We start from the raw sequence: 288,358 nt of genomic DNA, 5'->3' as shown, positions 1-288,358 counted from the left end.
AACCCTGGGACGGCAGGAGCAGGTTAACACGGCCCAGTGACGTCTCACCAGGGCGCTGGCGGGGACGCGCGGACCTCAGCAGCACGTACCAACGAGGAAACGGGGAGCGCGGCAAATTTATGTGAAGAGCTGAGTTGAAGAGCATTCAATGAAGAGACTATTAAGACGTGGCAGGAGTTAAGGGAGCAAACAGGGACAGTACCTAGAACTAGCAACAGTGAGGAGCCCTTTGAACTGAAGGGGCCCCGGGAAGGGGGCCCCGGGAAGGTGGCCCCGGGAAGGGGGCCCCGGGAAGGGGGCCCCGGGAAGGGGGCCCCGGGAAGGTGGCCCCGGGAAGGGGGCCCCGGGAAGGTGGCCCCGGGAAGGGGGCCCCGGGAAGGTGGCCCCGGGAAGGTGGCCCCGGGAAGGGGGCCCCGGGAAGGTGGCCCCGGGAAGGTGGCCCCGGGAAGGGGGCCCCGGGAAGGTGGCCCCGGGAAGGGGGCCCCGGGAAGGTGGCCCCGGGAAGGGGGCCCCGGGAAGGTGGCCCCGGGAAGGGGGCCCCGGGAAGGGGGCCCCGGGAAGGTGGCCCAGAGCTGCAGGAGGGCCCTGAGGGGAGCTGGGCGCAGAGGAGGAGGGCGGCCCGGCCCAAGGAAGGGGGGCCCGGGGCAGGGGGTCGTGTGGCCGCTCTCACATCCTGCCGCCCATGGTCTGCCTCCCTTTAGCTGAGCCTAACAGGGGAGGGGAGACCTGGGAGCCAGGAGATCTGCGGAGGCCAGTTTCCTGGGGCGAACATGGAGATGGAGAAGGGTGAGAAGTCGGGAGAGGCGAGCAGGGTCCTCAGCACACAAGGATTCCTGCCCGCAGCCTGTCAATGAGCCAGGGCCCCCCGAGACGGGAGGCTCCCCCCACGTGGGAGCTGGAAGCGTGTACCTTGTTGCTGAAGGAGGAAAGACACGGACCACTGGAAAACGCTCGTGAGCACACAGTGGACACACCCCCAGGACAGGGGACTCGGACTCGCACCTGGGAAACTAAATGTCACGTCGTATCTTGAAGGAGTGACTTCCCCAGGCTTTCCTTTGCATGGACTAAGAACGCAGACTCTGGGAAAAGCCATCATCCTGACGACTGTAATAGTGACCACTGAACACCATGGGCCAGACGCCATTCCGCACACTTTTCCCAAATTAACTCGCTTAATTCTTGCAACAATTCTGCGAGAGAAGTAGGTTATCCCCACTTTCTGGACGAGGGAAACTAAGAAAGAGAAGGCACGCGCCACGTGGGTGGGAACGCCAGGACCTGCCCCCGGCCGTCGGATTCGGAGCCACTCTCTAACCCCACACCCACCCGCCTCTACAACCCCGCTTACTTTTAATAGCGTCACATCCACTCTCATCCGCTATTTCCAAGCTACCAGCGTCTACGGTCACAGGTGAAAGTAGCTGCGGAGCGTACGGGGTGTCTCAGCAGAAACGGGGGGCAGCAGCTCATCTTACCCGTGGGTGACCCGCGCAGGCCCGAGCTCCGGCGCCCCGGGACGTCCCTGAGGCCAGAGGGCTTTGTGGCGCAGCGTGGCCTGGGGACTCACACCCCGTCGCTGTCCACAGCTCTGTCAGCTTCGCTGCCGCCTCCCCTGCGTGCAAAGAAATTGTACCAGGAATTACGAGGAACTAAAACAGAAATCAGGCAAGAACCTCCTTGCCAGGGGTGGCCGGACTCTAAGTGGCCTCGCCTCAACTGCGATCCTCCATGAGATGCTGTGTTTGGGAGACGGCCGTTTTCCTTCACATAGCGTCCGGCAGGGTTTGGCAGAGGCGGTGGCCTCTGGTTGAGGATTTCCAGAATAGGTCATAAGGAGGAATCGTTTCTAGTCACCAAGGAGCCAACTTAACGGTGAAACGGCTGCTTCCTGGAAACCTGAGAGACCTTGAAGTTTGTGAGTCTGTGGGGCAGGGAACGTGTAGAAGCTAAGACGCCAAGATCGCCCTGCCCGCATCCCGCTCCCAGGTGGCTCTTCACCCCCGTCACCCACGTGGGCGCCACCATCCAGGTCCTCCCTCGAGAACCGGGTCGTGGAGGGACCCGGGACGCCAGTGGGAAGAGCGAGTGTGGAAAGCCGGGTGCATTTTCATCGCTGCAGCCCAAGCGCCATGCTCGGTGCCCAACGGAACAGGGAGACGCACTCACTTGAGCCGAAGGGAGACCTTCAGACAGGCCCGAGGTGGCTTCACCTGGTCAGTGAGCTCGAGCATTTGTGATTCACACAAAGGCCCTAAGAGGGGTGCCGAGTCCCCTTTGCTCTTGCTGATGCGGCAGGAGAGCCAGGGCGAGGCCTTACGCCTGTGAGCTTCCTGCCTCCCCTCATGGTCTCCAGAGTCAGCCCAGGCACCGCTCCGGCCCCTCGCTCACTCCACCTCCAGGTCCTCCTTAGACATGCAAATGAATTGCTTGGAAGGTAGAGACCCATGTGATCCCTTCTGTGACTCAGTTTCCACAGCTGTACACTCCTGACCACCACCACAGCCCCAAACTCCCTCCCCTCCCTCTCTCCTCCCCTACCCTCCCCTTCTTTTCCCCTCCTTCCCCTTCCCTCCCCTTCCCTCCCCTCTCTCCCCTCCCCAGGTTCAGTCCCCAGTCAGGGTGCATATGGGAGGCGCCCAATGGATGTTTCTCTCTCTTTCTCTCTCAAATATCAATAAAAACATATATGTATATGTATATGTATATGTATATGTATATGTATATGTATATGTATATGTGTATGTGTATGTGTATGTGTATGTGTATGTGTATGTGTATATATACATATATATTTTATTGATATGTTGATATATATACATATATAGATATAGATAGATATAGATATAGATGATATAGATATAGATATAGATATAGATATATAAATAGATATAGATATATAGATAGATATAGATTATAGATATAGATATAGATATAGATATAGATATAGATATAGATAGATATAGGACTTTCTAAAAATAATAAGGTGAATCTGATATCACAGGCAAAATAGCTTGTTTGAAACATCCCAGATCAGCATTTCCAGATTAAGGGAGAGGCTGTCTAGAGCTTCAGTAGCAATAGAGTAGCCACTTGCCACGTGTGGCCAGTGAGCACTTGGAGGGCAGCTAGTCCAAACTGAGATGGGGGGCAGTGTAACCTCCACCAGATTTCAAAGATCTAAATGGAGAGAAAGAATGAAAGGCATCTCGAGAGTTTTTGTATTGCTTACAGGCTGAAATGACATTATTTGGGATATACTGAGCTAACTAGAAATATTTTCCAATGAATTTCACCGGTTTCACTTTAATTTTTTAATGTGGCCACTAGAAGAAATAAAAGAAATACAGACGTGGCTGGTATTACAGGACTTCTGCTGAATTCCAATGGTCTAGTGTGTAATTCGCAATAGTCCCAGTGGAGCTTTTCCTTCTAGACATTCCAGGGGGTCTCTCCCAAGCTACTTGAGCCATCAGAACCTGTGAAGGACCCGCTGTTTCTTTATAAAGCTCCCTGATGATTATGAGAGCCATCGAATGCCGCCTTAGAACACTGAAGTGCGCTTCTTAGGCTTTGTTTTAGTTTGTACAATTATCACCTGGGGAGCTCATTAAGAAACAGATTCCAGCCCCAGATATTTTGATGAGTTCAGTCGGGGAGGGGCCTGAGGCCCCCTGGAATCCTAATGCATTAAGTCCCCATGTGATCTGACATACACGTGAGCCAAGCGTGACTTCAGAGGACGCCACTCTCTGGGAAGGAAGAGCTGTTACCGAAGGGGCAGGCTGGGGACATGCACCACGCAGTGCCCCCCAAAGCAGGGGAGAGGTGGGAGGCAGGAGGAGAAGAATTATTTAAAGAATTTGCATTTTGACATTGCAAAAAATTATCCAAACAGTCTTATAGGAAATCATAACTGTTTCTCTTGCTTACTCTTACATTTCTACTTAGAATTTTCTCTATTACTTGGAGTGACATGGCAGGGGTGGGTACCATCATCTTTTCAGAGCTTCCGGTCTCTCAAGATCTCATTCTGGCCCTAGGTAAGAATAAAAATATTGCCTCAGCTATGGAGGCTGCTCAGTCATCATCTCCTACAGGCCGTCAGTATCAGAAGGGTCTACACACACAGCATTTGGGTTCATTAATCTTGAAGGCACAATGTCTCACCTTTTGGTCTCCGTGTGCTGGGTTTTGGCAAATCGGACCTTCCACATTAAAGGGGGGGGGGGGATACTATATGCAGAGGAAGATGGATCTTCTAGTAGGAAATAGCATCTGGCAGAGGGCCTCTGGCACATCCAATACCCACGTGTGGATCTTTCTTGCAGAGCCCTAGGTCAACTTCACAGCACAAGAATCGATGCACGTTGGCAGACGACTTCCTGTCTACAGAAAGCAGCTGTTTGAAGACTCGATTCTAGACCCAGGTAAAAACCCAGCCACCTCGAACTGCTGGGAGCCCAGCGGCAGGCGCCGATTTACCATCTCTGCATTCTAGTGACATGCAAAGCACACCAAGAGCTGGACAAGCAGCCCCCCCACTTTTATAAATTTTAAAACAGAGCTATCCTAAATGTTCCGAAGTCCATCTCTGGTGTGTTTTGCTTCTTCTAACTTGCAAAGGCCTTGCCACTAATAAGAATTATTTTGAGCTGATTCAGAATCCCAAGATTTAATCAATTCCCATATTCCTCAGTTTAGAAAATGAGTAGGAGTAGGCAGTGATTAGCAGGTGACCACCACAGTAAGTGACCCTAGAAAACGGCACAATCTTTTCCACTCCTGGGCAATTGACTGGCCAGTCCTTTAGCATCAGGTGACCCCTTTTTTTTTTTCATTTTTCCGTCTCTCCTGCTCTCTGTCCCCCTCTGGTAGTCATGACGGCATTCCTAAAAACCCCATACTTGTGGAAGTGCCCTTCTTGGTTCTCACAGGACATAGAGCCGAGGTCAGAGAGACAATCTGGGAACAAGGAAGCTGAGCTGGCCCCCGAGTAATCAAGCCAACGGCCTCGGCCTCTCCCGCCCCGGGCTCCCGTGCTCACCCAGCCGACGGCGGGCAGAGCGCCGCACCCTAGGGAGGCTTCTCCAGGAAACACGGGCCCTTAGCACCCACGGGACGGAAGCAATCATCCTGTAAAGGCACCAAAAGACAAGACAACAAACGCGGTGAGGACTGTAGGAAAGGGGGCCCTTGGGTGCTGCTAGTGGGACTGTAAGCTGGGGCGGCCACTATGGAAGATGGTATGGAGGGTCCTCAAAAAATTAAAAACACTGCTACCACGTGATGAAGCTGTGCCACGTCTGGGAACATGTCAGGAGGAAACAAAACACTATGTCGAAGAGATACCTGCACCCCCGTTTATAGCAGCATTACTTATAATAGCCAAGGCACGGACGCAAGCTAAGTGCCCATCAGCAGACGAAGGGGTAACGGAGCCGCGTGTGTGTCCAGATGGATTTTCCTGGAATATTATTCAGTTACAATAGGGAAGGGAAGTCCGCCACTGGCAACGACGGGGGTTAACCTCGGGAGCATTCTGCTAAGTGAAAGAAGTCAGATAAGGACAGACGAATACGATGTGATTTCACTTATATGTGGGATCTAAAAAAAGAGAGGGAGGGAGGAGGGAGGGAGGAAGATAAAGAAAAAAAACCTCGTAGAAAAAGGGATCCGATTTATGGGAGGTCTGCAGAGGCGGGGGAGGGGGAACTAGATGAAGGTGTCAAAGGCAGGGGCTTCCAGCCACAGGGCAGTGAGCTCTGGGGGTGAAATGCGGCACATGGCGCCCACAGTTAACGCTGCTCTATGGTTATGTGAAGCTGTCAGAGTGAATCCTAAGACTTCTCACCACACACAAAAAACCTTTTTTTCCCTTCTTTTTTTGTATCTATATTAGTTAACGAATGTTAACTAAACTCACTGTGGCCATCATCTCGCAGTATCTATAAGTCAAATCATTACGCTGTAAACCTTCAACTTATATAGTGCAGGAAGTCAATTATAGCTCAATAAAACTGGGGGGAAAAATCACTCTTTTTCATTATTATGGAAGCAATTAGGAACTATATGCCTTCAGAAAAAGTTAAAATATTATAAATATGTTAAAAACCCTTTCGATTCGAACACAAAAATAAAAAATAATGACATCGTGCCTTCCAGTTTTTCTATGGAATCGGCTTTAACAACTAACTCAGTGGCTGGCGCGTGTAAAACACTGTACTGTGAATGTGGGCATCTCTAACCCACCTTAGAAGGCAGGACACTGAGAAGTTACTTATCCATAGTATACAACCAACGAAGTGGCAGAGTGTGAATTCGGGTTACTTTTCTCCATCTTCGGAGTGGACCCCCTTAGTCACGGTGGGACCGCGCCGCCTCCAGGGATGATGGACTGACGAGTCTAACCGCTACCCCGGGCTCCTGCCAGAACTAGATCCCACCCATGAGACCCCCTGACACCCCCCACGCCTGCCCATCTCCAGTACCCACTGTCAGCTTACCCTGGGAGTGGGTGTGGGGCCCAACCCCTGCCTTAAGGCCCCTTGACGGCTGGGCCTCCCCCATTAGAAAGCACACTCACTGAGGCTTGAAGATAGAGACCTAGGGTGTCTTCAGCAGGAAGCAGGGGCCGCAGGGGATGTTAGAGATTAGAGCGAATGTGCCACCTCTTTCACAGCTTTGCCACAGCCAGTCCAGCTTTAGAAGACAAAGGCGGACAAGCGGCCCCCCAGCCCCCGGGTTCTCTCAGGAGTCGCACCTCTGCTCACCTCTCCCCACCCCGCTCCCAAGTCCTGGGGTCAGGCTCCCTTCTCGCCTCAGCTGATGACCTCGCTGGTACATTGCACGCTCATAACCGTAAAATTTACCACCCAAATGAGGACACTTTGATGGTGTAAAGGGGCACAATTAATAAATATGTTGGGACATCAGACATAAAACAAACTGCCCTGGGCCACCTTGACGAACGGTCACCTTATAATCTCTCCCAGTTGTCTTTTCTGCAAAACAGACTTTCAGCGGGCAGGGGACGTACACGGCCCGTCTGCAGAAGCAGGGCTTTCCTGGGGGCTCTGTCCAGAGTTCCCCCCCCGTGGCATCCCCCAGGTGGCCGCTGGCACTGGCACGACAACCGGCAAGGGCAACAACTGGCAGAGCAGGCTGAGCCCTTCCCATTCCGATTTCATTCCTTCTACCGAATCTCCCTTTTTCTGAAGGAGGTGTCATTGAAGATGTTTATGGAGGTGAATTTCTTAGCAAACTAGATCCAAAGGGCACGGAATGGGAAAGACCCGACGCCCGTTAGCGCAGAACTGGGCTGAGCGCTTTCCTCCCCGCAGCGGGGCCGAGCAAAAGCGAAGGTTTGCTGCCACCCGCTGGTGAACGCGAGTCCCTACAAGCAAGAGGCCAGCAGCTGGCTCAAGATATTCGGGGCTTCGGGGGGTCTCCAGGAACCCAGACTCCTCAGCCTACTCCTATCAGAGATGAATCATGGGGCTATCACTTCAGGCATGTAGTCAACAAATATTTACTGTGAACCCGCTGCACCCTAATCCAGGGGAGAGATGAAAAAACATTAAGATGCTACTCTTGCCCACGATGGGTTTAAATCTATTTCACTAAAGAACAGATATTGTCTAAGGCATCTTTGTACCTTCAGGAAAAAAATAATACAGAGCTTAACTTTTGATGTGTTAAAATTATTAGGTGTTTCCGAAGAAAGATGCATATTCTAGTAATTTCTCTGTTCATTTTGATAGAAAACCGTGAATGTGGCACAGAGAAGCTAACCATCGAAATGAGCTCTCGTAATCACACAGAGGAGTGGATGCGGCATCGCGAAGAAGGTCACCCTACTTCACGTTCCTTTAAAATAATGCAGGAAAAAGGAAAAGCCCTTCCATTTAGACTGAGCACCGATTTCCAGTTTGGTAGCTTCAGGTGGAGACTGTCCGCTAATGAACTGCTCCGTCGCACTTGGTTGGTGACTACTCTTGACCTGTGACAGGACTGAGGCAACCTCCGGCCAGCCTTTCCCTCCTGACCTAAATAATCCAGTTAACCACCTGAATTCCTGCCCCGCACACGTTAGATCCGTCGCTCAGAAACGCCCGTCAGCACCCACACCCGAGCCCACACGAGGCTGTTAGAGGGTAAGAAAAAGGGAGACTCGGAACCTCGGATCTCACATCGTTTCATTCCCAGAACACAAAAGAAAGACACTAAGAAAAAAAACATTTCCATGGAAGAAAAAGAAAAGCCGTATTAACTTCTCTCTCCATCTGTAACTAGAGCAGCCATGAACACCCCCCCCCCAGGTTCTAACCGATGTCATGTTGGCGTGAAGGGCGTAATTCTTGTTGCCTGGTCTCCTGAGTTTTCCTGTTCTACGTGAGTCCATTTTTTAAAAACTCATTTTAAAAATTCATTTCCCAGTGGTTGCCTCTTATTCGCAGGAAGGTGTACAGAGCTGGGTATGGAATCACAGGAGGGGTTGGTAAGGGGCTGTGCTGATTCTCCTCTGCCACTCGCAGCTCGAAGGCGAAGCATCTGCGGGAGCTGCTCCTGTCCTGGGGGCGTGTCGCCAGCAGGGAGAGCATGTCCCGTGGCTGGTCGGGCCTGAAAGGACCGCAGAGTGGAGGAACGTCCTAGAGGCGTCTGAAGGGGCCGGAAAGCAGGCAGGACATTTTCTGCTGTCCTTAAGAGTTGGCAGTAAATGAAGAATCGCACCATGAGGTCGCATTTATAAGTTCACAGTGACGTTAATTCAGTCAACCAGCCAGGCAGGCCATTGATAACAGAGTCCGACTAGCTGCCTGGCCTTGTTCCCGCGAACGACTAGAGAAAAGCGATTCGTGCTCCAATCCGGAGACGTGAGTCTCAGAAGCTGCAAGCGGTCCTGCTGGGATGGGGGAGAAGTCGACTGAGGGCAGATGCAGTTTGTGTGCAGTTAACTGAGCTCCATGTGCTACATTGTCATTCCCCGAGAGGCTGTTTTTGTCCAAATGTCCCCTCGGTGCTTGCATCCGCTGAGCTTTTATCTGTTCTTGCATTTACCAGTTTAACCGATTATTATGCAAGATACTGTGCAAAGTGCAGGAAGGATTGAAAGATTCGGAACACACTCAGTGCCTCATCACTTACTGGAGGGCTCTGTAGGTAATTCCATTTGAGAAAGAAAGTCATTCCTGTCGTGGACAGATATAGACAGACAGCCAAGAGCACAGGCAAGTGCCTCTGTCAGGTGGGAAGTGACGAAGGTGTCACAGAGAGAGGAAGAAATGTTTAAACTGAAACCTGAAAGCGAGAAGGTTCTGTCAGGCCGGCGACGGCGGGACCAGCAGGCCGTGGCACCAGAGGACCACCGCGCACCGCTGCGCAAACACGTAAGAGGACAGAGCTCTTCGGGGAACCATAACTGCTGCGAGCGCCCGCAATGTTTTTCCATTTCTTCTTTGGTCGCATCTTGACGAACAGCATCCGTTTCACAGCACGATCCAAGTGGCCTCCCCTAATGGGGAAGAGTAAGGGCAGGGGGCGCAGAAGGCTCTTCTTACGACCGCTGATGGTGGGGACCCCGGGAACTCTGCGGGCTGCAGCCGTGAGCAGCGGCCCTCGGGACTCGAACACGTGCCGCTGGAAGGGGACATGGGCAGAACCCACGACTACGAACTTTGGAGACGGGATGCCTGGAGCATTACGTAGACTGATGACATTGTGAGGTGTTTAGCGTGGTATGTGCCACCAAAAAGCACTTACCTATCAGATGCTATTACTGCTACTTATATAATTAAAACTCTTATTATTTGGAAGTTTGTAATTACTGCAATAGTTACGAATTTTGTATCCATTAAGACACTTAACTCTACAGGACAAGAGTGTGAGTTAAGATGAGTGATATAAAATTATTTGCTGACATTTCAGAATAACTTAAATCTATAAATCTTTGCAAGTAGTTATAGCAATAAATTCACAGACTATAAATTATAGAATTTATATAATTTGCATTTACACATCTGCATATTTCTCTCTGCAGCAGCTATTCATAGCATTACAGAAAAACAGGGGATAAATGGGTGTGGTTTTTGTTAAAAAATATTTGTGAATGGATTTTTTTTAAGTTTAGCTTCCTAATGGATTCACTTTTTACTACATTTCCTGGTTAGTTTGACAATATCTAGCAGGGAAAGATATTCTGTGCCAATCTGTGTGTTTGTTCTCTCTTTATATTAAATGTTATTATTAGTTGCCCCCCTCAAAAGATTTCTGAAGGGGTCAGATATTTTAAGTTCAAAACAAAAGTTAGGTTCTTCCATTGCGGGTACATCATTAACTGTAAGAAACAATGCAAAACGTAGACACATGAACACAAATGAATTTTAAGTTGCCCCAGTAATTTTCAAGAAAAAAAAAATGAGTCAATCATCTGAATAATAAGTCTTGGAAAACTGGGTAAAATCAGATCCCCACCCCCATATTAACATCAGTTGATAAATACCAATTCCCTGTCATCAATAAGCGAGCAGTCGAAACCGATGACCAGGCTGTGGCCACGGAGACATACCCGTTCGGAAGGAGCTCCGACGACAGGGGCGGGAAGGAAGGCGTCAGGCCTGCGAGTCTGCGGGCGACAAGCACTGATCCGCAGACCGCTGGGCCGGCGCCGGGCAGAGGGCGACGCGAGGAGCAGGCAAAACTCGCCGCTCGAGATGCCCCCGCTCCGAGGCCACTGTCCCTCACCCCACCTCAAGCTTGCTCCCTCTGGGGGCCAGGCACAGTGGGACCGAGCGGGACAGGCCACCCAGATCCTCTTTCAAGAACGGAAGGCTGGCCAGAGGGCACAAACGACCAGTTATAAGATGAACAAGTCCTGGGGAATCGAATGTGCGGCATAGTGATTATAGTTATAATCCTGTGTTAGACACTTGAAAGCAGATCTGCAGTGTTCTCACCACAAGAGAAAGGTAATTATGTAACATGGTGGCGGTGTCCGCTAATGCTCTGGCGGTAACATCTTGCAATTTATAAGTATCAAATCAATACAGTATACACCTAAAACTTACACAAGGTTATATGTTAATTATCTCTCGATAAAGCTGGGAACAAAGTAATGATGGATTGCTTTCCTCAGCCGCTGGGAGTGCAGCTGTCAACCCTCTTTGGAGATTTGAGGAGGCTGAAGAAAACTGCTTCCCCTAAAATCAGACTTCCCTCTGCAGCCCCGCAGAGCCGACGGCTGTGAACGCCGCTTAGGCCGAGGGGTGAGTGGGCGTCAGGGCCCCGTGGGGCCAGCTGAGGCCGCTGTTGGCTCTATATTAGGCCCAACTTCCCCTCTGCTTCCTTCCCTTCCGTCAGAGTTGATCCCAAGGGCATTACCAAGGACATTCTCTGCTCAGCCTCTGTATGTCTTCCTCTGTTTTCCAGTTGGCTTCCCAGGGAACCCAACTGCAACGCTTTGCATCAGGAGTGAGAAAACAAATGCCAAGATGGGAATTTCAAACTGGATCACCAGCCCACCGGTTGGCAACGGGGACCCATCTCGATGACAGCAGCAGCAGAGCAGCCCCTGGCACACGGGAGCAGGCGATTGTTGAAGCTTTCACAGGTAATGTACAAACCCTGGTGGAAGGGAATGAGTGAGCTGGGTGTGGAGGGAAAACGGTAAAAATGGCAGCAACTGTAAGGACAGTGGAAACGGGTGGCTGTTGCCATCTGTTGATGTTTTGGATAAAGAAAACAAAAAGCTGAGATGGATAAACTGGCAATTAAAGGCTAAGAACAAAAGACCGTATTTCCTTGGTGGTCAATAAAGTGGCTCCTATAGGGCAGAGAAAGCTGTGGACCCACCTAGAACAGTCAAGTTTCATTGATTAAACTCCCAACCACGGCAGATCCGCTGTGCCACAGCCAGGGCCCTGATCTGAAAAGAATGGGCTGCTGACACATGGGATGGAGACATCTGGGTTGACAGGTTCAAAAATCTTCAATCGCCATGACCTCTCTAAGCCTGCAGAGGTGGCCCACTCCTCCCAGTGTAGGCTGGCCTTCTTTTGCTTGAAAACCATGCAGAGATCTACCTCATGCAAAAGAACATGAGCCCACTCATGTCCTGCTCCCCACTCTCCCTCCTGGCCACTTGACCAATAACTGGGGTTAAATCACAACATAACTCAGTCGGAGACACGCTGAAGGAAAGGGGCAAAGCCCCCAAGAAACTGCGAGGTGCAGTAGTAGCCAGAAAAGTATAAACGGGACTAGATTTTGAGTGGACGGAGTGGGTGAAACATAAATTTAAATAAGAGTTTATTGCTGTGGGGATAGCCTCTCGTGATACAGCATTTAACGCCCTGACAAGGACCCTTGAAAATGGTGCAAACACCATTGGATGGCTAGGATGGCCCCTTGGAGGCGTGAGAAGGGTGATGGCCCATACTGAGTGAGAGAGAAATTCCACAGTTACTATTCCAGATAACGGGAAGGAATGGGAAAAACAAAGACGTGGTTCTGTCCACATGGATGCGCTGTGTAAAGCCAGAAAATCCACCAGCTCACTTTGTTTCACAGGAGAGAGGTAAAGTATTTGCCAAAGCAACAAGGAATGTCTGGTGAGCGGGGCAAGAACTTCACTCAGGAGTTTGGTGGGGGTTCCCCGACGTGGGCCAGGGCAGGCTCACCTCCGACAGCGAAGGGCGTGCCACATCGCCAAGACAACCAAGGCCTGGGTCAGCACTTAACCAAAGGAGCCAGGCGAATGAAAGGAATGTGATGAGTGGCACTGCTAAAGCAGCAGCGAAAGGGGCCGACCAGCTGGGGCTTACGGAGACGGTTAACAGAAAAGAGCTTCCCTAAGGGTGAACTACAAGGGCAGTCAACAGAGGTGCTTTTCAATCTGTAAAATTAAAGAAATCCTAGATGGTTAATCGGGAGTTTGAAGGCAGTCACCCCAATCCAAAGCCACGGACCCTTCATCAGTTTCTAGACCTGAGCCAGGTTTCAGAATCAGAATCCACCGACTGAAGGAGAAGCCGTGTCTCCAGAAGGAAGGCCCAACACCACCGTGCAAGTGTACAAGGGATGATTCCCCCGATCTTTTCCCAAACACACCTCGGCAACAGATTCAGGACACTGCACACTTGAGAAAGGGAAATCCAAACATGTCAAGGGCTGTTGACAAACGGTTTGAGTTGACAGTGACACTGGGCCATGCAAAGAGTCTGCATCCAATGACCAGTTGATGCAGGGTGACAACGTGTTCAGGCCCTTACCCCAAACTCAGGAGAATTCTGAAGGGCCCCCTAGGTCCAGAGCTCCCCAGGTACTGACCGAGGCCTTCTTCGGGACTACATTGCATCTCCTCTCCTCTCTCTGCCCGATTCTGCTTTGCTCCTTCCCTCCGTGGGTGTTGGTTGCAAGAACACTTCACACTGAGCATCCTGCAAACTCATCTCAGAGTCCGTTCCCAGGCTGACCAACCTGCAACCCTGGGAGAGTCCAGAAAACTGCTGGGAAGCAAGAGTTCTTAGTGTGCTCTGTCTTCCACTTGCCCCTCCAGGGGTGTCCCCCACTTCCTCCTGCTCTGTTCCCTGCTTTATGGACTGCATCATCCAAGCCCCTTTGCTCGCTGGCTCCTCCCGAGAGACCACAGGAGGCTGAAGGGTAGAAGGCGGCACCCAGGCTCCCTGGCAGCCTTCCCTCATGGCCACAATTCTCTGCTGAAGGCCTTCGCTCCAGAGGGTGACCCTCTCCTCTGCCCACGGCCACGGCTCTCTCCAGTTTCCCCTGTGTCCCCCCCTCACTTCTACCTTGCCCCTTTGGGTACAGGAGTGTAAGTTACTCTTGTCTATTGCCAGCCAGAGGAGCTTCACTTCCCTTTTGGGGGGCGGGGAGTGTCCTGCAGTCCTGCCCCCCCACACACACACACCCCCCACTCGGCAGAGCAGACCGGCTTCTACACGGTGGAGCATCGCCATCTGGTGGAGAAGAGCTGGTACTGCAGCGCCTCGCCCGAAAGAGGCTGAGCACCGGACCTGCAACCGCAGGCTGCAGCCCGGCAGGGAGCAAAGCAAAGGCCTCATCCAGCGGGGTCCCCTCGGACCTGGAACCGCAGGCTGCAGCCCGGCAGGGAGCAAAGCAAAGGCCTCATCCAGCGGGGTCCCCTCGGACCTGGAACCGCAGGCTGCAGCCCGGCAGGGAGCAAAGCAAAGGCCTCATCTAGCGGGGTCCCCTCGGACCTGGAAATGCCCCCTCTCGGGAATTTATTCGAAGGGACTTATTCTCAGGCTGAGGTCCACAAACCACCAGATATCATTAAAGATACAACAGGCCCATAAATCCTAAAGTTTGTGAAATGATCTTAAATATGAATTAAAGGAGCACACAAAGATTTAGACATTTCATTCCAGAAGGATGTCTGGAACAGCAAAATAACAGAAAGAATAATAATGTTTCACAACAAAGGTTTTGTTAAATAAATTGTGGAACATTTTACAATCACTAAAAGTAATAGTAGGAAAGAATAATGGCTTAAAAACACTTTCACAAAATATAGCCTGTGTATGTGCAAGTGTGTGTGTGTGTGTGTGTGTGTGTGTGTATGTAAAAGTCAGGTTAAAAAAAACACAGTATGTCCAGTGTCATGCTACTCTTGGGAAGGCAGGAGAGAGACGGAGAGGGAAGAAAGAGACAGAGGAAGGAGAGAATGAAGCTGCATCGAAATGCAGGCAGTGATTACCTCTGAGTAGTGACTAGAAAGTAACTTCTATTTTATTATTTTCCTTACCTATATTTTTCGGGTTTACTACCATAAACATCAGTGCTGTCACCGAGTTGTTCGTGTTTTACTAATGGAAACAGAAGCACTAATCCGACACAGAGTTTCTGAGCACAACTTCACTGCAACTCTGAGCTCTCTCACCTGCACCGAAATGATACTGTAGGGGCGGGAAGGATGAGAAGCCTGTGTGGTAAAGAAGGAAAACAGAGCGCCGCTGGCATGGCTCAGCGCTGAGCACCAGCCTAGGATCCAGGAGATCGAGGTTCGAGTCCCGGTCAGGGCACATGCCCGGGTTGCGGGCTGGATCCCCAGCAGGGGGCGTGCAGGAGGCAGCCGATCAATGACTCTCATCATTGATGTTTCTCTCTCTCTCCCTCTCTCTGAAATCAATAAAAAATTTTTTTTAAAAAAAGGAAAACAAAAAAGAGATAAAAAAAGAAATCAGAAGCAAGTCACACTTGCCAGAGTAAATAACAGACAGACACAGTCTCACCACACTTATGCACATGTGGACATATTCCAATGAGGCTTCATGCTTCAATAGTGCTGCTGAGGTGTGGTGATCTGAGCACTTTCAGATGCTACAATATAACCATTTTGAAAAATAATTTGAGGATACAGATCAAGATGTTAAAGTAAATATTAACTTAATTTGACATAGTAATTTCATGCCTAGAAATCTGTTATAAGGACACTGAAAAGGCTTTATGGACAACATTGATAATATCACCATTTGTAATATCAAAAAATTAAAATAATTTAAATTTCCAGCAAAAAGTTAGCATTATTGTACTTCTAATGAATAAATACTTTATGTGAAAAATATTTATCAAAAGTTAATAACAAAAGGATACATTTTATTATAATAAATAAAAAGAGCTAGATACAAATTTGCATGTACACCATAATCCCGATCCTAGGAAAACAAACTATGTTCATTTCAATTTCTTTGTTGTTTTAATTTTATTTTATTTTTAATTTATCTTTATTATTGAAAGTATTACAGGTGTCCCCTTCCCCCCATTTATCCCCTCTACCCCACCCCACCCCCAGGCCTTCTCCACACTATTGTCTGTGTCCATGGATTATGCCTATATGCATATAAGTTCTTCAAATAACCTCTCCCACTCACTCTCCCACCTCCTCCTTCCCTCTGAGATCGTCAGTCTGTCCCGTGCTTCTACGTCTCTGGATCCATTTTGTTCATCAATTTATTTTGTTCATTAGATTCCACGTATGAGTGAGGTCATGTGATACTTTCTTTCTCTGACTGGCTTATGTCACTTAGCATAATATTCTCCAGGTCCATCCATGCTTTCCCAAAGGGTACGAGCTTCTTCTTCTTTACAGCTGCGTAGTATTCCATGGTGTGAATGTCCCACAGCTTTTTTATCCACTCACCTCCTGATGGGCACTTGGGCTGTTTCCAGATCTTAGCTGTTGTAAATTGTGCCGCTATGAACATCAGGGTGCGTATATTCTGATTAGTGTTTCAGGATTCTTAGGTTATATTCCTAGTAGTGGGATCCCTGGGTCATAAGGCAGCTCCATTTTTAATTTTTTGAGGAAACTCCACACTGTTTCCCATAGTGGCTGCCCCAGTCTGCATTCCCACCCGCAGTGCACTAGGGCTCCCCTTTCTCCACACCCTCGCCAGCAGGTGTCGTTTGTTGATTTGTTGATGGAGCCATTCTGACAGGGGTGAGGTGATACCTCATTGTGGTTTTAATTTGCATCTCTGATGATTAGCGACGTTGAGCATTTTTTCATATGTCTCTTGGCTATTTGTATGTCCTCTTTGGAGAAGTGTCTATTCAGGTCCTTTGCCCATTTTTTAATTGGATTGTTTGTCTTTCTTTGTTGATTCATCCTTTAATTTGTAGGAATAAATGTGAAATCGATAAAATGTGTTTCCCAGACTTAGCTTTTCCAGTGTGACCAAAGTAATCTGCTCAATTTGCCCCTCAGTTTTCGGGATGCTCGGTGTGGTTAGCTGCCACGCGTCTTTTTGTTTATGTCAAGAGCCCTAATGGCCCAAGACCTGTCAGCTAACCGGACAGCTTTGCTGGGTCTGGGCTGTGCTGCCCCCTGGAGAGCTGCATAGTTGTTGATAATTAACCCAAATCCTGTGCACAATGTGATCACTCCCATGCACTGCTTATCGCTTAAAGTACGGTTTCTAGTTCACAGCCTCATTTCTTTCCATCTCCTAAGTGCACATTATAGACATGTGTTGCCAAGAAACTCCATGATTTTTACATTCAAGGGAAAGTCATAATAACCTTATTTAAAAATACATTTTCTTTCTTCCAGGATGTGACAAAATATTCATTTGACATATAGCCCAAATGCCTGGTCCACAAATAAAAAACGAGGCAGTTTGCTGTTAAGAGGAGAAAACTGTTCCAGAACTGAAAAGGAAACAAACAGGGAGCCCAGCTCCTGATGAACAGGAGTCATTCGTGAGAGGCCTGTGTCCTGTGTGGCCTCCCAGGACCTTCTGCTACACCTGGAACACGGCAGGGAGTAAGCAGGTTGAGTCCATTTCACAGAGGTAACAGTTTCCCTGATAGAGGTAAAAATAGCATAGGCTCTACTGTAACTGGTTAAAACACACACACAGGGAGGTGCCTTGGGAAATCTCTCATTGCTGCCCGAGCACAGCACCAAAGGCCTAAATGTGGAGCCCGGCGAGGTCCCGCACAGTGACATTGCGAGGAGCGGTCGCAGGTGCCCCCACAGCTTCCCTCGCTGTGCTTGTTCTTGTCTCTCACCCTCAGAGCTCGTCACCACAAAGCCCCGAGGATGCGGAACCTGGTCACTACGTCGGTCCCGTGACCCCGACGGCCCCAGGCTCCCGAGCTCTCAGTGCCGAGATCCACAGAACCTCGGGTCTGGCTTATTTATGCCACAAAATGCGGCACCCTTGGGGACGTTTAGAATCTTTCCACTTATCCACCAGGTATTTCTACTCCATTTTCTTTCTCTCATGTCAAACTCATGGACGCAGGGCGTCCTAAGGCTGGAGGAACCCCAGAGCGCACCCCACCCATTCGCAAGGCGGGGAGAGGGAGAGGCCTTGGCAAAGGCCGGTACTTACAAAGGCAGGGGTGAGGCTCCGAGGGCGCCTGGCTAGGAGGTTTCAGCCCCGGGTACCCTCTGACTTGCGCTGGCCACTCTTTGCCCCCTTGGCCGCCTGCGGTTCTTCTGAAGCCTGGGCCCCTCATAAGTGCACCCACCTGGGCCCCGCCGGGGCGTGAGCGGCTGGGCGGGATCAGCTGCAGCTGGGCACTCAGGTGGCCAGCGTCTGATACAGACAGTGCATTTTCTTTGTTATTTATACCTGAGTTTATATTCTGAGGGGAATTCTCTTTCGATAAAGTGCCTAGATGGGGGTCCAGCCCCAGCAGGGTATTGCCTTCAAAGCTCAGCCTGTTCTGCCTTCCCCGCCTCCCTCCTCCCGCCTCAGGGAAGCTTCTCTTCATTCTGAAAAGCCACAGCTCCCCCTTTTTGGTCGCTAGGATTTGGAGAGCTCTGCCCTTCCCTTCCCAGCTACCCCCAACCCCTTCATTAAATCTACCCTTCCTCTGGGGTCCTAGCAGAGCTCTTTCAGATCACTCCCTTCTCCACACCAGCCCATCCCGTCCTACCCGCTGCTGCTTCTGCTAAGCAGGAAGCCTCTGCCCCCCCCACCCCGCTCAGCACCCGCCTCGGGGTGCTACCAGGCGCCCTGCCCACTCCCCTTACCACCCTTTCTCTTCACCCAGCACATACTGTGCACCGTTGCCAACTGAACAGCCTTTAAAAATAATTCTCATCCTGCTCGACCCCTGCTTGGGACTCTTCACCGGCCACCCAGGCGTAAACCCTCCCCCCGGCCTTCAAGGTCCGTCCAAGGTCCTTTGCCCTGCTCCTGGGGCGGCGAGCTCCTTGGCTAGGGGTGCGCACCGTGGGCTCTCTGGTTGAAACCATCTCCCCCCACCCCCAGCACCACTTTTCCTTCGGGTCACACCACAGGACCCGGTGCAAGCGTCACCTCCAAAGCGAGGAGTCACGGGGCTCGCACAGGGCGGCCTGATCGCACCACCTTCCCTCACTAGACGTGACAGCGAGGACTCGATCTCCATAGGCCCGCGCCTGCCCCACGGGGGCTTAAAATAGTAATAATCATACTAACGCGCATTATCAACTAATGTTTATATAGAACTCACTATTTTCCAGGCACATGGTAAGGAATATATATTGTAATATGTATTACATATGAAGGGTATCCCCAAAAACATATGTACACACTTTGAGTAATCGTAAAGGCGGTGTTCACTAAAATACATTTCCTTTTCAAAGTTGTTAAAGCAGGTGCACATTTTTGGGGACACCCTTGTCTTGGAGCGTCGGCCGAGGGCCAGCCATCTGATTTGACACACAGCTGGGGGCCTGCTGGGGCGCTGCCTGGGGACAGGGACGGGTGGGTGCCGGGTCTGTGCTCTCCCCACCCCCCCGCCCTTTCCAGCCGGGACGTGTCATCTGGGTCATTTGCCTTTCTTCTGTCTTTACCACCATCTCTATCTGCTCCCTCCGCTTTACTCCACCCAGTGCAAGCCTTTCTTTTATATATTTTTAATTTCAACTCCGGCCAGTTTCCTTGCCCCTTTCTTGGTGTTTCCTCTCGGAGGCGCGGGCTCTGCGCTCCCCCTTGCGGCCGGGCCCGGGCGTCGGAGAGGAGCTTTCACACCCGCCCGGCCTGGGCCCAGCTTTCCGTCGGGGCCGGTTTTTGCGGCTGCTGCCATTTTTCACTGGCACAGGGTGGAAGGGGAGAGGAAGGAGAGTTTCCGGGAGGCACATAGAGACATACACGCTCTGGAAAGGCGTCTGAGGCGGTCGGAGCCGCTGAGCCGAGGAGGAGAGGGCCTGGCCTGTTAACTCGGCTCCTGTCCCCTCGATGCTGCACCGTCTTGAAAGCGTCTTCGCTTCTGCTCACCATCCACAGCCACCGGGAAGGCTATGTTTCCAAAACCAATTTTAAAGGCTAATACAGATCTTGAGTCTTTAACAGCATATACTTTCCCCTTTAAGAATGACTCTGATCCTCCGTTCAGTTCTGTGACCACGTTTCTGCCACTCACTTATACTTAGCGTGGTGTTGAACCGATTTCATGGCTCACTGCAGGGTTTAGCACCCATCCCCCCATTCCTAGCTTCTTAAGTGTGAGTCAGCACTTCTTCAATTTTTTTTTAACAATATGTTGAATTGATGGCAAAAACGTCCTCAAAAATTGACCTCAATTTCTCACCTCCTCCCTGCACCCATGTCTTCTGTAATACGCTATAAAATTATAAGCAATAATAAATGTTTGAGGCTTAAAAGCACTACATTTTAGGGTGATTTATTAAGCAACAACCATTGTCTGATACAAAACGTGACATTTTTTTAAGGCCTTATACACCTGAGAATATGGTTTTGCCTCTTTATTACTTGACCATCAAACTAACTTACATTTAAAATTTCTGACCTACTACGTTCTTCTCTCACTGCTCTGTATATATTGCTCTATTGTATTTTTGCTGATTCGTAGTCCTTTATGTCTTTTACTTACATCCGGATGCTTATATATTTATTTACCTTTATAATGAAACATATTTCATGAGTTGGAATTTTGTCTACTTTTCTTCAAACATAATGAGCCCTTTTAATCTGTATTTTTTCAGTGATATCTTTTAATATTACTTCCGTTCCAACTATTTGTTCTTCATGAAATATCTACATTTCAAAGTTTCTCTCTTCATTGTATGTCCTCTATAAACACTCTTTTTCATAACACTTAAACTCTAACTTTTGCCTCTGCATTATGGGAGAAATAATTCAGTTTGCCTTCACATTACTATTCCCATTATTGATTTCATATTGACATTCTGCTCTAATATAGATTTTAATGTTTTGTATTTTTTTTAAATGTATCTTTATTGATTTCACAGAGAGGAAGGAGAGGGAAAGAGAGAAACATCAATGTTGAGAGTCTTGGATCGGCTGCCTCCTGCACGCCCCCTGCTGGGGATCGAGCCCGCAACCCGGGCATGTGCCCTCACCAGGAATCAAATCTCCATCTCCTGGATCCTAGGTCGAGCCATGCTCAACCACTGAGCCATGCTGGCCAGGCTGTTTTGTATTTTTAATTGCTCCATAACCTTTTCTCATCCCACTCAGCTCCATCTTCACTTTTAACTATTGACTTTTCAGTGTATATGATTATCTTTTCTTTGCAACCTGTTCTCTTCTTGTAGCTTTCTGTTCCTGTTTTATAGATGCTACATCTTTACATATGTTACTATGGGCACTAATTTTTCATAAACATTTTTAACTCCAGGGATTAATCATGTAAAGAGATTTCTATTCCTCTAAATTGCAAGAGTTATGAAACATTTCTTTTATTCTGAAACAGTTTTACATGTTGAGCAACACTCCAGCTGAAAACAAAAGTCACTGAGCACAAACACTGCCAAGGGCGGGAGGCCTGCGTTTACAGGCTGCAACATAGATCTAGTTACCAGTTTTTACAAGGAAGGAAAAAAAGCCCTTGGTAAATTTGGAAATGTCAGACTCTACCACCACTACAATTTTATAGTCACAAAAATAGCAGGAGATTGAATTAAGGACTGTTCTTGTTTTTCTGTTTACTACTCGTGGAATCAGGAAAGACCTATCTTGACCCAGTGTTTGCCAATGCACAGGAATCGTGGCTTAGCTTTAGTGCAGCTCATTACAGTTGGAAAACATATGGATACACACAGCACGTCACTCAATATCCAGGGCTTGGAGATATTCCTTTATGAGGGCTCTTCTGGGTTTCAGCGCAATTACTAATCACTCTCTATTCCTGCTACTTGTTTCTCAGATATAGTGAGTCACTGGAGTACTAGGGATATTCCTGGTCTTGCCCCCACCAACCATCTAATGATGTTTCAGGACTCTATCTCCAGTAATACAAAACAAAATTCTTTGCCGCCTTTTACTCCAAGTGCTCATTTCTTGTGCTGTTGTTTTTTAGAGATTTCAGCATCCAAATCAATGTGTCAAAACAGGGACTAACGAGGAAGGTCGAAACAGGAGGGGAGAGGAGCAGCACTCGGATGGAACAAGGACCCCAATCAGAAAGCAGACGGTGGGAGAGGGAAGGTGATGGTTAAGTTTCAGGTGGCAAAATTCCTTCTCTTAGAAGATAGAAAAGCTTCCCAGAAGCTGGAGGCAGAGAAGTTGCAGTTTAATTTTAAAGGCATTGAAAGGCCTACGTGTGTGTAATGGGCGAGGGTTTGTAGGGTTTGTGAGCCTGCCTTTAGAGCGGACGTCGTAGTGCAAAGTAGGAACTGAGCCAAGGCATTCTTGACATGTACATTTCAACCCAGAAGCTTCTATCTCACATAGTTTCCTCAAAATTCAGCTTTCTTATTCCTTCAGGCTTTTTCAAATCTGCTAAGGAATTGTTGAGATTGCCCATTATCTAGAAATTCTGTAAGTTCACTATTACTTGATATGCCCCAAAGGAAAATACAGATAAATTCAACCTCGACTGGTATCAATGGAAGAAGATGAAGAGAATCTGTATTTTTAATATACTTAAACACTGTTACTATGTTGAAATCACTGAAATTACTCATATTTTATGAATAACACTAATTATTGCCAGTAGAATATTCCTGCTCCATTTGGGCTTGCAAATATCAACAGCAACCCAAATCTGTCCCAAATTAGTATAATATAATAATATTTCTGAAATACTACCAGATGTATTTTTCATTTCCAAAATTTTCTTGCTCCACACAGTGAAGCTGAGGCATCTAGGGCTTCAGAAGGATGGATACAGCCAAGAACAATGAAGGAATTGTCCAACATCAACTCCCAAAGCAATATGTCTAAAAGAGCACAAGTAGAAACAATGATCTTCAGTTGCCAGAAGCAGACAGTGGAAAGATAGGAGTTCTCTGAATCCAATAGTGTCCCTTCCAATATGCATAATGGGCCCTGGCTGGTGCTTTTTCTCTTTTACCTAAACTAGTTGGGTTCCTGTCACGTGAGGCAAAAAAGAATCCTTACCAGTATATTGCCTTTTTAAATGTTCTGAACTCTAGCCTCAGTGGCCACAGGCACAGTAGCAGAGTCCACCTGTAAGGGCAGTGAGCCGAGGCCTGGGTCTGAAATGAAGAACCCAAATCGTATATTCACTTACAACTGACTTTCGACGTGAGATTGAGCACCTCAGCACTCGGCTGCTTCCATTTTAATGGGCTGGGCGTAAAACCACGTCTTGCCTTGGAAGCTTTTCCTGGCTCTGGATAAGAGCACAGTCTTAACCCTGACCCTTCCATCTGTTGATACAATAGACTCAAAAATTTGTATGTAATACTCTCGCCTTCGTTACTCATTTAATTTTAGCGTATTTCTTTTGTTTACCTGTTTGAAGGTTTGCTCTGAGTTTGGCCACGCTGGCACCAGCCGCCCCCGCGGCGATGCCTACAGAGATTAGGGGTTAGATCCGTTGACTTCATCCTGAGCGCGCCTCCTCCAGCAGCCCAGGCGTTTGTCACTGGGCTCCACTCAGCGTCCACGCTTATTCAGCAGGCCTTCCACTTGAGCGTTCCACTTATATGTTAGCTTTTCATTTGCAATCTTGATCCTCTCGGATCGTAAGCATCTAGCTAACAGGAATTGTGTGTTGTGGTCCAAGGAACCTCTGATGGTCCTAATAACTAAGTATAGACCTACCTGAGTTTTGCTATATACGGGGTGCTCTGTAAAGGGAATTTATGACACAGGTTCATGTCTATTCACTTACTCATTCAAGAAACATTTATTTAGTTCCTGAGGCTAAAGTGAAAAATAAAAAAGAGTCTTTCTCTTGGGGACGTTACGGGATAGAGAGGGAGAGAGACAAAAATCATTGGTTACAAGAAAGAGCAACAGGGCTATAAAGCATTTTTAATATTGAAGTATAACCCTTAAATTCTCCAGCATTTGTTCATGACAATGTTACAAAGCTACTGAGATAATGGCAGAGACGGAGTGTTACAATTTTGAAAAACGTTCAGATCTGGTGTAGAGCTGAAGTTCTGATTTCAAATCGATTTCAGTCCTGAATCACTTAATTCTTGGGTTCTGTAAAATGAGAAAGCGGAGCAAGATGGCATCCGACTTTCTATCCATCGCATGCTACAAATGCACGGTTCCAGAGGCTGTAGAAGAAACTAGGCCAAACGGCCACCTCTGACTCATTTCCTTTTAAACACAGCTTTGAAGTTCTGATTTGCTGCCAACCTCCTAGCTGTGTTTATCTCAAGAGTGAGAATTAAAAGTTGGACACATCATTGGTGACCATGCCACATTCCCGTGAGTCAGAGCAATGGCCATCTGGCTGTTGAGCGTGTTTGAAAACACCACCAAGCTGGGGAAGGGCCCTGACTCGGGCTCCTGGCCACAGGACTGAGTCAGAGTCTCGCTCTGATCGGGCCCTTTGTTAGCAGGAGCCTTTGTGCTTGAGATATTGTGTGTAGCTGCGTGGTTGTGGACATCGCTCGGCTCATAGGAATATAGCCTGGAAAGTACACAGCGGGGAATGTCAGAGTTGTGCTTTACTCTTTGGCCGCCGGCATCATGTATGGTGTGTATGTGTATACGGCTTAGGTTTCTTCAGCATGTGCTTAGCAGGAGAAAAGGCCTCCTCTTATTTTAAAGCCCCCTCCCACCCACAGACAATCAGCACATGCACATTAGCAGAGAGTAAACCATCTTCCATTGAGGAGAAAGGCCTCATGCTTTGGGAACTCTCATAAACAGCATCAGAATTATTTGTTGGGAACCATTTTATGCTGGATGATTTTTGGAAAAAGTAGGGAACCCAGGCTACCTGGAAAACTAAAGATTTATCATTATTCCTCAATTAGAAAAAAAAAAAAACTTACTTAATTGGGTCAGTGGGTTGGCATTTTTACCTTGTATTGTTGTTTACGTGGCTGGAAAATATTTGCACGTAGACTCTAAGTTGGACATGGTAATAAGCCCTGTGCATACACTAACTCATATGATTCACATAATAAACTGCAGAGTTAAGTGAAGTTATTTCTCTTACTTTAGATATTAAAAAACCAACGTTTAATGAAGCTTAAAGAACTTCCCCAAAGCCCTGCAGCTGTAGGTAGTAGAACTAAGACTTGGAATTGGGTGTGTCTGACTCCAGAAACTACCATCCTAAGGACTAAACACACTGTCTCTCATGTTGAAGTCGGAGGCGTCAGCCGCAGGCATCCCAGCTTTGACTCCACCACTTACCAGCTAGATAGCGCTGGAGAGGTTTCTTAAATTCTCTGTGCCTCAGTTGCTCATCTATAAATTGGGAAATATTAAAATGTCACTGATATGGTTGATGAGAAGTAAACTAAATATTTTCAAAGCATTTAGTTTAGTGCCTGGAATATAGTAGTTGCTCAAGAAATGGTAGCTGTTTTCATTTTTAAGCAGTTCAAGAAAGGTAAAGATAAATCTGTGGCCTCTGTGTTCAGAGATCACATAGTCCAGGGGAGAAGAGATAGGTGTAGTTGACTAATTCAATACAAGGCAGACAATCGTTAAGGGGGGGAGAACAAAAAAAAGAATATCCACTTAGATCCCTCTGAGATGATCTGATGAAAGAGATGACGTTGGATTAAAAACGGGGCATCTACAATTGCTGGGGATATTGTAGATCCTGGGATCAAAGTTGACAAATCTCACTGCCTAGTGGTGTTTTATGTCCACACATCAGATTATAAAATCATGAAGAGCAAAGGTTTCCTTTTTGTTTCCTCCTGAACACTCCAAAACCTGTGTGGCACTTTTTCTTAGCGGTGATACTCACTCAGATTATAAACTCCAGGGATCAGTTTGGTCACAACTGTGGCAGCTCCTTGCAGCTGCACCGTCACCCCTCGTTCCATCCCAAGCCTCCAGCACCTTGTCAGTCAATTGTACCTACGGGAATTTGAAACTAAAGAGAATTTTATAAGGATGAAGGTCCACATGGACGGTCAAAAAGGTCCACATATGCCATATTAAATCATAAGATTTATGCCAGAAGAGATGATTTAACATATACTCACCATGATATATTTTTGAGTCATCAGTAGTTCTGGAAGATTTAGCAATTAACCTTATAACCGCTTCTCCCGCTCAGCCCTCTCCTAATTCCAGATTTATATTGTCAGCTGCTCGACACTCTACTTGACTGTTTCACTGTAAGCTAAAATGTTAAACTCTGAGCTGGTGATTTCTCTCCCTTCAGCCAGCTCCTGCTCCTTTCTCTGTGTCCATTGAAGGTCCACCCTGCCCTAGTTTCTAGAGGCTAAACAAACATTGCCCTCCAGAAATTTAATGGGAGTCACATATGTAATTTCAAATTTTCCAGTAGCCACATTTAAATTTAAAACACACATATGGTAATTAATTTTAAATACCTTATTTAACCCAACACATAGAAAATACTAGCATTTCCATGTATAATAAATATAAGAAGTAATGAGATATTTACTTTTTTAAAAAATATATATCTTTATTGATTTCAGAGAGAGGAAAGGAGAGGGAGAGAGAGAGAGAGAAACATCAATGATGAGAGAGTCATTGATGGAGCCCGCAGCCTGGGCATGTGCCCTGACCAGGAATCGAACCCTGATCGCCTGGATCCTGGGTCGACGCTCAACCGCTGAGCCACGCCCGGCCAGGCTTTACTTTTTTGATGACAAATTCTTAGAAATCCACAGTATATTTTACATACACATAACATCTCAATGTAGACTGGCCACAGGTCAAGGGCTTACTAGCCGCATGTGGCTCTTGGCTACCACATTGGACAACGCAGGCCTAGATCTAGGTACTTTTCAATCTCCCGCACCCTCCACCTCCAAACGTTCGCCACGCCTCTCATAACTATCTTTCCATTTCCATTCACCACATTATTCCTTTACCTACCAAGCAGCTTAATTCCCTCACAATTCCCCCAGCTATTCTGTATCTTTGCTCCAATCCATCAAATAAACTAGTGCAAGGCTAGGCTTCCCAAAGTGCTGCCAAGAAACCGTCAATGGCTCACAGCTGCCCACCGAAGGGCATTTACATACCCCAGCCTGGCGCTCAAATCCCTCCACAAAATGCCGCCTCATCATTTTACAGCCACATTTTTCATCACTCCCCTTGCTCCAGCTGATCTAGATTACAGGTTGTCTCCAATTTACTCCTACATTCTCAACTCCGATCCTTGGTCAAGGACCCCTTCCCTGCCTATTAAAATGTTACCCTGTCTTCAAAATTGTCCTGGAACTCCACTTTTTCATGAATACTTGCCTGCTGCTCCCAACTAGATAGAATGTCTTCATTCTTTCATAGCACAACCCTGCATCTCTTACACAATTTAGGCAAATCTATTTTGATTTAGAGTCTTGTGTATATTATTATTACCCCTTCTATATTTTAGCCTGTGGGCCGGGATAGTATCTTTAAAATCTCAGTATCCCAGACAGCTCTCAACTGCTTCCATGAATCTATAGACAGCTAAGAGAAGCAAATCTCTGAGGTCCTTTGGTGGCAGTAAGCAAAAGTAAGTGTGGGAAACCAACTTTTTGAAATAGCTTTCCATTAATTAGGGAACAAGAAATACCCAGAAAGGTTAAATATTAAATATGATAAATTTTCCTATAAACCTGAACTGGAAGCCAAGATTAATGTCAACACCTGGCCTATAGACTTTCTTTTGGGGATGTGTTTTATGGGGAGAGTTGTGTTGGAAAGTGCTGGATGTGAGAGAAAGGACAACCCATTACTGAAGTGTTCTCCTGTTATAATCCAGATACAGAATGTATGCTTCCTCACCATGTCTGGGAGCATTGTTTTTTCAATACTGTAATCTTGATTTTGGCTAAGAGTATCACTAAAATTTTCACGGGTGACATCAAACTCTATATCCAGGACCTATACTGGGTCTTTGTTCCAGAGTAATAGGAACCAAGTTTATAAAGCAGTGCGCCAGGGGTATGAAAAGAAATAGAGGAGTTTCTTTGATTAAACTAGACCAAGGAAAATAAATTAATTGTGCGGTACACAGCGAAAGCAACCATCGTTTCAGCCAGGTGTCTGAAAAGCACTCGCACCCTTGGAGCAAATTCAAAGGAAGTAAAACAACACTGTCTACGTTTTGGGCCCATGCCCAGGGTCCTTTTCTTCTAAAGATGGAAACAGACCCTGAAGGCCCCCGGGTGCCTTACCTGTGTCCAGGCACTTGGGTGCTTCTGACCCCGCAGGACGCGCTCTCCGCCCGAGCCAACCGCATCGGCCCAACGCACCCAGTTACCTAGGAATCGGGGAGCGGATAATCCAAACCAGACAGCGACTGCTGGGGCTTCAGATTTCTCCCCCGGCTCCTAGTGGCCTGTGACGTTTTCACAGTTGGCTCATTTTGACAGCTAAACAGAGGCAGCGATTGGTTTGTCGAGGTCTCTTGCTTAATATCGATGGTAAAAATGTCATTGGAAGTTGGATAGGAGGTTAGCCCACGTGTGTTTTACAAAAATAGGGTAATCTGGGTGAGTTGCCGTTGTAAGGGGACAGTTTCTCTATCCACAGTGACACCACGCTGACCCTGGAGCCGCGGCGGCTGGGTCCCCCTTGCTCCTGACAGGCTGCCGCTGGCTGGTGAGCAGCGACATGTCCCTGGAGCACCTCGGAAAGGCTTTCCCAGAAGAGAGACGGGACTTCCTGCCAATGAGGTCAAATGAGAGCCAAGTGCTTTTAATTTGATAATTAAAAAATCATGACCTACTTTGTATCACAAACTGATAAAAAGGGAATTTGAGACATACGGATAAGCGTCCCTGTTTGGCTTCCTCATAAACTGTGGAAATACTCTGACCACAATCGGTCCAAGTGGTGCTGTATTTACTTGTATATATGAACTAAGGGTTTATTTTCTATATATTCTTTTGCCTTGAGAGGAAAAATGATGATTCAGTATGACTTGTGTTTACACAGCACTGTTTACAAATATTTCCAATTCATTTTTGGGCGCAACAGAAAAAACTACCTCCCAGGTAAGTGCATGTCTGGGGGTGGCTGTCACCCCGTGGAAGGTGTTGAATTCAGTGGGCTCACATCAAAGACTTTTAAGAAAACTGCCAGAGCATGAAGGGCCGGCTGTGATGATTTGACCAAGGCTTTGTAAAGACTTGTGCTGGTGGAGTTTGCGGTGACGCCTGAGAATTTCAGTGACAGCCAGCAGGTTGCACAGAGAGGGCTTGGGCCAGAGGAGGCTTAGAGTAAGGTGGGGAGGAAGTATCTGGGGTGCAGGGAAAGAAGGGGAAAGGAAATGTCCAAATCCCTTTTTGCGGTGGGTCTTTGTCTGAGGTTAAAACCTGGTTGTCTTTACTACCATCAACTCAACTCTAATCTATTTATGCTTCTCAACAGGACTTGAAATCCTAAGTAGACTCCAGGCTCACTGAGAGAAGCGCCCTGAGGTACTCATCCTTTTTTTTTTTTTTTTTTTAATATATCTTTATTGATTTCAAAGAGAGGAAAAGAGAGGGAGAGAGAGAGAGACAGAAACATCAATGATGAGAGTCATTGATCGGGTGCCTCCTGCAGGCCCCAGACTGGGGATGGAGCCCGCAACCCGGGCATGAGCCCTGACCAGGAATCAAACCCCAATCGCCTGGATCCTAGGCTGACGCTCAACTGCTGAGCCACGCCTGGCCGGGCTCATCCTTTCTATTATGTCTTAATAATAGTTAATTAATAATGATAAACACAAATATAATAATGAATAATAATAAAGAAGCCCATCTACCTGCAACCCGTGGCTTTTCCAGTGTGTGTGTGTGTACTTATGTGTGATCCATAAACCTTCAAATAGGGAAGAAATGCATAACCACCTGCTCCTGGATTAAAAAATAGAGCACAGATGGAAAAAACGCATTTACTTACAAAAGAAAAAACTAAGAGTCACTTGGACAACAACTTATTACCAGCACATACCTACCAGGTGTGGTGCACTGCACTTATATAATATGCGAGGTTGGTTTTTGACTCTGGAAGAGAGCAATTGGCTCTCTCTGATCCCATCTTAGACGTACTCATTGCATATGGTTAAGTTTCTAACACACACATAAAAGTCTCTAATTTATATGGGTTAGCTGTTGCTGGGTTGCTCCAATGACTCTACACTTAATCAGGCCCTAGTCTTGCTGGATATGCAGAGAACAATGTTGTCTGCTTGGGAAGGCCCTCCACGCGGGCACTGCTGTCACGGTCACTGGGACAGGGGCCTTCACAACCTCCGGCTGGTGGAACTGCTAAGAAGCGCCAGCTCCTGCTCGGAGGAGAAGACACGATGCTCCTGGTACGTGCCACCTTCCCTTCGCCCAACGAATCCTGCGGGTCCAGCGCTGCTGCTCTCTGGGTACAGAAATCATCATTGCCTCTGCGATGTATCCTTAAGATGTTCGCAAACGGCCTACGCAGAGTGAGTTCTCTCCTGTGTTCGCATGACTCATGCCACCCCAAGACCATTTCAGGGTCAAGTTTAGTGAAGAACGTCTGCCAGGAGATGGGGCAGTCTCCCAGGCACTTAAGCAAACTTCGTGTTGGAAATAAGCTGCCGAGGGAAATATCACCGGGTGCCTTTTCCAATGAGGCCTCTGCAATTGAACTGCAAGCACTCATGATCCCCCTCCCCTGCTTAATAAAGTCACCTCTGTTTCACCAGAAATAAAATTTTATTAGTAACATGTCAAATATGTTTTAAAATACAGTTACCTTTCTTCTTCCTCTCAGTTTAAAAAACAATCCAATAAAAACTCTAAATCATGAACCAAATATTTTTAAATGTTAAAGAGACATATGTTAGCTTACGTAACAGGTACACGTTTTCCCGAATAAATGCTGGAGAACACCATCTGCTTGATATTCGGGTGCGTTTGCACAGAACAAAATTTCTTTTCTCCTTTTGTTAATGGTTCGTGACAAAGTTATGACACTATATTTCACAATAGCTATACCAACAACTTATGACCGAAGGAGAGCCTGACACAAAAAAAAATCACTTGGCATGCTCAGGTTAGACAGTTTTTGCGACACTCATTTACACGGGTCCTCTACCCCGGACTCGGGGCGGACGACCAGAGAGGGACAGGACGGCTGCAGCAAGGGGACCGTCGCCCGGGGAAGGAAGCTCGGGAAGGGGTCCGCGCGAGCAGCTGAGGGTGCCGTGCCGGTTTTCAGCTCAGATTTACCAAATTCTCCAGGCTGTGCAGCCACCCAGACGTCTCAGTTTAATATAAGGTCGTCTCAGGTTCGGCCAAGGAAAAAAAGTGCCAAATTCTTGCTAACTGAACAAACTTCCATCTCTGCCCTGATGTTACTGCCTGGCGCTCCCTTATCTGGGGGAATCGAGGCGAGAAAGTGGCCGTGTGCCATTTCCTGACTGATAAGGACGGCACATGATTGCGCCCATGTTCCTTTTTAGCTCCTTGGTGTAGATACATTTGATACGGGAAATAGTCTTCTGTGTATTTCACTATACAAAATATTCTCATATGTGTGGCCGATTCAGAAAACCAGTTTATGATATTTACTTTTTACTTTGCATTTCTTTAAAGAAAAAAAATTTCCATGGAAAACAGATCTGAATACATATTCTTTGAAAATACTGAGTACAGGCTCGCGTCTGTATTTGGATTCTCAAAGTGATACAGAGCCTCGCTGCTCAAGATATGTCAGTGGGCCCGCAGCACCCCATCAGCCAGGTAACGAGAAATGCTGACTCGCGGGCCCCGCCCCAGACCTTCAAAAGGAATCCGTATTTTAACAAGATCTTCCACGACTTGTATGCACAACAGATTGGAGAAGTGCTAAGGCTGAGGAATGTTCTTCATCCACCCAAATATAAGTAATCCTTGGAACAGCTAGAACTACTTTAATGGGGAAATTTTGCCCAAAATGTTCAACCATGAATGCAACGACAACTTTTCAACATGGTCCACTTTAAAAAGAAACAAAAAACCCCTGAAACCTGTCACATGCTGATACATAGTACTGAAGTTTGAGAATGGGAAAATGTAAGTTAAAATTCCATATATTACATATTCATAAACTGTTTTAATTAATTACACACAGTCTGCCATTGTTTCCAATCTAAAGTTTTTTCTTTAGCAAAAACATATACAACGGATCACTATTACAGAGAACTCTAGAAACATGAAGATCACTTTAACAGACAATTATTTAATAACTAAGCACAATAGTTTTTAAAAGAATCGTATCAAGAAACTGATGAATTCTAGTTTGATACACTCTGGAAACCCTTTCCCACAAGAGTTCAACTACACTGCAAATGGTCACTTTCCTGCGAGTATCACATCAAATCATGTCAATGCTGGGGGGGGAGAGCGAAGAATTACCGCAGAGGCTGGGCGCTGGGCTGACTCAGGGAGGAAGCCAGTGGTCCGGGGGAGGACGGCTCCAGGACGGGTGGTAAGGTATCCCCAGGGTTTATTCAAGCCGTTCGCAGCACAAGGCAAGCTCAAGAACGCTGCTCTGTTAACCTTGAACACACTACATGCAATTCTCAAGCTGTGATTTCCCAATTCTGCTTCTCCATCAAGACTCTCCTTGACATTAACATTAACCTGATTTCCCATTTTTAAAAAACAAACATGAAAGCTACAGAAGTCAGAGGAGGAGGAACTGGTCTGTGTTTGCATTTGTCTCCCCCCCTCGCCTCTGGCCTCTTGTGTCCCAGGGATGAGCTAAGGTCAGCCATGCTTTCCCTCTTCAACCCCGGTTTCCTATTATGCCTCCAAGTCTAAAACATGCTGCAAAGCGGAACGCACACTCCTTTTCTAAAATCTGGGTTCACAGGCCTTCCCTTCTCCCTGTGCGGCTTCCGAGCCACAGATGCCTTTGGAGTCCTGTGTTTGAGAACCATCCCACAGTTTGGAAAAGAGAAATGCAGGTGCTACTCCCAACAGGGTTCTTGCCCTTTCGGTGAAAGCCAAACGTCACCGAGTTCCTCTGTCATCAGTGCGATGCTCAAGCAAAGAAACCGTGCGCACGGGCCTCTCTGCCCTCAACCCTGGCAAGCGCCTGGCTCACAGCAGTTGCTCAATTAGTGGTGGGGAACTGGCCTTATTTCCAAGCCCTCTAGCACTAGAATTGACCAAATCTAGGGGTGTACGTTGGAATCTGAGCATGCATCTGAGCCTCTCCATGTACACACAGGCTCACCAGGGAGTCTTTCCTCCAACTTAATTTCTGTGTTTCTTTTTCTCATCTCCCGGGGAGCTCAGTGTCAGGGCTGTTTCACAGTGATTCCACATTTCAAATACATACACTGAACAGAATCTAACCTCATGCATCTTCAGGGAATGAAAGAAAGGATAGTGCATTGTGGAGATCAGGTTTTAGATGCATAACAAAGACAGGAAAGAAAATTGCGCAGAGCAAGCAAGGAGCCCCTCCCCACATGAAACAACTTTCTCTTTCACGTACGGGTCCTGTCCCTGATTTCTCTGCCCTCCTTTTTTCCCTTCCTCACCTTTTCATTTTTCCTATTCTCTTTTTAAAATGTTCTCCATTTTTACTTGGCTGTTTGGGTACCCACGAGAATGATCGACATTACCAAAGGCACTCGGATTTCCCATCCTGTCTGTCTTCCTCTGAAAGTGGCTCTGGTCACCAGAGAAACGGTGTCCGGGTTCAAAAAAGTTGTAACTTGTCTCCACCTTTTACCTCTCCCGTAACAGAGCAGGCAGGATGGGTCAGCAGAGCAAGACTATGTAGGGTCTCCCTATAAATCAGTTTGGCTGATAAATAACATCCATCTTGTTGGTTAACTCAGAAAGTTACATAGCTGAAATACAAACTATTATTTTTGTAAAGTCAAGATAACATTAGTCAACTCATCTATGAATTGTTTATTGGAAAAGAAATTAGATGCTCTAGAAGGTATTTTTTTAAATAACTTGTTTTGAAGTCAGCATATATATTTTTTAAAAGCATATTCACAAATACTGCTGGTTTCTAAGACAGTTCCTTCTCTACATATGACTGTATAGATCGGAGAGCTGGTTAATGTCACCAAATAAACAGACTTCACCTCTCTTACTGGTTCGCTGACCAAGAGGTCTTGCTTTGTTTAAGATTTCTGACATACAGTAAATATTACAATTTCACACTTTCTTGGTAATTTTTTTCTCTCCCTCTTTCTTAAACTGCAAAGTATGTGCATTTCTCTCGTCAAACAACTCTAATATGTGACATTTTTGTAAGTCACATCTATTAGCACTGTCCTAAACCAAGCCAAATGTTCTTTTCAGTAAAAAAACTTAAACTACTGGAGAGCTAATTCTATTTTTAATTATGTGATAGTATAATTATCCTAAAAAATTTGGAGTCTATTCAATTACTGTCCCCATTGTTTAAGAAACCTACATTTTAAAAGACACATTCTGAAAAATAAGGTATTTTCTAAGCAGTGAAATAAAGTTTCTAAACTTTGCTGCCAAATTATGGCCCTTAAATTAATTTTTAAACATCTCTATTTGTATTTCAAAGCTATCTCACCATTTATACCAAATTGCCTTTAGAAATTAACCTCAATTATAATTGTTCAGTTTGTTCTAAAGCATTTTTTTGCCTAATTTTGATTGAGCAATTAAATATAAAGCTGATACTTTTACCAATTATATATCTGTGTTGCTTTAACAATGCATGCTGATTAGAGTACCAATATTCTCGATACCAAAAGCATCCGTGTTAATCGCCTCTATGATTCGTTAGAGGGAGCAAGTTCTGAATCAAAACTAAAAACAAAATTCTCTTGAAGAGAAAAGGCCTTCTTGGTTATAAGATGGCTTTCAACTAGGCAAGATACAAGGCTGACACATCACCACGTTTAAATTTGCTGAAACATATGATGGATGAAGGCCTGTAATGTCTTTAATTAAAGCAGTGTCCTTGACTACCATTGTTATGTATAAAGTGCTCTGAAAGCACGTTAGTAAGCAAATCGTTCAAAACCCTTGACGATGTTCTCCAAGGTCCTGTACAATCCTTATTTAAGACTCTTATCTTGATTATCACAGTCTGTCCAGCACTCATCTTTGGGTCTTTGGTATTTTGAATATACCTTTGGCACCTAGTTTTCCCAATCTGTTTTATCAGCTAGTGACAATTATTTAAATGGTATGCTCCATAGGACGCAACTCCGGACATTGAAATCAGACATCTCACTCGAACCTCAAAGAAAATGATGAACCACTTCAAACAATTCCAGGAAATCTATGCAACTTGTTAAATAATTAGCTTTCAAGTTGCACAATAGAGGGACTTATCTAAACTTGACCACCAAAGGCATTCTGAAACATTTGTCAAATAGTGAATGGTCAACTATTATACAAAAATCAGTGCAAAGTTTCATCCAGGCAGCCTGAAATGCACTCTAAGATGATGAAATCACATCATGGAGAATTTCTGTTGCTCTCCCCAATTTTTGCAGATAAGACTTTTTTAAAAAATTATCAACCCATTAAAAACAAATTTTGCCTGCCTACTCTTTTCCTGAGCTTCACGGCCTATAAAAATTACATCGTAAATAAAATCTAAACTCTTAACTAAAGACCCACCACAAATTTTAACTGCCCCTAGAACTTAGAGATAAGCCCATCCACAAGGCTATTTTATTAAATTTCACTTTAAAAGAGAAAAATCTACCAAGACAAAAAAAAAAAACCTAAAAGCAAAATGGAAACTGGATCAGGTTGGAGCAGTCTGGTCGTTACACTGAGCAGTCCGGTCGCAGTGCGGCGGCCCCACCCTGAATGGCCGCTGACGCTAAAGGGGGACTGGCGCCAATCAGTGGTTTGGCACAACGCTTGGCGAGCCGAAGCTTTGCAGCAAGAACCTCCCCCTCCTCATCCTCTACAGAAAATTACTGTAAATGTGTCCCACCCTTAATCCTCAGGGACAAGATTTTATCAGTTTGATTTGTTACTTTCTGTTACTTTCCACTGTGAGTGGCACAATTTGCAAAGAGGGGGCTTAAAAGGTTTAAATCTGTGTAAGATGTTGATACGGGTCTCTTTCCTATATACTTTATCTTTAAAAAAAAAATTGGGGAAGGGCTTCTAGAGCACTTATTCGCCACTTTATAACAGGTGGGTGTGTTTCCAATTTGACTGGATGACACTAAGGACTGCTGAGTAATAACCAGAGCTCTCTCCAATCAGTTTAGCATGCATCTCATCTTTGATCTCAAGTGCCTTATGTTAACGTCTTCACTATAAACAGTTCAGGCATTTAGAAACAAAGTATCAATGGACTTAACAGTTACTTTAATTCATTTTATAAATAAGCAACTGGGAATTCTGCTCCAAGTGGCTGCTAGTGTAGCCCATCCCATAAATGGCATTTTCCGAAGCATAAGGCACAATATGATACGAATGCAGCTCTTCGTAATAGAGCGACTGAGAACAGCATTCCTGTACCATAAACTTCAGCCGTTTTCTTGTATCAGAATAAGCAGTCTTATAACAGGGAGCTTCTTTAAAGTATTCATAGCTCTCTTTCTCCGTCTCCAGGTGGATCTTCCTCAGCAAATTGTTAATTAACACAGACCTTCTCAAGTAGGTTTCTGGGTCTTCTAGAAACCGCAGCTTCTCCAGGGACAGTTTGAGTATGCAGGTCCTGTCCTCGGGCAATATCAGGTGCTGGAAAGCAATCCCACCGTTAAATCTGCTTTTTTTTTAGAAACATGAAAACCAAAGCTTTTTGCTACTGGCAAGACTCATATAAAAATGAAAGAAGAATAAGTGAGCCCTTACTTTTGGAAAATACCCATGGTAATCTTGATGTAAATCTTCTTCTTCTGCATATTTTCTCTTAAAGTAGGCTACTTTCGACGTTGTTAATGTGTATGTTAATACTTTTGTTGGATAAGCTAAACAAAACAGAATAATTGGAGAAGAGTCAGATTTTGCAACAAAGAGTGTTTTATAACAAAAGCGCTACTTGTAAAAAGGAACAGGTGAGCCCAGAAAATCATGTTCTCTCGTCATTTACGAAGCAACATGGCAAAGCGGTCAGTGGCGATTTTCCTGTGGCCGAAAAGCCTGTTTGCAAGCAAATGCCACTATTCAGAACCAGACGAGATGTCTAGGTTGCAGAATTATAATTATTTCCTTAAGCATCTGCTCAAAAATAAAATACTTACCAATCCTCTATTTAATTTCATGCCATTTAATGTCAAAACATACCCAGATTTGAAGTCCATTCACAAAATGTAATTTAAAAAAAGCTGTTATCTTCATCATTTTTTAACTGTCTCATTTACAGCAGTAATTTAACATTTCTGGGTTAATCAAGTTGGTGTCAAATTGGCTGGTGGCCCAATTACACATTAAAGAAATAACTGTGCATGTCTATAGACAAACCCTATGACATGGCCATGGACATAACCAGCCTCACAGCGCCTGGCTTAACAGAGCCAATCATCAGGAAGTGAAAGGTTTAAATAACATCCTGACTAGCAAACGTCACCTTGGTATAATGTCTAGAAGTAAAAATCTGTGCTCTCTCCTTTAAAATACTATTGTTGTCGAGGATTCTGACTGACTTGAGGAAGGACCGTGTTCTGAGAGCAGATTTTCAGAAGCGAGATGGTTCGGTTTAAAGGAAGCTCCCAGCGTGTCCTCTAGGTGGTGCTCATATCACAGAAAAGAAGCAAGTTCAACGTCAAAGGAAAAGGCAAGGAGCTGCCTGGGGAAAGCAGGGAATGAATTTAGGCTACAGATTGAGGTCCTGTTCGGTACTCCTGCCTCAGAGGGCCAGGCCAGGGGGGGAAAGTTCGTACTGAAACATTGTCTATTTTACCTTTAATCCACACCCTCATCTATTGCTAGGTGTTAAAACCATGTGATTCACAAAATAAGCAGTTTATGAATGTGTTGGTTAAATAAATTTTTGGTTAAGACATTTGATGTTTTTCCTCTAGCATCCTAAATTTTTTAAATCATAAATATTTAAAATGTGTTTTTCAAGAACCTGCCTCTTCGAATTTTTCCCCAACTTGATGTCATTTGTATGAATGCTTCCTGCAGCTTTTTGTAGCCAAGTGGTTTTGTTCTAAACTGGTAGGAAAAGCTACAAAAATCACACCTAAAGCACTCCAAATGTTCACTTCCCCACAGTGGATTACAAACCCGAGAGAGCCTTAAAATAGTTAGCATGTTATGTAAAAAACAATAAAAATTTTAAACCACTGGTGTGCCTGACCTAAAAAGAGACGAATGTGTAATGATCACTCACGAGCTAAGCAAAGACAAGAATTGCTACTCTATGTATATAATCTTTGAACTCAATACGCAAAATTCGGTTTATATTCTGTTTTTACAGATTTCAAAAGGTTAAAACAAAAGAACAGCAGCATTGATTGTATTGAAAACAAAGGAAGCATCATTGAAAGCAGTTTTCCCAGGGGCTGTTTTCTAGTAAACTGCATTTTCTTTGGTGTACTTTAAACGGGTTTAATCCAATAATTAGGTGAAGCTTTGGGTTATTCCGTGATGACAATCGATTACTGTGACTGACTTCTTTTTAAACTGTTTAACTAGTTGATGCCACAGCGGCCCTCAAATGGTAGCGGGCATCGGAGCCATCGGGGAGCTCCTTAGGACCCACCCCCAGAGTTTCTACTTCAGCAGGTCTGGGCCAGGGGCAGAGACAGGACATTTGTAACAAATTTCCAGGTGATGCTGATGCTGCAGGTCCGAGGGCCACGTTTTCAGAGCCTCTGTACCAAAGCATTAGGCAAGCTCGGGAGTAGCACCACAGCAAGTGGAAAAACAGAACAGCCAGCCAGTCAGCCCACTGCCGTATCATCAGAACGCCAAGCAATCAGCCTGATTGATTTCTGTTGTTGCTGTTGCAACGCTGGCTGTATTGGCTTAGATGCTTCAGCCCCATGAACAAAGCCAGGCTGCATTTTAACTGAACAGTGAAGAAAGGATGATGTCACTTTTCAACAGAATTTCCTGGGCTCACATTAAGAAGTATCAATGGCTGTTATTAGCATTACAACTGGAGAAGTCACTGATTTCTCTAAATAAGGTCCAGTGCCTTACTACAGCGTAACAAAGGATGAAGAAAGACTTGGAAATGAGAAGAGTGACTTTACCATAAGAAAAACATCATGTGTGTGTGTATATATATACATATAAAAAATATATCATCTTTAAATGTCTGCATTTTATTTTCCAAAGCAATGCGATGTCTACAGCATTTACGACCAATTAAAAACCTTTGAATGAATGATATAAGGAAGGGCAGGTGGCAGCTTGGAGCAATAAACTGGAACCAAATGTCAAATAAAGTAAGCGACGCTCTGGGGAAGACATTTTTATTTAAGAGATCAAGGCCAAAAAAATATACCCAATGTCTCCAAGGTTCATAAAGATTCTGTCCGGCTGTATTCGAGCAGTCAGCCTAAGATTATGAATGTTTCAGACCCTGAAAATACAGAGTAAATTCTCAGGGGACTAGATTCGTGTCTCCGCTCCATGGGCAACACACTTAGCTACTTAGTTTATTGCTCTTAAAAAAACACCCCCATGGGTTGTTGAAATGCTGAAAAGCTTTCACAGCTGGTATCAGTTTGACAATTACCTCCTTGCAGGCTGTTTAGCTATTTGCAATGTTTTCGGCATCACATGTTGGAGGATGCTTTCAGCCACTTTGAGGCTAAAATATATAGCAAACATAAGTTCCTACATCTGTTTTCTTGGCTGAACTGTAACTCAAAAACCCAGACCTGGAAACTATTACTGATCACCTGGTTCAGACTCCAACTCCAAAGTCTGCAGAGGAGGAAACTGTGGCCCAGAGGGGTTCAGTGATTTACAGTCTGTTGTGCACTAAGAATGTGGGTTTGAAGTCAGATGGAGGTGGGTTTGAATTCCAGCTCTGCTGCTTAGATGTGTAACCTTGAGAGAATTACATCAACTCTCTACAAATCTCATTTGTAAAGTGGGGAGAGAAATAATACTGGCTCATAGGACCACTGAAATAACTCATGGCAAGTGGCTGGCACTGTGCCTAACATATAGTAAGTACTCAATAAATCCTAGCTCTTATTAGTGCCAATAGGACAGATCTATCCCACAGAAGCAAATCCCGGCCTGGCCTCCTAGCTCTGACTCGGAGCCACTTTCCATCACCCTGCCTTCCAGAGATACTAGATTATAATTAAAGAGTTAAAAGACTGCAAAGGAATTTATCAAACAGTCATATTTTAAAATATAGCACAGGGACTATAAAGGCTCCAGGCAAATATTTCTGGATTTATCGCTACCGGCCATACATTTTGGGTGAAAGAAATGTTTTTGAAACATACAGTCATTTGAAGAGTTAAAGTTACTCTGAATATCCAAAGAAGTTTGCCTGTTATAGTCCAGTAAACATGTGTAAATCTGTGTATATCAGTCTCCTGCAACTAAAAGGGGAAACTCAGCCCAGCCTGTAATTCAAATAAAGCTGACGAAACAGAGAAAAAAAAGTAAAATGACATTGTCTTCCTATACAGTGTCCTGAGCTCTGAGAACAGCATATAAATCATAAAACTGAATTAGGCTAAGCCTAAATTTATCTCTGAAGGTAAAAGGCCAAAGCCGTCTTGTATATTCAAACTGTTTTTAATGCTATAACCTCTGGGCACATGAAATCTTTCTGCTGGGCTCAATGGATTTCATAGTGTGAAACAGCAACAAGCCACAAATGAAGCCACAGGACAGAATGACCATCCCCATCACTGGAGCTCTGGCAGTACAATTTATATGTATTTCTTTAAATAAATGTTTAAAATGTAATTACAAACGATTGCTCAAACGCTCTTTCTTACTGTTCTGCTTCTGCCTCCAGACAACTGAAACCCTATTATTGTGCAAGTGATTTCATTTGGTACACGGCCCCGGGGCAGTACATTAAGGAAAGATCATCAGCAAATTAATTTACAAACACTTTGGGAGAACAGACAATAATAAAAGAACAACTCTTGTCATCGTAACCCGTTCTTTGTCCGAGGCTGTGAAAGGCCCGAGAGGTGGTGAAGCACCAGTGAGTCCAGCGCATCTGAATTTTGGTAAGGTTTTCATTTTCCTTTAGTCACACACTGCCAAACCAGCGCTGAGAGCACCCCGGTGGCTGTGTGCGTCTGCAGCCACAGACAAAAGGAGAGTCTGGTCCACGGGGAAATAAGGTGGGTTCTAGTCTCACGTCAACAACTAACCCATGCTGTGGACAACTCAGGGGCCTTGGCTTCCAGTCTCCCACGGTTTCCCTTTGTATGGAGTTAGCCTGGCATGAGCCTTAATAAGAACATGTCCCTACCTATCTAAATAATGCTTTGCTGGTGGCAAAGCCACCGGACAGCCTTCTTTAAGGGCCATGGCCACTTTTTAGAAAGAGCTATCCCATCCGTCACTGTTATTCACATTCTGTAATCCTGCTGCATGGCTTAACATACATACTTCAGCAGGATTTTCTAGCGCTGTCCCACAGTGCTGGTTCAAATCCCAGCTCTGCAGTTTATTTGCTTAGCGACTTTGGGCAAAGTATTAACCTCAAAGAGCCTGAGTTTCCCCATCAAGGAAATATAAACTCACTGTGTTGTATGCAAATTAAATGAGATGATGTTTTAAAAGCGCATACTCAGTGCCTGTCGTATATCCACGTATTTTCTGCTCAATAAATGTTAGGTACTATTATTGCAGTGACCTTGCTTTTAAAATCACGCATATATTCTTCCCAGCAGCACTGGGTTGTATATGGGACATCTGTCCTCCCTCTAGTGTTAAGCACAGGCTGCCTGAAGCACTCCTGAGTGTGTTCAAGGACGGACATGGGTGCAGCACCCACGGTTGTAATGCTATGCCATCTGTGGACCTTCAGTTTTGTTTATAATTCATCAGTCTTCTCCCTCATAAGTCTTTGCCAGGCACCTTTCTGGGAACTGTGTTCTGTGGGAGCAGAACTCAGGGCCAGTTTTGTGCTCTGAATCATGGACAATCGCTTGCTTCCCATGTATCATCTACCCCAAGCACAAGGTGCACTCTACGGACAGTTTAAAATTACCAACGAGCTGCAGCTCCTGGAAGACTTTCTTAGGAACTTTCACTGGGAAGCTGACAGCCAGCGAGTTAGAAGGGTTTCTCAGCAGCTTTTGGGACAGCCCCAGTTATAGGCACAGAATATTAAATAAAATGCCACCAATTCCACAAGTGTCTCCTGTTCCACTAGTGATGGCCTCGGAACCAAAGAGAAGAGCATTAAATGGGATATGACCAGCCACGTGGTTATGAATTACCTTAGACGCTGCAGAAAGCCTAACTTCTGCCGTGAGCTGGCCCTAGCAATGACAGACACCAAGTGCTCTAGGTTTCGTGGGTGAACCGTGGGACTCACCCCACAAGTGCATTCCTTGTTTTGAAGATTATGCTCCCTCTCTCTCCACCTCTCACTTTGGAAAGTGGAAATAAGACATTAGCAAAGCAATCGCATGGCTATATATAGGTTCCAAGAAGTATCTCACCAACAGTGTCTAGGGAGATGCTCTCGCTGCCTCGGATGCCCGCGTCTGTTGCTCAGAGAGGAGGGCTGTCACCCCAGTACATAGAGAGGGGTGGTCCTTAGGGAAGTACTTGACCTGTATCACCTGCACCATCTTCCTCTGATACCACCGTCGGGTCTGAGTACCTCACCCAAAACATTTAGCCAGGTACCCCAAAGGGTTGGTAGAGAAACACGAAATGTAACTACTCATTAAGAACTTGACCCACTGAGGGTATCTGAGGATTTGCTCTGGAGCTGGGTGGTTCTCTGTCCTCACTCTCATGGTGCCTGATTTGTGTCACCACCTGGAGTTGCTCTAGTGGCGAAATGTTCTTCATTCCCAGGGTGTCTGTCTCCTAGGTGCTGTCGGTGCTTCACTGAATTGCATTGCGTTCAAGCTCAAGCACCCCACCTAAGTTAATAATAGTCGGTCTATCTCCCGCATACATGTAGAGAAACTGAGCCATGAAGTGGTACCACAAGCAGCACATGGGGGCAGCATTGAGACGAGGCTCCGGAGTCCCGATTTCCTTTGCAAATCCCCAAATTTTCTTGATATTTTTGATCCTTGCTCCCTTTTGATAAGCATTTAAAAAATAATGCATACTCTTATACACCACCGCAGAGAAGTGCCCGCTTCAAACCTGCCCCTCCTCCCCTTCTAAACATCACTGGTATGGAGAAGACACTTGGGTCTCGGCCTACCGAGAAGACTTTCTGTTACACTTTACATATAATTTATAATATGAAAATGTTTTTTTATTCCAAATATAAAGCTATATTACAATACTGAACATAACACTAGCCAACCCTTAGTGCTTTTCATTAATAACCTCCTACCACCCCAGTGAGAATTAGAGCAGTAAACTAGATGGCTCTGTTATTAGCCTGTTTGTAAAAATTTAATCAGAAAAAATAAAACATAATTGGGTTAGATTAAAAGGAGAAAGTACTGATACTATGTAGATAGACAACTTACTAGAAAATAAGATGTGGGGATGGGAGCTTGAGCAGGATCGGCTTCTCCTAAACTGAACCGTGTACTTCTCCCTCAGTTTTAGTGCCCAGTGATTGCGGTCAATTTCCTCCTCTGCTTCTGAAATTATTCTAATTTCAGCTTTTGCTGGGTTTCTTAAGCACACTGCTCTGACAAATAGAGCAATATGAACTGGCCGTGCCTTAGCTTTGGAGCTATTGTTGGGAAGTCGGTGTCTTGGCAGCAAAAACAGCTGGCACGAGTCCCCAGTGGAGAGCCCAGATGCAGGCAAGAAGCCTCCGTGTCTTCATCAAACCTTTCAACTTCCCTCCACGTTTCAAAGCCTCTTCTTAACCTCATGACAGTAACATGACATAAAATTGAACATGGAATGTTCATAAAGACCTAAAAACGTCCAACTAGAGTTAGAAAAAACTGAAACGAGGGCGGTTTCAGTTATAACCAGACTGACCTCAGCTTTACCTAAGCCTCCTAGACCACAGTCTACCCCCCTCTATAAGCCACGGTCTGCTCGCCACAGCTGGTGTTCCCATTGATGAGGGGCTGCATTCTTAACTGGAAAGTGGTGGAATCGTTTCTCACACTCTGACTTAGGATCCACCAATGTCTCTAGGATTAAATGCTTATATTATAATGATTCTATTTGATTTATTTAAAGCTAAATACCACGATAACATTTTCTGGCGAATGATTTTAAACAGATCTGTTCTTCAAAAGTACACAACATATAGTCTGCACATTATACATTCATTATGAAATCACAATAAAAATGTAAGAACCTCTTTTATTTGACCTTTTTTATTGTGACCATGGTCTTCATGAAAGGACAGACTCATTCACATAATTAAAGGCACTGAATGATTTTGAACTTCTATGCATGCTACATAAAAAATAGGATGAGTGTAAATTACTAAACACAAGACTAAGGCATATGCATGAACCAGTACTTGTGGCTGCTTTACTCCAACTTCCCTCAGATTGACAGCATGGTTAGATCCCTACAAACATCTCACGGTGGATGACAGTGAATCTTTCTGGTCTCCTTGGATTTGTTTCTCACCATAAAATGTAGTAATTGTGATGGAGAAAGAAAAAAGGGTGGGCTGTGCTACAGACTAATTGAAACCTACATCTGTGATGGTTCAAATGGTCATCTTTAATGCTTAAAATGATTAAACCTCAGATATTTCAATGCCTGTGGAGACCAGCACTTCTGAAGTCTCACGATATTCATAAACACTATACTAACGTAACTAACATAATATTGTATATCAACTATACTTAAGTAAAATAAAAACACTATACAACCACCAGGACAAAATAAATTTTCAAATAGGTTTCTGAGTAAAATTGTTCAATTATTTATTTTTACAAAGAGAAGGAAGGAAGGGGGAGAAAGGTAGCATGGCACATTTTCATGAACTTGGTTGTAATTTGCTAGGCTGGTTGGTTACCTACAGGAAGCGCACATGGATGGCTCAGTGCATGTGAAAGTTACACAACGCTGGAGGGCTGAACACTCATTACAAGACTGTATTCAGTCTTGAAAATTGAGTTTAAATGCTTAACACTGATGGGTTTGTATCACCATGACCTTAATGCAAATTAAATTTAAAACATCACCACAATCTTTTTTGCAGCTTAGAGAGTTCTCTTCATTGCCTCCATTCAGACATGCACTGGGGTGCCGAGCGGGCTTCCGCCTGGCCTGTTCCCTGCGCCAGGCTACCTACTTTGGCTCACCCTGCTCACACGGGTCTAAGAGAGGAAGACCTGCCAGCCCACAAATGTGCTTTCTACAGAAAACCTCTATTGACTTCTACCCAGCAACCATCTATATAAACAACCCCTTATATTGATCTTGTAAGTTATGGTAATGCTACATTAGCATTTATTTCTCTGGATACATATTTAAACAGTAATTTCTTTCAAGCCAGTGATTACCTGGTAATGCTGAATCAATCTGAAAAGCGTATTTCTAGGACAGCTTCAGAAACTCTGGTGAGAGTCCCCCTTTGCACAGTGAGCATTTCTCACAGCCTCCGGCTCATGAATGAACGGTTACCTGAGATTTTGAAACAAGGAGACAAACACGAGTGACACGGGAAGCGTCAGGACTGCACCGGTTGCCCAGTCAGGAGAGAGCGTTTACTAGGAGGACACTGAGAGGTTTTGAGGTGGGGCTGATCTGGACCAGAGAGACAAACAGATAAACTTCTGAATGCACAATTAATTTAATCTCCAGATTTCATTTCAAACATGAGGAATCTTAACTACCCCAAGAAATCTGGAAATAACTGAATAACTGAACTCACTGGTAGATTATCAGGAGGTTCGCGTTTTTAAAAAACCAGAGTCAGAGATACGTAACTTGTTTTCAGATGCCAGCGTCTGGGTAATGTCAGAAAATACACTCTCCCAAGGAACGATCCAGCTGTTAACTCAAAACACACCCACTCGCTCCTTCTCTGGGATACACACCATTTCTCACAAGATCTGAAATAGGCGAATGGTGCTTTTCTTTAACGGGCACGTCTAGCTGCACCTTTTCTACAGGGCATGTGGGCTCCCGGAGCCCATCATCTTCTATCTTTAGAGAGACGAGCTTCGGGAGGAGAAGGGCAGCCAATGGGGAGACCCCGGCAGGAGAGGTGAGTTACTATGGTTACTTTTCAGGAACTGAGTGAAGGGCGGGCTGCTCCCGGCCAAGGGGACCCTGTCCAGGGCGGGACCGGGGCGGGTGCTGCTCTCCCCGCCGGCTCGAGGGTGCGGGCTGACACGAGGTCACTTCAGCCTCCCGCGGCTTCCCACGGTGGCCGCGCCTGCAGCTCTCCCGGCCGCGCAGGCAGCCCAGTCAGGGCAGAAACAGGGCTGAAAACTTCGAGCCCAGACCTTAGGCGGCGCGGGCAGGGAAGTCCTCAAGAACCACGTTCCAGGATTAAAAGAAAAACACACACACCAAAAACCCGAGTCGGGATATTTGGGGCCACCAGCTGACCACCTTCCAGGGGCCGGGGCGGCATCTCGAAACACCTCCCTGCCCTCGCCCGCAATGAAAGGGGTCCCCTCGGAGCCTCGCGGAAGGCGCCTGGCCGGGGGCGCCCGCACCTACCTGGCGAGCTGGGTCCACTCACGTGGGAGAGGCGCGCTCGCTCGGCAAAGGTGCGCGGGCGCTCCCTGCGGGGCGGCGCTGTCCCTCTCCGGCCCGGCGGCGGCGGCGGCGGCGGCGGCGGCGGCGGCACCCGCTCCCTCCCGGCAGCCCTGCTCCTGCGGGTCTGCCCTTCCCTCGCAGGCGCCTCTCCCCGTTCGCAGCGCGAGGCGGCGCGCAGCTGTTCTCCGCTCGCATTGGACCAGAGGGAGCAGATGTTACCCGGTTGCTAGGAGCGTTGCTAGGAGGCGATGACGCCCCTCCAGCCGCTCGCGAGCAACTTTCCTGTAGGTCGGGCGCCCTGGCGGACGCTGCTAGGAGCAAGGTTGGCGAGCAGGGATGAAGGGCGGCTGCGAACAGAGCCCCAGACAGGGAGGGTCCTGGTGTCGCCTAAGTTGGGTCCAGGAGAGCGCGCAGGGGCCCTGGGGCGGGCGACGCAGCCACCGGCGCCTGGCCTCTTCTGGCTGGGCTCCCACAGGGCTGCGCAGGTGATGGGGGGAGGGCGGCATGTGCCTCCCGGGGCGGGGTCATTCTCTGTAGGTCCCAGCTGGATGTCCCCTGTGGGGATCTGGTATGGGGACCGGAGTGGGACAGCGCTTTCCGCGGCTGAGGGAGCAGCAGGACTTGGTCAGTGCGTTTTAGACACTGAGACTTCCACAGGGATGCTCCTTTGCCTTGGGGCAGGTCCCTGGCAAGGGGAGAGGTAGAGGAGTTGTGCTTGTGACCTGGGTTGAGGCATGTGGGATGAGGCGCTTAAGGTCTTCTGCAGTCTGGGACTCTCCCCTCCAGAGGGTTCCTGTTCATGTCTGCGGGTTTGAGCAGTTGTTAAATTTTAAAGAGTGAAATATTAATTAATCCATGAAAATGAGACCAGGGTCTAATTCCTTCTAACGTTGTCCATGGCTGACTACTGGCATGCTGTCAAAGATTTCAGAAAAATGCCCCCGTTGGCCTAAAAGACTTCCCTTATAACAGAAAGTCTTCATTTTCATCTGATGGCTAATCAAAACTCAGAGTAATATGCAAACTTCTGTAAAGTAAAAATATATAAAACAAACTTTTCACAAAGAAGATTGGAGAAGTTATGCATGTTTCAGTCATTTACACTTTAGTATAAATTCACTCAAAAGATTCTATCATCTCTGATATCTCATTCAAGTTATATTTTTTACTATTGCTTTTTGTTGTTGTTGTCCAATGGGGTTGAAATTCCTGGATGGAGAGGGTAATGGAAACATCAAAGTGGGCAAATTTGGGTAGCCAATGAGCCAAAATTAAAGGCAGGAAAATGACACACCTAGCAGGAAAACGCTGCCCAAAGCTATCCTCAGAGGGGGAAATCTCACTGAAGGAGATACACCACTTTCCTGGTTCCCTACAGGATCGGGACAGGGCCTAGACGGAAGAGAGCACCACTGGGAATCAATTAAAATGAAAAGCTGCTGTCCTTGGAGCCAGAGCAGGGCTCCTGTGCAGTATCAGGTTGACTCCTGCCAATGGCAGATGTTCTGCAAAATATAAGGGCTACACAGTGACCCTGCTCCTCTCAGAGGCCCCTACTCCCGCAGGCACCCCGTACCCGCTTAGCACATCCGACAAACCTTAGAGTCAACAGTTTGTTAGCCCTAAGGCTTTCCCCTTTGCTCTTCGAGGTCTAGTCACTCTGGACTTTTTTCAGCTTCTCTGAGTGGGGGAGGTTTTCATTTGGCCCGGGTATTTTGTACCTGCTGTGTCTTCTTCCTTAACACGCGCCCCCTTTTCCCTGGCTTACTCCTCCCCAGCCTTCAAGCCTCTGCTTAAACACCACTTCCTCGTAGTGCCTTTCTTTCCCTTGCAGCCTCCCACTGACTAGGTTAGTCTCCTCATTACATTCTCAAATCATCCTACTGATCCCACCTCACAATAGTCACCTCGCCAGGTTTTAAGCTAGTTCCATATTGTTAACATTCTGTCCCCAGCACCTAGCTCACAGTGCCTGGTACATAAAAGGTACTCAAGAGCACCCCTGAATGGATGGAGCCCCCCTGCCCGGCCCCATGTCCCTGCTCATACCTTAGCCATGTAGCTATCAGTCGGTGAACTGACACAGCCATGAGGGCGGCGACTAGCTGCAGTCCTTTCAGGAAATCAAGTAGGGGGCAAAAGCCTATTATACAGAAAATTGTTTTCTGCCCTTAATGAGACATTGAGTAGATACAGCAAGGTGTGTTTTTTCAATGCATCTTATAAAGGCTGCTACCTGGATTTTAGTGGCGTTAGGAAATGACCTGAAAGTCCTTTCTTTATTTTCCGAATTCTCTTCTGTGTCCTCCAGAATGAGTCCTCTGAACTGAATTGCTTCCTTTCCTTCAAACACTCCTCTACCTCAGATGAAAATCAGCCTTGATAATCACGTGCTGCATATTCATGGAGAAAAAACCAAACCTACTCGGGGAGCTGCCCACGAACTTGACCAGTATGGGCAGCACGTCTGGTCTACTTCATCAGGACAGACCAGGATATATTCTTTTCTGCTGTCGATAGAACTCACCAAGCAACTGCCAAATCCTCTCTTCATCTGGGACCACCTCAAGAAAAATAACAGATGTTGGAAGACATGAAGGAAAGGTCAAGGTAACGTCAAGGCCACAGAGTTGCTTGGTGGCCAGGCCAGAAACAGAGCACAGGTACGAGAGTTGAATCTTTACTGGACTACTTATGTTTGCAGATTTAATTTTTAAATTCTTCAATTCTCTGGACAAGTGATTAGAGCAAATCTTTCACTAAACAATTTTGGATTTTAAAATTAAATATTAAAATACCATACAATCCATCTTAGACTTCATCTAAATTCTAATCTCCTCTCCACTGAACCTTGTCCCTCCTCAAGACAACTACAGATGTGATGCTAATCCTGTCTCCTACGCCTTGTTTGCTGAAAAGAATGAGATGTTTTATTATGTAGTAGAATGAACATTAAAATTCATCAGAGCTCTGAGTTGTCAGCCAATCTTCCTCTTGAGTCATGTCTCTGAATATCCCTGGAGAAACCTGAGGGAAACTGCAAAGAGAGACTAAAGTTTACAAGACATAAAATGTGACTTGATGCATTAATAAAATGTTACTCAGGATGGTTAAAATTTTTTTAATTACTACAAAAGACTTCAAGAACCAGAGTCATAGCTTGGTGTGTCCATTATTTTTAACACTTAAGGATGGGTAAGTCTTTGAAGGAATGTCAGAAGGTAGCAATCACTTGTCAAGATTTAGGTCCTGCAGATGATTTACTCTACGAGTCATATACTGAATAATTTCTTTCCTCTGCAATATTCTGCTTTTGTTCAGATATTTTTTATGATTTGCTTTGGTGTTTTTAGTATGTCACATATGTACATATTTACTAGGGCACATACACATGTAGAAACGGTCAACCTGGCTCAGGTTATCAGTCCAGAAATGTGAAGTCAAATGGTTTTTATTTGCAACAGCACCCACCTCGCCAACAGTGTTGAGATGCTCTGAGATGACCCGGGTGAACAAGTAGAATCCTTCATCGGCCCATCATGTTCTAATGCCCTAGGGGTTAGAAAGAACTTAAGCAACAGTGAGCCTGCAGTCAGCAAGCTTTCTTTAAATTATCAAGTGAACAGCATTTGAAATAATTTTTTTAAAAAGAAAGATGTACATGTGCTAGATATTATCTAGAAGAATCTCATCAAACTGATTTCATTTTCCTGTACATACAAACTACAATTCCCAGCCTTCTTAACTATAGGTGGAGCCATGTGACTAGTTCTGACCAATGGAGTTTGGACAGCAGCAGAGATGACCACCTCTCTGGCCCCTTAAATATACATTTGATTCTAAGACCCCTTTTCCCCCTCCATGTGCAGGGCAAAGGATTCCTTAAGGACTCTAAGATAGCCCTCAATCTCTGAGATGCTGCTAAGAAAGAAAACCGCATGGACAAAAATGGATTAGAGAAATAAACCTTTCTTATGGTAACACTCTGATATTTAGGGTGGTTTATTAGAACAGGTAGCATTACTTAATTGTCTCAGCTAATACAATGTGCACACCAGCCATACTTTCTGATCATGGAGGTGTTTGATCACAATAGCCCTGCCCCCCTACTTCTATTTGGCTGCATCAGAGCCTCATAAACTTAGGAGAACTGGGTACACGTGGAGGGGAGAGGGCTCCAGAAAAGAGCCTCTCTAATGAGTGATTACCTACACTTTTAGTCAGGAATACCTACATTTTGCCTTCTTGGAATCCTCTTCAGATGCAGTTTAGTTATTTCAGGTGATCTTTACATTTATATAGCTCCTCACTTATCCAATATTCTTAATTTAAATTCCACACTTTAGCATTTGAGTTGATATACATTGATGTACATACATGCTCAACATAAAAGCTGACAGCACCCCAAAACCAAAATAAATTATGTGGATCATAAACGTAATGCTTGTTGTTCTAATATATATATCTGCAGTTGGTGTGGTTTTTGTAGATACTAAAATAAGCAATATCATTCGGGCTCATAAAATGTGCATGTTGATACTGCAAAACTGTATCTTTTTTAACATAAAAAACTTCACACATATACATATAAGCCATCTGCTTAAACTTTATTGACAAAACCAGTAGCAGCAGTTTCACAAAATTGGAATGATTTTCAGTTTTGAACTATCATGAGTTCAGCCGCAGCAGACATTTTGTACAAACTGGGGCTAATGTTTCTTCTATATTTCTGTCTGAAACAAAAAGCAATTAGAATTTATCCTCATGCATTTAAATATCTAATACAGAAATAGTTTTGGGGCTGCATAAAATATGCTTCCAAAAATCATTGCGAGACTGAACATCTGCCTGAAGCATTATTTGTACAAGAAAAACAGTATAATTCTTCTAATCACGAACTTACTCTTTATCACAGGTAAACGATTTTATACTTTCTAACATATTTTCCAAGGGTGATCCTAAAACAACAGTATCGCCATAAGATATTTCACTGGGGTGCCCAGTTAAAACACAAGACCTAACAGTGCAACAGTAACACACTAAAGCGACTGTTAATGAAATCTTGACCACTATAAACGGTTAAAAGCTACACTAGTTTTTTTAGGTTTAACAATTAAAAATTTTTCCAAACCTTTTCCCATATACTAATTATTCACCAATAGTAGTTTTAAAAATGGGGTGGGTCATCACATTCTACGGCTGTTTGTTCTGTTAACAGCTAGAGATACATTCATACTTCTGAAGTGGGAGACACTGTAAGTCAATAAGCGATGGCGTGAGAAATATAAGGAAACCTGCATGGAATGTACTGAAGATGTTCAAAGTTTCTAAAATTTAAGTTCAACCCTTTGGCCCTGGCCTGTGTGGCTCAGTGTTGCAGCGTTGGACCATGCACCGAAGGATCACGATTCCTGGTCAAGGGCACGTTACCTGGGTTGCAGGTTTGATCCCTGGAGAGGCAACCAATTAACGCGTCTCTCACATGGATGTTTCTCTCTCTCTCTCTTTCCCTGCTCTCTCTCTTCCACTCTTTCTAAAAAAGTCAATGGAAAAAATATCCTCAGGTGAGGATTAAAGAAACAAAAAGCTGAAGCCTCTGGAGGAGAAGATATTTTTTGTTTGTTTCTTGAACCTCTGGAACCCCCAGGGATTCTCTGCTGGAAATCTTTGGGAGAGGAAATATGAAAGCAGACAGGTCTGAAAATGCCCATGAAACAATGGGAGATGTTTGGGGCAGCTTCTATCTTACAACTAAGTCTGGCCTTGAACAATGCATTTGACCAGGAATGCCTTCCAGTGACTTAGTAATCTAAAGGAAGGGCAGATTTTATACTAAACCATGTTATGCTAAACTGTCCTGATACGTGAAACTATTGACAGCCATTTACAACCACCAAAAACCCAGGACAGTCAATACACAGACACAACTCATTCAAATAAACATGGACTAGAAAAGGCACAGGTTTACAACATTAAGAAATCTTCAGCATCCAGCTATGAGTAGAACAGAAGTACAAAGCACACTCCCTGCTAAGAGCAGCGTGCTTGCTCCATGTAGGGTAAAATCTCTCCAAAGTAGTTACATATGTTCAAAATGAATGAATCATTCACATTTACATTTTTAATGCAAGTTCTTCAAGGACACCCATCAAAAGTTGAGATAGAACAGAAAACCAATAAAATATTTTAAAACAACGGAGTTGCACACAGTATGCATATGGGGAAACATAAATGTGTGAATATGAACAACTGTTTTGGATGCCATATGAAGACCAAAAAAAAAAAAAAAAGAGAGAGAAAGTCAAATTTATCTTGCACTGTGAACGCAAAATATTGTTATGAAATTTTGGACATACCTTGAAACATTTTTTTATTTTTACTTGTTTTCTGAGAGGTAATAAGTGGTATTTAGGAAGAAAGGATTACATGGGTGAGGAAAGTCATCTGGAGCAGAGAGATGGAGAAGCCTAATTTTTCTAAAGAAAAACAGTAACATAGATCGGAGGAACTTTTTTTGGTGGGAGGAGAATCTTCCCAAATACTGCATTTAAATCCTATTTTATGGGGGGGAAAATGCTATTCAATTGAATACTTTCCCTGAATTCAAAGTTAATATTCTTAAAAAGAAAAAAGAACGAAAAAAACAAAAGAAAAGGTCTGTGCTCAACTCAAAGGTTGGCAAGCCGGCTGAAAAGGTGGGTTTTCAATTTGTTCTGTGGTCAGGGTGTCTGAACAAAAGAATTAGAACCCAGTACTTCATCTTCCCAGAGGCAGAATGGCTACAGACCATTCCATTGTAACTTTCAGTCAAATCACTAACGTTCTGTGAGTATAGCTCAATGATTGGCAGAGTTCTCAAAGTGTCAATTACTTTGATATATCAACATAAAGAAATGATTTGACCTTAAAATAAAAATAATCAAAGGTCTTGTCGTCTTCAAAAACTCTTAATTCTGCAAAGTATTTTTCCACCTATGACCTTGCCATGCTACATAGTGGGGACTCAGAATGTTTTAGTATATTAATGAAGGAATCTCATTCTTACAACAATCTGGAGAAAAATCAATGAGATAAGTATCACTATTTCCATCTGACAGATGCCGAAGTGAAGGCTTGGAGAACTCGTGACTTGACATTCATTTTAGACCTCATTGGGGAAAGGTTTGGTACTGGAACACAGGCCTCATTAATTTTAATCTAATCGAATATTCTTTCCACAACCACACCATCATCTCTGCAGTAACGCCAGGTTCCACAAGTCGCTGCAACTACAAAGCCAAGGGCAGTCAATACACATACCAATACTGTCAAAATGTTCACCGGATATTGATCATCCGTCAGGCCTCCCCATTCACCCAGTGTGATTATCAGTACGATCACTGCAACATCCATGCACCTGCCCACTGAGCCTCTGCACTATCGTGGGTCATCCCCCGCTCGGAGCTCGGAGCTGCGCGTGAGCCAGGTGCTTACCTACCACTTTTAGTTGGTTTGCACAACTGACGATGACAGGGCACAATCACAAAGCTTCCTTTCTCTCGGCAGCAGTAGGAAAGTCACATAAACTAGTAATAGAAGGTGGTTTTCTATCATGAATGAGTAATAACGTAATTAGCACTTTTTAAATCATTGCTCAACAACAGAAAACACAGTCACTAAATTTGGGGGTCACATCCTCATAGCCTTAAGAACATTCTGTTTAGATACCAATGGAGGGAGGGGGAAAAGGCTTAGATGGGTTAACATAAATTATGAAACTGTGGTATTTTTCATGATTCTTCTCCTCAGATGTAAAACAAGCCCAGTATCAGGTGAAATAGATTCCAGACTGGAAGTTGCTACATTTTATTTCATTTAATGACTAATGTGAATTAATCCAACTATTTTTGAGAACGTGCACATTAACAAAATGTACCATAGCAATGAGAACTACAAACAAAGGTAAATAAAGGTAAGTAAAAAACTGGTACATCCCGACAATGGGATATTATTATTCAGTGCTAAAAAGAGATGAGCTATCAAGCCATGAAAAGACATGGAGGAAACTTAAATGCGTATTAGTAAGTGAAAGAAGCCAATCTGACAAGACTACGTACTATATGATTCCAACCATAAGACATTCAGGAAAAGGCAGAAGCACGGAAAGATTAAAAAGATCAGATCGGTGGTTCAAGGGTTGGGGGCAGGGATGCACGGGCAGAGCACACAGTATTTTTAGGGTAGTGAAACACCAAGAGTGAAACCGAATGTGAACTATGGACTTTGGGGGCTAATGATGTGTCAATGTAGGTTCATAGATGGTAACAAATGCACCCATCCTGACCTGGGATGTTGACAGAGGAGGAAGTTGTGGGGGGGGAGGGCGGGGAGTAGGAGCTATATAGAAACTCTGTACTTTCCATTCAGTTTTGCTGGGAACCTGAAACTGCTCAAAGAATTAAAGTTATTAAAAATTTAAAATGTAAAGAGATCACAAAATTACCATCATGCTTTTTCCTGTAAATATAGGTCAAATCTTACCCCAACAGATATTATTACACAAATTTCTCAATTACAATAAAGAGTGCAAATACTAACTTATTCATAAACTTAAAATCTGCAATACAATTTTAAAATCCTGGAAGAGACTTTGTATTTCATAGTAAAGTTTAGTTTGTAGCTGTATTACTATGGTAGCAGAACAGAAGACTGCTTTATAATTTGGTGTAGTTGTGAATTAACAAAAATTATTATCATGGGTCACAGGAAAATGTGGCAAAATTAATAAGCTTTGCTCAAGGTGCCAACTATAAGGAACTTGACAAAGAAACTCTTGAGAGAGACATGTGGACTAGAATGTGACTATATTATACGGGATAACATACATGAAAATCTTCTTTTAGTATGCATGTTCCCCACTAATCTGTTTTTATTGGCAGCCTTCTGCTATCTTTTCCCAAATATCAGGTCTTCATCAAATAGGAGATGTAAATTTTTTTATTATGGGCTGTCAACTGGGCAACACTAAAAAATTGTCTTCAATAAGAATTTTTAGGGATATTAAAGATTCCAACTTAACTCACATGAACTGAGACATGTTTAGTAGATATTTAAGATAAGTTTTTATGATATAAAAAATTACAAGCAATAAATCCATTGGCAAAACTTCTATTTTTGTCTCCTGTTATAAAATTGAAACCATTAAGAGTTAGATTCAGGCCGGTTTAAAATTGTTTGAGACAAAGTACTGGCTAACCTGCCAAGGTAGGGACACTTCCAATGTTGCTTTTTACCCATGTCATAGGGATGCCCCGCATGTGTTTAGTGTGTAATATCTAAGACAACTTAATCAAAAGACACAGAGGAGTAAGCAGAGTTCTTTGTTCACACCATCACCCCTGGAACTGGCAGCTACTGTCCCCTCACTCTTTCAAAGAGTAAAAGGTAGCAATGCCTTTCAACTATTAACACAGTTTATAGGAAATGTATCACATTTGTTTGTACGGACCTAGCATTCCAGGGTCTAACTTACTGCCTTGCAAAGGTGATTTAATATTTAATTATAAAAATAAGAACATCTATTTCATGCCCTTACTCCATTACTGGAATGGAACGCTACATCGCTTCCTTCAGATGCAAAGCACACCCGTTTATCTTGAAGGGAGAGACACAAAAAAAGTCTACGTCTGAACTCGAGGCAGAGTAGTAACTTCCCCTTTCCATAATCCTTTCCCTTTCGACGGGGTTGGAGGAGAAACCATTAGAGGAGTACATTAAGCCCAAAATTAATGGGTTATAAAAGATCTTACTGTTTACCTAGAGTTCTTATTAAGATCAAGTTGTGTGTGTGTTTTTTAAAAAGGAATATTTAGCAACAAAAATGACGGTTGATCTCAAACTGTTGTACTCACCTGCTGTTCTCTAGCCCCCAGCCCAGAGTCTGGGACATAGTATACTTAATAAATGTCTTTTTAATAAATATGTCTTATATAAACTAAAATAATTTTTAAAAACCTGCAAGTAGGGGAACAGGAAGTAAACCAAAATAATGCATAAATATAGTGAACTAATGGGAAAGGCAGCGTCCTCCTCACATCCTCACAGAGGGAGTGGAAACACTGACCTGAAATAAGCAGCGTGACTGAGCCGCAGAGTCGGGAGCAACGTTCTGCGGTGATTTTGTCCTAGGAGGCCCGCAGGCCTCTGCATTTGTTCTGTGAAGCCTCAGCTGTTTTACAGCGGACACAAATATAGCTGATTCTGGTCTGTGTGTCTAAGATACTGCTTTGTGACCCAAGGGAAACACAAACAAAGTCCCGTGAGAGAGGAAGCTCACTCAGAGCCTGCAGACACCCCTCATCACCTAACCAAAGCCCAGACAGCAACTCCCCAGAGAAAATCTTGTATGATACAGAGGAAAATCAACGTGGGAAAATGTCCAAAGTGGGAAAGGTCAGGCCTAGTGTTGTCACTGTGGATCCTGTTTGGAGGTTACATATAAAAAATTAGACTTGGGAGGAACTCTATGAAGACTGTCTTCCTGGTGCCCCCCGTTCTCCTGTAGACAGAACCCACAACTCACGCAGATGTTTCTATTCTAAAAGACTCCCTAAGATGGTGATTCTGTGATCTCCCTTGGGGAGTCCCCTTCCAACATGACCGAGGCTTAAATTCAAGTCCCAGGCTTCCTGGATGTTTTCTCCAAGTAATTCTGTCAATATATTTTACCTCTTTCCAATAACCCAGAACAAGGAAGTCTACTTTTTATGGCCTGTGATTAGACTAATTGAACAAGTATGTGTTGGTAAGCACTGCTGGTGTGATTACGATGACTAATGCTTCCATGTGTTGTCGCAGCCCAAAAAAGATGTTAGGTTCTGCGCTATCCCACAGAGCATAGTGCTAGACACAAGGAAATCCAATGAATACATTTTTAGTTAATTCAAAACAACCTTCATATAATTCTCCTTATATCTTAAATTCTCTTGACCTTCATTCAGGTGGAATCTCTGACTGCCCACATGGCCCAGAAGAGGAGTGCATTGGCCTCTGGGTCAGAGCTCCTTACGTCCTGGATAACTGGTACTATAAATCACTCCACAGCCTTCTCAACTCCCCACAACCCCTTTAACGTCCCGACCTGCCAAGTTATTCCCATCTAAAACCCCTAAGCTAAGGGATTCTCCAATTTATTCATATTTCTCCTGAATTGGGGAGCCCAGAACTTGAGTCAGCATACTGGCAATTCGGCAACATTGGGAATATAGCCTTCCACTTCCCCATCCCAGAATCATGCTTAATTTAGAGACACAAGTAGTCCATGACTGGCTCATGGCACCTGGTTACACTGAACTTGAGGAGGTGTGTTACTGACCACTTCTTCAGATCAAATGTCCACAAAGCTTTTTCTAAATCCTCGGGAAACTTGCCTCTTTACTCAAGGTTCGAACACTCGAGAACAACTGAACATACTTTCTGTCCTACCAACAAGTCACTCTTAAAACTTTCCAAAAAGTAGTATAAACTCTGATAAAATTCATTTCATTAAGGTATTTTAAGGGAAACAGTAATAAATAACTGGTCCTGAACAGAATTTTCCAGTCCAACCAGTTTGATATAAGTTTTGGTAGTTGCATTATTAGATCGTTTAAAATTTTTGTCTGTATTGGCTATAGTATGGATGTATAATATCAGCCCCAAAAAAAGTGTTGTCTGTTTTAAGAAGGGTGTGAGTACAGCGCCACACCTTTTACCTTAGGTTTTCAGATCACAGTTGGAATATGTCCTCAGGTTGCCCTCTTCACCAACTCTTCGGATGATGACAAGGTGCTCTATCCAGGTACAAATAAGAGAGCAGAGCTGGTGATGAGGAGAGGCCTTCTGTGTGAGTTACTAAGATGGGCATACAAGCACTCAAGTTTTGCATCTCCTCGAAACTAAGGAGGGGGCAAATAAACAAAGATTTGGTTATTATACCTCACAGGGACTTATTAAGACTCAATATCCTCCATATAAAAGGCATATCTCTTCTTAGGTTGTCCTAAGAAGACTTCTTTCTTTACAAATCCAGACTAGCTCCATGAGCCTATCCTTTTTAAACTTTCCTCTAATGTTATCATTACTTTCATTAGAAATGGAAACAAATCTTAAATACCTCTTTTTCTTTTTAAAGCATGATTATGAGAGGGAAATATGGACTGTGTACTCTCTGCCAGGCTCTATGCTGTTATTTCTTGAATGTCTCTTTAAAACCTTTATGAGGTAGATGTTATTTCCATTTTCCAGTTGAAGAAAAAGGGACACAGGCCGGATAAGTAATTTTCTTAAAGCTGCACAGTTGTTAGGGTTCCACCCAAACCCAGGCTAAAACCACAGCCTACCAACCTCTCTGAGTGTGTTAGACCTGTCTCATCTTTAAGTATTTTCCAGAATTCCACGAGATGTGAAAAGTGATAGCTAGTTAGCCTGAAACATCCTTTGGATTCTTAGTTTACTCTTCTTGAATATATGCTGGGAGATGCTGAAGTTATCCAGCTTATTTATTTATTCGTCAATTCTTCCATACGCATGCTATACGATTGTTTGTTTTTTTATAGCTTGCATAGCTTTTTTCTTTGGAATAAAAGAATGACTATCTTAAGGCAAAATACTTTTGCCAGTTCAGGATTATCTATCAGTTGCTTTTATTATGACTCATATAGAATGGAATGTGTGTTCTTTAGCCACACTTTCCTCAAAGGTAAGAGATGCTGCTGCCTGAATCTTTATCATGAAAGAATATGCCTTCATTTGGTTTTATGTCACCTACGAATAACCCTTTTCTACTCAGCTCTCTGATCTTAATGTACTAAGTCCTCGGCTGCAAAAGGACAGCCACGCTTTGGGGAAACTGATAATTCAAAGTCCACAATGAACCACCCATTTAATCAATCCATTGGCTACCAGAGAAGCACTCTGAAGCAACCTGATAGTCACTTCAACTTACACAATGCTTATTTGAAAAGAAAAGTTTTCATTCTCAGATAAGACCATCTTGTGCAGTCAGGACATAAAGCACAGTTCCTGACTGAGAGGTGTCAACAATTTGTAAAATACTGTGCGAGCCACCTGTAGCACCCGGCACTATGGCGGATCTCAACATTTGGGGTCGATTATTGTCTTTGGGGGAATAGCAGAGTGAACAAGTGGCAATGCAGTACCAAACTCTCTTTCCCCTTGAAATCACAAGGAGGATTCTTTCTCAAACTCTGTGCAGATAGAATGCTGAGTGCAATACATCAGAAGGCATTGCGGTGAGGCCTCCCCTCACAGTTACGCAACATCAGCCAAAGCAGGTCCCAAACAACTGCGCAGCGCACTGGGCCCCAGGGAGGGGGAGGGGAGCGAGCAGGTGCGCAGCTGCCTGTGAATGGCCCATTCACAGACCCAACAGTGTCAGAGGGGCGACGGGTAAAACCAGCCCTTCGTGATCCAGTATAAACCCATGCGCTGCAAGAAGGCACACTAGAAAGCCGATTTCCATAAGCCCGGTGCATCAATTTCTCTCAACAATCTTATTGAAAAAGCACCTCTTCAGGAAAAATCATGGAGAACTACTCATGCAGCAAACACTGGTGCTTCCTCAACTTCAAATGTCCCTGTGAGATATTAATTATGAGCCAGATAAAATACGTAAAAGCAGCTTTTTTACTTCAGAACCAACTAATTATCTTTCATAACTCTTTTGAAAAGCAAATGTAGACATAAAAGCTGGAGTGAAAAACATGTTAAATGCATCGTGTCTAGACTGCCAAAAAAATAAGGGAGTTTAAATGCACAAAATCGAAAAGATCTTACTAAACCAGAATTTCAAATCAATGTAAAAAAAAATCCAGCCACAGACTTTAATGTATTGTGTCATTAGCATTTTATATTTATACATCAGCTTTAGGGTGGATGTTGCTGTATATTCAAGATACACATACATCCCACATGGTGAGTAGCACCAATATTGTAAAATTATAAAAATAAAAAAGTGCTTTTCAGGCATCCCTTCCCTTAAGATGCTGCACATTCCTGTAACTGTCAAAGGCAGACTATTGGAAAGCAGATCAAACGTAAAAAGATATCTTCACTGCACCAGCAGAAAACCTTAAAAATGGGTGGGTCAAGGCAGCAGAAAGGGAAGTGGAGGTGATTATTGGGCACCACAAGGTGAGGGATGCAGCGAAACATACGGAGGGAAAATAGGAGGGGGGAAGAGATCCAGGACGGTCTGCACAATATATGCAGATTTTTTCAAATGTAAATTGTCAAGTGAATGCTGCTTTTATGCTCCTGCATAAAGGAAGGCATAACAAGGCTGCTCTACTTCCCTTTAAACACAGGCACATAAAGAGAGTAAGAGATGTGAAAAGCCAATTCTTTGAGCCGCTACTTAATCAATTGCACTCAGTTCTACTCGATGACACAGCCACACTGCAAAGACCACTCAGCAGTTAATGGATATAATGTTGGAAAAGCACTTTGAGGTCTTCCAAAAGAAGACAGGGTAAAAACCCAGAGGGGCATGGCTTTATTACTTATTAACTGAGCAGCATTCTACACGAAACTCCCCTGACCTGAAAAGAAAAGATATTAATTTATTTTGCGTATTATTCTGATGATTCCATACAAAAGCACTTCTTTCCAGACTTGGAATTTGAAAGCGTGGTAGGGTTATCCTGCGCCCTGGGCTGGTCTTGTCAGGATAACCATTATAGGCTGTAAGGAATAAATATGTTCTTCAAGTGTTACAGCCTACGTTTACAATCTGTCCAAATGTAGAGCTGAGGAGGAGTTATGTGTTTTTAACTGTATACATCCATCACTAGCTATCACTCTTTCCACAGACAGCAAAAAGTCAACAGTGAAACATAAAAGCTAAAAATAAGAGCCTGAGCAATTGCTCAGAAGAGCTGCACATGGGCACAGTGTTACATGGACACACATCCCTTCCCTTTTTTATTACTGCCAATTTAAAGTATCTGAAATTAAGGGCTCAGATCTAAGAAAAACGAAATAAACATGCACTGCACAAATATGTAAAAGTCGGTTGGAAGTAAAACTTCATGCTCAAAACTGCACAATATCACCGTTCCAAATGGCACGTGCCCAGATGCAGGTAGTGACTAAAATGTTTTGCTGCAAATGCCATGAAAAATGACAATTATCGGCACTTCAAATGCTCCAAGAAAAATTTAGTGTCATTCCATACAAGCTGAAAATATTTCTCCACTCACAGGCATTTTAACATGTTCATTTCCAAGAGTCAATCAAGTTGACATTATTAAAGACCCACTGTTTACAACTTACCATGCTCTAATGATTGGAAATATGGCATAAAAAGAGTATGGTTTACATGCAGGCGTATGCTCAAAATACATGTCTGCGTATATAATTGCATATAGAAAAAGTATAATGTAAAAGGGAAGCACTAGACTCAGAAAAATCAATAAATCCATGACTTAAATAGGTTTTTTTGTGTTTTTCCCCCTCATTCTGTAAGGATTGATTAGGTGAGAAAAAAAGCATAAAAACCTTGGAAGTTGTAAGTTTGAAATCTTACCTATTCAAAAGAAACAAGTTGTCTTTCAACAGTAGTTTTTGAACTATTTTTTAGCTTCAAAATGATTTATCTAACCAAACCTCGTAGGAAACCACAATATATGAGATAAAAAGGTATTTAATTCATACAAATCTGTGGTGCAAGTTTATAATATGTATTTGTTAGGGAAATAAGTGGGGGGGGGTGATAAAGAGAAAATTGTGAAATAGGAGACTAGGGGTGACAGTTGCATTCTTCTTTGAGCCTCAGTGTCTGACTCATTTCTGTATTTTGGAGTTTTTTGCACCATATTAAGAAAATTCTGATTCATACGCAGAAGTGGTTACAAATAGTAACATTTAACAGCTCCCTTGCAATCTGAGGTTACTCTTCAAGCAAACAGAAAAGAGAGCAGGAGAAGCTTCATTCCACAGCCTGAACCAAACTCAATAACCTATTAACACAATTAACTCATCTTCACTGCTTGCAACGATGCTAACATTTTCCACATAGTTGACTGTATATGTAAATTTTTTAAAAATTACAATATGTAAATCCAATTCAAACCTTTGAGAAACCCGAAGATCCCCATCCGCCCAACCTCCACATCTCCCCCGACACAAAATGTCCTCGGGGGTTAGGGGAACCCAACCCCTGTTTGAAAGCCTGTCTTTAAAAAGCCTGCCAGCATACACTGAGACGGTGTTAGCAGTCAACCAGTAGGGTGACTGGGGCGGATGTAGCATAGGGAAACCTGTTGGCAAACCTAGGATTCGAGCAAGGTGTGCCACCTGCAGACCTGCTGGCCTTTGGTCTCCTTCATTTCCTCCCAATGGTCTTGTTCTTCCTCCCCACTACTGTTTTGGCCCAGAGCAATCCAACCAATCATCTCTTTACGCTTCATAGTACGCCTGTTATAAACCGAAATCATCAACGTGACATCAGAGAGCTGAAAGAGGGCCACCTGGAAAACAAAGGTCTCCTTATAGACAGGATTGGGCTGGCCACGTCGAATGGATGTCTTGCAGCGGGACATCTCTTGACCCACAGAATTGAGGAGAAAGAGCTTTCCATATGTATCTAAGGAAAAAACAACAACAATGGAAATGAGAAAACATCAGTGCTTTCCGTTTTGCTGGTCTAGTTGTAATATTTACGTGGGTAGTGTGTAACATACTGATCAGCATCCTTAGGCCTGGTACTTGCTGTAGGACTAACATATCTTACATAACTGATTAAGGAAAGGAATTATTACCTTGAATGTTTAATGTTTCATGAAGCCCACTATCGAGCACCTTGCTGATGTTCATCAGAAGCTCTACACATACAGGAGTGTATACATGCACAGCGTAAGTGCAATGGTGTTTGTGGGCATGCACTGTTTTTCATTCACATTTTATGTATGTAACAAGATAAATATATACATTTTGCTCTTCATGTGTTTTTCTTTCCATAGTCAAAATACTGTTTTATGCCTGAGTTAAAGAATGTCTTCTTTTCTCATTGTGTATATATACTTTGGACCATTTCATCTACTCAATGACAACCACCAAATCTGGCTTCCATGACAACTACCAAATCTGTATCTCTAGCATAGACTTCTCTCCCAAGCTGAAGATCCAACTGAATACTACGTTTCTCTTCATGGACACCCCACACACATCTCACACATATCAGGTTCCCAATTCCTAAAAACGTGCTGCTCCAGTGTTCCCCACCTCTGTGAATCGTAGCGCTATCCCCTCAATGATCCAAATCAGAAACCAGGACTACATTTTTGACAAGACTGGCTTCCTCACCCTGGTCCAGCCAATGAATCATCAAGTATTACTCATTCTATCTCCTAAATAGCTCCCAACCCACCCACTTTTTTCCATCCCCAATGCCACCGAACTCTCAGTGTTCACCGTAAGTTCAGATCACCAGCATCTCTCACCTTCATTACTGTATACTTGCTCACCAAACACCAGTCACTGGATAAAGCGATATTTGTAAAATGCATATCTGGTCATATCACTCTCACTAATAAGCCAAAACTAAACCATCAATGCTTCCTACTAGTCTCAGGATAAAACTAAATTTCTTTATATAGACTACACACTTGGGCTCTGTTTATCTTCTAGTCTTATTACATACCTCTGTTGCCTTTACAAATTATAATCCAACTATTTTGAACTAGCTTCATCCCTCCAACCCCAACTGATCTCTTTCCCTTTCACTTTTGCACAAGCTATACCCGCCTGGACATCCCAAGTAATACCCACTTTCACACGACTTCTATACACTAGTTTGGTTTGGACGTTACTTTATCCAGGAACTTTTGCTGACCACTCTCCCTCCCCACCAGCCCTAGTTCAGATAACCCTCCTGTGGGTTCCATCAAAATCAAGTTTTACAGACTCACAGATACAGAGAACAGACCGATGGTTGCCAGAGGGGAGGAGGGCTGGAGCAGTAGGGGAAGGCAAAGGGATTGAGAAGCACAGATTGGCGGTCGCAAAATAGGCACAAGGATGGAAAGTACAGCACAGGAGATACAGCCTATAATATAATAACTATGGATGGTGCCAGGGGGGTACTGGAAACATGGTGGGGAACACTTTGTAAGTATAGGATTTGCTCTACACCTGAAACTGATATAAAATAATATTGAATATAAACTGTAATTGAAAAAAAAATTTCAATTTTAAATCAAGTTTTAGCTTGTTTCAACACTTATCACCTTGTATTTCATTGCCTGTTTATTGTCTGCAAGATTATCAGTACCTCAATGGTAAAAAGAGGAACTGCCCTGTTTACCACTGTACCCAATGCTGGCCCAGGGTCTAACATGCAGCAGATATTTAATAAGTATTAAATATTTTATAATGAATGTTCATGACTAGCCAGGAGGCTTGGCTTTCTTTTTGCTTTTGGTCTCAAGTTTTTTCAAACTTGCAAAATGTAGCTACACCCCTTGTTATATAACCCTTGCACTAGAATGCTATACAGTAGTAACTAACATCATATGCTTAGCCATTTATAGAAAGGAAAGTAAATATCCAAATCACTGATATAGTCTATTACTTTTGCTAAAATTCTTACAGGGATCATTACAAAGAACATTATCTCCTAAGACCATTATATTTTTACTAAAATCATTTATCAACTTCTTGACTTTTTTCTTAACTACAACTTTTACCACTAAGTTATATGTGCTCTACTTTTTTTTTTCCAATCCTAAATGTTACAGTGTTTTCCAAATTTGTTTTTTCTGTACATTCTGTTCAGGCTGAAAGTTGATGAGTGTTTACTGCTCACTTTCCCACCTAAAGCCAGTCAAACTTTTTAAAAGTGAAAACCCAGGCTTCTGTAATTTACTGTTCCCTACAAGAGCACCGTGCGACGCGGAACAAATTACAACCTGCAGGTTTCCTTTCGATGTTGATCTTTTCCTGTTCCGGTTTGATGTGTTATTTTATGCACTTATCCGCTGAGAAACACAAGGTGTGAAATTACACTTCAGGTGGGAAAACACTTCTCTGTCTCAGGGCTCTCCACTCTTCAAACTGCTCCACGGAAAAGCTATCAGAAAACTAACAATGGGGGAGTGAATTTGCCTTGTCGCAGCTGGAGGGCTAGAGGGAAAAGCTCACCCCAGCCGCCAAACTGCTCTGGGAATTCTGCTGCCTGCACGGCGCTGGGAATGGAGTTAATCTTGCAAACCAAGACCTGCTCATTTCACAAACAGAGCAATATCAAGCTTTATCCTGACATAAGATTGTTTTCTAATTATGAGAAAGGCCACTTACTACAAAACCTCTATCGTGGAAGCTGAACTGTAAGTGACAAGAAAGGAAAATAGTAATTTTATAAACAATCCAGTCTGAGGACACCTGACCGAAAGAAGGAAAGGTGCTGATCGTTCTAGCACAAAGGGGAACCTTTCTCAGCAGTAATGCTGTGCTTGCTTTTCCTGGGCCACACCAGAGGCCCAGGAAAGTCTATTGTGCAGAAGGTTGCGGAGCACGGCTGGGGACTTCTGGGTTCCGTGACTTATTCCGATGAGCACCAGTCCAAATAGATAGAGTCCACTGAAGTAAATATACAACTAAACTTAGCTCTGTTTTAATTCTTTGAAATTGATAATACTTGTTACAGAACAACACCAAGCAATATTTTACCTTTTGACGATGACTTAGAAAGTCTCTCAGTGTCTCTAGTAACTCAAAACTATCATCAGAGCACTAGGACCCTTTCAAGTCCTAGTCCCTTGAAAGTCCTGGATGCTGCTCTTCTGGCTCTGTCCTGCCAACTGTTTTACTGGTCACTTGTTTCTCCATAAAGGAAGATACCACATGTAACAAAATATTGTAACAGTACAGTACTCCCCCCCCCCCCAATCTGTGGTTTTGCTTTCTATGGTCAGAAAATGTTAAGTGAAATTTTTCAGAAATAAACAATAAATTTTAAATTGCACACCATTCTGAGTAGCATGATGATCTCCTGCCATCCCTGTCAGTCCTACCAGGGAGGTGAAGCATCCTGTTGTCCAGCGTATCCATGCTGTACATGCTCCCCACCCATTAGTCACTCAGTTGCCATCTTTGTTACCTCATCAACTGTGGAGGTATCACCATGCTTGTGTTCAAGTAACCCTGATTTCACTTAATAATGCCATATTCACATAACTTTTATTATAGTATTTGTTGTAACTTGTATTTTATTATTAATTTATTAATCTCTTACTAATTTATAAGTTAAACTTTATCACAGGTATGTATATATAAGAAAATGTAGTACACAAAGAGTTCGGTACTATCCACAGTTTCAGGCACCTACTGTGGGTCTTGGAAAGTATCCCCTACAGATAAGGGGGACTACTGTACACACATTCTCAATTTATCATGGCACAAAGCAGGTTGCTTGGAACTCAGAAGTCACAGTGATTACTTATATAGTCCATGCCAAAAGCTACCCATTTATAGCACGGTCGTCCACCACTTGTACTACAAATTTAGCCTCAAGAGTGGGGCCAGGGGAACCACGATTCTCTGGGCAAGGGAAAAGAATTTGGTCATTTAACCTCCCCTACCCCTGGAATTTATTAACAACTATAAAACATTTAAAACTTACATAAGAGAGTATAGTATTACATATGTCCACCCAGACTTGTGATATTTAGTATTTGTCATATTTACTACAGATCTTCATGCTTTTTGTTTGATGTTTAGGAAATAAAATAGTACAACTAAAGATCCTTGAGCATCCCTCCTTGATCCTGTTTAATGTCTCACATTAAAGGTAACTAATACCCTGGGTTTGAACTTTATCATTTTCATGTATGTTTTTAGATTTTCACCATATAAGCAGATATATCTTATATTTTCACTATATACATAAAGATGTCCAAAATATATTTAACAGTATTTTGAACATTAAAAAATATTTAACATTTTAGTGTATGTCTTCCCAAAACTTAACTTTTTTCATTTGACATTAAAGTTGTTACATTATCTATATTGATAGATAAACCTGTAATTCATTTATTTTAGTAAACTACAGTGTTTAATATACTACAATTTAGTCATCCCTACTTTTAACTAATGGACATTTAATTGTTTATAATAACCAAGAATTGAAAGTAGTTCAGTGAACATTTTTCTATATTTTGCATTGTACCAATATTAAGACAATGTTTCCAGTATAAACCCAGAGGTGAGTTACTGGCTCTTTATAAATTTTAGATACAGAATCTTTGTTATATTTCCCACTAGTACCTTCTCCCTGCTTGTAGCTTAACCTTTTGCTTTGTTTATAGTGAGTTTTGTAGTATAAATGTTTTACATTTTTATGGCATCAGATTTATCAATGTTTTTCCTTTTCAGTTGGTGATTTTTAAACAAAATTAAGAAATTCTACCCAAACTCAACAGTCTCCCATACTTTTTTCTACAAGCCTTAAGAATTTATTTTTCACACTGGATCTTCTCTTTTAGATATAATTGACATCTAAGTTTGTTAGTTTCAAGTGTACAACATAATAATTTGATATATGCATATATCACAAAATGATGACAATACGTGGAGTTATCATCCATGACCACGCATAGTTTCAAGTTATTTTTCTTGTGATAAGAACTTTCAAGATCTACTCAGCTTTCAAACATACAAACTAGTATTGCTGACTACAGTCACCATCACCATGCTGTACCTGACATGCCCAGGACTTGCTTACCTTACCACTGCAAGTTTGAACCTTCTGACCACCTGCACCCATTTCACCCCCCACTGGATCTCCCACCTCTGGAAACCAATCTGTTCTCTATATCGATCTTTAAAAAAAAAAAAAAAAAAGATACCACATATAACTGAAATCATACACTATTTGTCTTTCTCTGTCTGACTTACTACATTTAATTTTTAATCCACCTGAAATTGATCTTTGTGTGTGGTGTGAAGTAGGGGTCTAATTATGTTTCCATATGGGAAGTGTTATTCATTAAAGGGTCCATTATCTCCCAGCTGGTTTGTAATATGACATCTGTCAGGTATCAAGTTTCTAAGTTTGAGAGTCTTTCTCTAAGCCTGATAATATTGATTATCATCATTTTTAATATGTCTTGATATCTGCTAGGAAGAATCCCTCTATTGCCTTTCTAAAAAATGTATCTTTATTGTCGAAAGTATTAGGGCTGTCCTCCTTTTTCCCCCGTTGCCCCTCCAACCCGCTCCTGCCCCCTCCCCGCACTATTGTCTGAGTCTATGGGTTATGCATATATCATATAAGTTCTTTGGTTAATCTCTTCCCGCCCTCCCCCCCTTCCCTATATCATCTTTTTTAAAATTAAGTTACTCTAAGCTTTCGCTTGGTTTAACTGGCTCTTGCATATGAATTTTAGAATCAGCTTATCAAGTTCTATTTTTTTAATTTAAAACAAAGGGCAAAACATACCAAAAACACTGTCAGGATTTCTATTGGGATTGTGCCGGATATATGGATTGATGGGGAAAAGCTGTTGTTTTCATAAAATGGAATATTCTCACCAATGAACATGATATATCTATCTAGTTTACTTTTGTGTCTTTTAGAAAGCTTTAGAATTGTTTCCATACTTTTCATATTCATCTTTTATTGTTACCCTTTAGTTTATATATGTATATATGTAAATGTATATTTATCTTAGATATTTTGTTGCTGTTGTAAATAGTGATGTTTTAAAACTCTACTTTCTAATTGTTCCTGATTCATTAGAAAATAAATGATTTTGTATAAGAGACATCTTAGTTTAAATTTGTAGATTTTATTGTATTTTTATGCAGACAACCATATTTTCTACAAATAATGGTAATTTTGTTTCCTCCTTTCCAAGCTTTAACTTTCTTTTCTTATTCTATTGCATTGCCTTCAGCCTCCAGCCTCCAGCCTCCAGCCTCCAGCCTCCAGCCTCCAGCCTCCAGCCTCCAGCCTCCAGCCTCCAGCCTCCAGCCTAATGTTTAATAAGTGAAGTGATGGTAGTGGGAGCCTTATTTTGTCCTGACTCTGAAGGGATTCCAGGATTAAGAATGATGGTATGTATTTTCTTAAAATGCCCACTACTGAGGCTAAGCAAGTTCCCTCTGAACCACATATTAGTTGTTGATATGCAATACCATTTCTACCTTTCTAAGCCCTTTCCTGTACTAAAAGGGTATAAAACCTTAAAACTAAATCTCTTGCCTGTAAGGCCCCAGTTAGATTCCACTAATAAAAGCTACTTTTATGAGGCTGGAAAGCAGAAGGAAAGGGAGGGCCATAACTGTCTAGACACAGTTGCAGGAATGTGTGCAGCTTAGAAGATTCCGCCCTGACCAGGTAGCTCAGTTGGATAGAGCGTCACCCCTAGAAAGAGAGTTTCGGGTTGGATCCCTGGTCAGGGCACATATAAGGATCAACCAATGAATGCATAAATAAGTACAACAAATCCATGTTTCTCTCCCCTCCCCCTGGCCCTCAAATCAATCAATCAATTTTAAGAAGAGACGAGAAGGAGATTGCAGATCAAGGGTTTTGCCCACGATGTTCAAACATCCTTGTGCTCAGAACATACTGGCACCTTTCCTGTAGTACCAGTACTTCCCGATTTCCTGAAGAGGGCCGGCTGACATTTTCTCCCCCGCCTTCCCATGCTTAAACCCTATAATAAACAACTCCCGACTCAAAATACCTATTTTCCTGACAAAATCTGACTGATGTAGTAATTGGTCATCTGAACTGGAATGTTACCATAATAATAAAAATAAAAAGATACGCAGTGGCCTAGAAGTTGGGTGCCGGGTGAGGAAGAAACTAATATCGGAGGCTAGAACCGCGGAGAGCCATAATCCATATTAGGTGATGGTAAAAACCGCCGTCTGCTATAACTCGGAAGGAAGAGCATATGCCTAATGAAGTCGCTGCTCTAAGAGGACAGGTTGGAAACAGAATGTTAACAGTTGAGTATTTGGTACAACTGGCTTCACTTGGCAGGTGCAGGGGCGTGAAAGGTAAGCTAGGGAAAGGACTGACTAATATGTAAGGAAAAAGGAAAGGAGAGAGAATATAGGAATTCAGACCCTTCTGTGGTTGGAAAAGCTGATTGCTTCTAGGCCTCCAAATAGTAAGAGGTGGATAATGGTTAGTGATTCATGTCAAATCCCAAATTAAGATGTAGGCTTCCCACCAGATTTGAGTTGATTGGGCCGTGTGACTGAGTTCTGAATAACACAATAGGAGCAGAGAGATGTTGCCTTCCCATGGCTCTACCCAGCCACTCCCGCCAAGCAGGGAGTCTCCCCGGCAGCCGCCTCCCCTTTCATGGCAACGATGGAGGTCACATTTGAATACAATACTATGTCCTGACTAAAGAGCCTGCCTCCGTGATTCACTTTGGAGACGGATGCAAGGGAGCTAAACCTTGGCTGTAGAAGCCACTGAGACTGTAGGATGTATCTGCTACTGCACGACAGCCGAGTCTATGCTAATACACCTTCTATTATTCATCTGCTAAGGGTACTTTTTATCAGTAATGGATACTCAATTTTATCAAAAGCTCCTTTCGCATCTATTGAGAAAACCATGTTTTCTCATAAATTCGTTAATATGGTGAACTACACCAGCAGATTGTCCTGATGTTAAATTATCCTTGCATTCCTGAGCTAAGCCCAATATGTTGGTTATTAGGTGTTTTTTCTTCCTTATTAGGATGCTGGGTGGGCACAATATAGACTGCAGTGTATATGAGAGGTTGTGGGGAGAAGGGACAGGGAGAGACTGAGAAGAGAAATATTAATCTAATGTTATACCTATTTTTTACATAGCAGTCCCTTTACATTTATTATAACCACTGATTATTTTGATTTTTATTGTTTGGGTTCATGCTTTCTAATCTGCATTTTCTATGCTTTTAAATATCTTTTTCTGCTTTCTATTGGATTGAAGTTTTTTATTCTAATTTATTCCCTCTCTTGGTTTGAATGTTGGATTAAAATGTTAACATGTACACTTGATTTAGCCTCTCAAATCAATCAATATCTCTTAAGCAACATCAGGACCTTAGAATTCTTTGATTTCCATGTCTCCTTTCCATACTTCATGTTATTCCTGCCTAGAATTTTATTTCCACTTTGTGGTTATATTCCCAGTGTCGGTCATTTACTGTTGCTGTTTTGATGTGCGCAGTCTGCACGTGCTCATATTTACCTACACTATTGACCATTTTTTGTTCATTCCTCCTTCTTGCACTTCCCTTTTTCCCTGCTCAATTTCCTTCTTCCTGAAATACACCCGTTAGTTCTTTCAGGGATAAATCCTCTCACTGTGTGGAAAATATCTTTATCTTTCCTTGACATGAGCAGAACACAAAGTTGCGAATGGTTTTCCACCCAGAACTTGGATGATATCCACCCCCACCCCCCGCCCTGCTCGTCATTGCTGCGGAGAGGCCTCTCCTCCCTCTTATTGTTATTCTTCTGCAGGTAACTTGAATTTTTTGTTTTTTCTTTTTATAGTGTTATTTTTTTCTTTTCATGTTTTTTTTAAAACAGCTTTATTGAGATTTAATTCATATGCCATGGGAACTGTATTTTCTCTCCTGTTGCTTTTCAGGTTTCCTAACTTTGACATGGTTGCAGGAATTACATGAGTCGGTGTCAGTGAAGGGAGACCATTTACGTACTCAGTCAGTGCCGTAACTGAGTTGGTCCCACTGCTGAGCGTAAAGGGGCTATTGGTAAGTATCACTCTATTTAACTGAAACCTGGACCAGGATTTTTAAAGGTGGGATGCCCCACATCCTCACTTGGGAGGCGGTTATCGCATGTGGCCAATCCTGCACATGCTGACAGGCTGGGGAATTTGTTTTAACAGGCCGGAACAGCTTAATGACGGTTTTTTACCAGGACCGTTACTTGTGTGTGTACACACACATACACAATGCAGTAACACGTCGGAAAAGGAGACATAGCCAAGACACAGATGGAGAGAACCTGCAACAGAAAAGCTAATATTTTTTCAACATAGCACTTGTATCAGTAACATCAGCTTGTTGACCTCACTTAATAGGGAAGAAAATGAAATCCAGGGAGGTTAAATGCAGGCCATGCAGTAATTGGGTGACAGGCCCAGGAAACGGACAGAACAGAGCTGCCAAACTGTTAAGAGAATTGCCTTCCCATGAAGTCAACTTCAGTAGGTAATTAAATGTTTCTAATTCTCAATGGTGACTTTTCCAAAAGCATTTGCAAATACATGTCAGGGTTTTAGATGTCTCCCAGACACTATAAGCTGCCCTTTCACCTGGACAATCCCTTGCCATCACATTTGTAGACTATCCTGGACCATCTTAACAGCAATCACGACCGCAATATTTTGAACACTGGTCAGATATACTAAATGAGATGTTACCTTGAAAGTGCCTGGAATGACTCCTTGTTATGTGACGTGGGCTAAGATGAGTTCATGTTGCTACCTCATTTATATATTGTTTCTGAATAGGATCTATGAGCCAGTTTCAGTAATTTTTCAAATAGCCTATTTTATCTTCCGTAGCCCACCTATGATTTGAAAAAAACACAGCAATTTATAACATGGACACTTTCACCAAAAAGGTGATTGTTAGGTAGGTAGGTAGGTAGATTGATAGACAAATAGATTTTCTAAATCTACCTATCAAATTAACAGAGAAAAGATTAAACTTGGAAATGAAGAAATGCCCAGCCACATACTTTTTCTTGGGATGAATCTGGTTTATGGAAGATACTGCAGAAGATGTCCTCAGGTCCAGCTGCTTGGTACCATCTATCCTGTCCCAGGTTGACTCAGGGAAATAGAGTTCGACCTTGAGATGTCACCATGATGAAAAACAATGTAATGCCAACCACAGAAGCCTGTGTCCACGGCTGAGACTCGAGTTTTTATTTTCACCCTCCCGGCCCCGCTGAGCTATTCCAGACCATTTTTTCCTACTCAGTATTTTATAATTAAAATTGTCAAATGCACTAAAGATTTGAAATAATTGTGCAGTGGACACCCACATACCCATCAATACCTATCAGATTCTTTGATATTTCGCTCCATTTGCACTATGGACTAAATACACACATCCTCCCACAACTCACATGCTGAAGCCCCATCCTCAGTGTGATGCCCTTTGAATGCCATGGTAACTGAGGCCATTGGGAGGTGATTAGGTCATGAGGGTGAATGCTTGGGAATGAGATTAGTGCCCTTATAAGAAGAGACATGAGAGAGATGTGAGGACATAGCAAGAAGGCTGGCTTAGCAAGAAGGTGTCTGTCTGCAAACCAGGAACATGATTCTCACCAGGAACCAAATCAGCTGGCACCTGGATCTTGGAGTTCCCAGCGTCTGCACCATGAGAAATAAATTTCTGTTGTTTAAGCCACCCGGTCTATGGTATTTCTGTTATAGCAGCCTGAACTAAGACAGTTTGCTTTCTTATGTATCTATCCATCTATCTAAACATCAATCTATCGTAGCTGTAGCCATTCATTGCTCTTCACCTAAACATTTCAGCATGCATTTCATTAACTAGAGTTCAATATTTTATGGTTCTTTCTAAGTTAAAATTTACACACAGTGAAATGTACAAAGCCTAGTACCATTCAGTAAGTTTTTTATTAAATTTATTGGGTGACATTGGTTAATAGGATCATACAGGTTCCAAGTGTACATTTCTGTGATACATGATCTGTATATTGCACTGTGTGTCCACCACCCAAGTAAGTTTTGACAAATGCAAACATCCATTTAACACAAACTCCTTTTAAAATATAGAACAAGTCTATCCCCCCAGAATATTCCCTCATGTCCCTGCCCAATCCATCTTGACACCAATACGAATCCTAAAGCAACCACTCTCTACTTTCTAAATTCACTATAGATGAGTTTTGCCTGTTTTAGAACTTCATATAAATGGAACCACGCAGCGGGTACTCAATACGTTTTTGAGATGCCTCCATGCTGTTAAATGCCTCAGTTAATTCCATTCCTTTTTATTGCTGAATAGTATTCCACCACAGAAATAGATCTTAATGTGTTGATTCATTCATGAGGACATGAGGACTTTTTGCAGTTTTTGATATTATGAATAGAGCTGCTATGAACACTCTCTTTTTTTTTTTTTAACTTATGGGTAACTGCCTGAGGATGGAACTGCTGGATATTCAGGGCATATTTAGTTGTATAAGAAACTGCCAGGCCTTTTCCCAAAGTGGTTGCTTCATTTTCCACTCCCACCAAGAATGTATTCTCCACACTTGGTGGAACTTGTCTTAGTTTTAGCCATTCTGGGAGAGGGGTGGGGGAGACTCACATCCTTAAGTATGCTCCCACCACCTCCTGCTCATCAGAGTTAAACCTGCCCCTCACTGAGCCTTCTCCCCAAGGATTCAACTCAAACGTTTGGGAAGGGGAGCTTACATTTCAGTGGCTTATTTCTTCTAAGACCCTAATAGAGGAGAGGAACTTCATCTACTATCTGTCCAAGTCTTTTATCTTGCTTAAGAAGACAAGTTTAAAATATCGGAACAGTCATCTGACTGAATCAAGCTGGCCAATTCAATGTTATCTTCTGTCTCATGATATATTTTGAGACAAAAAATTCACACATCTAAATCTCAGCCTTTGTCTCTGCTTCCAGCAAGATTTAGAACCATCACTATTTTAGAGAAGGAAAGTTCCCAGTACCCAGGCTCAGCCTGTTTTCCTTCAGCTTCCCTAAGAACTATTCTTAATATTATCACAGCCACCCTGTAAGGCTGGATCGATGTCCCCTCTTGACAAAGTAGATAACTGCACCCATGCCAAGAGTCCCCAGCACAAGATCTGTGGCCCTCGCACATACATGCTCCTACAGGTCTCTTTCCGCTGGCAGGCACCTCCTACATCCTTCTTGGTCACACATCCTGCCCTTGCTCCCCCTTCACCTTGGAGGCCAGTGCGCTTGGCAAGGTCCTTCCACTCCCCCGCCCCCGCCCCCGCCCCACTCCCAGTCCCATTAATTTTCCCACTCACATCATCTTTCTTTCTCCCCGTTTCTTCCAACTCTGCTCAGTTACCTCATAAAACTCTTGTCCCCTCACCCTTCCTCTTGTTCTCTTCCATATGGGAACTAAAAATGTATCCTAAGCTTGCCTGATGACTGCCAAAGTAGTGCTGGTGGTGTAAGGAAGTGAGACAGAATGAAGAACCAAGTCGACATCGAGAGCCCTTGAAAGTACCAAGAGGTCCCTTTCACAAAGGAACCGTCCACTTTCTCAACCCCTCCTAATTAAGCTGGATTTTCCTCAAGTACCGGCATTCTATGTAAACAAAAAACTTTTGTCTTCCCTATTGGGTTTCTGGTCTAATTAATAGCACCACAGCAATATTGTCTTCTATTACTTTGATTGCAAAGACACAACCTGTCAGTTACATTTTAAATTAAATTGCAACACTATGTCTATGAAAAATCAAGTTGTAAATGCCAAGCTGACTTAAACTTCTGGAATCAAGTAAATTTCTAAATAAGAACTTACTTTTTTTTCTCCTATTTTGTTGTAAACATTTGTTGTAAGAATTTCTCTTTGGCATATTTTCTTTCATATAGAAATGTATGAAAATACAATAGTAGCATCCTCAACATCACAGCTTTCTTTTGATGCAGTATTCCTACCTAGAAAGTATATATTGTTATGACCCCATTTTACAGATGAAGAAACAGATTCAGAAAACTTTATTAACTCACAGCTAGTTAAGTGCCAGAGACTGAATTCATACCTTAGTTTGTTGGCCTCTAGCTGATGCTTTCTTAGCCACCGGGCCGTCCTTCCCCACCCCTTGTATATCCTGGTACCAGCCAGCACACAAATTAAAGCTTCCCAGCATGCAGTGGAATGAGTCATGACTGTGTGATCCACCTTCCCCATCATTCTCTGTAGCGCTGCCATGCTCTTCCCCCCAAACTGTTCAGATTTCACCAAACCTCAGGAGGAAAGAGACCAGCAAAAGGTCTGAAGATAAAGCATTAAATCCAGATCTTTCGTAATTCCAGAGCTATTTTAAAAAGCAAAGCTGTATCTAACAGTTAAGCTGTGCAAACAGTACCTACTATGCGTTTTAAATAGCTCTCACCTGGCTATGAGTGTCAACACAGACTGTGGCTTACGCACCTGTCTATTTGTTATCTGCTGTGCTGGGCTTTCCTTATGAACTTGCTCTAATGGCTTTAATACACATTGGCTAACAAAATACCACTGAATGGAGACTTCCTGGGGTGCAGCACAGTTAAAGGCTAAAAAGAGTAAGAGCCCCCCCTCCCCCCAAAAAGAGTAAAAGCCAATGTTTGGTTGTTGGAGCCAACCTTTTTCTACCAGCTCTGCTGGCTCTTCACCTGATGCTGACATATGAGACCAGAGTCCATTGGCTCGTGCAGCCTACCATGTTGTTACTGACTTCATCTTTGTTTCAGGAAGACTTTGGTGCCAATGGGGACAGGCTCACTTGCCCTCCACTCTACCCACTTCTAGTTCATCTTCCTGTACTTGAAAGGCTGGAGATTCAACAACAACATTTTTCAGACTCTCTTGCAGCTAGCATTCTTTATACAAGTTAGGTTCCTCTGATTAGATGTACTTACGTGAGATCCAGAGGGCAGAGCTGAGGCAAAAATCATCTTCCCGCCCCCTTTAAGCTGTTTTTTGCTGACAAGTAAGATAATTAAAGGTAAGCTCATTTTTAGCAGCATCATTCCAGTGTTCAATCTCCCACTTCTTGGGCATTGAGAGGTAGTTGGCAAGAGCTCGTTTCCTGAACCCTGGGTTGCAGCTACTGAAGTATGTCTTGAGCCCCTCTTTCTAGTGGTGATCTCATAAGTGGTGGATCAGGCCTGTATTGCCCTAGATCTTCCTCCTTCATATCTCCCTCCATTAACACCGAAACTACTAACATTTCTAGTATGCTCGCTGTGTCTTAGGCACTGTGCTAACACTCTACATAAATCATTTTATTTACACCCCAAAAGAACCCCATGAAGAAGATACTATTAATATCTTTTTGTTCTAGATGAGCCTACCAAGATTCAGAGAAAACAAGAAAATTGCACAGATCAGAGCAAAGCTAGTAGATAAGCAAACAGACCTGCCTCCAATGCCTGAGCTCTGCCTCTATGAAGAGGTGTGAGGGCCTGGGACCTACTGGCAGATTTTAATCGCCCATACACATTATGATGCTGAAAAGCCATCACTCCTTTCCCTTAAACAATATACACAGAGGTCAAGATGTGTCTGGATATCAAAGAAGCCTCCAATCAAATTAAATAGAAAGGCAATTAAAAAACACAAAGGTATCACTTTGTAAAAACTCTCTAAACCATACCAAGATCACTTTTGTTGTAAAAGTTAAAGAACTAAGATGAGAGCAGACACAGCGTTGTATTTGCTCCTGGAAGGAGTAGAGCTGGGGGAGAGACATGCACTTACCAGGCGCTCTGTTCACAGCGAGGTTTCGGAAATGGCTGCCTTTGATCATTTCCACAGATAATCGCCCCGTTGTGGCATTGTAGGACAGCCCCACCAACAGCTCTGGCGCCCCTCCATGAGACAGCGACTGCGTGGATGAAGCACTATCACTGTGAGAAACGGCAGATGGGCTGAGCGAAGAATCTCCACTCTGGAGGGGAAGAAAAACAAAGAATCCATTGGCCGACGCTGCACTACTCTCTTACAGAAAGCCAATATTATGTTTGGTGAAATTGTGGCCCAATCTCAACGGCTGCCAAAGATTACTAAGGAAGGGCGCACTCCGTGTGAATGATAATGGGCCCGGGGAGCTGGTTGAGGGTGAGAGCCCCTGCATTATTAACTGACATCTCTGTTTCAAGAGCTGTCGCCATTCAATATTTTCTCTAAAGACAAAGCGAACCAAGATGTTATTACTAGTGTAAATCAAACCCTCTAAGATTCATAGAGAGCTAATAATACATTTAATATAGACCAAAATTCCCTCCTGTGTAATTTGTGCTTGAGTGTTTCTATGGAACCCATCCCTCCATTCTCTGCAGCTTTGTGATGAATATAGCAATTCAAAGGGCATTTTGTCTTCACTAGAAAAATGACCACTGGATGTCTACTACCAGATGGGACATTTGGCCCCTAGTTCTGCTTCTTAAGGTTGGCAGGAATATGCCAGGTGCTATGTTTTTCCTCCTAAGAAATGAATTACATTGAAAATGAGCACTTTTTTATAAGGAAGCTGACACATGGACTGCGATCTCAGAGACCTGGCAGGCACCAGATGAGCCCAGGGCAGAGCCCCCAAGTTCTGTTTATTCACGAGCACGCTTCTCAGAGGCACCCACTTTTATGCACCAGGCACACCGGGAAGAGGAGCGTGAAACTGATCACCAGGTTGATTCTCACTCAGGAAAGGGGAGTGGGAATCAGCTCTGCAGGGGAAACCAGCCAGCCTCCTGGAGCCATCACCTCCTCCACCAGAAACAAGGACACTGGATTTTGCTCAAACCTTTCTTCTCTACATCTAAAATCATTTCCTAAAACTTCTTATCAGAAACTCCAAAAAATAAGTGCATTAAAAGCAATTAAATATTCTTTACATCTGTAGGAAAATATCCTGTTTACCAAGCCATGGGCATCTAGAGCCTGGGCCTTCATGGAATACAATTTGTAAACTATAGGGCCAGGCAGTTTTGATAGTGCCTCACAGCACCTACTGGATTAATGATAACCCAATGTTGGAATATTTGCTTTGTTTTGGTTGAGGATTGCCCTCCCCTGCGTTTCTAAAGAAGCATCTACTGTGGCACCTATTGCTGAATAGCTTGCCTCTCCCATCAAATTCCCAATCCTTATAGACCTCTCAGGCCACAGTGCATAGCTCAGTGTCTGGCCTATAATCACACTCAACAAATAACTGGAGAATGGAAAAGTTTTGACCCTCAAAGTTCTTTCATACGGACTGATTTTCCCCACTCAACTCTGTGCTCCAGGCACACAGCACAGGGCCTGCACAGGGAAACGGGTGTGATCACACCTATCTTGAAGCTCTACAGTGCAGGCAGGGCTCCTGACCTCCCATGGCTTCTGTTTTTCATGATTTCAGATATGCTTTCCTCAGAGCTTCAGAAAAAAGAGGGATTTGAGCAGAGATGCCACATGATCTGGCTTATGTCTTAAAAGGCTCATTCTGAGCCCAGGTTGGGACTAGTCTGAGGGGCAATGGCAGCAGCAGGGAGAACACTAGGAGACCATTTCTTCCAGCGGAGAGTCGGGTTCCAGCTGTATTTTTAAGACAGCCAATAGGATTTCAGGTGGGAAGGAGAGAAGTCACGAATGACTTGTAAGATTTTTAACCTGAGCAACTAAAAGGATGAAATTGCCTTTAGCCAAGATGGAAATGCTGTAGGTGGAATAGAATTAGAGGCAAAAATCTGGATGTCAAGTCTGGAGATATTAATTTTGAGACATCTATTAAAAATGTAAGTGGCTGGCTCTCCTGTCGCTACACTGGCTCCCCTCCTCCTCCCGAGACTGACGAGCTCCTCCCCACCCAACACCTGCACGCGCCCTTCTGTCTGACATCTCTGTCTTCTACATGTCACCAGCTTCCTCCCCTGATTCCTTGAGTTCTGTATTTTATCGCCACCTCAAAGGAACTTTCTCTGACTCTTGTGAAGAAACAGCAGCCTGTCACAGTCTTTCCTTCCTGCCCTGGTTTGCCCACTGCATCCCCTCCACCAGACTGTAGGCTCCCAGAGAACAGAGGGCTCACCTATTGAGCTCTTCCCTGCATCCCCTTCACAGTACCTGACACAGAGTAGGCTTTCCGGAAACATTTTTGAACAAATGACTGACTGACCCAACAGCCCAAGAGAGCTACTTGATCTTTTTAGGTGTTTTTTAAAAGGTGATACTCACACGAGAGGACACATCACATGGGAATACTGACCTGCCCGTCTTATAGACACGCAAGCTGCTCTGTCTTTGCTCGAAACCCCAGGGGAGGCTGAGGATGGGGCACATGGAGGAGCTTGGTTTTAGAAGTGACTGGGGTCCTGGGTTACTGTTTCAGCCTACTTAGGCACACTTGTCAAGGACCTCTCCTTGACAGTCCCATCTCTGAGATTCATCATTATGCACGTTGGGGGCAGAGCAGGGTGATGGGTGGTAGGGCCGTTTATTAGCTAACTAGAAAGCTTACCCACCTCTCCTGGTTTTCCCAAGCCCTCGACACTGTGCTCTTATTTCCTAACATGGACATCCATCAGGTAATAGAGAAGATGGGCACAAAAAACCCAAGGAAGCATAAAGTGCAAATCATGGCTCATAAGGACACGGAGAACCACATGGAAAATTAAAGTGTTTGAATCCACAGGCCAAATGTACTAAATCAGGGGCTGACAGTTCCACACCCTTGACCACAGCACATCGTTAGCAGCACCATTTAACACACTCACACTGATGTTACTTCTCGGCTCCAGAACGAGAGTGGCTTTCATTTCCCCTTCTGGGAGCAGGTGGCTGAGATAGAACAGCTTCTCTCCCATCATCCTCTCACGCGTCACCTTGCGGGCAGCATAGAGGCGGAAGCGGATGGCACAGGCAGCCACGTCCCGGGGCTCCAGCTTGGCGAAGGTGATCTTCTCCTTGAAGACAGGGTGGGGCCCCTTCTGTATGTTCGTCCTGCCCCTCTGTTTCTTACTGGGCAGCAGGACAACGTGGACCTGCCAGGAACTGATGCCACTCCGGTCCTTATCTGGGAGGCCCTGGGCTCTCACAATGGTCACTGTGAGTTTCTGGCTGGCGGCTCTATATTCAAAGATGACATCCAGATCACCACACTTTGAGATGGGCTCTGGGACCCCAGATGGCACCTGAAAATCGGCCCCATCCTGCTCCTGTTGCAGACAGAGGGAAAGATTAGGAATGGAAATGATAATACCCAGTTACATTTCTGTGAGACGATGCCCCTTCTGGGCTCTTTTGGAACCCTGTGCTAGCTCAGACCCCTCCATATTAGAAGGGTCTGTTTACTGGTCTATTTCTCCATTAGACTGTGAATTTTTTGAGGGCACAGTGCCTGGCATACGAGAAGGCTTCATGAATGCTTTTGGAAAGAATGAACAAAGCTTTTATATTTTGCAGTGTCTCCATCTAACACTGCCTCTCAAAGAGCACAACTGACCACTATCATTGAGACCAACTGAGATACAAAGTCTAAGATTAGTCAGCTACACAACTGCTAAGGGGTAACTTTACCTTGAATCCCAGGAGAAATGGATGAGCCTGAGCCTTTGCTCTATGGGCAACGACCACATAATAAAATTGGGGTCATGGGTAGGTGATCCCTCAGTATATTCAATCTACATGGGAGAAAAGTTTAGGGCAGAGCTTCTCAAATGCGCATGTGGACTTGAATCAGCCAGGGATTCCTTACTCAGTGGGAGTGGGGTAGAATCTGAGATTTTCCATTTTCAGAAGATTTTGAGGATGTCACAGCTGGCCTCGAATCCCTCTCTGAGTAGCAAGTGTTTAGGGGGGCATCCCCAGCAGCCATTTAGTGAGCAGCGACATTGGACTTGAAGACAGAACACCTAGGCAGAATGTCTACATGAGTGCCAAGCAAAAATCATCACTCTACCACTGACTAGCTTTTTGACCCTGGCCATACAGGCCATCCTGTCTGTACTTTTGTTGGGGGTGGGTTGGCGGGGGAGAGCATTAAGATGCCTACTTGATAGAGTGCTGCTGTGAGGTTTTAACAGATGTGAAAAAATACCTGGCTCAGAACAGACTCCATAAATATCTATTCCCATTTGTAGACGGGTGCTACCTATTTTCAAACAAGCTCCCCTCATTATGAAATATCACCCTTAGACAGCAATTCACCTGTAGCCAGTCAGAGCTGATGACCTCACTGAGAAAACTGAGCTGAACTGCATTTACTGTAATGAACCACCCTCCAACAGACTATAAATAATGTCAGCCTAATTTGATTTCTCCTCCGAAGGCATGACTCTTACCCATAACTAAACTTTGGTTGGATTTCTTATTGTAAATCAGAATCAGTTCTTGTTTATGTAACAGCAGACCAGACTTTGCTAACTTAAGGACCTCTTTATTTCAAAAAATATATAATAAAACACCTGAGAAATGCAAGTACATCAACATAACTTTCCAATGCACAGTTCTCTGGAATGAGACAGCCTTAGGAATCCCAGGTCTACCACCTGCTACCTCCATGACACTGGGCAAGTTATCTAATCCTTTCCACTTCCTGTTTTTTCTCAACAGTAAAATGGACAGAGAGTACCCACTTTATAGGGTTGCTGTGAAAATCAAAGGACTTGACATATAGGAGACAGCTATTAAATGCCCTCTCTCTTAAGGTTCACATTAGTCGACCAAGAAAATTTAGGTTTCTTGCAAAATAAGGGAAGCTCCTTCTATCTCCTCCTCTGAGTATGCATGCATTCATGTGTGAGTGTTTCTATTCAGAGGCACTTAGTTTCAAGTGGTAAAAGTGGTTGCTATAGAGACTTCTGAATACAACTGACTAGATATAATATTAGAAGCAAGTCTCCAAGGAGTTAGGCCAACTCAAAACTCAAGTCACAGTCTTCTGTTAAAACTCCTGTCTATTTTAGCCTGCTCTTGATCATTTCTATATTGCTTGCCAGAACATAAGTAATAATAGATAACATATACTAAGCCCTCCCTTATCCCAGGTACCCTACTAAACCCTTTTAGACTACAAAAGCCCGCTTTCGTGCACTTCAGACTCTCTCGGCCTCACCTTGTATTCCATCTTCCCCTAGAGGCTGAGCCTGTCTGTGCTCTAAGTGTCTTCAGCCTAGAGAAATTCAATAGTCTTCCCTCCTGCCATGCTGTGTAGCTCTCCGCTCCTACCACAGGCTCTCTGTGGATGTCAAGACTTGGAAAGTCACAGGATCCTGCTTGGCACTCACGTACAGAAAGTCCAGAGCATGTGGGAAGTTAATGTCTCATGCACTCAACTTTTCTCCCCTTGGAAAGATGTCCTGAGATTAGTTTATACAGCCTCACAGAACACAGTCCCACAAGATCAAGCCGTGAGTCACACTCAGTGGTGCCAATTTGATTATACTCGTAATGACGCTCCGCTCTTCCCCGCCTCAGTCCCTTGTCTCTCGCTCTTCCCTGGGATTGCATGTCCTGTGCTTTTCGGGAAATGCAGCTAAGAAATGTTATCTTTTAAAATATTCACATTAACTTAATGAGGTAGGTATTTTAATATCTTCCTTTTGATAGGGGAGCAAACTCTGGCTTAGAAAGGCTAAGTAATTCACTCCCTGCCCCCAGCATCATAAGCTCAGCCAGGACTATCCAGGGTTTACCAGTACTAGTGCTTAAAATCCCAAACCTTATGTTGAACCATAAGTTCTCCCCGAAACTTTTCACCGCAGCCATTTATGTCTAGTAAGTGTTTGAGATAAGAGGGGATGAGATGGGAGCAGAGAGTTGAAAATGCACACTACTTTGAATTTCACATCCTTTTAGGTCCCTGCTCTTAATATTAGTTAACAGTTTCCAGTTTTGTCATCAACTTCAATGCCACGGTAAAAATATCCTAGTTAATGACTCTCTCTCCACTTACCCATCATGCTGTCTATTAGATAACACTCGCTGCACCTGCAGGTTTGTGATAAAGTCCTGGGGGGCAGGGGAGCGACTCTGCAATAACTAAATAAGACACAGCTCCAGGCAAAGACCAGGCTCTGGATGGAGACGATCCAAACGGCGACCCATGAAAACTGGGGTGTGGCCCCTTCCTGGGTTGATCTGGAATGAAGGTTTGTGAAGGCCGGTATTTTCACAGCAATTAATCATTTCAACACACCTTACCTATCACCAGGCAACTAAAGGCACTCATCATGTGGGTTGCCATTAATATCACTAATCCATCTGACCTTCCTGCAAGGAAAAGATCTCTTCATTTGTATCCCCATTTGGCAGATTTTAATTAACTTCTCAAGGCAGACCAGTTAATCAGTGGAAACAGAGATGAAAAGTGGGACACCTGCCTCCCTGTGTGCTCAGCATCACCAGCCACCCGCCCATCATCTCCCACCCCACCCCGAGCCCTAGGCTTGCAGGAAAGAGTCGAGGGCCTTTTCCAGCAGGAAAGAACAGCATGTGGAAATCCATCAGCCTAACAGGTAGCCACACTACATGACCAGTTTCCTTCTGAGTCCAAAATAAATGATTCCTTTCACTCTAAGAGCCTGGGGTTGTCTTTCAGATGGGAATACTTGTGCCACATTGTCAGAAACCCATGTAGGTTTAAAGATTTTCTATCAAATTGAAAGTCTTTTTTGTTCTAGTAAGACAGTATTGATGTCATCTGTGTGGCCCAAAGTAAACAGACCCACGATATGTTCCCGATGCCAGATACACGGGGGAAGACAGGGCTCTTAATACAGCTAAGAGGCAAATCAATCAATTCTTAAAAGGCGAGCTAAGCCTGCCAAGTAGGCAGTTACAGGAACTGTCTCCGAGCTGCATTTGAGGTTCTACTGTAAGAGCACAAATTACAGTTTTTGTCTCAAAATAGATAGGAGGTTGAATGGAGCACACAAAGATGTCTGGGTATTTCTGGAGTCTGAGAACATTTAGTGCCCTCAACACCAAGTCTTCTATTAAAGCTCCACAAGGCAGGCAAATGGGCGATTACCTGGAGAAAGCAATCCCAGGCTAATGGTACAGTGATCAAGGGGACGGAGTATCACCAGGCAGGTAAACACTTCTGTTTTGTTTATGTGGTGAGAGAGCCAAAAAGAGTATTTTTAAACATTAAATGTTACTGTGTGGGATTTAATATGAAACTGACAGGGAAACACATTTAAAAAAAATTTTTTTTTTTATAAAACTTGTAAGTTAATAGCTTTGGGTGTCTCCATATGAAGGGCTGCTTTTAAGAAGCCACAGGTACACATCTGAGTTACCATCTCCTGTCCTGAGCAGGAGCACCAACACAGGCATGCACATGCATGTGCAACCTCCTCACGCTCTCTAGCAGTAAGGATGTGGAACGTGATTTTTTTTCTTCTCCTTGATAAGCATTTGGTGCATGTGACAGTCCAGGCCCTAATAAGAGATTTTCATCCTGTTTATTTCCTCAGTCAGACTGAAGCTAATAAAACCCACTCACCCTTCTCTTCCTCTATCCCCACAAATTACATGGCAGTTTTATATACTTACATGACTTATTTCATCAAAATTAATTTCAATAATGGTATTAGACACCACTATTTAATATCTCTTAATGTTATATAATCTTTATAGAAGGAATTTAACTAATAAGGAGTAACTGTAAATGCTTGTTAAGATAAAACTCTTTGTAAAATCCCTATCACGGTGCTTGGCACATAGTAATTGCTCAATAAATGGTAGTTTCAAGTGCTATCACCTCCAGTCGCACCTCTGGTTAATTAGGCATATTCTGGAGTAAGTTTTAATTGAAAAATAAATTTAGAAGAAGCATCTTTTAACATAGATTTATTTCAGAAAGCAAAGTCAATAGCCAGAGGGCTATTATAGACTCCTGCCATCTCTTAGACCTTTAATTCAATGAAAAGCTAACAAATACACTGTAAGATCATCATCATAATATCTTGTATAATTTCATTTGGAGGGCCACTGTATTTTAGCTTAATTTTCAAATAATTCTCATATTCAAATAATCATTACTCAAGATTTGGAGTAAATAAAAATAGACTCCACTTAATTGAAACCATAAAGGAAATAAACCAGTCTCTCTAAAGAACTAAAAGCTCCTTTATGTACAAAAGAAGCCTGATTGTTGTTGGGCCCATCCTGCCACCATTCTACTTTCCTTTTTTCCATTTTGATAAAAATGTATATATAATTCTTTTATTGGTCCACATAGGGGTCAGGCTTTGGTCATCTGAACAAAAATTTAGTTAAATAAAGGCTCTTTAGGTCTTTGTTTTTCAAGGCAATGCTTTCTTTTGGGGGAAATTTTTGTCTTGAGGGATGGGGGAGGGGAGGAGCACAAGAACTAGACAGAGCACAAAACACTGGAGCAAGAAAGGAATGGAAAACACGTAACTTGCCTCTGGACTCCACGCGGAGGAGCTGTCAGTGGCATAGGAGTCTTCAAGTCCCCGGTTATTAAAAGCGGTCTCCATCTCCAAGCTGCCCTCTGTGGACTGGCGACTGAGCCTGCGGACCACACTGGTCTCTTGGGGAGATGCTCCATGGTGCCTGGCACCCCCCACCTCACATGGGGGCTGTGAGTGGGCAGAGATGGGACCATCGTCACCACAGGACAGACTCTCAGAACAATTCAGTTGGCTGATTCCATCCAAATCTAAATTTGCAACAAGGAAATCATTTCAAATATGTTATTATTTTATACCTTATTATCTAGAGAAATTGAGCAGTAGCAACTACACCAATCAAGACTTCAAAAACAAAACCCACAAAGTAACACCTGCAGATATATAATTCCATTCATACAATGGATACACTTGGTCCATATAACCCAAAGGACCACTGTTCATTATGTGGGACAGAAGGTAAAATACTTTCTAATAATATGAGTGCAAAGGATGTGTATTTCTGTTAGGAGGTTAAATGAAACACATTAGCATTTTGTTGGAGCAAATGACCACAAGACTTTGGGGATGGATCTAGAAAGCAAGAACAGCAGTCTACTGTGGAGACCACGTGGTCTCCTGACTCTACCCTTTCTCTTCTCTTCCACGTTCAACATATTACTCTCTGCTCAAAAGGCTTCGGTGGTTTTCTCAAGTAGAAAGTTCTCTACTGATCTGTGCAAATAACAGTGGGTTTGGATTCAGATAATAAGGATTTAAGGACTTGAACAATGTGAGCTGCCTGAACCTTTGTTTCCTTATCTATAAAATAATGACAGAAGCCCTCAGAGAGATGCATCAAATAATAGCTGCCTGGTAGCCACCAGGCCTTCCATAAATATTAGCCTTGCTTACTTGTATGGCCCAAACTGGCCTCATCCCACCCAGCAAACCTCACTTTCTCCTACCTCCCAACTCTGTCACCTGTGGTCTCACTGGCTCATGAAAATGCTAGTTGTGTATTTCTGTTCACAGCAGTTCTCAAGCTCTCCCTCTTGTCCTTTCCTCCTGTCCATCTAAAGCCTCAACACCTCCCGAATCTTCCTTGGCTCCTTCAAACTCAGTGTTTTTCTCAGACCACCTCCTCCTGCTCTCTTCTCTTCTCCCTCTTCCTCTCCCTCTCTCAGTATTTCCTTACTCTGTTCATCCCCTACACTCACAAAGGAGCCAAGGATTTCTTATCTCTTTGGCCTTCAGGCTCCCCCAGCAGCCTCTATCCCAGGATGAGAGAAAAGTACGAGATACAGACAGGATAAGTGAGTGGGTGACAAAGTATGTATCAAAAATTCAGCTGTTATTTATACACTGCATGGCAACAATTGTTTCCACTGTTAGTCTTTAAGTTTCAGCTAGAACATAAGCTCCTTGAAAGCACTGAGCCACGTACACCTACGGCATAGTCTTTATCTACCAGTGGACTTCACTAAACCCTCAAATAACTTCAAAAGCTAGGCAGGTACCAAATACTTGAAGAAGCCATGTGTGTAGCTATATGGAGTGGTGGTGACAGTGGCTTACCAGACAGTATATGACCTACTTATATTAAACATGCAAACTTAAAACTATCTCATCAGCTTTGCAAACCATATAAAAACATTTCCAGGCAGACTTGGTCCTCAGTGCACTTCAGACTCCTGATTTGGGATTCTGCAAAACCATGGCAAGCCATTGAGAAGTTCCCCTATCTGCCTTGTTATTATTAATAATTCGGTTCAGGGCCCTTGGGAACACTTTCATAGGACACCATAACATTTTTACATGCACACTTTCAGTTATTTGGCAAATACAACTTTTAAAAAGGCCATGGAAAATGATAAAACAAGGGTTATTCCATATGCAAAACCCTACAACATAAAGCAGAATTTTCTTCCAAGGCTCTAATTAGCACATCCATTCCTCACATACATGAACACTAAAATGTCCTATTAAACAGTAGGTCATCCATCAACGTGTGTAGCACCCAGCAGGGTTTCAGCATAAAATCTAACTTTGCCAAGAAATTACTCCCATAAAATTGTCTCATGACTTCAACTCCTACAGTGATAATACCTAGATCAGTAATAAGAGAATTTTCCAAAGCTACATCAAGCCTTGAAAAGCTATTCATAACGGAAAAACATAAGAACTATATTAATGTAACAAACCATTTTCCTTGACAGACATTCAAGGATGAATTAGACAAGTCAATCTGGGGTGCAAGTTGAGTTGCAAGGAGCAGGAGAGGGAAAGGTGATTCACCGTTATATAAAGCAGTCTTCCCAAGCTTTAAATTAGAGAAGATCATGTCACCTTAAACACGTACAGAAAAGTAATTGCCTGTTGTCAGAGAAATGTATCCTGACTTTGTAGGAATTACAGGGCATAATTATGTCACATCAACCACATTAATCTCAGCAGAGGAATTCATCTGTTTAGTCCATACCCCACATTGATGGAGTGTAACCAATTACTTTCTTTTACACTCCCACCTCCTCTCTCCCGACACCACTCAAATACAAATACTTTTACTTACCATCTATGATGGTCAGTGTTAGGTGTCAATGTGGCTAGCCTATAGGTCCCAAATATTCAATTAAACACTAATTTAGGTGTTGCTGTGAAGGTACTTTGTAGATGGGATTAAAGCCCTTAAGCAGTTGACTAAATAAAGGAGATTATCTTACATAATCAGTGCATTAAAAGGCCTTACCCGGAGAACCAAGGGGTCTGTGGAGAAGAAACTTCACCTGTGGACTGCTTTGGCTCCTACCTGAGAGTTTAAAGCCTTCCCAGCAGCCATTCCTATGCATTTCAGAACTGCCATTCTGTTGGCCTAGCGAGCCCACCTTTCATGCCTAGGGATGTGAGGCACAGCCTCTGATCCAGATCACTTAGCCCAAACCCTCTTTGACATTACCAGGAATACAGTGACAATCAGTGCAAAATAACACTAGGTGAGATATGAGAGACAAGAGAGACCTTGGCTAGAATGAGAAGACAGCATTGTCTTGGTTCTAAAATAGCCTCATCACTCAATCTAGAGTGAAGGGTCTCACTTAAGCAGAAGAAACATGAGACAACCTATCAGGAACTCACTCTCCGTTCAGGTTTTACTTGAATTTTGCAGGTCCCACAGTTTGAATGCGTTTTTAAAGTAAGAATTGTCTACAATGAAATTTTATCTTAGAAAATCAGTGTAAGGTAGAGTGAAAAAATAGCTAAATAGAGCACAGGCCAAAAAAAAAAAAAAAATGCTCTCAGGGTACACACTTAATCTCATTATTCTCTATCACTGAAACAAATTCACTGATCTACAGATGAACAAAAAGAAATGACATGGGAAAAAATCATACAATAAAATTTAGCATGCAGTGACTCATTCCTAGGAAAACCCTGCTGGTTTTCTTTAAAAACTACAGGTAATTCATTCACCGTCATGGACTTTTTCCTCTCTTCTATAGAGAAAAATTTACCTCTCCTATCACCATCTGTCAAAAAATTTAGAATCACCAGTTATGACAAAAGTTGTTGCTAATTTCAGGAATGGTGAAGGTTAGAGGGGTTGTCAGAACATCAGCCAATTGACTAAATCAGAAACTAGACACTCAGACTTCTGGGAAATGGGGCCATTAGCTTTAGAATTAAACAAGCGACTCCTAGGGAGTCAACTGTTATTAAGTTTCATTAGCTAGCATTTGCCCTCCCCCTGGAGAGGGAGGAATGCTGTGATGTAACATGAGAGGGAGAGAGAAAAGAAAGCAGGAGAGGGTAAAAGGAAATGATGGAGGGTCAGCAGTAAGCTTTGGTTACATAGGGCATCTATTTCTTGGCTTACCTTGGGCTAAAAAGAATAGCAATAAAATATGTTATGTTGCCCATATCAACAAGTAAAATTCTATGATGGACAGCAAGTTATGATATTCCCACTGGGAAACAGAGTCAAAAAATATTGCTACAAAGAATAGCAATAAAATATGTCGCCCGTATCCGTAAGTAAAATTCCATGACGGATACCCAGTTATGATACTCCTGCTGAAAATTGGGGTTCTTTCTGTCAATTCTCCCTTTTCCCCTGTGTTCTTTCTCTGCCTGCCTCATCTACAAGTCAAGTCAGAAACCTCTCTGTCATCTCCTCTCAATTTTTCACTTTCCTTTTTCTGTTTCCTTTTTCTACTGCTATGTGTTGAAAACCCATAGAGGAGCTACAGCTACAGCCCCACTGGTGTGACCACAGTCCAAAAGGAAGAAAGAATAGATGAGAGAAGCCAGGTCACTGAGACCAGGTCACCGAGGCATGGCACGTTCTCCATCAGCCTTTTATCGTATGCACTGCACAGCCCCTTCCCTTCCTCATGTCCTGTGCCCACTCAGGGCTCTGGGCACAAGGGAGTCAAGGAGATGCCCAGCCTTCACTCAGGAAAGCACTCAGGAGCACTGTACTGTCCTCTGCCCAGCTTATTTTGTGCAAGTGGTGGGGAGGGGGGAGGGTGCTCCACGAGGCCGTCCCTCCATACGGGCTGTGCTCACCCTGCCCCCGAGTGTCCCCGCTCCTCTGTGGAGGGTGAATGTAGTACAAAGGTGCTAGAGGAAGGCCTAAGACCCTGCTCTTGCCCAGCAAGTCTCATGTGAAGTGGGGGTAGGGGTGTCCAGAAACTCAGGGAAGGAGCAAGAGGGAGCAGGGCATGTGCTGTTTGAGAAAGGCTATTCAATATTATGTTTTTATTTGAAAAAATAAAACATGCCTATTGTCGTAATACTACAAACCATTAAAAGAAAGGCTTAAAAAATCTTCTGAGGTTACAGAGCTATGTGACAAACAGACTTGATGATTGCAAACAGGAGCAAAGGCTCAGGATCTCAATGTTAGCGGTCAGGTGTGTGACGTTTTTGCACGTGTCAGAAGGGATAGAGATTATATGTTATAAAGCTTGATAAATACCATTCCGGTCATTAGTGCTCAGAACACACAAAGTAGTAACTCCAAGGAAGGAAGGAGACCCACGAATCAGGGGTCCAGGCCTCAGCGCCTCTGACGCATCCCCTGCCCCGGCTCCCTGCAGGATGCCCCCTGCCCTGCAAAGTATGAGCAGCCCTTTCTCTGTCCCAGCCTCTGGCTCCTACCCCACGTTCTCTCCCTCTCTGGACTCTCAGATGCAAGTGCAGAGGTTACGTGACTCAAAGACACCCTCCCCGTTGGCCACCCCTGGTCTAGACAGAGGGAGGGCTGGGTGCGAAGGGTACCTTCCCCAGCGGACACCTGGGTGCTGTCCTCTTCCCTGGTGGAGAGCAAGCGGCGGACTTTTGGCTTCTGCTCCGATCCTGTCTGCTTGCTTTTCTCAGACACTCTTGCGCGGAAACTCTGGGACCGGGACACAGAAATCTCAAACTGTTTGATCACTTCCTCGTCAGTGTCAGAAGATGTGCACAGCTCTTCGTCATCTCCAAAGCTGTTAACTGAGAGCAAACAAGAGCCATGAGTCCCCCACAGGGCCCGCGAGCATACAGAGGAAGACAGTCGGAAAAACAGGAGAGCTTGGGCCGTGAGTCTGGATCGAGCAGTTCCAAGTTGGACAGAAAGAATCTAAAGCAGGGTTGAAACACAAATTTGAGTCTACATGAATGAAACGGGAAGAGGCAGCTCCCGAGGGCAATCAGGAGGAGATGCCTAGAGCCCCGAGAAACCACTGGGATGGCCCTGACCAACGCTATGGGCCCTCTCACTGAGCCGGCAACCCTGCTGCTTTGCTGTTGCTGACACGTGCTCGTAACTGGGAGGCGGAAACTTATCCGTGCACATGCCTTATGTGCAGGTCCAGTCACCATGACAGAAAATACGCTCTCTGCTGCCCCTCAGCTATTCAAACCCACAGAGCAGACTGAGATCCGCAACTGAGGTTTTCCAAAAGCTTCCTGGTTTTGAAAAGAGGCATCCGTGTGCACGTGTGATCCTGTTTCTACTAGAAACGTTCTGATGCCTTTCTCAATACCAACAACCCAACCCAAATACCCTCTGAATTATTTGTGCCGCTTTCTCTGTGCTCCCCACCCCCCAGCACATGGGTCCTCTTTCAGTTTTTCCAACATGCCCAGGCCATTCCTGCCTTTGAGTTCTTTGCATTTGTTGCTCTTTTTGCCTGGAAACTTCACTCCCCTGGCTCCTCTCACCAAGTGTCAGCTCGACAAACTCTACCCTAATCACCTTCCTGATCATCCTACCGAAAGCAGTTCTCCTCATAGCACTTTCCAGTTTTATTTCTCTCTTCTCTCCCATCACTTCCATAAGAATAAAGACATCATCTGTTTTATTAAATGACGTGTGCCATTGTGTAAAACAATGCCTGTTGGAAACTGAGTGCTTAATAGACACTTGTTAAGTGTTGAATAAATTGGTGAGTACCCAGTGTTTTATCCCAACCCTGAAGGCTCCCTCATATACATAGTTTCCTGTGCCTGGAATAGTCTCCAGCCCCTACTCAGACTAGTCAAAAATCTAGCTCACATTCAGGTCTCAGCACAGAAAGCCCTTCTGACCCCTTAAATCATGGTCAGGGCTCCTTCCACACGCTGTAAAAATCTTTCTGTGCCCTGCCCTGACAGCACTCCCTCCAGTGTTGGGGCAGAATTACCTGTTTAATTGGCAACTATTCCACCTATCCTGTGCACACCGTGAGGGTAAGAACACATCAGGCCACCCACTTTGCATCCCCCTAGGCCTGATCTCTGCACCAGGCACATGGCAGACTACCCTGTAAATATTTTCTGAATGTGAACTGGAAATGATAAATAATGAGAAATTATTTTTTGAAAATTTCCTCCTTCCATCCAAAAGTCACACAGTGATTCTGGGTAAGAATATGGTTGTTAGTTCACAGATGGCTCCTGAAGATTGCTTCTGAATCAGAAGCTAAGAGGAAATTAAAAAGCCATATTTTAAGTGAGAGAAAATACTTCAAACACCAGCCTGGTCAAAACATTTATTCTCTGGCTTATTTAAGAGTTGATATTTTGAGGTTCTTTGGAAGACTAATAATAAAAACAAACACGTTTTGAATACTTTTTATGTGCCAGGAACTATCCTAAGCCCCTTGCACATATTATCTCATTTAAACACCACACACACACACACACACACACACACACACACACACCCCTATTATTGTTCCCATTTTGCAGGTAAGAGAACTGAGGCAGAGAGAAGTCTGAAACTGGCTGAAGATCACACTGACAATAAGCAGTAGAATCAAGACTTGAATTCAAGGAAGCCTGTGTCTAGAGGCCATGTTTCTAATCACCATGCTGGAGGACCAGAGAGAGGTAGTGGAGGTAATTCTTATTCTATATACTCACATGAACTAGCTGAATCCCTGTGGCTAAGTCCCTTAATCTTTCTGGCCCTGCTTCATCATGTGTGGGTCATTTCTAACATCTGGGTCATCTCCCAGGTCTTTTCTAGATCTAAATTCTCCGACTCCAAACTTCCTGCCCACAGGCATTAAAATGTTATCTGTTTCTCTCTTTTTTGGAGCAGGTAATCCAAGAACATGAGAGCACATCATTGTCAGCTCACTCAATTCTATCAGCTGTGACCAGCACCGTGGGAGGGCCTGAAAAGACTAGATTCATGTCAGAAGAGACTAGATTTCCCACTAACAACTCCAATGCATCCCAACAAAACTCTACCACAATGAGCAATCTGCTCATGTGTCAACATGCTGGGCACTGCATTCTGGTAAGGGGTGAACCATCACAAATGGGAGACATCCAGAGACATATTGGGGCAAAATTAAACTCTACCTTTAGAATATAGGATCAGCTAAGTACCTGGGAGGGAGTCAGGGATATTAGCACAGGAGGGGTGGTTGGATTAGACATCTGCTTGTAGTTCTTTTCATCTTTGAGATTCCATTCCACTTGTATTGCTGGCAGGCACTTTTTAAATTTAACTAGTCATAAGTCATCAATTTCAAATTAAGTAAGTTAGCTCATGGATACTTCTCCACATATAAAATCAGTAATTAGAATTCATTAATTTACCAGTATGTGGTCCTTGATTTTTTTTCCAGTGAGTCACTGATCACCCACAGAGCAAGATTCCCCTCACTTGATATAATAATCATGATAGTAATTATAACATTTCCCATTTACTAAACATATACGATATGCCAGGTACCTTTCTTGGGACTTTGCGTATATTATCCCATTTAATCATCATAGCAACACCAGGAAGTAGAGATGATGATTATTCCCATTGCAGAGATAGGAAACAGAGGCACAGAGAAGTTAAGGAACTTGCCCTAGGCAACAAAGTTAGCAAAGTAACAAAACAGACTTAAACAGAGTACCTGTACTCTTAGCCACTGTGCATATCGTCAGACATCACTGCAGCAGGTCACTACAGCCATATCTAGCTTACTTTTTAGAGGAAGGTGAGAGAACTCTGCCACTTCCACCCTGACGTCAGTCAGGAGGTTGCTTCCTTTGTGAGAAGAGCAGAGCAGTGAGAAGGGTCAGTCCCTGTGGGAGTGAATGCTTACGGGCAAGCCGCAGTGTAACTCCTATTGCTCCTTATGGGATTATAAATAAACCTGCTGTGCTATTCTAAACCTTCCTCCCCAAGGATCTCAGGGAATTCTCCACCTAAAAAGCAAAACTTTCCATCCCTTCTGGAAACCACTGAGCAGCAACAGACGTCAATGGTGGCACTATTACAAGGATAAGATCAATCCCACATACATTAATTATGTGCCAACCATTGTTCTAGAAATTTACATCTGTTAATCTATTTACTCCTCACAATAACCCTTAATGAAATTGGTATTTTATTGTCCCCATTGTATGGATGGGGAAAGTGAGGCACAGTGAGGCCAGTAATTTGCCACAATCATAAGAGTGAGTAAATAATGGAACCAACATTCAAACTCAGGCTGTCTTGCTCCAAGGTCAGTGTTATGAATGACCACATTATGCTCCCTCTACCATCTACTGCCTCAAGGAATAAACTTAAATCCTGGTCAAAATCTACATAACTGCGTTTTATCCCTAAAAAGACAAGAATCATGTAGGTGGAGCTGGAAAGAATTTTCATAAGCATCTATCTATTCCATCATTTTCACAAGGAGAAACCAAAGCCCAAAGAGGCAGTGTTTTGCCCACAGTTATACCGTGCCAGCACCAAATGTGAGTCTCCAGTGTTCCACATCAATGGGTTTGCTGCATTGTTTTTCCAGCTCTTCACCAATGGGCTGTTTTTTCAAATTCAAATATTGACTCTTATCTTTTTGAAAGATCCCAGCTACTCCCCTTGTAATGAGTCCATGTCAACAACTAAATAATGGATCTGGATTTCATTCAACCTAAATCTTTGAAAATCACAAAGTCTCACCTAAGTTGGGGCACTTATTTCAGAGATAAGATACGTCTTCCTGTATTGCCATATCGAATACCAACTTCAAATCCCTTTTAAGATAAGTACCCAGGAAACAGCGCAGTGGGGATTTATATTAAAATCTTCACCCCTTCATCCAATTACCTTGCTAAAATAACAGGAAAAAGTTGCACCATTATATGGATGTGGATACATCTTGAAGATACGATTGTTCATTTCCTCAAATCACAGAATGCAGAGAGATCTTAGACACCCCCCCAACATACCAGACTCTTCTGCAGTCTCTCTGATGCATAGCCACCCAGCTTCATCCCTTTGTTCACATACTATCAAGGTGCTACTCTGGGCTTCCTGCTCTGGCAGGAAGCTCATGACTTTGACACGCAGAGAGGGCTAACTATAGATCCATCAATACCCAGTCCCTGCTTCAATGAAGTCAGATGGTCCCTCCCTCTAACTTTAATGATTTTTTTCTATTTTAAATAGATAGAAACAGAGGAAATGATATCTCCATCTTGCACATTTAAGAGAGGAAGGTGGTTCCCCAGTGCCACAAAACTACCTGTCAAGTGTAACATCAGGTAAAGCTAGAGTGGCTAAGGATGTGGAATCTGGAGTCAGGATGCCTGAGTTTGAATCTTCTATTTGCTGTTTTGAGACCTCAGCAAGTTCCTTAATCTTTCTGAACATAAGTGTTCTTATTTTGATATTCCTTACTTTTCAAAATTGTTGAGAAGACTAAATGAGATAAACCATATAAAGGCACTTAGCGCATGCCAGGCATATGCTATGTTAATAATAATAATAATAATTATTATTATTATTATTATGCTCCATCATGGCAGTGACCTATACAGATAGGTCACTTTTATGAAGCCTTGTGTTTACATGCAAAGAGTGTGCCTGCTCTTGCAGTGTCTAACTTGAAAACACATCACCAGAATTACTGTGGGAGGGCAAAAGAAACAAGGATGGGAAAGGAGAAGATTAAACTGAGAATGTAGGTTGTACGACCTTCCTAACCTCACCACTCTTCTTCTTAAGTCTGGAGGTGGCATGCTCTGTAAGAGTTGGCAATGCCGTCTGGATGTGGGCAGTGCCCACACCTGCTCATTTTGTTGTTTCCTTTAAGACAACAAAACCACCAACTGGTGAGGCAAGATTATTTCTTAAGCCTGCCTGCTGCTATTTTACAGATGGAGAAAGAATTCTAAGTGATCAGTACAGCTCCAAGATTATTAATTCCTTCCCACCCACATAGGAGCAGTTAGGTGGAGGGAAGTACTACTTATCTCATAGATGGGAAATGGAGATGGGGGTGGGTGGTGCATGGGGGTGCAGTACCAGGGAGCTACTTTTAGCTACAATGGCAGGAAATCCCTTATATAGCATATTTCACAAATACCCACAGCAAACGACTGCCCATGGTGGCTAGATAAGGACAGATATAAGAATAAAATGTTGGTTAAAGTGAAAACGCAGAAAGGAGGTCTAAGGTAACAACTGCACATTTGGGGTCCTAAGAATATGGCCACAATCCAGCCATTCTTGGATTTGGGCAGAATAGGAAAACATTTGTAAAAGTCACTCAGCCTTGATTTTTTTCCAGACTATACTCTGTGGAAGCCTAGGGTTCCACAAAGCAGCTTCAATGCCACTGTACAAGTAGAGATGGGGATTGCTGCACTGAGCAGGCTGAGCTATGCACCATCTTCAATTAGGGCTATTTTTCTTTAATGTGGTTTATATTTTGTAAGATTCTGTTGGGATGTAGAAAAAATAGGAATCCTGACACTGTTTAAAAGTTTGAAAATTTTTGATATAACCTAACTCCCTCATTCTATAGAAGAGAACCTAAGGATGAGACTACTTAAGAGATTTATTTATAGTCAAACAGCTGTTTAGTGACAGAGGAAGAATTAGCATCTGGGTCTCCTGGACACACCTGCTCTGTAACCCTACCCCTTGTATGGAATGTTTTGACAACTCCATTTTGTATATAAACAAAGAGGTGGCACATGTAATGGTTACATATGAGTGAGTCAAATAGAAAATCTTTTATAAAAATTAGTAACATACAGATCACTATGCAAGGGAAAAAGTAAATTACAATATTGAGGATTCCAGTTCTGATAACAGCAAAGCAAGTGATTTGAACTAAACTACTACTACTAATAATAAATTCACACACAAAAAAATAATAAACCAACTATTTGAAAGCACAGAGAATGAGCAAGAGCAGGTAGAAATGGGAGGAAATCCAATGTTTGAAAGAAGGAAACTTCACTGGGTGAGATACATGGTTACATTGCTTACCTGCTAAAAGCACTCCTCAGTCAGTGCAGCACAGAGCACCTAGGACTCACGCAGAAGTCAGAAGTCTATTGACTTGAGTGTACAGAATCCAGGGAAGCTAGAGCAGCTGGAAATGGAGAAACCCCAGAAAGAAGGGAACCACAGAGAGGTAATCCCAAATCCACATGTGAACCTATCTCAAACTCTTGGCTGAAAGTGGAACTATGAATGCATGGGGGGAATCCAAGAAACCCAGAAAAGTAACAGCTAGTGGGCTAAAAATTTGAACAGACATTTTGGCTGTATCCTACCTCAGGTGAGACCAAGTTAGGAGCTTGAATCTGGCCAAGTTAGAAGGACTGGGCCAACATGCCAGGATTTCCATTAAAACCCTAGAAGGGTCAATCTCAGAAGCAAGACTAAAAGTAAAAGTGAAAGGAGCCCATTGTAACAAAGTATAAAACCTATAATACTTCACAACCTCAAATGAACCAACTAGTAATTAAATTGTGGGCTAAAACAAAAAGTGATTCTTTACAGAAAGATGAAAGAATCCAATGCCTCTACATTTCATCTTTAGTGTCCATTGTACAATCAAAAATTACTAGACATACAAAGAAACAAGAAAATGTAAAGAAACAAGAAAAATGTAAATCATCAAGAAAAGAAGCAGTCAATTGAAACTATCCCGAAGATGACTCCGATGTTAGATACAGAAGACAAAATCTTTAAAGCATCTATTATAAATATGCTCAAAGAATCAAAGGGAAAAGTGATCATAATAAATATATAGAAGGATAATCTCAGCAGAAAATGGAATCAATATAATAAAACTAAATAAATACTTAATTGGAAAGAAAATCTCTGAAATAAAAAATTACTGGACTGGTTTTATAGCAGATTGGTGATGGCAATGAACTTTGAGAGATCTCAATAGAAAAAAACCAACTGAAGAACGTAAACTTGAAAAGAATAAACAAAACCTCAGTGAAAAACAATAGCATATCAAGTTGTCTAAAATGTGTATAATGAGTGCAAGACAGAAAAAAACAAAACAAAAAATGTGGGGAAAAGTACTTTAAGAATAATGGCTGAGCATCTCCCAAATTTGGTGAAAAAACAACAGCATACAGATTCAAAAATTTTGACAACCTTGTTCAAAAGTTCAATAGCTAAACATATCATAGTCAATCGGCTGGGAATCAAAGGTGAAGCAATATGTTTGAAAGTAGGAAGAAAAAAAATCACATATGGGAGAGCAATAATACAGATGAAAACTGGCTTTTCTCAGAAAAATGAAAGCCAGAAACTACATGTTTTAAGAGCGGAAATAAAAAAAAGTTAACACTAAATTCTATATCCAGAGAAACTATCCTTCAGAAAGTAATGTAAAATAAACAAGTTTTTATATAAATGAATAGAAAATTCATTAGACTTGCAGTTCAAAAAATATTACAGGAATTTCTTCATGTGAAAGAGAACTGGTAACAAAGTAAATTTCTGATCCAAGGGAAAGAATAAAGAGCAATAATGGCAATTTTACATATGGTAAATACAAAAAAAAAATTGATGTTTTCTCCTTTTACTTTTTCTAAAGATAAATGAAGAAAGTATATACTATTGCATCATGAGGTTGATAAAGTGTGAAGTAAAATATAACGTAACACAAGAGTGAAGAGGTAATGATTTATACTGTTGCAAAATAAAAATCATTGTAAAGTGGTATAATGCAAAGAGCAAATGTTGCAAAGTGGGCTGTGATAAACTAAAGATGTATATGTAGGTATGTAATTCTTAGAGCAACCACTAAATAAAGAAAATACTAACAGGTATAGCGAAAAATGTAATGGAGAAATTGAATGCTAACAACAGAAGTAACAGACGAAAAAATCAGAGGCAACAATGAGAAAACAAACATCAAAATGACATACCTAAACCCAATAATATACATACACTAAATGCAAATGAAATAAATATCCCATTTGAAAGCAGAGATTGTCAAACTGAATAAAAATGCAATACCCAACTATATGATGGCTGTAAGAGACAGATTTTACATATAAAAATACAACAGGTTAAAAGTAAAAGGATTTTAAAAGATCTGTTATGTAAAGTACAAGCATAAGGAAGCTGGTACAGTTTTATTAAAATTGAAGTAGACTCCAAGACAAGAGTTTTACCAGAGATAAAAAAGGATACTTTACTTAGCATAATACCCTCTAGGTCCATCCATACTGTGGCAAATGATAAGATTTCATTCTTTTTATGGCTGAATAATATTCCATTGTATATATGTACCACCATTTTTTTATCCACTCATCTCCAGATAGGCACTTGGGTTGCTTCTACATATAGACTATTGTAAATAACCCTGCAATAAACATAGGGGTGTATATATTCTTTCAAATTAGTATTTTTGGGTTTCTTTGGATATAAACCCAGAAGTAGAATTGCTGGGTCACAAGGCAGTTCCATTTTTAATTTTTTTGAGGGAACTCCATATTGTTTTCCATAATGGTTGCATCAATCTATATTCCCACCAAAAGTGCGCAAGGGTTCAAAGTAGTAGTTACAAAATAGTCACGGGGATGTAAAGTACAGCATAGGGAATACAGTCAATAATTTTGTAATAACTGAATGGTGCCAGGTGGGTACAGGAAATATCAGGGGAAACACTTTGTAAAGTATATGACTGTCTAACCACTATGCTGTACACCTGAAAGTAATACAAAATAATATTGAATGTAAACTGTAATTAAAAAATAAAATTTTAAAAAATTAAAAAGGATATTTTATAATGATAAAGTGATTGATTCATCAAGACACAAAAATCATAAGTGTGTACTTATTAACCTGGCTTCAAAATACACGATGAAAAAACTAATAGAAGATACAGGTGAAATAGACAAATTCAAAATAAAGTTGAAGATTTTAACAGCCCCCTCCTCAGAAGTTGATAGAGCAAAATTTTAAAAATCTGTAAGTATATAAATTTGTATTATGACCCAACAAATAGTAAATTGTGATAATGTGGACTTAAAAAAATAAAACTTCTGCAGTTTGGGGGTACAGAGTTCTATAACTGTCAGATAATACCAGTATCTACACAACTCTTATAGAAGGTAGAAAAAACATTTCTCAACTTATTTTATGAGGCCAGCATAACCCAAATACAAACACCTGACAAAGATATCACATGTACAGAAAATTGCATACGAATATAACTTATGATTATAGTTACAAAAAATCTTTGGCAAAATATTAAGAAATGGAATTCAGTAATGTATTAAATGCATCATATATTATATCCACATAATGTTTATCCTAGCAATGCAAAGTTGGTTTAAAATATTAAATCAATTGATGTAATTCAACAAATTAACAATAAAAAAGAAAAACCAAATAACCATCTCAACAGTTACAGAAAAGTTATTGCCAATATTTAATATCAATTTCAGATAAAAAAAATTTCAGCTCACTAGGGATGTGCATTAATCTGAAAAAAGGGAATCTACTAAAACTCTACAGCTAACCTCAATGGTGAGACTACTTAGCGAAATTAGCAAAGTCAATATATAAAAATCATTTCTATTTCTATATTCTGATAATAAATTAAAAATATAACTTTTAAAAATTCTGTTTACAATAGCATCAAAATACATGAACAGTGAGGAATAAATTTAACAAGAGGTATTTGAAACCACAAAGCTAAAAGCAATAAAATATGACTGTGAGAAAATAGAGAAGATTCAATGTTAACATGTTACTCTCTCCAAATCAGTCTACTGATTTAGTACAATCCAAATCAAATCAAAGCAGATGTTTTATAGAATTCTACAAATAGATCTAAAATATATAAGGAAATATAAAGGATTTAGAATATTCAAAATAATTCATAAAAAGAAAAAAGTGGGAGTACCAACATGCCTGATTTTAAGACTTATTACGTAGATACACTAATCAAGACAAGCTGCTATTGGCAAAAAGAATAAAGCAATAGAATAGAATTAGAGTCCAGAAATAGCCCCATACAAGTACGGTCAAGTTTTATTTTTAAAAGTGCCAGGGTAATTCAATGGAGAAATTAAAGTCCTTCCAAAAAATGATGCCTGAGCAAAATGGATATTAATATGGAACATCAACCCTTATCTCACACTGTGTGTCTGTGTGTGCGCGCGCACGTGTGTGTATGTATCTAATTGTAAAATTTTAAACTATAAGACTCCTGGTAGAAAAACAGAGGAGAAATTTTTGCAACCTTAAGATATGCAAAAGCATGAACCAGAAAAGAAAACACTGATAAATTAGACTTCAACATTTAAAACTTTTGCTCTTTGAAAGATCATTATGAAATGAAAAGACAAGCCACAGACCGAGAGAAAATATTTACATACATATGTCAGATAAAGGACTTGTATCCAGAATATAAAAAGGCCTTTTACAATTCAGTAATAATATAACAATACAAACAACCCAATAAAAATTTTCAAACCAACACATTACAAACTAATATGTGCAAATGACTATAAAGCAAGTGAAAAGATGTTTAACCTCAGTAATCACCAGGGTAATACAAATCAAAACTAAAATGATATACTAATAAAGTTTTTTAAAGTGACTATATCAAGGGCAAGGAAGTAAATCATCGGGAGCTCTTGTACACTCCTGGTTGAAATGTAAAATGGTAAAACAATTTTAGTAGTTTCTTAAAAATTCAAACATACATTTGACTGCATAACCTAGCCACTCCACTGCTAGATATTTTCCCAAAGGCAAAAAAAAAAACACATGTCCACACAAAGGCTTTTAGACAAATGTTATGGAAGCTTATATTTGTGATAGCCCAAATCTGGAAGTAACCCAAAAGTGCAGCAACAGGTGAATGGACAAACAAATTGTGATATAGCCTACAATGGAACACTAGTCAACAATCAAGAGGAATGAACTATTTATACCTGCAGCAACATGGATGAATCTCAAAAGCGTTAGCTGAGTTGGGGGAGAAAGTCAAAAAAGAGTATACTGGTAAAAAATAAAAAATAAAAAAGAGTACCCATTGTATGATTCCATTTATATAATATTCTAGAAAACTTAAAATAATATGTTGTAATAGAAAACAGACCAGTGGTTGTCAGGAACGGATTACCAAGGGGCATCAGGAAACTTTTGGAGTGATGTAAACGTTTTCTTAATTCTGGTGGTGACTTCACATGTATAGTAAGTCAAACTTGCCAAATTGTACACTTTATATACATGTAGTTTACTGTATTTCAATTGTACCTCAAAAAACTTTTAAAAAAATGGTTGCAGTAGCCCTGGCTGGTGTTGCCCAGTTGGTTGGGCATTGTCCAGTACACCAAAAGTTTGCTGGTTCGATCCCTGGTGAGGGCACATGCCCTGTTGTGGGCTGGATCCCTGGTAAGGGGTATGCAAGAGGTAGCTGACAGATATTCCTCTCTCACATTGATGTTTCTCTCTTTCTCTCTCCCTCTCACCTTCCTCTCTCGAAAACTCAAAAAATATTTTTTAAATGGTTGAAATAATGCTATATCCCATGGCAGCCTTACCTTCCCCCAACCCCCTGCAAGGCATGAGGACCTCCCCTATGGACTGAAATATTCCCAGCCTTGAGCCATTTCTGTGCAGTTGAGAAGGCTCCAAGCCAATGAGGTCTAGAACTTGTCCTCCTACTCTAGCCCTAGAAAAGATGTTGGAGTGCCAGAGCACCCACCAAATGGAGCATCTCTCTGATCCCCACTGTGTCTACGTGAGAAGTTCTTCTGGCTTTCTGATTTATATTCTGAGTTTCCAGATAAGCCTTGAAATGCAACCCTCATTTAGCTCCTCTGGCCTCTCTATGTCTCCAGTTATTGGACCTTATTGCCAGCAGCCAACAGCTACTTACCAAAGTCAAACCTAGCTAGCCGTAAAGACAGAGACAATGCTGCCACAACCTGGACTCCCCTGCTGCCATACTCAGCTCACCATATATATCACCAGGAGAAAGGTGTTTGCCTAATCAGCCCCATATTTTCCTTGCATCTATAGACGATGCAAGGAATTTGTTTTACTAATTACCGCCTAAGGGATTAACCCTACACCCAGGGTTACTTTAGTCTCTTTAAGACTGATTTCTCTTCCCCACCAGGTCAAACTCACCTAAAATATGAGAGAAGGCGTTGTGAAAACATTGAGGGGTAGGGTGATCAGCTCTGATTGTGGGGATATTCTCAACAGACCTGTATTTGCACTCACTGGGCCCTCATTTTTCACTATTCGGACTCTTGAGTACAAATGTTTTCTGAGCAGTTGGCTTTGACAATCACTCTAAGCTGTTTCATTGCTGCAACAGGACTGACCTGGACAAGAGCAAGTGCTAAACTGTCAAATTCCCTGTTGCTTTCAAGCTCTGCTCTCTAATTTGTATGCCTCCTACAAGGGAATTTCTTGATGGGACCCAAGTGTTGTGTTGTTTTCCTACAATGGTGGCATTTACATACAAATTAATGGCCAAGGCTGTAATTTACTCTGCTGAGAACTGAGGTGACCTGGTAATTAAATTTCTGCACATACGGAGAAAATATAAAACCAGCATGGCTGTTTGCTTTTCCCCCCCAAGCCCCCAATAGTTCTCTATCACTCCAAAGAATTCTTACAAGTAAATGTGAATCAACATTTTAATTTACAAATGTTCTGATTAGGAAGACAAAAAACAATTCCATTGCCATGGATACTAAAATGCAGGGCATGGAATGTGTAACCCAGGCTAAGGAAGATAATGAACAGATCTTGTGATTTGCAGGTGTTATTTCTGAAATCCTAGCTGTTCACTTCATTCCCTCATCTTCCCATCCTGTTCTGCAAATGATCCTCAAGTCAGTTTCCAAAGTTTTGTTTTATCTTGCAACAGACCCCAGCCAAGCGGCAGAGATAATTTCTATAAGACAGTTTTAAGTCTCCCCAGCACCAAATCTACAGTAAATATATCCAAATATATCATGACAACTGAAAATAAACAGACTGAAATACTCCCTTAGCTAAGTAACAGCTTTTTCAGAAAAAAGAAAAAAAGTCATATTCCCCAAAAAAAGTCATGCGATTCATGCGTCAGATACTCAGTCGTGGTATGCACACATTAGAATAGCAGCCCCCAGTGATGCCTTGAAAATCAGAAAAATTAATGGAAAATTTTCTAAAAGTTCCATTTTCCCCATAAAGTTTCTATGCCTCAGGTGCCTGTGATCATACATGCTGACAAGCAAAAGCAGGTAATAAAACACATGAATATTAAAGAAACTGCTAATCATGCTTCCTTCCTCAGCTTGTTTTGTCTTGAACATGCATCCTCACAGCTGTGACTGTTATGTGGCTTACAAAATCTAGTCACATTTTCCATTGGAAAAATGATTCCTGATTCATGATGAAAATAAATGCATTAAAATTTCATGGGGTGCTACAAAAAGCACCTCAATTTTCAGGCATTGAACCACCTGAACAAGCTGGGTACCAATGCATTCAAAATGTTGCCCTGGGTATAATAATAGCCCCTGTTCCATCCTCAATCTTAACCATCATGCAGCGTTCACCTTCTATTCGTTTTCTTAGTTACATTTTCTAATGAGTTTATGTAATTGTGACTCTTCTAACATCTTTAAGGAATCTGCAGTCTTAATTCATTCTTCTCTAGTCTGTCCACTTAGTGTCTAATAAACTATTAGGAAAAAAACAAATGCTAAATAAATTTGAAATTAGTACAATACTATATTAGTCAAGGTTCTCCAGAGGAACAGAACCAATAGGAGAATATATAGGGTATCCCCCCAAAATGTATAAACACTTTACAGCTGATGGCTTAATTGATACTTCTTTCTTTTCAGATTTAACCCATTGGAATTAATAATTATTCAAAGTGTGTATACATTTTTGGGGACACCCTGCATATATGGCATTGGCTTACAAAATTATGGAGGCTGAGAAGTCCCAAGACCTGCAGTTGGCAAGCTAGAGACTCGAGAGGACCACAGTGTAGTTCCAGCCTGACTGAAGGTCTGAGAACCAGGAGAGTCAATGGTGTAAGTTCTAGTTGGAGGGGAGGAGAAGGCTGATGTTCCAGCTTAAGCAGAAAGGCAGGGAAAGTTCCCCTTAACTCAGTTTTTTTGTTCTATTCAGTCTTCAACTGATTGGGTGAGGCCCACCCACATTAGGGAGGGCAATCTGCTTTACTCAGTCTACTGATTCAAATTTCATTCACAAAAACCCTTTGGGACACACCCAGAATAATTTGGCCAACTCTCTTGGCACCGTGTGGCCCAGTCCGATCGGCAGGTAAGATTAACTGTAACAAATAGCACATAAAAACTAAATGCAAAGCAGGAAGAATACCAACAAGAAGCAGATCACATGAAGGTTTTAATCTCAGTTCGGATACTTTCCAATTAGGTGATCTTAGGTGATCGCTAAACCTGTTTATTCATATTTAAAAATTAGACCAGCTTTTGGCTCTAGCTGTATGGAAGCCTGAGACCATATAGAACCCTCCTGCTACAAACTCATAGAGATACTGATGAAATGAGAACCTGGTGTTAGTCCAAAAGGGTAACCAACTTGTTTGCAGGTCCCATAGACTGGTATCTAGGATATTAATAGTCCTGGGTTCATGCAAACCTGGCTGGATTCAGGACTCTAGCATAAGGCTTCTGCTCTTTAATAAGAGCTGCCCTTTCTTTGAAAAGGGGACTCATAAAATTTCATCTAACAGTTTGGACCTAGAGAAGTAGCAAAAAAGGTTGCTATCTGTTGGGGCTGTAAATGAGGGGGGAAAGCCCTATAAGAAATAAAAACACCAAGTCTTTACTTCTCACAGAGATATAATATCAGAACAGAGATAAAATATCTGAAGGCAAGGACTTAATCAGAGAAATGGTTAAGCATCTATAGAATCCAGGAGACCTTAGAGAAGCAAAGTGCAAAATTCATCTATAAGAACAACTCCATAACCCAAGGTACACAGGATTATACCCCTCACTAAGCACAAAAAGACCCATTCTGAAGATAAGTTCTCCCCACAAACACACAGAATATAATACACAAAAGAGATTAAGCTATCATGAGGTGGGATGAAAACAATCTAAGAATACACAGTAATTTCAAGCATGTAAGAAAGATTTACAAAAGCTAGCCATGTATTAGGCCATAGAGGAAGCTTCAAAAATATGATTAGACCACATTATAATTTCAACACAGTAAGAAATAAAACAAAAGACTTTTTAAAAATTATAAAAATGCTTTTGGAAACCAGAAACCACATTTTTAAATAATTGATGGGTCAATGAAGAAACCCTAATTGGAATTATAAAATATTTATAACTGAGAAATAATGACTGCATCACGTATCATACACTTGTGGGATATATTTAAAGTGGTACTTAAAGGAAATTCATGGATTAAGATATATATTAGAAATAAAGATTTAAAAATATAACTGGTAAATTCAAGATGTTATCAATCAACAGTTAAACAAAGCAAAATATAAGGAAGAAATAGAAGAGAGAAAAGCAGATATTAATAAAAATCTTAATATAAAGAAAACATTAAGAACTAGAGATGAGAAAAACTACCTTTAATGATAAACCATTGGCAAGATTGAGACAAACAATACATTTACAAATATAGTGGGCATTTAAAAATCACAAGAGAGAAAAAACAAGTTTAAACAATTTTTTCAAAGAAAAAATAGAAAACATAATAGCCACTAAAAAGTTAAATATAGAAAAAAATTAAAAAGGGACATATCACATCAAGATGGTTTTATATGATTGCTTCCAACTTTGAAAGAATGGGTAATTGCTCTTTTATACAAGTTGTTCTAGAAGATAAACCTTCCTGTATCCTTTTATAAGGTTAACATAAACCCAAGTAAGGTAACTTATATATCAATCTCTTATGATCCTAGTTGCAAATATTCTAAACAGCAACAAACAAAATTTATGATGTATTAAAAACAAATACATCAAGAATAAGAATTTATACCAGACAAGCACAGAAGTTTAAGTATCAGGACAGTCTCTTAAATGTAATTAACCACATTAACTGATTAAAGATGAAAAACAATTATCTCAGTAGATTTGGGAAATTACTGAATAAATTTCAATATCCATTCACAATAAAACTCTTAGCAAACTAGGAACAAAAGAAAACTTTCTCAACTGAAGAAGAATATATACCATGCATCATACTCAAAAGTAAATTTTTTTTAGTTGGTATAGGGGGATATAAACAATAATATTGTAATAAGTTTGCAAGTAATAAATGATTACTAGAATTAGTGGGTTGATCATATTGTAAGGTATAAAAATGTTGAATCACTATATTGTACACAGGAAACTCATATAACTAATATAATATTGTACATAAAAAGTAAACTTTATCATTCTTTATAAACAGCAAAAGACAAAAATACTTGCTCTTATCTCTCCCTTGTAATTTTGTACTGGAAGTCTTACAAGTGCTATAAGACAAGAAAAATAAATGAAGAGTGTGGATCAGAAAACGAGAAATGAAATTCCAAGAGATCTAACTTTCCATATTCAAAAAAATAGAAGAAAAGCTAAGGTCAACCTTTAAATTATTAAGAGTTTATCAAGAAGGCATTTGCCTTTGATCACAATAGAATAATAAGTACCAAATTTACCTTCACACATGCAACAACTAAAAATCTGGGCACAAATAACTCTTCTCAAGATATTGAACATTATACAACAAAAAAACAGGGACACCTGAAAGATGAGAAATGAGCATGTCAGTCCTGTGATTGCCCAAACTGACTGCTTGGAGGAAGTTTTGAGGCCACCATGCAGGGAAGGGGAAGCCAGGCAAAGCTGGTGGTCTCCCTGAGTTGAGGAGATGGAGCTAGGAGGCCAGGGAGGCCAAGGCTATGAGAGCTTACCAAAGCAGTATTAGAGCAGAAAGCTACAGAGAAAGAACTCCAGAGATCTGCTGTATCTGAGTACTCAGCTGAATACTGATGTGTGTGCATGTGAGGAAACCACCCAAAGCCATGGAGAGAACCACTGGAAAAGAATGGAGGTAACAGTACCTGGAGCTCAGTGCCTGATTCAACTAGAATAGAAAACCTCATAATTAATGGGGTATCAGCTAAACTACTCAGAAGGGTTTTGCCTCGGTAGGGAAGATCAATTAACACTAGATAAAACAGTACTTTGGTCCTACCTAACAGAGCTTCAAACCAAGACCTGAAATGATCAAACTGCTCCCAAGTAACTTAACCACATCTCAGAACAAAGCTCAAGAATATTTATATATCCAGCATGCAACAAGGTAAAATATCCTTCAAAAACAAAGGCAAAATATAGACTTTTCAGAAAGAATTCATCATCAGCAAAATAAGAAATGTTAAAAGAAGTCCTTCAAACAGAAGAAAAATGATACCAGATACAAATGTGTAGCTAGCTACACAAAGAAACGAAAAGCACCTGAAATCACTAGGTGGGTAAAACTGCAGAAAGATTTAGGTTCTTATTATTTAAATTTCTTTTTTAAAAGTGCCAAGTTTTAGATATGTGTTGTACCATACAGATGTTAATTTTGACCTTCTGGGGGCTTTCTTTCTCTTTAAGTAATGATATTCTGGTTTTTATTTATTCACTTATTTTTAGAAAATCACTCCCCTTTAAATCTCAATCCACAAGGTTGGAGTGAGGTTGACCATACACTTCTTCATTTTAAGTAAGGCATAAAACTCAAATCTGGCCAATGACAGCCAGGCTCAGGACTTCGTTAGAAATACTGAAAACTATTTCCTTCTAGCTTATCAACTCTGCACCTAGGGTTGAGAAGTTAGAAGGATATAAGCCTGTCTCTACTATCACCTAGAGGGACAGCCTGCTGAAGAGAGAAACCAACACAGAAAAAAAGCAGAACTAAGAATTGTGAGTTCCCGATACTAACCACTGTGAGCTGGAGCCAATCATTCCTGTATCCAGCACAACCTAGTGGGCTTTTTACTTTTGTGAGCCAATAAACTTGTGTGTGTGCCCCTTTTGAACTGAGTTTCTGTCAACTGCACCCTGAAGGATTCTGACTAATACAGTAGTAAAGTGTAGAGAGTATTATCATAGGCGAGAACAAATGGATCTCCATTCTAGATCTGCCTCTGTCAACACATAATTATGAAATCTTGGCCAAGGAACTTTATGTCCTCTATATTGCTCTCTCTTCTGAATTCCTGCAATAAATGCTGTCTGCATAATTTATTAAGCAAATACGTATGTACTGCCTTGTGATATATCTTCTCTCTTGACTATATTTAAATCTTTATTAACGTTTTATTCACTTACATCTTATTTCCCCAATCAGATTATATGTCCTTGATTCCTCCCACACAGCTGATGCTGCTCCCCTGAACCCAAACACACACAAAGCATGCCTTATATGAATAAGCTGATCTATTAGGGCCCTTTCTGTTTAAAATAAATCTACGCTCTTGTAAGAATACTGTGGTCCCAGATATCATGACTGTTTTTCTGATTCCACAGCATACACTGACCAAGCCACCCCATGCCTTGTCCCAAAAATACCACGAGTCCCCAGAAGCAGAGTACGCCTTGGGCTTTTACAGCCCCCAGATAAAGTACAGGCTCTTGATGCTGTCAGCATACTGAAAGCATCAGCTGAATTAAACTGAATCTATCTAAATTTCCTTTCATGTCCAGAAATATTTTCTTTTACTGAAGAAGAGTAGAAGTGAAGAGCAAAGGATTTAGAATCAAAAGACCCAAGTTTTAGCTCTGGTTCTGCCATTTGTTAGCTGTGTGCTATTTGCCATTTGTTAATTAACTTCTCAGAGCTGCCATTTCTTCAAATATAAATGGAAATAATAATCCTTGCCTTGCCTTTTAAGATTGCTGTGAGGAACAAAAGTAATAATTTGTGGGCAAAGAAGGACTGCAAGTGACATTTACTAAGCATTATGATGTACTCATATTACATATAATAGTCCACTTAAAACTTATCACGTCCTCACTTACTGTATCCTTACTTGGCAGATGACATAACTGAGGCTCACAAAAGTCAAGTAACGGTAGGCTGTGTGACTCCCAAATCTGGATTCCTTCCATCACACTATTCCACTTGGCAAACACAAAGATGTACAAATAACAAGTGTTCTGTTCCCCAGGTCCCAGGAGACTATGAAAGACAACAGGCTGGGCTTCAAAACCAAATGAAAAACAGGAAATGAGAAACTCAGTGCAACCCAAAGAGTCCCTGCGTATCCACAGTAGTTAGGATTGACAAAATCGTGGAGCACGTGCCACTGTACTTTCCTCCCATATCCAAAGAAGAGGACACTAACTGGTCATGACTCTCTTTCCTGAGAAGCTTGGCCATGTCCTCAGAATCTGTAAACATCACTCCAAATGGCAAAACCCACCCTTCAGAGCTGCCTGCAACATGAAGCCTCTAGTCATACTCCATGTAAAGACTCTGCCTCCGTCCTATTTATAGACTGGAGAATGGAGCTATAGCCAGGCCAGGGAGCAGAACGGGAAGAGGAAAGGGAATGAAAGGAAATTCACTTACTGAAAAGTCCACCTGCTTAATAAAGAGCATTGATTGCACAACACGCAAGGCCCAGAGCCCGATGTCAGACACACGTGGGAACAGAAATAAACCCCGGCCCTCGGCTGGCATTTATAATCCCACCAGCTCTGTCTTCTATGATACCAAAAGGCTTTGGGGTCCATGAAGCAGCCTGGAAAAGTGGGCTCATTTAAGAAAGCAAAAGTAGCTTAGATGGGTCAGCAACTAAAGAGACTGCTAAGTCCATCAGTGGAACCCTTGGGGTTAGATACGTTTCAGAATTCGGGTTCTCTTAGATTTTACAAAAGAAATATGGTACACATGCCATATATTATTTAAAACCCCAGTGGAGTCTTAGGCAACACCTCGTAATAAAACACATTAATAATTAAATCATGTGAATATTCACTCAGATAAGTAAAAGCTCTAAATAACCTCATTCCAGTTTGAGTCATCCCTGACCTTATAAAGATATATTCCACTTTTCGATGTTTTGGATTTGGGAATTCCAGATAAGGGTTATTAGCACATGTGTATTAGGATAATGTTGAATATATCAATTTAAGATAAAAGCTAATTTTATGTTACTTGATTTCTAGAAAAGATATCCGAAACCATATGTTGCATAAAGCTATACAAACCTTTTACCCACATTTATTCATAAATTAATAATTTTTAAGATGCAGGAATCTCAAAAATTCTAAAAATTCTTGTTTTAGGATATTAAAGTACATTTTCAGGATAATGCACAATTCTAGGGTCTGGAGATAGCACAGGGTAGGTGAAGAAATTACACAAATACAAGGAAAACACTAGAAAACCAAAAGGACCTTGTGAACTGGGACCCTGCCATAATTAAGCTGGAGGGGCAAAAGGCTCATGCCAATATCTTCTCCCATTTAGTTGGTGGTCTTGTTTTGCTGGCGGTTTCTTCTGCTGTGTGGAAGCTTTTTAGTGTGATATAGTCCCACTCATTTACTTTTGCCTTTACTTCCCTTGCCTTTGGGGTCAAATTCATAAAATCCTTTCTAGCACCAAGGTCCATAAGTTTAGTACTCATGTTTTCTTCTATGTCATTTATTGTTTCAGCTCTTATATTGAGGTCTTTGATCCATTTTGAGTTGATTTTTGTATATAGAGGCACACAGCAGTTTAGTTTCATTCTTTTGCATTGAGGTTCCTCAAAAAATTAAAATAAAGTTATTACCATGTAACCCAGCAACCCTTCTTCTCAGTATCTACTCAAAAAATTTGAAAACATTTATTTGCAAAGATGTATACACCCTTATGTTCACTGCAGCCAAGACATGGAAACAACTAAAGTCTCCTTTGATGGATGATTGGTAAAGAAGATGTGGTACATATATACAATGGAATACTAGTTTCCATAAGAAAGGGTGGAATACTGCCATTTGCGACAACATGGATGGATCTTGAGAATATCATACTAAGCCAAGTCAGATGGAAAAAGACAAGAACCATATGATTTCACTCACATGTGGGATATAAAACTGAAAGCAATGAATGAACAAACAAAACAAACAAACAAAAACTCACAGACACAGACAACAGTATGGTGGTTACCAGAGGGAAGGTGGGGTGGAAAGGTAGTAAAAACATAGGGGGTGGAATATATGGTGACGGAAGGACATCTGACTTTGGGTGGTAAACACACAATGCAATATACAGATGTATCATAGAATCATACACTTGAAACCTATATAATTTTATTAACCAATGTTACCTCAATAAATTTAATTTTTAAAAAAGAGCTCATGCCCCTGACAGTCACTTAATGTGGGTCCAGTGTCCTCAGAGCACGTAAAACCTGCTTTGTAGCTCAGAGGCCAAAGTGTCTAAGAAGCACAATGACTTGTCCCTTGCTGCACACAAAGGATGCTTGCTTTTAGGCCCTACTTGACTGTCCCCTCACAGGATGTGACACCACTGACAACATGCCTTCCCTGGTCTTCCAGGGCAGCGGAGTCTCCTGTTTTCCTCCATCCCCCTTGCTCGTCTCTTGGCACCGGTATTCTTCAGTGTTCTACTCTGAGCACTTTTGCTCCATCCTCATGCTGTCCCTGCAAATCTCAAACCACCAGTTCAACTACCACGTCCACAATGTCAACACGCAGAGCAGCTCCACCCCTCTCCTGAGCTCTGCAATAATGCGTTCTACATGTGCCTCTAGCCAGGCTTTCTCTACGACCCCTGCCCCGCCCATTCTGCTCCCATCTACTCCCAAACAATGCACTGTTGCCTTTTTCCTTTATTCATATTCTCAATTCTCTGTGCCCAGAATGACCTCTGCTCCCCTCAACTCCCATTCCCAATTTTAACCTCGTTTGTCAAAATGCTTCTGGCTTGACCCTGTTCAGAGTCTAGTCTCCCACCCCCAAGATCACAGCCTGAGCTTGGGTTTCCTTCCCTCACTATTGCAACCCCTGCCCTGTGTGCTTACCCCTATGGAAGCACTGCCTGAAGTAATTTCAAACTCTGTTGACTTGCACATGCCCCTCTCTAGTGTCAGCTCCTTAAATGTAGGAGCAGAGTCCCTCTCTCTGCATCATCAGAGCCACGCCAGCATTGTGTCAGGCCCATGGCAGCTGCTCAGTGCATACTTATTGAATGAAAGCAGTAATTAATAATTAGTCCTATCATACTGTAGGGAAAGGAGTTGGAACCCCAAAAGCATCTAACAGGGAAAAGCACCTTTCACCATAATCAGGCACAGAGAGGGTGCTTCACGCATGTGTTAAGTGAATCAATTACATATTTCATTAGTATTTATATGACTCTTCATCTTGTATTTCAGATACACACAGATTAAATGAGCTTTTGTGGTCTGGACATCAGCTCCAAATCATAGGAAAATGCCTTTCTAGTTCCAGACAGCTTAGCAAGCAGCCTCTGGAACACACCCATTGGTAAGCAGAGACTGGGTGTACAACAGTGAAACACCATTTATCAAATGTAGCTTTTATTAATCTATTGTAATTATTTTTTTCTAAACCTGTAAATGGATATCTACCTTTCTCTTTGATGCAATTACAAATTTTTTCCCTCATATTTGCTCTCAGTATTCTATCCATCCTCTCTTCATCTTCATGGGTTTTCTTTTTTTAATTAAATGGACTTGACGTTGTTACGAGATACTATAACATGATAAAGAGATGAACAGAATCATCTAAACAAATAATTAAGACAAGGTAAAAATCAAAGCAGTACACAGCACGAATAGAAACAATTCATACTTTTAAAAATAAGATGCTAAACAACTGGGCTCTGTGCCCTTGGCACTACTTCACGCTGAGTTCTGGAACATCGCTTCTAAGTTAAGAAACTGGTGGTCTGCGAGTACGGGGTTCAGTCAGGTCCACCCTTCACAGTAAAACTTTTGTCATTTTCTGGAAAATGACTGTATCAGACAGGTTTCATTTAGGGGGTGGAGGGTTGGGTTCAGGGGGTCTGGGCTATTTTAAACAGCTTTATTGAGATATAATTCACATCCCATACAATTCACTAATTTTAAGTGTACAGTATAGTGGTTTATAGAGCTATGCAGCCATAACCACAATTCTAGAATATTCTCATCCCAAAATAAAACTTTGTATCTCTTACCCACCATCCCCTCCCCTCAATCTCCTCAGCCCTAGCCAGCCATTCATCTACTTTTCATTTCTGTGGATTGGCCTACTGCAGACATTTCATATGAACGGAGTCCTATAATATGTGGTCTTTTAAGACTGGCTTCTTTCACTTAGCATAGTGTTTTCAAGGTTCATCCACATTGTAGTATGAATCAGTACTGCATTCCTTTTTATGGCTGAATAATATTCCACTGTATGGATGTACCACATTTGCTTATCAACTCATCAGTTGATGGACATTTGAGTTGTTTCACTTTTTAGTTATTATGAATAATGCTCTCATGGACACTCATGTACAAGTTTTTGTGTGGACATGTTTTCATTTCTCTTGGATACGTACTCAGCAGTGGATACGTACTTAGCATGGGTTATATAATAACTCCATGTTACCAAATATGCTACACCATTTTATATTCCAACCAGCAGTGTATAAAGCTTCCAATTTTTCTATATTCTCATCAACACTTGTTACCTTTTTTATTATAGTTATCCTAGTGAATGTGAGGTGCTATCTTTTTGTAGTCTGAATTTACATTTCCCTGATGACTAACGATGTTGAACATCTTTTCATGTGCTTATTGGCCATTTGTACACCTTCTTTGGGAAGATGTCTATTCAAGTCCTTTCCCCATTTTCTAATTGGGTTATTGCCTTTTTACTACTGAATTGTAAGAGTTCTTTACATATTGTATATGTAAGTCCCTTATGAGATATATTATTTGCAAGAACTGTCTTCCATTTTTTACGTTGCCTTTTCATTTTGTTGATAGTATCATTGGTAGCACAAAAGATTTTAATTTTATGAAATCTAATTTATCTAGTTGTTAGTTTTTGTCACTTGCACTTTTAGTGTCCCATCTAGTAAGGCTTTGGCTAAACCAAAGTCATAAAGTTTACTCCCAGGTTTGTTTTTAAGAGTTTTATAGTTTAGCTTTTACAGTTATGTCTATGACCCATTTTGAGTTAATTTCTGTATATGCTGTAAGAAGGTGTTTTTAATTGGATATTAGTTACATATTTACAAATTGTAGCATATCTCTGCATCTTCCGTTTTCTTACAAGTTACTAACCCACTCCTTTGCCCCTCCAGCTTGCTCATGCTTTCATACACTGTCTCTTCATAATGGCTTATGAAGTTCTTCTCAAATGATTCAGTTGATACATGATTGTTAAATTTCTTCCAGAATGTGTGTCCTTGCTTTGAAAATTAAAAAGTGAGGTATTCTATGCCAGTTTCTATTCTTTATGCATTGGGGTGAGGAAGGAGGGATATCCCTGATCTAATGACTGAAGTTTGTACTTAGCACATTTATTTGTCATATTGTCCAACATTTTATTTCCACTTTTGACCTCCAGGAGGAAAAAATTCAGCTTATTTCATTAGTAACAAAATCTGAAGATACAAATTCATCCTGGATTCTATAAAATGTCCATAGAACCTACTTTTCAATTTTCCTATGGTTTTTGAGATGTACTTTGCTTTTATATTTTAAAATAAAATTAAGTATTTAGCCTTCTATATTTTTGAGACATTATATTTTCTGAAATATTTAGAGAAATATATTTTCCTTGAGTTTATTATGCTAACTTAACATCAGAGATACTTTTAACATCATGAAATATCTTTTGAAGGTTACTGATATGGGAATTTATGATCTAGTGTTAGATTTACATTTAAGAGTTGGTATGTTTCTAGAAATACAGAATTCCAAAGTAAACCAGACCAGACGGGTTCACCTGAAGTAACTAAGGATAGGTATTTCTTTCATCCACTGCAATGACGCTCATTGGGTAAATAGATTTTTTTAAAATTCTATTTACCTAAATAGTCTATTCCTGAATCCCTGAAAAAACCACCAGCCACCCCACTTTCACTTCTTCTCACTTAGTTGTTTTAAATTTTGTTATATTTACCTTAGTTTTTTTTACTTAGAAGCTCCCCAATGTATCAATATTATGTTTAATCAGATATTCAAAACTGAATAAGAGTTTTGCTTGAAAACTAACCAGGTATTTAAAACGAAAAGGTCATTATCATTACTCAGTTTCAGTACCCTGTATGGACTGATTTTGATAAACTCAAATGAATGATATATTTATAAACTAAAATGTTATGTATTGGGTAAACAAAAACCTCCTAAGCTCATGGACATTACAAAATAACAGATTTGAAATTGCCAGTATTTGGAGGAATTTTTAAGTAAATGATTACTGATTCTTCCAAATGTCATAGAAAAACAGACCTTTAGGGTGGTAGGCTATTTTAATTCTTACCTTACAGAGAAAGGAATTAAAACCCAGAAAGATTAGTTTTTCCATAGTGAAGAAAATGACAAAAATTCTCTTTTATAGTATCCTCAATTTCTATAGAACTTTAAATTTTATTAAAATGATCAGGTGCTAGCAGTGACACCAACATTTACCCTCCTTGTTGTTTAGGCTTCTACCATTTTTCTTTTGTAACTTGCCTCTCCTACTTCCCATGCTTGCCTTTCTTTCAGCTTACTGGGCCATCAACTTCATCATTCCTGGTTTACTCATCTAAGCCACTAATTCCCTTGTAACCTCTGGAGCCCATGTCAAGGTAAACACCCATTACTCTTCATTCTGTTAAATTCCCTTCCATTTTTATAGTTTGAAAATTATGCTGCAGCTGCCTTTTTTAGACTTTAGTGTCTGCAGCCTCTTGCTTTTAGGGGTCAGATGAAGTCTATCTTTCCTATACAGGTGCTTCCTTATGTCTCAACTGTCTTTTAGTACCAGATAAAGCCTTTCTCTTTGGGCCAAACTCTGGTACACAGACACCACCCATTCTTACCTTCCATGTGAGGCCCAGCTCCTCAGTGTCAAGGATCACTTAATCAGAAGTCACCACTTTATCAAGATTTTCTAATTTACTGAGGAAGGTGAGTTTGATTTTGAGTCATTTCATGACTCATGATGTCACCACCCATTCATGTGATTTAGAGCAAGTTCACCATACCCTCCAGGTCTCAGTTTCCTGGACTGTAACATGAAGGGACTCTTCTGGTTTCTAACTTACTTTTAGTCCTAAAACACGATCATTTAACTCACTTCCAGGCTCACATTTGCCTTTCTTGTTTCCATGAATAGTAGGGGTGAAAAGATGCCCAAAAGTTCAACTACCTGTTCATGTAGATTAGTAACTATTTGCCTTTCAAATGAGGTTGAACTATTTTTTTCCACCTTTAAAATATACTGTGAATACCATCTTCATTTCTGAACAGCTCCACAGTGTTTTTCTAACTATAGTGTTTGTGCTAAATGTGAAGAGACCTGCAAATTAATGCAGTTTAGCTCACTCGAAACCCAGATTGGCAAGTCTCTTTCTCTGAACTCAACCAAACAGGAGTCAGTTTTGAGGACATGGTTGTGTTTAATATGGAAATGTCTGCATTTATTTGTGCATTGTGACCTTTTATCTTTTAAGACACTGAGTATATTTTAAAAGGGACTTTGAAGCAAACTTTCAAAATATTAAGCTAAGTTGATTTTAATAATTCAAAAAAATCTATTCTACACAGCTTGTGTGCTTTACAGTATCTTATGTAATCCTCACAACAATGCTATGAGACAAGTATTATTATTTCTCCCCATTTTATAGACAGGGAAACGGAGGCACAGAGGAAGTAAGTTAACATGCCCAGAGATACCTAAGCTCTAAACACAGACAGTCTGGTTCCAAAGAACATATTCTTTTACTTGAAATCAAATGATATGGCATCTGTTTCTGACTAATAACTAAATGCAGCAGATAAATTATGGCCTTAATTTTCTTTCTTTGCAGGTTTTATTTTATAAATACAAAGGCCACTGTCTGAAAATCCATTTTACTTCACCTATGCTTGGCTTCAATTAATGATGATTTAATACACTCTATTCACTAACAGAGAGAAAAGTTAAAACCACCTTTGAATCTGATTAACAAGTAGCAAAAGAAACCTGCATAACCATGCTATAGACAGATCAAAGATATATTCTGCCCCTCAGCAAGGAAGTGAAACAGGTAGTTCAACCAAAACTGCATAAAAAAAAAGTGAGGGTAATCAACAAAATTCATGGCACAAAACTAGACTGGATTTGGACTGCTGTGGAGATGGCCTACATGGACCTCTTATTTTCCAACAACTGACGGTAAATCGAGGCCACACTAGTCTCAGTACAACTCGTCATTTGAAGACCTTCAAAATGATTTCTACTCAAGGGATTCATTACTTTTTGGTTGAATTTTCAATAGTCTATGAGCAAGTTCTGTTTATAACACTTTCATAACTAACTTCTTTCCCTTAGCAGCATAATATTAAGTGGGCAAAGTTGCCATTCTATTAAAAAGACTGATCCAAACAAAAAAAGTCAGAGAAAGACTGGCAAAAATGGCTTTAATCTGAGCAGGAAGAGACATTTCAGTCTGGTTCTGACTGAATCTTTTCAACAATTGTCAAACTTTCCTACTGCCCAAACCTCCCTAACAGAGCTAAACATTGCATCGCTTTTCTGCACTATCTGCTGATGCCCAGCAGAAGAAGAGGTGGGGGGAGGAACCAGTGGCTGAGAGTGGTCACCTATCAGCTCCTGTTAAAACCTGTCAACTGGTGAATGAATCCTCCTGATTTGTGAGCAATTTCAAAAAAAACAGAACTAGCATCTGGGAAGTGGGAAGATGATGCCACTTGGCAAAAATGTTTCAGAAAACATAAGCGAACACAGAAACACCAACACACCAATGTGCACACATACATACACAAAGAGAAATGCAATGCCCTCAAGCTGATAAAACTGGCAAACTCTCCCTTAACTTTTCCTCCAACTATCTTACGTTAAAAGGGAGGTGGGAGACTTCCTCCAGAGAGTCCGTGGGGAGAGGAACAACTGGCTTCCATTGGGAGTCCCACTGCTGACTCACTACCCGACTTCAAGCAAACCACCTGCTATGAATTTCAGGCAGAGTTTATCAATCTGCAAAGCAGGTGTGAGCATTCTCACCTTCCACAAATCATGAAGCTCATTTAAATGAGGATTTCAAAGAACTGTGCTATTCTGGGAGTAGAATTCCCAAAAGGAAGTGTAATATGTCATTTTTAGAGCTCCGCATGATCTCCATACACCCATCAAGAATCTTCACATCAAGATAAAACCACTGTGGGCATCGCTATTTGTTCACACAGGTGCAGCAGAAAAGCCTGACGTCTGTTCCCAGGGTGAGGTGTGGCTGCCACCAATACTGAGAGAAAGTGATGGATGCTCTTTATATCTCCTTTTCACCTCCTGTTCACCCAAGACTTTGCTCCAAAAGGGCCACTTCATTCCTAATTGTGATGTCCAGGCTGGCCCCATGGGAACCACTCCGACGAAAGGCAATTGTTTAGAGCATCACGCATTGCTTGAAACTCTGCCCCCTTCCTGAATTTTCCACTGAGGAACAGACATAGCTACGTTCGCTTTAAAGAAGGAGCTTCCAGAATTGGACACTGAAATGTTCTATATTTGTTTTTTATTATACTTACTAAATTCCACTAAGTTTCCCCTACTTCTTTTTTTGGTTACACTTCAAGGTACTGTCTATATACTTAGTACTTCCAAGTTCGCATTTACAAATTAATTTTCAAGTTCCCTTTTTAAATTGTCTTTTGAGCCCAATCCAAAATATTAGTGTACTTTTTTTTTTTTAAATCCTTACCCAAGGATATTTTTTCCATTGCTTTTCAGAGAGAGTGGAAGGGAGAGAGAGCATGCTCGAGAGAAACATCAATGTGAGAGAGGCATATCACTGGGTTGCCTCCCACACGATGCCCCGACTGGGGTGGAGAGAACCTGCAACCCAGGTACATGCCACAGGGAATGGAACCTGAGACCCTTCAGTCTGAGGATGTTCTAATCACTGAGCCAAACCAGCTAGGGCAGTGTAGTATACTTTTTAAAAAAGAATATTTACTTCAGCACTGGTTGTAATAATAGGATTTTAGCCTTTCAGATGTTAATGCTTTGATGACTTTCCCATTTAATCATAAATCCTATTCTCCTTAACCAGCCCTTTCAAGTAATTCTCAATTCTATTTTGACAACCATAATTAACAGGGGAATTCATATACAATATTCTCCAATTTACACAAAAGTTTAAAGAAACAGAAGAATGCTGTAGGTTAATTATTTAGAAAGGCAGCATAACCTTGCGGTTAAGAGCCAGACTGCCCGTGTCCAAATCCTGCTGTGCCACATACTAGCTATGTGACTCTGGGTTTACACATATGCCTCAGCTTCCTCTTTTGTAAAATGGGGTCAATAATAGTGGTTATAGAATTGTTGGGAGGATTAAATTATTTAATGTATATAAAGCACTTAGAACTGCTTAATACACAGTAAGCTTTCAAGAAATGATACCAATTATAATCACCGTCATTACCACCATCACCAGGACCAAGTTCAATATAACCCAGTAAGTGCACAACCCACTGTGTTTGAGGAACTGATCAAAGAGCTGCAAGAAACCAACTGAAGGCAGAGGCCAGATGTAAATGACTACTCAGGGCATCATATGGTGGGACAACCCAATTGAGCAAATTCTGCCTTCCAAAGCCCAGCCCGGCCAAGAATGGCACAGTGACGTCCCTGGAATAAAAAGCAGCTCAGATGGAGCATCAAAGCTGTCAGTAGTAGATAAGAATAAAACTCAGAGGTTCCTCCTTCCTAAGGAATCAGATCTTACATTTGACACAAACCCCAACAGTAATGAAGTCTGTAAGTAGAAACGAGCACTACTTATTTTCAAAGATGCACTACTGCACAAGCTACAGGTTTCTCTCTGAAATAGAAAGTCTCTTCTGAGCAGTTTGAGGGAGGTAACAGAAAGAACAGAAGACTCGAGTTAAACATGGCCGCCTTGAGATTTCTGAGTTGTGTTTTCCATCTGCACTACTGCACAAGCTACAGGTTTCTCTCTGAAATAGAAAGTCTCTTCTGAGCAGTTTGAGGGAGGTAACAGAAAGAACAGAAGACTCGAGTTAAACATGGCCGCCTTGAGATTTCTGAGTTGTGTTTTCCATCGGTACCCAGGCCTGATTCAATGGGAAGGTCAAGGAGAGTTAAACTCCCAGCATAATATTGAGCATGAAAGATCATGACACTGTAAGAACCAAAGGATGGTGATCTGTGAAATGTCACCTCTGAGAGTACTACTACAGTGCAAGTAAGTCTGGACTGAAATACCATGAATGGCAAACTCATGCTTCAATCTAAAAAAACACAGTAACATGGTAGAAGAAGGATGTTAAATTTTTTTTAACAGCGCACAAGACATCAGCAGGAACCAATCAGAATCGCCTCTGCATGAAGAAGCTCTTATACCCATCCCTGCCATGTACCCTGAGAGCAGGGGTGGAGAACCTTTTTTCTGCCAAGGGTCATTTGGATATTTATTAACATCATTTGTGAGCCATACAAAATTATCAACTTAAAACTTAACTACAAACAAAGCTCCTAGATTTACTGAATTTCAAGTCCTGCCTGCGGCTGCCTTGGCAGGGCCAGACCAAATGATTTCTGTACCCCTGCCCTAGAGAAACCCAGATCTAGAGCCCCACACAAGAAAGTGAGGTCTCTCAGCTCAGAGTACAGTCCCCCTTACTGGGCTCTATTTTCGAGGTGGTTAGAGCCATTTCTCTTGCCTGGTCCCGCATCAATACAATTAGGTCTGTATTCGTTCTGGCAAGCACTGCTATTAGATATGAAACATGGCCAAACTGGGATGTGAAGCCATACACTGCATCTTATAGATAAAGCCACAGGTACTAAATGAGGAAGTGGGGGGGGGGGAAGAGGCTCAACTTGCTCTCATGGAATTTTTCCACATAGACCATTGAAATGACATATTTCAAGTGTTGAAAGAAAAAGAAAACTATCAACCAGTGAAAATATATCTCAAAAATGAAATAGAAATATAGACATTTTCAAACAAACAAAACCAGAGTTCATTTGCAGCACATCTGTACTCTAAGTTCTTCAGAGTGAGGAACTATAACACAGATGGAAACCTGCATAAAGAAATGAAGAGTAATAGACATGACATACATGAAGGTTAAGTTTAAAAATTTATTTTATTTCTAAATTTTCTAAAAGGTAACTAAAGCAAAAATAATAGCTATATATTGGGTATTTAGAGTACATGTTAGAGTAAATGTGTGATGATGACAAAGGACAGGGAGGAGGAATTAGGAATATACTGTTGTGAGGTTCTTATACTACACATGAAGTGGTAAACTATTTAAATTATACCTCAACCAGATTAAAAAACAAATATTAATTACAATTCCTTGGGGATTTAAAATATGTGTAGAAGTAAAAGGTATGACAACAGGAACACAAAAGTACAAAGGTGTATATATACAATTAAACTGTTACAAAGTCTTTGCATTGCTCAGGAAGTAATAAAATTTAGAGTAGACTTTTAAAACTTAATGATAAATATTATAATCTCTAACCTAGTCATCTAAAAGTATATACTACTAAAAAGTTAATTTAAAAATGAAGTAATGCAAGTATTTGATTAATTCAAAAGGCAAGAAAGGAAATAATGGAACAAAAAAAGACAGGGTGGGTATAGAAATTAAACAGTAAAATGCTTTAAACCCACTTGTATCAGTAATTACATTAAATGTAAATGAGCTGACTATTCCGCTTATAATATAAATATTGTCATAGTGGGTAAAAGTAAAGAAAACCCAACTGTATCTATTGACAAGAAACCTGCTTTACATTTTATAAAAATAGATAGAAAATAAAACAAACATGCAAACAGTAACCAAAAGTAATATGGTACATTTTTATTGATATCTGAATAAACTTTAAGGCAAGGAGTATTATTCAAAATAAGAAAAATATTTCATAATAATAAAGTGTTTTTAATAGGAAGAGAAAACAACTCTCAATAATATAAATTCAAATTATATAAAGAAAAATAGAGAAATCTGTAATCCTATTTAAAGATTTTAATACTCCTCTCTCTAAAATAAATGTAACTGAAAATAAATCAGACTGTATAAAAATTGAACATGATTAACCAATTTACCCTAATGAGAGAATATACGTATATACACACACTTTCGTGATAGGCATTCTTTTCAAATTTTAATGGAATGTTTAACAAAAATGGACTACATACTGTGCCAGTAAAGAAAGCAACACAAATTTCAAATATTAAAGGATTGAAGTTACAACAGTATATCCTCTGACCACAGGGCAGCTAAACCAGACATCAATAAAAGAAAGATAACTGGAAAGATACTTGAAAAAAATTAGAGAATATGTTGAGCATAATTATAATGAAAATACAACATATTAAATCTGTGGGTGGCAAGTAAAGTGGTGTTTTTTAAGGAAATGTAACTTTATATGAATATGTTAGAAAAGCATACATTAGAAAAGATCTGATAGAAGAAAACCTGAAAGGTCTATTATATATTAAAGAAATTCAATCAATTATTTAATTTCTTTCCACAAAGAAAACTCCAGTTCCAGATAGCTTCCCTGGTGAAATCTGCTCAACTGTACAAGAAGAACTAACACCAAACTTGCATAATAAGAGAACAGAAAAAGAAGCAAACATTGCCCAAATCACGTGATTCGAGACAGGCACACCCTCAATAGTAAAACCTGAAAAGGACATTACAAGAAAGGAAAATGACAGGCCAATATATTTCATGAACAAAAAGATGTGGAAACTATAATCAAGACATTTGAAATTCAAATCCCTTCATATATAAGAACAACACATCATAACCGGGTAGGATTTATTATAAGAATATGAAGTTGGTTTAACATTTGAAAATCAACCAATAAAATCCACTCCGTGACAGAATAAAGGAGAAAAAAATCATATGGCTGTTTCAATATGTGCAGAAAAAGCATACAATGAAACTTATCATCTGCTCTAGCCCCAAACTAGGAATACAAAGAGAATTCCTTAATCTGTGTTGACAGAAGTTAGGGCTGCGGCTACCTTAGGGAACAGGCGCGAGGAAGCCGGCTGGGGTCTCTCACTAGATGCCGACGGTAATCACAACAGTGTAATTCTGCAGGCTGTACACTTACACTGACCACTGCGCTTCACCGGATATAAGTTATACCTCAATAAAAGAATTCGGAAAAAGACAGAAAATACCCCCACCGGCCTCTGTATGAGAACAGGAACTGACCCATGGCTAATGGACTCGATAAGGCATCCCTGAAACAGATCAGCAGACAGAAGAACGTGATCCATGATAAAGGGAACTCTACAATTTCACAAAGATCAATGGGGCAGGAGGAAGAAATTGTTCAATAAATGGTACTTTGAAAAAGATGGCCCATCTGGGGGGGAAAAAAAAAAAATCTCCAAGTTAAAAACTTCACCAACATGCACCACTAAGGGATGAACAAGTTCAGTGTAAAAACCACGCCCCTCCCACCCCTACAGCCCCCAGGGCAAAAAAGCTAAGAGAGACTGTGACTGAATATTCAACTGACAGGCCCTCCCGCGGTCAATGTCCCCTGAGAGCTTCCCACGGGCCAGGACCTTAAAGGCCCTGCATGCAGCGCACACTATTCACAGGCAGGCAGCAGTGGGGATGGGAAACTGGGGCCCAGAGAGTCCAAGCGGTTTGCCCCAGGGTCACACAGGAAATAAGAGGTTGGGCCAGAATTCAAACCCACATTTTCCGGGCTCATTTTCGCCACGGCCCCTTGCTGTTGCAGCGTGATACCTCAGAAAGCGGGGCTTGAGGTAAAACTGACTGGAGATTTCATTCTTGCCTTTTGATTCTGAACATAACAATGAACAACCCCCCCCCCCCCCCCAATGACCCACTGACACTATATAATAGCATATCCGCAAAGATATTTGCAAAACAGTACTAATGCTTGAGAGTTACGAGTTTTTAGGAGGGGAAGGATTACGTAGAATCCCGCCCCCCCCCCCCCGCCCCCATGAATAAAACCTCTTAGAAGGGCACCCACACGGACGGTCAGTGGACACGGGTTGGTTTGTTTTTGAATCCACAGACAGTTCAGACCCCAAGGAAGAATAAAAGGTCGCCTCTCACGAGCGTGAACCTTCACAACTTTTCTTTTCCTCAGACCACCCGCATTTGAGAATTCAGAACTCAATCCAGCGCACACCCGTTAACTGCATGCGTGTGAATTTCCAGACCCGCGGCCACCGCTAAGCGGCGCGAGCCGCACATACCAGTGCGGGGAGCCCGGGTTCCCAGGTCTGTGCGGCGGCCATGCTCCGGTGCCCATGCGCGCTGCCCATGCGCAGCGGTCATGCGCAGTGCCCATGCGCGGCGGTCACGTGCGGCGGTCTTGCGCAGTGCCCATGCGCGGCGGCGCCACGCATGGGCACTGCGCATGACCGTCGGGACGAAATTTGCAGCGCAGTGGAGATGCCCAGCCCGGCGCTGAGCGCTGTCTGCTGCCCACTGGAGACCTCGGCAGAGATGCTGCCCACTGGAGACCTCGGCAGAGATGCTGCGCGCTCGGCCAAAGGCGCGCTCAGGCCACACTGAGCCCACCGCGTGCGAGGCTGGCGTCTGCGGTTTCTGCTGAGAGCCAGGGCTGCTGGTCGGTGAGAACAAGTTGTAGAGGGGTAAGTGAAAATGTGGCAGCTTCTGGGGAGGCGAAGGGGGCACTTCCATCACCCCCTGCCCTCCCCTCCCCTTGGGAAATGAGGAAAACGTTGAACTTGAGCCCTCCGAATTCAGTTCAACAACATTCTCTGGATGAAGATGCAGGTAAAGTTAGGAACTCTACAGAGATCTGTAAAATAATAAAGATTTTAAAATACTCCGATGTGGAATCTAATGAACAGAATAAGCTGGTAAGATACAGAGATACAGAACCATGGAGCAGTCGGACGAATTTCAGAGGGGAGGCAGGGGGAGGGAGGTGGGGGGGATATGCATCAAAGAACTTAGATGCAGAGATACATGACCTGTGGACACAGACAATAGTGTGAAGAGGACCTGGGAGGGAGCAGGGGTAGATGCTGGGTGGAGGGGATCAGTGGGGGGGGGGGGAAGAGGGGGACAACTGTAATACTTTCAACAATAAAGAAAAATAAATAGAAGATTTAAAACTAAAGGACAGGTAGGTGCTAGGGTTGTAGCTGCTATTCTATAAAAGATGCAAGGTGAGGGGGTTATAAAGAAAAAATATCTACAGACCCTGCAGTAAACATGAGGTTATATGTTAGTTTGTTTTTTACCTATCTACTAGAGAAGGGGGGAAAAACCTCTTTAAGGAAATGAAATCAGTGAGGATTTTAAAAGGCCTCAGATTCTCTAAACTTCTTTACAATACACCTAAATAAAAGAGCCAGAAAATAAAGAAATCTCCAGAAGTTGAAATAACTCTTAAGATTGTCAGGCCAGTTTCTTCAGGAATTTTTTAATGTGATCTATGAAATGATCCAGATAAAATAATCTGCCTTTTCTAATCCAGTGTATCGCTAACAAATCAGTTAAGGGGGAAGGGGATCTCTCTATTGATACCTGCTAGTAAAATTGATAAAGTGTTCAGCAATCAAAAACAGCCAAATCGTAGTCAAGAGTCTAGATAAAAATAGTGAATAGTGAAGATGTAAAAAATAACTGTGTATCAACAACATACTTAGCACAGAGGATGATAATTGGTTTGAAAACATGGTAATTGATAAATTAAAAGATTGAAAAGAATGGGCTCAAAGTGAACATATTTTAGGAATTCTGTAACCAATTGAAATTGAGACTTAGAAAAGTTATGTAATCTTCCCAAAGTGGTATAGTTTGCTTATATTTTTATATGTAAAGTTATATTTAATAACTTTTGCATATCTAAGTAAGTCTAAAAGAGCTCTTTCAATAAACATAAAAAGTTTAAAAGTATAAATTTTAGAAAAACACTCTGTTATAGTTTAATTGGAAAAGTTTTTTTCCTTCTCAATTACGTATAATATAATGGTACTTCTGGGAATTGATGGTATCTTAAATAAAGTACTGAAGCTGGGTGGGGGGGATTCCCTTTATTGCCCTGGCTGGTGGCTCATTTGGTTGGAGCGTCATCCCATACACTAAAGGTTGCAGGTTTGATCCCTGGTTGGGGCACATACAGGAGGCAACCAATCAATGTTTCTCTCACATCGATTCTTTTCTCTCTGGTCCTTCCTCTCTCTCTCAAAATCAATAAACATGTCCACTGGTGAAAATTAAAAAAAAAAAAATTCCCTTCATCAATTCCCACTAATTCCAATCTCCAAGGTGGTGGTGGTGTTATTATAGCATTATTTTTTTTTAATTAAATTTATTGGGGTGGCATTGGCTAATAAAATTATATAAGTTTCAAGTGTACAATTCTATGATACATCATCTGTATATTGCATTGTTTCAAGTCTCCTTCCATCACTAAGGTGGAAGAATAGTCTTTGATGGGATTATAATCAGGCCGCCGTTTAGAATAGGTTGTTACGTCAGCACTTTTAAGTGATACGGTGGGAAGCTCATCTTCATCAGGGGCGCCAGGAAAGAAATCTGGTGCCCCCTCCTCTGGGCACATTCCACCCAAGGTGGACCCGGGGACTTCCCATGACCCTCCTGCAGCTTCTGCCTGGTTACATAGCAGGCTGGCAAAAGAAGACTGGCTATGTTTGCAAATGTATCACCTGGAGAAGGAAATGTATCACCTGATTCTAGGTCAATCTTCAATTTACAAAAGACCCTATACAAAACAGCAATAACAACATGCCTAACTTCATGCCTGGTTTGGTGCAGGTTCTCACATTTCACCAGATACTCTTACCTCATGCTACAGGTGAGAAAAGAGAGTTCTCTTTAGGTCAAGTAATTTGTCAATGCTCACCCAGCAAGAAAGTGGAAGTGTTGGCATTTGAACCCAAATGGCTCCAAGGACCAGAATCTTCACACACACATGGTTCACTGTGATAATTCAGAAAATGAAACTGATTTTTTTTCTGAGGAAAAAGGTATAAAATATCTCCATTTGTGTGTTTTCTTCCGTGTTCCCAGCTTCTTTTAAGAAATAAGCACATGCTAATTCTGTTTGTCTATTAAAATCTAAGCTTTAAAAAAAAGTCATTTGTATTGCCACAGTATTATTTCTTCTATTAACGTTTTAGCCAATTTCTTTCTAATACCTTGTAAAACATGAAGAAAAGCTACAATTCTTCCATTTCAGTAGCTTAAAGTTTCTCTTTTTACAAATCTAAAAGCATCTCATGGCAAATTCAGTCACTCAATTTATGAATGCTGTCAGAATAAACTGAAAACGGTATAACAAATACCAACAAAAAGCATTCATTTATTTGAAAAATATTTATTTCCACCATGAGGCAAGCACTTCTAGATGTAGGGGACACATCCATGAATGGAGATGTGTGCCCTCCTAGAGACAGACAGACAAGCAAGGAAAATAGGTCAAATCATGATAACTGGTGTCGGAGGGTCAGGGGGAATGCCATAAAAGGGGATGGGATGGTGGAGAGTGGAGGGAGGTACAAGTAAAATTCATGTGATGGGAGAGGCCGTTGAGAAGGGCCATTTAACAAAGAAGTGAGGGAAGTGTGGGGCCAAATGCTGGAGACATCTGGAGGACTGGCATTCAAGTCAGAGGAGACAGCATGTACAAACCCAGAGGCAGGAGCACAGCTGGTGTTTTAGAAGAAGATCTGAAGCAGCCAGAGTTGCTGAAGCAGAGTTGGCAAGAGAGAAAAGGGTAGTAAGAGGTCAGAGAGTGGCATGGGGCTAGGTTACTATGGATCTGGTAGCCACTAAAAGGGCTCTAGCTTGTATTCTAAATGAGTTGGAAACTATAGGGTGGGACAAAAGAGACAAGTCCAAAGGCTGAGTCCTGGATTGTGATAACATTGAGAGGTTGGGGAGATATTAACGATCAAGTAAGGGAGATGAAGAGAAACTGCCCAGGCCAGTAGGAGGAAACATTTATATTCCTACACCAAAAATGTAACCTTTGGATCTGCAAAGAATTGTTAATAAAACAGATACTTGATAAATATCAGTTTTCCACAAATTTTCTTTTTTTAAAAAATTCCTGAATACAGAACAGGTAGGCCAAAAGAGCAAGCAAGCAAGTACTCTTCGGACATGTCTCCAGAGTCTTCCATTGCCTGACAAAGCTACGCCAGAACCTCGGCAAAGTGTAATAGTCCCCCTAATTAATTTATGAAGCATTTATTGTAAACCTAACATATGAAAGTCATAGTGCTAAATATAGTGGGGATGGGATGGATACAGGGAATGTTAATACATGATCCCTGTTCTAAGGAGTTTATACAGTCTAGCAAGGAAGCTCAAGCACCAGAAAAAAATGAGACGTTAATATAAATAAAATCACAGCAGTTTCAGAAACACATTTGAGGGTCAAATACTTACCACTTTGAAAAGAATTCCATTATCAATGCCATAACTATAAACCAAAAATATAACTGAAATAATTTAAAGACTCAGTCAATAACCAGCAAAATAAATATTCTTCTGTGCTAATACTGAATGACAGTTCCTCTCTGGTATATATACCTCTTCTCCCATCTTAGCTAAAAATCTCTTGACAAGGAGACACCTCTTGTGAAAATGACTCAGGGCTGTGCCACTGAGGACTGAACTATCATGACTTCATTTCCACGGCTGGAGTGCCAAAGGAGAGCTATTGTTCCCTTGATCTTTTGTCCCTGGTGAGTGCTCAGGAGATGCTGCCGGGACCTATCAATTGGCTTTACATTGTAGTGGTTTTACTATTGCCAGGTTGACTGAGATGGGCCCGTTTACAGCTGCTACACATGGTGATTCCATGGTAGCCTCTCCAGTACAATGGGAGCCCCCTACTTCAATCCCAGAAGCAGAATTCATGTGCCCTGCCCTGTATCTCAGAGAAACAACTAACCACGACAAGTGAAGGCTGACACAGTCACGTTCACAATTCATTTTCACTTGCCTTTTAAGTCTTCCTTAATGCTGGGTGGGGAAGGTCAAGGCAAATCTTAAGATCCTGTCTTTTTGCCTGTCTTCCAACAGTGTCAAAAGTGCTAAGCCGGAGTTTGCACTGGGATGTGCAAGAGTAAATACTAAAGCTCGAGTCCTGCCAGTTGGCAAGCACGGGACTCTTTAACAAGTGCAAAGCGAGAAAAGGAGAATGTAAAGCTTGTTGTGTACTGACTGAGACTAGGAGCCTGGCCAGCCAGTAGGGAAGACCAGCGTGGACAAAAACAAATGCTCCTTCCTATGGAAGAGCCTTCAAAAGGGACATTCCAGCCCTGGCCGGGTGGCCTCGGTTGGTTGGAGCATTGTCCCATATACCAAAAGGTTGTGGGTTGACTCCTGGTGAGGGCACATTCCTCGGTTTCAGGTTAGATCCCCGGCTGGGGCATGTACGTACGGGAGGCAACCGATCGATCGATGATTCTCTTTTACATCAATGTTTCTCTCTCCCCCTCCCTCTCTCTTTAAAAATCAATATAAACATATCCTTGGGTGAAGATTAAAAATAATTATTTTTTTTAAAGGGACATTCTATCTCCATGGTCTGCCCTCCACCCTGAGTAACACTGCCAACTATAGGTTAGCCTTGGAGCTGGGAGAAACCCTTTAGGGTAGTGAGAATCCAACCTTCCGTGCATTTGGTGGGATCTGTGGATGGAAGCATGGTGGATCCCCAGCTGATTCACAAGTGTAAACGAGGCCTTTACATATGGAAAGAGGAATTAGGGCAGATAACTTTCCTACCTGTGAGCCTTTTGGGAGAATCACCGTCAAATGTTGACAGTTATTTGAAATATTTTAAGCTCCTTCCTTGAATTCCTCTCCTTTCCTTGGGGACTTAGATGGCCAGGAAGCCATAGACACCACCCTAAATTTCCCCAGTGATTGGAATGATGCTAGAAGTGAAACCCTGAGTGAACGGCTCCTCCGCCTTCTCAGACCCACCAGAGTGACAGCCTGCTTGCACTGGTTATGTAGTGTTAAATGTATAATACATTCTCCTGTTTTCTCATGTTTCTTCTGTGTGGATAAAAATAAAGTGAAGTATGCAAATTATTTGAATGCCCTAGAAGGAAGGTACTTTTCAAAGACAGTATTTTTAACCAATAAACTTACTATTTTTACAGCAAAAAAAAAAAAAAAGAGTTAAGAAACTTAGAGAGTGTTTTTGACTAGATTCTTCCAACAATATATAATCTATAGGATATTTACAGACTGATCATTTTCCTGAAGGTAATCAGATACAGCGGTGACAGCTAAGATTAGGTTTATGTTCACTCCTTAAGACATTCATCTTTTTTCTATTCATGGTGCTGTGCTAAATGTCCTGCCACCAAAGAGCCTACACACTTGTATGGACACACTTGTTAAAAAAAAAAAAATTACAATGTAAAATCTGTATTACTGAGAAAAGCAATATGCTGTTGGAACACAAAAGAGGAAGCAACTAACTGCCAGAAAAAGGCAGGGTGGGGAGGGAGATGTGCATATGGGAAATGTGATAGAAGCTGGAGAAAGAAGATAGGGAAGGCTTTAGTTATGAACCGAATGTCTGTATCCTCCAGAATTCACATGTTGACATCCTAACCTGCAATGTGATGATAGTAGGAGGGGTAAACTTTGGGAGGTAATTGGGTCATGAGGGTGGAGCCCTCCCAAATGGAATTACTGCCCTACAAAAAAGACTATCTTTTATACACCCCATCTAAATAAACTCCACTATATATGCTCAAAGATATATTTACATTGCAGAATTACTTGTAATAGTGAAAATTTTGAAATTAATTAGATGTTCACAAGAATGGATAAATTAGATCAGCATAAGAATTGATAAATGGTTTGTTAATTAACACAGTGGGCTACTATATAACAGTTACTATAAACCAAACCTATATGTATCTGAATAATTTAAAAGCATAACATTGAGGGGGAAGCAAAAACAAGTTGCAGGAAAATATGTTCAATATTATATCACTTGTGTAAACTTTTAAAACATGGTATGTGTAATTTATAGATACAAAAACTTGCAGGAGAAGAATAAAAATACAATGAGAATCATAACCCCCAAATTTAGAGTTGTTTTACTCCTAGTAAGGAGAGAAGGGAAGGAAAACAAAGAGGGCTTCTCAGGGAACTCCAATTATATCTGTCCTAGATGGCTTCTTTAAAATAAATCTGAATTAAATATGGAAAAATGTTAAGATTTGGCAAAGTTAAATGGTGGTTTTGTGGGTGTTTGTTATATCATGCTGTATTTTTCTACATTTTTTGAAATGTTTCATAAATTTAAAAACTAGGCAATGTAAAGGGCACTAAAAACTCCATTAGCAGTGGCCTCCCCCACCCCCAGCAGAATTCACAAGAGCCCAAAGGGAAGAGAGACAATCACATCTCAGAAACTCTATAAGGCTCTTTTTCAAAAATAAGACTCTCTCTCCTCAGGAGTGGATATTGGAAAAGAGGACCAGGGGAGGGAGAAAGGGGGGGTTACCAAAGAAAGAAGAATAAAAGAGGGGGAGAAGAGAACAGGATATTTCTGTGGTATTTAAAAAGATAGACAACACACAAACACACAGGTAAGAATCTCCCTCAAGCAAAAAGAAACAAGATAAATTGGGGGGGGGGGGGTCTTCTTAAGCTACTAATTCCTACCTGGCCCCAACTTCACCATTAGGCTAGGTAATTGCAAGAAAGATGCGCCTGGCTCCATTACCGCCTGAGTCTCAGGGCTAGGAAGACTCCTGAGCCTTATCATCAGAAATTCCATTATGTAAAAAAAAATTCTGGTTCTTTGAGAATCATTAAAATGGAATTTAAGCTTATTTGTAGTATGTCACCTCTAATTCCTATAATCCATTCCTAATGATGGTAAGAATGGGAAAATAGAAAATGGACTTTATTTTCTCACTTTAAACCTGCCCTTAAAAAATGTTCTAGCATTTGTTATAACACCCAGAAATCAAGGTAAAATTGAATCAGTATTTTCATCATGTGTACGAGTTATGTGTTCTAACTTCTGTCCATGTAGGATTTTGTTACATGCCTGAAATTTCCTTTAAAAATGACAAACATTGCAAAATAAATAAAATGGCAATAACAAAGTCCTTGCCTGAGTGTCAAGACCCTGAAAACTATATGTCAGCTTTCAGCATGTTCATTAATACCTATTGTTTCTAAAACGTGCAAGTCAACATATTGAGAAAATTAACCTCATAAAGCTTTTAGAAAACAAATCTGAAGCTTTTTCCGACTGAACCTTTTTCCGTGGACAGTTCTAGACAACCAAGGAACATGAATGCATTTGCTATCAAATGAAGGCCTAACAAATGAAGATAAATTAAACCAGGAATAGATTTACTCTCAAGAAAGCACTTGTGCAATGAAAAAGCAAAGTGCCAGTATTACAAATAAAGGATCGGCAGGATGCAACACTTTATGTGCAGTCACGCGTCCTATAGAAAGGCAATGAAGCCTGTATGATTTATAAATCAACTGCATTACATTCCCTGGGACCATTTAGTCTCGACTGCCACGAGTCATCCTAAGAGCGTCAACAGAACAAAATACCTTCAGTCCATAAAAGCTTGAGACCAACCAGCAACTAGGAACACTGTAGGATTTTCCCCTCCATGTCATACTAACCTCATGGAACAATCTGATTCAACAGTCAAATTATTCCACCCTCATTTCAAAGCCTACTGTTCTACTTTTTCAATACATTGCATGTAGCCAAAGAGTGTTTCTAAAGTCCTATGTGCCAGTGTGCTTGGAACACATTAATTCCATTAGCAGGCTATTTCAGGAAACGGGGAGCATATTTCTTGGAAACAAATACATGTGGTTAAAACACAGCCTCAAAAAAAAAAAAAAAATAGGAGGTGAAAAACTGAAAACAAAGATTATTTTTTTAAATGCAATTAGAACTCTCCCAATACATATCAAAGGTGTCACAACTGCTTCTTGACTGAGAAGTTGGTGTTTTGGATTTGGATCTTTAAACCGAAAAGCCAATCTTGATATGGCACTGTGAGGAGTCTCTCTGCCTCTTAATCATAGGCAACTGCTAAATGAAGTGTATCTATTTTCTCCGCTACATTACTATTGGCAACCAGGTCCTCAGTAAGTGCCCAGAAATGTTTCCATGGTTACAAAAAGCATTCAGCATCCCTCTTGTTTTAGGCCAATTTAGCTTAAAATCTATTGTGGAGAAAAATATGGCACATTAAGGAACATAAAATCAAGACAGCGTTATGAAAAGAATTCAAGGTTAAATGGGAAAAGCAGGCTTGACAAGGCTTTTTAAAAAGCGCATATAAATCACTGATTAAAATGCTGCCTTTTCCTAGTATATCTCCACATACATCTCTCTATAGACTGCAAAGCAGCCCATGTGCTGTGTCTGACGTGATCCCTTGGTATAAAGGAGAAAATAAACATGTGAACATAATTTAAGGCTGTTAACTAGCAGGTAAAATCCCCCCCCCCAAAAAAAAGTGTTTGAACATTCATAGAGCTGAGAGTCCAGTCCCTTATCCCAGTTTCATAGGGTCCTGGGGTATTTAAATATTTTAAGGAAAAAAAGGAATAAGAGCTTTTGTTATTTTGCTGTAGGCATTTGAAGAGAATTAATTAGTGGGCTCTATCACATCAGGGAGAGAAAACGATGGACGCTTCTTAGAGGCAACTTAGTAAAGCTCCTCCATCTATAAAGTCACCAGTGAATTGGGACTAGGGGACCGTCTCATTCTAGGTCCCTACTGCATTCCCAACTCCCACTGCCAGCAAAGAGCCACCAAAGGGCATCACAAACATTTTTGCATCTTCTGGAACATGTTAAGCAAATGGTATAAGCTTTTCAATAATGTGAAGGAGAGGCCTACTCCCCACAGTGCTTTGTACACGGTAGGCATTCGATAAATATTTGCCTAGCTGAAAAGGGCACCCTAAGAGACCTCTCTTTATAGAGAAATGTCTCTCCCAGGTTTACCTGTGCACACGGACCACCCTTGCTCATTTTCTGTTCTCATTTTCACTGTGAAATGGAGAAAAGTGGTGGGATTTAAAATCCTAATGCCAGGAAGAACTAATTCAAAGACTCTTCCAGGAAGGCAGAATAGATGTTCTTTTCTCTATTATTCACCCTGCTTACAACCAACAGAACCCTTCTCTTCTTTGTATACAGGACAAAGGAGAGAAGACTGAGCAGTGCCGAGAAGAAGGCAGACGGGCTGGGACCAGGGACTCAGGGAAAACCTGGTGGTGAGTGCCCGGTTCTGTGCCTCGTGGAGCTGAGCCTTGAAGCTGAAGGAGCTGGCAACCCTGGAATGCCAATGGGCGCAGACAAAAAAGGCCCCGAGAAAAGCCTGCTCTCTCTACGCAAAGGACCCGGGAAAGGGCAGCCTAGCAAAAGAGAAAACTTTTAGACAATAAATGTTCTGCTCCAGCCAAAGAGCACAGAAGACACTGTGTTCCCTGTCCTCGCCCACACCAGCAGAGCCAAGTGGGGAGCCTAGACTTGCATCCTCACCAGCCTGTAATGAGGCACCTCAGTACCCTCACCAGGCAGTGCAGAGAAGGCTGCACAGGGGTCCAGGACTTGCTCCTTGATGGCTGGTGATGAGCATCTGCACCCCCGCAGAATCCGAGGAGACCGCCTGGAGAGCCTGGGCCCCCACACATACTGGGAAGCGATGAGGCGCCTCTGCCCCTCCCAGCTTGGGTGGTGTCAAAAGAGGTCTAGTGGAGATTCAGGATTTTCACCATTGCCCAGCAGTAATAAGGCTACTCTCAGCTCTGTAATAGTGCAGACCATGTGGGGAAACAGAACCCCCGTCCCTACCCTGCACTCATGAGGAGCACCCCTTCAAGTGTTGAGGAGGCCAAGAGGGAGACCTGGACTTCTCCCTCCACCTACCAGGAATGAGCCGGTGCTCCACTGCCCCGACAGAGCCCTGTCAAAGACTCTTTTTTACATGCCCTTTTCAGGGAGCAACATCAAAATAATGACAAGAGCCTGGGCCAGTGCTGCTCAGTGGTTAGAGTGTCGGCCCTGTGCACCGAAGGGTCCCAGGTTCGATTCTAGGTCAAGTGCATGTACCTGGGTTGCAGGTTCTATCCCCAGCCCCAGTCGGGGTGCATGTGGGAGGCAACCAGTTGATGTGTGTCTCCCACATAGATGTCTCTCCCTCTCTCTCTCCCTTCCTCCCTTCCACTCTCTAAAAATCAGTGGAAAACATATCCTTGGGTGGGGATTAACAATAAAAATAATTGTGATGGCAAGAATTTCCTCATATATATTTACAGTTTTACACTGTTTCTTCTGACAAGCTATTATAATAGCTCCCTAACATTTATTTTTTTCCTCCCATTTAGCCTCCAAGCTGATGCTTGAGTTGTCCTTCTCAAACAGAGCTCTGTTGGTGTTACTCCTGATTAAGATCTTTTTGAGATTCCCAACTTGTACAGAATAAAACCTAAATCCTTAACATGAAAAGCCAAAAACCTTCCCAACTGCAGCCTAAACTCTAGCTTCATGACCCATCCCTGAGAAGGCCGGGCTTGTCCACATGTGTGTTCATGCCGTCTCCTTCCATTGGGATGCCTTCTTCCTCCATGCACCTGTCAAATGTCACCTGTGCTCAGTTTGCAGTCCTACAAATTCTGTTCTGTGGAACTTTTTCTGACCACCTCTGGCAAAATCACCCCCAAAGCTATCATGTACGTAATTGTTGTAACTTTACCCAAACTTTTTTTATGCAGCTTGTTACACATAACTGTCTCTCAGGCATTATAGAACTCCTTAAGGGAAAACCAATATAATCTTCTACCCAGACAGACCCCACCTTCTGTAAAAAGAAAAAACAAAAATGGGAGACAAAAACTACCAATACCCGAAAATAAAGGAGATCGCTGTAAACCTTAAAAGCAGTAAAAAGATAACCAGAAAATATTATGTCCATAAATTTAACGACATAGATGAAAAGGAAAAAAACCTTAAAAATGCCAAAAATCACTTAAGACCTATAACCTGAACATTCCTATGCATATTAAAGAAATTGAATTTGGTTTTTGTTTTATTTTCTTTTACTGAATTTATTGGGGTGACATTGATTAATAAAATTATATAGGATTCAGGTGTACAGTTCCAGGGGAAGGGCTGGGAGTTTTGGCTGGGGACAGGCACCTCAAGAATCTCACCCGCCTGGTTCTTTGCCTTCAGGTGAGCCCTGATCTGTGGCAGGTACCTCTGAGGCCTTGGCATGCTTCCTGTCCCCCTCTTTCCCAAGTCCTGAGCAGTGGGGATGGAGATGGTGGCTCTTGTCCACAGGCTGTGGGTCTCCAGGGGTGTTAAGCGCTGCCCATAGCCCATGTCCTAGCCAGACCCAGCTGGTGGAATGAGGTATTGGCCCCAGTCCTAGTGCAGGTTTATAAGCTCTAAAGGTACAGTCCCCTGGTCTCCTGGAGGGCCAGTGGGAATTGTCCCCCACTCCCACTCCCCATCCCCAAAAGCACGAAATGGGGTCGGGCTGCCTCCAGAGCTGGGTGAGGGGGAGAGACATCAGGTAGCCTGGGAGGGGGGTGTAAAGGCTAAAATAAAAATAAAAACGTGTCAAGTAAAAAATAAATAAAATAAATTGAATTTATATTTCAAGATCTTCCACAAAATAAAATTCCAAGCTCATGTGGCTTCACTGGAAAATTCTAGCAAACATTTAATTAATAAATAATACTGATTTAACACAAATTTGTCTAAACTATAGGAAAGGAGAAACATTTCACAACTCATAAGGCCAGCATTACCCAGGGACCGAAACCAGAGAGACTGTAGGAAAACAAAACTACAAGCTAATATCTCTAATGAAAATATATTTTTAAAAATCCTCAACAAAACACTAGCAAATCAAATCCAGCAATATATTAAAATGGTAGTATATCATGGCCAAGTGGGTTTTATCCCATGTATGCAAGACTAGTTGAACACTCAAAAATTAATCTGTAATTCATTTCAATAGATTAATCAAGAAAAATCATATGATCTGCTCAACAGATGCAAAATAGCACTGAACAGAATTCAACATCCCTTTTGATAAAAACGCTCAGCAATTGGAATAGAAGGGAATTTCTTCAATATAATAAAGAGCATCTACAGAAACCTACAGCTAACTACTAAGTAACAGTGAAAGACAAAGCTTTTCCACTAAGGCAAAGATAGTTCCACTTTCACCACTCTTATTCAAAATGATAATATACTGTAATCAGTCAAGAAAGAAATCATAGGCATAGATACTGAAAAGGAAGAAATAAAACTGTCATTTCTCTCATAGATTACATTATCGTCCACATAGAAAATCCCAAAATAGCTACAAAAAAGAGCTATTAGGACTAATCAGTGAGTTTAGGGAGGTTGTAGAATACAAGGTCATGATACAAAAATCAATGGTATTTCTATCTACTAGCAAGTAACAATTGAAAATTAAAAATTATTAAAGTATTATTTATAATAGTCTCCAACAAAAGGAAATACTTAGTTATAAATCTAACAAAATACAGGTGTGAGACCTGTAGGCTGAAAACTACAAAACAGAGGAGAAAATTTAAGAACTAAAGTAATACGCATGTTCGTGGATTGAAAAACACATTGTTAGCATGTCATTCTCTCCAAACTGATCTATGGAGTCAACATAATTTCCATTACATTTCTAACAATTTTTTAAAAAATCAGTAACCTTATTCCAAAAATTATAGAGGAAAGCAAATAAACTACAATAGTCAAAACATTTTTAAAAATATAATAAAGTTGGAGGGCTCACACTACCTGATTTCAAGACTTATTATAAAGCAATAGTAAACAAGATAGTGTGATATTGAAGAAAGAATACAAATATAGATTAATGGGGAAATGTACAGTCCGGTAACATTATCTACCTATGTAGATAACAGGTTACTGACAATGATGTCAAAGCACATAATGGAGAAAGAATGGTAATTTCAACAAATGGTGTAGGAATAATTGGACATCTATATGGGGGTGGGGGACTACAGTCTATACCTTGCATTATATAAAAAATTTCCTGGAATAAAACGGGAAAATCTTTTTGACGCTAGGTTATATGGATTTCTTAGATGTGATAGCAAAAGCACAATTCGTAAAAGAAAACTCGATAAATTGGATCTCCTCTAAGAATCTCTGTTCTTTGAGTGACATTGTTAAGAGAATGAAAAGACAAGCCCCCAAACTGGGGGGAAATAGTTTTAAATCGTATATCTGAAAAGTAACATGATTATATTCAGAATACAGTTTTAACTCTCAAATCTCAAAAACGAAAAGAATTCAATAAAAGTGGACAAAAGATTTGAAGACTTTCCCCCAAAAGCCATACACATGACAAATAACTACATGAAAAGATGCTCAGAGTCATTAGTTACTAGGGGAATGAAAAGTAAAGCCAATTGGGATGTTAAAACCTACAAAGGGTCTGAGGTTTTACCCTACTTGCATACTAACAAATTAGCCTGCTACAGTTTTAGGGACACTGGTGGAAGACCCAAGACTTCTAGGTCAAAGACAAAGGATGGCAATGCGTTAGGGCACAGCAAGCAATGTGAGCAGCGCTGGTTCCCCATCCTTCAGGGCCTGCGGGGACAGATTCTGCGCGGGCGGTAAGTGTATGTCACAGCCAGGGGACACCAAGTCTGGGAAACCTCTAGCATTTGCAAGCAAGTCTGCTTAAGCTTTGCCCTGAAGAGAGGCACATTAGAATGGACAGCAAACAGATCTCCCCCTGTTCTGGAGGGAGACACCATGTCTTCCAAGGCTCTTTGTCCTACAAATGTCCTTGAAAAGACAACCCAAAATAAAAGATGTCTGTGACTGTGCTCTCAGGACATGCAAAAATGCAAGAGACCAATGAAGAATTACCTCCTAACGTAAGCTACCACGATACACCTCTAAGAATGGCTTTACATTTTTTAAATAACACCATCAAGTGCTGGTGAGGATATGAGCGGCTGGAAACCTCATAGATCACTCTGAGAATGCAAAACGGTACTTTGGAAAACAGTGACGTTTCTTTTATAAAGTTAAACATACACTTCCCACATGACCCAGCAATCCCACTTCTAGCTATTTACCTAATTGAAATAAAAACTTACATTCGCACAAAAACTTGTTTTGCAGATGGGGTGGTAGCAGCTTTACTCATATTGCTAAAAACTGAAAACAACCCAAACATCCCTCAACTAACCAATAAAGCAGCACAGCGGGGCGTTGGCGCGAGGGATGCTCCTCCCAGTAAACCGCTGGGACGCGGCGGACGGCCCTCCGGTCGCCACGGCGAGTGCGGCGCGAAGGCGGCCGGGTTCCAAAGGCGGCGAACTGCACGGCTCCATTTCTGTGACATTCTGGAAAAGGTGAACGACAGAGACCGAAACTGCCAGCGATTGCCAGGGCTGAAGGTAGGGGAAAGGATTCACTGCAAAGGGACTTGGGGGAATTTTTCTGAGGCCGTAGAACTGTTTTGTACCTTGATTGTGGCAGTGGTTACAAGACTATGCGCGTTTGTCAAAACTCACAGGTCCTGCACTAAAAAGGGTGAATTTTACTCTCTGTAAATTGTACCTTTAAAAGGAAAAAAGGGAGCGTGTATGTGTAAGCTCTAGAATCGGACTTCCTGAGCGCCGCCTCTTTCTTAATGTGGATCTTGGGTATATGCTCAAACTCTCCAAGCATCGATTTTCTCAACTGTGAAGTGAGAATAACAGTATTTACATCCTGCTGCTGTTCCAACATGAATTATTATTTGATGTCCTATTATATACGTAACATTGTGCTTGATGTTAAGGATACAGAAATGAGTCTATGACATGGCCCCTGCCTTCCCGGAGGCTACAATCTAGTGAATATGCATCTCCTGAATGGACAAATGAAAACAATTGTTTTTAGACTATTACAATGCCTTTGGATTATTACAATGATTACAGAAATTGGCAAAAGAATTGTTAAGCATCTATTGAGTCAAATTTATGTTAAAATTTTTAAATATAGTTCAACTTGAGGAAGAATTTTCTAAAAGAGGAATCAATTTTTCAAGTCAAGTCTAAGAAATCCTGTTGGTAGCCCAGATATTTCCAGAATTATCTCTACAGATAATTTTTAAAAACCTGAAATTGTACTTACTTATCATTTATCAGATTCAGAAAGAATACCAGCCTACCTTGTTTTCACCAATTTATTCTAGCATTTAATATTACTTTAACTTGAGTAAGAATATCAAGGAAGCGTAAAAAGGACATGAAAATGTCTCCTCATTTTCCAAAACTTAATATATCCGAATAAAACATTTCCTTAAACAAGATAAAGCCATATAGTATAGTTTGATGTCTGGTAGTGCACATATTCGCCAATGATACATCTGATAAGGGGTTAATTTCCAAAATATACAAAGAACTCATACAACTCAACACCAGAAAGACAAACAATCCAATTAAAAAATGAGCAAAGGACCCAAATAGACACTTCTCCAAAGAGGACATACAGATGGCCAAGAGACATGAAAAAATGCTCAACATCGCTAATCGCCAGAGAAATGCAAATTAAAACCACAATGATACATCTTTGGCAAATATGTTTTCCCAGACCGTGGGGTTCCTTTGTATTTTGAGGCTGTTTTCTTTTGCTGTGCAGAAGCTGATGTTCATAGCAGCATAGTTTACAATAGCTAAGATCTGGAAACAGCTCAAGTGCCCATCAGTAGCTGAGTGGATAAAAAAGCTGTGGGACATTCACACCGTGGAATACTACGCAGCTGTAAAGAAGAAGGATCTCGTACCCTTTGGGACAGCATGGATGGACCTGGAGAATATTATGCTAAGTGAAATAAGCCAGGCAGAGAAAGACAAATATCACATGATCTCGCTTATACGTGGAATCTAAAGAACTTAATAAACTGATGAACAGAATAGATTCAATGGCATGGAAGCACAGATGAGTCTGACGAATGTCAGGGATGGAGGAGGGCGGGTGGGTGGAGGGGGAGAGAGTAACCAAAGAATTTATATGCATATATGCACAACCCAAGGACACGAACAATGGTGGGGAGAGGGGCTGGGGAGGGGAATGGGACAGTGGAATGGGTCATTGGGGAGAAAAAGGGACATCTGTAGTATTTTTAAACAGAAATAAAATTTTAAAAAATAAATTAATTTAAAAAAAACAATGAGGTGTCACCTCACACCTGCCAAATGGCTGTGGAGAAAAGGGAACCCTAGTGCACTGCTGGTGGGAATACAGACTGGTGCAGACACTGTGGAAAAGAGTATGGTGTTTCTTCAAAAAATTAAAAATTGAACTTCCATTTCATCCAGTGGTCCCACTTCTGGGCATATATCCTAAGAAACCTGAAACACCAATCAGAAAGAATATCTGCACCCCTATGTTCACAGCAGTGCAATTTACAATAGCTAAGATCTGGAAACAGCCCAAGTGCCCATCAGTAAGGTGAGTGGATAAAAAGTTGTGGGACATTCACACCATGGAATACTACGCAGCTGTAAAAAAGGCTCTCTTACCCTTTGGGACAGTATGGATGGACCTGGAGAGTATTATGCTAAGGGAAATAAGCCAGGCAGAGAAAGACAAACATCACATGATCTCACTTATATGTGGAATCTAGTGAACAAAATAAACTGACAGACAAAATAGGTCCAGAGACATGGAAGCAGATTGAGGGGTCTCAGAGAGGTGGGGAGTGGAGGGGATGGAAAGAGATTAACCGAAGAACATATATGCATATGTGCATAACGCATGGACACAGATAATAGTGCGGGCAAGGCCTGGGGTGGGGTGGGGGCTGGGTAGAAGTGGGCAAAGGGGGGAGGTAATGGAGGACATCTGCAATACTGTCAGCGATAAATAAAAAGATAAAGGTAAGAGGCATCATGAAAATAGATGAAGAAATTATGAAATAGTCCAGAAATGTCTGCTTCCCCTAATAAGAGAATTAATTACTTCACCTTTGTATTACATAAAAGATCCAATAGCCCGCGTGAGCTCTGTATTACCACACATCCTGCATACACACCCAGCGCCTTTCTCTGCAGAGCACGTACCCCTCCGTCCCTAGCCAGGCGGATGCCCTTACTTCCAGCTTGGAGTATTGGAAGTGTGAAAAGATCCAGAACATACTACAGCTGCTTCTACAGAGTTAATTACAGCCTCACCGCATGCATTTTACATTTATTGAAGGCCCATTATATGCTCAGTTCTGACAGGATAAAGCTTTATAGGCAGTTTGTTTTAAATATATCCTTTCCATTCAAGGCTAAAAGAAAATCAAGCTATTCTTATTTCAAAGATTTTCTATCTACTGTCATCTCACATCACGTCTCAGTGAAATACTGTGAGAAGTGTTCTTGGAGTGTTATCAACTAAAAATTTTGCAACAAGTATGGCTTTTTGCACAGGATTTCACACTGAATAATATAGTAACATCTAGAGATTCCTAACCTAGTGGAAAAAAGAGAACAGCTTAAAAGATATTTTAAAAAGCATGACATGCATAAGGGGCCTCTCAAACAGAACCCACAGACTCATTTTCAACATTTCACTTGCTTGCAACTTTTGTTTTGGAATATGAATCCCACAAATACGGATATTTCAAAATTTTATATGTTGAAAATATTCCTAAGGATTACAACTCTCAATAAAAAGCCAGCATATGGAAAGGTATAAGAGAGAGAAAAATAAAAGTCATATGACATCTAAAGCAAGTCAAAATAAAATGAGCAGAAATGTCCTTTGGCAGAACCCAGAGAAAATGATTACTGGCTAGCTTACCTTGCTTTTTTCCATAAACATTTTCTAAAGTACCAGAGTGCTGGCTCTCAAAGCCATGTTGAAGGTCACTCCTTTGGTTTTCAAGGTAATGTTCTTCCTCAGCAATAGAAGAAAGCACATGTGGTGGCTTTTGGTCATCACGGGTCTGATTGGGCCATTTGGATATAATGGAACATGAGTCCTTTGCATGTTGGCTAAGTCTAGGGCTTGACTTTTGGGCAGAGTCCTGCAAATCACTATTACAACAAGAAAAATGATCCACTTCAAGAAACAAGGAGTTCGTGTCCTCTTGACCCCCATCATTGCTTTGTGCTTCATCCTCAAAGTCAGCTTCCTGAATCTGAATGTCATCTAAGTCCTGGTCTAGCTTGTCACTCAATTTAGAGTCTTGCTTGCTTAAGTTAACCAACGAGGCAGATAACACATCTCCTGCTTGCTGGAGAGCTTCATATACCCGAGATATCCAGGAAGAGAGAGGCTGGAAGAAGTTGTGAGCATCCTGAGACGCCATGGCCAACACCATGGCCAGAGATCTGAAGTCTGAAAGTCCACTTGTTGACTTCCTTCAGTGCTGTGGACTTAATATGAACTACAGAATGACCATGATGAGACATTAAACTGGAGGTCTCTTAATGGCTGTGAATATTTCACTCTCAAAACTTCTCAGCTGAAACAGAGGAAAGAAATACTTACACCCGTTCAGGTTACAACTTTGGACCCATCACCAAACGCCTACCATCAATGTCAAACAGCAATTGGGGACAAAAAGAGATCATCGTTGAAATCGTAAGGCAGCGAAATAAAAGTGACTGTGAAAGTTTAAACGTAAATTATTTCAACGCATATTCGCCTCCACAGGCACGTGCGAAACTTCCATTACCAGTAATGGGCTCTATTCACGTGGACTGAAAAACGTCTATCCCCACAGACCATACCTAACAGTGTGAAAAGAACAGATGAATCTTCATTAAAAGGCAGTTGGATATGACATTTGAAAATACAAGAAAGGCTGGATGCTTCATCTACGAACACGCAGATCCCAGAGAGCAGGTTAATAAGCATCTCTGCTCATGACACAAAGATTTATCCTTTCAAAGGAAATGTGTGCCTGGCATTGAAAAGCTTTTAACAAATCTAAAAGTAGGATTTTATATTTTTATGCAATTTCTAGAAATTATATCTATTCTTGGGGAGCAAACCATCACTGAAAAACTGAGGATGGAAAGTGGATTTTGCAGCTTACTGAAGACATGTCCCTAGCATTTGGTTGTCTTTGTCTATATTCCAACCTCCAGCTCCCCAAGAGACCCCTCCCCAACCTATGAGACTCCTGAGAGCCACTTCTTCCTATCAGACGCACAACCTCAGGGAGGCAGCTGGGGGACATCAACAGAGCAACAGGGCACAATGAAGGCTGGAGAGCTTAATATCTGTACTTTTATATATATATATATATATATATATGGCCTTTAACTGCTCATCAGCTGCTCAGGATGAGTGTTATAAATGACAGCAGAGCCTAAATTCGCTGCTTATACTTAATTACCCCGTCTCTCTTATAGCAATAGCTTCCTTCTGGCCAAATCTACCAGCAGTCCCGTAAGTTTCAGCCCTTTTGACCTCAGGCTACTGCATTTAATATGATTGCCTATATTGTCCTAAAATTTTCTCTTTAGCCTTGTGAAAACCATGCATGCATGCATTGATTTAGTCACTAAATATTGATTAAGTGCCTATTGAGTGCTGGGCACAATGCTAGGTGAAGGTAACCCCGAGGTCTGTCCCCATGGAGCCCACATTCCAGTTAAGGGGAAACTGAGCTCTCTGCACTTTGCCCTCACGCTGAACAATCCGTGTGTCCGCCTTACAGGCTCCTCCTCGCCTCCCCACCCGCGGCACCCACGCAGCCACTCACTGTCCTCTGGTTTCTCCTCTCCCTTTATCCACATCAGCTGGGAGAGCTGGTCCATCCATAAGTCTCAATGAACACTTTTTAAAAAAAACTCCAAAATATACATCTCCAGCCCTTAGCTCCTCCCTCTTTCCAGGCTTGTATCTGTGGTTATCTAAGTCGGTGGTTCTCAAACTTTGCCGTGTCAGTGCCACCAGGGGAGCTAATAAAAAACACAGAGGCCCAGGCTGGCTGAAGGACTAGGCCCTGGACCTTTGTATTTCTTTTGTTCCCCATGTGATTCTGACACCACCAAAGTTTCAGAAAGGCCGATCTCAGAAAATATCTACACATGGTGTCCATCAAACTGTTAAATTCAGCTCATCAAAACCTAGCACATCATTTTTGCAGCCGCAACTTTCCACACTCTAAAACTCACAACATTCTAGGGGCTTCGAATGTCCCTCCTGGACGCTTCCCCATTCCACTCCGACTTCTGCTAGTTTGGGGCCCGTGAAACCTGTCTTCCGTTATGTTTTGTACAGTGGTCACTGTTCCCTAGTTGGTTTCGGCCTCTGGTCTTCCCCGGCCTCAATCCACCCTCCAGGTTTGCTCACCACCAACCTGTCCCGGTACCGGGCTGACTGACCGTCTCCTGCCCTAGAACGAAAAGTTCCGTGGAGGGCAGAGAGAGTAAATTCGCAATAAATGAATTAGCAAATCCTACTTAAAATTGTGCCTGGGACAGTGTCTAGCATATGGTATGTACTCGAATGTGTTAAATTGATGAATAAAAACCAACACGGAATTGTCGGAAACATCTTCATGTTCCCACACAAATCCCCTGCTTGGTAACATTCAAGAGTTCTTTCGGCATTTGTTCCACCCCATTTCACCACCCACGGCTTTTCGTTTGTTTTTTCTCCACAAATATTTTGCTTGAGTTAATACGCGTCAGAGCATCCCAGACTCAGAAAGTTCTCAAAAATCACTGCGTTTAGCTTCTCCCATTGTGCTTTACGCACCTGAAACTTTTAAAGGCAGAAATAACATGTCTTCCCTAACAATCCAATAATCCCTTCTATTGTTTTATCGTAAAGGAAACAAAATACTTTGTTTTTCATATGCAACCCAAGATCTTTGCATTTAAGCCAGCATTTTCTAGTCCAGTATTTGGACTAGGAACAGCCATGCTCTCAAGTCTCTTATCTCCATGTCTTCTGTAAATCTCTGTCCATCAAAACATCATGGCAATTTTAAAAAGTAAATAAACCTTGTATCACTTCCCCAGTTTAAAAAAAAAAATGTGGTTCCCTGTTGCTTATACTGTGAAATTTGAGCACTGGCAAACATTTGTTTATGGTTGTTGACACGGACTTCTTTAAAAGTTCATTTTAATACCTCAAACTCATTACAGTCCTCAACTTTCCCTGTTCTTTACACGCACTTGCTTTGCTCATTTCTCTGGAGCCTCCCTACCTATGGAGGCATTTGAATTTTCAAATCCTACCCTATAGGATAAAGTTTACATTCTTTACTAAGGCAAATGACAGGAGAGAGAGGAGGGATGCTCAAAAAAATTAATGATCAGCACCATCTAACTGGCCTAGAGGGTTCCTGCTGGGTATCAACTTTTGAATTCCTGAATCCCTGGGTGTGAGGAGGTCTGGGGGTGCAACAAGACAGTGCAAGAGGCCTTAGATCGTTGGCTATTTATCAGCCAGCCTGGAACTATTTCTACATTTTCACAACTCACAGAGCCCTCTCTTTTGTCCTGAACGAACGTCCAGGTGGGCATGAGCTGTCCCCAGTAACACTGCCCCACGGTGGGGACTCAGCTACTCCTCCCCACTCACCTGTGCAGCCACGCTAACACACTCAGCGTTTTCCAAGGCAACTGCTCTTTCCTGACTCGCTTCCTCTGCCCTGAGGCCTTCTCTCGCTAGACTGCCTGGTAAAGGCTCATTCCGTACAATGAAACTCTTACATGGACTCTTCATCTACAACCAAGGGTATGGCTTCAAGAGCTCTGAATGTGCCTTGATGATACAAGGTGTCACTTGATGTGTTAACTGTTTGTCAATCTTCTTATTCCAATGAACTGTGGAGACGGTAAGTGCTGGGACTGTGTTTATATTTAATAACTCCAGGACCCACACAGGGTGGGGACTCAAAAGCTATCTGCTGAATGAATGAATGTTATTAATGAAAATGTTTGAAGCTAAATAGCCCTGATTCTTTCACTTTTCTTCATCTGTAAAGTGAAGTTAAGTAACTACATAACCTCAAACAGTTCCTTTCTCTTTGAAACCCATGAATTTACCAGTGTGGGCCAGAAAGCACTGTAATATTGACTCTGGATATATTTAGCAGTAAGTTGCCTTTTCAGGGATTGGTTCTGTACTTTTGTCAATAACCACTGTCAGATGAGCTCAGAGTGACTGGAAAGAGGCCAAATCTCAGTCTATATATGAAACAGTGTTTAGCTGTTATATTCCAAAATGCTAAAAAAAGGAAGGGCACCTACAGCTAGAACCTGAAAAATGATCTAGTTAGCAACACTGGAGACCTTTCATGCATTGCTAAAGCAGTCTAAAGCCAAAAGGGCCATGTCCTGGCTGAGTAACCATGGAGATGTCTTTGCTGCTTAGGTAAATTTCAGTTTCACTGGTAGAGCACGCCAAGGGTAATACCAGATATATACCTGATAACTTGGTTTTGGGGGGGTTGTGTTACAGCTAAGAAGACAAAGCGGCCTCTGGTATTATAATAATAATTTTTAAAACTGAAAAAAGAAAAACAGACAAGAAAAGACAGTCCAGGTCCCTGGATTAAAAGGAAAAATACATATAAGGTCTGTGGTAGCTGAGAAGGCTCATTATTTGAATTAAAATAGTTATGATACTTCATTCTTATGAGAAGTTAAAACAAAACAACAAAAAACTATGTGTGTGCATGTTTAGGTGTATATGTTTCAGATACAAGCTCCAACCACAAACATGCCCAGGGACTACATACAAACATCTCCAAGTACTAAACTAATAAAGAATTAATGACAATTAATAAGTAAAGGTGGAAGTAAAGCCATTGATTTATTCCTAGGGGCTACCTTTTTAAAAATTCTGCGTTAATTAGAATTACATTTTAATTATAAAAGTATTTATTTAATTAAGGTTATTTTAAACATAGGAACAACTAAACAGTAAACATAAAGAGTTGTGCTTCTGTAGGGGGAAAACTCTCAAATCCCTGAGCCATATGCTTTATCACATATTTTGATCACTCTCACGGAGGGTGATTATGAATAGAAGCGCTCCATACCCAGAACAGTAGGTCCTTCAAAGGCTGTTTAGTTGAATCTTTCTGCCCCCATTTTCTATCTGATGACAGGTGTTTGAAGGGAAGGGGAGAGCTAGGACCTAAGAAGAAATGCCAGCTTCTAGGGGCCATGCCTTACAAACCAGGTTATTTCGGTGAAAGTTAAAGTGGAAGCCTATATGCCTCTGTGATTTTTAAAGGATTCTCAGCTCCTGGAGAGAGTCAGACAAATTCTGAGAGAGAAGAAAATGTTTCCAATATGGTCCCCAGGTAACCAATCCCCAAATTAAAACCTTAAACAAGTTCATCTGCGAAAGTGTGTTAATGTTCAGCAGTTTTTGAAGGAGAAATTGCCTTGGAGAATCTACTTCTTGAGCAAGATCTGCAGGGCAGTCATGAGGAAAAGTCAAGAAAACCAGGTTTACTTAAAGTGTCTTCTCGCGGCCACCAGTTAACTCCCTTGTGTCATCTCTTAGATATGGGTTAGGTATTACTGACTTCCTAGAATGGTCATGAGGCTAATCAAGTCTACAGTTTTCATGACGATCATCAGACCTTTCAGAGAAAAGCATTTTGCACTGCCTAGTATGAACAGGAAGGCTTAGAAAGATGAACAACGCATGTGGTCAAAATAAGAACCATGAAATGGGCCACAATCCACCTTCAACGTGATTCAGAAGAGCCTACAGGTGTTTTCTGTTAAGAGCAAATTTGTCATGTGGGTAGGAATATGTGCCACTGAGATGAAATAATTTTTGTAGCATTTGTCCAAAATGTGTTCTAAATGCTTGGAATCCTGACAAATATAAAAATGGACTACTGAGGACTCTTTCTATCATCAATATGGATACAGCACAGCCACGCTGTCATTGCTGGGCCATGGGCAATCCAACAGGCTCTTTCCCACTGGGCTTCAGGGGGGCAGTTAATGTAAAATGAAATGTATAACCGCCCTATAATCAAAATAGACTTTTTCTCAGTAGACACTGAGAAAAATGAGACAATGTGAAGGAAAGAAACAGCAAAGGCCTTGGAATCTCACAAAAACATGCTCAGTGTTGGATTTTCCCTCCGTTATGCCACAGCATGGGGCAAATCATGTTACCTGGGGCACCTACATGTCCTCATCTATAATACAGGGAGCACTAGCCCCTGTCTTGCAATTCACTGTGGCAATTACATTACACAGTGTTTCTAAAGTTCCTAGAATAGAGCCCAGTAGACAGCAGGCACTCAGTACCAGTCGTTATTACTAAACCAAAATCTGTGACATTATAAAAGGCAAAAACAGGTTCAAGTCTTGTAGTCTTCTCCATAATGTGCTAAGAAATCAGAAAAATGACACTATTGTTATAGCTAACATTTACCAAACACTTGGCAGTATGCAATTCTTTTTGACAATTTATATGAATAAAAATTCTTTGAGAAGATCTTTAGCTTTCCCATTTTACAGCTGAAGTAACTGAGGCTCAGAAAGAATAAGTGACTTGCCCCAAGGTTCATACCTTTAATAAAGAGTGAAGTTGGTATTCCAATTCTCTTTTATTGAATTACAAATTCTTGCTTTTACTGCTGTTCCAAATCTTCACAAAATGCCAATAAAACAGAGAAGACACCAGGAATAAAAAAGTGAAGGTATTTTCCTAATAAGTGGCCAATGTGGGCTCAAATCCAGGTCTGTCTGACTCCAAGGTCTGTTCTCATTCTGTTTCCACTCTACTTCTTTCACTAATGAAACTCTTAAAAATGAAAACTGTTGCAATTGCTTTTCCAAAATAAGTGTAATAAAGTAAAAAATTCTAAAATACTTTTTAAGTTAAGAAATGTTTATTTTAAAACATGGCTTTCAAACTCCATCCAACAGACAGCTTTGTGTTTGAGCAGGATCATCTCAAAAAGACTAGGATTGGCTCAGAGAGTTTTAAATTGCTCAAGGTTTTTGCCATTGTAACAACAGCACCTTTCAAATATCCTCCCAACTGTATAAGCCCATGGAGTACTTTGGAACATCTATTATATCCAAGGCAGAGCCTTACATGTCCTCCACAAACACTCAGCGGTTATATAAACACATGAGGTCTTTGGCGTTTCCAGAGAGATTATTTAAAGGGGCTTTAATGACACAATTTCCTTAAGAGATTGTCACTGCCCTTGCACAAAAACCCATTCTCAGACTCGCATATAATAAAATTTTTATTGAGAATTTAAGGCTGAGTTATATCTAACTAATATTTACTGTTTTAAAGACGCAACCAAAATGATAATCTAATTTTGCATCACCTTGGCTGAAGTGATCACAACAGACCCCCGACAAGCGTGCACCTGTATTACTGGCACCTATCAACTGGCCCCAAATAAAGGAGATGCTGACATCTCAAATAACATCCACAGTATGAAGAAATGTAATTAGAAGTTAATATAATGAAATCGAGGAAGGCAAAATGCAAGCATAATTAACTGGAATTACTCTCAGACTTGGAGGTTTACCAGATTGTTGATTTTTTTTGTCCCAAGAGAAGAGAGAGAAATATCATTTGTATCACTTGAAAATGTAGACTCAAAAATAAGGGGAAATTATGAAACAAGTGTAACTGCAGCCCTCTGGAGATAGATTAAGAAACTCTCTTTCAGCAATCATTCAGTGTTTGTTAGATTTTTATTCATTATGGAAATAATATCAGCCGTATAAAAATTTGGTTAAAAAAAGGGGGAGGGGGATCACTTATAATCTCTCCACCGTAACACAACTCTGATTTTCGCACATTTCTTCTATCATTTTTCCTTGTAATCTGCAGAGCTGTGATCATATATATAGGAACTGAGAATTATCTTTAACAACTCCTATCCTGCCCTAGAATTCATCCCCAAGCCTACCCATTCTTCCATCTAAATAACTCTTGAACCTACCTGCCTTTTTTCACCTGCACAGGTCATATCGGAACCCAAGTCACCATCATTCCCACCTGAACCACTTCTTAGGTGCTCTCCTTGCGTTTCACTCCTACTCCATGTTTCCACAGAAGGAATGGCCTTTGTGATCTTTCTAAGATACGTATTTGATCATGTCATTCAAGGAATTGATCAAGTAATTAAAATGACTTAAAATCACTTCCCATTGCTTCTAGGATAAAGTTCAAAATCTTACAGAAGATGCACGCAGAAGGCCGTGCCTGGTGTTTCTATCTTCAGCCTTCTTACCTTTAGCCACCCTGCTCTCTATGGGTTAGCTCACCTCCTCTTTTCAGCCTCTCGCTTCACTAACCTCTCCTCCCTCCATGTTCCTTCCCCGTCCCCAGCACCCACTCACCTCCTTTCAGGGTTCAGTTTACACTTCACTTGAGAGAACGCTTTGCTGGACAACCAGCGCCCCCCCCATAAGCCAGACTCCATTATGTCCCCCTAAAATAATCTCTTATTTCCTCTTTACACTTATTATAATTGTAGTTTATTGATGACTTACGTCATTATTTCTTTTAACAGATGCCTTCCCCACTAAACTAGCCACTCCATGAGACCAGGTAGCAGGCTAATTTTTGTCTCTGCCCTGTTGTCAGCATCTAGTTGAGAGGCTACCATAGAATTGGAAATCAAGCTCTGAATATCTTAATACACACGCATATTATGTCTTGCTTCTTTCATTTAACATTTTCAATGCATTTGCATGTTTCCAGTCTTTTGTGTTTATCATTTTTGATTATTTAATATTTTAAAAACTAAATTTTTAATGAGGACCTGAATACCTTTTCCCAAATTCAAATCTATGAAGGTATCCACTCTCATAATAATATGCAATCCTTTACATCTCAAAAAAAAAATCCAGTATTCCCCATCAGAACAAGAATATCAACAACTTACATTAATTCACACATCAAACAATTGATAGAAGAGCTTTGCCTAAAGCTACGCTAAAGCTGACTTCTATATTTAGTATTAAATTTTTTTAAAAGTATAGCTGGCTAAACAAGATAACATTATCATAAAAACATTTCAGGGGACTATTTACCTTACAATTTTTATTTTTTTCATAAGAGGTTGGGAGAGGGCCCTAAGGTTTTTCTTTCCTAATCAGCTTATGCGGCTGCTCCACTGACACACTGAACAGCAAGGTTTTACTGAGGCGCAATCACAGGATAAAACCCACCCATCTCAGTGCACAGATCAACACTTTTTACTAAGTTCATCGAGCGGTGCAACCATCAGTATAACCCAGTGTAAGAATGTTTTCACAGTCCCAATAAGCTCTCTCATGATCATATATAATTAGTCCCCATTCCCACTCCAGCCCCAGGCAACCACTAATCTACTTTCTGTTTTTATAATTTGCCTTTTCTGGGGATTCTATATAAGTGGAATAATACAATTTTTTTATAAAGGTTATGAGAGACAGTGGGAATAACACTGGAGGCTAACTTCGAATAAGATCTAGGGATGGTTTTTATAAATTTTAAGCTATATGCAAAATATTAAATGAATAAGATTTTTCCTGGATATGATGTTTCTATTTTTTTGAGAGTCTCAAAAGGGTCCCTTATCCCCTACTGGCACTGCTATAAGTAGACCAGATTAGTCTGTCTCTGAAAGATACCTTACAACCAACAACTATACCAATTTTAATCAGGTTCCCAGTATGTTCGTGATGAGAGAAATATAAATCTTTCTTCTAATGAAATGTTCACTTATAGCCAGAAAACCACATTCTAGCAGAAATTATTAATCCATTGCATGTGTTTCTGCTAGGTCCTAGGACATGGCTTTCCATTCTTATTTCTACTGGCCCCCTTCTGTCTCTGAATGAACACATCAATACTCTTGAGTTGGAGCTCTCAACCTAAATCATTGCTGGCAAGCACTCAATCTTTTTCCTTATGTTTTCATTTCATTTGTTTACACAAGCCTCAAACTATGCAGGTATTAAAAGTGTTCATTACTAAAATGACTATTGCTACCGATTTTATCTCCTTCATTAGCGGTTATCAAAATAAGTTCTCCTGGGGTCCTTGATGACTGGGCTCTTAGAATAGTAATGCTAATAACATGACAATGTCAATACTTCTGTGTCTGGCAAACATTAATAATCAGATCCCCCTGGGATCCCATCAAAAGCAGCAGTCTTAATGGGATCTTTGTGGTTACAGACATAAGTAGGTTAGGTGGGTGGAGCATGACGTCTCTCAGGTCTGCCCAGCCAGAGTGGCCCCAACTGAAAACATTTGGAAACACTCCTTCTACATTTCCCTTTCCATTGGCAAGGAATTTCACATAGGAACTGGGAAGCACTGTTTTCTAAGCATGATAGTGGATCCACACATTCTTTAAATGTGTGGATTTTAAATACATGCATTACCTCTTTTATAGCATTATAAATAGTTACATAGAACATACATGAATGACCTCTTTATAGCATTATATAGTTATATAGAACATACATGTATGACCTCTTTATAGCATTATATATATCTACACAGATTGTGCCTATTGAGTTAAAACAAAATGCAGTTATATTTCTATTTTAAGCCAATAATGCCTGTCTTTTACTTTTTTCTTCTCTTTCAATCCTTCCCATTTCTTACTCAAATATATAGAAGCTAACTCACTCAGGAACAGCAAATATTTCTATAGTCTTCTGATAGCACAGTTCAGTTCAGCTAGGATTTACTACCATTGCCCATAATGAATGGATTCTACTTTCTGGTAGCAAAATACTAACAGTGCAATCCAAAAAAATACTAGTATAAATATGATTATCCTCATATTTATTATCTGCAATAAAGCAAATAATAGAAAGGAAAATCCAACTGGTATGGAAAATGATATTTCATGTTGGCCTCCCATTTCTAAACATGATCCCCCACAAAATACACACTTTGGTTAGTTTCAGATTCTTTGGGGAAATTCTAAATGCAACCCTTTCCCTGAAATGTTCTTAAAACTAATTGCAGTTAGGTCTTCGACTATAAAGCCAACCCATGGGAAAAACAGAAATGTAAAAGGCCTCTGACATCTTTCCCGCGTAATGACCTACCACAAACAGCTTTAGTAAGCACACTTGTTTAGGGGCAGAGGGGTGATGGAGGGGTTTGGGAAGATCAGAGACCAACTTTAAAAAGAAAGAGCTTTGTGCCAAAGAGTAAAGGTGACATTGAGAGCTTCGCCATACTTCCCATAATGTGCCGTGATTTCTATTTTGCTTCAAGATAATTTTAAAAGGAACATTCCAAGAGTTAATGCCCTGAAAGTTTTTCTCCATCATCCTCTCTTGTATCAAGTGGCCCACACTTCTGTGGAATGACAACTATAAATTACCGCTCTGTCGTCAATGCTCACTGGGGAAAAACAAAAAGGAACAGCAGTTTTTAAGCAGGTAGCAATTTGATTCTATAAAACTGACATTAATTGTTCTTAAGCATTAAGAACTGTTTTTGAGGATTCAGAGTATAGAAACTAAGAAAATAAGATTCAAAATGTTTTTGGAATTCCTAAATTCACACACTTCAAATAATACCTGTCACCTTGTCATTAAACCTCAATCAGACAGCCTGGAATAACATAGGCTTGAAATGACTGTGAGGGCTTTTGTGAATAAGGCATTTGCTCCTGCGAGTGGGTTTCAGAGGAATGCAGATATTTCAACGGAAACACATAACCATAGGCTTGCCCTTTCTTTTACTTTAATCTGCCAGGTTAAGAAAAATGATGATATTTTAAACCTATGACTCCAATAACTAGTTTAAAACAGATTACTCAAATAGCTACGTAAACATATACACTCACAGACACCCACATCAAGGCGGAAACAGTGATCTGTGCTACTATTCTACTCAAACAATAATCCTTTTTCCCTGCTGCCCACCCATCAACTGAATTTTTTTATTTAAGGCATGTATCCTTTTAAAGTATAATGGGCATTACTGTCTTGCTGACAGAAAAGCACAGAAACCAATTATTCTCAGAAAAATGTAACGGATGCCACCCAAGGTGCCCTCCAGGCATGAATGTTTCTCTAGAAGACACCAGAGAGATCAGCCGTCCTTAACGATGCCATTCTTTAGTGCACGCAAACAAGTACACAAGCTTTACACTTATGAGCCTTTTCCTTGTCTATAAGTGAGAATGACATGTTCATCTCCACCACATCAAAATCCCTCAAAACTACCCAAAAAGTTGGTGAGATACCTTCACTATCTCCAGCAAAAGGATGTATGTGTGGGTTTCCCTCAGATCACCCTGGGAGCCCTGCTGCAGAGTCAGGTGAGGACTTCAGTCCACCACGCAACAGACATCTCCTGGGGGCTTCTCTTTCATCTACCAAGGGTTACTGAGGTCTACTTAGCATGAAGTTCCACGCCATGGCTCTTTCAGATACGAAATGGCTCAGTTTCTGCCAAAAATTAAGACTTGGAACTATGTATGTATGTTGAGAGAGGGGTGGGGGAGAGAGAGGGAAGAGGAAGAGAGATGCTCTAAGGTCACTGGTAAACCTCTCCACAGTAATTCACGCTTACAGAGAGCTTCTGATTGCTTTTTATTAAAATCCCAGTATCACAAAGGAAGCCCAAATGCCACAAGAAGAATGTTTGCGAGGTAACTCACTGAGCACCCTTATGTAAATAGCTCAGACAGTAGACCTGCTTATATTCTAACTGCAATTGTGTCCAGCTCTGTCGAAAGACTTTTCGTGTCCTCCCGACCTTTAATCTAATGTCCCCATCTCCAGCAATCAGCTAGCTGTGTAACATGTTCATTTGCTGAGTCAAATTCTTGAGCAGGGGACTATAACCCATCATCTAAGTTGCAAAAAAAAATAAAAATAAAAATAGTAAACGATGGAGATTTTAAAGGGACATTATTCCCTCTTGAGCAAGAAAAACAAGAAAATGGAGACAACAGGGTATAACTACCTAATCCATAACTCTAACACAAACTACTGTGCATTCCAAACATTTGTAAATTGTATAACAAGCAATTCAGTGGCACTTACAGTATTAGAAAAAAAAAGGAGGGGAATACTAAACCTTTTTTTATTCCAAAATATTTGGTCCACTTAACATTCATCTGAGTAGTCCAGGCCCAAACCACCTCACAGACCTGCAGATGAAGAAACCTAAGTTCTGGGTACAGGTGAAAGAAAATACAGCGCTAAAGACGACAACCGGAACCCTGCCGTGAAGAGTAGGGGTTGTAGGCTTTTACATTACCCTAGGAACACCTTTTTCTGCCTTTACCTAATGCATCAACCACACTGAACATGAAGTGTAAAGAAACGGATGCTGGTTATTTACAACTGTAAGAGGGACACATGCCTAAATGTCCCCATCTCAAGGAGCCTAAGTAAATACATAAATACATACACACACACACATACATACATACATACATAAATACACACATACATAAAAAAAGTAACCATCCATGTGCGCTGGCCAGTATACTTTATATTGTCACTTTTACATCTGTTTCACATCCTGATTCATACCATTCTGTAAAATTTGTCATTGCTCTTGCATCTTTAAGCGTAAAAGGAAACTAGAATGCAGTCTAAATCATTCAGAAATCACTGAAAGTTATGTAGACGGGGCAGCCAAGCTCTTCTGTTTTACTCAAATTCACTAGGAATTTGTAAAACCCTCAGAATCTTGAATATAAATTAGAGCTGGTTGTAATTTGAATAATCTTATAGAGACTTGTTCTAAATACCTTATTTTTTGTAATCCCTGCGCAGAATTCAAGTGTTGGTAGTGTTACGGGGCGGTGGGAAGGAAAAGCATCATGAAGGAAAAAGCTCACTTGCTGACCACGTAGAGCTGAACTGAGCTGGTCAGGGAGGGAACCACCTGCCTGGTTAGCAGGAACCACCAGATGGAGAATTTGTGGGCAGAAGCAACAGTGGAGTGCACCAGTGTTAACACTCTACCCAAATGCTTCCCTTCCCGACCTGAAAGAAAAAATTAGCAATGAACCACCCCTTCTGTCAGCGGTTCTCCACCCCGGCCACACCTGTAAATCACCTGGATTCTTTTCAAGCCATATAATTTGCAAAACCCAGTGCAAAATGAAAATGGAGGGCCCTGGGTTCAAAAAGCATTAAGAATTTCAGGATGGCCACAGCAGAGCATTAAACCATGCACAGGGACCCTTCCAAGCTTGGGGCCCTGTGCAACTGACTGCATAGCTCGCACAGCCATGAAGCCGACCCTGGCCGCAGGAAGCCTCAGGTAATTTCCCCCCCAGCCTCTGATAGGGGCCCACCTCACCCCAAGTTGCAGCAGCTCTCTGGCTGGTTCACTGACTCCTACTCCTCTGCAGTCTTCTCCCCACAGGGTCATGCAGAAACTTCTAAAACCCGTTTGACATGAGCTCACCTGAGGAAGTGTGCGGGTGTCTTCTAAAGTTCCTGTACCTCCATCCCCACCAATATGTTCTATCCAGTGCCCCTACCCCAGGCCCACGAGGGACACGTGTAGGCAGCCACTGCCCCAAACGGGAAGCACATGGCCCTCTGCTTTCTGCCTCTTCCTCCGGCCATGTTGGATTCTGATTCTCACTACTACTACTTTGACCCCACCCTCCATCTGCCATCCTTCTCAGGGTCCAGGTGACATCTCAAGCCCTTGGAATCTCTTTCTCTCTCATCTTTCCAAGCCATGGGCTGCCCTTTCCGGCAGTGAAAGGGCTTCCTCTTCCCCTCCCTGCCTTTGGGGAGCTGTCCTCATAACACATCCTCTATTCTTTCCACATTGTGCCTCTTAAAATGAAGCCCCAACTTCTAAATTTTGCCTTTGATATATACAGAAAGCTTTTCAAGGAGAAAAAATTCTCCTTCCTCTCTCTCTCTCAAAGCTGGACTTGTTTAAAAACTATTATCTTACCATGGCACTTACATTTTTAATCAGTTTTTTATCTCAAAGTTGAACAACGGCTTCTTTATTCCAAGTGGCATCCACCCTTTCCCCAAAGCAATCACTTCCAATGAACAACACAAGTACCTTACATAAAGAAACAAAATAATGCATGTAATATACTTACCAAGGGCATGACAACACTAGATGCAAAATAAATGATAGCTACCAATTATCCTTACCTAACTATTATCATTACCTGTTTTACTAGGAAAAACAGTTTCCTCCTTTCTCCCCTTACCCAAATCCAAATAGAATAATATGTCTAAATTCTTTGAACTTTGAAAAATATATAACCTAAAGGAAGGTACAGTATTTATCAGGTAAATTATTTTCCTTAGTAGGTTCAAAAATTAAATTGTCACTCTTATCTCTCTGATATCACCACACAAACAAAAAGAATTACTTTATTCCTTAGAATCTCACATATATTACATTATAATAATTAGGTTTCTGATATTCAGCCATTTTTTGATCTATAAAAATTGCAATTTTATATGGTTCAACCTAAGAATAGAATGATCTAGTTGATTTTTTAATGATTTTTAATTGGCCTCTTTCATTTATAGACTGAGACCTAGAGAAGAAATTGCCATGGTAACCCTAAAAATCAAACAGGATTGCACAATAGGAATTGGGAGAAACCTAGGACAGACTCATCAATTTGCAAATGAGGACTTAAGGTCCGGAGAGATGAAGTGAGCTTCCCAAAATATCATGGCCAATTAGTGGCAGAACTAAGCTCTGTCTGCACTGTGCTTCTTGCCACCACATCAGGAAGGCTTCCTTCCTTCTTTACATTTGTCAAAATATGTTAAGAACATCACAACTTCACTGAGAAATCAGTGCTCTGAGGCTGATAATGAAGGCGAATATCAAAAGTTAGAGGCAATCTGGGATAGAAGCATGCTTTTCAAAGACTTTTGATCAATGATAATTAAACTTTTAAAAGGAGAAATGTCAATCAAAATGAAGGTGCTTGCTTCTTAGGCATTATAATTTGGAGATTCTTCTGATTAAACTATTTTTCAAGCCCCCTTTATGGCCCTACTCTGAGTTTTCAGACATGGACTTTTCAGTGTTTCTTGAGCTAATAGCTTCTGGTTTGTGCTTTATTGTTACTGTTTCAACATTACCTTCAACCCTCAACTTATTTGCAAGTATAATTCATAATTGCCTCTCAAATACTATAATATGTCAAACAAGGCAAAAAGGAAATATCTTAAATACCTCGAACCTTAGTTCTTTGTAACCATAATAGTTTGCAAAGGAGAAAACATCACCAACTTTAATCCCCCAATTTAAATACTGTTTACGTGTGATGTCATTCCTTGAAGCCGTTACTGTGACTGGTATTTTGTTAATGCTGCACAGCTCTGGGTAAAGTTCTATTAGGACTTTCACCATAGGCACCACAGTGGTATCTATATGAAAAGGATTCATTTAATCTCTATCAACCCTGAAAGGGCTATATTGATAATCCCAACATGCAGATAAGGAAACTGATGTTTAGGAAGGTTCCATAACTGTCCGAGGTCCCACAACTAGTGACAGCTGCTGTAGGGAAAGTAGAATCGCTATCGATCCTACCTCCATGCCACCTCACGACCAAGCAGAAGTCTATTCATCCTACTAACTTATGTCCCAGATGGGACAGTTGTAGCTAAACCATTTGTAAGTCCCGGATTTCACATGACAAACTCTATTGAAAATATTCCAGTCTATTTTCAGATGAGTCAGAGGTCCCAAGGGGAGTTCAAAACATAAGGCCCCTGCAACAGCAGCAGTGCCAAATCCACTGCCAGATCTGCACTTATACCTCTCCCATTACCGTCTCCTATGGTGACTTTTAACTATATCTACACACTCTTTGATACTCTTTCCTTCAAAAGTGGAGCTTAATTCCTCTTCCCCTGGGTGTAGACTGTACCTGGTGAATGAATAGAATGCGGAAGAAGTGACAACGTATGACTTCCCAGGCCAGCTCAGAAAAGGAACTGTGGCTTCCTCCTTGCTCTCCTTTCTATTGGTCACTCTGGGGGAAGTGGGCTGCCATGTAACCCCTACATTCCAGCAGCTCTGTGGGGGATCCCATGTGGGCAGGATCGGAAGCTTTCTGCTATCCTGGAAGTGAGTCCATCAGCCCCAGTCAAGTCTTCAGATAACTGCAGGAGAAGTTCCAACTGCAGCTTCATGAAAACCCTCAATCTAGAACCACCCAACTAAGGTGACCCCAGATACCCAAACTTCAGAAACTGTAAGCTAATGAACATTTGCTTTAAGCTTTCAAGTTTGGAAGTAATTTGTTATGAAACAATAGATAATGAATACACATTTATGCTTAAATTACGTCTTTTCTTATAACAAAGTAAAAAGCTGAACTACCCATGGCTACAAAAGCAGCTAATATCCACAGGCCAAATATTCTCCTTAGTCCAGATTCACTTAGAACACACCCAGGAGGTGAGATGACTAGAGGGTGTTCTCCTCAAGCCTTTGCCCCTATCAAAAATATAATGTAAGACACACACACACATATACATGGTGTCTCAAAAATATGTTTACACATTTTTAATTACTGATTCCAATGAGTTAAATCTGAAAAGAAAGAAACATCAATTAAGCTATCAGCTGTAAAGTGTGTACACATTTTTGGGGGGACACCCTGTATATATAATGCAAGATTGCTTCTCCACCAGTTACATCATGCCCCATGCCCTAGGAGAAGCAGACTGATTTAAAAAGAGAGAGAAAGAGAGCAAAATTGTTCCCTGTAAGATCACAGCACTATCTCTGAATGTCCAGCCTATGTGTGACTATAGCCATCACTCTGTGATAACACCCTGCATCACAAAGTTCTATAGCAACTGAAAATAGAACATGTCCTTTAAGGGCAGGAAGCCAATTATTTCTTTAACTATGTTATTTTCCTCCATCAAACTGAAGGCAGCTAGTAAATGATGTAGTAGATTCAGGGAACTTAACCAGTAAAAACCTCCCTTTGAAAAGTGGCTGTTGCCATCTGAAGTGAGGACTGGTCCCGAGCACCGACAATCTCAGAAACAGCGAACTGGAGTGAAATGTCAACCCTGTGCCGACATAATGAGACCAACACACATCAAGGCTCTTGTCAATCAGAAAACATGTTTTTCTTCCAGTTTCAGAGGGAAGCTCCGCACAGACATCTAAGAAGCTAAGGCGGCGGGAAGCGGTGGTCAGCGTTTTCCCAGCTGCTCTCCAAAGTGAAAGGAGAGCACTGCCCTCCCGAAGCTAAGGCCCCCTTCAGAGCCATTCATCACGTCCCCACCGCGTGGCCGGACCGCTCACGCGTGATTTCTTAACGGGGCCCATCCTGGAAACAGCGACACTCCTCCCCCGGCCCAAACCACAGCCGGGGCCACGCTCGGGAGAATGTGAAGCGTGATGCTTACCCAGCCCTTCGCGGATCCCAGTCTGGTCTTTCGAGTGCTTTCTTTTCCCCTGTTGCTCCAAGAATGGCAGGCCGCCTATCTTCTCGAAACACAGCTTCTTGTTGATGAAGAGGAACAGGACCGCCAGGAGAATGACAAAGACCCCGGCTGCAGACAAGAAGCCAATGGCTTCAGGAGGGACTGGAAGGGAACACAAAGGAAAAAATATCATCACAATGAAAGTGACCCAACTTTTAGTTCTAACACATGGTCAGGTTTCCTCGGAATCTTTATGTTGATCCATGAGAATGGCAAACGCCCCACAAGTCCTGACTTGCCGACGCCTCCAGGCCTGTGTACCGGGGAAGGACCCCCACCGGGCCCGTTCCGAGGGGCTGCTGCCTCACGGCACAGGCCTCCATCCTTCGCACACGTGCGTTCTTCTACTTGGAATACAACTCTTCCCACGCCTGTCCTCAGCCTAATAGTCAACTGCGAGAAGCCCAACTCGAAGAGAGAAATCCATCAAATGTATTGAGCTGGGAATGGTTGGCCAGTGTCATTAACGCAAGTCTCTTAATAACACAGCTGCCTAACGCTTTAAAATAATCACTTGGGACAAACTTTCAGACATATACATCCATCAATATTAGTGATTGGAACAAAAGTCATTTCCTGGGTACATGTTTGCAAATCCACCTATGCAATATGACGATGGTGGTTATCAATGGTGACAAGAAAACTCCTAATCCATGCCATCCATGTAAGAAATGAGAATTATATTTTGACTGCTAATATTTTAGAATTTTGGAAGATGGGATTGCATCTATCTCCTTCTCCTCGTAAAAAAAATCCTAAACTTTAAATAACCCTGATTAAGTGTTATCAGTATGCCTCAGAGTCCCAGCCACTGTGTTCAGCTGTGAGGTGTAGAGAACAGGGAGACCAGAGCTAGTTTGGGGTTGAGGAAAGGTTCCTTTAAGGAAATGATATTTGAGCCTAGACAACATTCAGTAAAGGAATCCAGACATCCCCCTGGCCAGTGTGGCTCAGTTGGTTGGAGGGTCTTCCCATACACCGAAAGGTGATGGGTTCGATTCCCAGTCAGGGCACATACCCAGGTTCCAGGTTCAATCCCTGGTCGCAGCATGTGCAGGAGGCAGCCAATGGACATTTCTCATTTCTTTCTCACATGGATGTTTTCTCTCTCCCTCCGCCCCCCTCTCTGTAAAATTCAATTTTTTAAAAAAAGAAATCCAGACATCAACTAGTATAGAGAAAGTGATTACAGAGCAGGTGTCAATAAGTTACTCAAGGGAGTTGGGGATAGGTAAAAGCTTATGAAAATGAATCTCCTAAGAGCGGCTTTAATACTTGGGCCGATTTAACACGTGCATTAACAATATGCAGGAGAAATACTCACCTTACCCTACCGTCCAGATAAACAGAAAAAGCATGAATCCAAACAGTCCTAACTCCATGAAAAGATAAAGAAAATGAATAGTACTGCCTCCCTAAGTCTGTCTAGTGACAAGCCAATAAAAGAACAAGCAAAACAAAAAACAGCAGATAATAGCTTTGTCGTCTGCAAAATGATAACAGTGCCTGCTATCAAAGCCAGCGTATACCATGAATAAAAAATATGCACATAACAATGATTCCCTCGCCCTTCCGAGGCAGCAGCCAGAGGTGCTCTCTGGCATGGGTTCAGCAGTGACACTGCCTGGAAGAAATCTGTATTCTACCACTCAGTATCTGTGTGGCCTCGGCAAATTATTTAACTTCTCTGTGCTACAGGTTTCTAAGCAATTAAAGGAGATAATAAATATAGCTACATCAAGATTAAAGTGAAAGACAAATATCACATGATCTCATTTATACGTGGAATCTAAAGAACTTAATAAACTGATGAACAGAATAGATTCAATGACATGGAAGCATAAATGAGACTGATGAATGTCAGAGGGATGGAGGAGGGTGGGTGGGTGGAGGGGAGAGAGTAACCAAAGAATTTATATGCATATATGCACAACCCAAGGACACGGACAATGGTGGGGAGAGGGACTGGGGAGGGGGAAGGAACGGGGTGGATCGCGTCATTGGGGAGAAAAAGGGACATCTGTAATATTTTAAACAAAAATAAAATTTTAAAAATAAAATAAATAAATAAATAAAAAGATTAAATGAGGTAACACAGGGAAAATAGTCTGTGTGGCACCTGACACATAGAGAGTGCTCAAGCAGGAGTAAGCACCTTCCTCAACTATCACCATCATCATCTTTACAGAGCTGTTAAACTGTCTAGGAGCAGTCACATGTGGGATGGAAGCACTGTGCTTTGGACCCATCTCCCTCCCTTTCACCAAAACAATTATCTCTGCTTTTTTGCCCCTCACTTCTGTATTTTCAACTACTTTCCCTTGTAGAGACACCTTCTTCCTCATCTTCATTAAAAATGTACCAAGTATCTCCCTTCTTTTAAAAGCCCCTCCTTACCACCATGTGCTCCTCAGCCATAGCCCTCTCTCCTTTCCCCTTCGCAGCCAACCACCTTCAGAGTATTCCCTGCGCTCATCTCTACTTTCTTACCTTCAAAGCCACGAGCATCCTTCGCCCAGACTCCCACTGGTCTCCATGTGCCCAGCCTGACCCAGTGATATCCCTTCTCCATACAGTCGCCAGAGTGGTCCTTCTGAACTCTAAGTCTGATTTGTTCAACTGCCCTCCTAAAACCCTCTGGAGTTGTGGTCCCCCAAAAGATAGTTCCACCCTGAATCTCAGAATGTGACAGTATTTGAAATAAAGTTCTTTGCATATGCAATCAGGGTAAGATCTTAAGAAGACATCATCCTGTACTAGAGTGAGGCCTAAATTCAATGATAAGAGTCACTATAAGAGACTGGGGGAAAAAAAAGAAGACACTGAAGAAAGTCATGTGAATACAGGACAGAGACTGGAGTTATGAAGCCGGCAGCTGAGGAATGCCAAGGGTTGCCAGCAGCTCCCAGAATCTAGGAGCTGAAACAGATTCTCCTTCAGAGATTCCAGAGGAACCAACCCTGCTGACACCTGGATTTTTTACTTCCAGCCTCCAAAACTGTGAGAGAATAAATTTCTGTTGTTTTAAGCCATCAAGGTGGTGGTAATTTGTCCTGGTAGCCTTAGGGAACAAATACACTCTCCGATGGCTTTCTATTACCCAAAGGACAAAATGTGAATTCCTTTACCTGGTTTACAAAGTCTCTCATGACCTAGCTACTGACTCCAGCCTTTCTCACTCATCACTCACCAACATCAAACTCTATTGTCAGTGTATTCATCTATTTCTGGTTCCCCAAACATAGCTCACCCCCAGGTCTTTAAAAAGGCTAGTTCAACTCTGTGGGACAAATGCTCGCCTCTCTTCTGGCGAACTCTGACACTCTGTTTCCTCTGAACGCCTGTCTCGTTCCTCTTGACCAGGCTGGATGCTTATACTGTATGTTCCCACCCACTGGGCCCTTGACAGCTTTTTCAACAGTTTCCAAGTAAGTTTTAAAGTTCATAAGAACAGGGCCTATGCCTCAGCCACTTATTGTACTCTCAGCAGCTAGCACAGGGTAGGCAGGCACTCATGACATATTTGCTACCTGAGTGAATGTGGAACTTTTTTATGTTAGAACACGTTGAAAAATGTACCTATCAATGAAAACTCCTGGAAAGAAAAGATAAATCTCAAGTGGGTCAGTAACATGCACCACACAGGATTTGATTTACATAAAATCTGATCTTAGAAAAAAGAGAGTTCATATCATTCATAAGCAGAAACATGTGCACCTAATAATTCCATTCATTCATGAAACTAAACTTTGATGTTTGAATAAAGTCTATTTTTTCAATGTGATGAGGCTCATCACATAAAATCTGCAAAATATAGAAAAAGATGAAGACAACCACTGTTAAGGCTTTGTGCTCTTCTAGTCACTTTGACTTTTCAAGTTGGTAGAGAAAACTAGGAATAAGTACAAATGTAGCTGAAGCAGAGAGAAAGCTGAGTTTGGCAGAGTTCACGTTCCTCCCAGAATCTGTCAATTCCAACTTCATCCTTTTGTATGTGTTCGGGGGCACTTAGTGGGAGGTTTGAAAGGGTGCGTAAGGGCCTGAGAGCCAACTGCTTTGTTAAATGTAGGTTAGCTTGTTGTGCTTTCTACATGAGTAGAGCACCACAGAAATGGCTAAGAAGTTGGCAGTGACCCCAGACTTGTAAGAATTGCTTAGCCAGGGTTGTACACAAACTGTCCTCTTTAAAAGTGATTTAAAATTCCAGACATAACCCAGCAGTTCCACTTCTAGGTATATTCCCAAGAGAACTGAAAATACGTTTACACAAAAACGTGCGCATGAATTTTCATAAGAGAATTATTCATAATAGCCAAAAAGTGGAAATAGCCCAAATGTCCATCAACTGAAAAACTGGGTAAACAACATGCGTTATATCCAAACAATGGAATATTATTCTGCAATAAAAAATGAAGTACTGATACATGCTGCAACATGGATGAACCTTGAAAACACTGTGCTAAGTGAAAGAAGCCAGACACAAAAGCCCGTATGTTGTATGATTCCAGTTATAGGAAATGTCCAGAATAGGCAAATTCATGGAGACAGAAAGTATATTTTGTTGTTCCCAGGAGCTGGGGGGAGGGAGATATGAGGAGTGACTACAAATGGGTATCTGTTTTCTTTCTGAGGTAATGAAATTATTCTGGAATTGGATAGTGGTGATGATTGTAAAACTTTGCAAGTATACTAAAACCAGTGAATTGTACACTTTGAGAGGGTGTGAATTTTATGGAATATGAATTTTATCTCAAAAAAGTTTAAATAGAAATATATCACTTTTATGAGAAAATGTATAATCATTTTCTTAGATTTGGTTTGAAAGTGATTTTCTTCATGTTAAAATACTCTGTGATTTTATTATTCAATACTTAGAGTTAAAAATAAAGTTTAAATATAATAGGTCATGAGTACTGTAGTCAGCACAGCTCTACCCTCAGTGTGTAGCACTGAACACAGCAAGCCAATGGCTCTATCAGAATGAGCCAAAGAGGGTTGGATGCTGTATCTGAGTCCAAACAAAATTAGAAACTTTGGCAGAGAAGTTTAAAGTCATTTTGCATCCCATCTATACAAATGCTGGAGTGGAGAACAAGCATCACGTGTATCATCTGCAATCGATGACAAGGGCACATATGTCAAGAAACGTCAGTGCCATCTGCAGAGTAACTCATCTAATTAGTCCAGTAATTACTAAATTGGAAATCAGATGGCTGTGAAGTTCGGTCACACAGTTCATATTGAAAACTTCCTCAAAGTGAAACGTATCTCTCGCGTGCCACTGGATAGCCCATCTGTTGATTCTCAAGCAATGGCTCTAGGTCTAGGAGAAGACAGGGCATACAACAAAATACACAGAGAGGCCTCTGCATGCCATGCAGTCACTAGATGTCTGTAGATTTCATTCTATGGTTGGTAAAGAGGTTAAAATTAAAAGGACAACCTATTGCAGCCATCTGACTCAGAAGAACTAGAAATAAGATGAGAGGAAGGTGAGGATTTAGTTAACAAAACAATAACGGGGGAATCAGAATTAAATGACAATAGAAAGAATTAAAGAGTAAAGTTGTACTTTCTCAGGAATAAACTTTCTTGGCACTGCTCTGAGGAATGTGAGGTATCTCATTTGAAAATAAGAGGAAAGCTTAGGGTAGGCACTACCTTGAGGTAAATCTAGAACTCATTTATACACCCTTACCATCTTTGAGTATCCATCAACCTGAAAGTCCTGTTTTCAGTGATATATTTCAATTTCATAATCCCTTTAAAAAGCAGCTTGACTTTAGAATTGTTTCTGAGGTTCTCAAGCACAGTCATGCAGCACAGAAGTTCCTGACTCAGAGTTAAGCTTGTTCCTCTTAGAATTCCAGGACTGATCTAATGCACAGCATAGTGACTATAGACAACAGTGCTGTATTATAAACTTCAAAGCTGCTAAGAGATTAGATCTTAAGTGTTCCCACCACAAATAAAAGAAATTATAATTATGTAACACGACAGATGCCTTAGCTAATGATCGTGTGGTGATCACAATGCAATACATAAGTGTATCAAATCAACGTGTTATATACTTGAAACTCATGCAGTGTTATATGTCAATTATATCTCAATAAAAATAGATTTAAAAAAGAATTCAGGATTGCCTGGGTATGTCTATACCTTCCTCCAGGGAGTCATCCATCTGAGGACCCAAGGAGCTTCCCAGGAAGGCAGAAGTGGCCTGAGTACAGCACAGGTGTCTACCACTCAGGTTGACTCAAGCCCACACTCCTTTGGTTGCAGGGCAAGGAGGTGACAATAAAAGCTATAGCATTAAATATGAGCAGCTTTTGCAAGACAAGGAGATGTTTTCAAAAGCAATTTTGGTGCAATAAGAGTTGAGGCCCTTTACCTATACTTTATGTCCAAACTTTCTTTGAAACCACCAAAAAGAACAGAAGGTAAGAAACAAGAAACTTTTAAGAGTTGAATATCCATGTGCCAACTCCATATACAGCTACTTTGGTGCACAAATTCAAAATACATGTACAAACAACTAGACTCATTTATACCATTAGCTGTGCTTTTACAACCAACTACAAAATTAAATGTCACTTAAAAAATTAGTACAGAAGAAGTTAAACTGAGGGCTTTAATTTTCATTGTTTCCCACAGTGATGCTTCTGGAACTAAAACCTAAAAGAACAAAGCCTTTGATATGTAGCAGCCTATTATCTTGCCAATGTCCTAAATTTAGGTTGAGTCAGGAATTATATAATAACCTCAACAACCTTTGTAGATAGTCAATCGTTTTTCTAAAAATTTGTAGAACTATAAAATATAAAATATATGTATTTAATGTAAGAAAAAAAAGGTAGTTCCATTTAAATGTTCTTCCTATTAACAGCTAACAAGGATATGGCAACTACATATTCAAATAAATTCTTTGGAAGGAAAAAACAGACCTTTCAAAAAATAGGAAAAAATTGGCTTAATGAAACCTAAGTGAGATTTTAACATGTTCCAAAATAAAATATAGCAACATATGGAGTCACTAGCAACCAATCATTTCTCAAAACACTTGAGAACACAGCCTTTGGGGGTATACATGGGGTGCTATCTTTAATGTAGTAATATATGTGTGTTGAAATGTGTCCATCTTCAGAGAAGTAACTTAACCTGTCTGCTTTAGATGTTTAAAATATAAATTCTCCCTTAGCATTAACACACACACACGTGCACGCACACATGCACGCTTCTAGAAGCCAAGAATTATTAGCAAGCTTGTTCTTCTTTCTCTTCATACTCAAATAGTTAGCTCAGAAGCAGAAACTAGTGATGAAAATGGCTGAAATGCACCAGTAGGTCCAAAGAGGGAATCTTTGAGGTTTTTTTCCCTTGTCTTGAGTTTCTCTGGATACTTTACTGATTATCCACTGTCCCCAACTTCTCCATTTCCCTACATTTTCCCAGGTGGGGAAGAGGCTAGAAAGAAAGCAAAAGGAATTAGACGATGTTGATGATTTATAAGCCTACAGTGAACATTTCTGGATTGGTAAATTTTTTTAATATCTTTTTATTCATTTCAGAGAGAGGGAGAGGGAGAGAGAGAGAAACATCAATGATGTGAGTCATTGATCAGCTGCCTCCTGCATGCTCCCTGCTGGGGATCAAGCCCACAACCCAGGCATGTGCCCTTATGGGGAATCCAACCGTGACCTCCTGGTTTGTGGGTCAACACTCAACCACTAACCCACGCTGGCCAGACTGGACTGGTAAATTTTTAATGGCATGCTAAGTTGCTGAATTTAATTGAGTAATATATAGGCTTTGTACAATTTATGTCATTTGCCAAATAATGTAATATATTATTATATATAATTATACGATAAAATTAGGAGCATATACCCAATAAAAGCATGTCGTGTTCAAACATCCGAGAATAAACTTATGGTTTTGGTGGAATGGTTGCTGAATCAATGTGGCAATTTAGCTTTCAAGTAAAAAGAATGTTTTTATAAATGAGAGAAATTGAGAGACAAGTCTACTTCAGACAGACAGGAAATATCTTAGAAGAAAGATATCCAATTTTCTTCAACTCCCCAAAACACAGGCATGTGGAGAGCATTTGGAGAGAAGTATGATTTTGGTTTGTTTATAACTTCTTTACTTTTCAACTCACGGACTCCTGCCCACACAGTGAGAGTGAAACTTTAGCAGAATTGTTTTTGCCAATCCAATACCCTCAAAAAAAAACCCACAAAAAGAAAACCCACAACATTTTTCTTGCAGTCTAAAAATATTTTAATGATTATTATAAAGTATCTTCAAGTTTTAACCATGGACCCCAAAAGGTAGTATGTAGAGATTTGTGCTCAAGGACTGAGCAGCATACGGAACGTCTGGAAACAGAAACAAGATTCGAAGGCATTTACATCCCTGATTTCTCAGATGATAAAAATACTTGCTGTATTCAGAAAGTTATCCATCCACAGACATACAGGCTCACCCTGTTACTAAGAATTCGTTGAGAGCACTCAAAATCCACTGCCATTTCAGCTGAGAGAAAAAATGTATAGCCCTAACAGTGAGATCGATTCTCCAGCCCTAGCATCCCTTTCTGAAGTTCAGACCATGTGACACAATTTCAATAACAAATAAACAAGATTATCATTGTATTCAAATAAAACAGGCATCTTTCCCCTATTCTAGTTCCTTAGTAGAAGCTAAGAAGCTTCTCTGCAGTCAATTTCTGAATAAAACCTCCTTCCAACACAGATGAGATTCTATTTGGTTCTCAGATTCCTCTACTAGAACTACTTACTGGTTCTTTTTAATTACCAAAAAAAAAAAAAAAACCACCATAAATTGTCTGTTTTACTGTCTGTGCTAATTTCACTTCATTATATTCTTGGAGGAAGCTATTATTTTCCCACTGGTTCCCATGGCATTCTTCATTATCAGCTGCTAATTGTCTAGCGTTCACAGAGGACTGTGAACCAAGTAGGCTGCTGCGTGGGCTGAAGTTCTTGGGGAAGCTGAACGGCGCTGGGATTCTGCATTGTTATTATTGTGACACATTAGAAAGTTTCCACCCACTTACGCGTCCACATCACTCTGCTGCACAGCAGCCAGACCCAGAGGGGCTGTGCACCGAAGCATGGGAGGCCATCTGCACCAGGCATTCCACTTGGTGATTATCACACCCATCAAGGGAAGATTACATGGGGCCAAGCTGTGGCAGCGTGGAAGCCAGAGGTCTGGCTCCATATGGCCGGCATTGATCTTAAAACGCAACGATGACAGGTCCATCTGAAAGGGCTTCTTTATTCCCAACCTTGGGCATAAGTACCTGACTCAGCCCAGTGACTCCCTCAAGCTTCTCCTCACTGACCCTTCCAGGACCAAAGCCAAGTCGGGAATTTAAACATTTTTTGAAAGACACAAAGAGGTTAGACACTTTTAAGTAGATTTTGAGATGTACTGCTCCTTGAAGTTATTCCCCAGTGGAGACTTAGATATCTGGAGCTAATTACATTTGACCTTATAAATTCAGAATGTGCCAAACAAAAGCTATTCGAAGAGCCAAAACAACATGCAACATTTCACACATTCAGGTCAGGAGGGAGTTGTGAAAGTCTCTTAATTAGCAAAGCAAACAAGAATTATAAAAGTGGGGCTTTGAGGCACAGAAGGTGGTGCTTTCATTCCTCATGCTTTGCAGGCACCACGTTGCAAAGTCTTACGAAACAAAGCTCTGATTTCACAGCATGCGACGTGCTGATCACTTTTATCAGAAAAGTATGCCTCTCCAGAGACCCGTGCCTCCTCTGGGCACACCCTCCCAGGGTACAGGGCTACCCTCACCTGATCAGAGTCACAGGGAGCTAAATTTTTTTCATAGATTAACCGGGATCACTCCAGTGCCCTAAAACATGAAAGAGGTAGAGTGACGTTAGAGATAGAGAGAGGTAAGCCTCAAGCTGAGCCTCACTTGCTGCATCCTGGTGAGGCCACCACAGTCCAACTACTATTCCAGGGCTTTCAAAGAACAAGAAGATGATATTTAAAGTTTACCTCAAGATGCTCAGCCTCTTGAGGACTAGCTCACTCTAATGAAACCAGCCAGAGGCGGAGAGCAGAGAGGCAGAGGAAATACAAAAGAGCATCTGGCTGAGTTAGGAGGTTCAGCTACAGCACTGTACTACCTAATTCTATAAACTAAGGGGATGTGAGGTCCTGAGGACAGGTCTGTGTCTTGACTGCATGGCATCTATGTGATTATTATTGTTGTATTCCAACAATAACGTATGTGATAAATCAGGACACCAACTTTTATATTTATAATGATTATTTCTGGACCAGGAACTAGAACCAACCTTGTATCTATAGAACTGCAGTCAACCTTGTATCTTGGGGTGGCTACACTTAAGAGAGAATTATGGGTCAAAGGGTTGCCTGGGGAGCAATGAGTAAGAGCAAGAGTAGTTGGATCTTCTTGAGGCCTATTACCACCCATCTGCAGGGTAGATTACTCCATTATTTCTCCCAAGGACTCTCTTGCTCAGATCCCAGAATGGCCACTTAAAATGAGGCCACCTCAACCTCTGGACAGAGCTAGAACCCACATCAGCCATCCTTTTTCTTCAACTTTTCTTTCTACATACCTAAGTCATTGCCAGAATCTTCTGGTATAGGGTTATCTTCTTGTCACTTCAACCACTCTCTCAAAGCTCCACTTCTCTGCTACCTCTCAGAGATTTTATGTTTGGGCCCCATTCCCATTTTAACAATCATTCCTTCAGATATTTTATGTCTTCTCGTGGCTTCAGCCATCAGTGAGGGCTGCCAAGTATGTGTCCATAAGTCAAGACTCTAATCTGACACATATATCTCTACTAGGATGTCCTTCAGGCATTCCCTCAATTACCAAGCCTAGGAGTTAATGCATCTTCTCTTCAAAAGGCCTCTGAAACCTCCCAAATCTCCACCGCTCCATCCTCAGTGCAGTGCTTTGGTCAGGCCCTTGCAGGCTGGGCCACCATGAAAGCCCCCAAGGGGATGTTGTCTTCCATCTCCTTCCCTTTTACTTTTTTTTATTTTAGATTTTTTAAAAACCTAGGTCAATTTTTCAACTATTTAATTTCTTAGAAATATAATTTGGGTCTTTGGTAGAGAAGACTTAGCTGACTAAGCTACTTTAATACACTTACAGAATGAGGTGCAGATAAAGATCATTTCAGGCAAATGGTTGAACATTAATTATCACACACACACCTGTGCTGGATAGTGCCAGAGCGCCCACAACTCCAATCCATTCTACTAACCCCTAGGAGAGTTAGCCATATATATCACAGACCCACAGACATGTATAAAAGATAGTAGGACTCTGCACTGCCAAAGGATTAAAGCTCAAACTATTACCGTAAGATCTGAGACCCTTTCCAAACCAGCCCAAACTACCTTTCCAGTCTGGCTGCCAAGCACACCTCCCAGGTACACTGTGCTTAGCTAACCCAGATACTCACTGTTCTCTAAACATGCCAAGTACTTTCAAACCTCTATGCATTTCTTCATAGAAATCCCTCTCCCTTGAATGACCTTTTCTATTGGGCAAAGTCCTGTTCATCATGTAAAAACCCACAAGGAATTCAACTCCTCCGCAAAGCCTATCCCTGTCCCACCAGGCAGAATATATGGTTGTGCCCTTTGCTTGTATCTTTCCACTTAACTCATGACGTTGCATTGTTGTTAGTTTAATCCAGATGTGATCCCAGCTAGACTGCAAACTTACTGAAACCAGAGAGGGCGTCTTCTTACTCATCTCTATATTCCTGATGTTCATAACAGATCCATAATGTATGCTAGTTTAATTAAATTAAAAATGTTAACCTCCAAGGTTACATTTTATTTTAAATGAGTTTACTGATGGGGTTATTGTATATAAACTATCACTGCATTAAGAGTATGGAAAGAGTCGTCTCTGGAAGATTCCTTATGAAAATGGATCCCATGTGTGATATGTCCTGGGTGGCTTCCAGGCATATTGTTCCGCGGCCCTTGCACTAGGGTTCGAGTCCACCAATGTTTCAGTGTCTGCAGTCAACTATTACCTTAAAACTATTGATTTAGAAGGAAACCTGGAGGACACTGATTTGACTTTTCATTTAACGAAAATAAACACCAAAGGCCAAAGAGGCCAAGAGATCTGTCCAGAATACCCAACCATATGGTGGCAGAGCCAAGGCCAGAGCCAGGTGTCCCCATGCATTCTGACAGTGCTGATTTGCCCCCTCTCCACTGCTTCTTCCTGACATGTGCTCACAGAAGCACAGCATCTTTGGAGTAGTGCCCTTCTCCCCACAAAGAACTTCAAGCATCTCATTAAATGAAGGAGCCCAGTATACACCATCCATGACTGACAGCCATCAGCATCTACTTGAACACTTCTGGTGGCTGGGAAGCTCACTCTACTGCCAAGGAACCCATCTCTTCTTTGTCCATATTTTCGGGGTAGACACCCTTCACAGAGAAAGCCAGCATCAACGCTGCCAATAGCTAAAGACAGTACTTATGCCTCCCAATTTTTTCTCTAACCGAAAAAACTGTAGTTTCTTCAACTATTCCTCAAAACATATGGTTGTGACTCTACAATTCTACTGGTTGCCCTCCTCTGCCCCACAGAACTTGACCTAGCCCTAAACAGCTTTTGGCTTTGAAAAGAGAAGAGAAATAAAATCTTTGGGAAAAAAAGTGCTTCAATGCCTATCTCTCTCGTTTTTTTCAATGTAAAATTGTCATTTCCATCAGCTTTATAAGATATCTGAACAGTAATATGCAGGATCCATCAACAGAAAATATTAGCTGAGAATGTTCTGTTTTCAAACCAGTTTATATTTGGTAACGACCTAAGGAGGAGATACAAGCATTAGGCAAGTAATAAGAAAATTAACCTTTTGGGCCACACTGTCCTAGAACATAAGCAAATCAAACTAAAACTTCAGAATGAATCTAAACCTCTCAAGACATCCTCTCCTATTTTTCTCCTTTCAACCACCATCCCAAGTTTAGGAAAGCACTCACTAAAATATCAATTCAAAACCAAAAATATTCTGTACATATCTCTGCTATGATCACAACCATCTAAACTCCTGCAGAGATTCCCTTTCAGAATCCCACTGTGAGCACGAAAACAGAAGAAGGAATTTATCTCTCAGCTTATCTAACACCTCGCAACTAAACTTTCATTATGTAAACCTAGCGGAGTCCCATTTTGATAACACCACTGATATCTCCCTTAAAGAAAATGAAGACTAAATAGAGCCTGCTCTCCCACAGGGAGGACCAACCCGAGATTACTCCTCCAGTAATTCAGCTGGTTACTGACTAGAGTTGATTCCTAACTCCAAGAAATTTAATAAAAATTTACAAGGAAGTTTTCATCCTTTTAAAATTTATTTCACACAAAACAAGACTTGAAGGGGATATAAGAATCAATTGTTTAAAATTAGAACATTTTTAAAGGAGGTGAAGTGACTTAGCAATAAGCACTCCAACAACGTGATCTAAAAGCATTCCATTATCTACATCTGTAAGCAACGCCTTATTATTAATAGTTCTAAAATTAAAATGAGAAAAATACTTGAAACTTATAATTTATAAAATATACTCTGTCAAATTGCAGGAAGGTAGTGTGATCGGCCAATTTTTTGAACACCTTTAATATTGGTAAACAAATTAGTTTGACTGATGAATAATATTTCCAAAGAAGCCCTGCCTGGCAAAGGCCAAGAACCTCTTCTTCTCTTGGATGAATTTCATCTGGCTCCAGATATTTTCTGGAATGTTTGTTGGCTTGTCTTTGGATACCATCTTTAATATAAATCATTTCAATTATCCAAAAGCTGGAAATTAGAGGCCTGCCCACACTGAGGCAGAAGCATGACAATTTGCTGTGGAGAAAGGGGCACATCTGCAGGCTTGGTAGTGGTGTCCGTTCATCTAGGGAAGGGATGGAGATTGGGAAGGGCGAACTAAAGTGAGCCGCAGAGCTAGTGATGGAGAAAGAAAAAGGAGATTCTTTGTGACTAGGTAAGAGGGAGGCTACCGGCTGGAGCAAGAGAGGGTACAGCAAAGGGTGCCAAGCAGGAGGCTCTGTCTCACGGAGGGCCTGCTAGAGGAAGGGAGAGGGTTAGGAACGTCTCACAGTGTCACTAAGGACTGCAAGAAGAGCCCCAGGTTGCAGGGAAGTAGAGGATTAAGATTGCAGATTTCAAAGATTTTTTTTTAAAAAATTGTTGCTCCTTCCTAAGGCAAAAAATAATCTGAAGCGTGAGGACATTGGTGTAGATCTAAATTACTACTGATTTATGTATGAGCTGGTGCCGTGACAGTGGAGCTGTGAATCTCAGAGCTCTTGGCAGTCCTGTGACAACGTATGTCTCACTAAGGGATCCCTGGGGGTCAGTTAGTGACTTGTAAGGGCCTCAGCAGTGGCCAGCCCAAGGCAGGCCACAGGCCCAGGGAAAAGAGCTGGTGCTTGTGTTCCATGACTGTGATCAAGCAGATGCCTGTTTAACCTCTGAGAAGCGGACAATCTTACCTTCAACACCTACAGGGATGTTTGTCCTGTAGATCCCAACTAGAGAGCAAGAAGAGGTACAACCCCTCCCCAATGTCAAAGACCATTCCAAACTTCTCCTTGGATAATAACAGGCTCCCAGCTCCAAAAAGTTGGTACAGTACTTCCGCAAGGTGACAAACATCTCAGCCAAGGCTGGGTAGCCCCTCCTTTCTGTGGAGTCCTCACGGGAGCTGTTCTCCAGGCACTGGCCTGAGGGGAAGGCAAAAGCTCCAGCAGAGCCTGTCTGTGACTCATCCAGCACAACCGCCCCCAAGGGGAGCATAATTTATAGACCTTGTCAACTACTTCCAGTTATCGGTTATCGGCGGGATATATGGGCAGCTGGTCCAAAGAGGATTCCAGGGAAGCCTGCCCACCCCTATGTAGGTACAGAAGGGAAACCTGGTAGGGGGGAAACAGAGAAGGAGCCAAATAAAATCTGAATCCCCAGGGAAGCTACTCAGAACAAAGGCAAGGCTAATAATAATTATGATATTTTACACGGACATGGCATTTACTATGTGCCAGGCCCTTTACACTCACTCAATCACACAACAGTCCTCTGAGGTTGGAACTATTATTATCACTTAACAGATGAGAAGAGAACTGAGGCCTAAAGAGTAACTTATCCAAAGTTAGAGGGTAATAGTGTCAGAGCCATGATTTGACCCTGGCGGTCTAGTCTGGCTTGAGTCCCCTGTCTTAACCACTCTACTATCCTGCCTCATCATGGTTCCTGGCTTTTTTGAGACTAGAATGCAGTAGACTGTCATTAGGGTTTCAGGTGACTGTAAGGAAAGCAGTTACAGCCTAAAGGCCAGAGTGGAGTGAAAATTTAGAAGTGAGAGCCTGAGGACCGGAGGCCTCAGCCTGAGCCAGCCAATGGCAATAGACAACAGAAATAAAGAGGGTGTCACCTCAGAGGTCAAGGTAAAAGAAGTCAAAAGCAAGTGCTAACCCTGTAAGGGGGGCAATAATGAAAACTATGTAGTTGTAACTTACTATACCTGTTTATTCTATATATTCTGTTCATCTTCATTATAAAAACTACCATGCACATAAACAGATGACTACAATAAATATGGTAAGACACTAGCATTGTCAGAAAAGTTAAAGGGAGAAAAGGAAAGGAAGAAGGCTGCTAATCCCAAAATTGGGAGTTGAAAACCTCCAGGTGACATCTGCCTAAATTCTCCTAGAAAAGAATGATAGAAAGCTGACTTGGGGAACTTTCTGGTTGGGATGGCCATTTTATCACAAGAGATAGATAGGGAGCAAGGCCTGGAGAAGGGCTCAGGAGAGAGGCTCAGCCTCTGTTCTCCTGCTCTCCTCATATTATTCCTCCTCAGGTACTGCTATGGATTGAACTGTGTTGCCCTCAAAATTCGTATGTTGAAGTCCTAACCCCCATACCTCAGAATGTGCCCCTATTTGGAGACAGGGTCTTTAAAGAGAAAATTAAGTTAAAATGTCTTTCAAGTGGGCCCAAATCCCCTACAACTGGTGCCCTTACAAAAGGAGGAAATTTGGGCCCTATCTGCTTTGGTTCAGTGGCTAAAGCGTCAGCCCGCGGACTGAAGGGTCCTGGGTTTGATTCTGGCCAAGAGCACTTACCTCGGGTGCAGGCTCGATCCCTGGCCCTGGTCAGAGCACGTGCAAGAGGCAACCAATTGATGGGTCTCTCTCACATCGACGTCTCTCTCTCTCTCTCTCTCTCTCTCTCTTTCACTCTCTCTGAAAAGTAATGGGGAAAAATAATAATAAAATAAATAAATAATAAAAGGAGGACATTTGGGCACACATGTCTGCACCAATGAAAGACAGTGTAAAGACAAAGGGAGCATACAGCCATCTAGAAGTCAAGGGGAGAGGCCTCAGAATGAAATCAACCCTGTCGACACCTTGCTCCGTGACTCCCAGCCTCCCAAACTGTGAGGGAAAACATTTTTGTGCTTAAGCCAGCCCCAGCAGACTAATAGAAGTCATGAACTACAAATGTACATGAGAGAATTATTAGTTCTCACTGAATAAACATGCATCTCTCCTGACCCTAAAACAGTGACAATCATTGCTTAGAGGGGATTATGCATCTAGTGGGGACAGAGGAGCAAATGACTGAAGTCCCTGCAGGCTTCTGCAGCCAAGTTTCTAAGTACTGTGACTCCTCTGTTCATGTCCTTGATGTATCTCTTATGAACCACCACAAAGTCCCTTTATATTCTGTTTCCATGCTCTCCCAGTCTTCCATGTCACTCTCCCTCAACCGATGTTAATGGTTTCCCATTAGCTACATCATAATGCCCGAATTCCTTTGCTCGTCTCTTAAGGCTATATGGGGTCCAACCCCAAGCAACCTCTCCAAGCTTATCCCACTGTGCTCCCCAAGGGAAATGTCTAGTTCAACAAAATTAGCACCCTGAACTCACGGTCCTGGACAGAGTGGTACTTGTCCACTTCAGGCATCTGGTCCTGTAATCTCAAGCCCTCCCAGGGAATGCCTTCCTAGTCGAATGCTACTCCAAGTCCCCTCTTATACGGCTCCTTCCCAGATAACTCTGAAGGTGACTGTATAGCATTTCCACCCCACTTACCCGGTGAGCATTTAACACCTGGCAACCTGAGCAGCTTTGTATAGCTAAAGCTCTTCTGCACTGTGAAGGCCTTGAAGGTAAATGTCTGATATTCCTTGTACCCCCCCCACACACACACTCTCCCAGCGCATCTTAGTCTTCTTGTCCAGTGCCGTTCATGCAACACCCGGGAATGGGGAAGGGAAAACAAGAGAGCCTGTAGCAGTCCCTATTCTGTGTAAGCCCCGCGTCTCTTAAAGCTGCTTTATCCTTAGATAATTGAAATTTTAAACCAGACTTACAGCCTAGATGTGTGTGATCTACTCTGTTCAAGCTTCCTCCCTGAGATAGTCTGTGTGTGTGGAGGCTCGGAAGAGGCATCGGATGAAAGAATGGACGTTCCTCCCCGGACCGCAAGCCCCTCGAAGGCAGACACTCGCGGTCATGCTTACTCTCCTACCACCTGAGCAAGTACACATCCCTCAGTACATGTGAGACAGGTTCATACATGATGGATGGATTCTACGCCTGACTATGAACATGTGACCCTCTGGGGTCTCCCACTGTCTCAGCAAGAGAAGGCCCCAATCTTCCTCTCTCCTCCATTTCTCTGACCCAACAAACCCAAGAGCCAGGTCATATCTGGGAAGCCTGGTACCTAATTCAGACCTCATTTCTACCACTGAACCAACAATAACAACAGTCTACTCATATCGGACTCTGTCCCAACACTCCCCAGCTCTGCATGGAGAGGAGAGGAAGGGCTTCCTGCCCATCTAAAGTAGCTGTGTGCTAAGTCAATTACCTTGACTGCTCCCAAGGTCATCAGCGACTTTGTCAGCACATGCTCCCATAATTTTAATAAAAGAGCAGAGAGAGGTAGAGCACAAGTAGCTGACAACTGTTACATAAAATTTAAAAGCTGTCTTACAGCCCTCTGTCTACTACTTTCAAAGGACTTCCCTTCACGGATGGGCAAGGTAAGAAAGTTAGTCTTCTCCTGAGGCCAAAGATCACTCGTACTTTTCTAAACTCACTAAATCACTTAACTCTTCGTTAAATAAACAGAGATAAAATTTTCATACTGTGAGGTATGGTTCCTCTTAACACTGCTTGATCCAACAATTATGAATGATAACCAACTTTAAAAATCACGATGGAATCTACTTCACAGCAAAATTAGTTTAGAGCAAGTGTGAACTCTGAAGCTCTTGCAAATGGTATCACAAGGACATCAGTGCCACAGGGAAGTCTCCCCCACGCCCCACCATGGAGGTGGGTGATAACATTGCTCCTGACACAAGCCTTTCTGCTGGCTTTGTCGTCTGTAAATAAGTCCACGCCTACCCTGGACAGCTGCTGAGGAGGCTTTTATAGTGCCTCAAAATCCTCCAATGGGAACAATTTGTTCAGATTTAACAAAACAAGGACGCGCAGGTACACCCTGTGACATGAGGTGACATGCTGCTATTTTTAGAAAACCTGAAAACTGGCTGAATTGTTACAAGAAAGGGAACATGTCAGGCCAGCAGCCTGAGGGTGATGAAAGATGCCAGGGACAATGCCAGGGAGACGGTGCCCTGACATGTAACCCCACTGTCTGGGGGGCTCAACCAGCCTCCTGGGCCTCTCTCCTCTGCCTTCCCAGCAGCTGAGACCACAGCTGTCCGAGCAGACACAGCCGAGAGGAGGGGGAGGGATGGGACCGGGAGCAGGGGGAAGGCCAAAGGGAACCGTGTGGAAAGAGGAGGACACGTGGAGCGCGGAGGAGAGGGGAAAGGAGACCATGGAGAGGTGCAGCAGCGCAGGGTTTCCTCAGGTGCACTCTCTGGGGAACCCCTGGCTGACGCCCAGCGTTTCTCCGACTGCCCCTGGGTGATCAGCAAACACATTACCCGCCTTGCGGACTGGGGGTCAGTCCCCCTCAGTTGACAGTACAACTCTCTGCCCTCCCCATCCCCCGACAGCCAGGACAAACGCAGAATCATCTATCGCCCTTTTCATTTACACTAAACCACAGTTGCCGGTGCTCCTCTCTTTGCTGGGAAGTCATGGCAGAAAGTGATGATTCCTCATGCATTACTATGGAAACCCTAAAACTTCTAGAAAACATCAAAAAAGGCAACACATAACCCCACTCTGACTTTCAATCACGATTCTCTCCAAGGAAGAAAACTGAAAATTAGATGGATTCATTCCGAGTTCCCCTTTCCAATCAAACAGATGGGATTTCGATAAGCTCTTAAAGCAAATTGTGATTCATATAATAATATGTAAACTTATCTCAAGTCTCAGAGGCTTTTTCTAAAGAAGACTCGGATAATTAAAATGTTCCCGTAGAACTCAAATTCCATTAAAGTGATATAGTTAAATAAAGGCTCTCTCAGCTAAAATGTTTCTACACCCTGGCCAACAGGCCAGAATATTTGTGCCCTTTGCTCAGTTTATTAAAAAACTGATGATTATGAAAAATGTGATACTAACAACCTGAATAACAATTTTTTCTCCTATGTCCTTGTTTAATGGTGTTTAAGTCATTTCAAAAAATAAGTATTTAGAAAATACCTACTATGTGCCAAACGTTATGCAAAAAACGATCGAGAGCAAACGGAGCACAATTATCAAAAACATCCTTCTGTGTCTGTTGATTTGGGGTCCATATGCGACACATTCAAGTGAAGATCCTAAATTCATAGGCCAAACACTTTCCCAATGAAATTCCATGTTAAGGAGAAACTAGCATTTATCATGCTCTTCACGTGTGCCGACCCTGCACTTGCAATGTCACATGGTCGGTTCCATCCCCCACCCCAAAAAACCTTACCAGACTGGGTTTACTCCCATCACTGGCATAGATCATGGCACACAGGCTTAGAAAGATGCAGTGACCTCCCTGTTGGTCACAAAGGTCTGGTTGGCTGGAGAACCAAGACTAGGCCAAGACCAGCAATGAAGGGGTAGGGTTTTTCTGTAGCAGACAATGGGATCTGACTCTGGCTAAAAAGTGAAACCAGAAATATGATGAAAAGGTATACAAGTCCACAGATTAGAAAGAAAAGAGAACACATAAGACCAGAAAACAGCCAGAATGAGGGCAGTTTGGGCATCCAGGTAGAAGGAATGAATGAGAGCCACTAAGAGAATGGATTGGCTTCTGTTACTGCAGGACCCTGCGTCTCTGCTGAAGGGACATGCAGACGTCTTGGCTGGAGGGGCAGGACCACTTGATAGACAATGCCACCCAAACGGCCTGCAGTGGGGACTAGGCAAAAATAGGAGGAAAGAAGGAATGAACAGTGGGCAAACAAAAATATTCTTTCACTAAGTAGTACTGAGTTCATCACGATAAAATTGCAGTAATTTGCCCAGGCCACACAGTTTTAAACTCTAGGAGCTATACTGAAAGTCCAGATTACTACAAATGAATTAAATGCAGCCGAGTCAGCTTCAGACCACTGAGGTGTCGTTCTGAAAGGAACTTCAGACGTCAACTAGAACAATTCTATACTTTGCAGGTAAGGAAACTGAGCATTTGTACAAGGTTCTATGAGCTAGTTAGTGGCAGAACCGGGTAAACTGAGCAGAACCAGGGAAACTGAGCTGGCCTCGGTCCCAGGCCAATCTCTGTCTGCTCTGCCCTACCACATGCTCTGGGGTCATCACAGTCAAGCTGGTGCAGTAAAGGGATCTGGTCACCTCCTCGGCGTTGGCTGGCATCCTAAGCACATTGTACCCAGCAGTGTAGTCCCAACTCATGTCACCTCTTCTTGAAACTTCCTTCGCATAATCATGCCTCAGTTCTGTAGCTAGCATGGCAGCTTTAGGATTTAAACGTTCATAATGCACTCTGTGCTTTCAGTCATCAGAGAGATTTTCTCAGGCTGATCCACCAGTTTAAAAAAAATTTAAATAACTAACATTTATTTAATGGGCACTTGCTGGTTTGCAGGGTTCTTTTTTAAAAGCCACTTACATCTAAGCATATAAGAATGTAAGCCTAGAAGTGTTTAAAGAAATGGAAAATCAGCCCTAGCTGATTTGGCTCAGTGGCTAGAGCATCAGCCCGTGGACTGAAGGGTTCCGGGTTCAATTCCAGCTAAGGGCATGTACCCCAGTTGTAGGCTCGATCCCCTGGGGGCACAGGGGGAGGCAACCAATCAATGTGTCTCTCTCACATTGATGTTTCTCTCTCTCCCCCCCTCCCCCACGCTCTCTGAAAAGTGATGAAAAAAATATCCTCAGGTGAGGGTTAAAAAAAAAAAAAAGAAATGGAAAATCAGAAATAATCTAAGAGTCAAACATTAAAGGAAGTATTAAATCAGACCATAATATATTATTTTTTTTAAGGTTATACAATCATTAAAGTTATAGGCATGGAAATATCTGATGCTACGTAGCTGAATGAAAAATGTATGCAGGAAAACTATGCAGACATACACATATATATGAACATATACATATATGTGCACTCATATACATACACACATATAAAATTTGTACCAAAGTGTTAATTTGGGGGGTGAAGGAGTGAAATACAGGTGATTTTTAAAACTTTTCTCCTTAGTTTTCTAATTTTTCTACAATAGATTTTATTTTTTCCTTAAATAGAAAATAAGTTGCTTTTTTTAATGTTCAAAGGTTGGTCAACTAGGCAATCTGAGGTGTGTCTGACAACTTACCCCTCACTGTCCACACTGGCCCACCTGCACTGAGAGGCACAGGGCCTCCAGAATTGGAGGGACGGCGCTGGTCCCTGCACACGAGCTGCCTTAGCCGGGGCAGGACCACACTGAGGACACGCTCTCCTCAGAGCATAGGCAAGGAAGGTAGGGGTGGGGCCTCCCACCCCAAAAAGGCCAACTTGTTCTGTTTTTCCCAGCACCTCTTTCGTTTCAGAGTCCAAGGATTGACGAGAACAGCTCTCGCACCCTTGGACTTTCTAGAGAAAAGAACTGCCCTGCATGCTCCCACATCTAGGGATGGAGATGAGGGGTGGGAAGGCAGGGTTAGAGGTTCCAAGTTTCACTGATTCCCTCTTGCTGTCAGAGACCACGAGTGTGCCTCCCGCTCCAGATTTAACGCCTTGTTTCCGAAGCCAGAACATCCGTGCAAACAGACAATGAGGAGGGAGCGCTGCGGCTGCTGCCGTCACCTTCTCCCAGCCCGCCTCTGACAGGCAGCCTGGTGATTTAACTGTCAAACGCGAAGCAGCACATCTTCTTTCAAGAGGCTCCGCAGACCACTTCAGAAACTGACAGAGGAATGTAACAAACAAACAAGGGCCTGAAAGCTTTTGTGTTGTCATGGCAACTAGCTGAGCTTTTTCCCAAACTCACAAGGTAAAAACTATTCCACCAAAAAGAAGAATGTAACTCACAAACTTGATTTTTTTTTAATGCTGCTGTACCTGCCAGACTAGTGTTTCCAGAAACAGCCACAGCCGAGGCTAACTACCAACCAGGTCAAAACGGCCCTGGGCCTGGGAGTCCAGCAGGAGGGTTTTGCTGTTCATGCTGAGTGAGCAGAGATGTCAGGCTGGTGTCCACTCAGCAGATGTTTACGGGCCTCACACCCCACCATGTAAGGAGGCTGCTACACTACATAACATGCACCGTCTCTATATGTGAATCGCGAGTAGCTCGGCTTCATGAATAAAGAAGGCCTGGAGTCAAGACGGGGCGGGGAGTTCAGGGAGGTAAGAGGGCCTGTCTGTGGGGTCCATACTAACTTTCCTTTATAGGCTCCTGCCAGAGACCGGAAGCCGATCCAAACAGGTGGGGCCCGTGAGCTCTACCCTTGGTTTCCAGCATTTGATGTGGTGGGAACAGGAAGGCCAACCCACAGACTTCTCTGAGTAGGCACCGTACCAGTCCATTGGAGGGCTGATAGGACGATGTCTCAGGTACAAAGGACCTGGGTGTGCTGGTTGGGGACCATGGTGCCAGGTCTGTGTCCAACTGGTTAGATCAGTGCCCACTCCCAAAGTAAAATTATCCTCTTGCCACCTTTGATGTCATGCTCTCTAGTCCTCCCATTTGTCCCAAAGATGGCAAGAGCATGAAGGTCAATCTGATGAAAGGACAATGCTGGTAAAATTGTCCTAGAGGGCATCATACATCATAAAAATTCCAGAGTCTCTAACCCAGCTATTATTACACCTAAACAAGTGAGTGTAATAAGTAAATGAGGTCTGCAAGTGGACTGGGGTGGTGGCACAACAGAGGCAGGAAGATTGGTGTGTTAGTTTTCTATTGCTGCTGTAACTAATTATCACAAACCAAGTAACGTAAAAAAAATACAGATTTATTTTCTCATGGTTCTATAGGTCAGAAGTCCAAATAGGTCTCACTGGGCTAAAATCAGGATGTCAGGAGGGCTACCTTCCTTTCTGAAGGCTCTAGGGGGAATTCATTTCCTCACCTTTTTTCTGATTCTAGAAGCAGCTCTAATTCCTTTGGTTAATGGCCCTTTCCCTCATCTTCAAAGCCTGCGAGGGCAGGACAAGCCCTTCTCCCATTACATCACTCTGAGGTCCACTTCTGCCTCCCTCTTCCACTTGTACTAACTCTTGTGATCATATTGGTCCTACCTGCATAACCCAGAACACTTTCCCTATTTTAAGGTCAGTTGATTAGCAAACTTAATTAATTACCCTTTGTCATGGAACCTAACATATTCCCAGGTTCTGGGATTAGAATGTGAACATCTTTTGGGAGCCATTATTCTGCCTACTAGAACCAGTTAGAAAATCATTACAATGACCCAAATGAGGGTCTGAAGAATGGCAATAGCAGTGGTGATGGGTGGAGAAGGCAGTTGCATTAGACATAAGGTTGAAACCTTTGGGATTAGGAGGCCAGTTAGAAATGGGGAGTGAGCTGGAGCTTAGGTACCAGGTTGAGCTGTTAGCTCTCAGAGAGACAGGAAATGCATGCAAGGGACCAGCTTAGGGGGACAGAGCATGGTATGCATGTAGAACTTGAGGGGCTCCTGGGATGTGGGGGTAGACATGGCCAGTAGCATCTGGCTCTATAAGCAGATGGTCTGGAAAGAGGCCTGGACTGGATTAAAAGAAGTGGGAGACAATGGTGTAAAGCTCCTGGATGAGGCAAAGGAGACGAACAGGCTGAGCTGTGTGCTCCGGTATGAATGACATAGAACAGAGAAGCCTTTCTTTATGGATACCTCCATTCTGCACTTAGCATCCATTGAGAAGCCCTCAGTAAGATGCAAGCACTACATAGGGCAAGAAAGATTATTATCAAGGTGGATTAACCAAGCTGGCCCCTTCCTCGCTCAATTAAAGCCATAGGAAAAAGTGTCTTATGTTTCCAGAAGTCCTAAAGTACTTCTCTAAATTGGCAAGTACAAAATAGTCATGGGATGTAAAGTACAGCATAGGGAATAGAGTCAATAATATTGTAATAACTATGTGTGGTGCCAGGTGGGTACTAGACTTATCGGGGGAATCACTTCGTAAGTTGTATAAATGTTTAACCACTATGTTGTATACCCGAAACTAATATAATATTGAATGTCAGCTGTAATTGAAAAATTTGAAAAAAAATTTAAGTACTTCTCTAAGTTAACCATACCACAAAACTGCCTTATGTATAATTCAATCTAGTGAACTGTGTTATAGAAAAGCTCCAGTGTATTTCCAGCAGTCTTAACTACTTTATAAGTTTATTAAATAACTTTTTAAAACATTAAAAACACCATAAGTTTTACCCAGCCAGAGTGGCTCAGCTGGTTGAGCATCAACCTGTGCACAGATAGGTTGCCGGTTCAATTCCTGGTCAGGGCACACACCTGGGTTGTGGGTTCGATCCCCAGTTGGGAAGTGTGAGGAAGGCAACTGAATGATGTTTCTCCCTCACACTGATGTTTCTCTCTCTCTCCCTCCCTCTCTCTAAGTATGTCCTCAGGTGAGGATTGAAAAAGGCAAAAAAAACACGTAAATTTTAAATCACTCTTATAGCTAGTTTTGGGAACACCTCTGCTAAGACACTATCTTTTTAGAAGCACTCATGGAAAAAAATTTTAAAAACCCATTTGATCTCCCACAGTCACATTCAAGTTTCCTACAACACACATCCGCCAGGGACACAAACGCTCTAGCGATGCAGTCATCACATATCCCGAAGATATTTCAGATGTGCCTTCACTGTAAACTCAGGAACCAAAGGCAAAAGGAAAATATATGTATGTTTTAAAATATATATATTGGTTGCATCAGTTTTAGTTTTGTCCAATTACTACTGAAGCGAATATTCTCCCTGAAACAGTTAAAGCCCAGAAAGAGTGATGTGGGTAGCAGATCCAGCAGGATCCTGAGAGACAGTTCAGTGAATTCAACCTCCTCTTACGTATGAGGCCACTGAGGAACAGGGAGAATTAGTGACTTGCCTGAAGTCACTATAGCAAGGGCAGCCCCAGCCCCGGATGCTGGGCCAGCTCCCAGGTTACTGTTCCTCACAAGGCCCTGTGCCCATCTCTCCTCCTCACCTGCCCAGGACACATCCTTCTCTTACACAACAAACACATTTTACCTACTCCTGTCCAATCTCTCTGTATGAAATTACAGATGCCTAGAATTTTCTTTCCCCATTCACACCCACCACTCACATCTCCAGGGACCCCCAATGATTTCCTAGTCTGCCCAGCCCGAGAGGCCAGTGAGCAGGCGTGGCCCGCAGACCTCACAGAATCTGCTCCCCCAGTTCCTACAGATACACCGAGCGTAGCTGGAGGAACTGACTATATAAAAGATAACCAGGGTTTCTTTACTAGTACTCTCTGGATCACTCTCCTTTGGGCCTCAGAAAGGACAGAAAAGCAGAATTAAACCAACGCCGAAGAGGCAAAGCAGAAAAAAATTATAGTGCAAGGATTTTTCATACACATTTAGCGATGTTATTGCTCCACAGTAGAAAGCGTGTTTCCCCCACAGCTACAGGCTGTCGCTAATGACTGCACACAGGAAGTGTCAGGCTCGCGTCTATTCAATCACCTTGCTTCCTGCGAGAGACAGTGCTTTGGGACAGGCTTTTACCCTTATTTATGTACTTATCCTCATTACCGTGTTCCTGATAACCAGCTGTATGCTATGCTCCAGCCCCCGAAGGAAGCAATGCTCAGTTCTCAACCCAGCTTATTAAAAAATAACCAGACGCCTCCAGTGTGCCTTTGAACAGAGGAGTATCCAATGTCTACAAACATGAGCCAGTCTTAGAGAAAGAAACAAGCTTTGCAAATGGGAACAAAATGTAATTGCCACCATCTGCTCCTGCCAATCCCCAGAAGACCGGCCTTCTCACCTAGATGTAAAACAATCAGGTGTCCACAAATGCCAGACCGGGTTGCCATGGGATTTCTGATGACTATAGATCGCTAATCCTCGCATACAGCCCCACCTGGCTAGGTATTCAGACACACAGAAGGCAGGCTGTACATAGGCTCACTCAGCTCAAAGCTCTGTGCCAAGGTCAAAACTAGTTTAAAAAACGGACACAAGCATAGGGGAGCGAAACGTTGGTTATATCCTTCCTATCTTCCTGCCAATGGCTGTATGGCAAACAGCCTTCTATCATCTACTCTCCTTAGGGCCCCTGAATGTCCATTCCTGTCTCTCGTGATGGGAGAAAAAAGCAAAGGTGCCAATTGCAGCTCTGATCAGCATCCTTCCCCTGCTTCCCAGGCCTACATACCACCGCCAGCCCTGTCCAGCTCCAACTCGCAACCTCCCTCCATCTCCTATCTTGGTCGGGTGAACTCAGATGACACAGATCCATAAGGGGTTGAAACTCCCGGCACTAAAAATCTCTCAGATTCACTAAAAATAAAACAAAACTGTAACAGGTTAAATACCCAATTTTCATCTATTATGGTTTTATACTATTCTCAAAGACAATGGTCCCCTTTCCTCAGAACACCAAAGTTGGCCCGAGAATCGTTCAGAGCAACCAACTCACCCGGCTCTGTGGAGGGTCAACTGCAGAGCAGGTGAGGCCAGGCATGGCATCTCCTTGAGAAAGTTGATCCAGTAATTGCTTCGAGACCACCTAAATATTTCCTGAAAGTACACCTCCACTTCCCCTTCTCCTAACTCCAGGTTATTAATTTTTTTCTAACTCTAGGTCATAATGACTCTTTCCCCTCCTTGGAGTTAGTAATATGCATTCCAACTGCGCAGAACTGCAGTTCCCGTCAAAAGACGGTGAAAGAGAGCTGGCTGTTTATTTGAGGGTGAGAAGCACCGAAGGAATGTTTGCTAAAGAGGAGGGAGAGAAACTAGTCTGACTCACCATGATAGCTATTAGAACCTTCTGCCTTAATAATTTAATAATTTTTTGGTAAACAGATAACCACCTGTTCAGTGGCATTATTATTTCTCTCTTTATGAGAGAAATTACCTTCCTGATAAATGTGCTCCAAGTTATTATTCATTTGCTATCAACCTGTAAGTAATTATTCCCTTTAGGGCACAGATGTAATTTGCTGCCCAGACTAAACTCAGACTCTGGCCATAAATATTTTAGTTAAACATAAAAGTGCTTTGTTTTTCTTATTTGTGCCTACAACCCTTATAATCAAAAGCAAGTACAAGGTAGCAGCTGGGATTCTGGTGGAGACAAAATGCCTAGTCTCCCATGAATACTGTAACCTGGAATAAAAATACAGAATTTTCCAAGCATTAACACTCATTTCTTCACTGAATAGCTCTTCAGAGCTTCAGGGTGAGATGAAGCCAAGCTTCCTGGAATCTGAAACCTGGAGGGTCACAGAAAGTCATAGATTAAACTGTGAAGCCAGAAGCAACACCTGAGCTGTCACTCTGGGAAAACTAAAAATGTGAAGGTATGTGGCATGAAGGGCTATTGTTGTTGACTTGGGACACTTTTTTTTTTCTTTATCTTTTCTTTTTTTCCCCATCACCATTTAACCTCCTCTATTCTCTCTTCCACCTCTACTCACCCCCTCACCTTGCAGTCACCACACTGTTGTCCACGTTGGAACACATTTTAAATACCCCTGCTCCATACAAGAGGAGCCCTGTAATTACACTGAGAATCAGTTAAAGAATGTCTAATTAGTCTGTTTTCCCTCTGTATGAAAGAAAGAGAACTGCTATTTTATTTTCATGCATACTTAAAAAAGGACTCCGTTTCTGGGGTAGAAGACCTCACTCCCATGGTTCATATCTCTGGGAAAAAGAACTCCCTTTGAAACTGATGTAGGCTCTGAACCCTCTCCAAGGGGAAAGAAATGTACAGACAAAATTTTGTGAATACATTCACAGAATGCATCGTGTGCCCTTAAAAATCCATCCCCAAAAAAGCCCTTTGAGGTTCTCAAACTCCAGGTTAAGAATTTCTGCTTCAGAGGTAATATCTGGCCCAGGCCTAAGTCCAATTCTCCCATCAACCCAACACAAAAACCCATTCCTCTTTCACATTACAGCTCTCTGAAAGAGTGGAAGGCTCTCTCCTTCCGACTGACCTTGATTAGACATTATTTTTACACTCCTTTATTTTCTACTCATATTTCCCCGAAGTGCACAATCAGAATGTTCTGAGAAATGAAATGATATGCCTCAAACTGAACCGAGTTGCCCGTCCCTGGGAATGGACAGAGAATGGGCTCTCACACGTTAGGGGTGTCGCAGAGCAGACTCAAGAATCAGGAGGGCACTGGCATAAACAGCCTCTGAAGTCCACTCCAACCTGAGATTTCATGATCACGTTGAACTCCAATGTCCTTCAAGGGACTGCACTAAGAACTAAACACAGTGCTTCCTGTGAGGTTCAACCAGGCAGGGCACCTGTGCTACTTTGATTCTGTGCATTAATTTGGGCAGAGTCAACCCACTTTTACTACCAAGGTAAGCACATTCCTTCCAGCATCTAAGCTCTTATTAGTCTTTGAAAGTCACAAGTTGGCTCTTATTGAATTCCAAGTCAATTAAACCCTCTCTTTTACACGTGGGCTGCTAAGACACATCACCCACCACTGTAGGCAATTCATGTATCCCAATCGTTCACTTAGACGATATATTTTTGCTGATAACCTATGATGTACTGAGCAGATTCTAGACATACAGCCAGGATGGGGGCAGAAAAAGTCCCTGCGGTCATAAATCTACACGAGGTCTCACACAGTCTGAACCATGACTCTGGGCCCAAAACGTGCAAGTTTCCCCCCCTCCTGAAATACTCACGAGGATGGCGGATCACATGCCTCCTTTCCCCTGAGGATGGAACATGAGGGCCCCACAGAGCCCGAAGGTCATTCTTCTGGGACTTCACTTTCAAGGTGCGAAATTCTGACTCACTCACTCCACGTTAAGAGCGAGAGGAACATAATCGCTGCATCACAGAACTTAAGAAGAAAGCAAAGCAAAAACGTAAAAGATGGCCACAGTAAAGCCTAACCTTGACATTCTCCTAAGGACAGGACACGGGACACGTGCGCAGGCGATCAGTAAGCACCCCACCCCCCCCACGAGCCCTGGAGAAGGAGCCTTTCTCTTTCGTCTATTCAGTACAATGGGTCTAGGCAGTGCTCAGTCGTTTCTGAAGCAATTCTGAAAAGTGTTTGTTTTCCACAATAGTAAATGCTGAGAATGTAATTAGCTACTTAAATGCGAATGCTAATACATCAGTTGTGTCCACAGTCAACGCTCTTTGCACAACACACAATTTGATGCTAATCGGTGCCAAGATTTTCTTCCGCACTCACAAATTAACTGAAACTGGCCACAGGAATTCCTTCCTCCCTGCCAAAAAGCTTCCTTTTTAGGCTTAGCACTTTCCAATCTAAAGGAGAAGAGTCACGGCAGGTGTAAATGGCTGAGAGAAGGGGGGAGAAGGGAGCCGTTGGAGGGCACCTATGGCAGACACTCTCCCAGGCTCGGGTGCCAGAGGCTGCTAGGTGGCCTCAATAGCTGCTCTCTCCTCCCTCCCTATGACTGGAACCATCAATTATTAGCTAGGCAAGTGGCTGTCCTAAATTAAGATGGCATTTCTCAGCACCTCCAGCAACTCAATGAGGCCATGCGACCAAGGAGACACAAAGTGCAACTTACAGGCAACTCTGAGACGTGAGGATGGTGAAGCAACAAGACAGAAGGAGCCTGGGTCCCTGAAGCCAACACAATGTCCCCAAACGAAGCTACCTGTGGACTTGGCCTTGGTGAGAAATAAGCTGCCTTGATGAAGAGACTGTCATTTGGGGTTTTCTGTTGCTTGTAGCTGAATTTGGGATGTAATGGACTTATTTAATCCACACAACGTGTCCATTAGAGAGGTATTATTGTCGGGAAGAACATCTCTGCAAGCTCCCTCATAAGCAAAAGAATCCCATACGTGAGAAGGAAACTGTGGCAGGTGGTCTGAGAAGCAAGCAGCACATCTTGGTGCAAAAGACAGACAACACTAACTAGGTTGTCACGCAGGATTTTAATATAGAAGTTTGAGGATTCAACAAATACCCAAACCTAGATTTAATTTAGGCACTTGATCTAATCCTGAAAGGGGAATAAACCCTAGTTCTGAATGCAAAGCATACCGGTTGTTTACACACTAAATTGCAGCTGCTGTGGCTCCTACTAGCACCTTTACTCCTGGGTTAAACTGCTATGACGTTTCCAAGTCGCACTCTACAATTTCATCCAAATGGCAGCCCAGCTCCTTACATATCACAGTTAAATATTCCATATATGGTACACCTGCTGCCCCTTTCTCACTATGTTCTTCTTTGGCATCTCTCCATGGCCCTCACAAAGTGCTAAGTATTACTAGGATTATCAAAAAAGTCACTTGAAGTAATCATCTAACGTGCAAGAATCACCACCTCAACTTCTGTGTCAAAATAATTTCAACGTCTTCATACCCCTCCTTCCACCCTGATTCTGCACGGACCGTGGTCTTTCTCATACAGCACTGTGTAGGGATTAACTTTGCCTGATTGGGACTCAACTTTGAAGGGAAACTATACATTTCCCCAAACAACAGCAAGAACAAAAGACTGACAGCAATCCCAAAATGTATGCATTGTAGTCTTAATAAGAATGGAGTCTTAGGGTCATTTGTGCCAATGTGGTTTTGAAGGAAGGTCAAATTCCCAATCATAATGCGTTGATTTTGAATCTTTATAAAGAAGTGACAGCATGATTTTCAAGAACTTTAGAAAACATACCAAATACTAGGTAATTAAGTTGGGACAGTTAAACACTTTAAGCTGAAAATTCATTTCCATTGTCTGACTCAGGCATTTAACTGTACTGTGTCCTAATAGGTGCATTAAGATGTTCAGAGGTTACAAATTAAGTTTCCTTCCAGACCTCAGCCTAGTAGGAGACAACTATACAACAATTAGCACGTGTTCGCCCTCAATCATTGGCCAAAACTCAGAAGGGATGGTCATCTAGTGGTGAGGTCAGGAGGAGATTGGGGAAGAGGGGTTTGGGCCCGTGCAATGGTGGTTTGACTCTGTAGTAACCAGAGCAACACAGATCAGTAACTTATTACTGAAATCAATGTAGTTCAAGCCACATGGCATTTTTTAAGAGAAAAAGGTAAAGAGATAGCTGTTTCGTTATCTTGATATAGTTACGATGAATGTGGTTGGTACCATAGTTCCAGTAAGTTATAGCCCAACTAGTTGGAATATTTTTTCGTTACCCTCGTAACTTTCTATATAATTTAAAAATTCACAGAATGAGCAGAATTTTATACCAATAATCCCTCCACCCTTCTCTAACATTAGTTTCATCCCCACCAATAAGAACGTATAAAGCATTTCTTTACTCCTTTACACGTGGCACTAGTTGGGCCCTAAGTGTGATCTTTCTTTTGAAACCGTATTGACTATTAAATAAGTGACAGGTAGCCTCCCTTCAGACAAAAGATCCCTGTGCTCACTTTTAAGCCAAGGAAACAAACTCATAAATTGCTTCCTTCGGCTAAAACAGCTAGTATTTTACTGGAGCTAAGACCTGAAACAGGTCCGTCTACTCCTAAGAATCTTTCTTAACCACTGTACAATTACTGGCTTTTTGGTCTCATTTCCAACAGGACCTGTGCTTTGAGGTTGTTGCCCCACAGGTGACAAACGGTTATCTTTCTTTTGCTGGGTTCCTCATGTGACTAATAACAATTTGCAGAGTAGCTGGTTTGGGTTAGACAGTGTTGACACAGAAGAGGCCAAACATATGGTCCTTCAATGGCTCTGAGCCCCTAACTCTAATCAACAAAGCCAGCAGGGCTCAGGCAAGCAGCTCACAACCTGAGGTGACCTACTCAATATGGAATACGGGCAGCTGAGGACAGAACCCAGAGTGAATATATAATTAGGGCAGACACGAAATTAAATATTGACACTGCCTACAGAGCAAAGGTTATGAACACAACAGACACACAGCAGTTTCCCGATGGACTGGGCCTAGGAAGATGGCCCCCTTGCTTATGATTAGTCACAGACAGCTTCTCAGAGGAGAGTTTCAGGTGTCGCCAGAATGAGAAAGTGGTCAGTGACCTTTGCAACAAAGAGCGATGTTGTTGGACCCGATTCAAAGGGCAAAGTGAGCAGAAGGGGAAGGTTCTAGGACAACCCACTGCTACAGCAGCACAGCACTGTGATGACAATGACACAACACGGGAGCATTTATTTGGGTCAACAAACAAGATCTTCTGCGCTGACCGTGCGGGGCTCTGTGCTCAACGCTGCGGTAACAAAGACGAGTAGGTCAATGAGTATTTTCCACAGGGAGACAAGATGCGAACACGGATGCAGCTCTCACGCGACAGCTCCTGCGCTGGAAGGGAGCACGGGGCTGAGGGGACACAGCGAGGTGCTCCCGCAGGTCTGGGGAGAGTTTACCAGAAACAAGGCTGAGACTGTGTAGCTGTTTAACCCAGTCACTGGAGCCCGAAGTCTGCACTCAGAAAACAGCTCCACCACTCACTGCGCTGTAAAAATTAGGCAGGCCACTTAACCTTTCTGGGCCTCAATTTCTTTTTTTTCTTTTTTTCAGTTTTTATATATCTTTATTGATTTCAGAGAGAGGGCAGCAGCAGGCGAGAGAGATAGAAACACCAATGATGAGAGAGTCATTGGGGATGGAGCCCGCAACCCGGGCATGTGCCCTGACCAGGAATCGAACCTCGATCTCCTGGATCCTAGGTCGGTGCTCAACCGCTGAGCCATGGTGGCTCAGTCGGTTGGAGCGTCGTTCCATACACCAAAAGGTTGCAGGTTCAATCCCCAGTTGGGGCATGTGTGGGAGGCAACCAATAGATGTTTCTCTTCCCCCCCCTTTCCTCTCTCTCTAAAATCAATAAAAGCATGTCCTCGGGTGAGAATTTTAAAAAAGGAAGGAAGAGAGAATAGTATCTACTTCATGCAGATGTCCTGAAGACTAAAACTTAGAATTCTGAGTCTGGCATTTGCACTAAACAATCAATAAAAGTTACCTAGTTGCATTGCTGAATAGAGTAATGAACATTCATTCAACAAATAAGTGAATGAATTCAACAATGTGGGGGTGAGGGGCATCAAGAGGAAGTCTGTCTTGAATGTCAAGTGGCCACAATGTCTATGGGACGCCCAAGTAAAGGCTCCTAGTAGGCACTTGTATATGCAGGTCTGCAGACAGGACTCGAGCTAGAGATACATGTTTGAGAACCATCAGGTGACTGAAGTCATGAGAATGAATGAGATCATCTAAGAAGAGAGAGGAAGAGGAAGGTTACGACCAAGTTCTGAGCAGATCAAACATTTCATATCAGGAAACGAAGAGGAACCAGCAAAGAAAAATAAAAAGGTAGGAAGAAAATCAGGTACATGGCAACCAAAAGAATGAAAGACCAAGGGACCAGCATCAGCGAAGGCAGAGGCGTGTGTCACAGCAATGTGTGTGCGCGCAAGCTGGGGTGGCTGAGAAATTACTACAATGTCAGCACAACCTGAGCATAAACTGAGAGGCAGGAGGGAGATGAAGACTGAAATAAAAGTAAAGCCAAAGGATGAGAAACCTTGTATGTCAAGTCAAGGACTTTGGATGATTAAGAGACTCACAGAGGTTTTCACCAGGACAGAGGTCTGACTGGGTGTGCATAGTTGGGAGCTTGTTCGGTAGCTATGAGGATGATGTCTATGGGAGGCAGAATAATGGCCCCCCAAAAAATGTGTATGTCCTAATCCCTGGAACTTGTGAATATTTTAGATTACATGGCAAAGGGGCATCAAGGTTGCAGGTGAAATTAAGGTTACTAATCAGATGATCTTACAAAAGGGAGATTATCCTAGATTATCTAGATGGACCCAATGTAATCACCAGGGTCCTTAAAAGTGGAAGAGGGAATCAAAAGAGAGAACCAAAGAAATGGCAGCAGAACTTGACCCACTGTTGTTGGCTTTGAAGATGAAGGGAAAGGGCCACAAGCCAAGGAATGTGAGCAGCCTCTAGAAAACGCAAGAAAATTTGCCCCAGGAACTTTCAGAAAGAAATTCAGCCTTGCTGACACTCTGTGAGGTGCACTTGGACTTCTGAACGACAGACCTGAAGGATAATAAGTTCGTGAACTTTGAAGCTACTAAATTTGTCGTCACTTGTTACAGTAGCAATAAGAAACTAACACAATGTCCTTAAGAGGTAAAAATATTGGAATCAGGGAAACCTAGGAGGCCGTTGCATTAGTGCTGAGGACAGATGACAAAGGTCTGTCTTAGAAAAGTGGAACAGGGTAGGAATGAGACTGGAGCTTCTCTGAGCCTCCATGATTCTTGTGATTATCAACACATTTCTATCAGATGGGCAGATAGGTCTCTTCAGAGAACACGTTTCTGCAAAGTTAAAATATACTCCAGTTGAAATAAGACCTACCTAATAAATTGAATTGGACACTACTACCAAAGAAGTTTAAAACAGTGGTAACCTATTGTCATGCTTTTAAGACTGTATCCAAGATCTGCCTTTTCTTCTGTGAATCCTCCCCATGTGTTGAGTTTTGTATTACTTCCAAAAGTTAGAAAAATGTTTTTATGACTGTTGATTCTCTCCTCTACATTTCTCTGACACCTAAAAATGCCATGCCTGCATGTTTGCAGTCCTAGTGATTTTCTCTCTCAGGAGCTACCTTCAGCTTCTCTTTTTTTAATGCAAGACACTCATATTCATGGTAGAAAAATTAGAGCATAAGCAAGCAAAAGAAAAAGGTAAATCATTCTAATCCCACCCCCTTGAGATGATCAGTTCTTGCATTTTTCAGAGGTATCTTTGATAATGTTTTATTAATATTTATACATATGCATGTATTTTATTTTTTTTTTAAAAAAGAAGCATACTCTTCTAAAATGTCATGTTTTTCTTGCCAGGTAATATATTATGAATCTTTCCATGAATATAAGTAAGCTTTTAAAATATAATGCTTAAAGAATACTAAATATTTTGACACAAGAATATATCATAGTTTATTTACTCGGTCCCCTTATCACTGGGTGTTGGGTTTGTTTTTCCTTTACCCCATGCTCTGTGCCCCCCACCCGTCATCTTTTTATCCAGGTGCTCTCAGGCATCGCCGCGGTTGCCCCTGTCAGCCTTGCTGCAGCCTGTGGCACCTACACCCACCGCTGCTCTGGGGGCTGCCGGGTCTTCTCCATCTGATTGACTACTCAGGTCTCCCAGGCCTCTCACCAGCATGGCACTGGGTAATACGGAGACAACATGTGTTTAAAAAAGAACAATAAACTTGACCTTTGTCAATGTTAATAGTGACTGGCGATATATATCACTCCAAAAAGTCCTCAGTGCCCAAGCTTTGGTTACTAAGGCTAAAAAGCTCCCTACTTTATTATTGCTTATAGTTTATAGTTCTGTGTTAAAAGCCTTGCCACATCATATAGCCCTTGCTTTTATTTGCAAGTGACAGAAAATGCCAACTCAAGTGGCTTTTAAGCAAAAAACAAAACAAAACAAAACAGGTGTTTCGGCTCACTTAAAATCTCAGACATGATCAGATCCAGATACTCAGACAATTTCAGGAAGCTGGTAACTGACCTCTTGGCTCTGCTGTGAGTTGTGCCGGCTTTACTTTCAGGTTGGGAGGGTTGTCCCTTAAGGTAGCAAACATTTCCAGGTTTCTATCATTATAGCTCCAAGTCCAGCAGAAGATGCTTCTTTCCTTAATCTCTGTAAAAAAATAAACCTTGGAACTGGCTATAATTGGACCACTAAGGTCATGTTCTTGTCCCTGTGGCCCAGAGAATGCATAGGTTCATTGACTTAATTAGAGCTGGGTTACAGGCCTCCCATACTCTGTAGTAAGTATGGCCAAAGACATCAGATACAATGGCCAGAGGAGGGAAATGGATGCTGTGTAAGCAATACAACAGATGTCCATGCAAGGGTGGAATTCTCTAGGACAGTGACCTCAACTTTTTCAGGTCACAAACCCTCTGAGAATCTAATACAAGCTCTCAACGGAGGGAAATGAGCAGAAGCATACACAACACACATCTGGCTCACGATACCCTCGTAGATTGAAATTTTATTTCCTTCAGTGGGTAGAATATACAAGCAACCTTACAAAGAGTTATGTTTCTCACTCATTTTTCATGCAAAAATTAATTTGTATTTCCTGAACAATAACTGAAATAAATCCAAATTTTGCTTCCCCCCCCCGCAAAAATCTGCTCAAGGTAAATTTCAACAAGATTGAAGTTGTTCAACTTGAATTAGATGTTGAAATTATGAAATGGTTTTGAAACAGAATGCGAATCATCTTTAATATTTAAGCAACTTTTCATTTTGATAGCAACTAGTCCTGAAACAAATGACTCATCCACACGCAGAAGCCAAGAATCAAAGCACCCATCTTTCACCTTGACAGACAGGCAGGCTTGTATCAAGGAACACGAGAATGCTCCAAGGCTTGGGCTGGATTCGTGTTGTACCATTTCCTTTGTCCTCAGACCCATGAGATCATCTTTGGCAAAACTGTATCATTGATGCACTGATGTCAGCAGGAAGAGAATTAATAATCCATGCTTTAATATAAAGGTCTTCCAAGTAGAAGCAACCTTCAAACAAATTCTGCAGTGTTCTCAGAGGTCCACAGATTTCTCCCCATAGAAAGATTAACTAACGAGACATTGTCACCTAGACTCCAGCACACAGGAGCGATTTTCCAGCAATGGAATTTCTATGGAAAGCTACGTCCTTTATAGTGGCAACCTGATCAAAACAGTCCTCCATCATGGTGACTTGGGAAATAAAAACATATATATGTGTGTATGTATATGTGTGCACATACACATATTCAAAAAGAAAACCAAGCCCTAGCCAGGTCGCTCAGTGGTTAGTGTCAGCCTGCGGACTGCAGGGTCCCGGGCTTGATTCCGGCCAAGGGCACGTACCTCGGCTGCAGGTTCGACCCCCGGCCCTGGTTGGTGCGAGCCAGAGGCAACCCATCGATGTGTCTCTCTCACATCCATGTTTCTCTCTCTCTTCCCCTACCCCCCACCTTCTACTCTCTCTGAAAAGCAATGGAAAAAATATCCTCAGGTGAGGATTTAAAAATATTTTAAAAAAAGAAAACCAATAAAGAATTTACTCCTCCCTGCCAAATGTTTCCAAGTGGTTTTTTATTTCTCTCAAAATAAGTTAGTTTAAATTTGTTCAATCAGGTGCTTCAAACATTTGATGTCTAAAAATTCAAAGAATTTCTGATAGTAGGGAGTTGCATATTGTGATTCTATTTCATGGCTATGTATTATATATATATAAACGCATGTAACAGATAGATAAATAGATAGATGGATACTTTTTTAAGGCATTTATCATCTTAAAATATAAGTTCCATGAGAACAGGGACTTTGTTCCCTTCGCTGCTATATCCCTCTTGGCCAAAGATCTAAAGCCATGTTCATCCCTCAGTTTTATCATGAAAAAGGCTGACATTTTGACTGTCCTTGGTGTCCTATTTATAAAATTCAGACATGACAGGAAAAAAAGCGGTATTATTTGATGTCTCCCAAAACCACAAACATATGAAAAAAAGTAAAAGTCCCAGAGAATGGCAGGTTTTCTCCCAGCCTCAGTAACCAGGAGCACAGTAAGAGGAATGGGGGGGAATGGGATTGGCCAAGGTCATGTCTGACCCACAAGGCCCTGGTGAGAAGCCACTGGAGGGTTCTGAGCCGGAGTATAATAGGCCTGATTTATAGCTTAAAAGGCTCCTTTTGCTGCTGTGTGGAGAACAGGCTGGAAGGGGCAAGTATGGAAGAAGGGAGATTAGTTAGGACCCTCCCTCAGTTCAAGAAAGGGGTAATGGTGGCTTAGGCCTGGGTGACAGCGGTGGAGGTAGATATATTTTGGAAGGTAGAGCTAAGCCGACAAGTATGCTGACAGATGGAATATATGTTGTGAAGAAAATGGGAGAGTCAAGGACAGCTCCAAGGACTTGAACTCCGCAGGGAGGTGGCGCCTCTTTATGCAGCCGGGGCAATGCTTTAGGAGAAACAGGTGGTGCGGAGAATCGAGTCTGTCCCGGGACGGTGCTGGCAGGAGACCTGACTTCGAATGGCGAATGCAAAATACAATATACAGATGATGTATTATAAACTGTACACCTGAAACCTATATCATTTTATTAACCAATGTCACCCCAATAAATTCAATAAAAAACGAAATTTAAAAAGAGAGTTCGTCTTGGGCATGTTCAATCACAGATGCCTACTAGACACCCAAGTGAACATGTTACCTGGACCAATAAGTCTGGATTTCAAGTCAAGACTGGTGATAAAAATGGGGAGTCCTAAGAGTACTAATAGTATGCATGTGACTGAATAAGACTGCTTTGTATAGACATCAAGATTCAGCAACAGCATAACATGAGAAGCTACTGCTTCACCAAAATGGGAAAAAATAGATATATTTCATCTATACTTTATCGGGTTTCAGAGGCCAAGCTTTTCCTTCCAGTTGGAGTTTTGCCTGGAAAAGAAACTTTGCTTGGACCTCAGTCTCAGAAGTCATGAGGCTTCTCCGATCTTGAAGTGATATAATATGTATATTACAGAGTGATTAATGTTCTCCCAAACTGAGCAAATTATAACTCCCTATACCATCTCAAAGATGTCAATGGCTTTTAAAGTTTCCAAGAAGAGCTCCTCAAATAAGAGAAACAGGTCAGGCCATCCTGAGAGATAGTAATATCATCCATCTGCGTGCTAAAGAGATGTGACCTAACTAATTCTTCCAAAACCCGCTTCGAAATATTAGATTTGCCTGTCATTCTGGAGCTGTTCCAGTTGTGCATGGCTCTTTGTCCTTGGCACTGGAATCAAAAATGTAAACAAGGGTATCATGTTGGGCAAAAACAAGTTTGGTCTCTTCTCATGAAGATCTATTCTGTCTGATGTATTTTCAACATGCAGGGATGTAAGGTCCTCCCTTCAGCTTTATTACATCCAGGTTCTCATCAGCCAGAGAGAGAGAGAGAGAGAGAGAGAGAGAGAGAGAGAGAGAGAGAGAGAGGGAGGGAGGGAGGGAGGGAGGGAAGAGAAAAAAATCCCACACAAAGAGGATGATTTTATTTTCTTCTCTGTCATTTTCTGTTGAGGCTAAACCCAGTGTAAATAAAGTCCAGTGTCCATAATCATATCAGCAGGGTGTATTTTCTTTTATTTCCACCAACTGAAAATTATTTAATTTTAAAACATAAAAATGGCAATAAGTATATATCACCTAGCAATACACGTCTGCATCCCATGCCACCCGACTCTTAGTATATTATATGACACTTGTTTTTCTTTAACAGCAATCTTAAAAGGGTAACAAGAAAATAGTTTTTTGGCTGACCCACCAATCTCATCAAGGCCATACACTAAGTCTTTGGAAAATGTAAAGGAGGTCCTCATGCTTCTATGGTGGCAAATTCCATCCCCAGAACCCATTCATTCACTCACTCACTCACTCACTCACTCGTCCTTTCATTAGGTGATTGTGTACTGTGTGCTGGGCACTGTGGCTCTGAGCAGCCAGCAGCAAGCCCCACAAAATCCCTACACTCACGAACCCCCAGCCTAGTGGTAGAAACAGACAAACTAGCAAACAAATATCTGATATATTTTCAGATAGTGACAAGTTACCAAGAAGAAAAATATAGTGAGGTAAGGAAATAAAGACAGATTTGAGCTGTCTGCAGGGTAGGGAGAGGGAGTGGGAGAAGATTTTAAAAGGATGTCACATTTGAGCCAAGATCTGGATGAAATGAGGGAGGGCCAAGCCTTCAGATTTCCCCAAAGAATTCATCACTCCCTACTTCCCTACTTCATGTTTCTATTGCACTTTAAATCTCTATTCATTCATTTTGACAAATACTTCTTGAGTGCCTACCACATCCCGGGCGCTGTTCCCGGAGCTCTATTGTAGCTTTAGCTCATCCTGTTTCTATCTGTTCCGACCAAGAGATTGCAGTGATGGGGACTGGGTCTTTGTAGCTCCTTTAGTGCTTTGTATTTGGGGAAATAGAGTGTTTGACGGAGAGATGAATAGATGGATAATTGGACAGACAGTCCAAACCTCAAGTACTTCCAAGAGTCAATTTTGTTATTTTCCTTGCTGCTCCCCCGGCCAATATTCATCTTCTCTCGGAAGAAAACCAAGGTTACATAGACGACTCCTAGAGAACTCAGCATAATAAATCAGGTTGGGCCTCTTGGGAAATAAAGGATTCGAGTAAAAGGAAATCTTTGATTAAAAATGTAGTTCATTATTCAACACTCTTTGCTAGACAGCAAATATAAAGGCCATAAACCTTGTCTCAACTCAATAATTCAGAGAGCTCCCCAAACACAGGGTAATACACTGACTTACTTGAAATCGTACCCAACAAGTGGCTCACTGGTCACAAGGGCACACAATGTCACACTTGTGTGCAATGCTGTCAGTGCAACAATTCTCAGATGTCAGAAGCAAAATGAAAATGAATTTGGTAATCCTACCCAATCCTCTAATTTTAAAGAAGCCCACATATTTCCCTCTTTTTCACGCTTAATTCTGTCTTTCTCGGTGCTTAGAGAAACCTTTTCAAATGAGAAGTTGTGATAAATCCTTAGTCTCTCAGGAGGGGACATGTACTAAGAGGAGTTCAAAATATTAGCTAGTTGATCAAAATTAGTTAGAAAATGGCATTAAAGCTTGAAAACATCACTCGCATCATCAAACTGAAAATATACATGACATTAATGAATTCGCAATTGAATTTCTGCCAGCATCCCTTGTAAGGTCCGTACCAAATGCCTTCCCAACAATTTTCTGCCTCTATAATCATTTAGTAAATTGCAATAATAACACACTTGTTTCCCCCTAACTGCACTTTTTGGCTAAGGCAGATAATATTCCTCATGTAAACCCCTGTTTCTGTTGTTTTAAAGATCAAACATCCTTTCACCTGAGCAGCACAGAGGAGCCGGTTTCCCTGGCAACAACGTAATTTCCTTCCAGTTCAATGGAACATCGAGTTCTTTTTCATGGGTTCACTGCACTGAGAGGCCAATCATAGCTCCCAGAGCCCCGCTTCCTTTGCAAAGCACTGTTCAAAAAACAGTCTGTTGCTAAGGTGTTTTTGTTATGGTTAAATGAACCTCTTAAATATTGATTTTAATGCTTTCAATTTTTAAAGCAGCTCTGCTTTCAGCTTTTCCTTAAACACATAGGACACAGCTCCTCTGAGTTTCTTATTCATCTGCTGTGGCTCTTTCATTTCAATTATGCAAATCCACTGGCATCGTCTTTGGTAGGGTTTTTTTCAACTAAAAACAACAATCATTTGACTAAATGAGGATTGGAGAGAACCTGTTTTTCCAACTCTGTATTAAATAACCCAGAACTGTAACAAAATGAATGCCCCTCTGAATTGGCTAAGCCTTGACCTCTAGACTAAAATACTTAAAGATACTTTGATTGGCACTGGATTTGTATTAAAGGTAATGACTTTGGACCATACTGGCAAATGCCTAGTTCTGAGAGCAGATCTTCAAAGCTAGTTAGGTGCTAGTCTGTGGCCTAGTCCTTCAAAATTCAACCTCTGCACCCATTTCAGGGGGTACCTAGTTGCCCAGTTGGAATTCCAGTGAAATATTTGTCCATAAAAGAAATCTGTATGAGGTAACACCTTACAAAATTTACTCAGAAAATTTCAGGTGAGTACATTAAAAACCGCTGCCTGCATGGTTAGTAAATAGGCAAAAAACAAACAACCACCACAAAAACCCCACAAAACTCTTCTACAACAAAATCCCAGTGAAATGGCATGTTGTTGCCAAAAGACAAGCAGGAGCTCGGGTAACATATAAAAATGAAATATAGGAAAACAGCTTCTGAAAATGGTGGGAAACAGCTTCTGAAATGGGGCTTATTACTCATCTCACCAAAGCCGGCTTCACATATTGGAACACACTTAAAGACAGCGGACATTTTGCAGAAAGTATTAAGATAAGATGATGTCATATCTGAAAAATTATATAGAGCTGGAGTGCCTCTATTTATATGGGTATGCCTGATAGCAAGGAGTAGAAATAGCTATCATAATAGAAATACAGTTGTCAAATTTAGGGCAAGAATTTTCTATTTGTTAAGACAACTCTAAGTGAATGCAAACAAGCTGAAGATGGTCCCTTGTATAGCAGAGACGCTGTGTCAAAAAGCAACACAACCAGTGTGATGCATGTTCAGTGTGGGGTGTGGAAATGGACAACGCACATGAGGCTGATGCAGAGGGGGCTTAGAAGGAAAAAAGACACAGGTACGGACAAGGCCAAGGACATGGCTAAATGCTGCGTCAGCCATTCTTGATTAAAGGCTCCACCAATATTTGGTAAAGAAAAATTAATAGTTAACTCCAGTTACAAGTCATCTTATATAGCGTTCGCTTTCAGTTTTACAGCAGTGTAGTGAGTTGAATGGTGGCGCCCAAAAAGATATGTCCATATCCTAACCCCCGGGACCTGGGATTATGACCTTACTTGAAATAAAAAGGTCTTTGCAGATGTACTGAAATAAAGGAGCCAAAATAAGATAAACCTGAATTCTTCAAGTGAACACTAAATCTAATGACAAATGTCCTTCTAAGAGATGCAGAGGAGAAACACACAAGGAGAGGCGAGGAAGGCTCTGTCAAGACCGAGAGTGAGTTATGCAGTCACAGCGAAGGAACACCTGCACCCATCAAATGCTGTAAGAGGCAAGAAAGTTCTCCCCTGGAGCCTTCAGACGGCGCACAGGCCTGCCAACATCTCAGTTTTGGACTCTGGCCTCCACAAATGTGAGAGATTAAATTTATATTGTTCTAAGCCAACAAGTTTGTGGCATTATGGTGGTCACAGGAAACCAAACAAATAGTACTTACCATGTATACAATGCAATAGTATCTCTTACGGGGTTTACAGTTAGCACATGACGTAAAAATTGCATATAGTCTACATTACTTTGAAAATTCTTTGTATTACTCTGAAAGTACTCTCAAAAATATACAGTATGGTTCTTTGTTTTTCCATTTATTTTCAGAGAGAGTGGAAGGGAGGGAGGGAGGAAGGGAAAGGAAGAGAGAGAGAGACATCAATGTGAGAAACATCAATATGAGAGAGACACATCAAATGGTTGCCTCCCACACACACCCCCGACCAGAAGCTGGGAGTGAACCTGCAATCCAGGTATGTGCCCTTGACCAGAAATCGAACCCACGACACTTTGGTCTATGGGCTTACACTCTAACCACTGAACCACACTGGCCAGGGCTACAGTATGGCTCACTTTGACTTCAGCGTTTGAAATGGATTGCTGCTTCTTGGTTGAGCATCAGATGCAGAAGCTGGCTTGAGTTTCAGGAACACTTATCTAAATCAATGTTTTTTAATCTTATGGAACCTAAAGATTACCTGACTTGCTTTTTGAAAAACACAGGCCTCTCCTTGGAAGATTCTGATTCTGTAGGTCTGCACCAGGCTGAGAATCTCTATGTCTAACAAGTAACAGGTAATTACAACCCAGCAAGTTTGTAAATCACTAATTTAATCCATAGCATATGCTAGGTTCTCCTCATCTCTGTCTTGTTGTCTTTATAAAGTATCAAGTGAAAGTAACACCTTAAGATTTCACTAAGCAGCTAACCCTGGTACACCCATATCAACTCTACAGTCAGCATGCTGGGGAGAAATTGGGAAGAAAAGACAAGACAGGTTAAACAGCAGCCTTTAGGGACCAAAGGCTGGTCTTGTCCGAGAGCAGTGTCCCAAGGCCTCACTCAAGTAATGATTATGAAACAATGGGACCTATGTTTTAAGACCCAAGGTCTTAAAGTCACAAAGTATTTGAAAAAAAAGAGCCTACAAAATCAAAACTGTACAGTTATGGGCACACCTCCACCTAAACACAAAGGGAGTCTTTTATACTCTATGCCCTTTGTATGTGGTCCTAAAAGCCCTAAGATGGCCTGACTCTCTTTGTAGGAACATGGTCCAGTGCTCACTTTGTTAAAGGGGTATTTAAAAAAGTGAAAAAAGTTACGGAGAAAGGATATTACGGTAGCCAACCAGCCTTCAAGATGGCCCACAGTGATCTCCACCTACTGGTACTCACACCTTTCTTTAGTCCCTCCCCGTATTGTATCAGGGTTACCTGTGTGACCAGTAAACACAGAAAAAGTAATGGCATGTTACTCCTGAGGCTAGGTCAGAAAGGATATTGTACCCCTGCTCCCACCTTTGGATGGTACACTGTGGGGAAAGGGAGCAGCCATGTCATGAGCAGCCCTACGGAGAAGTGAGGAGCTGGGGCCTCCAGCCAACAGCCATGTGAGTGCACCTGCTTAGAGGGGGATCCTCCAGCCCCAGTCAAACCTTCCGATGACTGCAGTCACTGCTGACATTCATGAGAGACTCTGAGCTAAAACCACACAGCTAAGTAACTCCTGGGTTACTGACATCAGAAACTATGAAATAAGAAATGTTTGTTGTTTTAAGCTGCCTACTTATTGGGTAGTTTATTACATGCCAAAAGATAACTAATGCAGATTTCATTTACATAGTAAATTTTCAATGGTAATAATCATTCATAAAAACATCATCTCTAGATATTGTATAGGTCTTGCTCAGGAAACTCAAATAGGTGTTTTACTGAAAATATTCAAAGCAGCTATAACCAAGTATAAAGCAATCAGATAGTTAAAAGCTGTTTGTATGCTGCACTTGAATTCAAGTTTCCATGAACCAAGTGGCTATTGAGGGAACTGAACCACTCTGTCCAGCTCCCCTCCCCCTTAGTGCAGTTCTATTGCTAAAGACAAAAGGGTGTTTGGACCCATCTTTGCCTCCACCAGGCCTTTAGAGCAGAAATTCTACATACTGATATCCAATGCAGCTTCTAGCACAGGATGTAGATGATAAGCATTTAAAACACTAATTCACTTCTAAAACGATTTCTAATTTTCAAAATGTGAGCTCCATGAGACAAGAGATGCTGTGTGTTGCCCTGCTGGTGTGGCTCAGCTAGTTGAGCATAGTCCTGTGTACCAAAAGGTTGCCAGTTTGATTCCTGGTCAGGGCACATGCCCAGGTTGTGGGATCTATCCCCAAGAGGGGGCATGCAGCAGGCAGCCAATCGACGATTCTCTCTCACATAGATATTTCTCTCTCTCTAATCAATTTTTTAAGAAACATTTTTTTTTTTTTTAATTTTAAAGAGATGCTGTGTGTCTCATGTATCACTGTGTCCTCAGAGCCCCACAGAGCTCCTGGCACAAAATAGGTAGCACGTACAAGTAATGGATAGGTGGATGTGTGGATGGGTGGGTGGGTGGGTGAGTGGGTAGGTGGTTGGATGGGTTGGTGGGTGGGTGGATGGATGGATGGAAGGATGGGAGGATGGATGGATGGATGGATGGATGGATGGATGGATGGATGGATGGATGAAGAGTACATCCTGAGCTATTTAGTACAACCATTTGTTTATAAAAGATTTAATTTTTGACATTGGAGCCAGGGAGGGGAAACTAAAACCCTTGTGTTCTACAGCTTAGGACTATAGGAGATGATTTACAAATATTCACTCAGGCTATGAAAATAAGAGAAAGGGAAACATTATACTAAGAAAGCTAAAGAGTGAAAGAAGAATCTTAATGTTAACTCAGTGAGAAATCCCTTTTAACCAATAGGCTACAGAAGTACAGAGCTCTAACAAAAATAATTAGGTAACGAAATTAATTTTGTGACTCACTGCTAGATCCTCTCCCATAACCCTTGGCCACAACCCCCAACTCCTCTTCCCTGAGGAACTTGGCTATCTCAAATTATCCATCAATATATTTTTAATCAAGTGTTTTACAACTTTATTAGTTAGGGTAGCACTAGATGTGGTAATAAACCTGAATTCTCAGTAGCTTAACACAACAGAAGTCCAATTGCAGCAGAAAGCAGGGGTGGAAGGGAATTGTTCCACACTATCCAGGGGCCTGGACTGATGAAGACCCTGCTGTCATCAACTTGTGACTTCCAAGGAGACCCTGGGTGTGGACAGTCAGCAGGTACAGGAAGAGGGCAAATAAATCATGGCACAGAAGGTTGTCCTAGGCTAGGCCTGGGAACAGCTTCCATCACCTGCATCCACTTTCTGCTGACCAGAACTCAGTCATATGCCCCAGGCCGAAACGAGAGGGCTGGGAAATGTAGTTCCTGCCTAGAGAGTCTCTTCCCAGCAACAACTCCACACTATAAAGTGGGAGCATGAATCTTTGGACATCCCTACTCACAAAACTCATTCACACAAAGGTGTTAATATCTGATAAGAGCTTCAAGCTTCCCAGAGGGATCTGTTAGCAGAATTCAAGACTAGAATCTAAAGGGGCGTCTTGGATGGAATTTTAGGCATCTGAGAACAGCATGGGGCTTCGCTCATCTTTCTGGCCCTCGGGCAGAAATCAGTGCTGCTGCGTCCTCTACGTTAGGTTTTTTAAGAAACGAGGGAGAAATCTAAGGGAGAGGTTTCGAAGTGGGTGATACGTAAACACACGCTACTCTACTTTGACCCCAATTATAACGGAAGCAATTACATGGCATCACAAGTCTTAGGCTACCTGAGAAAATGTGCTCATGATTATTCCTTCATCTCCTGTAAGTGAATTTTAATATCTCCCTCTTTTAATAATTGCTGTTTCTAACCTCCCAGTGGTCCCGCGTATTCAAGTGAATTATGATTAGGAACTGCTAATTATAGCAATGAGAAATAGGAAAGAAAAGACAAATGGAAAAATTCACAAATACAATACATGTGACAAAAGTAGGCCAAAGCCTCAGTCATCCGAGCTTTTGGGGCCCAGTGAGAAGCATGGGATGCGCCAGTGAGTGACCCCAAAGCCTTGACTCGCTCCATCCGTTCGTGCACCAGCCCCCAAAGGGCGCACAGATTTGCTCTTTCCCTGGTAGCTCCTCTTTATCTGAAATCATTACAACTCATGGCGTCCGGCCAGCTACTCAAATAACCACCCAGCAAGTGGGAAAGAGCGTGTTAGTGACAGAGACATCCTCCAAAAGGATGCGGGGCCTCTGCCTGTGTTATTAATCCAGAGATGAAAATAATCTCCACGTGCTACATTTCCAAGACACAGACTCAAACCAGAGAAAGCCAGGGCTCAAGGCTCTTCCTAAAGGTTTGACCTAAACATGATTATTAAGAAACGCAAACCTCCTAACATCATGGTAACTCGAAAACTGACTCTACGTTGACTCCAAGGGAGAGGGAATCTCAGCTTTGCTTTTCACGTTACACTGAGCTGCTCTCGGTGAAGCCCTAGGAGGAGGCCGGCGTCCACCCTCTGCAGTGCGAGGAAGCTGACTCCCGGGGAGAGCAGGGAAGGGAAAGAAACAACTCCTGACCTCCCAGAGTTGGTAGCCCTAAGTCAAGTCCCAGACGTGGCATATGGAGGGCATCCATAGCAGTAAACTCTACAGCGGTGGAGACCCTGGGGAAAGCCAGGGGATCAGGCAATTATCAGTTAATGCCAGGTTGTGGACGGGAGTAAGCTAAATAGCCAGTCCGGGCAGTACGCAGGAGCAAAGCTGGGCTCAGTCTCCCATGACTGGGAGTTTTCAGGCAGAGATGAAAAGCAGGGTCAACCTCTCTCAGGAAGTATTGGCAAAACCTCCCTCATTGGTGATACCCTTGGAGGACATGAGGAAGCCCAGTCTTCAGAAGAATGCTAATCTACAGGAAAAAAACAAATTCCAATGTCTTCAGTACCCCAGCAGTGATGACCTTAATACCAGGCTCCTACCCCTGGCTGGCAGCTGGCACAGAGTCAACTTTACTTGCTACAGCTTGTGAATGGATCTAAACAACTGCATCAGGGGCCTGGCGGGGGCAAAGGGTAGCAAGTGTTTCCATAATTACCTATAATTTACTTCCTATACTCTTAACCTACTCATTCAACAGTTTCCATCCAGCTCAAAAAATATGGATATTTAGTAAATATTTACTTAGCACATGCTCCATGCGGGGCATGGGCTAAGCACTAAGGGTGTGTCAGTGAAACAGGCGGAGTCACTGCTTTCGTGGAATTTCCACACTAGTGAGAAGAAAGCCCAATCTACCCTCTGCCTCATTCATAATAAGAAGGCACAGCTCCTCTTTTCTTCACAATTTACTGCCTCATGGAGGGAGATAAACACGGTACGTTTAATGAGGGCCCACCATGGGACAGAGTAAGATGTGACTCACAGTCTACGGGGGGAGACCACACGCTCACGAAAGGTTACAATACAGCCAGGTGTTATGGGTTTAATTGTGTCCCCACCGTCAAAATGACATGCTAATGTCCTAACCTCAGTACCTCAAAATGTGACCATTTGCTTTCAGAACAGAGGTACCAGCAAGAAAATGGCAGAAAGCCAGAGGGTGTCGCTCACTGTCCGGCAACCAAAACCATCACTACCCGTGGTGGGCCAAAGGCGTGATGTCGAGCCAGCTGCTCCTGTCCCTTTGAGAATCATGAAGCCGCCTCGTGTACCCTGTGCGATACGGGATAACAGAAGTTCTAATACGACCTAGATTTCCTACCTGCACCAATCACTGTATTAATCCCTGTTTTAGTTCTATAGACACCAAAAAAAGGAGTGCTGTTTCCAGAAATTAGTTCTCTCTTCTGCATACTGTTCCACACTGGGAGATTCACTGACTCTGGTTTCCCTCCTCAGTACCTGGTGTCAAGAACAAAGGAAACTTCTCAGATCAGATCAGCCTGTCTTTCGGCTCTAAGCCCAATTATTCCCTAGGGCTTTGTTCGGCTAAAATCAGGTTTCAAATCCCAGGCTTTCCACACAGCCTGAGGCAGAGCCCATTCTAAAGTCAAATCTACATTTCCACCAGAATCGGTGTTCTGATTCTTTCAAGTTCGCTTTCGATGAGCACGGTTGCAATATTCTTGATGCTACATTTGAAATTAAGACATTCTTTCCCTTACTGATGCTTCTGTACCTTTCAGATGTATTCACTCAAGCAGTCCACACAGTACCTTCCATGGGTTAGAACTAGAGGTAGGCAGGTTGTCAGGTCCCTGGAGGGAAGTGAATGTTACTCATTTTGGATCTCAGGCCTAGCAGAGCACGTGGCACATGATAACAGGCCCAGAAAAGTTTCCTAGTCAAAGGAAAGGTTTGTTTCACCAACAGATAGATGCAAAGTAGATTTCAATGGCCTATCCTAAGGTCCTACCTGAATCTCAAGTCTTAGGTTATGCAGAGCAGGCAGAACTCCAGAGTCATACTGCTGGGCTCCAAATCCTGGCTCCACCCCTCTGACTGTGTGACCCTAGCCTGACTAATGCACCTTTAAAAGCCTTAATTTTCTCTGTCAATGGAATTAGAAAACCCACCTCACAAAGCCATGAAAAGTATTAAACAAGAAAATGCTTGAAAATCACCTAGAACAGTGCCTGGCTAATAGTATTTATAAATGTGACTATATCTGGAACAAATTTTATAAATCATAAACTCCAATGTGCAAGAAACATAACTGTATTTCCTATAACTCAGTTTAATTTCAGCCATGATGGGAATGAGGCTATGGCCTACTTCACAGGCTATAACTCATCCCATCCAGTCCTTCACACAGGAAATGAGCAGCACTTTCATGAATGGCTCCCTGGAGCTAGTGATCCACTGAGATGTTGGCACACCGTGGGCAGAGACTGTCCAAGTCACATTTCTCCGACACATATCTCCCATGCTGTCTGAAAGGCTCTTTCAGCATGGGGGGAGGGGGGCGCACACTCTCATGTGGCTCCCTCCCGTGAGAGGGAGCCATAGAGAATCTGCAGAGATCTCCAAGGCTTTCTCCAGCCTCGACACACATCGTAACTAGTTCTACTATACAACAGCACTGTGACGACAACAGAAGACCCATCTCGTGAATCCACCCAGGATGCCAGGCATGGATCCTCTGTACTGTCATATCCCTAATCAAAGTGGGGAGCAGTAATTGTGTCCCCGCAACCCCAGAACTCAGCTTGAAGTGGGAATCAAGAAGAGGACACACCAGCCGGTGTGACTCAGCAGTTGAGCATCGACCATGAACCTGGAGGTCACGGTTTGATTCCTGGTCAGGGCACATGCCCAGGTTTCAGGCTCAATCCCCAGTAGGGGGCGTGTGGGAGGCAGCCAATCGATGACTCTCATCATTCATGTTTCTCTCTCTCTCCCTTCCCTTTTCTGAAAGAAATAAAAATAAATAAAATAAAAAGAACAGGATACAAATGAGGTGGGGGGTGGAGGAGGGGGAGAGGAGAAGGGAGAAGGAGAGAGGAGGGGGAGGAGAGGGGAGGGGAAGAGAAGGGAGAGGGGAGGAGGGGGAAAGAGGGGGAGGGGAAAGGGGAGGGGAAGAGAGGGGAGGAGGGAAGGGGAGGGGGAGAAGGGGGAGAAGAGGGGAGGGAGAGGGCAGGGAGAGGAGAGCGGAGAGGGAGGAGGGGGGGGTGAAAGAGCAGAAAGAGGAGCGGGAGGGGAGAGAGGAAGAGAAGGGACAGAGGGGGAGTTCTCTCTCCCCCCCCACCCCCTACCCCGCCCGTCAGAAGGTCCTTACTCCTACAGAAGAGGAGAGGTGAGAGGGGACCGAGAGGGGGAAGGTCAAGGAGGAAAGCAGAGAGAATTGTTCTGTCTCCTCACACTTACTTCCCCAGCCCATGTCGCCCTCTTCTGTTTTGCATTTGGGAGTTAAGAATTGCCACATTTTCTGCAATTTGCTTCTGACAACCCCTCTAGGGGTACATGCGGACTAGGAGTGGTGAGAGAACCCACGAAAAGAAAAAGATGAATCCAATCGTTCACCTCTGACATCATTAAGACCAAAGCACCATAAAATGGGACTCGAGTGCAGATGTTGGGACCCTCTCTGATCTGCGTATCCACAGGACAGGCCCCTGCGCAGCAAGGGCAGCCCTGAGATGGAGCGTCGCACTGTGAAGACAGCCGGCCAGGCCTTAGGAGGGAAGCCCAGAGCTCGGGCCTGGGGGGGGCAGGGTTCGGGATGACAGGCAAGCTCTGGCCCAGTCCCTGGTCCAAGTGTGCCTCCGGGTTTCAAGTGACTTTTCTTTCGCCTTTATCTTCCAGATGGTTCTCGCCTGCCTCCCTTATCTTGTCAATACTGAGACTTCTTTCAAAGTTGCTTGACTTGGGAAGCAAATCAGCTGTGTGACTCTCACTGTGCACTCGCTCCCTCAATCACACATTCCAGGGCTGTTGTTAGCTGCTATTTATTTTTCATCTACAGATGGCATCATAAAAGCCATTCTCCTTATTTGCAAAAAAAGTCCAAGTGGTAGCTGGATATTCATTTAAGATGCAAATCAGGTTATGCAGGTGGCATAAAATCACAGCAGCTTGAAGAGCCGCGATGGGAGGTGGAACTGACACAAACACCACGCGCGCTGCGTGATGAAGGCGCACCTCCCGCCTGCTTCCTCCAGATCCGCCTCCGCCACGGGCTGTTCTGCTCCTACCTGGAGACGTATAAAGAGAATTCTAAACAAACAGAATGCTCTCCCTGAAATTCCTCCTCATGGTGCATCCGCATCCTAGACCCGGGGTCAGGATGCAGGCCACAGTTTGCAGGCCACACAGTCTCTGTTTGCAACTGCTGGACTCTGCCAGTGTTGTGGAAAAGCAGCCACAGACAACCACCACTAAGTGAATGAGCAGGGCTGTGTTCCAATAAAACTTTATAGGTGCCGACATCCGAATTGCAAGTAATGTTGACATGTCATGAAATATTGTTTTGATTTTGTTCTAACTATTTGAGACTGTAAAAACTATTCTTTGCTCTTAAGCCATACAAAGCAGGCAGTGGACCAGGTCTGGCCCGCAGTCCATAGTTTGTGATCTTTGACTTAAATCATTACAGTCTAATAGGATAGATCACAATTCTAACAAACTAATGCTGGTCCCAAGTAATACATGAAAGGAAACTTTATTAATCCATCTCTTTTTGAATATAATATAAAAGACAAGGGGGCTAGAGTTTACCTATTTCTTTTATAGAAATAATGCAAAATTATAAGATGACCATTAACTGCAAAAAACATTTTCAAGTACAAAGTCTATGAGTGAAAACTCATTTTTATTCATGAAAAGTGTAACAGGGTCCCTACAGTATTTTATTGGCCTATGTTGAATGGCCCTGAATTCAGTCAAAGAAATTATATTTCCTTGTAAAGTTTATAGCCCAGAATTTTCATTTGTTCACTCTAGCCTTACTACCTACCACCACCTATGTTCAGTGTGAATCGGTAAGTTGCTCATATCCAAGAATTTTGTTCCAGAACACCTCTTAAGGACATGTTGCTCATGGCTAACAATATATTTGAGCCCTCGCTGCTCACCTCTGTGCTATGATTTCAGAGGCATAGCTCAAGAAACCTCCTCCCAACATCCTTCCCACCAAAAAAAAGGGTGTGTGTGGGGAAGAGGGGGGGGGGTCTGTTCCACACGTGAATTTCCTCCATGAATGATGTTTTGATTTAAGGAGTTCCAAAAGAAAATAAATAAAATTTGGAGGGTGCTGTATTGTGCGCAGTGCAGAGATGAAGCACGGAATTATAAAACTTCCCTTACATTTAGGGACCCTAGGACAAGGGGTTTGTGCCTCAATTCCTGGGGAATAGCCCAGGGAGCCTGTAGGCCTTATAGGGAGACCTCAAGTCCAGCTTGGTCCCCACAAGTGCCAGGGCAAGAAGCCTGAGCTCAGCCTCACGAGGAAGCAGCCAGCATGAAGCCAGAGAACATGTGAAAATTTCTCATTGGTGTTTGTCCATCCAACCCCTTACCAGGTCCAAAAATGGCTTAGAAGAGGCCAGGCCAAGCTTAGAGGTGTGTAAGGACCGAGGCCAAAGAACAAACTGAAGTGAAAACAAAGTACGTCAGTGCAGATGGAGCATAATTATGGACCACACAGCCCTGCATCCATTGTAGGGTCGGATGGAAACCCCAGGTGGTTCGCTCCTCCTCTGAGGAAAAGAAAAGTGGCTGAAAGGGGAGTCTTCCAAATTAACCACTTACCTAAAAATCCAAAAGAGAAAAAATTTACTTTGAAATTGACAAGATTAGATATTTTCTGACATTAGGAGTAACTGAGGCTCAAAATCCAAATTAAGAGAAGTAACACAAAGAGTAAAAATAGTAGTAATACAGTAGCAATAATAGTTATAGTAATAATACAATAGTAATAGTCAGAGTAGTAGTAGTAATAATACAGTAGTATATAGTAGCAGTGATAGTATAGTGTAGGTAGTGATGGTGGGAGTAACAGAAGTACTAAATAGCAGCTAACATTTATTGAGTACTTTCTATTTGCCAGGCTTTGTTCTAAGTATTTTACATAACAGAGCTCATTTAATCCCTACAACAATCCTATGAGGCAGGTATGTATCCCCATTTTACAGATGAGAAAACTGAGACACAAGAAAAAGATAAAAGCTTGTTTTACATGATCTCACTCATATATGGAATCTAATGAACAAAATAAACCTATGAACAAAATAGATCCAGAGACACAGAAGCATGGAACAGACTGAGGGACCTCAGAGGGGAGGCGGGGGTGGGGGGAGATTAATGAAGGAACTTATATGCATATATACATAACCCAGGGACACGAACAATAGTGTGGTGAAGGCCTGGGTGGGGGTGGATACGGGGTGGAGGGGTCAATGGGGGAAAAAAAGGGGACATCTGTAACACTTTCAACAATAAAGATAAATTTTTAAAAAGAATGAATATTTGTGGAGTGGATGAACGGGTTCATTTATGACATCAGACATAAAGAGAAAGTGGTTCCCACATCAAGTCAAAAGGAAGTGAGCATCCCAAAGTCACTGACAAAGCTTTTTAGTGCTCTGGACTGAGAAACCGAAGTTAAAAAAATAAAAAAGAATGAAAGAAACCTTTAAAATACTATTCAGACAACAGAGATAAGGACAGGTAACTATCACAGGCTAACTTACCAACTCACCTTTTCTATCCTACCGTTTCCTCCAGCCCTCATGTTAGCTCACAGTGGATTCCTCTATTTTCCCTCTGAGGTAATGTTATCGGTTCTATCAGCTTCCAAAAGGAAGCTCCTAAAGCCAGTGTTTTTCCTGCTGTTCGGCACTGGAGCAGCGGGCCAGGCTGAGAGGGACGAAGCCGGCAGGGAGGTGTCCTTAGGTCAGGAGGGCCAGGGACTGAAAATCCACTGGAGCCCACAGCCCCTCTTGGTCTACACACTGCCCACCTCTCAGCCACGGCCCCATCTCTTTAGTGATTTAATACACTGTCATTTGAGGGCCTTTTCTCCATGCCAAAGTCCTTAGCGGCGTATATTTACTTTATGATTAAAGAGATTTTAAGTTTTTAAAAAAGGGTGATTTCCTACTGAGCCCCAGGGCAGGTTAGCAGTTGCACTCAGGGAATGAACAGAGGCATCTTCTGCACGCAGAATGCGGCCCTCTCCGGAGAAGGCCAGCCTTGGGCCCGGGGCGACCGCGCCACCTAGCGGCGCACTCGATCCCGTGCGCCGCCCTCCATCCGAAACGAGGGTGCCCAGCCATCAGCTAAATTATTCCATTTCACAGCCTATGAATTTCAATAAATATGCCATCTGTTCACCTTCTGTGTGGGAGTTCAATCATCTTCCTGGCAGCAGTGTTATTCTACAGCAATTACCTATGTCTTTATCGCCCCTCTTTGAGCTGCAGCAGCATCTCTGTGAAGGCGACGAGTTTTAAACCACAGTCTCTGTACACAGGACAGTCTCTATGGAGGGAACACAGAAAAATATCTGCACTGAATTGTGTGCTGGGCGGGGAGCAGAACCTTATGAAATGAGCAGGCTTTCCCTGAGCCCGGTGTAAGGCCGAGGAGCCTTCATTGCAGGCTGCCCAGGTCTCGATCGATTGAAGGAACAAGACTGGCCAAAGGAAAGGCCACACTGCAGAGAGGAGCCTCCTGCTGACAGGCACGCAGTCAGGGCTGCGGGGTCGGCCTTCAGCTCTGCCCCTAACCTGCTGTGCGACTGTGTGCACAGTCAAGTATCCTCTCTGGGCCTCAGTTTCCTCTTCTGGGAAATGAGGCTGAAATGAGTGACCACTGAACGAGCCTCCCTTTGGCTCTGAAATTGTCAGATTTCAGACAACTCGGAGCATACGGCGCAGCCCACGCCCAGATGCACCACTGACTTGCTGAGCTCCACTGAGTTGCTAAGTAAAATTATAGCTCGAAAAAAAACCTCACAACCACCAAAGTGATTTGAATGCTTTTTTTATTTAGATGTAATTGGCATGTAACTTTATATGTTTTTGTTTCAGGTGAGTGTTTTTTAAATGTGGGTATTACTGATATTTTCTTGTGCAGTATCTGAGAAAAGAAAACCGGGGCTACAAGCGGCTACTTGTTCAGTTACCCCTAGAAAAGGGGAAGCTGGGGGTTAGTTCATGCATGCCATTTGGTTCCAAAGTCCAAGCTCTTAAATACAGTGCCCTATCAGAAGGCTTCATGAAAAAGCAGAATTTTAGGACAAGGTGTCAATCCAAAGAAGGGATGGATGGTATTTCAGAGGAAAGCATATTAATATCTCACGAATCCCCAGCATTAACTGAATTTTGGTTCCATTCAGTCATATATCCAAACAAACTGACTATGGCCCTAATAGTGCTACGCTTTCCTCAAACCCCATTCATTTTCCTCTGGGCACATAAAAATGCTAAATTATCAGCATCGCTGGCAGTTGGAGTGGGAACAAGGGATTACGTTCTGATCAACGGAATGTGGGTAGAAATTCTGTATACCATCTGAGTGTGGCCATAGGGCCCTACACTCTTTCCCTCCTGCCCATGCAGCTGGAAGCGATGGTCTCAGCACAGCACCACGTAATTCAGAAGCCTCAATCCCTGGTCGGCCCACTCTGGGAAGCCTTACAGAAGGCTGCTCACCTGCACTGGACTATGGAGATTGGGAAACAAACATTGAAAACAAACCTTTATTTGTATCCTCCTGAGATTTGAAGGTTGTTACTGTTGTTGCTGTTGTTAATTTTGATGATTATTAATGATATTTTCTTGTAGACTAGTAGTCAGTAGACCACTAGTCAGTAGACCGGCCAACGGGAATAGCAATGGTACCTTACTTTTTGCCTGCCCAGTATCCAGTACCCTTTCTTCTGAATCCAATCCCCAATTCCCCTTCTCTAGCACCTTCGTTTTCCTGAACTTCGGCCTTCATGGTTCAGAAAGGGATACCACCACCCCTCCTCAGCTCCGAGGCCCGCCAGCCTATTCCAGCCCAGCATCAGCCAAACGAGAGGCACTCTTGGGACATTTTGCTGAAACTACTGTGGAAGAGACACACTTTTTCCACTGGGAAGTCTAAGCTAGATGATGTAAGTCTGGAGCTGCAGGGAGGTCTCCACAGAAGAGACCCTGCCCTAGAATCAAGTCAGCATGTGGAACAACAGAACTATGAGAGGGGCAGGGAGGGAGAGAAGGCGGAGCAAGAGAGAACAGGCAGGCAGGGGGGCACAGGGAGGCAAGAAAGCAGGAGGGAACACAGCAGGCAAAGAGAGGAAAGGGTGTGAGGTAGGAATGACAGAGGGAAGGACAGAAGAGGGAGAGGGGGCCGAGGGGGAGAGCGTGGAAGGGAAGAGACAGAGAGTGGGATCAGAGAGAGGAACTGCCAGGGACCCCGAGAGATCAGGCAGCCACAGCGAGCAGAGCAGGGAGACAGGCAGAACCTGAGAGAGAAGGCCAAGGGGAAGGAGGGGGAGAAGGGAGACAGAGAAGAGGGTTCATGGCTGGGGGCTGGGGGGCTGTGGAGAGGGGCAGAGATGCAGAAGGAGAGGCAGGGAAAGAGAGGGGCAGAGGGAGAAAGGAAGGGAAGGAAGCGGATCCTCATGTGAGTCCCTGGGTCCAGCCATACCTGGTCAGCCTTACCCCTGGATTTCTCTATTATATGAGTTCAATTCTCTTTTGCATTTATCCATTTTAATTGGGGTTCTGCCACATGCTACAGAGATTTTTTATGTATTTTCCAAAACAACCTCAAAAACAGATGAAAGCAACTTTTAAATGTCAAAACATGGACGCACGATTATGTAAGACATTCAACAAAAACTGACTCCTTTCTACCAAAATGAGGATTTTTGGTATGTAAAGCATCTCTATCGGCCTATCCTTTCAGTCTCCCAGCTGACTTCTTCAGCCCTCCCGGCCTGCGATGACAATTCTATTATGATTTCTGGCTGGATTCTTTTCTCTCTCTCTCCTTCAATCTTGTTCTCTATTCTAATAAGTTGTTCTGTCTTTATCGCCTTTTCCTGGTGCAACTTTCCTTGTTTCTGGCTTCGAATTGTGTGAGGGGCCCAGATCTACTCTCAGCACATGAACTCGAGCCCACGGGCTGCCAGCTCCAGCTGCTGCCGCTCAGGTCACCCAACGGGAGTCAACAGTGAGCTGCGATCCATGGTTTTTGCTTCCCCAACATCACTCTCTCAACAGCAGAACCAAGAGACAACTAGGTTGAAATGCAAGTCAATGCTCAAATTTTCAAGGGCAAAATAAAACGTAAAAATATGCTTGACACAAATTGCAAATGGAAGAGAGACGGACATAGAGACACAGAGCAAGACTGTGTGTGTGTGTGTGTGTGTGTGTGTGTGTGCACACACGGGGGCACATATTCTGGAAGGAGGGGGTAGATGGTAAATCAAAGAACCAGCTCTCAAATGCTCACCTGAAAGTAAAACACTCCGGCCTTCTCTAGAGTCAGAAGAAAAGTTAAGTAATTAGAAGAGAAGTACCTCGGCTAAAGCCAAGGGAACAAGTTTACAAGTTGGGGGCAAACACCACCTCCTCTCTGAATCAGAGTTGCCAACAGGGAGTTCCTGCACACTGGGGACTTATTTCTTTTCACAGCATATTTCATATCCAGTCAAGTAAAATGACATATATGACATTTGGGCACAAGGTCTTGTTCAAAGAGAAAAAAGTCAACCTAGCCAAGCTAATTTTCCTCACTCACCAGCCGCCACCCCACCCGCCCGCCTCCAGCCCTCTACCATTCACTCACACATCACAGCCAGGGAACTGTTCAATACAGTCCCAGAAGCTTGGGTTTTTTCCTGCTACTCTTATGCATAATTTACTCATATACACAATTCCTGTCAACAGTGGCCTCGGTTTTTCATCTATCAACGAATTTCAAGGCTCTATAAAAATCTGGATCCAGATAAAAGAATACTATAGACAAAAATCTCAGTGCTTTTCTAAAAAGAAGTGAAAATTGTATTTCTATAGAAGGTTAAGTTTCTGTTGTTGTTGTTGTCGTCGTCTTGGGGTGTTATTAAGAAAACACTCCTGATAGATTTAAGACCACCCAACTCCTTCCTTCACCTGAACTCCACACTCCGGGACCCAAGGGACAAATGTAGCCCCTCCACTTTGGACAGGGCAGCGAGCCTAAACCTTCATTCCTCTCATTACTGTGTGGAATGAGACGGGCATCTTGAAAAGAAACCCTGAGCACCCCCTCTCTCCTTCCCAGCTTTGCATCCACAGCTCTGGGACCTGCCCAGGCCCCTCCTTTTATCCAGAGCAGCAGTCCTCCCTCCAACCTCCCAACCCAGATTACCCACAGCCACAGGCCCCGAACCCTCTATGGTCCCGCCAGAGGTACCCACCCACCCAGTCTTGTAACGTCTGAAACCAAAGGCGGGAAGCGAGGGAAGGCTCGCCCAAGGCTGAGCAGTACCCCGCCTCTGCCTGCTCTCTCTCCACCTGTAAGAGGGTTTCCCTCATTCCCCAAGGGCCGGCCCGCGCTCTGTGTCCCTGGTGGCCGCGACCCCCTTATTCTCCGCAGTGGCTACCAGAACCTCTCCCCGGACCTCCCAGCGTGACTGTGACCCTAATGCCTGTACCAGAGCTGGCAAGAACTCGGACGTGAGAGATTCCAAGATGTGACGTGACATCGAGAGCTACCAGTTTTATCCCCATCACTGTAGCTTTTTAGGAAAAAATAGGTAGAAATAAGGTCTATTTATTAAGACATATGTGGGGTATAAAACCGAAAGCAACAAATGAACAAACATAAAAAAAAACCCTCATAGACACAGACAACACTATGGTGGTTACCAGAGGGAAGGGGGTGGCGGAGGTAGAAGAAGGCAAAGGGGGAAAGTACACGGTGACAGGAGACCTGACTTTGGGTGGTAAACACGCAATACCATGCACAGATGATGTATTATAGAATTGTATATTTGAAACCTACATAATTAACCAATGTCACCCCAATAAATTTAGTAAAAATCTTTTAAAGATACCATAAAACAGGGATTTGATTTTATTTCCAAATAGCTGCTTGCTTAGCCAAGCCTTGATTGACCATTAATAGACATTAACCTGGCTACAAGTGCAAGGATTCATCTATCCACAGATGTTAGCACCAGGCCGAATTTACCTTCATTGTCTCCTGAAAGATCAAAGGATAACTTCTGGCCATTCCCCACTCACCTCAATAATAACAGTAATTTTAGTAGTGGCCATCACTATCTGCCATGCATTTTACATAAATAAATGTAATTATCACAGAAATACTCTGTAGAAGGTACTGTTATCTTCCCCCATTTTACAGATAAAGAAATGAAGGTAAAGAGTAGATGAGTTACTCACCCAAGGTCACATAACCAGCTGAGTCAAAATTTGAATCCAGATCCCTGGTTCAAGAGCCCAACTCCCTATGCCCATTTAAATTCAAGATCAGGTATCTTGTTACCCAATATCAGACAGCTAATGCGTGTCTAACGCTACTTTCTGAAACAACAGCACCTAAGAAGAAAATAAAGCTGGGTGTGACCCAACCAAAGAAACCGGTAAAGATTATTTTGCTCACAGCTTTCATGGGAGAAATCATTCCATTATGTTTCTGGCTTGTGTCAAAAGGGGGCAGTTTGACTTTATTTCCTGGAGTCCTCTGGTTTTTAGTGGGTCCCAAGTGAGAAATCTGTTGGAGACTTTTCAATGTTGTACAAAGCCACCAATCACTTTTATTGACTTTCTGCCCTACAAACAGTGGGGAAAGTGACTTCATCCCCCAATCAGCATAACAGATCTTGATGCTGGACGAGCAAAAGCTTTTTGCATTCCAGAAAAGCAATTATTTTCTGGGGGGGAAAACAACAGCCAACTTCGTAGGCATAATAAACCCACCTATTAATCTTGTCCTGCTACTCTTGCTAATTCTGAAGAAAGGACCGGAGTCACGCCTTGTTACTCTCAAATTTTAAAACCATGCACTTCATCAACAACAAAGGACTTCTCAACTCTGTGCTTCAATTGGTCAAGCTCCTCTGCGAGCAACTACTTAGGCACCTACGATGGAGAAGAGACGCTATCTGATTATCACTTTAATTGCTGTGAGGTATCTAAATATCATTGACTAAAGCACTTTAAAGAACCCTTTAGTAATTATAAAATGCACTTCCTTAACCAGGTGAAAATCTATGTCTAATAAAGCAAGGAAAGCAACAATAAATTGACTTTGAATCACTAACAGTCCTTAATATTAACATAGGGAGCCTGAGGAGTTCTTTTTAATGCTTTCATGAGGCAGTGGTGGAGGGATGAGCTGCCAGGTAGTGCACCAGTTCCAGGTCACTAGTTCTGCTAATACATTTCCTTCCAACAATTAGGGCCGATCTGCCCTCTGTTACTGAAAAAGCATCTACAGACTTCAGCTTGAAGAAGAGGTAGGCGCAGAAAGAGAAAAGCACCTGAGCGATCAATAGCTGTACAAGATACAACAGTTGTACGGAAATTCAAAGGATGCTTCAAAAATCTGGAAAAACAGTGATACTGAAATTAAATACAAATTCCTGATCGAGTCATTGGTATCTGAGAGTGCAGTCCTGCGCTGTCTTGCTTACCCTGTGTTAATTCTATTTTTATATGACACAATGTCTATTATATGAGAGTGATTTAATTATACTCATATTTTTTAAAGGACCACTTTGGCTATCATGTTGAGGACCAACTGGAGAAAACTAATATCGGAGTTTAGAAGAGTTTAGAACAAAAACAGTTCTGAAGCTATTGCAGCAACTCGACATGGTGACGGAGCAGAAGGATGCAAATGGGCACAGAGGGACCTGGACGGGTTCGGAAAAGGAATTTAGGCAGCAGCATGGTCAACGTCGGTGATGCACTGGGTTCGAGGCTGAGGAAGGTGGTGGCGTCTGGTTTAATGGGTGGTCGTGGCGGCTGATGAAACGGAGAACAAGTTTATGGGACAAAGATGATAAACACGTTTGGACCTGCTGAACTGGAGGTGCCTGCAAGACACTGGAGTAGACATGAGACAAAAGTGATTGGAGGTGCATTATAATTTGTAAGGCCCAGGCAACAAATATTTGTCAATCTATTATCTACCAGACACGGGACTAGGTGCTGGGGATGGCGCGGTAAACAGGTTAGACAACGGCCCTGCCCTTGTGAAAGGTGGGGTCTAGGTGAAGGGAAGGGCATTAAACAAGTAATCGCCTAAATGAGTAATAAGTGGAAGCCATGAAAAGGACCTATTGCAAGATGGGTTTGGGCCCATGACATCAAACGATGCTGAGAGAGAGAAAAGGAAACTCTTGTACTTGGTGACAATGGAGGTCACTGTAATCTTGACAAGAGCTGTTTCGGTAGAGTACCAAAGCCAGAGGCCAGGCTCCAGTGAGTCGAAAAGAAAACCATACGGTGAGGAAGTAGAGACACTGGCCATAGGGCACTTGTTCAAAAGGTTTCGCTGAGAAGGGGAGCAGAAAAAAGGAGCAGTGGCTAGAAAGGGGACATTGGTCAAGGAAGAGCTGATCGTCCCACGTAGGGCCCTTTGTTATATTTGCCATCCATACTGGGCACTATACGCTATTTAGGATGGATGGTTTTAAAGCATATCTGCATTTTGGGAAGATTCCAGCAGAAAGGCAGAAGGTGGTACACTGGAGAGAGGGGACCCTGCATGAGCCAAGTCAAAGAATATTAAAAGCACAGGGGTTATTCTTTGGGGAGGCAGTGATGGGAGGGAGCACAGGGGGTGGGGTGGGGTTCGGAGGCATAAATAATGTTCTGTTTCCTGATCTGGGTACTAGTTAAATAAGTATGTTCATTTTGTTAAACTGTATCTGTGTCTATACTGTATGTCAATTAAATGTTTTTTTAAAGTAGGATTAAAAGGGAGGAAACAAAAGCCATCATTTTTTGTAAGTGACAGTACTGTGTACAGAGAAAACCCTGACAAATTTATAAACTAAAGGAAATTTTAGCCAAGTGGCTGCATATAAGAAAAATGTCCAAATCCACTGTACCACAATAAAAAAACGGAAGACATAATTTTTAAAAGCACCACTTACCAATAGAAACAAAAGCTATACACTACCTTGTAAGAACTAAACAGGATATATGTTCAACCTGGATACAGAAAACTGTCACATGTTATTGAAAGATATTAAAGGAAAATTAAATAGAGCACTAGATGGGTTAGCGAACAGGAAGATTTGATTTTGTGATGATATCAATTGTCCCCCAAACTGATGTATAGACTCGATGAAATGCCAACCAAAAACCTCAACAGGATTTTGTGGAACTTTGTAAGCTGGTACTAAAATGCGCATGAAATAGTAAAGGGCCAAGAAGAGCCAATACACCTCTAAGAAAGAAAGGAAGGGAGCACTTGCCCCTCCAAGTGCCGGGACTCGTTATGAAGCTGGGTAGCTACCTGTAGAGTGACTGGGACGGCGCAGGAGCGGCGGGCACCGATCTGAACAGCGAGCCTAGAAGCTGATCGTCCCACGTAGGGAATTTGTTATGTTTGTCATCCAAACTGGGGCACTAAGGGGAACCATTTATCCATAATTATGTCAGGCCAATGAACGTAAACCACTCCTGAACCGGCCGAATGAGGGTGTGTTCTCAGCCCATCCACGACAAAGCTGGAAAAGAAAAAGTAGCAGCAGCTTTTGATGGGAACAAAGACACTTCACCTGCAGACACACTGTGGAAAATGGAGTGTGATGAAGACATAGAGGCCCGTCAGGCTTGATGACGGGGATCTGGCCGCCTCGCTACTTTTATTTTCTCAGTAAACTTTGAGGCAAGGTCATCAGCTGAAGATAAGTGCGAAAGTAGCACAGGGAGACACCTGCTGAGCATGGTGGGGTTGCCAAGCAGTGTCAAGGGTTAATTTTAGATTTGCATCATGAATCTGTAGATCAATGAGCACAAGTATGCATTTTTCTCCTGCAACATTTAGCTGCTTACATAACTATAATGACCAATTGTGAAATCTAAACTAGGTTAAATAAATGAATAAATAAATATTTATTTATTTGTTTATTTATATATAAATATATATATGTGTGTGTGTGTGTGTGTGTGTATATATATATATATATATATATATATATATATATATATGGAGATAAGGGGGGTCATGGGCAATGAAAATGTGGTGAGGCGATGGATTAGAAGTCTGCCGGGTGATTGCACTGAAGAGGGTGAGCTGGGAAGGTGGTGTGAGTGTCACAGAGCAGGCTCCTCAAAACTAAAATGTCAGCGACGGTGACATTTTTGGCTGATAAGATGTCAAAGGACAGTGGAAATGGGAGAGCAAGGAATAATATTACTTAGATGACAAAAACATGGATCATAAAATGTCAGAGCTGAGGTCCAGGGGGGTAGAGCAGTGAGGGAGGGCGTGCATGGAGCTCATACCATTCGCCACGAGCATGGAGGTAAAGTGTGACGAGTCCCCAGCACACTATCAAACGGGGGTCCTCACTTCTTGGCAGTGGCGATCTCTCTTGTCACTCATTTTATGAACTGGGAGGCAAGAAAAAGCACACTGCTCTTTTTTGTTTTTAGTCATTATGGGAGCCAACTAGGAAAATGATTAGTAATAAAGTTACGGTTTGCTCCCTGGGAACACTGGTAGCTGTGTGGGTGACATTCTGAGGTGGGGTGCGGATGACCTGTTCCCTAGAGGGACACTGAGTCTATGTACCAGGGGAAGGGACTCACCCAAAGAAGCCAAGATAACAGCAGGACGTGGTGGGAGAGACGTACCCAAATTTGTGTATAAAAGACTGTTAGTTGCTTACACTGGGAGCCCCGATGTGTGGTCTGGGCCTTTTGAGCCAATGCTTTCATCGTCCTAAGTAAACATTAAAAAAAGCAAGCGTGTTGGCTGCACAGACATGTTTCTAGAGAAACACGCTACCAGCTCCGTGGCTGCCCCTCCAGGCCCCTCCCATTTAGCATCTCTACACCTCCCGCTACAGGATGTCTAAAATCTTTCTAATGTTCTCTGAGACTCTTCCACGTCACCAGAACACGGACCCCCTCAAGTTCATTCTGGAAGCTATGCTGATATGAAGGGAGTGGGGACTGAAAAAAAAAGAATAGAAAATTCAAATGACTTCAAAACCCAGGTTTTGCTGTGATTCTGGTTGAAATTTCTTATTTTTCTTCTTTCTCAAATCGGCGTCCTTAGGATTTGGCAAGCCCGTGTGAGAGATGGGAGTCTGCTCAAGTGTGACCATGTAGCCATCGATGGATTTCACGGTCAGGTACACCTGAAAATCAGGCCCGTTAGGCTTTAGTCACATAACCGCCTCTGGGAACCACGCAAACGGGGCTGCCCACGGAGTTTCCTTTCATGCACGTGCAGCAGGGCTACATCTCAGCTCCCTGTAAGATGAGGTTTCCTTACCAACTCTGGTGTTCCCGCAAATGGGTGATTATATAACCGAGCAAAAAATTGTCAAGGAACATCTGCCTTTGGCTTGTGGCGTTTTAGGAGAAATAGTCAACATGTCTTTTACCATTACCCTGAGAATGTTTTAAAGGTTACATAATCACCTTCGTTTTCAGTGTAATAATAATCACTGATTTTCTTCATGAAGACAAAAGAAGAGGTAAGAAAGAACATCTCATTTCCTTTTAAAAATTATTTGCTGCAGCAACTCCAATGCTATTATTATTTAAGCTACACGTGATTTTCGTTGGAGCCCTAGACAAGGGTGAGTGAAATTACATGGTGTTGACACACTCCCAGGGCCTTGCTCAGGCCTGATGTATTTATGATGTTTGCCTATGTGCCTAAAATATTCTGTTCTTATCACTCTTCCTGGTCAGAAACACGCAGGGATTAGGCCTCCTCTTATCAGTTTCCCATAACCTAGTCACCTCCTAAATGTTTCCACTATGTTTCTACCCAACTGTGAGCCTCAATTCTCCTGCACGCTCCTGAGAGAGAAAGAATTGCACCCAGATTGTGACGACCAAGGAACCCACCCTGCTGGGACCACGTGCCCATCCGTTCTCGCACGGAGCTGCTGAGGACATGGGGCAAGCACTGAGCTCGGGGCAGGAGGGAGGAAGCCCAAGATCTCCAGCCCCAGGCCTTTCTCTTCCCAGCCTGGTCCTGGGGGCCCAACACTCTTTAGCAGGGGCTGAGAAGGGAGGAAATGGGAATGACTTTCAAGCTCTAATTACCTGGGGAACTTTTAAACCCACAGGGGCCCAAGCCATCCCAAAGAGCCAATGAATCAGAATTTGGGGGTTAAGTCTCAGGAGCGTGTATTGTGTAAAGCTCCAAAAGAAAGTCATATACAAAAGAGACTCACACTCAAATTTTTTGTCCTACCCTCTTAGTACCAGGAAGTGGGGCCTTCAGGCTTCACAAAAGGTCTCTGTTTCTGCTTCGTCTTTGATTTCAGACCTAAATAGGAGTGTGTGTGTGTGTGTGTGTGTGTGTGTGTGCATGTGAACCTTCCTTCCTTGAGGTGCAGTGGAAAATGCTAAGAAGATACCAAACGATACATGCCCTTCAGATAAAAGACTGAGTGTTGCACTCCACTCATATGAGGCTCCGCTGGCTTCCTGGTAGAAAAAAATACCCAAGGGCCAGCTCCTAAAGAAAATCTACCCCCCCCCCCCACACACACACACACAGTAAATGCAGACTTGTGATTGGTGTGTTTGGAGACAATGCATTAGGAGCAACAGAGAAGTTTGCTGAGTGGAAGAAAGCGAAGAAATCTAATGAGAACCCTGAGCGCGCACACGCACACACGCACACACACACCCCCCACAGAGCCAAGAAGAAAAGAGCGCTCACTCCAGTTCTGTCTGAATAACCGATAGGTGAACTCGGAAAGTAAATGACCCGGGTCCTCCAGCTGTAGCAGAGGCACAGATACTTCTGTTCCTAGGCAACAGGCAGCTGCCTTTATCTCCCATCATCGCTCAGGCTGGAATAATTCAGTTCCCTTACGCCTCACCTCCAGCTTCCCACCTGCCTGCAGAACAGAAGCCTGCAATGGTGCCCTGGCTCTTATCTGACGCTTTCTCACGCACGGGCCATCCTTTTCTGAAAGACTTGGTCGTGTTCTCTTTGGGTGCAAGGAAAGGAACATAATCTAGAACGCCATCTGTCATCCTGAAATAGCCAATAGTGGCACTATTTTTACCCGGCAATTATCAAACAAATGGAGTCATCTGAAAGAGTCACAGCTGTTCCTTGGTGTTATCTCAGTGCAAATATGACACAGTGCCTGCTGATTTTGTTTTCTGCTTTGTGTCTCATGTATACCAAGGCAGTGATCATCTCTCCCCCTCCCACCAGAGCCGAGTCAAAGTGTGTACTCCACAACTGAGTCACGCAGGCAAACTGAAAACCTCTCGTTATCTTGATTACATGGTCAGGGCTTCACGAAATACGACTCTCATTTAGAAAGCGAGTGCAGTGAACTCGTATTTCAGGGTGAGTGTTAGGAAGCTTTCTTATTTCACAGAAAACATCAAGTGTACTCCTGGCTGAATCTGACCTAAAAGAATGATTGGTACTCGTGATTTTTATATATATTATCACTTCAAACAAAAAAGCAAAATTCTGCAAAATGAATCCTCCTTTCCCATTACTGACCGTCATCTTAAACTCAGAAAGGTGTCCTATTGAAATAATTGTCTCTAGTAAACTGAACACACACATTCATGTGCACACACAGGTGTACACACTCACACACACACACACACGTAGCTCCATCAAACATTTGCCATTCTTTTTGTCCACCTGCCTCTCAACCCTCTTCCTGTGTATGGGGAATTCCCAGCCTAACCAGGCAGCGCTCACCTGTCACAGTGAAAGTGAAAATGCAAAACTTGCTTTCCTAGCTCCCCTTGCAGTTGGGACAAAGGCACGAGGTCTAAGCACCTCCAATCAGATGAACCGGCCCAAGAGTTAGAGACCACCCAGCGCTCCCTCTGGGAAGAGAGATGCTGCGGGGAACACAGGGCTCCACGCGGTGCTCAGTGTGTTCAGGAGCAACGGCGCCCGGGGTGGCCGCCACCTCCAAAGCCGGCCCCCGGGGTGGCTGCCACCTCCAAAGCTGGCACCCGGGGGTGGCCGCCACCTCCAAAGCTGTGCAGCAACAGGAGTGTCCACCGGAGCAGCTCTGCAGGCTGACTCGGGCTCCACCCTGGCTTCACAGCCACAGCCTGGCTCTCCAGCCCAGCCAGAGGCCCCGTGAACCAGGCAAAACCCTTTCAATAACCCATCTGCTGCTGCTTAACTCAGCCAACACTGGCTGATTGCCACAACCAAGAACCATGAGTCCAAAAGTATTTACCCAACATTTTAACCATGAGAAGACCAATCATACGCCTGGGGGTTTTGCTATCCTTCAAAATTTTCCAGCTCCTTCCCAACTCCTGAGTCTCTCGGTTTTATTTTATATACACCCAACCCACAGAAATTTCTCTAATCCCCGAAAATGCCCTGGTCCCTCATTTTCACCTAGGAGTGTATCCACAAGCAGGAAGATAAAATTCATAGGCGGGAGATGCAGAACGACAGGGCCACTTTCTTGTGAGACTAGTCCCTGGGGAATCAGGAAGGATGAGATATCTAGATGCTAAAACCACACTATACAGACAGACCTCGTCATTTTCGAGCAGTGTCTCTCAAATTTTCACGCCTCTGAATCTCGTGGGGATTGTGTTAAGATGCAAACTTGGAGTCAGTGGGTCTGAGGTTCTTGAGCTCCTCTCCCAAGCGCCCAGGCACTGCCCGCCTGCTAGTCTGCCACTGCGCTTTGCACAGTGAGGCTGCCAAGCGCTCATGCACTACTCCGAAGTCACCAAAACACCTGTCCCAGGCCAAAAAACCTCAATGTGTTCTCTCTCCAGTTTCTGGAGCTCAGCTCCTTTATACCTCCTTTTAATTTTATATTTAGAATAACTAGACTCTAAAGCGGCAATACATTCCACCATTTGGCACAGGACTTGCACCAAATGGAAAATTTCTTACATGCAAAGTGCTAGAACATATGACACAAATTAGATCTTGCTTCACTGGTTCTGAAAATGCCGAGTGCTCTAAAACTAGCCTGTCTAATGGGATTAGAGACGACCACTCTCTTATGGTTCCCAAAATTCTCACTTGGGTGGGCATATTGTTTAAATAGTGTTTAAATGTAAATTAAAATTATAAAGGCTTATCTTTGATGCATAGCAGCCCCTGGACAGAAAGGTGTGGGGCACAAAAAAGGAAATATTCTCTGTTCCTGATCCTCCCGTAAAAATATATTTCATGTGCATTTTCTTGTCTCACTTTCCTCTCGTGCCCTTGATGGAATTTTCCAGAGCAATGTCTTTCAAAGGGGGAGGCCTGTTCCTTTTCAGTATGGACCCCATTGTCTTGCATCGTGCTGTGCAGTTAGAGGTCACATCCAGATCCCCTACAGAGCTCAGGTACCACTTCAGAAACTTTTACCCCCAAGGTAGCCATCGTATCTTTCTGAGCATTAGCCAATGGAATTTCTGAAGGCAGAACGTATTCTGCCTTATTTGTAACGCTGGTGACTCCTCATTAAATATGTCCAAAATTCCACAAAACATAAGAAAATTAAGAGGGCGCCAACAACCCTTTTTTTTATACCTCTAGAAACAACTGTAGTCAGTTTATAATTTCCTAGGAGGCCACAGGGTAGATAAGATCATCCCACTTCTAGCTATACTAACATGAAATTTTATCTTTTTTTATATCATGATGGATAGCTACGATTAACGGCCGAGGTACATGCCCTTGGCCTGACTAAAACCTGGGAGGACCCTTCGGTCCACGGGCTGACGCTCTAACCACTGAGCCAAACCAGCTAGGGCTGAATAATAGTTTTTAATAGTTCAATAATCACCCTATTATATGCACATATACATCTGTAGTTCCCTGCAAATTCATCATTTACTAAGCCACCAACAGGCACAAGATAAGTCTATTCCTTTAACTTTCTTTAGGAAATTTGCTTGGAGTCCGATAGCATTGTCTAGAGTCCAGCAGCGTAAACATACCTGTGTCTGCCTCGTGACTTGAAGGACTTGGTTTTTGATTTGCAGTTAATGAATTATAAAAAGAGAAAAGCTTTTTAGACACCAAGCTAATGATCAATAAAGTTATCTGGGTCCTTTCAGAAGAAGAGTATGTATTCAATACAGCATTCGTAGTTCATATAACCTGACTCCTCCATTTCCGATAAAAGCAAGTGTGATGCGAGAAAAATCCAAGGAAAGTGCCTTTCACTTAAGAAGCAAGTGCTAGAAGTACCACTACTACGAGACAAACAAATAAGATCCGGACTCCTTCCTCTAAGTGAGGTGGGAGGGGAGGCATTTGCTATGTAAGTCAGGGCTTGGCAAGTGGAAAGAAAATGAAAGAATGAACAACGGTGTCGACAAAATTTAGGTCAACTCCTAAAGAACTCACTGTTCTCTGTGCTTGAGTTTCCCCATTTGCAAAACGTAGGCTTCCCATTGGGCATAAAACCCTGACCCTGAACATAGCCGCAGAGACGAGATACCCAGCCTAGGACAGGCCCAGTAACTCAGGGTCCAAAGTCATTCCAATTCCTACGCCTGTACAGCTGTTTCTGCTCAGAACAAGTAAAGACCAACAAAAAGTCAAACTCCACGCTTTAAATCATCAGTGATGCAACAGGCAACAAAACTCAGTGTTTACAGTGTCGACTTGACTAAAAATAAATAATAAATAAATAAATAAATAAATAAATAAATAAATAAAATCCTAATTAACTTTCTTTCAATAAAAAAGACACCTTGCATTTTTAAATCATCTTTCAGAGCAACTGAAAGCAGCCAGTTCAGCCCCTTAACCCTGTCACAGAGTCAAAAAGAAGACATAATGTTGGCCTCAAGAGAAACCAGAGAACATTCAGACTCACTAATTATCACCAACACAGGCAAAGGCAAACAGAAGGCCTGGAGGCCTCACTGTTCAAACCAAAGCAATACATTGTTGCCAAATGCATCTGATATAGAGAACACTGAAGGGATAAACAGGAGAGAATTTCTTTCTTCAAAGTGTTTACAATTTAGTTACTGGGTAGACATAATAAAATTCTAAAAAAAAATTTTAATCCTCACCTGAGGATATATTTTTATTAATTTTTAGAGAGACAGGGAAGGAGAGAGAAACATCGATATGAGAAACACTGATCAGCTGCCTTCCACTGGTGCCCCGACCAGGATGGAACCTGCAACATAGGCATGTGCCCTGAGTGGGAATCAACCCCGCATCTGGTGGGACAGATGATGTTCCAACTAACTGAGCCACCCGGCCAGGGCTAGAAAAACATTTTTTTTAACATAATCAGTTAATATTAAAGAATTTCAAATTAAGCAGACTCGGATATTCCAAAAGACTTTTAAATAAAAATTGCCAATCTTGCAATTCCCCATTGCTTCTCATTACATGCTACTGGACACGAAAGCAAGGACACAGGATAAGGCCATTATCTTTTCTAGACCCAAACTGGGCTGGTGGGCCAGCTGCCAAGCATCGTCTGCAACATGCAAGAAAAGCCAGGAACACAGCCGTAAGCATGTCCCAACACAATGATTGCTAAGAGCGGACACTGATTTCTTTTACCTTGAATTACACATGGTCCCCTGCCAAAGGATCCCGGATAGTTCTGGGAGGCCCAACTGCTCTCTCCAGATGAGCCTAGGAAACCTTTGGATACATCCTACAGTGACTATTATTCAGCCCAGGGAGATGCCCGGGGATTTCTACCCATTTCAGTAGATTCTCAAGCCAATTTGATCCCTAGACCCCAAAACATGTTCCAAAGGACAGAGGGCCACAGAGCTAACCTAACCCCACTGCCTTCCCCACTGTTCCACTAATTCTCTCCCGTTTTCCCATCTTCAGGCCCCCCCCCCACGCCTGTACACGCGGTCGGGTCTTCCCTCCTCAGTCTTCTATCGCAGTGCTGAGGGCCCTCTGCTCTCCCGACCGTCTACAGACCTCCTGGGAGCAGCCCGAGCTCACCAGCCCAGCCGGTCACCCCCCCATACCTGAGCGCTCGGACCCCTGCTGCCGCTCCCCCGGCCTCCTGGGCTCACACCCCCCCCCGCCCCCCCCCCCCCCGCCCCCCCCGCCGCCCTGTCGCGGCCTCCGCTCGCTCCCTCCCGTCTCATCCCTGGGCTGTAGGACGGTGCACTGTTGCCTTCGCCGGCTATGACCACTCTCCCGGGGCTGCGTCCTACCTCGGGCCGCTCTCTCCTGGTCTCATTTGTGATGCTGTGGTCATCCACCTACTGGGGAACACTGGTACCCCTAAAGCTCTGGCCGTACCTCTTTTTCCTCTTCCACACACTCTCACCACGAGACCTTGTTCACTTGTGGCTTCCCTGGAAGCCTTCACGGATGTCTCCCCAAACCGCCAGTTCTCTCCCGGGCTGCAGACTCGTATCTCCAGTAGCCCACCTCGCTTATCTTTCCAGAATTCCCACACGCATCTCAAATGTGCCACCAAACAACTCTTACTTTGGCCTCCAGATGTGCCGCTTCTCCTACCTTCTGTTTCAAACAATGAGATTTTCACCCAACCAGCTGTCTGTGAAAACCATACCCTCTTTTCTTTCTCCTGCACCCACATGTCTAATCTAAGATCTGTAAAGCCCTGGACTCTATCATCTCTGAAATGTCTCTTAGCCACATGTTCCTCATGTTGCCTGAGTTCAGCCCCTGAACAGCTCTTCCTTGGCCTGGTCCATCAACTGCTCACTCCCCTCTCCCTCCCCCTTCTCCCCTCCCCTCCCCTCTCCCCGTGTATGTCCCCTGACACTCCCTCCACATTAATTATGGTTCTTGAGCAGGGAAAGAGGTACAAGTAGAGTTAGCCTTGAGGGACTGGCCCATTTCCCTAAGTAAGCCTCTGGGAATCTAATGCAACAGCAAATGCATTGTGATCTCTTGGCCTAAAAGATAAATTATAATTTTCTTAGTATAGTAAATGAGGTCCTCTGGGATTAGGCTCCAACCCAGCTCACCTGCACTCACTGACTCTCCCAAATAACTCCTTCGCGGGCATCACACAGAGCCGCCACGCATGCCCGTCAACCCAGCAGCGTGGTGACTCCAGGCCCAGGCTCCTGCAACCCCGCCGCCTGGAGCGTGCGGTGCCTCACCGCTTCCCCACCTTGCAGATGCTCTTTCACATCTCCAGACCCAGCTCATCCTGTGGGGGACACCTCCTGCCCCAGGTGGAGTTATTATCACTTCCTTCAGCACCCCCACACAATTCTGGATGAACCCCTCTCCTAGCACTCAGTACCCCATTTACATTATGTGATTGTGACTGTGAGGTCATCTTCACAGTGCAAGAAGCCAGAACAATACTTCGCCTATGGTACAAACTCAATAAACAAACATCGATTCCACGGCTAGGGCTGACCCACGTAAAGAGGTGATTTTGCCCAGCAGGGGCCTTAGTCCTGTTGCCAACACTAAACATAAGGGAACATGGTGATTTATTGAGATTTTAATTTGCCCTTTTTCCTGCTGCTGTTGCTGTTATCAGCATTTTTCTTTCTCCCTCCCAAGAAAGTAGACAACTGTAGGATTGGAGTTCTGGACTCCCTGGCCAGTCAACACAAGATTTTTAATGGTTTTTGTGTGTTGCAGGGTCATAAAAGGAAGTTGCCAAATACCCACAAACGTTCCCACCCAGACAGAAGAGGGCCTCTGCCATAAGAGGAAGAACATGGACCTTCCTAAGACCAGGAGAGGAGTGCGTCTGAGGGGTTGCACTCTGTCAGAAACCCACTGTGCCTGGGTTTGAGGGCGGGCGGGGAGGGGAGGGTGCTGCTCCAGGAAGCCTACAATACAATGGATGGACACCATGTACCGTGTCCCAGAGTGATCGGTGGTGTGAACAGCTGGTGGGGGAGTGTCATCTGACGCAGCATAAACGCTGCTAGTTTCAGCTGCAGCTTATCAGACTGTGTGACTATCACCGTGGAGCAGGCTGGCCCCACCCCAAATCTGTGGCCCCACCTTAGCCTGGGATTCTTATATGATCCCATGGAGCAGGTAATGATTGAAATTGAATTTTCCCTCTGGCTGGGCAACTAACTCAATGTAATTTAGAAAAATAAGGGAATGTGACCAAAAATAATACTGTGATCTAACAGCAATATCAACTATACAATGCTCTTTCAAATCCCCAGGAAAATTATAGGGTCCCTGAGAGCATCCTGGAAACAGCTTTGGAACATACCAGTCCATTAGTACTCTGAACACACATTATGTAATCACCAAGATACTATTATGCGGGCAATACAATTCCTGCACAAATATATCTGTTTGAAACTATTAAAAAGTCTTCTTTTAGCAAGTGCTGCGACATATCTCTTCAAATCATATCAATTCACACAGCCAAAGGCCAAAACAATCCAGGGTGACTAATTCAGCTTTGCGGGATGCTGGGCTCTAAGAAGGAAGGTGGCATTTGAGGAAGGACAGTTCTCAAGCATGGCCACAAGGTGGCAGAGTGACTCTGTACACCAGCAGCCTCTCCTCAACATTTAACAATCTGGAACCCAGGGTTTGTTACAGAAGCCAGGAGACAGATATAGCATAGGGTGGTTAGAAAGCATGTTTCTAGAGGATTTCCTGCCGAGGGATTTATTCTCATATTCCCATGTTATAGAAGCGGGTCCTCCAAGAGCCTTCCTGAGGCCTGAGGAACTTTCAGGTATCAAGCCCACAGCTCAAGGATCAGCCTCCCAAGCTCAGTGGGGGATCAGTACCTGTAATGAGGCCTGGCCCTGCTCACTAGTGCAAAGTTGCCACTGAACAGGGGTCTAATTTGAAGTCCCTTCTATCTCCTGGGCCTCCAAAGAGGAAGAAAGGAAAGACAAGCTCAATGTCAAACATTTCATCAAAGGTAGGCTCAACTGCCTCAGAGACTGGAGGGCGGACTTTCCATTACACATGACCCCACCGGCTTCACACCACTTCCCTCACTCCTGTCAGCACAGGTTAGTGCACCTTCTGCAGGGGAGACTGGAAGGTCCACAGAAGCAACCAGAAAACGGCCAGGAATTCATGTGGGAAAATAAACACCAAATTCGATATTCGGGTGAGGCTACAAGAAATTTTATTCAAAGAAATGTAGAAAATCCTAATGAAAGAGATAAAGACAGACATGAATAAATGGAGATCTATATTACCCAGGACTGAGTGGCTAACAAGCTTATTTCCCTGGCAACCCTCACATAGTTCTGCAAGCTGCCATACACCCTATAGTTAAATCCCCTTTTCCTTAAGGTAGTTGAGTGGGTTCCATTGTCTGCAATAAAAACCCTGATCATTACAGAAGACAAGGAAACAGGTGAATTGCTAAGTCACTCTATAGAAAAAAAGATAATCGGTAAAAGGAAAAGAGTAAAATGAGGCAAGGATGGCTAAGGAATGGCTAGTTGGTTTTAGAATGGGCACATCTAACATTCAGTTTTAAGCTGTTTGTGTTACTGAAACACATACTTCTCCAATCGCCTCAAACTATCAATTGGCCGCCTACATACTCAAATGTCTTTCAAGTGAATGGACTGTATGTTTGTGTAAGTTACAAAAAATGGATTCAGTTCCTCATCTGGGTCAGTGCGATGCAGACACAAGAGCAATCATCACAGTGAAAGTGCAGACGTCAAGGGACACTTAGAAGCAGGAACAGAGAGCTGGAAGAGACTACGATAAATCGAGCCCCAGGAATTCGACGTCTATGATTTGTATGAAGGAGAGGCTGTGGGGGTGTAGAACTTGAGCTGACCTCTGAGTTACACCAGGATAAGCTGCTTCTAACCCAGCCATTCTCCCACTTGGCATGAGAATCACAGGGAGGGGTCAATCAAGCAGATTGCTGAGCTCCATGAGTTTCTCAGTAGGTCTGGTCCCAGTGATGCAACTCTGGTTAACATTAGAATATTTCTTTTCCAAGCAAGGCAATTATCATTTCAGGCTTTACTATCCCAACGTTATCTAAAGTTTTAAAGAGGCATGTGATACTCCAAACAAAAATCTAGTTGAAGTGGATGTTGAGAGTTTCATAGGGAGCATGGCAGACTCTAAGATGATCTCCAGTTGTCTCCACCTCCTAGTACTAATGTTCTTATTTAATCCCTTTGTTCTGACTTTAGACAGAATCTATAAGTTGCTTCTAACCAATAAATATGGCAAAGGTGATGAGATGTCACTTCCATGATTCCATCATATAAGATTTTAACACCTGTCTTGCCAGGAGACTCTGTCCCTTGCTAGCTTTGATAAAGTAAGTGGCCATATGAGGGAGGTTCATGTATGAAGGACCTGAGGGTGCCCTCCAGCCAACAGCCAGTAAAAAATGGAGTCCTTCAGTCCATCAGATTGCAAGGCTCTGAATCCTGCCAACACCAAGTGAGTTTGGAAGTGGGTTCTTCCCCAGTCAAGCCTCAGGCCTTCAGATGAGAACCCAGCCCCTTCCGACACCTTAATTACAGCCTTGCAGACTCCTGACTCCTAGAAGCCCTGCCCAGACTCCTGACTTCCAGGGCTGTGAGTGACAAATGTGTTTTCTTAAAAGCCTCTAGGTTTGGGATAATTTGTTACGCAGCAATAGATAACAAATACAAAGAGAGTGCAAAGAAAAATAACACATACAACTATAATTATGATTATAATTATCACCACTAAATATAACAATTGACTTTATGCTAATAGACCATTTAGGAAAGACACTATAATGTGCCTCTAAAAAGCCTGAGGAAGGATGGTAAGGACTGAGGGGCTGTCTTCTCCCTCCTTCCTGTGGAGAGGCAGCAGAGGGCTGGTTAAGGCGGCAGACCTGATGGAGACGCCACAAACCTGAGGCTGGCAGAGCCAGTGTGTCTCAGCCAAATTCAAAGGAAAAGTGAGGCAGAAGGGAAACGCAGATTGGCAGATGGGAGAGTCAGAGCATGAGCTGGGAAGGAAGAGCAAGAAGGGCTTTCAAGACGGACAGTGGGAGGACCTCCCAGGGCAGGACTGTGACCCAGACAAAGGCTGCTCTCAGAATCTGGAAGCCAAGGTCAAGGGCATCAGACACGGGGCAGATGAGGTCATTATGTATGGACATACCAGCAGATTAAGCCTTTATAAAGCTCAATAATGGGATAACCAGCAACTTCCGGAGGTTTATCAACATCATTAAACAGGCTTTTATAAGACTGCAAAGCCAGGAGGGTATCGAACGCTAGGGAGGCCCCTGAAGCAACATCTACCCGCTGCTACAGCCACATGAGTCATGCCCAAGTGAGGGGGGGGGCAGGCTGCGAAGCAAAGAGACCACCGAGAGCAAGTAGCAGAGAGGGTCCCAGAATCCCCCGGCGCTTCAGTGGCAGAGGCGGCTGTGGCAGCCCCTCTCAGACCCACCACTGAAATATCCCTGGGTTATTAAAAGTTGTGCGTGTGCACATGCCCTGCAAACTCACATGCTCACTGTACATCCTGCAACACAGGAAAACAATAAGCTTTGGGAGAGAAAACGTCATGATTAATGTGTTTCAATGATTAGCTTCTGTTTAAAATCTGAGTTCTGCACCTTTAGGAGATTTCGTCCAGATTCTCTTCCCTGGTCTTACATTGCTGAGCAAACCACTTGGTCCTACTTTTGTATGTTTCACAGAGAAAAATGGAATCGATGACTGGGGACCGCATTTCTGAAAGTCAGGTTGTTCCTGTAACATGAGGCACACACTGGGAAGGATCTCGTAGGGTTGAGGAGACAACATTGATTTAATGTCTGCCGTGTGTACCACCTCACTCACTTCTTATGACTCAGAGCAGAAAAAGCCAAAGCCTCCGGGAAGTGAAACAATTTCCCCAACGACATCCAGCCAGTGAGTGGAGGGCCAGAGCTCAGAACTCGGGTCCTCTGAAGCTGGCCTGTGCTTTCTTCCACCACCCCACTCGGAGTTCATCCATCTCTTGAAATTTCTACTGAGTTAGGTCCATGGAAAACTTAATCATGGTTGGTAATAGATTATGTTTCAAGTGGTACGTAAATATACTAGTATATAAGCCAGGGGACTTTTTACATAGGGTGGAAAAAATCTTTTTATATCTCTTAACCTTTGCTCCATTATAAATCAAACTATAAAATGTGATTTCTTGCTTTCCTAAAATTAGAACTCTCAAGAATATTGTACGCTGGCAATGAGAAAATCTAGTGTAAAGGGATGGTATCTATGCATAAATTTAAACTGCCTAAATCAGATGTGCATAATCCCTCAGTGGGAGGAGTATGCCGCACAGAAGAATTTCATTTGCAATATGTGCTTCAGATGCTTCCTTAAGCCATTGGAAAGAGCTGTCAGCGAGTTTCACCATCACATTAACATACAGATAATCGCTGCTAGATGGCACAATGGGCAGCCTTTTATCATTCCACGATGCTAAATAACAGACGTTAATTACTAAATGATAGCCTATCGCCCTAAAAGGGCAAATGTCACCCAAACCGACCACACCCAGGAGATTTATTCCTCCCCGAGGGCCTGGCCAATTCTGTCGCAACACAGAAGAAAGTCGGCTCAGTAAGAAAAGGCTTCGAGGGCTTCCCCAGCCAGAGATGCCACCCTGAAAAGAATACATGGAATTCTACTCAAGTGGGAGGCAATTAGTCACCCTGACTGACTGTAAAATGTTTTATTAGGATAAGATCTAATAAGTAAATCAGCCCAGATTACTGTCTCCATACTCACATTTAGGTTTTCTTCAAGAATTTAGTCCTTGGCTTAAAAAGAGGAGGAAGAGTTTGGAAAACAAAAACAAGCAGCTTCGCAGGCCCATGATAATCCCCCAGGCCCAGCAGCCTCGCACTGAAAGCGAGCGTGCAGCCCACGTGCGCCAAATCCACGCGCTTCTCAGAACTCGAGCTGCTATTCTACGACACTAACAACAAAAAGAGAAAAATAGAAAACACACACACACAAAAGAGACGGTTAAATAACATGATGCCTTCCATTTGCTTTCAGAATAGCTCCTCCCGAAAAAGTGGGAGCTCTGGCCGGGCGGCATCATTTGTAACGCTTTTTAATAATTATGATTGGAAATAATTTTACTCAACAATTTGAGTCCATTTTCAACCAAAGTCAAGCAGTTTTCTTTCAAATCCTAAACATCCTAAGTGCTGAACCTGGCTGAGGACCTGGCTGAGGTTCAGAACCTTCACCTGCTTAGGGCCTAAATTTGACTCTCCCCTCCCTACTCTCACCCCCTTCTGCCCTCCAGCAATAAACCCAGAGTGGGAACTGCTGATGGGAACGGCAGGTCGCTGACCAGTAAATAGAAGGGAGGGAAGGACCACTGAGGGAGGTTCCCTGCGGGTTAGCAACAACCGGCTCGAGGATGGACCAGGCAAAATGACATCAGACCAACCAGTAAAGCAGGAGCAACCAAATGGGGACCAGATGTTTCCCTTAGGATGCCAGTTGTTCATCAACAACAGCCCCAAAAACGCACCCACCCAAGAAATGCTCGAGATTTCCAGGGCATAATAGTTACATATTCCCAACACTGCCCAAACTCACCTGGCTGTCCCTGAGAAATTATCCCTATCAACAGACCACAGAGAGTTCAACAATACTCATAAGGGGAGGTATTAATGATGCAAAAAAATGACATAAATGGAAGACAAAGAGATAAATACTTCACTATGGCCTGGAAACACAAAATTACCCGAAATACCTGTCACCGAGGGAGCCCTGACGCATAGTTCCAATACCTAAGTACCACCGCTTGATGTAACAAACCAGCTGCTCATGCAAACAGGGTTTTTTCCTATTAGTCTCTAATCTTGTTTTCTATTACAATTCCTCCCAATTTTTTCAACCTTTTAGAGATCTGATAAGCCTGAGTTAACCAAATAAAAATATGACCAGCTCAAGGAGAATTTAATTTGAGGGCTTCCAAGTCCCATTTCAAGATAACTCACTGAAAACAAGTTAGGGCGCTGAGATTCCCCCTCTGGAATCTGCCCTCAGACAGGAGGCTGTTCGGACATAAGGGCATTTTCTTTCTATTGGTTACATTCTTTTCTGTGAATATTATAAGTTCCCAGGCAAATATTTTTAAACTATCTTTGTAGTTATGTACATTTACATACCACATTCATAAAGAAAGTCCTTCTGGATTCCTTCCAGAAATGACTGGAGTAGAGGATTCCGACTCTGCCTGGCTTTAGAACCAATTTTTCCCCAAGGGGAATTTCTTGTGGGGGAAAATGGAGAAAGCCGTCAGCTCCAGCCCAGGCAACACTGTGCCCAGGATGATGTATCTCAAGGAGGCCATGGCCTCGCTGCACGGTGACGGGGCAGGACTGCCAAAGGAGCGATCGTCACTCTGATCCTGCCTGCCTCTCACCTGTCATTCCCTCACCTACAGAGGTAAGGACAGGAAGCGCAGCGGCTTCATGAGCTCCTGGAGCTTTGTGAGAAGTGAAAACTCTCAGGCTATAGCCCAGACTTACTGAATCGGAGACTCTGGGGGTACAGCCTGGCAATCTGCTTTCAACAAGCCCTCCAGGTGATTACGAGGCACATTAAAGTCTGAGACTTACTACAATAAAAAATTAATAAATAAAATAAATAGCCCTGGCCAGGTAGCTCAGTTAGTTAGAGCGCTGTCCCAATAAGCCAACGCTACGAGTTCGATCCCCTGTCCGGGCACATACAAGAACCAATCAATGAACGCATAAGTAGAACAACAAATTGATGTTTCTCTCACTCTCTCCCTTCCTCTCTCTCTCTAAACTCAATCAATAAAACTTTTTTTAAAAGAGAGGAAATTAAAAACAAAAACAAAAAACTGAAGCCAGCATGCCCTGGCAAGTGTGTCTCAGTTGGTTGGAGCATCCTCCCATACACATAAGAGTCTTGGGTTCAATTTCCGCTCAAGGTGCGTGGGGGAGGCAACCGATGGATGTTTCTCTCTCACATCAATGTTCCTCTCTCCCTCTCCCTTCCTCTCTCTAAAATCAGTAGAAACATACACTCAGGTGAAGATTTTTTTAAAAATAAATAAAATAAAATAAAGCCAGCATATTTTTTAAGCTGTTGGAGTAATTCTAATATGCAACAAGGCTGAGAACCAGAGCTAACCAAGGAACTCTATGTGGGGGAGTAGCCCTGGGCTCTGCAGTTTCAGGGTCACCTCTATGCTGAGGGCTGTGGGACTTGAAGGTACAGACATGGTCAAGATTTGTGGAGTTTTCAGGACACTGGCTGAAATTATGTCCCTTCTCTTCATTTCCCTAGTGGGGACACAGAGTAAGTCTCTCTCGTTACTTCTGAGTAAGAACAAAAGTGAACTAATTATCCCCTACACTCTGGAACCTTTCAGAGCTCCAGCTCTATCCCAGCGGAGAAGGAGCATAATTAAGACTGAGCCTAAAAATGAATTCAAGAGCTAAGCTCGTTGAATATCATCATCATTTTTTCCACAAACAAACAAAACCAATGGGATAAAAGTTGATTTTTCAGTAGAGTTGAATCTACCATGTAAGGAAGCAGAAGAAACAATTATCTAAATAAATTGGTACAGAGCATGGACAATTCTTTTTCTAGGAAACTAAATGTATCATCTTTACCCAAAATATAAGAAAATGAATAGCAACCCTGTCCATGTGTTAAGCCTGCAGATACTTCAAACGCCTTTGCCTTTATTTTTCTTAAGAAATACAGTAATAGGCCAAATCTAATTACCTTCCTCTTCGTTGAGTCTTACTTTATTGATAAAAGCTTAAATCCATTATCTTTTTCTAAACCAAAAAAATTTTTTTTTAATTAAGCCAGACTACACTTTTTATAAATGAGCAGAGAAAAAGGGAGCCTTAGTCCAGTTTAGCTGATTTTATTATAAACACGATCTACATTTATTTCATTTCAAAAAGAGGAGAACATGTTGGTATCTCCACACATTTAAAATGAAGGCAAAGAGGGAGGAGGGAGGGGGAGAGCAACCACCCTTGACTGAGGGCCAACTGTGTGCCCACCACTGTGCAAGAGACGGGACAGCTGCCTCCCGACTTCACAGAGAGATAAAGAGCCTGAGGGCACCTCCCACGGTCCCACTGCGAGTGAATTTCAGGGGTTTAAAATACAGGTCTGTTTGGCTACAGAAGCCCCTGCTCTCCGCACTACACCAAAGCTGTGTTCTTGGCTGGGATAATATAGGGTTTAAAGTAAAAATAATAAATTATTGCAGAAATGTTGACCCCTATCTTTGTCTCTTCTCACATCTCAAAAATGCCTGCCAAAGGGTGTCCCTAACCAGTACACCATTCATTCATTCATTCATTCATTCATTCATTCATTCATTCATTCATTCATTCCTTCATTCGTGAGTCACTACATGCGCCAGGTGCGCCTGTGGGCTCTGACCGCAGCACCTGCTCTCCGCTGGGTATGCAGCAGGTGTGGCTGGTGCTTTTACTCTGATCTCCCCTGGAGGCTCCAATGATACATAGAGTACACGGAAAATATAATGATAATATCTAGCTTCCAATACATCTAACTCAACGGGCTTTCATAGACGTGACTCCATTTCCAGAAAGCACTGAGCCAATAAAGCAGGGCTGACAAGACGCCGAAAGCAGGCCAACCAGCGCCTCCCACCGTTTCCATCCAGTGGCTTTAGCCTGACCTGCCCACAGCTAAGCGCACTCTGTCCACAGCGACCGGACGCGGTCTCCGGCCGCGCTCAGCGGCCCCGGGAACATGCCGAGGGGCCACAGCGCAGCCCAGCAGTCCCGTCCCCTTACCCCAGAGGCAAGTTCGCAAATCCAGCCCAGAACTCGGGGCGAACCTTGAACTCACGGCGCCTCGGTGGCGGGGCTCCCCGAAGGCTGGCTCGGGCCTGCGGGCACTGCCCCCGGCCGCGATGGCAGCCCCGCCCGCCGCGGCGCAGGACCCCCGGCTCCGCGCGGCGCGCGCCCTTCGGCCACATGCCCCCAGCGCGCTGCCGCCACCACCTGCGCCTCTCAAGTCCCGCCCGGCAGCCAAGGGTGATGGGCAGAGGAGCAAGGGCCCGTCCAGGGGCGCGGGGGAACCCCGGCCGCGGGTCCCGCGAGCCCGGCTTAAGGACAGGCGTCGCGAAGAGGAGAACTTCCCACCCCTGGGCCCCGCGGCCTCCCACCCGCGGCCTCCACGGCCCGGGCGCACTTACTGTCAGTCGCCATGGTCCGGCTGGGGGCTGCGGGGCCGCCGCCGGCGGCTGGGGGACCCTGCGCCGAGCCCATCCAGGCGCACGCTCCTCTCCAGGCCCCGCGCGCTCGGGGGCCGCGCCGCGCACAGCCCCTCCCGCCGCGCGCCCCCGCCGCGCCGCCCCGCGCCCCGCCGCAGCCTCCCGCCGCCGCCTGGCCCGGGCCCGGGGAGCCCAGCCCCGCGGGCAGAGCCGGCTGAGCCGCGGGCGCCAGGCAGCTGACCCACCCCGACCCGCCTCGCAGCACCCGCCCCCTCGCCTCTCCTCCCCCAAGACAATGAAGGCTGCCGCTTGGAAGCACGCTCCTGGCCACGCCACAGCCTCCTCTCCAGGCTCCCTCTCCCATTTTACCTAGTTTCCGCCTCATCCCGGCCTCGAGCTTCCTACCTGTGGCTTGGGAATCAAGCGTCAGTGCTCACCCACGGCTGTAAGGAGCAAAACGTGAAAAAAAGTTGGGAGTGGAAGGCAACGCTGAGCCAGGTGCGGGACATGAATCCTCCAGCGCGCGGGAACTTTGGGGAAACTACCCCATACACCATCCTGGTAGGTTCCAGCGGTCCTGTGCACCTCATGTTACCAATCTCTTTTGTCTCCAGTGGGAAAATAGCGTCTGGCACATAGTAGGCTCTCAATAAATACCAGCTGGGTGAGTGACTATGTCACTGGAGGCCTGCATGAATAAATGAATGAACGGCCAACTAACTGGGTGCCAAACGGATGAGCAGCTAATTGGCATATGACCGGAGGCCAAACCACAGCCCTGCCAGCTGACTGGGAGTGGATGCTGGAGTCAGTGGATGAGCCTAAATGAGTGAGCAAGACCGTTTGGCGCCTCGCAGGCCACTTGTGTTTCAGGGGTTCTGCCCTGAAGCTGTCTGTGAAAGTTGAATACATCTTCTTGAAGCCCCGAAATTGATTTCTGATGGACTCTTGGTATACGGAGGGAGTGGTACCTGAGACCCCAGATCCTTATGTAAATAATCAAATGGCTCAAGTGTGTGTCCTAAAGCATATGGCAGGGCATCTACTTCTTATAGACACAATGTTTGATGCCCTTGGGGGTGCACATTCAACCCAATCAGTGGGTCATCCCAGCCCTGGGCTGGGCACTGAGAAGACCCTGGCATAGGTGGTCAGAAGCTGCTCGCATTTGGCTGGGCAGACACAAAAAACCAGCAGAGAATGACACAGGTGTCCTTTCTGAGGTCACGGAGCACAGATAAGGGAGCCATGGATATTCTGCGTGCACGCCACATCCAGTCAGGACATCTGCAGTGGGACCTAGGCGATCGGGGTGTTATGGTTTTTAATCTTTGCATATTTAGCACAGGTGATTCTGAAGCACCCCCTAGTTGACCACCACAGAGATCTGGCCCATGTGTCTCTCACAGCCGCCCTCAGTGGTAGGCCCCGAAGCCAAAAGATTTAAAATGGGTTAGACAGGGAAAGAGAAACAAAGAATTAAAAATGAGCCCCAGGCTTTGATCCTATTGGAAGCTCAGAAATCAGGAGGTTAAGCTGGTTTGAGGGAAAAGGTGGTGAGTTGGGATTGGACTCATTTGAATAGAACATTCTTGAAGCTCTTTATTCATTAGTTGAACGTACTTTTCTAAGTCAGACGGAGGAAAAACGGCAAAAACGGCAAGCCAAAGTATAGATTCCGTAACGTACACGGGTGCCTCGGTTTCCGAATGTGACCCATTCCGGAGACCACTTGAGTTCTGAAATGTTCGAGAACCGAGGGACCCACAGCCGACAGCTGGGCCTCAGGATCTTGCCCTCAGCAAAAGCCCGGGGGGGGGGAGGGGGGCCGGCATGTTCGACTCTCTAGGCGAGTTCGAAACCCGAAGCATTTACTTCTGGGTCTACGGCATTCGTAACCTGAAATGTTCATCAACAGAGACGTTCCAGAACCGAGGTGCCACTGTACTCTGAATGACCCGTTAGACGACAGTTTTATGAGCCAGGAGCCAGGTATCAGATGAGAAGGGGTTAAGGAGTAGATTTTGAAGAGGTAAAGGCCCCAGGTAGAATTCTGTGGGTTTGGCAGGGAGGGAATGAAAGGGATGGAGAGCTTCAGCGGGGAGCAGGACTGAGGGAAGACTGGGTTTCTTGTGTTTTTTTAAGCCAGAGGATTGTTCAGTATGAAATACACTTCTGTCCAAATATTCAAGTACACAAAAGGAAATAACTTCACTTTTCTATACTAAATTAAATGTCTGGCCCAAGTCCCCATCCTACCTGTTGTTAGGTTTGATTTTAGTTGGTTCAGGGTAAGCTCCATCCATCAGGTATTCCTCAGGCAATTCAGAGATTTCCTTCCCCACTTTTCCTTGGGGTTGTGCCCCATTTTGGAGGAACGGGTTGGGTAGCATGAGGGCCGTGAAGAGGTATCTGGCCTCCAGCAGTGTCCACACTGATGGACCGCTTCTGTCTGGACTCCGGAGCTCATCACACCTCCCAGTTGTGGATGGCCTCCAGGTATCAGTCCGTGACTGCGGCACCCGCAGCTCTGGCCTCACCCACATGCAATGCCTCTCCAAGTCTGCCTTTTTCTCCTTGACTTCCCCATGGGGAAATATGGCTATTTACCCATGTCATTTCAGGAAATCTGTGAAGTCTCAGGCACTTCTAATAGGCCGTACAACCGTTCCTTTCTTGCCATTCTCTTACCTTGGTGGCTACGGAGAACTGTATACTTTGCCAACAAACAAGATGTTTAATATGATTATGACAAAGGTTCCCTTAGGTCTCAGTTTCTCCAACCTGTTAGTTCTATCACCCCACCCACCCAAATCCTTGGTGATGGGACTTTTCTCTAGGGAAGGAGTGGGTATGGGATGTTTTCAACTACATGTAACTGCATAAGGGTGGCCTACGCAGTAAGAACTGCTTATCATCTCGTATAACAAGGAACACAAAGGTGGGTGGTCCCATGGTTGGTTAAGCATCTCAACAACATCCGTGAAGAATCAGCCTCTTTCCAACTTCCTACTTTGCCATCTGCACTTTGTCAGCAGGTCCCCCTCATGATCACGAGACTGCTGCAGCACAAAACCTCATGTCCTCACATGACAACATTCCAGTCAGGGAGAGGATATACCTTCTTATCTATTTTTATTAAGGAAGACAATCTTTGTAAAAGCCCTCAGAAGCCTCTTCCATCAATTCTAGCTGCAATGGAGGCTGGGAAAGCAAGTGTCTGTTTTTCAGCTTGTATGACATGAAGTGCATTCTGCCAGCAAGAAAGAAGGGGGTAGGGAAAGGCTGTTGGGTTCACCATCAATGTCTGCCTTTATCGTCTCATACCCCCAGTAGAATCTCACCTCGTTGCTCAATGCTCACCTCACTGCTCTTCTTCTCTCCATGGCCCAGGAAATCTATCTCGTAAGGGGCTGGAAAACTGACTCTTAAAAGATCCTGCATCCTTGCAAATCTTTGTATCTTTTACCTGGATCTTAGCTTTTAAAATTCAAAAGCAAAGATTTTGGCTCCTACAGCTCTTAGATACCAGGGTTGAGACAGGGAGACCCACAGGGTAAATGAAATTACATAACAAAAATGAAAAATACGTAAGTATCAAGCTAGGATGCCAGTAGTTCCAAGGGGAGAAGGAGCCATTGGAGGGGAAGGATCTAAAGTATAAAGAGAGGCAAGAATGGGCGTCAGATGAAAGAGTGGCCGGCATTGCTAGCATAGGCTAAGTGTCATCTTAGAGACCCATTTCGGTCTCAGAAACTTAAGCTGAGACAAAGAAAGTAATGACACAAGGATTTTGTGGCTCAATGAGGAAGGCTGAAGGAGCTCAGGTCCCCAAGTTCTCTATAATGTAGGGCATATGCTTAGTTGCCAAAAAGGAAGGAAGCAGAGGTGAGGTCGAGGTTAGGTCAGTGGGAAAGGTTTTAAGCTGCCTCTATTAGGAAGGTGAGAAGGAACCCAAGGATTCCAGCCACAGTGAGGGCCCTCCTTGAATCAGACCTCAGGAGCACACGCAGCAAGGTGGCACATGGAAGCTTTCTCCACCACTGTTGGGGAAAGGAGGTAATGGAAGGAGATGGGACTTGAAGGAAGGCCAAAATGGGGAGGGATTCTAAGTCACTGTGTCCTCCCCACAGCCAGCAACAGGGCTGGGAGTGGGGGATGGTTGGGGGGATAAGTGAAGTCACAGCAGGAGTGAAGAGGGACTGGGGGGATAGGGAGGGGCCCAGGGCCTGCAGACCCTGAGGATGTCAAGTAGAAGGAAGGACAGGCTACGATGGTCTAGGGGGACATTAGTTTTGGGGGCTGTGTACATAGGAGAAAGGACAGGACTGAGCAATTGCTTATAAAATGTTTTAGCTAAGGTACAAATTGATGGTCGCCAGACAGGAACCACCCCCCAATTCCCTTCCCAAATTGCCAGTTTGTAGTCACAGAGATATAAAGTATAGCATGGAAAACACGGTAAATAATATTGTAATAACTACGTGTGGTGTCACATGGGTACGAGACTTACTGGGTAATCATTTCATAAGTTATAAAATGTCTAATCACAATGTTGTACACCTGGAACTAATATAATACTGTATGTCAACTGTAATTGAAAAATAAAACTTTAAAGTTTAAATAAAGTGTTTTAAGTAAGGTAATTTATGGTTATTGCAAGTATCTTCTGACATTATTTGCCATAATTGAAATTCAGATGTCACCATCCACATTGCTTGAGTGCATTTCCAGTGTAAGACAGGACAAATATCTCTGGAACACACTGCGCAGAAATTATCATATAGGTCCTCTGACCCTTGGCCTATGACCACATCCTGTTGACTTTATCAACACTCAGGCTATAACAAGAAATGAGGAGGGCAGGGAAGGGGGCAGGGTTGAAGCCACACACTGAGTGGGTCTGCGTCACCGTGGAGACTATTTTTGGTTGAAATGGCCATTGCTTAGTCTCTTTGTTAGAGTAGGTAAAAATAGAAAACTTATTTGAACTAAGATTGTGCATGTAGCTGGAGAGCTATTGAGCATTTTATCCAACAAAAGAAGGGTTTTTGATTGTTTTGTGTAAAACTTCCCGTTGATTTTCATTCAGTCTCTATATCTGTCCTAAGTTTCTGAACTCAAATATTTCAGAATATTCAAACATGGCATAGATTATAATAAACCAATAAAGCTTTTCCAACTTCTTTCAAGCCATTGGGTATTATGACACTAAATTATGATCCTATAATGCCTTGGGTGACTTAAACGACTTAAACTCCCACAGAATACTAAGTGGAATCTTGGTAACCTAGGAGATGCTCAGGACACAAACCCAGTGAGGGTTCAATAACCTCTGGATAAATAGGTGGCTATGGTCTCATTCCTTTCTGATGCAACCCTTGACAGAAGGAGAGATCCATGCTTATACAACTTTGCCCTGAGTGCACACCCCTGTCCATGGAACAGGGCAGGTAGAACACAGGCAGAAAGCCTGAGTCTTACTAAACTGAGGAGTCAGAGAATGGAGACTAGGCTGTCAGGGTGGTTGTAAATCAAGATGGGAAATCCCTGAAAGCAGCAATTACAGAGAGGTCAAACCCAGACTATGAGTGTAAAATCCCCATGAAGTCTTGGGCTACAAGCAGGACAAGAACTCCATTGATTCCAGGCCAAATAAACTGCTGCAGAACGGACAATGCTCAGCAGATATTTCAGCAGCTGCCCACTCAGGGGTCTCCTGGGTTTAAACTTCTGCCCTGCCAGGATAGAGCCATGTGGGAAACACTTTAGGCTTTCCATTAAAACTCGAAGTCCACACCCTTACAAATAAGGGCCACATACCAGGACTAAGGTATTTGCCATAAAATTAAGGACGAAACCAAAACAGATCCAGCTAACAAAGCCTACAATCAAACCTCTACAAGTTCAAAATGCTCTGTCAGTAATTTAACCATCTCCAAGAAAAGCACTCAACATGCTTCACAGAGAGATAATAGAGTCCAACGCCTCTAATATGTATGATCATACAATTAAAAAAAAATTACTATATGGGGGAAAAAACGGGAAAATGTGACCTACAGTCTATAGGGGAAAAAAACATTCAACGGATACACATACACTGATGATGCCAACGTTGGAACTAGCAGAGACTTCAAAATAATTAGGTAAGTATATTAGACAATCTGCAGTTAAAGATGAATATAATGGGTAAAAACACAGAGAATTTCAGCAGAGATATGAAAACCATGAAAAAGAACTATGGGGACATCCTAAAACTGAAAAATCCTACATCTAAATTTTAAAAGTTATTGGATGAGATTAACAACAGGTTGAATACCTGAGAAGCAAGGATTTGTGAGCTTGAAAACAAGTTTAAAGGAATCATCCAGTCTGGAGAACAGATAAAATTATTGGGGGGAAGTCACAATGATCCTTGGGACAGTATCAAGCAGTCAACACACATGTAACTGGAGTCCTAAAAAGAGGAGAGACCAGTGCAGAAAAGCACATATGATAGACTGAGAAAATAAACCACAATAGACACATATTAAACTGCTGAAAACCAAAAATAAAGAAAAAAATGTCATTTTTAAAAGCAGTCAGAAAAAAAGAGGCATATCATATGCAAGGGAACAACAAGAATCAAAACTTCTCATCAGAAACAATGAAGGCTGAAGACAATGGAACAATTTTTGAAGTGCTGAAAGAAAAAGAGCTGTCAACCTAGAATTCTAAACCCAGCAAAAATATCTTTCAAACATGCAGGTGAAATAAAGACATTTTCAGACAAACAAAAGCTCATAGAATTTATCTCCAACACAGCTGAGCTACAAGAAATTAGTATTAAAAGAAATTCTTCAGCCTGGCAGGCGTGGCTCAGCAGTGGAGTATCGACCTAGGATCCAGGCAATTGTGGTTCGATTCCTGGTCAGGACACATGCCGGGGGTTAAGGGCCTGATTCCCAGTAGGAGGCTTGCAGGAGGCAGCCGATCAATGACTCTCTCATTATTGATGCTTCTCTCTTTCTCCCTCTCTCTCTGAAATCAATAAAGACATTTAAAAAAAAAAAAAAAAATTCTTCAGACTGAAGGAAAATTATTCCAAAATGCAAGCACAGATTTGCATGAAGGAAAGAAGAGTACAGGAAAAGCTTCATATGTGGGTTATTTTTTCTTTGTTTAAAGCAAGAAAAGTGTATGATGAGGTTTATAACATATGGAAGTAAAATACATGACACTATAGCAAGAGGTAGTAGGGGGTTTAAGTGGAATTATATTAAGTGAAGGATATACATCCCTAACTTATCACATGGTAAGCCCAGAGCTAACCAAGGCAGTCCGGCCCCCAAGCAATTTCTCTTAACCACTGTGCAATGCTGCTGTTTGTCAAATGAATACTTTTGCCACTACTTTATTGCTTCACAAAGCTGCAATACTGACAATAATGTATAGCATCTTTATCATTTTAATCAAATCATGATTGGGCAAAGAAATCCATGAGATTCCAAAGGCCTGTCCTGCTCACAACCTCTTCTAAGTTGCCAGAGTTGGGTCCTCCACATAACTTGCTGTGCCCTGTGGCTTGTGAACCTGCTATACTGGCCACAATTGATTGTACCAAGGATCTATGCCTTAGTTAAGGACAGCCATCCTCTGGGTGGACATGAGAGACCAGAAAGACCCAGTAATCTGTGCCCAATCAGGGGGCTCTCTTTCAGATTATAACTAGTAGAATCAACCAGGCCTCTTTCAAAGACAGAAGCAGCAGAGGAAATGTGCAGAGAGAAGCTGGAAAACACATGAATAAGAGTATGCATATTGTGACTGCACAGCAGTGGTCATCCACGTCAAGATGAGGCCAGAACCTGGCCATCGAGCAGCTGGCTGTACTACTTGACAAAGACCTATTTTTTCAGCTTTCCAAGAAGCTGTGCCTCTGATGAGATGATGGCCTTACTGTCCTCTATATTCTATTTTCTTTTTTATTTTAAAGAGAGAGTAAAGGGAGAGGGAGAAACATCGACATGAGAGTAAAACATTGATCAGTTGCCTCCCGCACATGCCCTGACCAGGGATCAAACCCTCAACCTTCCAGTGTACAGGACGACGCTCCAAACAACTGAGCCACACTGGCCAGGGCTGTCCTCTACATTCTTAAATGAGCCTCCAGCATTTAAGATAACGTGCCTTTGTTCTGTGCAAGCTCAAGTAGCCTGTCCAAAATTATCTTAAAAAAGAATAAAAATCCAGACCTGCAATATATAGCACATTAAACCAAATGATTCAGGCATAAAAAATACCATGTAAAAAGGGGTTATACAGCCTAAGGCACTAGCATTTACCTTAATACAGGGAATCTTTAAAATGTGCTATGAAAATTACTACATAGTTCAAAGAGAAATGGAAATGGAAATAGTTAAGCCCCACAGTCCTCTCAATGCTATTTAAAAAGCAAGCATTCTTCAAATTGTAATTGAATTCAAGAATCAGGAGTAGACTGGGAAGGCATTAATAACTCTGCATATTATCTAGGCTCTTCATGTCAAAGCAAAAGTAATTTTCAGCTCACAAAGTTCCTTTTTAAAGATACCTCAGTTAAAGATATTTTCTCTCTCTCTACATGTATGAATCTTTTTGTCATAACCAAAATATGCTATTAGGAAGAAGATATATATTGTACCTAATTCAACTTGAAAAAAGAAAACCAGGCACTCCTGAAATTGTCAATTGAGCAGTAGGAGCTTTGTCTCATACCAATCTGAGGATCGTTGTAAACACGTAAGCTTTCAATTATGACTTAAGAAATCACCTCGTCTGGCCAGGCGTGGCTCAGCAGTTGATCGTCGACATAGATCCAGAAGACAGCAGCACGATTCCTGGTCAGGGCACATGCCCGGGTTGCTGGCTCCATCCCGTCAGGGGCGAGCAAGAGGCAGCCAATCGATGACTCTCTCATCATTGATGTTTCTATCGCTCTCTCTCCCTCTCCCTTCCTCTCTCTGAAGTCAATAATTAAGATATATTTTTTTTTAAAATCAACTCAAAAACCGCATAAAGCACTAATAACCACTCTAGTTTCCTTAGAGTATATCCAAGTACATTTTAAAAGCTTACACTTTCCAGTGGCAGTTATTTTGAAGCTTAGCATTCGTATCTTTGCATTTTCAAAGCAGCATGCAGTTCTTAATATTTCTGACAAGTCAGGAATACAGTTCTGTAATATCTTGAATTCACAGCTGAGAAAAGGATTTAAACAAAACGAAATTAATGTTTTAAGGATACACAATGAATCTGTGGCAGAATCAGGACGGATACAAATTTCTGACTTTCTAATTTCCAGGTGAGAAAATTACAAGTATTCAAACCATTTAGATAAATGAAATTTCAATGCATTTCCCTATTATATTGCTGTCCTAGAAATTCCTGTAGAAGACAAAGCCTTTGCCTGTAAGTTGGTTCACTGTCCCTCCTCTGGCAGTAGAAAATACCCTGCAGGCGGTACAACTGTGTGTGTTTCAGGGAAGGAGCACTTTAATTGGGTGTTGAGCGATTGGGAGTGTTTCCCACACTGAATCTATCTGCTCAGCGAGAAAACCTCTGAAGCATTAAGAGAAAGGTTAGAAACCCAGATGGGAACTTAGGTGTGCTTACAACAACATAAACCCGTAACAGAACCAGAAAAGAAAACAAAGAACACACAAAGATTTCTCATACAGAACTGCACATTTTCAGGGTGGTTTCTTTCTGAAGAAACAAATTATAATACTTTATTTTCAAAGTGAAAAATACAGTCCACCAATAAGCATCCACACAACAAGCTCCATTTTCTTTACGGTCCCACTTTTTATTCACAATTTGTTTTTTAGATCCTCCAAGTAAACCTGGCCTATAACATTAAAACTGCTATAATTCCAATTCTCTATTTTGAACAATACTTCCATATAGTAAGATTTCTGAAAGTAAAGTGACATGACGTTAAAATACAGCTCTTCTACGGACACTGCTACAAAGCTTCTTCCCCTACAAAACATTAATTTAGTAAATTAATATTCAAATCATGTACTTATAACTTGGTACAGTTATTTTATTATAATTAAGTTGAAAATGCAAGTAGTTTAATTTAATAGGTAACTAGTACTTGAACACATTTTAATTCTGAAAACCTACTGTTAAACACATTTTCTACTTTAACTCTGTTCAATAAGTTTCAATTTCACACTTAAATAAAGCAAAGCTATCAAGTGGTTCACGCTGTATTTTCATCATATATTCATGAAAAACCTGCTATCAGCTAAAGCACTACACTCTCTCAGATATAACCATGTAACAACTCACATCTGCATAGTACAATTTTGTTACTTTTATCTATTTTCTATATTTTCTGTTAAGATTCAGGCTGTAGTCAACTGACAATTACAAAGAAAACCAGTGTAATGGAGGTGTGGAGAGTCCCTTGCATATACTGTTAGTAGGAATGTAAATTGGCAGTCTTTTTGGAGTTCAATTTGGCAACAATTATAAAAATTATATATGTGTGTGTACACACACACAATTTGACAGGCAAATTCATGTGTAGATTTATCCAACAGAAATACCAACATAAGTGAGCCAAGACACACATATAAATGTCAACCGAGAGTTGTTTGAAATAGTGAAAAGTGGAATGAACCCACCTGTGCAGAAGAGGTAACTGCAGGCCCGGAGACTCCTACCCTAAGAAAGGCTTGCTTGCAAGGTTGGCCTTTGGCTAGTGTCTGGGAACCTGGCTGGTGAACAGGTCCCTGCACTGATATAAAGCTTTCCCCAAGGACTCAAACCTGGATATAGAAGCCATCACGGAACTGAGGTACTACAGTGTATAACCCAGAACCACCCGCACTGAGACTCAACTGGTTTCAAAATCAACCTTTCTTATTGTTTAAGACATTTTGAAATGGCTTAATGCTTGCAGTCAAAAGTATTCCACTGGATTTCCATTTCTGTTGGCTTATATAAAATGACAATGAAATTATAGGCAAGAGTCTGTTTTTGTACCCCAGATGCACCACTTACTAACTTTGTGAATGTGGGCAAGGCATTCTGAGGTAGTTTCTTCACTGTACGTGTGAAATGATACCTTATATTTTATGAGTATTGCTATAAAAAAATAGGGAGATACTCACTGTGTTAGCTGTACAATGTTTGTAAACCTTAATGATCAGGCAAGTTCAGGCAAATAACCTGGTATACAAGTGGCCAATAATGAATCCATATCTCTGAGTGCCCCAACCATAGAATATTTAAAACCCAGAAACTCTGCTCAGTATGCACATTATGAAAACTGCCCTATTACCAGAAATATCTGAAGTCAGTCATGGGAAACAATTTTGTTTAGTAGTTAGTGTGATGACATAGATTCTAATAAATGAAAGTTTTATTTGGGCTAGTGTTAGTATTTTGATTTTAAAAGGTTATAGATATCATATATTATCACTCAGAGGGCACTTAAGAGAATTTCTGAATATTCAATGCTGGAAAACAGTCTAGAGTAGAATCAACTGTAAGACAAGCTGAGCCCACATGTTGTGGAGATGGCTTGCTGCTGGCAGCAATTTAAACAGCATGGCTCAAGCAATCTCCATTTAAATGTCTCAAATGGGAAATTAACGGAGGCATAGGTAGAAAGCTATAGAATTTTTTTTTGAGTACCAACCATTCTGTACCATAGACACATTCAGGAATTTATTTACATTACCACTCTTAAAGGTTTTGTCAGAAATAATCAGTATTTAAATGTTGTACTTAATGTATTTAGTAGTCATGTTATAATATATGTGCGTGTATATATATATATATATATATATATATATACACATACACACACACACATATATGGATAGATGCATACATATATCTATACATATACAAATAGAATGTATACAGACATAAGTATTAGGTCAAACGAAGCTTTAAAACAAGCACCAAAAAGTATTTAATTGATTACAGAAGTAGAAACTGAGCTTCCTAAGTTATCAATCACATAAGTTACTGACCATGTACATTTCATATATTGAAAAATAAAGCAAATAAGGCAAAAACTTTAGCGCACTTAACCACACACTATATAAAATAGTTGATATTGTAGACACAAACTAATTAGCCACTCATATGCCATAAACATTAATACTTCAAGAAAAGAGATTTTAAATATAATATTACCGAAACTGTACTAACATAGTATAATATCACAAAAGTTGTAGGAAATATTAAAAACCTGCAAATAACAGGATTACTTCTATTACATTCTAAATCAAAATTTTCTCTTCACTTATGCAGACTTCATAAAAGAAATGTGTTAAAAATAAATTTGAGTAAATGCTTACTGTGTTTGTATTTTTAGTCTAGAACTCTGTTCAAGTACTGCCATTTCAAAGAAACAACCTAGTTTCCCAGGAGGATTATTTTTAATAACAGCAGACTTCCTGTTCAATACACAAAATATAACTCTTTTCTTCTGTCAGAAAGCTCAAAATTACAAACTCTACACCAGCCTCTTTGTTCTGAGTTTTCTTTTCCTCTTGGGTGCAGTGACCTCTAAAGATATAAAATTAAGAAGTCTGTTAGGTCTAAAAATAATAATTAATAATGTACATTTAAATTATATAGATGTTTCAATGGTATTAAATAAGAATGCCATCACACCAAAGCTCCAACAAGAAATTGTAAACCTGATATATATACATGATTTTTTCCTCAAAACATTACAGTTGAAAACTTACTAATGAAGACTCTAGTCATGCTAAATCCTACTTAGTAATAAGCTACTTTGAAGTTGTTTCACATGGGTATGCCCTCCCTATACTTAGCATGGATCCGGTGTGCCAATCTGAAAGGTATCCAGGCCAGTGCTGAGACAAAGTGCCTAAGACTTCAACTTACATTTCAATTAAGCCTGAAAATGTAACACAAAGCACTAGTACCATACATCTTTTTTGGCTACCACAGCAGACACCAGAAACAACACGCAAATAGGTATACATCTAGAAATAGTTATAAATCTAATAATTACTGGTCATTAAAAACAAAGAAAATAATAAAAGGTACAGAAACTTGACAATTATGAAAAATGTGAAGAAAATAAATATTACCCACCAATGAAAAACAAAAGAGGAGTAACAGGAAAAGGAATAAGAGAAGACAAAGAAAAAATTGAGAAAAAGAAAACATTGCCAGAAGAGAGAGGCAGCCAGGACAGTGCAGCAGGCCATGCGAACAAACTGTGGCCTGCCAGAGTAAAGCAGGTCACAGGTATGGAAGAGACTTCTTTAAAAAGATGAAATTGATAAAATGCCCATGGTGGGCGTGGCTCAGCGCATGAGCATCGACCTAGGATCCAGGAGACTGCAGTTCGATTCCTGGTCAGGGCACATGACCAGGTTGCGGGCTCGATCCCCAGTGGTGGGTGTGCAGGAGGCAGCTGATCAATGACTCTCATCACTGATGTTTCTCTCTCTCTCTCCCTCTCCCTCTCCCCCTTCCTCTCTCTGAAATCAATAAAGATATATTTAAAAAGAAATTAAAAAATAAAATGCCTAATGTGTTTGAATATACCAAGAGGAGATTTATACAACTGAGGAAGAGTCTGAGAGTAAATCAGTGATGAGCACATAGAAAAAATAAATTAGTAAGGCCAAAAAAGTTATTACCTCTCTAGGGAAAATAATAAATGTACCGATTAAGGAAGGACCATAGTATATTACCTTACCCTACTGCCAAGAGTGTTTTGTAAATGCTGAATACCAACACGACTAAAATAATCATTATATTGGGAGGGTGGGGGCTGGGAAGCATATGTGTGTTTGGGGTGAGAAGTGAAGAATTTAAGAGTATTAAATCCTCACCTTCCTCAGTGGGAAGTCAACAAATAATCCACAGAAATGAAATACAAAGAAATGGCAATATAAACATGTTACTTAAAGACAAAGAGGTATGTACCACAATAATTAGTAAAGGGTTAAAAGTGGTTGTGTCTGGGGAGTAACAAATGGGAGTCAGAGTCAGAAGACTGGTTTCTTACAATAAGTATTTTAAAGTTATTTGAATTGCTAAATTATGTGCACATGTAATAATGATTAATGAAAACCAAATTTTTAACAATAATTAGTTGATAGATTTTGGAATAGGACTTGTCAGCTAGCCATAAAGGTGTGTGTGATTAACAGTTTACACACAGTAAAAGCCAGCAAGCAAGACGGGAGAGAAGCTACAGTCTGAAACTCACCACAAGACTGCAAAGGACTGTTCTATGCTGACATAAGCAAACCACAGCAGAAGCATTCAGATTTCTGAGGGAACAAATACTCCCTTTTAATTGTCTATTCTTTGTTTTCCATATGCTTCTATAGCATATGGAAACCTCTCTTTACTACAATGTACTGTCTTATTTTCCTCCCACACTAAACTCTTAGGTCTTTGGACACAGATTGATATGATTCATTCAACGAAGACTTACTTATGGCCACTATGGGCCAGTCACTGTGCTCAGATCTATAATCATGTGATTAAAATAAAATGGCTTTTAAATTCTTGAGTAGATATCTTTATATCCCTGTACCTAGCTAAGTGCTTGAAAAACAAGAGGTGCCCAATAAATGCTTGCTGAATGAAAATAGAGCCCAAAAGAAAAAGAAGTCATTAGGCATTAATTCTAATTCATATTATATTCATTATCTTTGATGGATTACCAATTACTACTCTTAAATGTCTTGATTGCCCGGCCAGGTGTGGTTTGGCAGTTGAGCATGGAACTAGGATCCAGGAGATCGCAGTTCGATTCCCAGTCAGGGCACATGCCCAGGTTGTGGGCTTGATCCCCAGTGGGGGGTGTGCAGGAGGCAGCCAATCAGTGACTCTCTCATCATTGATGGTTCAACTCTCTCTCTCCCTTCCTCACTCTAAAATCAATAAAGAAATATTAAAAAGAAAAAAAAAGTCTTGATTAATATGATTAATACTAAAATTCTCCAATGTGCAAAAGATAAAAACATAACGACACAGAACCAACCATCATGCTCTTCAAGGGTTCTGAACCTTAATGCTCTATGAGCATAGCTTTCCTTCAGGAGTTTGACAAAATTCATCTGTACCTGTTTCGCTATGACTTCCATTCTCCCCATCCTCTTCTGTAATTACAGGCATACTCAGACTCAAACATTTATCTTCCTTAGGTACATTCTGTATGCCATCTGGAAACAGATGAAAAAATGATTTTATATGAAAACAAAGAATGTTAACTCTTTAAGAAAAAATTTTATACAAATAATGTTCACTATTACAACAACATAAAAATTAGATGTTTAAGCCCTGGCCAGTGTGGCTCAGTTGGTTGGGCATCATCCCATGCACCATAAAAAAGGTTCGCCAGTTTGATTCCCAGTCAGAGCAAATGCCTGGGTTGTAGGCTTGATCCTCAGTAACGGGTATGCAGGAGGCAGCCAATCAATGTTTCTCACATTGATGTTTCTCTCTCTCTCTCTCCCCCTCCCTTTCTCTCTCTAAAATCAATAACATATATTTTTTTAAATGAGATGTTTAAACTAAAAGCTATAATTGTAATACCAAACAGAAATATCCATCTTAAAATACATAGCTTTTTCTAAATATTAATACATTTGTATCTTAGGCTTTGAAAATAGTCTCTAATTTTCCCATTAAAGAAACGGACCCCTAGCCGGTTTGGCTCAGTAGTTAGAGCATTGGCCCTTGGACTGAAGGGTCCTGGGTTCGATTCCGGCCCAGGACATGTGTACCTCAGGTGCAGGCTCAATCCCCGGCCCCTGTCGGGGTTCGTGTGGGAGGCAACCAATCACATCGATGTCTCTCTTTCTCTCTCTCTCTCTCTGAAAAGCAATGGGAAAAATATACTCAGGTGAGGATTAAAAAAAAAAAAAAATTAAAGAAAATGGAGGAAAAGAAATACAATTAGCCAAACACAGACATCTCATTCAGTCTTTTCACACACACCACAGTATGTATGTGTCTGCTGTTACCAGGAAATAATTATTTGTGATACTTTGACTTCATTAACTGATCACAAATGTAAAGTTAACAGCCTTGTTTTTGAATGAAGACGCACTTTCTTTTATCACCACATATGCTCTGCAAGACATACTTCTCTAGTCATAATTTGCCATTGACTTTCCACTTTCCAAAATATTGGAGGTTTTCTACATCAACCTTCTGTTGCCTGAAGAAATATCCCACTCAAATTTCTCAGATACCACTGACATATCAGGTCTCACTTGGCACTTAACATCCATGTCCCCAGGGCAATCCCCCCCCCCAGTCACTCCTTATTCCTTAAACTGCCTTATTTCCCTCCACAACACTGTACAGCCTGACATATTGTACATTAATTTGTTTCTTTATAGTCTGCCTCTTCCCATTAGGAAATAAGCTTCACAAGGATAGATTCTGGTTTAAGTTGATGTACTCCAGCACTTAGAAAAGTGCTTGGCATATAGTAGGGACTCAATAAATATTTGTTAAATGGTTACATGTGGATTCAACTTTTACAATACATTATTTCATGCAGCACATATGTTAGTAAGTATCTGTTGGCACAGGAGGCAAGAAATTAAATGAAAAGAGTTTAAGCTTTCTGCTCTGAACACATGTATACCGGGATCCTAACAGGCTGCAGATTTTATGGAAGGAAGACATTGCTCTAAGATAGAGCTGAGTAAACTGTAGCAATAAGCTTCCATTTTGAACACAATTCACATTTAATAATGCCATTTTTCCACCGAGTCATTAAAAAAGAATTTTAGCCTTACTTGCAGATCCTACATGTTAATTACTATAATTTTACATAATTTTTAAGATGATAGTCTTTAGAAAATACCTTTCCATTTCTAATCACACTTCTTACACTTTGAATCTATAAAACTTTTCAGTTATTCACAAAATTATAATCAGTATGTTCTACCTAAAATTACTACTGTTGTTCTTCACAATCTTTTAGCCATGTCCATCCATATCGATTATTAATGATTTAATCCACATCTACAGCCTAACAGAAACTACCCAACAATGTCAAGGAAGGGTTTCTGAATTCAAAATTGATAGATGAGAAACAAACCTTTGTCTAGTCACATGATGATTAATTGCATTTTAGAGATCTTTTACATTAAATGAATGTTTAAAAAATAAAACTCAGTCCAGCCGGCATGGATCAGCGCTTGAGTATCAACCTAGGATCCAGGGGATCGAGGTTCGATTCCTGGTCAGGGCACATGCCCGGGTTGCAGGCTCCATGCCCAGTAGGGGGGGCCGTGCAGGAGGCAGATGATCAATGACTCTCTCATCATTGATGTTTCTATCTCTTTCTCTCCCTTTCCCTTCCTTTCTCTGGAATCAACAAAGATATATGTTAAAAAACCAATAACAAACACAATGCTACACACACATGCACATACCGCCCCATCACGCAGGCAGGAACCAAGAAGTAAGCACACAAAACTTCAGGATATTTATCTCAAAAGTTTACATATTAAATAAAGCTCATGAACTTCAGTCACAGGTATATTCCTCAGGCCTTCATCCAGAACTTAATAACACTTATTTTACAGAAAACTGAAAAGAATAGGCAATCAGTCTCTTAAACCATTACAGTTAAGAATCAGCAAAAGGGCAAAAAAATTGCTCCAAGCCTGCACACTGAAAACAGAAAGAAGACACCCACCACAATGAATGTGACAGAAAAACTATATTTAAAAAATAAGACACAGAGCTGACATAAGAACTGCAGCATGAAGCCATCAGTTCAAAGATAAACTGCCCCCTACACTTAAGGTCTTTCTTGATAAGCTCATTTTATTATAAAACTCAGTAAAATAATATGCTCATGATGAAAACCCTGAATCATAGAGAAAATTAAATTATGTTCAGGGTACATTGTTTTAGAAAATAGGAGAGCATAAAAAAACATTTTAGTATTTCCTAATTATAAAAATGATAAATACACATTATAGAAAATGAGAAACATAAAGACAAATGTATTATGTTTTAGAAAGGTATCAACCAGAATAATTAAACTTTTAAAAAGTAAATTTTGACATTTAAATCATTAACCTCAGTTATCCACAAAACAGTTCCCCAGAGGATGTCAGGTAGTTTGACTATGCTCAAAGCTAATCAAGTGGGATACAATTATAAACAACAGGCTATTGCTCAATCTGAAAACTAATGATTACTGGACATGCAGCTCGAATACAACTTACTTAAGTGCATGCCTAACTTGAGCTCCAGATCCACATTTCCAATTACCTGAGAGACAGCAAGGATAGCAGTTAAAGATTCAGGCTTGGATTCACAGACTGCCATTAAGTCTCAGCTCTATTTATTACCTAGGTGACCTTAGATGTGAAAAAAGTTTGGGCAGACAATAAGGTTACATAAGATCATCTTCACCATCATATCATCATTACTACTACTGATGTCCTTCCACAAATGTGCATGTTATTTTCTAGGAATGGTGAACACGTATAGCCAAAGCTTAAGTAAAACAAACTTAGTAAATCCAATCAATATACTGAGCACCTATTTATGTGCTAGATAGCTATTATAGGAATTGAGCTTAAAAACGTAGATGCCCCCCGCCCTCACCCAAATGAAATCTTCATCCTGTGATTCCTATTTCTGTTAAAGGCACCAACATTTACCCAACTGCTTAAGCATTAAGCATCCTTGTCTAATCCCTCTCCATCAGTCTCTATTACTTATAGACATACGTTGACTGTCATATCTGTTAATCTGCTTGTCTAATTCCTCCAACCACTTGGCCAGATACTCATTACTCTAATTCAGCCTTTTATTTCGTGTTCCTGTTTTCAGTGTGTTCCCACCTATCTACCATGCTACTCCCAGCAGTAGCTAGAAGTGTTTTATATTAGGCATTACATACTTACTAATGTTTCTAATGCTCCTTTTTTGTCCCTGAGCCTGCTAATCAGACTTCAATTTTATGTACGGCGAATATGTTACCTATATAATTTTTAAAAATTAAATTATTAAAATACATAGTCATTTCTTTAAGAACCAAATACCAAAGGTAATTTTATAGATACATTATTTCAAAAGAAAAGCAGGTATAGCTTAATTAGCACAGCTAGAGGGAAATACGATTTACAGGATATTACTTACCATACCTTATTCTACATGTCTGTTTCACACACAAAAATTACTAATAAAGTATGATCTGGAAAATTCTAGACTGATTCTATAACTATCTAGCTATATAACTTGGAATAAGTTATATTATTAATCTATATGGACCTAAATTTCATCATCTATGAAATGATGAATTTGATGACTCCTATGGTCCCTTTCAGCAGTTAACATTCTAAGAATCTAAGTAATTCATTTATTTTTAATACTAAATCTTACAAGCTTCTCAGTCAAACAAGTATCTAATCCTTTTTAATAACGAAAAATCAGTGAGGGGAGACTATAAATAAGACCCATTCTCCCTTGCTGAGTCTCAAAAAAGACTTTAAAAAGTTACCTCTTTTTCTGGAAGACATCTTCCTTCCTACTGGTTTCAATGTTTCTTTGTTTCTTTTTTTCCTGGTTGCTTTGATTTGTCCTTGACCAGAGGCAGAGTCAGAGTCAGAAGAGTCAAGTTTGACTTGACGATGCCTTCTTGACTTGGAAGCCTTAAGAGCAAGAAACCCAATTACCCACAATGAATTACAAAATGAATCCAACTGATAAAGACAAAATACACAATCAAAGATGAGGAAAGATTTACAAAACTATTTATTATAAGTACTTTACCATTATACTGGCCTGCTTAATACTTGTCACATGTGTACACTCTTTTATCTTAAATACAACAGGAAAAGTTCCTGCAGTTGTCATCATCATCTACTCAAACTGAGTTAAAATACAGTTGTAGCTGCATGGTTGAAATGAATTCATAAAGGACAAGTACTGGTTTTACTGCCTAGTAACCTATTCTCCCTTTCTTCTAATATTTAATTTCCTTAGTTTCCACCATGTGTTTTAAGTGGAACTACAACTTTATGCCTGGCTGCAAGTCTGGCCATGTGGCCCTGATCTAGTCAAAATGAGTTTCACAACCGAGTGGTCACTGACTTGTTCAGGGGTGGGCATATGTATGATGAGCATCAGAACTGAGACACTCAATTTTAGAATTCTGTTAAACTATGAGGAAATAAAATTCTCCCTTCCCATTGAACCTGAAGCTGGGAACAGGCAAAGCTGGAGCTGTCATGAAGAGCACTTGAAGACAGTGAAGGGAACATAAAAGGTGAGAAGTGGAGGCACAGTCCAAGGACATTTTAGTTACATCAGTCAATGCTTAAGCAGAGTCCTGACTAACAGGAGTTTTCAGTTAATGTCATATATAGCGCAGGTAGGTATAAACAATTGTTTAAAAGCTACCATGCATTGTATGTAAATTGTATGTCAAAAAGGAGAAAAAAACCCCACAACTATGCAATAACACATACTTATAACAATTTATGGGGATTATAATTTATTTAATGATTTAAAAAAAATTATTTCATAATGTCTTAAAACATCAGTGATCACTATATAATATGGAAACAGTTCTGGTTTAAAAGAATTTGGAATTAACTTATTATTCTTAGTGCTTTCATTCAACAGTATTTTGTGAGAACAAGATGGCGGCATAAGTAGCTGCAGCCCACAACCACATCAAAATTACAACTAAACTATAGAACAACCATCACTCAGAACCTCCTGAAATCCAGCTGAACAGAAGTCCTACAAGGAGGGAACTAAAGAAGCATCAAGACTGGTGGGAGGAGCAGAGATGCGGGGCGGAATCTGGGATGAATCTGATGAATCGCAGAGACACGGCTGTGGTCCCACACCCAGGTGCTGTGGTTTAGGACCCGGAGGGATATCTCGGCAGTGGAGGTTTCCCAGAGGAGCGAAGGGTCCCAGCCCCTATCAGGTCTCTCAGCCCAGGGTTCCAGTGCTGGGAAGAGAAGTCCCCACAACTTCGGGCTGTAAAAACCAGCAGGGATTGTGGCTGAGTGACACAGAGGCTGTGGGAGTCCCAGACAGCTCCTTTTAAAGGGCCAGTGCATGAACTTATTCAGAAGCACTCCCTGAGCTCCAGCGCTGGGCAGCAGCTTGAAACAAACCTGGGACATTCGAGAAGGAATTAACTTGCCTGGAATCAGGACAAGACCTGGAGGGGCAGCTTTCTCCCAGACAGAAGAGCTGGCAGAGGCCATTGCTCCTTTGATGAGATCTCCACCATCAGAGCCAGCAGGCAGGCGTCTTTTCTGAATCTCCATCAACCTGGCTCACAAGTTTTGCCCCTGTCGTGGTGAATTCCTAAGACACCACCTCTCCCTACTTGCAAGCTCATCCAAGCCATTTCCAGTGGCTTTTCTATGCAAGTGGCCTCTCTAGCCTCATGCTTAGGACTTTCCTAAAATCTCTCAAACAAGCAGCAGCTGGCCTCAGCATGCCTCACAGCTCTTGATAAGTGGCCCCAGGCCTGGCACTAGCAGCAGCCTGCACTGGTTCATAGCTTGGCCTCTCCTAGACACCTCCAAACCCAGCACAAGTAGCAAACATCTACGGATTGTTGTGTAGTTCATGCTGGGTGGCCCTGGGCAGGGCACAGGTAGAGCCTGACTTTGCACCTCCCGGGAGGCCCCAGAAACAGTGCACCTGGTGGTCAGCTTTAACCACACGAGATTACAACCCTACCACATCCACAAGTGACACACTGAAGGGGCAAACTCAGTGAACACCAAAGCCCCACTGAAGCAAATCCTGCACAGGGGTGTTTCCTGCACAGCAGCTCTTTGGCTGTAGTTGCAGTTGGTCCTCACAGCTGATTGGGCTGGGGGTCAATTCCTCCCAGTGATACCAATAGCAACCAAGGCTCAACTACAACAGAGCAGTGTATAGCCCACACAGGAGAGCATCTAGAAGGCTCAGCTCAGGTGACTGGGGAGACTGAGCCACTGGGCCCTACAAGACACCTACTACACAAAGCCACTCTACCAGTTCCAGGAGACATAGCAGTGTACCTAATACATAGAAACAAACACCACAAAGCAGCCAAAATGCAGAAGCAGAGAAACATCTCACAAATGAAAGAACAAAAGAAATCTCCAGAAAAAGAACTAAATGAAATGGAGCCAAGTAAGCTACTAAATACAGAGTTCAAAATAATGGTTATAAGGATGCTCAATGATCTTAGTAAAACTTTTAAGGAAACTAGTGAGATCATCAATGACATAAAAAAGAACCAGTCAGAAATGAAGGCTACACCAACTGAAATTATGAATAATTTACAGGGAATCAATAGTAGAGAACACCGAGAATCAAGTCAGCAATCTGGAATATGAGGAAGCAAAAACCACCAATCAGAAGAGCAAAAAGAAAAAAGAATCCAGAAATATGAAGATAGCAAAAGGAGTCTCTGGGACAACTTCAAGCAGCCCAACATTCACATTATGGGGATTCCAGAAGGAGAAGAGAGCAAGAAATTGAAAACCTATTTAAAAAAATGATGACAAAAAAACTTCCCCTACCTGGTGAAAGAAATAGACTTACAAGTTCAGGAAGCACAGAGGGTCCCAAACAAGAGGAACCCAAAAAGGCCCACACCAATATACATCATAGTTAAAATGCCAAAGGTTAAAGACAAAGAGAGAATCTTAAAAGCAGCAAGAGAAAAGCAGTTAGTTACCTACAAGGAAGCACCCATACGACTGTCAGCTGATTTCTCAACAGAAACCCTGCAGGCCAGAAGGGAGTGACAAGAAATATTCAAAGTGATGAAAAGCAAAGACCTACAACCAAGATTGCTCTGCCCATCAAAGCTATCATTTAGAATTCAAGGTCAGATAAAGAGTTTCACAGATAAGAAAAATCTAAAGGAGTTCATCACCACCAAACCAGTATTACATGTAATGTTAAAGGGTCTTCTTTAAGCAGGAGTTAATGACCAAAAGAAACTGAAAAACAAAATAGACCCAGAGACACTGAAGCAAGCAACAGACTGTTGTATCTCAGAGGGAAGAGGGATGGGGGTGGGGGGTGGGAAGAGATTAACAAGTTATATGCATATATGCGTAACCCATGGACCCGACAATAATGGGATGAAGGCCTGAGGAGGGGGTGGGAGCGGGGGGGGGGGGGGTCAATGGGGGCGGAAAATGGGACACCTGTAATACTTTCAACAATAAAGATAAATTTAAAAACAAACAAAAAACCCCCACAAAATGCAGTATTTTGTACTCATTTTACTGTAGAATCGCAAATATATAACATTTAACTAACCTACAGTCACTTTTCACTTTTTATTTATTCCTTTTTTATTTCTACAACCAGAAAAATGGCAGTAATTTTCCACAGAATACATTCTTAGATTCATGAAAAAAATCCAAGGGAAAAAAATGAGATTAATCACATACATTTATCAGTGTTCCCTCCTGAAGCCCCACTAAAATGAGAGTAAAGGAACAAAAATGAACAAATTCACAAAACAAAGAGAATAAGAAACAAAGCATCTGTAAAACAACAACAAAAACAAAATTTGGGAAGTGGAAAAGTGAGTGATAGCTGATAACAGAATGAAGAAAGCTGAAACCTAATTGCTTATATTGAGGAAGTTAATATAAACCAAGCTGATCCAAGTGGATCAAGAACTGGAGTCATCAGAAATGGGACTAAAAAAATGAGTGGATATGTTGAAAATCTACATAGGGAATAGAGTCCCATTTCTCTGCCTCAAAGCTAAACAACTGACTTCCTGCTGCAGTAAATAGGAGGTTTGTTCTTTGGAGAGTCTAAACCAGAGAAGCTGCAGGCTTGAGAAAACTCGGACAGCTGGGGAAGGGGACAGAGCCCCTTACTGAAAAAAGGGAGGTTGTGTGAAACCTGCATAAAGAATGATAAGCCTCTCGGCTGATTCTCTCAGTAGGCTTCCCAAACACTGGGAGCTGGGCTTATTTACCACTTTCCTCCCCTAGACAGGGAATGGAAGATCGCTATCTGGTAAAAATGATTAGATTCAAGAAAAAGAAATATTTGAGATCCAAAAGCTGTATCGCCACATGACACTCTCAAATATGATCTGAGGATCTTCAAACATTTGAAAAAAAGCCAGCAAAACAGGACCTCAAAGAGGAAAGGAGGAAACTTCAAAAAACTGTAATTAACATCCACAAAGAAGTAATGCATCCAGAAAAAAAGATAAAGAATTTTTTAAGTTGAAAAAGATTCAGAGAAGAAAAAAATATCAGTAATAAAAAAAAGTCAGCAGAAATTTTAAAAATTCAATGTAATGCTCAGAAGACAAAGTTTAAGAAATCTCTCTGAAAATAAAAAGAGATTAAAATAAGAAAATAAAAGTTCAAGAAAAGAAAAAGAGGAAAATGCAGCAAAGAACTCTTATCAAAGAAACAATACAAAAAAATCCCTCCGACCTGAACGCTATCAAATCAAAGGATGCCCACCATGAGAGCCAAGGACAACAAAGGAAAAAAGACCTACACCAAGTTACATTATCAGGAACTTTCAGAACTCCAAGGATAAAGAGAAAATCCTAAAACCTTCCATGAACAGGAAAACAAAAGCTGGAAGAAATAAAGAACAATGGCATCAAAATTCCACATAAATACCAGAAGTAACTAAGAGGAAAATTGAAGATGGTTGCCTTTTAAGATTAGGAATACAGGAGTAGGAAGTGGTGGAGCAGGAGACTGCTGAGTTATACAAGCTACATGGTCCTATCAGACTTTTTAAACTATGTACATGTGCTCTTAGATGAAAAATCAAAATGTAATTAAAATACCATCAAGTCAGCTTTGGCTAGTGTGGCACAGTGGTTAGAGCACTGGCACAAGCCCTGGAGGGTTGAGGGTTCGATTCCCGGTCAAGGGCACGTTCCTGGGTTGCAAGTTCAATCCCTGGCCGCTGCAAGGGCACATGCGAGAGAGGCAATCAATCAATGATCCTCCCTCTATCTCTCTCTCTCCTCCCTCCTCTCCACTCTCTAAAAAAATCAATGGAAAAAATATCCTCGGGTGAGGATTAACAACAAAAAGCATCAAGTCAGTTTCTAAATTACCTTACTAAAGAAATAACTTACCTGAACAACAACTGAAAAGGCCTTCGATTTTATTTTTGCTAATGATTCTGCCCTTTCACATCTCTGAAATAAAAATACACAAGAAGGGGAAAAAGTTAAAACATGCAAAGTGAAATTATGAGTACCCACAGAAATAAGACTTTAGACAGAGGTAGGGTATAAAAAAGTAACACGTATTGGACACGTATTGAGTAAAGACACAAACACCACATTCCCACAGCAGGTGCCACGAGAACATCCCCATAGCTATGGATTTTTTTCATTCAGTACTTGAGGATACTATGAATGAAAGCCTTGGTGATGAAGCCATTCCCACCTCATCAGCCTATGCCCAAAGATGGCCCTTGTCTCATCCGCTAAAATGGATGGAAACTCTACAGGCAGGAAGTGGTACTGAATAGCTTGAGCTTCACACCAGTTGAAAGGCTGGCAGGAAGTGAAAAAAGAAATTACAAAATCCTTACTCTGCCCCTGTAAGGACTCAGAGCACTCCACCATCATCCTTACCTTTCCCTGCTGAAAACTGTTAACACCCTCACTTCCAATACACACCTGATGTGGTATTACACAAGGTTTCCAGTAAAAAACAAGCTAGCTCTTCACAGAACCCATGTTCCAGAATTTTCTAAGATATTTATTATAATACTGACCAAGGATTATAATGCTTAGTATACAGAATCACAGCCTCACATAAAATAAAATGAAGCTAATCAAACTACTGCTCTGTAAGCAATCACAGTGAATTTTTCTGACCTCTGATTCTTGTGAATTTTCTTCCTTCTTTTCTTCTCCATCTTTAACTTTTGATTTTAAGGATGGATTCTGAAAGAGCAAAAAATTTATATATACACATTAACAATTCAAATGACCTAAAAATTAAGTGCAAATCAATTTCAGAACAATGAGAATCATTTACTTCAAAAAGATCACTTTGCGTTATTGCGGTATGGCTCACCACCTGACATTAAGATCATGGCTAGGTTTCAGAATAGTTCTAAAATTCATCAACAAAATGCCTAAATCCTGCTAATGAAGGACAACATGTACTTTAGGTGGTAAAGAAAACTGGTTTATTCTCCTTTCCTTCATGTTTTCAGAGGTCTTAGTAATGATATCTTAGTAACCACGAAACATAGTTTATTAAAAGAGAGCACTATTCAAACATTCTAAAGTGTACTACCTCATTAAAATAAATGTGGGGAGAGGAAGCAAAGTGTCTCCTTCTCCCAAGACTGTCATCTCATCGCTTTCCTTGTACATCTTTTTCCAAAATTAATTTGACCCGGCTCCTATGATATAATGGAAAACCCAAAAGAGGCACCAAATCTTTCTGAAAAACAGTATGTAAGAAAATACCTATCTAGCATTTAAGAAAAACACTAGTAAGTAATCAGAAAATGCTTATTTTTACTTTTTCTTTTTGTTTAGAAGTATTTACTAAAATAGGATGGAGTAGTGGTTTCAAAGGTAAATTTAGCAAGGCTGGCCTTTAAGTTTCCAGAATAAAAAAGTTTCTCCAGCTGAAAAGGCTAATGTGGAATATGGGTAACTCTAGCCTCAGTATTTGGGTCAGAAAATTAAATTGCATATGTGTGCTGATGAGATCTGTAAATGGATAAACTGAGGCTGGCAGAGCACAATGGGGGCAGCCACCACTCAGGTCTAGCTATCTACTTGCCAGGCAGTGAAGGGGGACCAGTGCTGCGAAACCTCTGAACTCCACAAATATTTACATTTTAGTACTTAATTCAAAATTTTAAAACAATGTCAGGATCAATGCTGTGCCAAATGAAACATATCTGTGTGCAGGACTTGGACCAAAGACTGCCAGTGTGCAACCTCTGGGAAGTGCTAAATTATAAAGATTGCAATAAATCTGTGGTATACCAAGATGACTCATTCCTCTATAATCATATATATATAATTACATGAGTTATTTAATTATACATCATGTAACTGTTACTAATTATACTTATTTGATTACATATGCAAAATATATAGAATTTGTTTGAATGTTAAATAACATCACATAGCTAATAAGTGGCAAAGAAAAGTAAAGTCCTCTAAATCTTAGCTCCACAGGCATGTAGCCCCTCAGGGAGGCTGCCTCTCAACATTATCACCCATGTCCAGCCACTCGTGTGTAGTGCAAATGCAGAGGTGAGGTATCAAACAAGCAGTCACATACCTTCCTCTCTTTGTGCCACTGCTGATGCTCCAAAACTATGTTCTTAATATTATCAAAAAAATCATCCTTTACCAAGCTGAGGGTTTTGTCTGGAATGGCTTTATCAGTTGAAATTACATGTTTCATGTTCTGATAATGATCATGAACATTCAGCATTTCCTAAAAGTGAAAAGAGGAGTCTATTTCAGTTTAAAGGAGAAATTTACAGGCAAAACCAACACAAAATAAAACGGCATTCCAAAGTGACTGTGTCAATAAGGAATAGCATGCTATAGTATATCGAAAACAATGTGATCACGTAAACAAAATAGTACAACTTTATTAATAAAGAGGCTGCTTTCCAGAGGTATGGATTCGTTCAATTCAACTCAACAAACACTAAGTAATATACACTGTATGGGGAAAGACTAATTGGTTAATAAAGGACTGCATTCCTGGATATAATAAAAATTATTTGTAGCATAATGTATCATTAAATATCACTACTGGTAATAACTCAAATCACATTATTATTTTATGTTGTCATTATCAAGGATGTTTACATAGTTCTTTATGCTCAGCTAAAAGTTTGTGCATGACTCACCTAATCCTCCACAGAGACAGGCTGACTTTCACAAGTCTCAAAGCCTCTGTGCCTGTACCCATAAGCTTCATCACTACTTCAGTGTTAAGATTTAGCATTAAAAGAAATAGAGAGGGTTTATGAGAGCATTTGAGGTGCTGCTTATTAATTAGACCTTCCTCCCCCAGCAACCTCCAGCCAAATGGGCGGATACATGGGTTAAGGAGGAAAACAGTACACTGCACGCCGACTTAAATAAAACCGGTACTGGGACTTGGCTCAAAGGTCAGCAGGGAACTGTTGACCCTTCCTTCATAGATGGCCACTACAACATCTGAGTCTTGCCTAAGTTAGGCTACTCAACTCATTTCTAGTAGATTTTGATGGAATACCAGACATCTGTTCAAGGAATCAGAAACTGCTCAGTAGTGATGTGTTCATATATGCAGAATCTTCAAGGAGAGCAGTGGCCAGACATGGGGAGCCCATAACTTTTTACAGTTTACAATGTGCTGTACTCCCATTATCTTACTACATGCAATACAATGGAGGGGAAAGACCACTAGTTGGACTTGGTTTGGGCCTGAGTTCTGTCACTTGCCAGATTGTGACCTTGAGCCAATCCCTCAATCTGAGAATCATGTTCCACATTTGTACAAAAGTAAGTAATGCCACCTAACCCACTGTAAAAACATTAAGTGAGCTTATACAAGTGAGAGTGTTCTGTATAAGGTAAAGCATTATACAAAATTAAAGTGTTAAGAAATAAAAGGAAGTGCCTGGACTTTGGAGCCTATAGACTTAGACATTCAAATCCAGTGTCTGCACCTTACTTTCTGCAAATTACTTAACTTCTCTGAGCTTCAGTTTCTGAAAATTCAGAAAATACCACCTCCTCTGCAAGGTTACTATGATGATTAGTGAGGTAACATATATAAAACATATAGTTCCTGGTACATGTTGAAAACTTAACAAATAATGGCCATTATTATAATTTTATAAATGAAAAGAGACTTAGATATAATTAGCTGGTCATATTTAAGTAGCAGAGTTAGAATTAAAAATCAGATGTTTTGATTCAATATCCTATCCTCTTCATTTTATTATGCCTCCTTCACCACAAAACTAGAACTAATGAATGGCAGAATCATGACCAGAATTCAGGTCTGCTGACATGAGGACATAAAAGCATTTGCAAGCGGTAGATGGGAAGTAGAAAAGTATTAAATTGAAGGATTATCAGTGAGGATGGGTCAAAGGCAATACAAGGACAGGACAAATAGAATCAACAAAGGTACGGAGAGAAAAGGCTCTCAAAGCAGATGTTGCAAACCAAAGATGTGAGATAAAGTCAGGATGACTTCACACAAACTACTCCAATCCCAGAAGCTTCCAGGAATAGGCATTTCATAGCCTGGCCCTTCTGACCTTCCTCTCCCACCCTAAAAGAACAGGCCTTGGTGCATCACTCCAGCTCTGTTCTCTTAAATCTTCCTAGTTTTCAATAGTGGGTTTTCAAATAAGCATTGTAAAAAGGATAGGAAATAAATACATATTGTTTAATAAAATAAAATAAAATCCCTTTATTTTTTTAATCCTCACTAGAGGGTATTTTTTCCAATGTTTTTCAGAGAAAGTGGAAAGGAGAGAGAGAAAAAGGGAGAGAAAGAGAGAGGGAGAAGGAAAGGGAGAAAGAGAAACACTGATGTGAGAGAGACATCAATTGGTTGCCTTCGGCATGTGCTCCGACCTAGGCTGGGGATCCGAGCCTGCAATCAAGGTACGTGCCCTTGGCCCGAATCAAACCCGGGACCCTTCAGTCAGCAGGACAACACTCTAACCACTGAGCCAAACTGGCTAGGAGCAAATCACTCTAAATTCTTGTTTTATGATCTATCTAAAGAGTCAAATATAAATGGTGGTTTCAGTTTCTGAATCTAAATATCCTGAGTCCAAGTCCAGTCCTCAACATCTTTGTTTCTTGCTGTGCTTCGAGATTTATTCCATACATTTTGATATACTCAGGGTGTGTTATTTCCGATACTTCAGAGAAAATAACATTCATTCTATGACTGGTTAAAATCATTAAGAAATTTTCAGTATCCAGCAGAAAAATGTATAACCTCAATATATAGTTAGCAATAAAACCATTTTTTAAAAAATATCAAGAGAATAAAAGCAAATTTACCTCTAAGACATCGGAAGTGATAAGTTTCATTACACGATCATTTGGGTCCTTAAATTCTTCCGTAATTTCAGCTCGCTGAATTTTTTTCTTCATTCTGTATGACAGCTATATAATAATGAATGTCTTTTAAAGTATATTTTTTAAGTATAGAAATAAGACAGCAGCAAAAATTGTCCATCAGTAAACAAAGATGAAACAGAAACAGCGCTAAGTATATTTTTATTAAATAATCCATTTTTAAAAGACTTAAAGAGTTTTGAAATAATCCTGAAGATGCCATGCCATGTGCTTACAAATTCAGATGACATTCAGAGAAGTACCATATTTGCCAGCTGATGGCAGAACCAGAACTAGAACCAAGTGCTCTTCTAATCTAGTTTCTCAATTGTCATAAGATCAACAAAATATCATATTTTATTAGTGGAAATTTCAACTTTTTACCAACTGACATTAAAATTCCTTGGTTCTCTTTCAGCAGTAGCCTCTTTGATGTCTGAATAAAGACATGAACAAATGCAGATACTGAATTTAATGTCCTCTTCTAACAATCTGCTTAACAGATGGCATTTGGAAACACACTGCATTTAAAAGCAGAGACTGAATTCTGATTGCAATAAAAAATAATCAGAAAGCATTTCCTCCTATTTTAAGAAGCCTTTCTACAAGTATTGTAAACTATATAATATTCTTTCCACATTATGGAGACTGAAGTACTTTATGGACAATGAAGTATAACTTCTCATTTTGAAGAAACAATTTATTTTAGGTAACATACCAATTTGGGCATTGCTGTAAAGTGAAATGCTTTGTCAACTCGGAGCTTCCTAAAAATATAGGCTGCATCAAAATGTTGTGCATTTATCAAATCTTGTTGAAATTTTAAAACTTCATCCCAATCCTTCAGGGCAACTCTAATCTGCAAACATGAGAAGTAAAAAAGTTGTTACTAAATGTAAATCTTCTTTCACAAATGTTTTATACTTTGAAACACTGGCATTTCTATATAAATCAGTTTGTTGTAAAAATATTATACCCGTTTTGTGTTTCTGCTAATGGAAAACAACTCAAGTATTACCTTTTGTTTTGGTTGACACAGCTGCGTGTTATATAACCCATACAGCAGATACAAAGCACCAACTCTGATCTGGAAGGTGTATGGAGGTAAAAAATATCGCCAAGCCAAAGCTAAAGCTTCTTTTGTAAACGTGTTCTTTTCTAAATTTCTCATTTTACCACTAGAAAACAAAAGAGAAAATATTTTATGACTTTAAGTAAATAAGTAACAAACAAAAATTAGAAGAGGTATATTCTAGCAGCTGCTAGAAATCAGATGGGTGTTCCACATCTGATCCCTTCCTGCTTTAAGCACAAAGACCTAATCTTTAGTTGTGATTCCTCACTGAGGCATAGGCATACACTTGGTAAACATGAGGCATCTTCATAAAGCATCAACTTGACTTGCTGAATTAGGGAGCAAAAGTGGAGGAGTTGCAAATTATTCCTGGTTGAGAACTTAAAACATTTAATACATTAAAATAAGCATGGTTATGTTACAGAATAAAATATACAAGCTACATACTGGATATTTTCCCCAATACTCTCAGGGATTCACACTAAACCTTATTTGTCCTTGGGACACCTTGATAAAAAAATTAGAGACCATAATGTAACCCACCCCTTCCTTCCAATTCTTCAGGGCAAAGTTCACCCAAGTAAAGAAGGAGCAGGATAAGAAAGCAGATTCCACCATACTCCCAAAGCCTGGGCTCTTCAAATAATAAATACAATAAAAGAATGCAAAATACCTACTGTAAGTAAAGGCAACCAAAGCAACTTCTAAATAAAGTCCCCCGCACTCAAGTGGTCTCTACTTTTCTTCCTCCTTTTAGTTTTTTCTCATGAGCTAAAAATTGAGGTAACCCCAGCAAAATGTTTCTGAGCTACCATTTTTCCCAAGAGGGTTACAGTGAAAGATCATGGGTTTTGGAAACAGGCAAACATTTAGTTCCAGCATCTGCTCTACTAGCTGTGTGATCAGGGAGGAATTACTTCACCTCCTTAAGCCTCATTTTCCTCATCTGTAAAACACCTATTATACCTGTTTTTCAGAGTTGTTCTGTGGATTAAATACATTAAGCTATAAATGCATCACATTTAGTAGCATTAAAATAGTTCCTCTCCTATGGTTAATTGTACAGCAAACAACTCCTCGTCCTCCGTCCCCTGCAATGTACAAACTACGTAGGTAATTACTTTACATCAACACAGAGAAAAAAGAGAACTTTTACATTTTATTCAGCAAAACAGCTTTCTAATCACAAGAACTCATTCATTCAATTATTTAGCCTTTTCAATATTGTATGTATTATGATAATGGATACCAGATTCATCCAGTCACTGGTCTCATAGAGCTCTGTCTAACGGAGGGAAATTTTTAAAAATAACAAACATTTACTGAGCACTTGGAGTGCCCTTACCATATATTAAACACCTTGCTGATCGGCTATTTCAAGCCAGAACTCGCCCCTGGGGCTGGCTACTTTGGTCAGCAAGGTTTTTAAAATTACTTAATGTAAATGCAGACACGAATTATCTCGGGACCAGTGGGCAACATCTGGCCACGGAAACACGTGTATACTCCTGACAGCAAGGTGATTATTAGTCGGCAAGGTAATTAATTAGCTCGTTCAATCCTCAGAACTACAATATGAGGTACTACCACTGTCCCTGTTTTACAAATAAGGAAGTTCAAGCAAGTAACTTACACAAAAGTCACAGTAAATGGATTCTGATTCAAATTCAGGCAGTTGGGCTCCACAATCTGTGCTCTTAAACACTAATACTGTATTTTGAACTACACACTTAGAATAAAATGTGTTTAAGTCGAAAGATAACATAAGCAGAATGTTAGAGGAAAAAAAAGAGCAGTACCCGTTACTTAGTTGAAAAGGGCAAAGGAAGTCTTCCCTGAGGAACTGTCATCTGAACTTAAACCTGAGTGAAGAATAAAGTGGCCAGGCAAAGGGAGTTGGGGGAAAGCTCCAGGCTGAGCAAGCGCCAGTAGAGGGCCACAGACATTGGAAACGCTGTAGAGGGCTGGAGAAAGAAAGTGCATGGAAGAGGATGGGTAGATGGATCTCTGAAGACAAGAGAGCAATCACAGGGGTCTAGCCAACCACGTTGGGGAATCTGAGCTGGAAACCACCGAAGGGTGGTAAGCAAGGGAGTGACATGATCAAATGTGCACTTTAGCAAGAGAACTCTGGTTGCTATGGGTAAAATGAATTCAAACGTGCGTTTTGTCTCCACCTAGGTGTCTCCTTTGTTTTGAAACAAGGGATTCTAGGCCAACAAGACTGGAGAAGGGCAAACGATGGTGACCTAGGTCAGGCTGGGGCAGTGCAGGTGGAGAGGAGAGTTTGGAAGGGCGGCCAGGCAGGAATACATATTCGGGAAGAGGCCGCAAAAGGATGCAACCGAAGCCAATGAAATCGCCCAGGGAAAGCGCGCGGCCTGAGCCCAGAAGGCCCGGGGAGACGGAGGTAGCCCTCAGAGACCGCCATTTTTCTAAGCCCTCCCCAGGAGGGGGGGCGGGGCGGAGTATGCAAGTGCCTACGCCGCGTCGGAGCGGCCGAGGGAGAGGGGCGGGGAGCGGACGAGAAACACCCACCAGAAGATGGTGCCGAACTTCATGCTCCTCCAGAGCTCCGTGAAGTCCTCGAAGCGCACGCTGTCCGTCTCCTGGAAGCGGCTGAGCAGCGCCTCGCAGTCGGCCTGCAGGCCCGGAGGCGTCCCCATGGCTGCAAAGCCGGCGCGCGCCCCGAGCGCTCCGGGCCGCCGCGGTCGCCGCGGAAACCTCGCCCGACGCCCCGCCCCCTACGACGTGACCCGCACGCGCCCCGTGACGCCTTACGCGACCCCTTTAGCCCCACCTCCAGCTAGCGGGCGCGATGCTTTCCTCGCGTGCGGGGCCCGTAGGGCTTGGCTCTCTGTTAATTCAAGGACTAAAATCAGTCCTTTTAACTTTTTTGAAGAGGTTGCTATGGCAGGTGACCTAGGAGCCCAAGAAGGAATGTAGGTCTACACTGGGCCAGCTTATGAAGATGGGCTTTACCCTGTCACTCTCCTTTCAAGTGACAGAGTGACGGAAGTCAACCTTCATAGCTTGGGAGGAGCAGCTCAGAGCCGCAGCCCACCCCGCGTGGAAAGAGGACCTGAAGAGGGTTTACTAGGAGACGGACTGGACTCCTCCCTCACAGCCTATCCCCGCCCGACACGGAGCTCACCGTGTGCCTCTCTCCTGGGAGCCCCCGCGGTCTTCCAGCGCAGTGCTTAGTGGAGAGCATTTACTTTGTATGTTCTTACGTCGCTAAATTGGCTTTCTGTGTACCCTCCACCTCTCAGCTTATCCCTGGAGCTGGAGCTGGAGCAGTGTCTTGTACTTGTCACCATTTCTCTGATTGCAGGGCATGCTGTTTTTTTCTTCAGGAGAGGTATCCTAATGTAATAGAAAAGCATGGGGCTTTCTGTCTGTAGATAGAGGTTCAACTCAATTTTCCTGATCGTTGACCTATTTTTAAAATTTTATGTAGTATTTTATGTATACAGAATAACTTATGTAACGTGTGAGATTAAAAAAACCATAGCAGGAAAACAAACATCTGTGTGTGTTCTACCTGTGTGGGAACCAGAACATTTCCAACCCTGCCACATCAATCTGAATTCCTCCTCTAAGCCATTCCCCTGCCTCTGCCACTACCTTAGTAACAACTACCTTATTTTGTTCCTCATAAACGTGTATATACTTTATCACGTGTATGGCTATCTAAACAACATATTTAGTTGTGGGTGGCTTTGCGTTTTATGAAAATGGTATTGCAGTGTATAAAATATATTCTTTGAATTGCTTTTTAAATTTAGTAATGTTTCTAAGATACATCCATGTTATGACTCATAGCTGTAGTTCATTCATTTTCACTGCTGCCTAATACTCCATTATTTATCCACTATTTCTTCAATGCAAATGTAGGTGGGTTCCAGATTTTGCTATTATCAAAAATGCTATGAACACTTTTGTACATGCTTCCTTTTATTTGTAGGATCCCAAATAAAGTTTTATCAGTCTGTATCTAGGGTTACAGATATCTATCTACTCCAAAGGTTGATTTAGATCTTGCTATACTAATACCGTACTCTAATTACTACAGCTTTTTAAAAAATCTTATCTAGAAAAGAAAGTTCTCTTACTTTTCTTCAGGAGTATCTTGACTATTCTTGGACTTTTGCTTTTTCATAAAAATTTTAAAATCAATTTGCCAAATGTCTCTAATAGTGCCACTTGGACTTTGATTGATTGCATTAAATCTGAGTCAATTTGGGACAGAATAACGTCTTTATTATATTGAATCTTCCTAACTGTACATTTATCTTTACCCTCCTCAGTAAAATTTTTGTAATTTTTCTTCATGAACTCTTTATATGTCCTTTTGTTGGACTTACTTCTATATACCTTGCTTTTCTGTATTGTATTTGGTATTTTTCACTTCCTTACATTTTCTAAGTTTATATAAAAATGTAATTGAATTTTATATGTTAATCTAATATTCAGTGACCATCCTAAATTCTTATTAATCATAACAGGTTTTCTATAGATTCTTAAAGGTTTTATAGAGAGATGATAGCAGCAGCTATGAATAATGATAGTTTGGCCCGGCCGGCGTGGCTCAGCAGTTGAGCATTGACCTATGACCAAGGAGACTGCAGTTTGATTCCTGGTCAGGGCACATGCGCAGGTTTTGCTCGATTGGGGGTGGGGGGTGGGGAGGCAGGAGGCAGTGGATCAATGACTCATCATTGATTTTTCTATATCTCCCTCTCCCTTCCTCTCTCTGAAATCAATAAAGACATACTTTAAAAAAAAAAAAAAAAAAAGATAGTTTGCTTTTTCCTTTATAATTCTTATTCCTTTCTTTTTCTCCTGTTGCCTGGCTAAGACTTCTTACACTATGTGAAATATAAACATAGGAGAATGCCCTGGCCAGTGTGGCTCAGTTGGTTGGAACGTTGCCCGTACCCAAAAGGTAGTTAGATTCCTGGTCAGGGCACATACCCAGGTTGTGAGTTCAGTCCCCAGTTGGGGCATGTGCAGGAAGCAACCAATTGATGTTTCTCTCTTCCTCTCTCTCTCTCTAAAACTAATAAATATATAGCCTCCGGTGAGGATTAAAATTAAATTCCTAACTAAAAGAGGTCATGGCCATGTAGTTAGATCCTAGGCCTGTAGCTTCCTTGACAAAGGTCAATTTTTACCTTAACTGAGCCTGTCTACTTACTGTTTTTTTGCATCTAAGATAACATACTCTTCGAAATGTCAGAGCAATCTCCTTTTCCCCTCAGGGCACAAACTCCCACTCCAGCACCAGACCACAGAGCCCCTCATTGCTGTCTTGTTCCCAGGATACCACCTCGATGTGTTGTAAATGTTAATTGTTAACTATCCTGTACCCAACCAATGTAAAAAAACATATATGTCTATTTTACTCTTTATCCAATCTCAGAGATTTCCTCCCTTTGCTTTCTCCTGTCCCCTTAATCTACCACTAATGGATTTAACTCCCCTTACATCTCCTCCTTTGATTCTAATGTGTAAAATAAGCTGCAAAACTGCCATTCTCTGGAACATTTTCTCAATGCATTGAGATGTTGCTTCCCGACAATTGTCAGTTTGGCTCAAATAAACTCACAGAAATTCTCTACGGCTTTGGACGTTTCTTCCATTGACAGAACTGTGCATCACTGATTTGATGATACCAAAGCATTATTGTTACATTTTAAGTGCGATAATAGTTTTGTGGTTATGTCAAAAAATATAATTTTTAGCAATACATACCATAGTATTTGAGTTAAATTATATGATGTCTGAATTTTTTTTCAAAACAATGGTGAGGAAGGGAAGGGGAGGAATGTGCAAAGGTGTGGATGAAAAAGCCAGGCATGGGTGATTGCTGAAGCTGGTACTGTGGTTGATGCTGAGATCAGATACCCAGAAGTCTCAGAATGAAAGGCTCACTCCCAGACAATGGTCCTCAGCTCAGTCCTCTTTGGAGATCGTCTCAGCTGAAGCAAACTACCTCATTTAAGATCAAGTCTTTTTTGGGAGGCAGCCCACATCCATTGAATGATCAGTGTGGTGGTATAAAGGCGCCAGCCCTCCTTATAACTTGGGAACAACTCTCCAGGGCTATCCCAGTCCGGAGCTCCCCATATGGCTGCTGAAGGGCCACTTCTGCTTTTTCCCTTCCACATGTGCTGTTCCCTAAAAAATGACCTGCAATTTTCATCTCAGAGCCTACTTCCTGGGAACCCAAACTGCAGACACTATGGCATCATTACACCATTTTCTTTACTTTTGTACGTGTTCCAGAGTTTCCATAATGAAACTTCAAGAAAAGAACTGAGTCAGACTGGATGTGGTGGATAAGGGTATGACAAGCGACATTTAGAGCTCTGATTTTGGAGACTGGGTGGTGCCATTCACAATGCAGGAGGTGGAGCCATTTGGAGGACATATGAGGAGCTAGTTATTGAGAGGCCAAATTTGAGGTGCCTCTGGGGAGCAGTCTGGTCTGGATATAGATTATCAAGGTAGAGACAATCATGAAAAGGAGGGGCAATGGTGACTTAGAACATCTTAAATGGCCAATATGTGTGAGTACCTCACAGAGTAGGAATTAACTACCCTCTCAATGGCAGGCACCATATTCTAGAATATTTATATCACAACGTCATGTCTTAGAATAATATTATTTTAATCTATTCAAGCTGCTATAACAAAATACCATAGCTGGATAGCTTATAAACAAACATTTATTCCTCACAGTTCTGTGTCAGCATGGTCAAGCTCCAGTGACAGCCCTATTCCAGATTGCAGATTGCTGACTTCTCATTGTATCCTCACATGGCCAAAGGGGCAATGGAACTTTCTGAAGCCTCTTTTATAAGGGTATGAATTCCATTCATGAGGGCTCCATCATGATCTAATCACCTCCCAAGGCCCCCACCTCCTAGTACTAATCATCTTGGAGGTTAGGTTTCAATATATGAATTTGAGGGGACACATTCAGAACAAAGCAAACATCTAGGACTCACTCAACCTTCAGTAATTGTTCATTGACTGAATGGATTTCACTGGGCAGCTAGAAAACGGTTGACAAGAGATAAATTCTGTGATATCCTAAATTAAATTACAACGGGCTGGAGAGTGGAAGAGAGACACCTGAGCACTCAGTTAATTTCTGTGGGCGATAACTAAGAAAAAACTATTCACATTCTTGAATGTTTGTTCAAACTCTGAATCAAGTAGACACCACCCCATCCTGCTTTATGCATGAACTTTCGGACTCTTGCCCACAACTAATCAAGTAGTAAATATTTCCTCCTTATTGGACTAGGAACCTATCCTAGCACCGCTCCTGCTTCACCTTTTCTCGGCCATCCCTCCCCCCTTATCTACAGTCCATGAACGTAAATTCTTTCAAAACATCTTACATCTTTTTCCCCAAACTCGCTGTATAAAGACATGCTTGTCTTTTCCATCTGGCTCTGCTGTTGCTGGTTTAGACTGTATGTCCCAGGACCTGGCCCTTTTTCTGGCGGCATATGGCTCAATAAACTCTGTATTTCACAAAAGTTTGGGGCTGTCAAGGTTTTTGTTTAATGTGGTCCTGTTTTCCCCATTCTACAACTCTGATCAGATTCTTCTCTGGTCCTGCATGTCTCATGAATCCCTCTCCCACGGCAATCGTGTGAGCTGTCCTTGCACAAACAGAGGGGAAGGTTTTAGTAACAAAGATGAATCAGAGGGGGAGCATGCTCTGAAGGAACTATGAGTTTAGTGGGGGGAGATAAGCTATACATAAATGATTATAGAAAGTTAAAAAAATGAGCAGTAAAGTAAGAAAGCTGAGGGTGAAGCGGCATGGACATTCTCAGGGGTGGCAAATATTTGTAGTTGAATTTGCCCAGAAAGAGGCAAATTCGCTCTGCTGGCTCCTCTGATTTGCAGTGTCAGTAGCTCACTTTAGTTAGGTACTAGCTTTCAATATTTTACCAGCAGACTGGGTATTGAGGCAACAGTTTATAATGACTCACCCCACAGCTTGTTCAGCGCTCCTATTAAACAGTTTGTCACTTTAAGCAGTTGTGTGTAGAAGTATTAAAATGTGTTTCAAAGACCAAATATTATCCAGAAATATTTGGAAAGGATCTCTACATAAAGTAGTGTTTCTTAATGTTTTACTATTTTAAAACTCTCTAAAAAAAATAGATTTGACTTAACAGAGTCTATATATGATGTTTTTTCAATGTTTTAAAATGCATTGCCCGTTGTGATAACATTGCACCCCCACCCCCGCCTGTTCCTCTGTGGAGAATCACCAGTTTATAATGATTACACATCCATAAAACCAAAAGAGTTGTAGCACTCTCCTTAAACTGCGCCTTCCTAATTAAACACAAACACAGTGACTGAGGCTACCAATCAGTTTTTGTTAGTAAAAATATATTTAAAACACCTTGAACACTTTTTAAAAAAATAAACCATTACTTTCTAGGAAATTCTATTTAAAAAAAAACAAAAAACCCACAAAACATAAGCAATGAATTTTCCTGAAGAAAATAATTTACAAAATGTAAATTGCAGTCAGCTGTGGCTAAGCAGAGGCGAGGTTATTTATTCTAAACAATATCTGCCTTTGTACTTTACAACAAACTGCGCAATCCTAACGTGCTAATTACTGCAGATTAAATTTAGAGCCCCAAGCTTTTCTGTACCCCTTAACTCACCTCTCTTCTGTCCATTAAGATGATCTTCTCCCAAAGGAATCAATAGCTGGCTTCAATAAGGTGCAGACACACAACAAATTCAAAAAACACGACAAGCAAAAACCAAAACAAAAACACCTGGGGCAGCAGCTTAAGTTTCCATTTACTTAACCTGGGACCTCAAAGTGCTTTATTTAAAATAAACTAAGTCATTGAGTGCATTAAGGGGAATATATTTAAACAAACTCCTCTATTTTTGATCAGAGAAGTAGATGTCATTAAAAAAAAACAAAAAACCTGTTCTATAGGTGACCAAAGCCCAACCTGTTAGACCGCAGATACTTTTCCATTCTCCGAACCACAGCTTCACACCCCAAGCATTAGAGTGGGGAACCCGGGGACAGTTCCACGAAACACGTCGTATCGTCCCAAACGGACCCTCCAGCCAAAAAAAACAAAAAAGTTTGGGGACAGTCCCAGCACCAGAACTGGCCAGGTCACGGAGGACAAAGGGCAGCGCCGACCCGCAGCCGCCCGCGGGTCCAGAGGCCGGGAGGGCGGGCCCCACATGCGCTCTCACACGTACGCGGGAGCCGGGGGAGGCGAGGCGGAGCCGCTCGGGCCCCAGCCCCGGGGGCGCAGGGCCGAGGGCGCTGCCGGGCGGCGGGGCTGCGGCCAAGCACGTAGCGGGGCGTGGCCGGCAGCGCGGTGGGCGGGGCTGAGGCGCGGTAATCCTGCCGACTCGGGTTCCGCATCCTTAAGTAGCAGCAGCGGCCCCGGGGGCTAAAGGGATACCAGGTCCCTCCGGCCCCCTCGGCATTTTTCCCGCGGAGGGTCTGATCACTGCCGCTCTCAGGCACCTGCCTTTCCTCACCGTCCCGGAATGCAGCCGAGGCAAGGGAATAAAGGAAATAAAGTAACACAAGGAGAT

General features: G+C 42.2%; 3 protein-coding genes and 1 long non-coding RNA gene across 6 annotated transcripts; 1 reads left to right on the top strand and 3 right to left on the bottom strand.

Moving 5' to 3' along the window:
- Window positions 1–30,546: 30,546 nt before the first annotated feature.
- LOC308552176 (uncharacterized protein) lies at window positions 30,547–43,986 on the bottom strand (the record flags this gene model as incomplete). The annotated part of the gene is made up of 4 exons (XM_081127188.1): window positions 30,547–36,547; window positions 36,662–36,777; window positions 43,420–43,586; window positions 43,925–43,986. The coding sequence occupies 4 exons, from the start codon at window positions 43,984–43,986 to the stop codon at window positions 36,173–36,175; spliced, it is 720 nt and encodes a 239-aa protein (XP_080983314.1). The 3' UTR covers window positions 30,547–36,172.
- Window positions 43,987–61,766: 17,780 nt separating this feature from the next.
- Window positions 61,767–247,634, bottom strand: SYT16 (synaptotagmin 16). Of its 3 annotated transcripts, XM_081131199.1 has the most exons (8): window positions 247,518–247,634; window positions 164,121–164,300; window positions 145,585–146,251; window positions 92,026–92,238; window positions 86,761–87,017; window positions 81,103–81,543; window positions 78,110–78,299; window positions 61,767–63,212 (listed from the first exon to the last, which is right to left on the bottom strand). In XM_081131199.1, exons 3-8 carry the CDS (start codon window positions 146,105–146,107, stop codon window positions 62,899–62,901), a joined length of 1,938 nt encoding a protein of 645 aa, XP_080987325.1. In that variant the 5' UTR covers window positions 146,108–146,251; window positions 164,121–164,300; window positions 247,518–247,634; the 3' UTR covers window positions 61,767–62,898. The 3 variants fall into 3 exon arrangements, with proteins under 3 accessions (XP_080987325.1, XP_080987326.1, XP_080987327.1); XM_081131200.1 differs by lacking the exon at window positions 145,585–146,251 and having other exon boundaries at window positions 62,255–63,212; window positions 247,518–247,626; XM_081131201.1 differs by lacking the exons at window positions 145,585–146,251; window positions 164,121–164,300; window positions 247,518–247,634 and adding an exon at window positions 126,950–126,991 and having other exon boundaries at window positions 62,255–63,212.
- LOC308554239 lies at window positions 127,039–138,032 on the top strand. The gene is made up of 2 exons (XR_013998371.1): window positions 127,039–127,351; window positions 136,933–138,032. It is a non-coding gene; the product is annotated as an uncharacterized lncRNA (long non-coding RNA).
- An 11,565-nt stretch (window positions 247,635–259,199) lies between the features above and the next one.
- Window positions 259,200–282,249, bottom strand: SNAPC1 (small nuclear RNA activating complex polypeptide 1). The gene is made up of 10 exons (XM_081152117.1): window positions 281,276–282,249; window positions 278,681–278,840; window positions 278,381–278,521; window positions 277,606–277,710; window positions 274,856–275,014; window positions 273,421–273,489; window positions 272,668–272,730; window positions 267,061–267,211; window positions 262,643–262,741; window positions 259,200–260,090 (listed from the first exon to the last, which is right to left on the bottom strand). The coding sequence occupies exons 1-10, from the start codon at window positions 281,401–281,403 to the stop codon at window positions 260,038–260,040; spliced, it is 1,128 nt and encodes a 375-aa protein (XP_081008243.1). The 5' UTR covers window positions 281,404–282,249; the 3' UTR covers window positions 259,200–260,037.
- Between the last annotated feature and the right edge of the window lie 6,109 nt (window positions 282,250–288,358).

This window comes from Miniopterus schreibersii (genome assembly GCF_964146895.1).
Source record: "Miniopterus schreibersii genome assembly, chromosome: 1".
In the NCBI taxonomy this organism is placed as follows: Eukaryota; Metazoa; Chordata; class Mammalia; order Chiroptera; family Miniopteridae; genus Miniopterus; species Miniopterus schreibersii.
This window is presented reverse-complemented; position numbering and strand designations above follow the sequence as displayed.

Excerpts from the sequence above, each read along its gene's own strand:
- SYT16 (XM_081131199.1), bottom strand. The coding sequence starts at position 146,107 with ATGGTGTTGGCCATGGCGTCTCAGGATGCTCACAACTTCTTCCAGCCT. Across the intron at positions 92,239-145,584 it reads TGTTTATGGAAAAAAGCAAG|TTAACAGCTTTGGAGATGAC; the intron begins GTAAGCTAGCCA and ends GTTTGCTCTCAG. Across the intron at positions 63,213-78,109 it reads CGCTGTGAACAGAGCGCCTG|ATACATATGGAAAGCTCTTT; the intron begins GTAAGTGCATGT and ends TTTTTTCCTTAG.
- SNAPC1 (XM_081152117.1), bottom strand. The coding sequence starts at position 281,403 with ATGGGGACGCCTCCGGGCCTGCAGGCCGACTGCGAGGCGCTGCTCAGC. Across the intron at positions 275,015-277,605 it reads TCACTTCCGATGTCTTAGAG|GAAATGCTGAATGTTCATGA; the intron begins GTAAATTTGCTT and ends TTTCACTTTTAG. Across the intron at positions 267,212-272,667 it reads CCTTTTCAGTTGTTGTTCAG|GCTTCCAAGTCAAGAAGGCA; the intron begins GTAAGTTATTTC and ends CTTGCTCTTAAG.